The sequence below is a fragment of the Gambusia affinis genome, linkage group LG15, assembly GCF_019740435.1.
Source record: "Gambusia affinis linkage group LG15, SWU_Gaff_1.0, whole genome shotgun sequence".
Taxonomy (NCBI): domain Eukaryota; kingdom Metazoa; phylum Chordata; class Actinopteri; order Cyprinodontiformes; family Poeciliidae; genus Gambusia; species Gambusia affinis.
The window spans coordinates 23,069,454-23,339,993 of NC_057882.1; the positions used below are offsets into that span (position 1 = coordinate 23,069,454).

The 270,540-nt window shown below is 37.5% G+C and overlaps 14 protein-coding genes, 1 long non-coding RNA gene and 1 other non-coding gene across 31 annotated transcripts; 8 read left to right on the plus strand and 8 right to left on the minus strand.

Annotated features, from left to right (window-relative positions):
- The first annotated feature begins 211 nt into the window (after positions 1 to 211).
- Positions 212 to 14,766, plus strand: dpp3 (dipeptidyl-peptidase 3). Of its 3 annotated transcripts, none has more exons than XM_044140203.1 (19): positions 212 to 466; positions 3,256 to 3,438; positions 3,610 to 3,754; positions 3,846 to 3,935; positions 4,057 to 4,194; positions 8,324 to 8,398; positions 9,063 to 9,153; positions 9,317 to 9,447; positions 9,790 to 9,920; positions 10,194 to 10,252; positions 11,209 to 11,403; positions 11,493 to 11,605; positions 11,692 to 11,784; positions 11,939 to 12,001; positions 12,084 to 12,208; positions 12,974 to 13,094; positions 13,312 to 13,491; positions 13,877 to 14,084; positions 14,223 to 14,766. In XM_044140203.1, exons 2-19 carry the CDS (start codon positions 3,314 to 3,316, stop codon positions 14,363 to 14,365), a joined length of 2,226 nt encoding a protein of 741 aa, XP_043996138.1. In that variant the 5' UTR covers positions 212 to 466; positions 3,256 to 3,313; the 3' UTR covers positions 14,366 to 14,766. The 3 variants fall into 3 exon arrangements, with proteins under 3 accessions (XP_043996138.1, XP_043996137.1, XP_043996139.1); XM_044140202.1 differs by lacking the exon at positions 212 to 466 and adding an exon at positions 1,655 to 1,753; XM_044140204.1 differs by lacking the exon at positions 212 to 466 and adding an exon at positions 1,664 to 1,753 and having other exon boundaries at positions 3,268 to 3,438.
- Positions 1,358 to 1,439, minus strand: trnas-gcu. The gene has a single exon. It is a non-coding gene; the product is annotated as a tRNA-Ser (tRNA).
- Positions 14,767 to 15,456: 690 nt separating the features above from the next.
- Positions 15,457 to 19,555, minus strand: LOC122844589 (ras and Rab interactor 2-like). 2 transcript variants are annotated; one of them, XM_044140210.1, is made up of 6 exons: positions 19,248 to 19,555; positions 18,540 to 18,743; positions 17,762 to 17,876; positions 17,545 to 17,617; positions 17,315 to 17,406; positions 15,457 to 16,958 (listed from the first exon to the last, which is right to left on the minus strand). In XM_044140210.1, the coding sequence occupies exons 2-6, from the start codon at positions 18,741 to 18,743 to the stop codon at positions 15,748 to 15,750; spliced, it is 1,695 nt and encodes a 564-aa protein (XP_043996145.1). In that variant the 5' UTR covers positions 19,248 to 19,555; the 3' UTR covers positions 15,457 to 15,747. The 2 variants fall into 2 exon arrangements, with proteins under 2 accessions (XP_043996145.1, XP_043996146.1); XM_044140211.1 differs by lacking the exon at positions 19,248 to 19,555 and having other exon boundaries at positions 18,489 to 18,680.
- A 758-nt stretch (positions 19,556 to 20,313) lies between these two features.
- LOC122844590 (RNA-binding protein 4-like) lies at positions 20,314 to 28,892 on the plus strand. 3 transcript variants are annotated; one of them, XM_044140213.1, is made up of 8 exons: positions 20,314 to 20,377; positions 20,990 to 21,169; positions 22,426 to 22,616; positions 22,715 to 22,897; positions 22,998 to 23,107; positions 23,258 to 23,527; positions 23,626 to 23,861; positions 24,678 to 28,892. In XM_044140213.1, the coding sequence occupies exons 2-8, from the start codon at positions 21,009 to 21,011 to the stop codon at positions 25,174 to 25,176; spliced, it is 1,650 nt and encodes a 549-aa protein (XP_043996148.1). In that variant the 5' UTR covers positions 20,314 to 20,377; positions 20,990 to 21,008; the 3' UTR covers positions 25,177 to 28,892. The 3 variants fall into 3 exon arrangements, with proteins under 3 accessions (XP_043996148.1, XP_043996149.1, XP_043996147.1); XM_044140214.1 differs by having other exon boundaries at positions 22,426 to 22,610; XM_044140212.1 differs by lacking the exon at positions 20,314 to 20,377 and adding an exon at positions 20,406 to 20,459.
- A 1,943-nt stretch (positions 28,893 to 30,835) lies between these two features.
- On the minus strand, positions 30,836 to 63,698 carry LOC122844588 (phosphatidylinositol-binding clathrin assembly protein-like). Of its 4 annotated transcripts, none has more exons than XM_044140207.1 (19): positions 62,870 to 63,698; positions 52,296 to 52,438; positions 48,501 to 48,576; positions 48,078 to 48,180; positions 47,896 to 47,989; positions 47,648 to 47,759; positions 45,789 to 45,895; positions 44,398 to 44,439; positions 41,647 to 41,732; positions 40,117 to 40,180; positions 39,511 to 39,644; positions 39,304 to 39,401; positions 38,370 to 38,483; positions 38,257 to 38,287; positions 37,400 to 37,541; positions 35,300 to 35,323; positions 34,947 to 35,003; positions 34,726 to 34,845; positions 30,836 to 33,846 (listed from the first exon to the last, which is right to left on the minus strand). In XM_044140207.1, exons 1-19 carry the CDS (start codon positions 62,997 to 62,999, stop codon positions 33,832 to 33,834), a joined length of 1,692 nt encoding a protein of 563 aa, XP_043996142.1. In that variant the 5' UTR covers positions 63,000 to 63,698; the 3' UTR covers positions 30,836 to 33,831. The 4 variants fall into 4 exon arrangements, with proteins under 4 accessions (XP_043996142.1, XP_043996141.1, XP_043996144.1 ...); XM_044140206.1 differs by having other exon boundaries at positions 40,117 to 40,219; positions 62,870 to 63,697; XM_044140209.1 differs by lacking the exon at positions 44,398 to 44,439 and having other exon boundaries at positions 62,870 to 63,697.
- A 3,261-nt stretch (positions 63,699 to 66,959) lies between these two features.
- Positions 66,960 to 70,239, minus strand: rab38c (RAB38c, member of RAS oncogene family). 2 transcript variants are annotated; one of them, XM_044140217.1, is made up of 4 exons: positions 69,995 to 70,239; positions 69,345 to 69,470; positions 68,317 to 68,454; positions 66,960 to 67,435 (listed from the first exon to the last, which is right to left on the minus strand). In XM_044140217.1, exons 1-4 carry the CDS (start codon positions 70,160 to 70,162, stop codon positions 67,277 to 67,279), a joined length of 591 nt encoding a protein of 196 aa, XP_043996152.1. In that variant the 5' UTR covers positions 70,163 to 70,239; the 3' UTR covers positions 66,960 to 67,276. The 2 variants fall into 2 exon arrangements, with proteins under 2 accessions (XP_043996152.1, XP_043996151.1); XM_044140216.1 differs by having other exon boundaries at positions 69,345 to 69,475; positions 69,876 to 70,239.
- Positions 70,240 to 71,423: 1,184 nt separating this feature from the next.
- LOC122844593 (ras-related protein Rab-39B-like) lies at positions 71,424 to 75,326 on the plus strand. The gene is made up of 4 exons (XM_044140218.1): positions 71,424 to 71,713; positions 72,997 to 73,229; positions 73,899 to 74,169; positions 74,423 to 75,326. The coding sequence occupies exons 2-4, from the start codon at positions 73,015 to 73,017 to the stop codon at positions 74,576 to 74,578; spliced, it is 642 nt and encodes a 213-aa protein (XP_043996153.1). The 5' UTR covers positions 71,424 to 71,713; positions 72,997 to 73,014; the 3' UTR covers positions 74,579 to 75,326.
- A 3,109-nt stretch (positions 75,327 to 78,435) lies between these two features.
- Positions 78,436 to 94,650, minus strand: slc7a3a (solute carrier family 7 member 3a). 2 transcript variants are annotated; one of them, XM_044140219.1, is made up of 12 exons: positions 94,557 to 94,650; positions 86,833 to 87,477; positions 86,028 to 86,189; positions 85,568 to 85,748; positions 85,372 to 85,487; positions 84,419 to 84,641; positions 84,203 to 84,342; positions 83,850 to 83,952; positions 82,751 to 82,980; positions 82,510 to 82,676; positions 82,318 to 82,426; positions 78,436 to 82,220 (listed from the first exon to the last, which is right to left on the minus strand). In XM_044140219.1, exons 2-12 carry the CDS (start codon positions 87,197 to 87,199, stop codon positions 82,066 to 82,068), a joined length of 1,953 nt encoding a protein of 650 aa, XP_043996154.1. In that variant the 5' UTR covers positions 87,200 to 87,477; positions 94,557 to 94,650; the 3' UTR covers positions 78,436 to 82,065. The 2 variants fall into 2 exon arrangements, with proteins under 2 accessions (XP_043996154.1, XP_043996155.1); XM_044140220.1 differs by lacking the exon at positions 94,557 to 94,650 and adding an exon at positions 93,674 to 93,796.
- Positions 94,651 to 98,609: 3,959 nt separating this feature from the next.
- Positions 98,610 to 105,129, minus strand: snx12 (sorting nexin 12). 2 transcript variants are annotated; one of them, XM_044140222.1, is made up of 6 exons: positions 104,725 to 105,120; positions 103,249 to 103,344; positions 102,175 to 102,299; positions 101,872 to 101,962; positions 101,344 to 101,354; positions 98,610 to 99,413 (listed from the first exon to the last, which is right to left on the minus strand). In XM_044140222.1, exons 1-5 carry the CDS (start codon positions 104,887 to 104,889, stop codon positions 101,349 to 101,351), a joined length of 483 nt encoding a protein of 160 aa, XP_043996157.1. In that variant the 5' UTR covers positions 104,890 to 105,120; the 3' UTR covers positions 98,610 to 99,413; positions 101,344 to 101,348. The 2 variants fall into 2 exon arrangements, with proteins under 2 accessions (XP_043996157.1, XP_043996156.1); XM_044140221.1 differs by lacking the exons at positions 98,610 to 99,413; positions 101,344 to 101,354 and having other exon boundaries at positions 101,457 to 101,962; positions 104,725 to 105,129.
- Positions 105,130 to 106,343: 1,214 nt separating this feature from the next.
- Positions 106,344 to 115,779, minus strand: LOC122844596 (cytokine receptor common subunit gamma-like). Its single transcript, XM_044140223.1, has 8 exons — positions 115,676 to 115,779; positions 112,949 to 113,039; positions 112,192 to 112,379; positions 111,954 to 112,087; positions 111,704 to 111,869; positions 111,512 to 111,617; positions 110,569 to 110,629; positions 106,344 to 107,601 (listed from the first exon to the last, which is right to left on the minus strand). The coding sequence occupies exons 1-8, from the start codon at positions 115,737 to 115,739 to the stop codon at positions 107,347 to 107,349; spliced, it is 1,065 nt and encodes a 354-aa protein (XP_043996158.1). The 5' UTR covers positions 115,740 to 115,779; the 3' UTR covers positions 106,344 to 107,346.
- A 2,624-nt stretch (positions 115,780 to 118,403) lies between these two features.
- LOC122844597 (sodium/hydrogen exchanger 6-like) lies at positions 118,404 to 130,128 on the plus strand. The gene is made up of 16 exons (XM_044140225.1): positions 118,404 to 118,813; positions 119,256 to 119,455; positions 119,814 to 119,891; positions 120,270 to 120,346; positions 120,470 to 120,582; positions 120,796 to 120,901; positions 121,759 to 121,900; positions 122,577 to 122,682; positions 123,515 to 123,603; positions 124,137 to 124,250; positions 124,566 to 124,677; positions 124,994 to 125,147; positions 125,235 to 125,265; positions 126,166 to 126,254; positions 126,724 to 126,829; positions 127,214 to 130,128. Exons 1-16 carry the CDS (start codon positions 118,534 to 118,536, stop codon positions 127,520 to 127,522), a joined length of 2,106 nt encoding a protein of 701 aa, XP_043996160.1. The 5' UTR covers positions 118,404 to 118,533; the 3' UTR covers positions 127,523 to 130,128.
- A 321-nt stretch (positions 130,129 to 130,449) lies between these two features.
- Positions 130,450 to 144,342, plus strand: LOC122844598 (four and a half LIM domains protein 1-like). The gene is made up of 6 exons (XM_044140226.1): positions 130,450 to 130,577; positions 140,887 to 141,066; positions 141,151 to 141,325; positions 142,167 to 142,336; positions 142,433 to 142,619; positions 143,650 to 144,342. The coding sequence occupies exons 2-6, from the start codon at positions 140,911 to 140,913 to the stop codon at positions 143,802 to 143,804; spliced, it is 843 nt and encodes a 280-aa protein (XP_043996161.1). The 5' UTR covers positions 130,450 to 130,577; positions 140,887 to 140,910; the 3' UTR covers positions 143,805 to 144,342.
- A 6,195-nt stretch (positions 144,343 to 150,537) lies between these two features.
- On the plus strand, positions 150,538 to 150,958 carry LOC122844600. The gene is made up of 3 exons (XR_006372897.1): positions 150,538 to 150,638; positions 150,721 to 150,794; positions 150,891 to 150,958. It is a non-coding gene; the product is annotated as an uncharacterized LOC122844600 (long non-coding RNA).
- Positions 150,959 to 152,246: 1,288 nt separating this feature from the next.
- Positions 152,247 to 160,714, plus strand: LOC122844599 (adhesion G-protein coupled receptor G2-like). Its single transcript, XM_044140227.1, has 18 exons — positions 152,247 to 152,314; positions 152,529 to 152,677; positions 152,760 to 152,889; positions 153,752 to 153,852; positions 154,124 to 154,328; positions 154,416 to 154,581; positions 155,166 to 155,312; positions 155,420 to 155,551; positions 155,636 to 155,681; positions 155,759 to 155,862; positions 156,760 to 156,881; positions 156,989 to 157,257; positions 157,359 to 157,470; positions 157,682 to 157,760; positions 158,004 to 158,205; positions 158,938 to 159,039; positions 159,773 to 159,937; positions 160,312 to 160,714. Exons 4-18 carry the CDS (start codon positions 153,777 to 153,779, stop codon positions 160,392 to 160,394), a joined length of 2,010 nt encoding a protein of 669 aa, XP_043996162.1. The 5' UTR covers positions 152,247 to 152,314; positions 152,529 to 152,677; positions 152,760 to 152,889; positions 153,752 to 153,776; the 3' UTR covers positions 160,395 to 160,714.
- A 746-nt stretch (positions 160,715 to 161,460) lies between these two features.
- adad2 (adenosine deaminase domain containing 2) lies at positions 161,461 to 171,442 on the minus strand. Of its 2 annotated transcripts, none has more exons than XM_044140229.1 (12): positions 171,334 to 171,442; positions 170,762 to 170,800; positions 169,729 to 169,897; positions 168,700 to 168,841; positions 167,643 to 167,778; positions 167,163 to 167,291; positions 166,939 to 167,089; positions 166,365 to 166,535; positions 165,986 to 166,200; positions 165,381 to 165,615; positions 162,911 to 163,043; positions 161,461 to 162,465 (listed from the first exon to the last, which is right to left on the minus strand). In XM_044140229.1, the coding sequence occupies exons 3-12, from the start codon at positions 169,881 to 169,883 to the stop codon at positions 162,355 to 162,357; spliced, it is 1,578 nt and encodes a 525-aa protein (XP_043996164.1). In that variant the 5' UTR covers positions 169,884 to 169,897; positions 170,762 to 170,800; positions 171,334 to 171,442; the 3' UTR covers positions 161,461 to 162,354. The 2 variants fall into 2 exon arrangements, with proteins under 2 accessions (XP_043996164.1, XP_043996163.1); XM_044140228.1 differs by lacking the exon at positions 171,334 to 171,442 and adding an exon at positions 170,954 to 171,301.
- Positions 171,443 to 224,553: 53,111 nt separating this feature from the next.
- On the plus strand, positions 224,554 to 268,185 carry cpeb4b (cytoplasmic polyadenylation element binding protein 4b). 4 transcript variants are annotated; one of them, XM_044140231.1, is made up of 12 exons: positions 224,554 to 225,190; positions 227,206 to 227,327; positions 227,629 to 228,866; positions 244,662 to 244,752; positions 253,171 to 253,221; positions 257,236 to 257,259; positions 258,533 to 258,703; positions 258,813 to 258,902; positions 259,277 to 259,395; positions 259,491 to 259,605; positions 261,328 to 261,509; positions 263,779 to 268,185. In XM_044140231.1, exons 3-12 carry the CDS (start codon positions 227,679 to 227,681, stop codon positions 264,004 to 264,006), a joined length of 2,259 nt encoding a protein of 752 aa, XP_043996166.1. In that variant the 5' UTR covers positions 224,554 to 225,190; positions 227,206 to 227,327; positions 227,629 to 227,678; the 3' UTR covers positions 264,007 to 268,185. The 4 variants fall into 4 exon arrangements, with proteins under 4 accessions (XP_043996166.1, XP_043996165.1, XP_043996168.1 ...); XM_044140232.1 differs by lacking the exon at positions 224,554 to 225,190 and adding an exon at positions 227,109 to 227,126; XM_044140230.1 differs by lacking the exon at positions 227,206 to 227,327 and having other exon boundaries at positions 224,556 to 225,190.
- Positions 268,186 to 270,540: the final 2,355 nt, after the last annotated feature.

Below are 270,540 nucleotides of genomic sequence, written 5' to 3' on the forward strand. Positions count from 1 at the left end.
CTTGACCTTTTTCCCACAATATTCATAACAATGCCCTGCGGGAAAGTCCGATAAATGTTCAGAGAAAAGTTTGACTGACTGACATGGTGGGAGATTAGCAGCTCCCTGAACTTGAGTTCCTCTGCGCTGTCTGGAACTGTGTCTACACTTGAACTGTTCTTTGTGGCTGGATCTGCTGCAGCTTCAACTACGATTGAGCTCCTGTGCATGGCAGGATTAACTGATTTTATAGCTGGACTGCTTTGTGTGGCTGGATCTGCTGTAGCCTTGTTTGAAGGTATTAGAAGTCTGCTTTAGTCTTGCCTGACGTCAACGAGGTAGTAACCAAACAAGAACCAGAATCTCTTGATTAAGATTGTGAATTTCGTTTGGTCCTCAAATGCAGCATTATGTGTAGAGCAGCGTTTCTGGTTGAAGAGAACTTTCCTCGCACCAGTGCAACTTATGAAACGCGGCTAAGAAGTCCGTGAGTATGTTTTTACTTTATTATTTAATTAGTTGAAAGGTTTATAATTCACTTCAGAAACAATACACGCTTGTAGGTTTAACAGAATCTTTTTGTTTTGCGTCGTTGGTCATTAAGCTAGCTAGCAAACGGGCTACTTGTAGCAAGCACGTGGCATATATGACACGTCTTAGAATAAACTGAAGTTTAAATGGCTCAAAAATGTAGTTAAAAATGACTTTATTTTCCTGCAAAATTAGCAACTTATTATGTGCTAGTGGGAACGTGACACCAAATTTTGGACACAGGCTTGGACTCCTTCATTAAGTTAAAATAAAATTTATTATGGTCATGAAAGTTTTCTCATTTGGTAGTTTCAAACATTTGTGAAGTGGACCATGCAAAAATATTTCTGCCTGACCATATCAATTAAAATTAGTGGGGAAAAAAACAACTTAAAAATAATTTACGAACAAGTAAGGTATGTAGGTCTTAAGAAATTCTCTTAAACTGCCAATCAGTTTCTTAATTTCACGAGGTGATTATAGGTGAAGGCTGTTTTCTGACTTTTGCAGCAAATTACCTTCTTTTTCTACAAAACTCATTTGCTCAAGGGAGACGTATCTCAAGTAATGAATGGTGGGGAGCATTGAGTTAATGATTTTGGGGTTAGGGGGACTATCTAAATTCTATACGATACTGCGATCTCAGTTTTTCTCAAGGAGTGTTGATTGTTTAGCGACGTTCTCTATAAACATTTCTATTTTTTTGTGCATGCGTTTCTTGATTTGGTCAATGTCACGTCATAAACGTGAGATTTTCCAAAAATGCTGGTGTGATCAGTTTCCCTATATGAAATGGGGAAAAAACATGGATCTAAATTTCATAATATCACAGAAAAAATACATTTTTCGACGAGGATGGGATTCGAACCCACGCGTGCAGAGCACAATGGATTAGCAGTCCATCGCCTTAACCACTCGGCCACCTCGTCATGCAAACATGCGCGTTGTCATCCATTAATAACAGCGTATGTCAAAAATCGTACATTTTTGTTTGTTTTGTTGAGTGTACATGGGTGGCTAATGAGAAGCTACATGCTGATGATTGTCTGATCGATTTTGTAGTACTACCTTAGGAATCTTACAATTTTAAACGTGCCTACCTTCTAATTGGTTAAAATATAAGTCAACTACAAAATGCGACCTTTTTATTGGCTGAGAGGCGGGACTAGCGCTGAATGAGCACAGGAAGTGAACAGCGTGAGACTGCACTTTGACGTTCGAGGGAGACGTTAACAGTTTTGAGGTAATGGATTTTCCATTTCATCTGGATCTTTTAAATTAAGTATTCATTAGAAGACAAACGAATGCGATTATTTTCATGCAAGGTTAAAAGCAGTGATGTGGGGTGTTCTAGTTGGAGTTGTATCAGTGTGCTTGTACTCTACAGACTCTGCAGGTTTTAGCCGCTAGAAGCTAATGTTCACATTGTTAACTGTCGCCTTTACTCAGCCTGTACTTTAAAAAGAATTACAAGATTTGCTGGTGGTTAAAAGAGTGGGTAATTACCGTGATTATCGAAACTGAAAACAATTTTTCTAGACTGGTTCCTCGTAAACCTGTCTCAACAGCTGGCTCAAAAACCCTTATGTGCTTGATGCAATAAATCTGTTAGCAATTCAAGATCCTAGCTGAATCTCGACTTAACTTAAATCTCAGATCTTATTGCATAAATAACTTCCTACACATCAAGAAAATCAACCCCCAGATTTATGAGTTAATTTAAACAAAATATATTTTGCTGCTTTCTCAAGTAAAACTGTATGAAATTAAACACTGAAAATAACTATGTGGCAGTTTCACTTTTCATTTGCAGTCAGATTGGTTTCAAACCAAACATGAGTGCAGTGTGAGACATTTTATTCGGACGCATTTGTTAAAGAGGAAAAACAGAAGTAACATTAGGCTTACTTAATGCCACATACAGAACTCATCTTAATATTGATGTGATCCAATTAAATCTGACTATATATGTTAGATTTTATCTTATCAAGTTAGGTTGCAAAATAAAAAGCATCAGTTTTAGTTTGTTAGAAGAAACCTTTTTAAAGTTATGTCAACGAAATTTGCACATTCGATTGTTTTTTTTTTACCAAGACTATTAAATCTGTCTTTGTCTTATTCCAGATTCATTTCTTTCATTTGTGGAATGTTTTTTATTATATTTTACAACTACAAAACATGCTTAATGTATTGTAGTTGCTCACAGTAGGGATATTTTGCTTAGCGAATGAATAAATTTTTTATAATTATATGGATGGTTTATGATTTTTTAACATACTTAACTGCAAACGTCAATATGGATTGAACAACAACATCATCACTGGTTTTTGTTGATGCTACCAAGTTATTCACCTGGGTAACCCAATTTAGGAGGAGATGGTAAATACACAGTTGTTCTCATAAAAGCAACATTAAAGTTTTACCAGATTAGATCTGCTGAACATGGCTGCAAATAAAAGAAAAATATAAAAGAAACTGCTTTTGTAACAAAAAGGCTGTGTTGCAGTATCTTCTGCCTGATGATATCAGTTTAAAAGCTGTGGATTAAGTACACTATAAAGATCTAAAGATGCTCTTTTTATAGGCGATATCATCCTTAACGTATTCTTGAGTTGTGGGCAGATTGTAGGACTTAGATAAGCTTTAAATCTTCTACAAAGTGTGGGTTATTTAACACGGATCATATCAGTTTTTTTTATTAATATATTCTGTCATTTATTTTCTCTGTTTATTGTCTTACTTCAGTCTTTCGTCCAGTTTTTTGTAGTACCTTTTCAGCATTATTGACCTACTCAGAACAAAGATGGTGGACTCTCAGTACTACCTCCCCAATGACATTGGGATCTCAGCTCTTGACTGCCGCGAGGCCTTTCGTCTGCTGTCACCTCAGGAGAAGATGTACGCCCACTACCTGTCACGAGCCTCTTGGTAAGTTCCACACCTCCAGTCAGGAAAGATATACAAAATATCAATCAGTCAAAGGGGACTGCTTCTGAAACGCAATGTTTGGGAACTGTAACTGACTTCAGTTAGGGAAACTGAAAGTTCTAGCCTTGGTGATTCAGTTTGTTTTTATTTTTCTTTTACTTTTTGTCTTAGGTATGGTGGTCTGGTGGTGCTGCTGCAGACCTCTCCAGAGTCTGCAAATATCTTTGTCCTGCTGCAGAGGATTTTTAGGAAGCAGACTCCAGATCAGTTGGAGCAGGTTGCTAAAGCAGCTGGCCTAAGCTCTGAGGATTACCAGGTACATAATCATATATTTTATAGTTGTTTACAGTGCAGTCATTACAATACGTGTCCTTTTTATGAAGCAGTTTTCTGCTTGCTGTCTGTAGGCCTTCTTGGTGTATGCTGCTGGTGTATATGCAAACATGGGCAACTACAAGTCTTTCGGAGACACCAAATTCATTCCAAATCTACCAAAGGTAAACAACAGATAAAATAAAATGTTAGTTGTAAATGTTAATCTGCTTCATGTCACCTTAAAAGATGCTTGTAACTTTAGTGCATACCTGAGCTGTGCACATGTGTTGAATGTTTATCCAGGACAAGCTGGAGGCTCTGGTGAGGGCGAGCCAAGCCTTTCAGGAGAATCCCACTGAGATGGAGGCTCTGTGGGGCATTAGCTCATGCCTCATTTACTCCCTGGAAGACAGACAGAAACAACTTGGGCTGGGCGATAAGGTGGGATCTGATATAATACATATTCATACCATGATATTATTTTATATGATATAAACTGAGCAGATTTCAGAACTGTTAGTATGTGTTAAGCTGCACTCTATTGATTAACTCCAACTGCCTTGTTACTATGTTTAAAATGTATTTCCCTTGTGTTACATCCCCAAGGCAGTCCAGGGGTTTTGGAGGGGGGTTGTAACAATAGATAAACCAGGGAAAAAAGAAGAGACAAAACCAGGAGGGTAAAGTTAAAGGTTTATTCTTTAAATGGGATCTGGAGAAGTAGCAAAGGCAAAAATGTTAACCGAAAAGAAAGGGGAAAGTAACAACAAACCAGGTTTCTAGCAAATAAATCCTCCCATCACAGCAACACAAAGCTGCAGCACACATGCTGCCTAGTGATGGGTCCGGCAACACCGATGCGTCGGCGCTGTCTCAAGCCCATAGACCAAAACCTGCGTCGGTGCACATATTGCTTTCAGCAAGTCACGTGACCGATACAGAAACTGTTTTGAAATGACACTGCCGTGCCAAACTGCGTTTATAAGAAAGCGAATCTGTCAACGGGATGCCTTTGCCAAAATAATTCTTGATCTTTTACAGTACAGCGTCAACTATGGAGCAGCCTCAAGGAAAACGAAATGTTTCGTAATTTGGGATCCTTTTGCTCTTATGTCAGAAAATAAGGCATTGGTGTCGTTGTTGTTTCATCCGGTTCTTTTCAGTTTCTACTTGATCTATCTAAATCCAAATTCAGCTGAAATTGACTCATAGTTTACTTTCATATTATGTTTTGCAGGTTAAGTGTTGCATATGTTTCTCCTTTTAAATCATACATTTCATAATTTTATTCTTAAATTACCCTAAATAAATAAAAATCTTTAGACAAAAAATAAAGACAACCCTGCTATAAATGAATAAAAAAAGACATTTCCAGCAAAACACATCCATAAAGATCTACGTACAAAATAAATATAAAAGAAAAAAATTTATTTATATGAACAATATACAGTGTCACTAAAATTTGTTTTATTTGAATAAATTCACCTCCTCAATGCTGAGGCATTATAGTGCATCAGAATGAAGTCCCAGATACACCAGGATAAACTCAGGTATACAGCCATTCTACAAATTACTCAGTTGCATTTTATAAAATATTTCATAGAAATGTATTGTTTGCACCATTTTTTTTTCTACAGCAGGAGAAGTTGTGTCAAAAAAAAAACCGGAACAGGCTAAATTTCAAAATGTCGGAAAAACATTTTTTTTTTATGAGAATTTGTGGGGGGGAAAAAAAACAGTCCACAAGCGTCTTTATTCCAAACACGTTCACTTTCATTTTCATCACTTGGTACATGTTCACATTATTTATTGACAGTATTGAAGAATATCCAATATATTTTGAATTTAACTGAAGATATGACATAATACAATATATAATATACAATGACTGACTAGGTCATCAAATCAGTCTAACTGCGTTGCCTGTAGGGATTTTAATGTCCAGCAGGTGTCAGTATTCAGTGACTCACTATCGACATACACTGTAAAAAGTAATAAGTTCACTTTACTTAAAAAAAGTTAGGAAACCGATTGCCTCAAAATCTTCAAGTAAAGTAGCTAATTCATTTTAAGGTGTTATTGCTAAAAATAACTATGTTTAGACCACTCAGATAAAGGCAGTAAACCTGAGTGCCGTTAACTCAAAATCATTAATTGGGTTAACTGTAAAATATTCATTCAGACAACTCATGCATTGGCAGTAAACTTGAGTGCCGTTAACTCAAAATCATTAGTAAAGTTTACTATAAAATGTCAATTATGACTACTTCAAATTGTGAGTTATGTCAATTAAGCAGTACTCATAAAAATAAGTTATACTTACACGTTTAAGAGTTACTTGCAAAATATCAGGAAACCGATTGCCTTGATATGTTCAAGTAAGATGAACCAAAAGTGTTAAGTTATTGGAACGAAGAGCCAACAGACAACAGTTTGAATGGAAAAAAATGTTTAATAATTAAACAAGTTTACCTTAAATACAAGGTTCTCAAGTGTGGTTACATACACACTAACCTGGAAACAAAGTTTTCCATAGACTTTTTTAGGGAAAAAAAATGACATGACTTTATTTCTAGGGTAGCCTTCAATCTAATATTGAATCCTTCAAATGGCCCTCAGCCTTTAAAACTTTGAGAATCCCTGCTTAAATGTCTTTGTTGACTGGTGTGAAACAGAAACTAAATTCTCAATACTAGAGCCTAACATTTATCATAACATTGATAAAGTAAATAATGAAGTAGTGAAGTGAAGTAATGTTTCTCCTCATTAACATAAAACCATTTAGTAGTCTGCAAATGCAATGATGCTCTGTCCAACAAAAAAGAATCAAACAAGAAATAAAAATCACTTTTCCAATAAGGGTAAAGGTATCAACGTTGATCCATAATGTCACATCACATTCACTCATTGCATCAGAAGATTTTTGAGTGATTGTATTTTTGGTTTTAGGGATTTATATCCAAGTGACAGAAGCACCCTTTGGATGAAGTCAAAGGTGTACTTCAGTTGTTGAGGGTACTCCAAATTCAGAGAATAAATAAGTCCAAAGAGCAAGCACATGGCATGTGGAAGATTCCCAAGATCATTCATGACAAGACTTCCTTCCAAAATGATGGCAGTACTTGAAGACTGGAGGTGCAGTGAGTCAGTGGAGGCCTGCCTGTCCTCAGGAATGATGGTCAGGATCCCAATGGGGGTGTGAGACACGTCTGGGTCTTCGCAGTCCTAACAACAATAGAAGCAACACCACAATTACATATCAACATAACACTTATTTAGGGTGACCAGACGTCCTCTTTACCCGGATATGTCCTACTTTTCAGACCTAAAAAAATGTCCGGGGGGAATTTAAAAATCGTCCGGGATTTTGGTCAACTGCCTCAAAACACATTACATAGCTTACAGTGCATTGTGATTACATTGCCACTCCGTTCCACTACTCCATTCCAGGTTTCTTTGTATGGCAAAGAAATCGGTGCACATGTACACACATGTTCCCCCGCGTCTCCCCATCTCCACCCCCGTTGGCGCATGTGTCCGCCGATTCTATCCCCCGCCAACAAAAGAAGTGTCCTCCTTTTCAGAAACCCAAATCTGGTGACCCTACACTTCTTCATCATGGCTGCTTCTCCTACAGTTTACAGCTGCCACCTATGGCAGTCTACTCATCATAAGCCTTCTATAACAGTACAGCGGCTTTTTAACCCGCCAACATCTTTATCCTTATCCCTTTTCCTTTTTTTGTTTTGCGCCCGGACAGCTTTTTGCACTGCCGCTCCATCTTGTTGCCACTAAATAAACATGATATTTTCGACTAACGTTAGTCCCAGGCATCGCTAAATCATTACACATAAAGTTAACCTCAAAACCTGGACTTACGGATGAATTATACGGCCGAGATAACGAATATAAGTTTGCTAAAAAACAGTGGGACTTACCGTGACAAAACTTAGCTGCAGCAACCGCCTTATTGTTGACAGTTTGGAGCTTCTTTCAAACACGTCGTCACTCGTCAGTGTCCAATGCGCATGTGCGTTCAACGAGAGCTGCCGAATGATGCCGAGTTTTTTGCTGGTTATGCAGATGCGTTTTGCTCACTCATAACTCCAAGTTCGGGTTACTTGCTGCTGATGAGTTTGATTACTTGCCTCAGTAGAAAGTTGTCTTTGCTAAGTTTAAGTTAGTATAGTCAACAGAATAAGCTGGAATGAGTTCAGGTCACTTTTCTTTTTGAGTACACTTTACTTTTACATTTTACAGTGTAGTATCAATACAGTTTTGCTATGGGTCGAAACGATACAAGACGCCTCATTTAATCATCACTAATGCTGCCCAATTGGCCAAGAGGCCCTGAAAGTCAGTTTCCCAGCTAGCCTTATACTCTGCTAATCAAGAGGCAGAGTGAAACCAGCATGCAGCCACCACTGCAAAGATTATTGTTGCTCTGCTTTCTGTTATTTTCATAGTTATTGTTTTTGCTGTTGCAAAGCATGGCTGGGGAACTGTGATGTTCTATAAAGGGATGACCCCAAAGTACATGAATTTTTTTTCTTCATTTTTTTGTTTTCAGGGAATTACCTCTTATTTCTCAGGAAACTGCTCTCTGGAGGATGCAGAGCTGGCTCAAAGATTTCTGGACTCAAGAGTGAGTAAATCTGTTTCAAGATAATTCTGATCTTTTTCTGAAAATGTGTTCTAGGAACTGATTTTTTTTTTTTTTTGTCTTGGACTTTCCACATCTACATGAGAGGTTCACCAATCAGATTTTGTGAAAATCTGACCAAAAGATACAAATTTGTATAGATTTTGAAAAATAAACATTTTTCTACTTTGTTAAATAAAATGTGTTATAATCAACAAGTAGAGTAAAAATACCTGGAATATGGGACAGAGAAATAAAGTGATGTTAAAAACATTTTTCATACATCTCACCCAGCCCCTCTACAAGACAGATTGTTGCAGTTTTTAAATTTACTTACACACTGATAATGGGATCTGAACAAGTAGCAAAGGCAAAAATGTGAACCGAAAAGAAAAGGGAAAGTAACAACAAACCAGGGTTTCTAGCAAACAAATCCTCCATCACAGCATACTGTATTGGAACATAGGGACATTTTTTCTATGAGACAAAATATCTCTTGCTCAAAAGAAGATTCATTTACAGTCGTTTACGGTCCAATCATGTACAGTTACAACAGGCTGCAAATATGTCTAATTTATCTTTTCTTGCAAGATCAGTTATGTAGATTAATTGGTGTTGATAATTTTCACTTCTTTATGATATAGTTTTTTTTCTTGTCTGTTTCCAGAAACTCTCTGCTTACAACACACGTCTGTTCAAGAGGGAAAATGGAGGGAAACCCTGCTATGAGGTTCGCTTGGCTTCAGCTGTTCAAAAAGGTCAGAACTAGTGAAAAACAACCCTTCTAATAAATATTACATCAATAAGACTGTCGACCTGCGATCTGAAATTACACTTAGTAATACAAATTAGATGAAATATACTGAATGATATAATTGAAATGAAGAGGCTGAACATTAAATGCCCATCGTTATTTGACAGACTGTGCAGTGGATGGGGAGGCTGGGTCGTCCTGCGGTAGCTTCACCTTTGAGGACAAAGAGTTCATTGTTAAGAGGGGAGACTACAGTCCTCTGATGGAAAAAGTCTGCCATTATCTCCAAGAAGCCCAGGTGAGATGAGAAGAAACAGTTGGAGACAATTTGACTGCTTTTCTTTTCTTGTTTTGAGTCTTTGGAAGCAATGGAAACAAAATTATTTTAGATGTATAAATTAAGATTAAATAGATTTAGCTTATAAATACAGTTCAAATTTTACTTAAAATTATTGGTGGTGAAGGGTTACAAAAAGCCAAATCATAAGCAGCCTTAGCACCAATGTTGTTTTAGGATTTGAAGAACTGAGGCATTAGAGTCCAAGTCAGTGAACGTTTCCAACTTAAACATGCAGTAATACATGTTGTGTTTTTCCTTTCAGCTTTCTTCATTCTGCTTTTATGTATTAATGTTAAACAGGCGTATGCTGCTAATGAGAACCAGAAGAAGATGCTGGAAGAGTACCGACGCAGTTTTGAATTTGGTTCTATTGAAGCCCACAAAGAAGGCTCACGGTTTTGGATCAAGGACAAGGGGCCGATTGTTGAGAGGTGAAACGCAGCACTGCTTCAGTAGTCACTACCTAACCTTCCTACAAATTATACCACGTATTATTTGTAACCTCTGAGTTGTGTACAGATATTTATGACAATTTTTACTTTCATTAAGATTTACCTCCTCATAAATCTTGTTTAAACAGTTTTTTTTAAATGGGCATTCACTTCAAACGTCGACCTTTGCTCTAGTTACAGTCAGTGCTACTTTACTGATCTCTGAAACTTTTATCCCTCTCCTTTGCTGCTTTTTTTCTTTCACTTTCTCAGTTATATAGGTTTCATAGAGAGCTACAGAGACCCTTTTGGCTCCAGAGGAGAGTTTGAAGGTAAATGAAAAGATGACAGATATACTGCAGAATAAATAGACAATTAAAAAGCAAATCAGCACAGTGGTAAAAGATCTTGAAAACAATCAATAAACATCCGACCGCAGAGGAAGCTCAGTCACCCACTGAACATTGTAATCTCAGTTTGTGACGGATTGTCTTGTTTTCAGAGTTTATTAAACAATTAATTAAGGCTGGACAACATGGCTGCAAAATTAATCACAATATAAGCTTTTCAAATTAGTCGATTATTGATAATTAAGTATCTTAAATACTGCCAAACTGGTAGCGTGACCTTCCCTGTTTGATCCACAGTTTTCACACCACAATGTTGTTTTTTTATTTTTAAGCAGTTATGAAGCATGGTGACAAAACCTTAAACTGCTGCTGCATCTTACTCAGCAAGCTGTTGCTAGGTAACCACGTTAATCAATAGGTTGTTGTTAGGTAACCAAAGAGTGGGTGAGTAAATTCAAGTCTTTCCTCTGCCTAAATTTTCAAGAATGCTGTGCGGTTCTGGATCAGAGTGCAGTGAAATTATTGAATATCAGACCTATCATCTATTGTTATTGATCAGGTGTCTATTGATTTATTGTCCAGCCTATTAACCTAAAAAAAGGTTTATATTTAAAATATTTTTCCATGTCATGAGACAACTGTTTTGTCATTTTATTTTCTCTAGCAGGTTTTTGTCAAATGTGTATTGTTGTATTTGCTAATTACTGGCTGTCAATTGAGAATAAAACTTAATTAGAAAACATTGAAACAATAAGTTAGGTAGACCTTAATAGGACCAACCTTTCAACTCCCATAAATCTCCCCTGGCTTTGAATTGATTTATTTGTTGGTCTCATGCTTTGTGGGCCCAAGAGAAAGCCAAAGGGCTCTACATGTGTGTGTGAAATATTTATAGTTTTAACAAATGTGTGTTTTTGTAACTTTGACCTTGCGTGTAGGATTTGTAGCCGTTGTGAACAAGGCGATGAGCGAGCGTTTTGCCAAGCTGGTGAGCTCAGCAGAAATCCTGCTTCCTGAGCTGCCCTGGCCCCAGCAGTTTGAGAAGGACACCTTCCTTAAACCCGACTTCACTTCCCTGGATGTTCTCACATTTGCCGGCAGTGGAATTCCAGCCGGGATCAACATCCCAAACTGTACGTGCACAGACTCCGACTTAATGTGGGTTCTGTTTGTCAGATTTTTAAAAAACATTAAATCTATCTGTTTGTTTTTCTGCATAAAGATGATGACATCAGGCAATCAGAAGGCTTTAAAAACGTGTCTCTTGGGAATGTGCTGGCGGTGGCCTACGCCACACAGAAGGAAAAACTCACATTTCTTGAAGAGAAGGACAAGGTAGCAGCCTCCTCACGCTCTCACACACAGTGCCTCCTTATGGAGGACCACGTGTCTGATTGCATGCTACATGTTTTCTACCTCAGGATTTGTTCATCAAATGGAAGGGTCCATCTTTTGAGGTGCAGGTTGGTCTCCATGAGCTCCTGGGTCATGGAAGTGGCAAACTGTTTGTCCAGGTCAGTCAACTTGTTTGTTTTACCCTCAGAATATTCCTTACACATTAATGAGAGAAATTAATTCTCTCTATAATTATTAATGAGAGAAATCATCAATCATTAATGAGATTAATTAATGTGTATGGAATGAACATTTGTTGACCTGTTTTCTAAGGATGATCATGGCAAGTTCAACTTCGATCAGAGTAACGTGGTTAACCCAGAGACGGGGGAAAAGGTGAGTTTTGACTCCATCGTTAACATTCATTACTAACTCTGTTCTGGGCTTTAAAAACTAAAGATATCCCACTACCTCACAGGTGTCCAGTTGGTATCAGGGCAGTGAGACATGGGACAGTAAATTCTCCACGATTGCGTCTTCCTATGAAGAATGCAGAGCTGAATGTGTTGGCCTCTATCTGTGCCTGAACAAGCAAGTACTGAGGTATGCTTTGCACTGTTGTATAATAAATTTATATTAAATATACCTTATATGTATCTGTTGAAAATACTGAACTGTAAAAGTTTTCTGTTTCGTGCCTCTGTTACGCCACGGCTTCACCTGTAGATGGGAAAGTTTGCTGTCAGAACTTATTTCAATCTCCCCTTCACTTCATTAAGTCTCTTTTTCGGAAAAGCAATAACTACCTCAAGCGAGCATACACCGTTTTTGTGAAATTGATGAAGTTATTAAGAATTTTAAATTCCTCCACAAAGGTTTAATAAATTACTTTTTAAAACTATTTTTAATAAAGGCTATTCTAGAAGTTGTTGAATCATGGGCGGTGCTTAATTTTTCTCATACAGCCATTTGCCTGTTAAATATTTTGTACAGTTTAGGTTACATTCCAGTAGGTTTAGAACTTGAACATATTATGTTGTGATATGGTAAAAAACTTGGGGTCTGAAAAGATCTACCATTATTTTCATGTTTTAACCCGAAGATTACTGCAAAAGTTTTCATTAAGCAAAAATTTTATATGAAGAAAGAAATTGTTTTATATTTAATCTCACCAGAAGATAACAAAAAAAAACTCTTAAAGTTGCATATTTAGTTGTCATTTTTTTGTTGCAAGGGTACTTTTCTGATGACATTAAGTTTATCTTTATCTGTGCCCTTAAGATCAGCTTTATTTTGGTTCATCTCCATCTATGGCTGAAAGAACCCAGTATGTGAATAGCTACGTGTGTGTGGGTGTGTGTGTCCCAGTATTTTTGGCCATGAGGCTCAGGAGGCTGAGGATGTGGTGTACATCAACTGGCTGAGCATGGTCAGAGCTGGGCTGTTGGGTCTGGAGTTCTACACGCCTGAGAGCAAGAGCTGGAGACAGGTAATCCATCCACCTGAGGCATAGCTGGACTTTCAGTCACACAAATATCTAATGTTTACATGAAAAGTCATCTTACACACCATTTACCACAGCTTTCCCATCATTAGTTTGCAGTGGCTGTGATGCTTTACACTTTGTTTATGTGAAGTTGGACTGTGTGCTTACATCAATGTCAGCAGAAATCTCCAGTCGGTTACTTTGTGTCTGTCTGTGTCAGGCTCACATGCAGGCCCGCTTCGTGATCCTGCGTGTGCTGCTGGAGGCCGGGGAGGGTCTGGTTGGCTTAGAGGAGGTGGAGGGGCAGGACGGCAAACCCGACGCACGGATCACTCTGGACCGGAGCAAGATTAGCACCGTGGGGAAGGACGCCATCCACAGGTTCCTCTGTAAACTGCAGGTACATCCAGTTCTTGGGACATGCACAGTAGCTTGATTATACACCGTTTATCATTCATGTTTTATACGTTAACAGGAAATTGACGAGCAAACTGTGATTCATCATTTGGAGTGTGGAACTGACTAATTACACTTGAACTTCTTGACATTTTGTAACATTACAAACAAAGCAGAGAGTGTTTATTTTGGATTATATGTTATAGAAAAACACATCAAGTAAGGAGAAGATTAAATAATATAAACGTTTTTCTCACTTTTACAGTTCTTGTCTGATCTAAACCATAAGCATATGATTTCTCAAGTACTGCTGTTGATCATTTCTGCTTTTATTGCCCTGTTGAAATCTAAATCCAATGAATGGCTAACCTGACCCCACTTATTTTCAGGTGTTTAAGTCAACCGCTGATGTGGAAGGAGGCAGAGCTCTCTACGAGGGTTACTCCGCTGTCAGCGACACCGGCGCTCACAACTTCCTGCGTCTGCGTGAGACCGTGCTGCTTCGCAAAGAAGCTCGTAAAATGTTTGTTCAGGCCAACACCAGAATCGGTGGCAATAAGCTGGAGTTTGGTGACAGACACATGAATCAGACTGGAGGTAAATTAAATGACTACCAGAGGCTAAAAATAGATTATTACAACCAGTGTTGTGAATAAATGATGGTTGTAGTGTTGCCAAGTCCTGGTAATTCTTATTTTCTGCTGTTCAACTTGTGTCGCTCTGTGCCGCTTCCAGGGGAGAACGTAGAGCTGGTGGAATATGAAAGCAGTGCTGCAGGTTTGATTCGCTCCTTCACCGAGCGCTTCCAGGACGACGCGGACCAGCTGGAAGCCGACCTATTGGATCTGAACAAAGCTGACGCCTGTTACTGGTGTTGATGAATCATTGGCTCCACGGGTTTAAAAAAATAACTATGAAAGTCTGTTTTTATGTCCTGAAAAGGTTTAAATGAGGCGGTGAAAAGAAAATTCTTAAAATCAGTAAGCCATAAGATGTGCACAACAGCTGTAAGATGCTGTTTTGTTTGCATCATGTTGGATTGTTGAAATGCACTTGTTCAAATTCAGGCGAGCATCAGTGAACTAATTTGTAATGCGACAGATCTCTTTGTAAAAGCCACTCGGAACACATTTTGTAATATGAAGTATTAGAAACAATGGAGCCTGGAAATGAAATGGATTCTTACATAAAGTTTTTCTCTGTCATGATATTTGTCATTCTGTACTTAAGCTGATTTTGATGGTTAAATTGTGGCTAAAAATAAAATTAATCTGTCTGACTTTTTTGTTTATTTTTACTGGTTTTAGAAAAGTTTGAAGTTAGTCTGTAAGTTTCACAATAATTAAAAAAACGGTTAGTTCAGTCATAACATTAATTATGAGGAAGAAGCAAATGACTAAACACAAAAATTTACATTTGGGTTTTTTATGTCTTTGGTATTTTAAAAATGATTATGTACCAAACAAAAACATTAAACATATTAAGGGAAAACTATGAAACTATATTACCGGTACTTTGCTACATATTTTACAACTTGCTAATATTTTTCAGTGCATTGAGGAAAAATGTTTCTTGTTTCTGACTCCTTATGCTTCTTGTTCAATGGCCTTTCTTATAATATACTCCAGCACATGAACTACTGCACAAATGATCATTTATCATATTTTTCTACTCCATTAACAAAATATGTTCAGCTGTTACTGCAGTGGAAGCATTTCACAACAATATCGTCACATTACTTGTCAAAATTGAAGATAAATAAATACCTGGTGATCCACGATGTCTACTTTCATTCATAGTTCATTAATTCCCATTTTCTCCCATAAGAAAATAAATTCTGTATTTTAACAGTTATCTTAGTTTATATTAGCTATCTCCTATCATCTCTTGAATTTTGGAAAACCCCGGATGTTCAAGGATATATTTAAAATGCGCTACTCTATTAATAATAATAGAAAAAAGCAGCATATTTAACTGAGAATGATTTATTTCACACTTGCAAGAACAAGAATCTATATTTGCAGATTGAAGACTTGATTGGTATGGAGGGGTTTATTTTGCAAACATTTCAACTGTTGTCACTAATTTTAGCTGAGTTAAATTAAAAAATGACTTGCTCCCTAATTGAAAAGGAAGACCACATAAAACACGTTTTAAGAAACATGTCACTCAAATATTAATTATTCCTATAAGGTATCTCTGCTCATTCTTGAAAAATGTTTAAAACATTACCGTAACTATTTTTAAATGCATCCACAGTCTAAGGTGCTTGCTCATCACTTTGTTTAAGTGTGTCCTGTTTATGGGGTAACTCAGGTGGAGTCTCTGTTGCTTCTTCAAGATTCCTTTCAGAACTGAACATTTCTGCTTCAGTGCTCTTTACATCCATGTTCTCCTCTTTCTCCTTCTTTTCATCCGAATCCTTTGACTCTTCATCATCGTCTTTATCCCTACCCATGTATGCTGCTTCATCCTCAGTGTCCTGCGCTGATCTCTGCTCATCTGGTCCTGAAGGAGCAGCCTCTTCACAGCAGACTTGTTCTGACAGCAAAGAGGAGTTCATAAAGGTTACAGGGGAGAGAGACGGAGAAATGCTGGGCGAGTCGTATGGGGAGAGAGAGAGAGGCACTTTGGGGGATATAGACGGGGACTGATAAGGTGAGAAGGATGGGGAAGAACTGGGAGAGTAGCGAGGAGAGTGGGAATGACACGTTTTGGGGAAAAGAGGGGGGGCTCTTGGAGAAACTGATGGCGACTGGTAAGGAGAAAGCGAGGGAGCGTGGGCACTGACCGCAGAACAAGGCTGCATGTAATCATCTAAAAGATGCTCCATTATGGCTGGTAGCTGAGCTAAAGCCATTTCCTGTTTGATGTCGGCTTCAGTGTGGTCCATCTCACACTCTGCTTGGCCCTCTTCCTGTATCTCTGGCCAGACATAAAGATCTACTGATGGAGGCTGCTCAACCTGAAGTGTTCCTCCTTTGGGTTTGACTCCTCCTCCTTTTAAAACTTTACATCTCTTTTTGGTTTTAGGTATGAGGGGTGGAGGAGGTGGTGGAGCGAGCGGAGGGGAGAGAGAGCTTGACGTCTCTGTGGAAACTCGAATTTTTAAGCTGCGTTTGAACATGCGCCTTCTGGAGAAAGCATTCTGTGACTGCATGAACAGAGGGTTGATGAAGCAGAGGGCGCCCTGACTGGAGCCGCAGTTCAGTTCTCTGGGGCTCCGCGTTGTGATCGGACAAAACTCCTGGAACAGAGTTGGATTTGAATCAGATTTAGTGCTGTTTGAGTGGGGTTCAGCTGCACTGAGTTGATTCTCTGCATCCGGTTGGATAACACAGTCTGGCTCAGCTGCACAATTAGTCTGTAGAAGAACAGGTGGAGTCGATGTGGCAACGTCTGGCTTCTCCTCTTTTCTGGGCTTAGGAGGATCCCGTGGTCCACGGACATTCAGATGGGAACGCCAGAATTCTAGAAAAGAATTGGGATCTTATTATAGTGCACTTTTCTGTTAATATCATTTAATATATCTTTGGCAAATAATATATCTCTCAAAAGTGTGCACACCCCTATTTTATTTGATATGTATTTTTTCTTTAATATATCTTAATTTTAGCTAACTGTTAACCATGTATAAACTTTTAAACTTTTTTTATTGTCAAATTTTTTCCATTGCAACAATTTAGCACTTTAATTGTACAATACAGTACAATTTCTAAATCCACTGTCTGTGAATGAGTTATGTAATTAAATCCCTTCTTCAAAGCGTCAGACAGTTAAAGAGTAGGTTGCAAAATCTGCTGTGAGGAAACGGGTAATTCCCTCACCAATTCCCATGTGGGAGATGGACTCAAGCTCCTTGTGTGATGACGCCTTTGCGATGGCTTCAGGGAGCTCCAGAGGAAAAGGCAGCACATCTCTGAAATGCAAATGCAACATCTAATCACACAAAATGCTCCAGCACCTAAATACTGAATGATTAAAGATGGAATATAGATTGGAAGATGAAATTGATTGAAATAAAACTAGAAAGGAACATTGAGTTTCCCCTTTTTACCTGCTGACACAATAAAAGGAAATTAGTCTAGGGAGATCTGGAAAGCTGATGGCTGAACTCTCCAGAGACAGAGCTGTTGATAAGAAAAGTGCAAAAATGTGTCACAGTGGTTAAAAATTGTTTCCATATAACTAGCATATAACAATTTCTGAAATAGTTATTTTTGTGAGACAAGACTGACAAAAACATGGGGTTAGAGGTGGAATAATGGTCTTACTGGACTGCTCTTCCCTGATGCCAAACTCCTGAACAAATGACGGCACACTGTCATCTGCCAAACGAACACAGAGCACGTTCTTTTGGGATGTGCGGGACTTTCTTACCAGGAACGTCTGTAAGATAAAACTTAATACTGAATGCAAGAGACAGCTTGGTGAAAAGACATGAATTAAAAGTGTATAGTACAGTCAGTGAAAAAGTATATTTTCCCTTACAGATTTATTCCTATTTAAGACAAAGTCATTGACATCTATCAGCCAGGAAGACGTTTCAAATTTCTAATCTAATCTAATCTAGGTCATTGATCATGATTCAACAACAAGACACAGACTGAGCAAAAACCAGCATCCATGGTTCAAGATGAAAACCACCAGAAAATATCTTGATGATCTCCAGGTCTTCTGGAAAAATGGTGGCAATACAAAAGTTAAATTTATTTCAGGAAAAAGGATTCTACTGGCAGTCAAACATGGTGGTAGTGTGATGTTCTGGGTCTGCTTTCTGTTTTAGGACCTAGAAAGCTTGCCCTAATTGATGGAGCTTTGAATTCTGCTAGCAGTCAGAAAATCCTTAAGAATATTATCTGGCCATTAATTTGTTAACTTGGACTCAAACACACTTGGGTCATGAGTGGTTTAAACAAGCCATACATGCTTAAAAAAAATTTAAGCGTGACAAAAAAGCAAAATCGGGAGTAATCTTTAAGTTGCCAAATACTTATTTACAGCGCTGTGTGTGCATAACAAGAAGGTGTGCTGCATAGATTTGTGTCAGACCCCAGGAGGTTCCCTCTGCAGAATGTGCAGCGCGTTTGCCGGGTTGATGGACAGCTGCAGCCAGACAGGAACGGTAAGCAGGAGACGGTCCAACACGCTGATGCTTCTCAGGGAGCCCCTTCCTCTTTGAACCCCCAGGAGTTTACGCTCTGATGGCTGGGCGGGCTCTGGGAAATCATACAAAGGCTCCTCCTGCTGTGCCATCTGAAAACACACACTCACACATCAGGACCTACACTGTTATTAGTTGCATCAGTAATGATCAGGCGGTCCCATTATATTATCAGTGTTGATTATGCCTTAGTCAATAAGATGGGTGAGACTGCTCCACATTGAGACACACACGCAAAGAAAATCTGTCTGGATTTGAACTGCAAGTCCAGACTTGGTCAACTGGATCAGCTCTGAGATACAGAAAGCTTAATGAAATGTCAATTCAAGTTAAAGCCTAAACAGACAGAAAAGTTTGATATCACATCATATTTAAAAATAAAACTTCGTGTCAAACATCAACATCTTTATTTCTATTATGTGGAAACGCTACCGACAGCATGAAGGCCAACGTCATTCTGACTGCGCAGCATGCGTTCCTAAACCTTCCACTTTAAAGAGTGGAAACTATCTCAAACTCGATCTTTTCCTCAAGCTCTAATTTAAGTCTGAACAGTTCAAATATTAAGAATACCAGATGTTTTTATGTCTATGTACCTTTCCAGTCAGATCCTGTTTTCTATCCCCTCGGGTTCCAGTTTATCGTGGCGTGCTCCATGTTCTTCCGTCTCCAACCAAGAAAAAGTTCACTGATCCTTCCACTCCGGCCTGTCATGACGTGCGTCTACAGATCCACAAGAGTATGTGGCTCCTCCTTCCAGCCCACCTGGAAGGAGGATGTCACTTGGAAACAAATCTCCTCATACAGTCGTGTAAAAAATGAAAAAATAAAGAAATAAAATAAAAAATAAAAAAATAGCCCGCGCACTACTGATGGGAAAAGCTATGGTTCTCACAACAGTCATTGATTGTGGATTACTTCGCCTGGGTTAATTTGGTAAAATAGCGCCTCCTGCTGGTAACTCGACCTGAACAAGCAGGTGAGCCATGGGAGCGGGGGTGTGTGGTGGGGGGCTGGTTTTTATCTATATATTTTTTATGTCTTAAAACATGCGAAACAAACATGATTTGCTGTTCACATGCATTGATTAAACCTAGATTTTTTTCTACTATTTCTAAATTTAATTTCCAAATACCCTTCTGGTTTTTTGTATTATGAGTGACGTAGCTCAAATCATTCAGTTTTTAATGACTTTTCTTAAAGAAAGCTGCGAAAGAGCCATATGTGGGGAGCACAATAGGTTGGTTTGTTTCTGTAAAATGCTATGGTGTAAATATTTGATTTATATGCAAAAATGTTTGCTTTTTTGTATCTTAGTTTTGGGGTAGCCTATTGTTATTTTCCTGCAGTTCAATGGCGAGTCAGGGTGACCGGATCTATATGGCTGTTAAAGTTTGCTTGAAAATCTGAAGAACAAAATGTATACCCGAAAGAGTAAAAAAATAACTATCATTGACTATTATTGATGCTTTAAAGGATCTCTACTGTTTATACTACTAAAATATAACGTAGTATAATTTTAATATAGGTTACAGCTGAGCATGTTTTTGTGACGTTTTGTTTGTATCCCCTAACAAGTTTTTCTTCAAATAAACAAATAATTTTATTATTAGTTATTAAAACTACCCAAAATCTGCTGATCGTGGCAATGCTACTTTTTTTTTTTTTTCTAGAATGGCGTAGCCGGATGTGACGTGTGAACCACATCAGCTTACGACCGCGTTGGGTAAGCTATCTGAGCACCATTTAGGCTTAAACGTTTGTCTGGTCTTTGATTTAAATACAGAAAACAAACAAACATTTATTCGGTATGTTTGTTTGTATGTGTTTTAACCAAAATGTATTTAGTCGAAACATACCGTTGCAAATTCATTCATATAACAGCACTGTTAGCTTTAGCTTGCACGGCTAACGCTGCATCATTAACGCTAGCGTTAAACAAAATGGCCAAGAGTTTTAGTTAACTGATAGTTGTAAAAAAATTTGCCACAAAAACGTCGTTTTGTTTTAATTAATCTTCAATTTGTCTCTTTATATCTAATTTATTTGTCTCACAGTATGCTTATTAATTTCCCAAACCGATTTCACTGCTAAAGTTAACGGTGATATTAGCTTAGCTTATAACACGCCTGCCAGAAAGCTACATCTTTGCAAATATTCGGACTCTTTTTGTACCACAATTCTTGTTGAAATGTTAAAAAACCCCAGTATGTTACGATTGTGCCATTACGTTATATTTCTGGAGAGTCGTGGGAAGTTAGCAAATGGGTAGCTAACGTTCGGCGGGGAATATCTAACCTAACGTCTTGTTCCAATAAATGCTGTTGTTCTTTTCCAGATGTCTGGTTGATACAGAGATGAGCGGTGAGAACGTGAAGCTGTTTGTGGGAAACCTTCCTTTAGATGCTACTCAAGATGAACTAAATAAGCTTTTCGCTCCGTATGGAGAAATCGACACATGTTCTTTGCTCAGACAGTATGCGTTCGTGACCCTGAAAGGGGAGGGCGCAGCAGACAGGTATGTAACTGTCCAGATTTATTTGTTTTCAGAAATGGATTGGTGTTTTTGACGTGTTGAGATTTTAATAGACTTACAAGTGCGGAAAGGCCATAAAGTTTCTTCCACCTTGATTTAAATGTAAACTTTTAAAAAATATTTTAATTACAGATCAAATAATTTTAGGTAGGAAACTGTGAATGATCTCAATTTTAGTCCTTAAAAACTCCTTTCTGATATTGATCTACATTTAATTCTTAAATGTATGATTTAATTCAGTTTTGTCGTTATCCTGTGTCTATCCTACAAACCCCGGTCAGCCAACCCTCTATTTACTACTGACTCATTTAGTATGAAAATGTTTCTATAAAAAGAGGTTTGGCTTAAAAATAGGAATTTCCATAGTTTAACAAAACCAGTTAACTGTTATGAAGAAAATTCTAAAAATTGTAGAGTAATGTAGAAGTTCAGTAACCAGCAGGTGTAAAGGCACTGAAGTTATATGTCAGAGCCGAAAACAGTAATATTTTTGACAAACTTATGCTTTGTTAATAAATAGGTTAAGTATAAGGTGTTAAATATGAACATCCTTACGGTACTTTAAATAAATGAAAAGGGGTTAAATTGTTTTAATTAGAATCGGGTCAGAGTTGTACGTTTTGCCAAAGGACACATGGAAATGTGTTTTTGTATTAGGTGAAAAGCTGCGAAAGAGCCATATGTGGGGACCACATATGGCTCCAACAACTTCCCAATTAGTCATCACTGTTCCAAATCTGCCCAAAATTGCTTTAATTTTGGAATATATTTGGAAGATTTGTAGCAGGTAGAATAAGAAATGTGCATTTACAATTTTACTTGTTGTCAGACATTTTAAAAGATGGAATATTGGCAGATTCCTTTGTGCGTTAGTGGAGTATAATCTCTTGAGTGTTTTGTTAATGAAATAGGAAATGCTTTTGTATAAGCGCTTCTCCTGGTTGGCTGCTTATAACTAGCTTACTCAAGTGTTAAAATTAAATCTTGAAACAATCCAATTCTAATTAATAATGACTGCAGGCCCCATGATCACAATAAATGCCAAAAAGTGAGATGATTCTTTTCATTTTGAAAAAAAGAAGCATTTTTTAATATTGAAAACTGTTTCAGAGAACCACCTGGAAAATATTATACTAAAGCATAACTTACATTATTAATAAGAATACACAAAACATTTTAAATGTATATAATCTTTGCTGAGTTTGTCCAAAGTTCTGATGTCAGTTTTATTCCTTCAGGGCCATACGGCATCTGGATGGCAAAGAGTACAGAGGCAGGCCACTAGTTGTTGAAGAGTCGCGTGCTCGCCCGCCTAATTCCATTAAAGTGTTTGTAGGAAACATCAGCGCAACATGTTCAGCAGATGACCTCCATGGGCTTTTCTCAACCTTTGGAAGAGTTTTAGACTGTGATAAAGTCAAAGGTAAAGGTATATAAACCAGAATGGCTAGTAATACTCAAAAGAAATACAGAAATAGTCAAGCATTTGTGTCCTGTAAGCTGATGGCCGCAAAATTTGTTTTGCAGCAAGGTTATGCTCAAATGTTGGGTACGCATTCGTGCATATGGAGAGGAAGGAGGAGGCCCTGGCAGCTATAGAGGCTCTCAACGGGACCATGTTCAAGGGCCGTCAGCTGGCTGTGGAGCTTTCCAAAGCGCAACCTTTGATCAATCAGATTCCAGGGGGCGGAGATTCATCTGCAGGCGGAGGTGTTGCAACTGAAGATGAAGAATCCAGCTTTCTTTATTTATTAAAAAAAACAATAAAATACAACCTTTCACACTTGTGATTTTTGCTCCTTGCTTCCAGGTGGCAGAGAGGGTCTTCTTCCACGTCCTCCTCCGTCACTCGAACATCACCAGAGTCAAGCAGCTGTGCTAGCTGCTGCCGCTGCTGCTGCCGCTGGCCTGCCCATACAAGTAACTAAAATAATAAAATTTACATTTTTATGAATGGTTAAAATCAAATAGTTAAATAACTGTACACCTTCCATTTGATTTTGATACCATTTAGTCAAGTCAGATTGGAGTTTCATGTCTTTTTAATAATGTCCATAATTCTTCTTTCAGGTTCAACAAAGTGTCCATAACTCATTTTACAACACAACAACCTTTGACCCCACCTACGCTGCTCTCAAAGGCCTTACCAGTTCTAAGGGGGCAGATGGGGTGATATACGGTGCTCTTGCCAGCCAGGTGTATGGAGCTGTTGCTGACCAGGTCTACCAAGAAATGGCCCATCACAATCCTGCTGCTGAAGAGGCAGAGCAACCTGCTGTTCCAGATCCCACAACGCTCTTCGAAGCAGCAAGAGCCAAGTTCTTTCAGGAAGGACAGAAGGCTAGCTAACTTTTGTATTAAAACATGTTTTGTTAATACAAATTCTTAAAAAAAAAACCCAGCCTAATTAATATTTTTTCATTAAATTTGAATTATAGGTTCTGGCAGAGCAGCAGGCAGGAAGAAAAGCAGCAGCAGCAGCTGCTACATCAGAAAATGAACGAGACCGCAGTCCAATCAGAGGAAACCGGGCCCCTCTTCTTCCTGACCCGGTTCCCGGTTCCTTTGCTCAGATACGCCCCAAACGACGCACGCTTCTGCCGACACCACCTGGAGTCTCTGAAGACGCAGCACCTGCCACCACTACGTCTGAAGGGGCGGATCCTGTTGCTAGGTAACACATTCATTTGCAGTGGAGTCTAAAGAAAATCACATTTCTATCATATTTGAAGTCATTATTTACTGTTCCCACATAACGGTAACAGTGATCTGGTGAGGAAAAACATTTTATTGGAGACAACATAGAATGACGTACACTGCAAACACTAAGTCTTACCAAGTAGTTTTGATTTTGTTTCTTGTGCAAATATTTTAGCACACTTGAAATAAGACAAAGCTAACTTACTAGTAACTTGTCAGCAAAAAATAGTTTGTTTTAAGTCAATAATTTATTAATATTGATGAAAAATTACTAATTATTGGTGAAATAATCTATCATCGGTACAAGATATCCATTATTTAACAGGATTTTCCTTCCAGGGTTGCGAGAAGTGCTGGTGATTTCCTCCAGCTGTCACTGAGTGAAGGGTTTGATAGAATAAATTTTTCCATATTGTAAGGAAAAATGTAATCCTCTAGCAGATTATTTCACTTATAACTAGTACTTTTTCATCAATATTAAAGAGTTATTAACTGAAAACAAGCTCCTGTTTCTTGCTGGAAAATGACTTGTAAAAGTTTGTTTTGTCGTATTTCAAGTGTATTAAGATATTTGTACTAGGAACTAGACAAAAATACTTTGTAAGAATTTGTGTTTTTGAAGTATAAACTGGGAATAAATAATCTTAAATTATCTAGGTCAAGCCAGAGGTTTCTCCAAGGGTTCTAAAATTCATTAAATATTTTCAGTATTTTGTAAGAGTTGAGCTTTTAGTGTTCTTCCTTTTCTCTGCTGTTTTGACTTGGTACTCAACTTGAACTTGCTCTCTAGGTCATACTCAGAATACTACCAGCAAATGCATCAGTACCAACAGTATCAGCAGTACCAGCAACAGTACCAGTACCTCCAATATGCTTACACCAATCCTCCTCCACCGCCTCCTCCACCGGGGAGCGCTCAGACACAAGCCCCTCCCACTACCGCCCCTGCACCGCCAGGGACTTACACGGCACCGCCAACTTACGCTTCGACAGACGCCTATGCAGCCCCAGGAACGTACGCCGCTTCAGGAGGTTACGACACGTCGTCGGGGACCTATGACACTTCATCTGGGAATTACAATGCTTCTTCAGGAAGCTACGACGCCTCGGCAGGATATGACACGTCTGGAGGCTACGGTGCATCAGGAGCATATGATTCATCTGGAGCTTACCCAGCAACGGCAAACTACTCCACATCCACACCGTATGAGCAGACACCCGCACACGGGCAACCCACGCCCCAGCGTCACGATTACCCTTACCACACGCCAGAACCTCCTTACCGATAGTCCCACCCCTCCCCAACACACTCCATACACACTGCCAATGTGTGTGCTCACGTATATGTATTTACATGAGGGACAGTTTAAAAGGAAACTCGAACAGGAAGCCAGGTTGTATTCGAATGTGCTTTGCATCTTAAGCATCGTTTCTCTTTCTTGGCTAAATGTTTTTCCTGTTATCGACCAGTTAGCAAGAAGATCTTTAAACACGTGGAGGTAATTCGGCAATATTGGTCAGCTTTCAAAGTTTCTTTTTAGATGTTGTGGCAGAACTGGTTCCTAGTTGACTGTTGCCGGGGACAAGGTTAGGTTGGAGGACGAAGTTTAGCATTTTTACTTTGTTGCTGGATCTAGGCCCCTTTTATACTTTTCATAGTTTCTTTTCCACAGACTTGTTTTGCTTAAATGTTACTCTGTGGTTTCCTTAGGGGATCCAGAATGTTGCATTTTTCCCTAATTACTTTGCCCAACAATTTATTAAATTGCCAGGGGAAGCTAAAGATAACAAAAAATTCAGTCGGTCAACATCAATCAATAAAATGTGAAATATTCTCTGAATACCTGTACAAGAACTGTTTTCTAACAGTTTCTAAAGATTTATTGTCGGGGCTTTATTCCAGAAAACTGTTCCAGTGTTGTGTGAGTGGTGGGTGACCTGAGCCCAAAACTTTGCAGAGTGTTTAGCAAGCCTTGGATTAACTGAGTTTTAAGGCATTCTTTTTCTGTTTATTCAGATAACGATTGCTGCAGTTAATACTTCTGAGTAGAGATGACCAGTTAATCAACCCCAAATCAGAGTCAGTCAGGAGTTTTAGTCCTGTGACAGACAGGTCAGTTATCAAAAATAAATATTTTTTCACCCAAAGTTATTAAATACATTAAAACTTTAAATCCCCATTTACAGTCCATAAATCAACCAATGACATCTACTTTAATGCCCTTGGTCAGCTGAATAAAATTAAAATGGTTAGGGATTGTGCTTTAGTGTTTTTAATGAATTAATTTTTTTGTATATTAATAACTACTACCTCTGTCAGATCCCTGGAGCACAAATTTTCTCCTTTGTGTTGTACATCTTAGAATAAAAAATGTGAATCAGCAGGTCAGAACGAATATTATAAAATTGGTGTTTAAAAGCTTGATGTTTTTCTAGCTGCAAATAATAGGAATTAAATGGTTTGAGAGGTAAATCTGACTGTTTTTGTTTTTTTACAGAGAAAAATCAAGGTGATGCAGCTCACCATGTAGCTTTCTGAAAAAAAGGCTTTGTCTGATGACAATTAGCTTCTGAGTTTTGCTTAATTAGCATTAATTTAAAAAATGCTGATATATTATTTTGGCTTAGTCTGCTGTTAGTTTGATGTTGCACAGAAGGACTTGTTTGGATTGAAGTGACTGCGTATCAGTCGGATCCTGTCAGCTGTCCCAGTATCAAAAAGGGATTTGTGAAAATGAAAAATTGAGTAAAACTTTGAATATTTTGGTTAATTTGAACTTGTTTTCCTAAGGTGTTTACTTATTTTCCTTAGATATGACTGAAGTTTGGTAGTAGTAAAAATAAAAGAGATTGAATTTCATTTCAACTTGGATAACAAATTAGAAATGGGAAGCTGCTCATTTTGCTCCTTGGCTGACCTTGTAACTTCACAGTTTTGATCATTTGAGTGTTTTGGCCACTAAATGGTTTCATCTGCCACAAGATGTTTGACTCCCTCATTTTGTGCCCACCAAAAGGGGGCACCTGCACCCACTTTGACAACTGATTTTTTAAAAGTAAATTTCAAAATTCTGCTAAGAAAATGTGTTTATAATATGACTTCATTAAAAATAATTCCCAGAATCCACTTTGTTATTTTGGTTTGATCAGGGGTCATTTAAATAATAAATTGGTCAAACTGCAGACCAGAACCAAAATAAATAGATGTATGTTGTAACATACAGTTTTTAGATATTAACATGCAGTTTAAATCAATCACACAAACATATTTTGACTATCACAACATACGTGAAAAGTGGGGAATGAATTGGTCTTTTGATTTGTTGATTATTTTTCATCACCAGACTGTTTACTTGTACAATAGGGGTCTGGTATTGTAGCTACTAAAGCATCAAATCAGAATCTTTGGATTCCATTCAGAATTCACTTTCATTCTTTAGTGAAAATAGATTTCTTGCATTCACATCATTGCATAATTTTAGACTGTTGTTTGGTAAGATTTTTTGTTGTGTACATATTTGAATTTGCAAAAGCCAGGAGTAACATCATTAGTAGCTGTTTTTTATTTTTTCCCCCGCCGGTTGTCAGGTTCCCCTCCATTATAGAAAACATCAGACCTGTAAGGGAAATGTACACTTTGGTACGTATGTATTGTAGTGGTTTGAAGTTGAGATTGCAAAAATTGTTGACTACAGTCATCTCTTGAGAGATTTCTTCCGTTATATCTTGTGGTTTTATTCGGGTGTTGACCGAATGAAATGGAAATGAGGTGATGTAGAAGTTGTTTCTGGATTGCTCCAGCTGCAGTGTGAAGGGCAGATTATTTTTTTCTCTCGGCTGTTTTCACCAGAGCACACCTTTTTATTTTGAGTCAAAACAAGGATTAGTTTTTTTTCTGGAATCCCTATCTCAGTTAATAACAGCTTAACTCAGCGCTTTAATCAAAATGGATTTTTTTCTTTTCTTTAACACATCAAAAACAGACCAAACATGCTAATTTACCGTCCTCTCACAGTATCCATCTCGTTTTTCATGGGACACCTGAACTGACAGTTTTAGGTTCAAATGACACATAGCAACTCAACATTTCCACATTATTCCACCTTCTCCATGTGAACTGTTAGTTGCATGCATTGTTGTTGCTGCTGCTCCAGCCACCTTCTTCCTCTTGCTGATTATTGCAGCTAGAGTGGGAGGGAGCCAAACTGAGCCCTTGCCCTGGACGTACGCCGCACGCAGCTGTAGAGTGGGATGGGGGAAACAGCAGCGTTAGGCCTGAAACTGCTGTGGACGATGGGGGTGTCCCCCCACTAAAGGTAAACACTCAGACCACACACTCCTGCCCCGGCCCGAAACACTTGAACACACTCACAAGCACATCATTTTTGACTTAACGGCATCAGCCATGCTCACTATTCCTTTTTTCCTGTCTTTGGGATTTTAATTTGTCAGAATACCTGGAAAAATTTCCCCTGTCTTTTTTTTTCTGTTTTTTAATGGGAGAGATTTTTTTTTTTCTCCTCTGGTTTTCCGGCTTAGATTTCTTCAAGCATTTTGAGCGATACATTCCTGTTTCTGACTTGAAGTCACACAATTCTTTGAGGACATTTATACCACCTTTATATTTAATCTGACCGTTTTCAGCTGCCATTTTGTTTTTACTGCTTCCTGCCACTTAAAGAATACCAGGCAATCACAACCAGAACCAGATTTGGGACATTTCAGTGGGATGGGATGTTTTAGGTTTTATAAATGTGACCCGGCGGCCACTTTGGGGTTAAGTGCCTTGATGAAGAGCCCTCCATTTCAAAGTTGAATAACCTGGCTCAGGATCGGTTGCTGGTTCGACGCTAGACTCCCCGTCTCCTAAAAACAATTTTTTTTGATGCCACTTTCAACTTGTAAGAATGACAATGAACACGAATTCTACCATGTTGTTTTAAATTACATTTTGTCCTTTTTGTTCTTTGAAATGTTTCATTATCAATAAATGAATTTCAACCAACCTGTATTATTTTTGTGTGTATATTTGTAAAGATTGTGCTTTTGACAGGAATAACTCAGAGATGAACATCAGATGATGTTTTTATTAAATTTTCTTCCAAAAAAACATTTATCTATCTCTTTAGATAAAAAAAAAAAACAACAATCCAAACCTGATGGTAATCTGATCGCTTTAGTACTAAAATAAAATTAGCTGGAAGAAATTTAAATGTGAACCTACTCCCTGCAAGGAAGAGTTTGTCAGACACTGCTGAGTTTCATGCACTCAACAACAATGAACAGCTAATGGACACAAGGGGGGCGAATGAGTGTATTGAATGCAGTATAAACAAATGGTATGCTGAGGTAATAAGATGAGTTAGTTTATGCATGTAAGTTGACAGATAAAACCGATACAGAACTGGGCATCTACTCAGTAACATGAAAATGCAGCAGTTTTCAATAAAAGCAAGTCAGGCATTCAGCAGCCAGACAAATAGGAAAGTCCAAAGTTATTTTAAACAAATCATGTAGAGTATTTGTCAAGTAGAAATATTCCTTTGGGACTTAATTTTACATGCTAATAAAATTTCATTTTATAATTTTTTTACAAGGCAAAATAATGGAATTGCTCAAAAAAAGTGGAACAGAGTATTTTTATTGAATTGGTATTTTATTATGCTCACCTTTAGCTGAACTCCTTTGACAGGAACTATTAATTATTCTGAGAGACCCAGCCAAAGTCCTGACTTGAAGTTGAAACTATTTGTAGAGGGACTTTACGATAAGTTTATCCAACATCACAAGATTTTATACTTGCAATTGCCACTTTATTAGGTACATTTGTTCGATGAAATGTTGGCAAAACAAGCGAGTTAACTGCAGGGCAGCAACTCAGTATATTTATGCATCTAGACATCTGAAGCAATTTGTTGAAGAAGAAAAGGGGTAAAAGTTGGCTTTGAATTTGGCATAATAGTTGGTGCCAGGTTGGGTTCCTGAGTATTTCAGGAAGTGCTGATCCTGGAATTTTCATGCACAACCCTCTCTTTGGTTAAAAACAAAAATATCCATCATGAATTGTGATTGGACACAAAAAAGCCTTTGCGATGTCTGAGATGAATGGATTGACTGGTTTAAGGTGTTGGAAAGGAAAAAAATAATTCAAATAGCTGCCTGTTAGAACACTGGCTTACAGAACACCATCTCTGAACTTCAATGTTGAGTCACAGTAGCAGGAGATCACTTCTGTCAGCTGAGAACAGAGAAGCTGAAGCTACAATGAGCCCAAAAAGTGTTAAATTGATCATTCTGAATGTTTATAGGGTGTAAAATATTCTACTAGTAAGTCGTACCTAATAAAGTGGTTGGTGTGTGGTTTTCATTAGTTAGCATTTTATTTTTTTCATCGATAATTATCCCGAAAATTACCTATATTCCTTGCAGATTTTAGAGTAATCTTAATTTTGCCAACATGTCTCCTCTGATTGAAAATACTAATCATTTTTGAGTGGCCCAGTCAAAGTCCTGACTTGAATTTGAAACTACTGGAAGAGTAAAGTAGGGTAGAAATGCACTCCGAGATAAATTGCTAAGAAAAAAACCCTCTTAAATGTCCAAAAAGTTGGCCATCAGTCTTTTAAGAGATGTTATTTCCTATAGCTAAAAAAAAATGTCTTTGCTGAACGAAAGCGATGTCAAACTCAATGCAATTTTCCTGATTTGCTTTGTCTTCAGTGTTAAAAGAAAACTGAAAGCTTCCAGTGAATGATTTCTGGAAACCACTGCATTGTGGAAGATGAGTGGGATTTTGGTATTTAATGGTAGACAGGACGACACCCAAACACTTTGAAACAGCACACAACGTGAACCAGACCAAACACGTGTTACAGTACTTTGAACCACAAACCTCCCAAGATACTGCTGGCTTATTATGAAAAAGGAGCGAGCATTCAAACACACGTATTGAAAATAGCAACGCTTTAATAAAGAGCAATTTTTACAAGACTGCAATGTCTAGTTAGGTGGTAACCGACATTGACATCCATGGCGTTTTAGAGATGCGGTTGTGGTAAGTTGGTTTGAAGTTTGATGGGTTACTTGCAAGTTGCATTGATCCATGCGAGGCAACCTTCAAACAGTTACAGACCCCACATCGTAAAACAGCTGATGATGAATGTCAAGAGGTAAGTTTAAAAAAAAGAAGTCTCAATGAGGAAGTTCATTTTCCAAACACACCGGTAAGAGTGAGTTCACACTATGGTCATGCTTTTACCGGGCACACAAGCCAATAAAAAGACGACACATAATCATGCAAAAGAGACAGTTTTGTTTGTCTTTAGAAAATAAAAGAACCAAACAAAAAATAAAATCCTTGGAGTTCTAATATCATCCATCCTTAGTGACCTTGGATAAGAAGCTGCGCTTTGATGATGACTTTGGTGCAAAAAATGTTCCTGTTTCAAAGAAGACAGACCCCGTCCTGTCCTCTTTTTTTCAATGAAGACACTCTTGGTATTGACCAGTTGTGATAGTTTACCCCTGACCCCTCCCACCCACTCTCTTCCACCTTGAGATGGACACAAAGAACACAAACATCGACCCAAGCCCATCCCTGGATGATGACACCTTCAAAAATACAACCATTCAAACACGGATACAGCAATAAATTGTCCAACATACAGTAAGTCATCCAATGGGGGCTTTGATCACGTTCACAGAGAGAGCACGGCTAAAAACACATGAACAGCATTACCTATATACAGTGGGGACACGGTAACAGTCAGATCCCAGGGTGGGTTGATTTGTGGAGCTGAATAACTCATTGAATAAAGCTTTCAGCTGAAGAAGAAGGACAAACCACTGGAACAAGAATGATGGAGAAGTGTAACAACAGCTGAACTCGTCAAATAGGTGAAACCTCACAACATATGCCTGCTTGGTGATGATTTCTAACACAAGTCTCTGCTGGTAGGAGAGTCTTAGGTGCAGGGAGCCTGGTATCAGTTGATTTTTAACCTTTAATCACAGTACACTAAAGTACTTTTGGTCTTCCTTGAAGATTTGGTTAGAAATAACCCGCCGTCTGAAGAGTTCAGTTTGACTGTACTCAGCAGGCGAACAATCCACCTACAGCTGATGTGTTGTACAGACTCAGACACTGTCACAAGAACACTCAATGCTAAGTTAGTACACACTACCATCTCGCTTAGAGACCCTCCATCTCTAACCGAGGAACATGACCCTGTTAATCTCTATGCGAAGGCATGTGCACACAAACACACAAAGTACATGTACATAGAACAGACACAATCAATAGAAAACGACTTCACCCCCAATCGATTATTGCCCCTTTTCACTGTACATCCCAGCAATGATTTTAAGGTTTTTGTGCAGCAGAGCATTGTTCCTTCTTCGAAGGTTTGTGCTATAAATATATGTATATATATCGTCAGACTGTGTCTGTCTTGACCTTGGATCTGCCAGAAAATCCACATTAGCATTTAATGCCTCATTAAGGCTCCTCGTCTCGGCTGTCTGGATTCATCTGTGCGCCACCACTGCAGGCGTTAGCAGGGTTGTGATCAGAAGACATAACCCCTCTGCCACTTTCGGATGGTTGGGTGTTCACTGGACTTTTCGCAACGACCTTAAGCTGTCCTGTTTGTATACGATAAGACTTCATGAACCCAAGTCTTCTCGGTAAAGGTTGCACAAAGACTGAAGTGCTTGCCCCAAATCCAGTTTTTCTGAGGTGAACAAGACTTAAAATGTAACTAATTTAGGGGAGAGAGAAAATGAAACAATTTCTGACTGGTTAGACTGAAAATCCCCTTCTATGTTTCACTATTAGAGCAGTACAGGTATACAAGAGAAGGTTAAAAAACAAGCAGGAAAAATGAAAAATAATTCTATACAGAGAAAACATGGACAAACAAATTACATTGTTGAAGAAAGCTTCTAAACAGACTAAAGGTGTGAAAAAAGACAGTTGATGAGGTTTCACAATATCACACAGTTGCAGAAGGGGAAACAAAGAAGGAAACATTGTGTACAGTAAGTCCCCAAGTAACAAAGTTAGTATGAGAGGTCTGTTTACATCCAAATGCAATAGCTGGGTCTGGCTCAGTGCTTTCATCGGTTAGTTCCAGTGCAGTAACACATTGGCACCCGGCAACAAAGTCATGACATCAGGTACCAAAAGATAATTTACACACACACACAAAGTTCAAACTCTAAAGAGCTACGTCCATTTACAACCACACAGGCATACCCAAAAAAATCATTGTTTTACGCATTTAAGAACAAATGATCAAAGATGCTGCTCACTGAAATGTAGAAAAAAAGCTAACGCCCGCAAGCATTCAAATCACTTGTGACTTCAAATGATGGTGACAAGCAATCAGTAACCAATCTTAACAAGATGCTAGAATCATCTACGCAGAAACACACCCGTGGCAAAAGTTCACATTGAGTAAAGTGCCAGCAAATGATCGAATCAGAGAAAGAGATATTTGCCCTCCAAGTTTGACTCAGATGTTGGATAGGGAGAGATGTAGGTAAGTTTTCATACTGGTTATTAACAGGAGGGGTGGCTCAGGAGAAGGTGAAGAACCTCCACATAGCTGTCAGTCTCTGCTATGTCAGCAGAGGCTGTGATTGCCATTAGAAGAGGCCAAACAAAGATAAGCTGGGCTGAACTGATGACGAGGCTCCGATGCTCCAGGGTTGTACTGGGTTAAAGACAGACAAATCAGTGGCCACCTGGAGAATAGAGGGTGAAGTGACAATAATTTGACATCAGCATTTCATCTTCTATTAATCCTCCAATCCCCTCGCCGTTCTTTCTTCCTCCTGCACTGGATTTGGTTCTGTATTTGTGTTTGCCATCAGCTCTTTCTTTTCCATCTTTCTCTTGCCTCTTCTCTTTCAGCTTTGCTGCTATGGTTACAACATCATCTCTACATGAAATGCATCTGCAGAAGGCAAAGAGGAGAAATGAGAGTAATTCAGTCCAACAAAACACCTCATCATGCTTTCAGGCAACTATTGATATCGATAAACACATTTCTTGCTGCAGTGCCAGGAAAATGTGTAACATAACACACATTTCTAAACATTTAAAAATGTTGCTTCACACATTGTAGCAGTTTCACAGTTTCATTAGTCATTAGTCCCCATAAGCACTGCACCTGTTATTGCATCATTATTATGATGTTTCACAGTTCTTGGTTTTTTAGGAGCTTGAATACAAGCAAGGAATACAACATCAAAATATATTCATGATCTGATTGCTTTTATTTAACATGTAAATTGATTCAATAATTGTTCATATTGTTATTTAGTGAACCCCTTGTGTTTACATGCATTAGGATGCTTCCTCATAGTGAGTATTTCATGAGACTGAAATGATTTTTATACATTTATATCATAATGTAACCTCAAACTGTAAAAACAAAATATCAGAATATTTCCTGCACCTCTGAAACCATAACTTTGTAAAAATCTGACAAAGTGCCACACCTGCAAACAACATTGTTATTGCAACATTATATTGAACTCAACGCCCTTTGTAAAACTAAAATATGTTTTGAAATTTGTTCTTTTTTATGTGAGACCCAGGGTTTAAATTTGTGTCAGAGGAAATTTCTAGATATGCTTTGGATGATGTTAAATTGCCTACAAATGTATATTTCCTGGACTGTAAAGTAGCTAAACATATGCAGAGCATTATCTAGACAATTCTTCTCCCTACATTACTTTTTTCTCTGCAGTCTCAGCCTCTTTATGCCTCAGTAGTTGGTGGATTATGTTGCATTTACATCATTGCATTGGTGTTTCTGTGTCTGTATTACCTGTGTACCCGGGATGGGTCCAAAGGGATTGGTGGGTCTCAGGACAGGCTGGTTGTACATGACAGGCTGTGGGGGTATCATGGGAATGCCCCCCATTTGATGACTCATCTGAGGAGGGAACTGGTTAAAGCACAGGCGAGAACAAGTGGGTTGACACATGTTTTAATATTTGTTTAATTTAAGAACATGTTATTTCTGCAAGGTTCACAGTTATACTTTACCATTCCATACACAGGCACTTGGGGTGTCGTCATAGGAAAAGCCACTGGTGCTGGAGCCTGCAGGGGAAAAATTTAAAAATCAATGTTACTGTTTGTTCTATAACCCTACATTCATATTAAAAATAGAATATGCTTTCTAATTAAACTCTTTAGTCAGATTAAATGCAGCTTTTGAAAATAGTCTTTCACAGATATTGACTTTTTTTTGTATTAAACAATGATTCATTAGTCTGTAGCACTCTCATCTTAAATGTCATGTTTTCACTAGAAGAAAATCATCATAAATATCAGGAATAAAGGAAAACAACAGTACGATGGGGTTGATGTTGCATTGAAGTATTGATTAAACTTACATATCCTGTATAGATCATCCCATTCTGTTGAGAGTTAGAGAGAAAAAAAGAGAAAATGTTGAATTCTTGTGCTCAAAGCTTAACTTGTGTCACTTCTTAAAATGTCCAAAAGTGCAGAAACCAGAGCGTTGTCCTTTACTCATGATAAAATCCCTTCCACTTTGTATTCAAGTCTTGCCTCAGACTTTCTGAACCATTTCCTTACAAACGAGCAGTATGAGTAAAGAGCCTATCCAGTCCAAAAATTATGAAGATGAAACCAGATTGAATGGAAAAGACAGGGAGATAATAACTTGACGCACAAAGGGCAAAGACGGATAAGTGATGGTGTCCTTGATGGTTCAAAACTCTGTCAAAAAGTACTTTCTACTATTTATATCATATTAAGAAAAAGTGCTAATACTTACTCAAGTATGCAGATGGTTGGGACTGTTCAGTGTGTATCATTAAATGAAATATTAGTAATGCAGTCAAATAAAATAGATTTTTAAGACTTAATGTGTACCTGTAATATTTATTTTCCTGTGTCACAATCTTTAAAAAACAAAACTTAAGCAGAAATATTAGCCACGTGGAAATGTTTTTGCCCATTCAGATTAAAGTTTTATTATGGCAAATTCTACATGTATTTGAAAAAATAAATAGAATAGAGTGGATAATCTAAAGCATTTTTGATTGAGAAATATTTTGTAGCATCATAGTCTCAGTTTAAACTCCTCTAAAGCTGTTTTTTTTTTTTTCTGTTGGAGGATTTCAACGTCTGTAGAGGCAGGCAGAGTAAAGCCTTCTTTGCAAAGTAATATTTTGGGGATAAAAACCTTTTGTGACATATTGTTTTAAAGCATTTATGTTCTAAGGCACAAATAAAAATAAACCATAACTTGAATTATTTAAATGCAAAAGAAAAGTTGAGTTTTGTAACATATCTGATTTAATTTATTAAACATCTGCTAATGTTGCACATTTTTTCTGGGTTTGGGGTAATTATAACTCTGTTTCAAAGTGTAACTTTAACATCTCTTTTGTTTCTTTTTCTCTGGTAAATGTGAGTGAAAGTAAATCTGGGCTGGTGAAATTGATCTAAAAATCCATTTGCACCTTTTCACAGAAGTTGGTAAAGTGTGACGCTCTGCAAGTTTTATAGTGAGTGAAGATGATGTGAAAGAGACATCAATCATCACATAACCGTTGAAAGTTAGTTTTTATTTTTGAAAATTTATTACTATTCCAGTTTCTACTTCTTATTGATGTTTTAGATTGTAACTCCTGCGGTTAAGAGTTTCAGATTGATGATTTATAGGTCTGATTTTACTGGTGCTGTATTTTGGAGCTGCTGCTTCCAACGCAGCGGTACTGATGTCTCTAAAGATAAAACCACATTTAATTAAGTAGAAGCAGTAACTAATTTTGCAGCGTTAAAACTGAGTTATATTAGCCGTAGCAAATGTTTTTTTTATAAATTTTTGGTCCAAAGCAGTAACACTGATTGAGTAAGAGCACAGTTATCTTTTGCAGTGGAATTGCAAAAAACAAAAACAACCAGGGGCAATTTAAAGTTCTTGATAAAGAAGTTAAACAATTTGGGGAAGCTGAATGGAAACATGCAAAACAATCATAATGCCAAACTAGAGACTCTGGATTAGGACTCTAACCTTCACAAACCAAAGACCTATTTTTGCTCTCAGTCCAATCAAAATTAGTTGGAACTGCAAAGCTTTTAAAAAAAGCTACTTATAATTTTCAATAAAAATCTATCATAGGAATTATGTGGTCATTTAAGAGTATCACGATTTCATATATGTTTTTTACAAATAGAGAAAAACAAAGCTTATGCTGCAGCTGTTGCTATAGATTCTGTTATATTGACATTTTAAGTTTTTTCAAAGCTTGGAATGTAAAGACATACTAATCTAGATATGTTCATACCCCCGAATTCAGGGCGTATGATTTTGCAGAAATTTGGGGTTGGAACTGAATATTACCAACAAAACCAACACATAATTACTGCCTGACTCGTTCTGTGTTGCTGAGCATTTTTAGATAAAATCAGCAAAGTGAAATTTGAGAACAATGACTGAAAGTGAACGAAGCTCTGGTTACCATCTGAGGGACGGGCATGGGTGCAGGTGCCATGGGATGGGTCGCGTGAGTCCAGTTGGTGTTGGTGCACATCGTCTTTGTCTGCCAGCCGCTCCCTCCTGTGGGTTTCTTCTCCACCAGCTGGCTCCACTGGAACTCTGGCCTGATGCAGAAACACACACAGAACAGCAATTTACATACAAAAAAATTAATTTCAAAACTTCACAATGTCATTGAAAAGTTAATCTAATAAAAAAGTCAAACTCAGATATCATTTATATTTATTAAGTACAGAGTCATATGTTTCAAATATTTATTTAAGTTGATTTTGATGACCATGGGTTACAGTTAATGCAAACCCATCCAGTAATAGATTTCTAATGCAGACATGTTATATTATGGCCTCCATCATTGGTGTCCAAATGCAGCAATGAGCCAATAATGCAGAAGAGCTGAAGGGTTTTACTCAAAAACCTGGTTTTTCTCAACATTTAAGCTGAGCCACAGACTGATCCTCTCCATGTTACACCGCACTGATGCAGTAAATCATACAAAAGAAGAAAATAAGAGCTGATACTTATACTGTGCACTGCATGGACTCAAAAATCTGTAGGCCCAAATAGTTTTATTAAAAAAATATTTTTTTCTGTAAAATTCAAACTTTTCTGAATAAATATATTAGGTTAATAACTAAATATTAGGTTTTCACTATTGCTTTTAATGATTAAGCAATGATTATCAATCAATAATAATCAAAAGTAAAAGAAATAAACTTGAAATATGATACTCTGTAAATTAATCAAATTTGAATTTTACTTTGAGAAGTTAGTTACAGAAATAAACATTTATTTAAGGATTCTCTCGGTTAGCTCACTCACTTTTTAGCCGGTGTGCCCCCAAACTGTAGGTCTAAGAGAAGAAACACTAATTACATCTCTGAAGTGGAGTAACTAGAGAAGAAAACATGGCAGCAATGACTGATTTCACTTACTTCCAACCAAGTTTGCTAATGAAGCGTCCAAATCATTGGGCAACATTTTACCAGAGTGCAATGGAGCTCCAGGACTGTGAATCTGAGTTGGAGGGGACGGCTTTAGCAGGTCTCCTGACATCCCAAAAAATGAAAAAAAGGAGACAAGAAAGCAAAACAGTACAAGACATGAGGCTAGTCAGTTAGGTTCCCTGCATATCTAGTTACTGTTTGTCTTTAAGTAATGGAAAACTAAAAGGCACATTTTTACAATGTTGCCTGCTCATTTGTGTGCAGGCTTGTAGCTCATAATAGCTACATATAAACTATCAAATCAATAAATATGTTTTAAAATAATCTAAAAGTTCCAAAACAAGAGCAGAGCAGGGGAGAACACAACCAAAGGTTTGCAGAACGATAACAGATGAGAACACAGACATAACACAATGTCTGCCTAAAAGAAAAGTAAGGAAAACAAAGCATCTAGCTTGAATTTTGGTGAAATAAATAAACATTGTTATGATTCATCAAGGAGGAGAAGGATAAAAATGTTTGGGAGCAGCTTGGAGACCTAACAAACGGGCATCTAATGGAGGGCTTTAAAAGTGCTTTGATGGGACCAGTCCACTTGTGACAAAAACTGTAGTTTGGAACACAAAAATTCTGGCAATATATCAAATTCTTGCTCTGAGACATGCAAACAGATTCATTGCACATTGCAGATCCAGACGTCACGTCATCATTCATAAATGGTATTCAAATCTGATTTTGAGAGGCAAGGCAAAAAGGATTTTTAGTTGTCCAAAAGTGTGTTTTAAAATAGCTGATCTGCTAGGTAGAACAAAAGAAAATGTTCCTAATTTTCAATATTTATAGGTCTAGTGTACTTTACTCTGCCTTTAACAGCATTCTCTGCTAAATGCTTGTAAGTGTTTGGCTGTTTGTGCGGTCCTACCTCCCCAGGCATTGTTGTTGTTGGGCACAGTGTGTGTGGTCTGGATGGGGGTGAAGCTGGGCTGCAGGGTGAACAGCTCACTGGTCAGGTTTGGCACACTAAAAACAAAGAAAAGGGAAGATTTACATCTCAGGCCTTTAATGTAATTTACAATGGAGGCTGCGCAGTCTGAATTATGGTAAGAGAATAAGATGAAGTTGGACTGACTGGTTAGTGATGGGTACACTGGGAGAGTTTGAGAAGAAATCCGTGGCCCCGCCACTGCTGTTGGCACTGCCCACTGACTGGGTGCTTGGTGAAACAGTGGGCGTCTGAATGTCGATCACTTTGTGACCGTCGTCCTGCATGGAAAGCAACAGAAAATCATGCATGTTTTTTATTTGTGTCCTGCTTGTTAAAATATTAACATTTATCACTTGGGGAAAAAATATGACCTCATTGTTTCATTTGAAGAAAGAATGTGCTGCAAAACTGCCTTATTTACACTCTCCCTTTCTTTCTATTCACTGTGCACTTCTTTATGTCATGGGCTGGCGGCCAGGCAGGCAGTTTATTTCATTGCACTGCAGAATTAATGCACAAGCCTATTCAACTCTAACAACACGGTGGAGCACAAAGAGACTTGATGTATGGATTTCTTCACAGTTCACTCACATTTTAGGAGGATTTTTTCCTAAAACACCAATAAAATTGAATTCTTTGTTTTTTTGCACACAATCTCTTTGTGCTGTGATCATGCATCATTTTCACACATTTTAGCTGCAGAAAGGTGTCATCAAAATGTGTATTTAAGGCGCACTGTCAAGGTCTCACCTTGTGCTGCTGCAGCCGGTTGTCCTCTGTCTTGTCATCCATGCGGCTGAGAGAGATACCGGCGCTGGAGAGAGACGACACTGTGCTGGACAAGGTGCTGGATCTGGTAGTGAGATACATTATTTACCCTACTAATTTAAAAAGAAGCCATGCTTAATCTCTTCACGTTGCCTTGATCTTTTACCAAGACTCACATAAAACTAATTTTGTAACTTTCCTGCTGTCTGCTAAAGACCACAAAATTTTGCAGCCAAGTGCAATTATGTTAACAATAAAGGCAATTAAAGGACAGATGAATGCGTCAGCCAGTTGATGAGGCCAATAAATTTGCAATACCACTGTGAAAAGCGGCATCAGCAGTTATTTCTCTGCATCAGCTACTGATTATCTCAAATGGCTCAAAAACCATTGATGAGTGTAATAGATTGCAATCAGCCATTATCAATCACTAATACAGACAGATTTTTCCACAGGGTGTGCAATTCAGAGCTTTTCATCCAGTATGGATTGAGTTCAGTAAGATTAGGTGGAAGTGCTACTGAGGCATGTGGCTCAACACTTTGTGTTTTGCAGAGAGAATTAAGTCTGATGATACATATTTGAGATGTAAATAATCAACATATTTTCTGCTGGCTAAATGAACAACAACAACAGTGATGATGTCTCGTTGGTCCAGATCAATGCCATTTCAATGGATTGCTTTAGACTTTATTTAAAATGCATTTTTCCAAACATGACTAAATCATACATTGAAGTAGTGGAGCACAAATATAATAAAACGTAATGAGATGAAAATATTTCAAAATACATAAATATTACATCATAATAATCACCGGATCTGTACAGAAAAGAAATGAAAATAAGAGCTAATACTTTCATATCCCTAGATTAATTCATTCATACCATATAAAACAATAACTGGAAATCTGATTAATTGGAAAATTAGTAATATGTTCATACTTTGCTTGATTTTCCTGAATTGAAAACTGAATTATAGATGCTTTAAAGTTTAATTTAAGCTAACTTTTAAGAAGTATTTTAGTCAGACCAATATATTCTTATGACTGGTAGTAATATTAGCATTTTGTAGTCTATGAATAGAATCTGATTGAATATTTGTAGCAGGAGTTAAATATTATGGCAATGGTAAGGAGGTCTTCTAACTACAAAGATTTTACCAAAAACAACCTGTTGAAATGCCACAGCAAATAAAACAAATAAATGAATGCTTAATTGTTTTTTTTTTTCTTAAATTGATACTCATTTGAAGTTGTTTTGTCTTTGTCTAATTTCATCACAAAATCACAATCATTTTAAATCTAAATCTGCCAGTGATTGAAACAAGTACAGTCACTGTACTTGTTTGAAATCCTGTTGATTGCAGCATTTCTATTTGCAGATCAACAGTACAAGGAAATAGTGGTGGTAGTAGGTTTAGCAGATCAGTGGTAGCATCAAAGATAGATTTAAAGTAAGACAAAGTGGCTGGTGTAGGAGACCTGATTTGTTTCATTCCCCATTTGATCATACCTGCTGGCAGTAGACAGGTCTTTAAGCTTCCTGCCCTCCAGGGAAGCAAGATGCTGCTCCAAAGCCTCCAGGAGGGAGCTGGGAGCCTGAGAAGGGCGAGGGAGGGAGGGATATATGCAGTTAAGGAGAAAACATTAGAATCACAGCCAGGAAGACAAAGTGGGGTAAAAAGCTCTCTTTCACCACCTCGTCTCCTCAATTGTATCTCTCATACACATAAAAAGCAGCAGCGAAATTAAACACCGACCTGAGAGTCATGTACTACTCTACGACAGCATGTTTGTTCTGCTTTTGCATTTGATTTCATCAGGTTTGGTTGACCGGCATGCACACATTAGCTGTTGGATCATGCAAGCAAATCTGCAGCAGGACTGACAAAATAGGGACAGAGCAGAGCGTCGTCGCTGAACAGCTTCAGAGAAGAAACTCAACGGACTCGTCTCTGAACCAGCTAATGAGCCCATGCAGAGGCCAGCAGTCCACATACGCCCTGGAAAGCACACACACTTACACCCGCGCTGAAAATTACCACCCAAAAGAGTTAACTCATGGACTCCATTTCTAGGGTCAAAGCCCTGTCAATGCATGATTCATTTGTTTTGGAGACTTTAGTCAATTAGTCTAACAATCTGAAGAAAGCAAATTTCTGGAAACCAAGAAAGTTAACTCCATCAAATGTAAAGATCTGATGAAAAACCAGGTATGCACATTGAGCAGCTGGACAGCAGTCTTAACTGGAAAGCAAATAAAATGATGAATGAGTTTATTTGGACCACATGTGATACCATAGTTCTCACGCAGAGCTTTACATTTCAGCATCACAGAACCACAGTGCAGACACAACAGGCAAAGAAAAATCTTCTCATATACTTATTTCAAAGGGGGAAAGAGAGTAAAATGCCATTTCTGCATATCCTTTGTCAGAGAAATCTAGAATATGCTAAAAGTTCAAAAACAAAACAGACATAACTACAGCTCAGTAAAAGGCACGGTCCACTATGTTGTTGAATAAGGGCATATAAGGTCTTCATAAGCACTACAAGTTTTTTTTTTTAAATAAACCCTTTTCAGTTTTTTTTAACTCGATTTTGCCAAAATGTAAACAACCAAATATGCATCCACTGAAAAGAAAAAGCTGCGTTGAAGTCCTTCAGGATGTTATGCAGTACTTATGATGGCATTATGTACACCTATCCAAGTCATATTTGCAGAAACCTAATTAATCAAAAACCATTCGCTGCTCTCCCCACAGCTAAGGAAAAGGGACAGAAATATTTTTGTGAACAAAATGTTCTGAGCTGTGCTCTTATTGGGACAAAGCTTGTATTTACAGTTCAGTTACCCTGTTTGCATAATAAGCCTTTAATAAATAGTGAGGCCTTGAATTTTACATTGAAAAGACTAATGAAAAGAAATTGACAAACTCTACAATGCCTTGCAAAGTATTCCTGCTGCTTGAACTTTTCATGTTTTGTGGTGTTGAAGCCACAAACTCCAACCTCTTTTCTTTGGTATTTTATGTGACAGACAAACACAGGATTCATAGTTTGGAATGGGTTCTCTACAAATAAAAATCTGGAAAATGTAACTTTTCAAAGAGCATGTCTTTGAGCATCAAATTAAAAGTCTTGCTACACATTCTTGTCTGAATGTTGTTCTGTTGACTGGACCAAAAATGAACAGAATTAATTACACTGTAGCTTTGTCTCTGTGTTTTGTGATCCTGCTCTAATCTCAAGTCTTTTTGAACCTCAAACAGGATTTTCCTGTGTAGAACTCCATAAATTTTTCCAGAAACCCTGAACAACTTCCATGTCCCTGCTGAAGAAATGCATGTTTTATGTTTTATGATTAAGATTGTTTGTTCAGGTCGATGTGCACACATTCCCTCCACATGGGTTGTGGAAACCTGCACAGCTTCTTTCATTGCTGTAAGATGCTTAGAGCTCAGAATATTGACTTTAAAATAAAATATCTGCATTCAACTTCTCCACAACCTTCTATCTGCCCTGATTCTGAGTCTTACCCAAAGTTATCTAACAAACCTCTGAGGGATTTGCAAAATATCAGATTTTTTAGTTAAAACTGCAGCTGCGCTAGATGTCTTTTGTAGGATCAGTGGAAGAGGGGCTACAGAGAAAAGTATGGCACAGTTTTCAGTTTTCTGACTTTTCCTGTCACTTCACAATTATGTGCTTTGTGTTGGTCTGTCACATAGAATCAAGATAAAATGGACAAAAGTTTGTTGCTATAACGAGACAAGATGTAAAAAAGTTAAAGTATTAATGCTTCTGCAAGGCACTGTATGATCCTGTCATAACCATCTAAACTAAATCTTCACATGATGCTAAAAATGTCATCACACCGCTGCTTAAATTCTTAATTTCTTTTACAAAAATCTTACCTCTGAGCAAAATTTTTTCTGAAATGATTCAGATAAGAAAAAAAAAAACAACATGAAATCCCTCAGATAACAATTGCAGAAAAAAAATATTGCTTCAAAGCTGCTGCAGGTTTATGTTTATTGTCTCCTCTCTATTCTAGACTCAAACTGAAAGAGAGGCAAAGCAAAGGATTCAAGGAGAGTGAAGAAGAGAGGAAGAAGACGGGGCAGCTGCAGTGTGGGGAGGTCTGTAGGGTGAGTAGGGAACGGGAGCTTAAAGAATGAAGCATTATGAGACTCACTGGACGGATTTATAAACTAGTTGACTGGCTGGTTGATTGACTGATTGAGATGAGATGTAGACTGACCTGTGTGAGATCGGGGCTGTCGCCCTGATCTATCCCAACTCGCTGTGTCACAAAAAAGGGAAGGGGGAGGGGAGGGAGGAGGGAGGCAAAATGAAAATAAACCAAATGTCGTACTGAAACAAGAAATAAACCAAAAACAAAACCCAACAGACCATAGAGTTGGAAAAAGAAAAGGGAAGAGGCACGTGAAGGAGGAAGAGGAGGAGGAGGAGGGAGAAAGAAGAATCAAACCCAAGCATTCATTACTTCATGCAGTGGCTGGAAAAGAAAACAAACGAAAGACAACAGAGGAGGAGGGAAGGAGGGCACGTGCACACACATACAAACACCTATATATACATAAACTGTACATATACAGAGTACATGAGCACGCACACACACTGAAATCTGGAGACTGGTTGGAAATGAATGCGGAGCACATCGACTGACTGAACAGGCGGGGCGGAGAGAGAGGGAGGACAACAGGTCAAAACATCCAAAAAGGAAGACACTCAACTAATGTTGACTTTGAACAGAAGGAAAGGGGGAGGGACACGGATGACACACAAAACAGACAAACACATTTAGTTAGACAGATAAAATGAATGGGTCCTTAAAGTCAACGTTAGTTTGCTTTTTTTTATATATTCTTTCTTTCTTTCTCTCTTTTTTTCTTTGGATCAAGCGGCTGCACCCCAAACCTTCTTCCAAATGGGAACGAAATCAAGCAGTGAGAAAGCCTTTGAAGATGACACATGGCGAAGTGCTACGCAGTCTGCAGAGGATAAAACTATTTATATTCACTGTGAAGTCTGGCACAAGCTGCTCACTGGATAACAGCCATCAAATACAAAAGATATTTCTTTTTTTTACTAGGAGGCGGAATAAGGGACAGAGATAGTGATAGAAAAGAGCTTGCTTGGGCATGCAGTGCAGGCATGTGAGCAGGCAGCACACAAGGGGTCCCTCAGTTGGAAAGCTGTACATGAGTGGCCCTCTGAGAGACTAAGACTCAACCATTAATGTCTGTCTTGGTGACACCCAATCCCCAGTTCAGGGCAAGGGAGACTGTGAGAAACAGAAGAATATCTAGATGCAGAAAGAGATTTGAGAATTGAGTAAGAGAGAAGCCCCTAAGACGCTGATCTGCGGTCCGTTTGGGTAAATATTGACCGCAGATCAGACTCTTGGGGTAGACAGAAGTCTGGAACAAATCTCAACAGTGTTATGCTGTGTTTTGTGGACAATTCCAATATTTTTTGTTGTCATAGGAGAAGATGTGAAAAAACAAAACAAAAAAACACATTTGGTGGATTTATAGAAATCCAGATGAAAGGGGCTGCTGAGGTTTGCTCCAAACCGATGTTCCCATCGTCTCCAGGTTAGCACAGAGCAGGAGAAACAAACGATACCTCAGCCACTTTGAGAAACTCGGACAGTTTTGTCATCCTGTTCAGGAAGTTTTTGTAGATCTCCAATGCTTCTTTGCACTGATTCTTCTTCATGTCAAAGTATTTCTCTGTCAGACAGACAAAACAATAATACACAAGAAAAAAGAAGAAGGCAGCCATCACCATCCGGTTACAGACACAGTACAGAACTTTTCATGCTTTATCAAGCAACACTTCATATTTTATTGGGTTTATGCAGTGGCCTTCTCTGCTGCCCTATAAATATCTGAATCACAGACTGATGTTAATTATATTTTGTCTATGAATACGTATTAAATAATTCCAAATGGTCTGTCCGCTTCCTTTCATTGCTCTAGCCCCTTGATTGCGCTACTTCCAGACGTGTATTTTCATTTTTAAGCATTTAACCAATCACATTTCAGCCACTATTTGTTGCCAGGGTCAAAGAAATCTGCCTGGAGGCCTTCACAATCAGTTCTGTAGCATAAAATAAATGTCGATCAAACTGTTGCTTCAACCAATCAGATTTTGAGTTGACGACACCAAGGCCCTCTAGCAGGCGTTCGGAAACGTCAGCGTATTCACACACTTTGATTGGATAGTCAAAGAGTGGACTAGCCAGAGCTAGCAAACTCCGTCTGTAGCGAACTGCACAAGCAAAGATATTGTTGTGTTGATTTAATAGCTGTTTTGTCAACCCACGATGGGTGAAGGAGGGGAAGAAATGGATGTGGTTGGGCATTTACTGTTTTCAAGACGGACTTTTCAAGACAAGCTGGACATTTTTAAGCAAGGTCAGGCAACTCCGAAGCTAGCAAGCCTGTCACAACTGGGAAAAGGATTTGTCCTCACAACAGAGTAACGGAAATCTTCTTGAGGAAAGAAAGGAGGATGGATTTTGTATACAAATAATCAGGATTTTTGGTGAGTAAAATGTTGCTATATTCCTAAATAATATTGTAATTTTATCAGGTTATTTTTGATGCTTTTTTTATGTGTGTCACAGCTGTACCTGCAGTAGAGGTTTTATAGCCGTAAAATAGTTATTGAGGGTTGGATTGATTCAGACGGAGCACTACTGAAGGCCTAGGTGTGAAATGCACGGCCCGCCACTGGGTTTATGTGGCAGACATTGGAGTATATAATTGTGAAGTGAATTGAAAATGGCTCATGGTTTTCAACTTTTTGCACAGATGAAGATCTGAAAAGATGTGTTGTGGTCTGAGTCAATACTTTGTAGAACCACCTGCTGCTAAAATCAAACCTTCTTGTTTTAAACATCGAGAAATCGAAATTCTTGCTCATCTAAAAGATCAATGATAATAATTATTATCATGGTAGGGATTTGAAGGTCCTTGATTTGTGCTGTCAAAGTCAAACGGGCTGAGTGCAAATGTAGGACACACTTTTCAGATTTTTCTTTGCAACATTTAGAGAACCATGTGAAGAGGAAACAGAGCAGAGAACTTACAAGGTGTTGTTTTAGGATTCTTTTGTTGGTTAACTTTGGTTTAATATAAGAGGAGAAAGCCACAGCCTCCTTTAAAATAATTTTATTCAAAAAATAGAAAAAAAATTATCAAAGAAATAAGCTAAGATGGGAGTGTAAATTACAGGGTTGGCATCAGTTTTAAATGTAACTACTTTTAATGTCACAAATAAGTAATAGCTATTTTTGGGGGGAAAAAGTGGAAAGGAAATAGGAATTGTTTACAACATATATGCACAATGTTGTATAATAACACTCTTAATCAAAAGTTTAAATTTAATTTTAGATGAAAGTTGCAAATAAATCAATTGACTAAGAAGAATCTAGTCAAACTAAATGAACTGTTTGTTTCATTGTGTTGTTGACTTACCCAACATGTTGATGACTCCCTCATTGTAAGCAGCAAACAACCGTATGGAGTCCTTAAACAGCAGCATGAAAGCTGTGTTGATCACGCCATTGGTCAGTTCGTTGGAGTTTGGCTGTAGAACAGGAGGAAGGAACATTAAAGAGGTTGAATACAAATGCAAATTACACTTCAGGCTTATAATTTTAATGTGACAAGATGTGAAAAAGATGAAGGGCTGGGGATATTTTCACAAGCCACTGTTCACAGACCTGAAAATCTAGCAGTGCGTCCAGCTGGTTCTGTATGATGGGCAAAGTCTTGATCAGCTTCTCTGTGTTCATGGTGCGCATCACACCCTCAGCCCTGAAACACACACACAGAAATGGTGAACAAAAGAGGAATGCCTACATGCGCTGCGTGCGCCATCAGTTTGCTTGTGCAGGAGGCGTACCCTCTTTTCATCTTGGTGAAGTCCACTGCGGCTAGTCTATAAGACATGGATTTTTCATTCAGGTATCGGCTGTAGCGTCTGATGAAGGTTGACATGTTGTATCCTGGAGAGAAAAGCGTTAAGAGACCGATTACATCTTATTGAGGTCCCATAATCCCTTCTTATTTTCATTTTTACATCATCTTCTACTTCATGTGTGAAACCAGCTCTTGCTTTTTACTGCTTTAGACTTATTCACATTATTTTTTAGCACCTTCCTGTATCAAACAAAGAGCTCCTTTTTCAGCCCCAAATCTTTCGAAATCGTCTCTGAATACTGGCGTATTGACGGTGAAACAGAGCCAGGGAGAGTCCGACAGAAAGCTGTTTTGTCAGACTTACAGCACTGCTGAGTCTACAAACAGTCAAATAGCATTAAATCACCTTGTAGTGCAGCCTTATCTAGAAAGTTGTTGAGGTTGAAGAGCGTATTTCTGGAAGCAAGGTACTGCATCAATCTCTGATGGAGGAAAAACAGACAAAACAAAGAGGACAAAGTTAGTGATTTATGTCTTCCTGCTGCCTGGCAGGACAGAGGTCTGTCCACCGAGACGCATGAGCCGACATGGATGTCATGAAAGAAGCATTTCTGTTTATTTTAATCCAAACAACATGAATATGTTTATAATATATTCCTGAAGGATAAACTCATACAAAGACATATCTTTCATATCAATTTTCAAAAAGTAAAAGAAAAAAAACCTTTAGTAATATTTTAATGAATAAATAAATAAAAAACTGTGGTGTGGAATAAATCAAGGCATTCCCACAATTAAAATGTCACACATGTAGCACACATGAAGAGAATATTTCACATCTGCAAGCCCCAGAATTGGCCACGAACTGCCAATATGCCCAGTTCAGGCCAAACGAGAAAGTTTGCCATGAAAGCCGGCTGCAAGATGCTACATGAAGTTACCAAAACCCCGAAAATGTATCCAGGAAGCCCACAGCAGGCACTGTACGGTTACAGCCCATGTTTCCAGAACAAATCGACTCAGAGAGAGATAAAGACCAGGAGATCAGGAGTTAAATTCTTTGGACAGGTGAGTCTACAATTGAACTGGAGAGGTTAAACATAAAACTATAAAAAAAAAAAAAACAGGTAGAAGAGTCGTGTTTTGGGATGTCTGGCTGCAGAAAGGCCCGATCGGCTCGCTATCATGAAGGTCATCATGAATTCAGCAGAGATCTTTGTTTAAGCTAAACTGGAACTGGAACTGGAACGAAACAATGACCTAAACATTCCAGTAAAACCATCAAGAATTGGTTAAAAACTAATAAATGAAAACCCTGAACCAAGTCAAAGTCCAGATCTGGATCCCATTGAGATGATTTTGGGAGTTGGAGCAAACGCTGCAAACATCTCAAACACCTTATTAATAAAACATCTTACTAATAAGGTAAAAATTTTATGAGGTATCCAAATTTCTTTCCCAACTGCACACGATGCTCTGGTTGGATATCCTCGTGTGTCTTATTAACTATTAAATAAACTTGCCTTGTTTGAAGCCAAAAGAAGTTTTTTTAAACACAGAATCAAATTTGTTAAAAATTGTGTTCATTGTGGGAGTGGCATCTGTTTTGAATTTGTATTTTTTTATTTTGTTATATGGAAAACTTATTATTAAAAAATCTCTTGTGTCTAGAAAATGGCAGGTTGCTCTCTGACCAGCGAGCTGCACGTTGCTTGATTTAGACTCTTAAAGAAGATCAGCTGACGTCCATTGGTACATACAAAAGGTAATTGTAAGTGTCGCAGGAAAAATTACCCTCCTAAGCCTTTTTACCCTGGATTAAAGCCCACTTACCCTGTATTAACATGCGCTTACCCAGGCTGGCTGTGTCACATGACTAATATGCTAATATCTTAAATTATGGAGACAATGAAGTCTTACTGCCTCCACTGGTTATCTTTGCAACCTCTTTTTATCTCAGCAACATTTAAATAATTCATAAAAGGCATGCAAATTATCCAGTGTGGGTTTAGTTTAAAAAAACAGGAAATTAGAGGTTTAAAAATAAGGACTCAAAAAAACTCTGGTAAAGCTGGAAAGGAAAAGCTAATCTAGTATTATTATATTTGTTTTGTATGTGTATCAGTGGAGTCTGTTGTTGTTTAACTCTGCATTTGTGTTTGGTGAAATCTACAGGGTGACCCAGGAGTTTGAAAAAATTAACATCTTCTGTGTTGAAAAAATAAACACCCTATGGGATTGCAAAGTGAAACAACAAGCCTGCAGTAATCAGGCCAGCTGCTGTGTTACAACACAAGCTCTGCATAGTTAAGATAATAGCAACTAATTAGACGTCACACAAAGGTGTAGAGATTTAAAATGTTGAATCAGCTAATGCACTATTTGCTCAAAGCTGTGAGGTTTTCTTTTTTCATTTGTTTTCTATGCCTAAGATCTTCTTTGTCAGTGGGTTTGATTTTAATTTCTGATAAAAAAAAAAAAAGAGTTTTACAGCAGGTAAGTTACAGACTACCATGGCCATGTCTGGGCACGTACAAAAAAGGAGTGGTGCTTGTAATTGTTTAGAATTTTTTAAGAATGTTCTCACATTTTCACCAAAATGTTCTACCATACTTAAGATAATGCTGCTGTTTGCAATAAAAGAGGAATTTATTCTTTGAGGTTTTACACAAATTTTACCAGGAGTAACAATTTTTCTTTTTTAAAAACAGATCCAGAAACAAAACCTCATAACATGAACACTGGTTAGAACTGTCAAAAGTAATTTAAATGAATTAATTAACTTGTTAAGGTTTGTTCAAGCAACCTCGATAGTGTATTTTTAATATTAAAATTAAATTCAGTGAGCAAGAAATGTTTATTAGCTGCAAAAAATAGATTTTGGTTTATTTTATTTGAGTTTTTCAGTATGGATTAAAGACATGATTTTCCTGCTTTCTTTTCATTGGAGGTTTTGTGGCGAATCAAACTATCAAAACTGATTCATTTGACATTCTTTCAATCTGACAGAAGATCCTTTAACTTACAGTTTTAGCCACTCACACAATTCATCTTCCACTCCTCAGAGTAATAAAATTAATCTTACTTTCCTAAATCACATCTCTTTTATTCTAAGCAATTTCATTGTAAGATAGAAGGATAGCTGTGTGATTTTAGTCTGTAATCTTCAGTGATTTCTTTTTCGGCAAAACCAGTCAAAGAAGCCACACTCAGACAGTTTAAGCAGCCTTTAAAATGTCCAAACCGTCAGGTCACTAAAAGCTTTGCTGTTTGCATGCTTTTAGAGAGTCACCACCCTGCTACATGTTTTCTGTCTCATCTGATCTCAGCTGCTCATCATTCAACGTGTTTGATGTTTTCCGCTTGTTCATGGTGTAGAACGAGCAGCAAAGCGAGGCGACTTATCACGCCGGCCACCAAAATGTCAACGGGATGCTTCATCGGTCCGCGTCGGACACGAGGAAGACGTCCCTCTAAGAGACGGAGAGAGAGCTGGAGAGATGCTGCAGCTACCTGCAGAGCAGCAAGTAAGACTTTTTGAAGGAAGGTCAATAAGATACGATCTCCTCCAAGAGCTTCAGCACAATAAATTATAACACACACAATAAATCAATGCAATGTTGCTTGATGAAAAGGGTGTGTTCATTACTAACTGCCGTAATTACATCAACAAAATTCCACAACTTATGCAAACAGGTTATTGCATCTTGTTTTCTTTTTGTCTTCTGACATTTTTGTTTGCATTGTAGTTGAATTGAACAGGAGACGTTAAAAGGGGTAAAAAGTTTGGAAGCTATTTATCAAAGCCTAATGTTATGCATTATAAAAGCCTTGCACACAAAGACACTTGCTTACACTTTTGAGAGAGACTGAATTTGAAAGAAAATATGACTTCTACAGAATTTCTCCCAGGAAACATATTAAGCCCCAGAATGTTTTTATGTTAAAATAATTTTAGATGTTACAAAAATTGAGAGGTGTATCATAATTTGGAAATAATAGCTTGTGAAATAGGGTTCATTTTAAACCATATTTAAAAAGAACAAACAACAGTTAGTCTGGTGGGGGCCAAGTAAAGCCTGGTGACCCACCAGGCTTATTATGCACAGGGGGAAACCCGGTTCTATAATTTGTCCTTACAAAAGAATAGAGAAAGACAAGCTGCTGTTCTGAGCTCTCTCAATCGATATGGTTAGTTTACCTCGCTGCCGTACATCATGAGGTGGTGTGTGGCGATGAGCGCTTTGAAAACCACAATCCAGCTGTTGCTCGTTGTGCGCTCCAGCAGCGTGTCTGCCAGATGGGGGATGCTAACGTTCAGCTCATTGGTGCAGTGGATCAGGTCTGAGAGACAGAAATAAAAACAAGACAATCTACCGTAAAACAATCTGAGTATGTAGAGAAATGGAGGCCAAAATATTGCTAATTCTTCTAATGTGAAATTAAAAAATCCAATCTTTAATTGTCTATGGACTGAATGGAAAGAATCCTTTCATAAAAACATAAAATGAATATCATCCAATCCTGTTAAATAAATGTAATTATGTCCGTAATACAGTTAATCTGTAATGATCAGTGTCTAAATAAGGTTGAGTATTACTCCATACCTTGTTCCTTCAGATATGTAAAAGTGCATATATACCCATTTCTTTTGCCAACTCTTCAAAAGGAGAAAAAAAAATCAAGAGAATACACCATTAAAATAAGGCAAAACCATGTTGATGTTCGGGTCACCAAACATATTGGACATACTGCCATCACAAACATCACAAGACGTTTTGCTAACTCTACTGGGCCATGTGTGCTTTGATCAGGCAAAACTTCATATTGAGCTTGAAACATCAAGATGAAGTTTGATCTGAATCTGAAACATCTGAGGTTTCAGATGCCTCAGATGCATTTCTATATGCTCATATAGAAAAGCTCATATAGTGCTTTTCTATATGAGCATAGAAAAGCTCATATAGTGCAACATTAAGTTCTGCTTCGAAGTTCCTGGGAACATTGTTTGTGTCCATGGCCTCATAAAATCTTTGAAGCACAAGGACACTGGAGAACAGAGTGCATCAGAAAGGGGACAAGGATTCTGCAGAATCTTGAGATATTGTCCAAAATGGTCAAAGATCCTTTTTTCTGCATCCTCCAACCTTGTGGAATCATTTTTTTCAGGGTGAGATTATCCTATAGTAACAAAATATGAATTAATTTGAATGGTGTTTTACCAGAAGTGCCAATAAATGTGGAGAATGCTTTAAATTACTGAGTAAAAGCAGCAGCTATGAAAAAAACATTAATTTATATCTTTGGGGAGCCCTGAATCAATGGAATAAGAAGAGCCACTGAGATTCACATCGACTGCTGCATTCATTTTCGCCGACTCAATAACTGCACACAAATCTAATAACAAAGAAGTGTTTTAATAAGAGTAACTGTGTAGGCAGATGAATCAGAACAAAAAACACATTTTTCACAACCCTGTTATGTAGCTGCACAGCTTTCCACCTATTCAACTGAAATGTTGATAGAGCAAGCCGCAAGATCTAATTTGTTCCATTGCCAGACATGTTTTAACAGATAGTGAGTAATGAATGAGAAATTTTCTCTGCAGAGTCCTTGTTAGTTTGGCTGAGATAAAATTCATCTGTCTGGGGTATAAATTTTTCACTTTAAGGATATGTGAAGCACATATCAATGGGCTAAGAGTGGCATGTTGTGCCAGTTTCCTATACTGAAAGGTTTAATAAGCTTCAGGAAATGTAGGAAGATTACTGGCTGAGGAGTGCATTTAGAAAGTATTCACGCCACTTGGACTCTTTCAAGTTTTGTCACATTACAACAAAGAAAGTCATTGTGTTTTATTTTATAGAAGACAACAATTGTTGGAGAACATTAGTGAGAAAACACCTAGAAGACAACAACAGAAAGGCTAGGAAGAAAGAAGTGGAGAAATACAGAAAAGGGTTAGGTTATAAAACAATGTGTCAATTATTGAAAGTCTCACAGAACAGAGTTGATGTGAAAAAGAAATGGTTCATCTGGAAACAGTCAGAGAATCAGCCAAGAGGCCCCTGGTAACTCTGGAGGAGAGGCACAAATCCACATTTCAAATAGGAGAAACTTTGGGCAGGATAATGATTAGTCAAATCTGGCCTTTAAAGAATGGTAGCAAAAAGAAAGCCACAACCGAAAGAAAGCAATCAGAAGTCCCATTTGCAGGATTCCATTAGAGAGAAAGAAAGTGTTCTGGTCAGATGAGACCAAAACTGCAATTTTTGGCCTTGATGCAAAATTCTTTGTGTAGCAGAAAACTAACACTGCACATTGTTCCCCATGCAGTAAGACTGAATTCAAACTGTTTTGCAAAGAATGGGCAGAGTCCAGTCTCTAGATGTTTAAAACTGGTGGAGACATACTCAAAAAGATTTCCATCTGTAAATATGATGGTCATATAAATTATTAACTCAGGCAGGCTGAATACAAATCGTGCCTCATTCAGCTCTTTATTTGTAAATAAAATGTTGAAAACCATGTTCCCCTTTCTTCTCATCTCACACTTACAGACTGCTTTGAGTTGGTTTGTCATGAAATTTCAATGAAATCCTGCAAGGTAGCATTACAAACATATAAAAAACTTCAAGTGGTGCAAATACCTTTGCAAGGCGCTGTACAGATCATTTAAATTTTACTAGTCAACATAAAACTGGGTCAGGCTGCAGGAACTGTGGCCCAGATTCCTTATGGATTCCCGCAAACGAAGAATGCGTGGCATCTGTTAAAGCCCAGAGTTTTACCCACTCCTTATAAAATGGCACAGGAGCATTTTGTGGTCTTACATATACAGAATAAGCTGCAAGCTTATAAGTCAGCTAAGTCATGTTGTTCTGATTTTCTAATATCTAGCAATAAAAAGACTGTGGATTTTTTTGCCTTAGCAGCTTATATTTCCATGCATTTCTACAGTAAATGATTATAAATGTCAGCTGATGAGCAGATGGACAGGAATCAGCAGCAGAACCCGTTAGACACAATGGGAAAAGTACAAAAGTTACACATAGATGTAAAAAATAGCACATCCAAAACATGGAGGTAATTAGTTAGTTGCATGGAGGAAACAACAGTCCCAAGAGGACAGATTCTGCTGAGTTATTGAGAAAATGTCAAATTGTTTCACAAGCAAACTGAGGTTGTTGGGGCTGTTTGACACTGACAGCTGTTTTAGAGTCTTCTTAATCCCAGGATGCAAAACATTCCTTGAGGGAACAAATGATAACCCTCCTCAGGAGATGCTTGTTTTGCTTTTTACCCCAGTTATCGGTGTGAAACCCTCCACACGAATCACACACTCAATAATAAATAATAAAAAAACATAAATTTTGTTTTGCTGACACATTTGTGTGTGACTGCTGTAAGAAAAATGAAGTCAGTCTGTGTGTGACACTCACTGTGCTGCATACACGGCATGACATTTGTCCATTTAAAGGGTAAATATTAGTCAAAGGTCTGCACGCCTTCGGCGTCTGGAAGAATTAATAAAAAACAAATATGTCTTTAATACACCGCTCTGGAAAAAAGTAAGTAACACTTAAAGTGATTAGTTTCTCTGATTTCACTTTTCATAGGTATATGATTCAGTAAAATGAACATTGCTTTTATTCTATGAACTACTGACAACAAGTCAAGCAAAAATGTTGTATTTATTTGCAAAAAAAATGAGAAATAGTCAAAATAATTAAAAAGATGCTGTGCTTTCAGACATCAAATAATGCAGACAAGTTCATGTTAATTTTAAAACAATACTAATGTTTTAACTCAGGAAGAGTTCAGAAATCGATGTTTGGTTGAATAACCAGCAGGCTCTCAATGATGTTCAGTTTAGTGGTCTCTTTATCAATTCCAGAGCTGTATATATATCGTAAGAGTGCCAATAGATTTAGATCAAATTTCCAGTTTGATGCCTGCATATTTTTATTTACAGTGCTGTGAAAACATTTTTCCCCTTACAGATTTTTTTCCATTTTTTTGTTTAGTCATGATTCTATGTTTACAATAATAAAGCTGTGCGTATGTTGGAAAGCTTCACCCGCACACACTCCTGATTACTGCTTGACTTGTAGAATCATAAAATTCCTCAAACAACCTGTTTGACAACATTATGTAGACTAAATAATCTCAAAAAGCAATGCATCATATCCTGATCTGAAGAAATTCAAAAGAAGAAGATAAATAAGGCATCAGTCTGGAAGAGGTAATAGAATCATTTTTAAGGATTTGGGAGACAAACAGTGAGAGTCTTGACCCACCATCTGTGATGGTCTGTGGCTGCTTTGGTTCTTCATCACCTGAACAACTTTCAGAGATGAACAGATCATGAATCCTGCTCTCTACTATAAAACACTGCAGGAAAATCTCACCATCCATTAGTTATGACCTTCAGTTCAAGCATACGTTGTGATGCATCAAGACACAACAGCAAGTCCACCTCTGATTAGCTCTGAACAATCCAAAATTAGTACAACTTGCAATTAGGTGAAGGGAGCAAATATTTATTTCTGCTCTGGTTTGAAAATGTCCTACATCTTAAAAACTGTAGAAATGGTTTTGTGTCCATGGAAACATCTGGAATCTGTTTTCGCTCATAACGTACTTTTCATGCTAAAGCAGACAGCTGTTTTCTGCTCTGAAGCTCTGATGCACAACCTGACCAGTTTCATAGAGACAAAGTTGACAACTAGCCGCTGAAGCGAGTAGATAGCTGCAGACACTCCACTTATTTCCCCAGGGGCAGGGGGTGATCCAGACTGAAATCAGAGTAAGGAGCGTGAAATCTCCAGGTATCCAGAAAGGCAATTTACTTTCAGGGTTTATTTAGCAACTTTTCTGCAGAAACTTTCAAACTGAAATGTTTATTTGAAAGCTGTTATGATTCCATTCTGTCTATACTGTTCAGTGGTTCTTCTGGCAGATATTTTCATACATGATAAAAAAATCAGAAGGGATTTAACCACCAATATGTGGCAGTGCAGACAGCCAGAGGGAAGCAGTATTGATTCTATGGTGGCCAACTGTTACTACTGATAACCCACAGCGCACATTGGAAATCATATAAATCGAAAAATTGATTAAAAATGGCTCTGATGTTATCAGTGTCAGACGGTTGGGTCTTTTCAAAATTCATGTTTAATGCTCTTTAAGATAAAATAGAAGGCCTTGGTCTGTGAAAGATTTCTGCTCATAAAGAGACTTACTGTAAAAAGCCATAAACCTTCATTCAGTCTGCTTTAAGACCTTGGCTTTAGATGGAATGAAGAAATATTGAGGGTATGAAATCTACTGAAAAGATGAGGTCATTAAAATGACACACAGATGTGGGAGTAAGTGGAGCCAATTTAGGCACCCTTGGCTGCCTGTGAGGCGAAGTGGCGTCATCCACGGCGCTTTTGTTCTTCTTGGTGATTTCTTTAGCAATCGAGTTCAAAGAATGAAAAAAAAGAAAAGCCAGTCCTCACCTTTTCATACCCACGCAAGTGATGTCCGAATTGTGTTAAGAAAGTAGCATAATCTCACTCTGAAAATTGTTGAAAAATACAAATTATAGTTTGAGTATTTTTATTTATTATGAAAAAATGTCCTACATTAAATCATAATTATTGCTTTCTCTAAGGTTACCACTGCTGTTAATGCTTTATAACCTGTTATTACACATCAGACAGCCTTTCTTCTTTTCCTGTAACACTTTACAGGTTACAGCAGTCTGCGGACTGGAGGAAGGTTGAGCTGTCTGCCTGGTAAGTGCAGCTGTGTAGGTTTGGTCAGACTGCCTTGGATCATCATACTGCTCAAATACCCAATTTCAATTTTCTAGTGGATTTTTATTAAAAACATCCTGATATTTTACAAATCTCATGATGTCATGCTCTCTAAAAAGGAGCATAGGCCCTTTGGCCCACAGCATTATAGGTTCTCTACCATACTTGACAGTAAGCAAGGGCTACTTTCTGTTAGAAAAAAATCCAACGCTAGGATTATTTTTAAAATTACAAATACATTAACTATTTATACTCAACAACACATATAAAACTAATTTAATATTTTTTTATTTTGTCATAAAGCTCTAAACATATTTTCATTTATTTATACTTTGTTTTTTTAGCTAGTCTTCAAAATGGCAAACACAAGAGAACATGCCACTCAGGCATATCTGTACCAGCAGCTGTGGCTCATTCTTTAGTATGATCATGTACCAAACTGTACTGTACAGATTTAAAGGATGCATTAGGCAAATGTTCAAATGTAACCCAGAATTTTTATTTTTATTTTTATGAGTCTTCTATCCTTCCAGCTCTGAGGTCTATTCTACACATTCGTTTTGTCTCACTTTCTGTTCTCATTCCTGCCAAGAGCTTTTCCGGGCTGTTCCATTATAAAGTGTTGCTTTTTAGAATCTTGTTTACCAGGTAGTTCAGTGAAAAAAAGGGGGAAAAAACTAGAATGCAGTAATGGCTGCACAAAGAGAGCGTGGATATGGTTTAAGTGAAAATGAGGAGCTGACATTTCCCTGATATGATTCATCAGATTCTCCTCCAGAGAAGTTTTGTTTTATCTTTATTCTCTCCATCACCAAGGTCCCCTCAGCCAGCCACCGGTTCAGAACCACTGACCTCCTCATCACGAATACATTTCCCGATGCCTTGAACATTTCACGCTCTGCATGCTACACCCTGCCTTATGCAAGAGAGACCCTCCAGTTCAAATAGAAAGTATCTCTCAGAACAAAACAGCTAAACAAGTAAGCGAGGGCAGATTAATGGAACAAGGAGTAGAGTTTCCCTTCAGCACAATAAAAAGTCTCATGTATGCTTTCTTTGTGGACCGTTCGAGGTGAAACTATTTTGTCCTTGAGAGCAGTTACATTAAATCCATTGTTGAAACTGTACAAGCTTTGCTTTAATTTTCTGAATACTCCCACTCATGACAGGCACTGAAGTGGGCAGCTTTCTACAAATTAATATCGGCACAGCTACAGAGTGCTTGAAGATTTGCCAGAAATAAATCTAATTACTTGAGGCAATTTGTCTGATATTTTTCAGAGTTTATATCAATGCTTTATTTGAAGACAAATATTTGATTACATGAATTAAATTCATGTAATCAAAGCACAAAGCAGAAATGTTCAGCTTCTACCCACAAAACAACCGCCTCCCAAAAAACACAGTCCTCTTAAAACCTTCAGTGATTAAATCAAACAACCAGTAATTATTTATTGTTGCGCCAGTGCTTTTTGATGATTTTCAGTCAGTCTAATGAGTTTTTGTTTTTCTTTCTTTGTTTTTCTGTATTTAAACAGGGGAAAAGCAATACAGATGTCAGAACGCCCGGTGGCAAACCTCCCTAAAGGGACCCATAATTCCCAGTGTCTCTGCTGTGGACATGACTGAGTAATGCGCTGCCAGAGTTGCCGGCTGACTGGCTGGGCATGCAGCTGGATGACTGACTCCCAGGCTGTTTGGCTACGTGCCTCGTGGTGTCTCTACGGCTGATTTATCCACATTTTCCTCCAGATTAGCCATCTCACTCTTTTTGTTCACTTTCTCTCTTTTTTTTCAGTCTGTCCGACTCTCAACTGCGTTGATTGGATGTGCTCTCTATCGATTATGTCAAGTGATTGTAAAAAGAAAAAAAAACTTGAAAAGGCCACCTAACTTAATTACAATCACTGGTAAAACGTACATGCAGAGGAAGCCCTGTGCAGGTACAGTCAATCAGGCAATCTATGTGCAGTGGGAGACATGGCTTTCTGCCCAGGGCGCCATGGCCTGTAGGGTACCAAAAAACAAAAAAGTCCCCCCCAAAAAAACAGAACTATAATTTGTATCAGTTATTCACTCCCAACTCAATCAGGATAAGCCCTCCTGTGGTGTAAATAAGGCTGAACATAAAGAGTGGCTGATGATGCTGAAGTTTCTGTCTGATTGCATCTTTTGTTTCAGTACTAAATCAAAAGGCTATTCTGGGTTTTTTAGGAGCTTTGGTTGTTTTTGATCCTCTCTGGTTCAACAGTAAAATTCTTGGAAAATACTAAGATATCACAGTATTTACACAGAAACATTTAATAAGAAAAGAAAACAAGGCCTAACTTCTTTGATTTATTTTAAAAACAGAAATGCAAGTTAAAAAAGCTGCTAAAATACATTCAACATGTTTTATTGTTTTATTTTGCTTAGAATGCAACTCTATCTATCTATCTATCTATCTATCTATCTATCTATCTATCTATCTATCTATCTATCTATCTATCTATCTATCTATCTATCTATCTATCTATCTATCTATCTATCTATCTATCTATCTATCTATCTATCTATCTATCTATTATATGGGGCACTGGTCACTTTTAACTTCACTCTCACCCTTTAAATAATGCACAAGTCTATAATAATCAATTATGATTCATAGCTTATTTGATAACTGGTTAACCATTTATTAGTTATTAGTAATTATTTTGTAGTTCTAAATGTCTCTGATTAATAATGAGTTATTGCTCAGTATTAATGGTTTGTGATTAATAGCTTCATTAAATAGTTTATGAACAATTTCCAAGCCATTTATAAAAGCATTATAAAATCATAGGACTATCCCAATAAAGGGCTTGTGAAACCATGAACCGATTTATATTCAGCTTTTGTGAAGCATCATTGAGTAGTTTTTAAAAAGCTACAGGAGAGTTATAGGAGTGGTAAAATATTGGTCATTGGCTGTCCTCTTTTCCACAATATAAGCAGTTCATAAAGTATTCACAGATTCATTAAAAACAGATTTACTACCTACATGTTACACATTTTATAAGGGAAATCTTACTATGTTTTAGCAGTGATTCTTGAGGAGGACAAAACAGGTCCTATGGATAAAGAACAAATTTGAATAAAATATACACAATATAATTTTTTCAAATATCTGACTAAACTAACCTGGGCCATGTGAGCACAATAATGCATGTTTTTCTGATGTTTGCTGAATATTTTTTTATTTTAAACATTGTAGTAGGTGGATGGTGTGTTTAAAATCCCTTGTCCTGGAGCAGAACTCAGTACGTTATAATAGTTTAAAACAATTAAAGGAATACTGAGATAATATATTTTGACAATTAAGTATAAGTATTCAAATAAATAATTATAAAAGTATCAATAAATTGAATTAAAAATCATTTTTATATTTTTTCCAACTCAATTTAAATTTGTGCCAAGTTTTTGTCATCACTGTCAGACACAAAAAGAATGTTTAAAATAAATCCGGCATCAGAAGTTCTGAGGACCCCAGGACCTCTTCCCTTCTCTTCCTTTGCTAAGAGGGCGAAGCAGCTCTAGTTAGCTTACATTATTGTTAAATTTTATTTTTTACAGTTTTACTCCTAAATTGCTCGTCACAACCATGATGCATCTACACCATAACTGACAATTTACAAAAATTTGATGACATTTTGTGAAATAAATGCTTAACTTTGGTGTAATGTAAGGATGTCATGGACCTGATGAGCTACAACATGGCCTCTTCAGAATAACATGATATAAATTAGAATTTCGTCAACTCTGTCAGATGTCAACTCCATCAGGGTTTTTAACTGACAGTGTGACTCTTTCAGTGGTAGTGTTGACAAATCTCACTTAAATGTGCAGTTAATTCATTTTAATGTCTTACATAAATGGCATTACTTCACATGTATCGAGTATTTCATTTTATTCACTAATTTGTCATCATCTTCAGTTCCATGTCAACTCCTTAATATGGACTTTATGTTGTTTTTTGTTTGAAATAATATTTATTTTGTTTATTGAGAGGCATTTGTCTGTAAAACTGAGTAAAAATATCACGAATAGGGTCATTAAAAATTATTTTATATTGATTTTTGTCAGATGGTGTTGACAAAGTAGGTCAGGTCCATTAAAAATGTAATTTTCAAAAAAATGTTGCAACTGGGATCCAGCAACATTTACACTTCTAAAGCATTATAAGTCATGATTGTATAGCTACATCAGATTGAGGAATAATTAAAATTTTAGGGGGTGAAAATTTAAACCCATTTTGCCCCACTTCTCAAGAATCACTGTTAGCTAAGTTTCGTAATAAAAATCTCGTGTTTTTAGTTTAAGATAATAAACAATCAGCATTTCTGTTCTCTAACGCCTTTTTTTATAACCAACAGACAGAAGTGAAGCTATTGTGCGTTCAGGACTGACAGCAGGACATTCATTAACGATGAAACCCCTGAGGACGAGACAGTGAACTTGAATGCGCGGTTGTGGAAATGAAGAGGAAGATGTTTGGTGATGCTGCACGATAATGCACATTATGTACTGAAGTGTCTCCAGGGGAATGTAGCCTAGTGCTGCATGCACGCTGCTGCTGCTGCTGCTGCTGCTGATAGTGGCGTTAATAATGGATAGGCCCACAATATAAAGCGGCTGGTTGCAATGTGATTAGTCCATTCCAGAGTGGCCTATTTCCCCAGAATGACATGCCCAGATAGTGCCCCGCTCCCTCGCCCCTTTATTTAAATCTTGCGCTGATGATGCTCAGGCTCATTGTTGCGTGCGCGCTTTAGCCCCCCGCACATCCCAGACGCAAATACTTATTTCTAATAAAAACAGGTTGCAAATATAACTCGGCCGGATGCTGTTTGTACAGACTGTCCTTTGTGAGAGAGCGAGAGAGAAAAGGTGCATGCAGGCTATTCTATGAGCTACAGCAGCTAGGAGCAGTGATGGCATGCTTTCAACCTACAGTCAAGGTGTTTCTTCTTGGGTCCGCTGACTTCATGCGTCGTGGCCTTGCAGACGGCTTTGCTGATGGCAGAGCCGGTCATGCTGTGCTGCGCGGCGGCGATCCGGTCCGTCAAAGACTGTCCCGACATGTTACAGTGGAGGAGGAGGAGGAAGAGGAGGAAGAGGAGGTGGTGGTGGTGGTGGTGGTGATGGTCGTGTCCGGGTGGGGGGAGCTGGGGAGGATGATCAAAATGTCTTTAGTGGTAGGGAGGAGGGTAGTGCCCTCTGTGAGAGTCAGGAGGAAGAGGAGGAGGAGGAAGACGAGGAGGAGGAGAGAAGCAGCAGAGTACACCGACGAGGATCGGGTGGGAGAATTCATGCGGCGGCCAAAAAAATCATGTAAAAAATGACAGAGGACAGTCACATTCAGGCAAAACGACGAATGTAGGTAGAAATCTGCATAAAGAGCTTGCTGGCATGCGGTGTAGCCAGTGCACCGTGAGCGATCCCTGATATAGATGCTGCCCAAAGGCTGGGATGCCGGTGGCAGGGTGCGTCCGTGCCAACTCCAAATCCGAAATGTCCCTAATCTAAAAACGGACCGTGATTAGTAGTAAAATCTGCGTGGCATCCAGTGTGAGCGACGAAACGACACAAAACAGCATTGTCCTTTCCTTCCCAGCAGTCTCCCTCTTCTTGACCCGGTTTCTCCTCCAGAATCAAAGCGATCCGAGCGCAAACACCTCTCTGATCCCCACAGCACCCCGCGCTGGCTGCACCAACCTCAGTCTCTTTCAGTCTGCGCACTGAAAAAAGGGGAGTATTTCTCTCTTAAAGGTTACCGATAGGCCAGTTCTTATCCCCCCTCAATTATTATTATGCCAGTCAAATTTGTGTGTAAAATGGCAGCACGTGAATCAGGTGACGGAGAGGGAGACGAGGGCGATTGGGCAACTTCTCGTGTCTGGGAAGGGCGTCTTAAAGCAGAACCCGGTTGATGAGGCAATTATCTGCTGTGGTCACCTTGCTGAGCACTGATGCCTCGAGACAAATCTAAACACAAATCCATTATTTGGATGAGTTCATAGACAGAACAAGACCCACCTTTAGTGTCTGTCGCTTTAAGTTGTGATATATTTATGCCAACATATACCCTGTTATCATTTAGATTAGTCAGTTGTTTTATTCTTTTTACAATGTGTGTCCCCTCATCTAGCAGCTTGATTTGAAAGATGTATGGAAATCCAAATACATCATGCAAAGGAGAATTTCCTTTTTGTTACAGTTCATTCTGGTAAGCAGGTATTTTTCAGTTTGTATGACTGAAACTGTAAAACGCTCTGGAGGAGTGCAGAGTGTTTCCCTTAGGAGAAATCACACCTGACCATCTCAGTCTCAGAGCACTTGACTAAAGGTGTACTCTTTGTTTTTCCCTCAGACAGAAAGTACTGGCACATTGTTTCTATGATGGGCTTTGTCTGTTTTCTAGGTAAAGATGTTGGCACAAGTATTGCTTGGTGTTTATTTATTTTTTGTCTTCAACAGAAAATACCCTTTGCTTTGTGTGTCTGTATCCTCTTTTCAGGATACAGCTGTTAATTTGGGGTTCTTGTTATTTTGTTCTCATAGAAAGTTCTCCTCCCTCACCATGTCTGTTTATTAACTTGATTTCATCCTTTTTTTTATTACTCCTAGCTTGGTGGTTCTGTGTTTTGCTTTGTCTCTTTTCTGGATGGGTTCATAGACAGAGCAGTTGTTAGCATAAACTGTTATAGTCCTTGCTATTTTTTCTGTAGAAAGGACCCATGTCTCTCAGCTTCTGTATCTAGTTGAGTCCCTTTCTTGAATAACATAATTAATCTAGCTATTGCTAAGTTTAACCAGAGGTAGTTTTTATTATTATTGTTTTTCTCCCAGGGTTATGGCTAGGAAAGCTCTTTGAACACACTTATTCTGTGTTTACTGTATTGTTTTCCTGAAGGAAACATTGACAGAAATATTGCTTCAAATAAATTTGTATTTTTTTTCTTTCTCATAAAAAGTACTCCTAACTCAGTGCTTCTGTCTCCTTTCTGCCCACTCAACCTTTCTTTGTTGATTGTGGTAGATGGCTGCTTCTACTGACCCACATTCCTTTGGTGGTTTATTCCTGTGAAAATTAAGCCTTCCCATTGTTGACACTTGCATGATGATAGGAGAGGTGATTGCTGCAAAGTCAACAACATAATGCAGTCTGCTGGACTCTGTTAGATAAATAACTTGCAAAGTTAAAGTAACATCTAAATGTTATTGTATAATAAAAAATCAAGTGGATTAACTCATAACGCAATACTGGTATTTCATCAAAAGGTTCAAATCACAACATGAATTTGTAAATTGTGATATAATTTTTTGTAGGTTTTGCTCAGCTCAACTCTTTTGTATGTTATGTTACGTTAAAGGATTTATGCTAGAATATGAGAGATGTTAGATGTTCACGTTCAGTGCTTCATGAACGTCTGGTTGGATAAAACACACGTGTGTTTTTAATAAAAGAGAAGCTCTGACTCTTCTTTTTATTTGGCATGAAATTGGTTTGGGTGAATCTCAAACCCAGTCTGAGTTGGAATCCCTTCAGCATAATTATGTTTTCTCAGTTCAGCTTTTTTGTCGCTGAGGCTCATATGCCCTTAATATCTTCTGACCACAGGGATGAAGCCCCGTTAACACCACGCAATAAAACAATATTTTTTCATCTTTTTTCATTATAAAAGTTTAATTTGGCTCCCATCCCTCCAAAGTCGCTTTGGGTTTTCTTCATAGCATTTGATAAAAAGTTAATTGTTTTTTTTTTTCAGGTGTTTAACTACCTATTGATCTTGGAGGTGTTTTTTATGTCTAGGATTGCCAATAATTTAAAATATATGGTCGCGGACGATCTTTAAGCTCTCATACTATCCTGTTTTGTGAGATTTTATTGAAGCATCTTGTGATTTATGAAGAGATCCTAAAAACACAACAGACACGAAAACAAGAATTACTTTTCTTTGGCATGTCCACAAAGAATAGAGACACACATTTGTAATTTTACAAATTGATCCAGGAGCTCATTACCGGGTGTGAAGTAAAATCCAAAGCAACATGTAATAGAAAACACTGAATTTTAAATAACACTCAAAGCACGCTGGCACAAAAGCAGACGGGTTCTCTTTGCTGATTTTAAAGAAATAAAGAAAAGACTCAGATTTGGGAAGATATTGATTTTGTGGTTGTAAACAACAACTTACAACAACAATGGTGCAACAGTTTGACAGCAAGTCAGCTCTGGCATAGTTTCCTTTTATATCTGCAGCAAAAACTCATCTCTCCAGAGATGTTTGTATTTTCTTTGGACTGGAGATGTCACTGACTAGACATGGAAACCACAATTACCTCTATATTTATTTTGACCGAAGGGGATTTTTGTAAATTTTTCTCTCAAGGACCATTCAAGCTGATAACTGTTTCTAATATTGCACACAGGATTACAGCTTCATAGAGAGAAAAGGCTGACCTGCAGAAGGTCCTGCTGGGACATCTATCTATCTTTGTCAAGATAAACAGAGACTGCAGCATTGAGAAAATTGGGACACATTAAAATATCAAAAGCACAAAAAGAATGTGACTGAGAAATTCTTAATTGTTTTTCTTTTCCAAAGTGGTTGCAGTAATAAGATGTGTTAAAATGTTCCTAATGTTCCATTTTTACCTCATCAGATTAAAGTTAGTTTTTAAAATACCTTCCTCTTGAGCCTTAGCTCTGCTGCAGGGTGTGGTGAACCTGCTGCAGCCGTTACACCTGGCTGCAGCCATCTAACCACGTGTGATCTGACGTTTCTGGGTTGAATCAAGTCACAACCTCCATCCACCACGGAAGTCAGGATTTTTTCTCCAAAGAATGTGGCAGAAGTGCTTTGCTGTAAAATGTTCAGAGAAGGTAATTATTTGAAATACTTGTTCATTTTTCTAGCTAGTTAGACATATATATGTTTTAAAAATGCATATTAAAAATGCAGGCTTCTTTTTATTTTCAGGGACACAGAAATCTAAAACATAAAATAGAATGACTCCGCTTCATGACCAGGCTGACATTTATTGTGTTAATTGCAGAAACCAATAAAAATATTCAAACCATGAACTCACATTGTCTGTGACACATGGCTCACAAACTAAATATAAGATCAATCTTTCAGAGGATGTTCATATTTTATGTGTTTACATTTTTCTAGTTAGTTAAATAACACAAAATAAAACCATAAAAAACAAAACTCTCTTGCTGTTTGTGCTCCACTTTACATACTCCGCTATATTGGAGTGTGAGCACAGCTTTAAATAATGTTCTTACTTACTACATGTAACTTATAAAAGGAACTTTTCTTTCAGATCTTTCTTCACTGATGTTATGTGATCATTTTAAACATGAAGAACAGTTTAAAGGACTCCTTGTGGTGCTTGTATATCCCGACAGAAGGATAGAGGTGGGCTCTTGCTCTGACACTGAGCTCTCCTCGTTGTTCATGATGTGCTCCACCAAACAGTGCGCTGCCTCGTCGATGTTTGTGTTGTCCTGATGGTCAGAGCACACAAACATTTCTGTAGAAATGCTCTTCACAACTTATTTTGCATCATGAATGAGCAGAATGCTACAAAACATGTTTTTTTTTTACTGGATTTAGTAACACCTTAAATTGGATTATAGAGGTTCAAAGAAAAGTACCTGGTGAATTTGCAGTTAGGTTTCTGTGAATTCAGAATAAAATGTGTAGATTTTCAAAACCTGGATGTGCTACATTTTTATCTTGTGCTACTGATAAGTCAAAAATGTTTTTTCCAGCTGTTTGAGCGCCTACACAGCCCAAAATTATTTATTTGTCAGTGACATTATTCTTGCGACAGACTGGCGACCTGTCCAGGGTGACCCCGCCTCTCGCCCGGAACATTAGCTGGGGATAGGCACCAGCAACCCTCCCAACCCCATTAGGGACAAAGGGTGTATAGAAAATGGATGGATGGATGGATGGAGTGACATTATTGTGTTTTAACAGTGAACTGTCTGACCATCAGCTGTGATGTCTTTCAGTCATGTTTCCATGCTCACCTCAGGATCCTGCTGTGAACCGCAGTGGATGTTTCTGTCCTGATCTCACTGAGCTGTCTGCAGAGTTTATGGATTCGTCAACTGAAATGTTTTCTCTGACTTTTACTCTGACATGATGTAATTCTTTAGACACATTGAGCCAGAAAAGGAAAAAAAACAGAAGTCTGGACTTCATGCTACACTTTTTTTCAGTTTCTCTCTTAAAAATTGAGAAAATAATTTATGTTTCAAGCAAATCTTTTGATTTTAGAGTCAGCTGCTGTTGCCTTAAAAGCAATAGTGCAGTTCTGCCTTAAAAATCAGGAGTATGGGTCTGGATGCTGCTGTTCTGATTTTGTAAGTGATGTTACCTTTGCAGAAGTCTCAAACCAGCCCACAAACCCATTCTCCCTGCAAAAGAAGTCCAGTTTGGGCAGCTGACACATTATTTGGTCTGACTTGTTGGCAAGCAGAACAGCAGGAACTGGTCTCCCATGGTTCAGAGTCACCTGAGGAAAGATAAAAAGAACCTCACATTATAGCTGCATCATCCACTACTTTATATCCAATATTTTAACAAGATCGTGCAAAAAATACTGTGATTATTAATTTAAAAGTCAAGCCCAAAAATACTCATTCACCTGTATCAGTATCTTTTGAACTTTTGGATTTTTACAACCATCCAAAACATCTTGGTTTAACCTGGTAATTGTAAATCTAAGCAGACAAAGAGTTTCCCAAGGCTCCACCTTCAGGCCACTTTTATTCAAGGCTTGCCTGCGCCCCCTAGTGTAGATTATGAGATATTACAACATTTCTTACCACATGTATTTTGTCTTCTCTTGACCAAAGTCTATTACAAATTTACAGCCTTTTAATTAAAAAATGCTTTCCAATCAGGGGATTTGACCATATCACAGCACTGATACTGCACTGGTAAAAATTTTAAATGACAAAGCTTAAAAATAATGCATCTAAAACTTCTGTGCTGGTGTTACTGAATCGTAAGAGAGGCATAGTTGGCTATAACATACAAATTGGTTGACTGGAAAAGTGTGTGAATATCTTGTTCAGTGGAAAACTAGTTCAAATCTTAATCACTGGTTAAGCTTTACTTTGTATCAATTGGCAATGATATTTCTGATTCCTCAAGGCTCTATTTTCAATTCATTTTATTCAACATCTAGCACAGAAAGTTACTTCTATGCTGATGACACACAACTACAGATTTCTGTATCACTGCATGATCACATTCAATTACATTCACAGATTTAGTGTTTATATAGAATCTGAATTACCAGGAAAGGTCACTGTTTTTGTAAAGTTACAGATTGAGAGAGACACAGAGTGATCAGAAAAGGACACAAAATCCCTAATCCTAAAACTGAGTTTGACTCACCTTAGAGTCCAGGTCATCCTTCCACTTCAGCACAGCCTCAAACGTGGAAGCCCTCGTCACATCAAACACCACCAGTGCTCCCACCGCCTCCCTGTAGTAGACACGGGTCATGTTCCCATACCGCTCCTGTCCTGGGACACAAGAACAGCAAATCAACGCAACTCCACAAATATTTGAGTATGTGTGTGTGTGTAAGCGAGCCCATGTATCTTATGGCAGCTACCATCATGTGATTGATATTATTGATCATGGGAACACTTCAGTCACAGTCAGACACAAGATCTACATTCCACGAGGAGGCATCAAGTACAGGGAGGCTCTGTGGCATGCAGAGGGCAGACTGACTCACTGGGGAAGTAGTTTTCATTGTTCCAATTTCTGACACAGTCACAAACACAACAGCCACGTTAAAGTACTTTCAAGTTTGCAAGTAGGCCTACTTGCTCTTTAATTATTTTAAAAATATCAGCTCAAAAGATTTTTTTTTTTTTATGTTTGTTTGTTTTTTTGGTGTACAAAGCTGAGGCAGACCTGCTATGTCCCACAGCTGCAGCCGGATCACAGTGTCACTGTCCCACTGCAGAACCTTCAGCGCGAAGTCAACCCCGATGGTGGCTCTGTAGTGCTGGGAGAAGATCTGATGAACGTACCGCTTGATAATAGAAGTTTTCCCAACTCCAAGATCCCCGACAACCAGGACTTTGAAAAGAAGCTCCTGCTGCATGCCTGCAGCTCGACAAAAACGACAAAAATGGAAATAAATAAACAAATACACAATAAGATGTTGAAAAACGTGATGTTGGTGACAACAAAGTCATGGAAAGTTTTTTTTTCTGTCAAATTACGAACAAAACATCCCATCTGCAGGAAAAACAGCGTTGACGGTCTGAGCTGATCATTTTAAGGCCAACCTATTATAACAGTTTGAACGCGTGTCTAACAGCCGACTAAGACGAGTTGATGGTGCATTTAAGAGCTACTCGTAAATATAGGCACCAATCACATTCTTTTCTTCAATCTTTCACCCCCCTTCCACCTCTCAAATAGCCTATAACATTTATTAGGGGGAATGATAAAAATGTTATTTATATAGTATATATAATAGAAATGCTAACATTTACACCTTTTTACCAATGTGGGGCTCGATTTGTCAAGTTATAGGCCTATGTTATGTCAAAGGATTTATTTTAAACTTTTTTCTTTTGCGTTTTTAAGCCTAAAATATGGAAGAATGTTTTTTGTCAACCACAAATTTTGTGTCCCTGTTTGTGCATTACGACATTTTATCCCTACAGTACCTGAACGCATCGTCTGCTTTGTTGTCAAAATAGGAACTAGGAAGGTTCCATCAGTCCACGCTGCAAGGAAATGAAGCGCTGCAGTCTGCGGCAAACAGTGCCGTCAAAACATTAGATTTTATGTCCGTGTCTAACATCTGTCTTAGTGAAAGTAAATGGTTACTTCATGTACTGCTTGGAAATATCGCTTTCAGCCTCACTTCTCTTTCCTGAAAGCGTCACGATTAATTTACCTGAATAATTAAGTAAATCTAAACTGTTTTTAGTGAAGTTAGCCAGTAGTTGTGTACATATCATTTCATCATGTCATGAAAACGGAAGCTATATAACTGCAGAAATTGAGTGAATTTTTATACATTTTCTGGTGACATTCCACTTCATTCCCTGTTATAACTCAATCCATTACGAATAATACCAAAACTAACAGTAAAACCCTACAGTTGCGACACCAACACGGTGCACACTGTTAGAATAGCAATAAAAAGGAAATATACACTCTTTAAAGTAGGAATGTGTGCTATTCTATTTTTGTACACAATCCTTAAAAATTAATTATCCGGTTATGATGGTTTTTACATTGGGCAAACTAAGTTTCAAAAGTCGGTGGTTATCTAAACATCATTCTTTGCACGCAGTGATGAAGTTAAATAAAACTGTGGACCTCACGCCATTCTGTTTCTCCAGTGCACGAATGCAGCATGTTGATAGTTTGTCGCTGCGCTGCTGTCGGTGTAGTTACGGTACTGATGCTGCTGAGGGCGAGGAAGAGGTGTTTGTGCGTGATGCTGCCGCTGCTGCTGGTGGTGGTGCTGTGTCCTGCTGCCATTTCGGATGATCACACGGAAATATCAGCAGCTCCCATCACTAGCTTCACTAGCTGCACTGCGAGCTGAGCAGCTACATTCTGCACTTTTGAAACCGTGATCTGGACGGGTTCATGTGTTGCGTCTTTTGGAGGTTATTCCTGTAAGAAGCTGCATCATAGCTACCGAAAGCCTCAGGGGTTATTTTCAGAAGACACAATCATCAACATGGAGCTTGTTTTTCACTGCTGTTGAGCTCAGAACCAAGGTAGGCCACCATTTCCAGGTATTTATATATAATCTTAAATAAGTAGAATAAAAATACTCCTGGGATAATTTAGGGAAGATCTAATGGATAAAACAGCTTTGTTTACCTTTTAGGGATCTGGGTAACAACATGTTATATTCTGCATGTATTTCTTCACTGAAAGCATACATGGCTTGCTCCAATGTCTCATTGAGTGTTATTGCTCCCTACCAGCTACTCTATAATCCACATGGGGGCTGACTACACCACTGTTTATTGAGTTGGAGAGGAGTGCCCTCCCCCTCCCTTTTATCTCCTCAAATTAGATCACCCCACTGTGAATCACTTGCACAAGGCTGAAATTATTTGAACTTATTATAATATTGTTATGAACCAAGAATGATGATATAATTGACACACACAGGGGCTTAAACTGATTTATTTCATGCTTTTTAAACAGATGCACTGCTTAAAAGAAGAAATTAGATTTGTGTTACTTTTAGAACCATTTGCTTTGGTATTTTTAGAGATGTTAGTGTTCATTGAGCATTTCCACATTTTTTAGATTGTATGTCGTAAACCAATATGAAGCAGTGCAGAACTATGATGTACTGAGTTGACATGTGTTACTACTTTGTTAATATCTTTTGATTGTTTGTCTCAACCAGCTTTTAACACATTTACACATTGTTTTTGTTTAGTTTGCTTTGCAAACTAGCTCAAATTTAGCTACATTTGAAGAAGACCGTCCTGTTTTCAATAGAATTTAGACTTTGAATTTGATGGAGCCATTCTAACATAAATATGCTCTGATCTACACCATTCCTCTTTAACTCTGGCAGGAATGTCATTATCCTGTGGGAAGGTGAACATTCTCTCCAGCAGATATTTCTTTCAGGATTGTATTACATTTAGCTCCTTCCTTCTTGCTATTACCTCTACATCTTTCTCTGTTCCTGCTGAAGGAGCATATCCTCAGTATGACACTGCCTCCACCATATTTGACTGTAGGGACGGTGCTTTAACCCACAAATAAAGTTTTGCATGTATGTTTGAAAGTTCAATTTTGGTCTTCTCTCAATATATGATGTATAAAAAACTATAAACTGGACATCTTAAGACTCTCTTTTTTCCCACTTTGTGCATTTGTGCAAAGGAATGTGTATGGAAATGTACAAACTTAACCAATGAACTGATCTGAAAAAAATAAACAATTTAAAGTTAATTTCATTAGTGTGAGATTTGGCTTCTCTCTTCCATTTACCGCTCAGTGAAAAACCTTCTAACATTTTTCTCTGCGACAGATTAAACTCACATGAGTCATGGAGACAATATGGCTTTACCAGTTCCGTCTGATCGTCATCGGAGACTCCACAGTGGGCAAGTCATGTCTGATCCGGAGGTTCACAGAGGGCCGCTTCGCCCAGGTGTCAGACCCCACTGTGGGCGTGGACTTCTTCTCTCGCCTGGTGGAGATCGAGCCAGGAAAAAGGATCAAACTTCAGATCTGGGACACTGCAGGACAAGAGAGGTTCAGGTAGAGACAATAATGTACTCACCGCTTCAAGTTTCACTTTTCATCAGCCTCATGATGTATAAACAAGAATGCACAAATTTTACTCCCGGCTCATTTTTCCCATTCATCCCATTTGTTGTTTCATGTTTTTATTGTGTTCAGCTCCTGTCTTGTTTGCCACATTCGTTTTGCTCTTGTAAACCTCCTTTATTATATTCCCTTAATTCCAAAATTTATTCCCTATATAAGTTTGCAGAGCCTGATCTTTTTCTAATTCTGATTGGTTTATCTCTTTGCTTCATGTTTACTGTAATGTGAAACAAGTTAGAAAACACTGATTCAGTTTATGAAGAAGAAAGACTGTTCTTACTGTTTCAGATTTCTGACTCAGCTCATGACTTTCCACGTCTTGATTCTCATCCAGTTCTTGATGGATTTGAAGATTCCAGTTCAGATTATTTCCTTTAACACCATATGCAGTGGAATTCATTTTATCCCCATATTTTCTATTTGCCAGAATTTGTTTGTGTTGCTCTATTTCAAATAATATCAATTAAATCCAACTCGACATTTGGTTGTAGTGTGATTAAATGTGGAAGCAATTAAAAGCCTTTTGCAAGACACAGCATGGTATGAATGTAACAACAAATTAATTACAAACTGATTAATTCCATGTTTTCTCCTGTCCAGGTCCATTACCAGAGCCTACTATCGTAACTCAGTGGGCGGCCTTTTGCTCTTTGACATCACGAACCGCCGCTCCTTCCAGAACGTCCATAACTGGCTGGAGGAGGCGCGAAGTCACGTCCAGCCACACAGCATCGTCTTCCTGCTTGTCGGCCACAAGTGTGACCTGGAGGCCCAGCGTCAGGTGACCCAGCATGAGGCGGAGAAGCTGGCAGGGGCCTATGGGATGCGTTACGTGGAGACTTCGGCACGGGATGCTATTAATGTGGAGAAGGTCTGAACATACAGTGATGTTTAAAAGTTTCTGCACCGTCGGAGATGTCTCCTATTTTGGCTTTATGTTATATGGAAATGGTTCAGATAATCAAGCAAATTGCAAATGCAAAATGCAATTTTTAAACTATAAATTGTTAAGGAACTTGGTCCTATGTGAGAAGTAATTGTCCTATGCATTCCCATTAACCAAATTTGTTGGAAGTTAAGCTAAATTTAATGTAATTCTCACTGAAGATTTCTCTTTTCTTCAGGCGTTTGTAGATTTGACAAGGGAAATATTTGAGCTGGTCCGAAGTGGGGACATCCAGATCCAAGATGGCTGGGAAGGAGTAAAAAGTGGATTTGTTCCCAACATGGTCCATTCCTCTGAAGAAGTCACCAAAGGGAGTCGGCAGTGTTTCTGCTGATGGCTGCAGCACCCGAGCTGGAAGGTGGTATAAATAAAACCTCACCAGACTGAAGTTTTCTGCTGCTGCTGCTTTAAGGCCAGATTTTTGGGACTGTTACTCACGTTACTCCTACATGTACGGCACTGTTAAACCACCCGTTTAAAGCTACGCTCAGATTCCCAACAGGTGTAGAAGCACAAGAAGCATCCTGACCCCTCACCTTTCCGTCTGCATGCCTACGTGTGTCCGTAGCTTTTAGCAACACTGCAGCCACTTTTGGCCTTTTTCTCAAGTGATAACTCCTGTGGCTGGTTATGTTGAAGCCAGAGACTCATACTGCCAGTCTGGTGTCCATCTGCTCATGTATCCACAAGAAATTAGTCTGGATGGAAAACTGAGGCTCACCACACCGCTAACTATTAGAAGAAAACGTTGTTACTGTCCAAGTGGACACCTGTGCCATGAATATGACTTGCTGTGTACATGGAGAGAAGGTGCAGGACAACAGAAGCAATGAAACAAGCCAATAGTTGGGATTTTTCCATTGGTTTACCTCTAAATGCTGAAGGGAATAGTTGGTCAGAAGGAAAATCTTCTGTAGCTGCTCACTGACTGCCTTTAAGAACAGACCATAGGAAGATTATTAACAGGACAATTTTCTTACTTGTGTTTCAGATTAGTCTAATGATAAGAGTGTATGCATTTGTGTGGTAGTTTCATGTTGTGCATCTGTTCAGTTTATAAAATATACTCTGCAAACCCCGTGGATCCTTTCTATGTGCTGTGATTTTATTAAAGTTTGATTTTTTTTCTCTGTAGAAAAAAGGTATTGAAAATGTTACTTTTTAAGCCCATAGGTCATGACCAAATTTAGTCTGAACAAAGACATTGAAAGTCAGGCTTGGTTGATCTCATTTGATCAACTCTAACCACCTTCCAATCCACAGACCTCAATCTGTCTGCTTCATGAAACACATTTAATGCTTAGTCATCCATTAGGCCGTCAAGAAGCAAATTAATTCATTGAGTTTCAAACAAACAAAAATAAGGTTAATGTTGTTCAGAGGTGAGTTCAAATTGTAAAATGCTGATTATAAAATACAAGAATACATAAAGTATGTGATTATAAAATTGAAAAAAAAATTCTGCTTTTCGTAGGTTACCTAGCAGGTAAAAGTGACCTACGAAAAGTAGAAAAAAGGAAAGTTTTTTCAATTTGCCTGCTTTTAGTAGGTCAAAGTGACCTACAAAATACTTCATACTTTTTATAAAAATACTTTATATTTGAATCTAGATTTGAGCATTTGACTGAATCTCAGGTAAGTCATTGGTTTCAGATTCTCTCACTCAATTAACAAAACTTTGGTCTGCAGTCAAGAAAATCAACTTTTTCTGTATATTGTATTCTCAGGCAGCTGTATTAACTGGAGCTGCATTGGAATATATTATATACTCCATTATCAAGAAGTCTTATCAAAACAGAAGTGTTTCTTTTCACCAGGAATGTTTCTTAATAGTTATATAAAGTCACAACTGTGTGAAAACCAACAATTGGGGAATATCTGGAGAACCTTCAATGTAACTTTCCCAGAGGGTTAGGGGTGTGGCCTCTGTAACAGACTGAGCCTTTTCCTCTCCTGTCAACCAGCTGATTAAAATGTCAGAAATAATCTAAGACTGGGAAGGGAACGCTTTGCAATTCTATTCTGTAAAAAGCACATAACACAGCCTAAATATTCAGTAGCAAACAAAGGACAACTCGCCACATGGTGGAGCCATTTCCCCATTGACTGCACATGCAAAAAAAGAATTAGAAAACCTATTCAGGGAACATCTAACAAACAAGCTGTATTTCAATGTTATGTGCTCATTTCCTCCCAGGGCAACTACCCTTATCAACTGACTACTTACCACAATTAGGTAACGCTCCCTTTAGGTTCTCTTACATTACATTGTAAATGTTTCCTATAATTATCTGGGAATCTTTAGTTCATTTTTTCTGAAGGTTCTCAGAAGGTCTAAGTGTGCAGGTTTTAGAAGATGTTTTGGGGACATTTGGAGAGCATTCACTAACATTTTCCAAAAAGTTGCAATATCATTGTTAAAACTAACATTAATAACACCACTATTTCAAATTAGCATTTTAAACACTTTATTTTTTTGCTTTTCAAATTTTTTCAACAACATTTAAAATATTCTCCTTTTACCATAGTTGCACATGTTGCTCCTTCGGCCTTAATTTGTACAGTTGTTTAGGATAATTTTGAAAATAAGGTCTTAAAAAGCCAATTGAAATAGTATATCTAGAAGCTGTCAGTTAAAAAGTTATTTTCTTAACTATCATGAATAGTAAAAAGAAATGTTGCTTAAATACAAAGGATATGCATCAATTTAAACCCAAATATAAAATCAATATTACATTGTTTTTATATTATAAAACAATCTTATATTGTTTTAATATTTGAAGGATATAATAATTGTAGCAATTATTATATCCTTCAAATTTTTTGCCGTTTTCTGGACTTTTTCACACTTTATGCAGGGGTTCCACATCTTTAATAAAACAAATCTTTGTTCATAAATGTTATAAAGTAAACATCACCTGTTCAGGTTGTAATCTCTTTTTTACATTGAAGGTAACAATCTATTTATTAGCTCACTGCTACCAGAATTGACAGTGAATTCATCCCTTCATTTTGGATCAAAGTTTCCAAGAGAGAAAGTGCTTCTTTATTTTGATTCAATATGAATAGGTTATTCAGTTGGTCTGCATCTAAATCATCCTAATAAAATGCCAATAAGTATGAACTATTGGGATCAAACATGATAAATAAACAATGGATGAGTCCATTTACTCCATCTGAATGGAGGTAGAATCTCTTCTGAGTGACTTTGGATGTAATAAATGGAAACCAACAGAATATTTAGAAAGTCAATGTAAGACAAAGTTTCAGAATTCACTTTAAGCCAGACCAGTGAGTTACCATGTTTGACCGTTAGAGGGCAGCCTCATCAAATGAAGAAGTAATAAAACTGCGATCACTTCTTAATAAAATACAAAGGTAGGCAAAAAATTAAAAAAAATACCGGATAGTATTAACTTTTAAACTAATAAATTCAGTCCAAGCCTTTGCAACATGACAGATGTCAGTAATTTTCTTTATGTTCTTGAATTTCTGTGGATGTAGATCCTTTAATCTACTGTATGTTGTCAGCCTGATTCCATTTAAGTGATTTAAGGATTTCCAAGTCCAGACATCATCAGGCCAGGGAGTGTGGGGTGTGGTCGTAAAATAATTTTATATTTACCCAGGTTTTAGTTGTTTGATATTAGAATTTGTTTTATGCTGTTAAATATATCAAGTGTAAATTAAATAAAAGGAAAAACAGAATAACTTTAAAGGGGCAAATTCATTTGCATATTTAAAGATAACTAATTTGTCCCAGAGGCTGAGCAAAACAGGAAGTAATAGAAGTGTAAAGAGCAGTAAAAGCATAATTTTCTATTTGTTGAAAAAATAAAGGGTTTATTAAGCCATAGAAAGTTAAGTATCCAATATAATACTTTTTAACTTCTTAGCAATATCTTCTAAACCTCAGAATTTTCTCTAAAATTGTTGAAAAAAGGTTTTAGCAGGGGAAACTACTCTATTGTTCAAAGCTACAGAAAGACAAAAATGTGATCAGGAAGTGAATTTAATAGTTCCGCCTTTTTTCAGAACCTGAACTACCCACCAAAACAGGTAGGAAAACCTGTTTTGGCTTCTGCAGCTAACAGAATGTGTGCTAACTGTGCGCAAAGTGAGACAATAAAAAAAACCTGCAGTGTCTGGCATTCAACTCGTTTGCTGAGAAAAAGAACAGGTAGAGACAGGTTCCAAGTGGATAAATCACTTTTATTAAAAAAAAGAGAAAATTAAAACGCAGCTCATTTTACACAATGAAGCATATGTACAGAATACAAAACGGAAGTCAATTGTTGCTCTTAATGATACAGCACTACGGGGGAATAATTGGACTGATTTCTCAAAAAGGCACCAGGACGGGTTGTGACGAGCTGAGTAAGTCAAAACTCCGTCACTGAACATTTTGGTGGAGAATAAGCGTGGAGAACATAAAGTTCAGATCAAGAGGTTGAAGAGCAAATTTCACATTCGACTTCACAAATGATTCTTATGCGCCATCTGTAAAAAAAAGACAATTAATTCTAGCTTTTACCAATAACAGCTTTCAAGATATGTTTCAAAGTTTTATCCAGCTTCCATGGGAGCATTTTGTATCTCAAATAGTTTAATAATTTGGGCTTCAGCAGCAGTAATTCCTTCAAGTGTAATCTATAAAAACCGTCTCATCAAGTTTACATGTAATTTCATAAGTCAAAGAAAGTATATCTGCATAATTTACAGCAATATACAAAGATATTTAAACAAATACTGTACACTCTACAGTAAAGCACTTGTACTATGACAACAACACACAAAAAAAACTTTTAAAAATAAGTTATCAATCAGACTGAAAAAGACTTGGGGCAAAAATAGTTAGAATAATTTAAATACCAGCTCGTTGTGGTTGGTAGTTTTTGGAAAGCAGAGTAAAAAAAATATTAGGTTTGGTCGAAAAAAATTAGAAACGGAATATATGATGTGACAAAAAAAAAAAAAATCAACATTAAGCTGTACATCTAAAAAGCAAGTTAAAATGAATACATAAAGGCAGAAAAACAGTAATGCTTTCCCAAACAATCAATAAACACATAAATATTAACATTTTCTAACAAATTAGAAGTAAATAAGATTATAAAACTAAAATACAAGTGATGGTAATTTATCTGAAAAAGATTTTAAATTTCAAGTTATATAGCTGAAAGTAATCAAGAGTTTTAGTGGAGAATAGATGGTTTTTTGTTTTTTTTTTTACAAAGAAGTAAATTACATTACAAATTACATTTTAGTGGTAAAACTTGACATGAACCCTGGCTTATTTTGGACGTACATCACAGTTCATTGGATTTCTGATGAAAATGCCCAACCCCCAAAATCCCATCAACCTCGTCGGGTCTGTACAAATGTGTGAACAAAAAACAAAACAAAAGGCAGATAAATTGGTATGTTAGCAAAATCCTAACATCAATTGAATAATTTTAAAATCCATACAGCAGGATGACATGAAAGTACAACCACACAGATTTATGTGTTTTTGTACATTTTAGAGTCACTGAAGTTGAAATTAAAGGCCACAAAATTGAATGGTAACATGTTAATATTGTGATCAAATAAATTAAAAAACTATTGAATGATGTCATATGTAGACATGGGCTGGCTGTTGATAAAAAGGTTTTAAAAATTTGCAGTTTGAAAAGTGCAAACATTTTCTGTTATGCTCGTTCTACTTTAGATATGATCGTATGGGTGGTTACCCAGGGCGCCTATAGAAAAGGGGCATGGGCACACAAGCACCAGACAAAAAAAAATAAAATGAAACGAGAAATGTTTTATTTCTTCTATGTATGCGCAGAGATGTTTGGAGAGGTTTTCACATGCCCCAGGATTTAGATGGTTATGTTTTTAGAGCAGTATGTGACTGTAGACAGTGACAGACTGAAGAATTTGGAAATAGGCCTGTCACAATGAGCAATAAATCAATTAATTGTATGATAAATTAAAACAAGCTCAATGTTTAATCATTTCTCTCTATCAAAAACTGGATGACAAAATTCTTCAGTCTGGTGTTTTGGTCTCAACTACTTTTTGAAGGACAATTTTGTTAAAGAGATTTCCTAATTTTATTTGTCATTTCTGTTGTTTTGTTTCCTTAGAATTTAAGGTGTATTAATCTTTGAGAATGCGTTCTTCCATTGTCATAACAATACTTGAAAATAGTGACAAAACAACAATATTGTCATTTATCGCTATAACTTCTGGGACAACATATCGTCCAGCAAAATTTGTTATTGTGACAGACCTAGTTGGAAATGCTTTTTTATCGCAATGAATACTAAATGAAATATTGTGATAATAAATCCTAAATTGAAATATACTGTTAAATTTAGTATAGGTTTGTTCTACAGCTTTACTTCTTCTGTTATACCAACATAAGATAGTAATAATGCTATAGATACCATCAGTTCAAGTAATATTCATTAATTCGTGTTTTACATTCTTGATTTAAATTTTGGAGTTGATAGCAAGAAACCATGGTATTTTAACTCGGCTCATGCCTAGTTATACCATATAAATATTGTAGTCTGCAGCAGTTTTCAGGGAGTTTTAGGATGCAGTGGGGTTATATTGTTCCCAGTTAGGACTTCAGCTGCACAATATTGAACATAAACATCAGCACTGACCAGATGCTACTGACCTACCAGTAAAAACTGACACTGTAAACCTCACAGCCTCTCACACACAACGAGTAAACACACAGGTAACTTCCTCTACTGCACTACATTTATAAGAGAGGGATTACTGTCCTTTGCCACTTTGTTGCTGGACTCACTGAATGATCTTATGATGGTGAACTTAATGGCTCAAATGGTCATTGACTGGGATTTACCCTGGGACTCACTAGTGGCTCAATAGGTGCACCTCAGGACATTAACAACACACAAAAAATAAAAACAAAAAGTAACATTTTTCCGATTTGCAGCTTCACGTAACGGAATAAAAGACAACCTGACCCCGTGTAGGTCAGGTCCATTGAAAGCATGTGATTCAGGCAGGTAAATGCTTGCTGTGGGCTAAGGCTAAATACAACCGGGTTAAAACTCAGACGAGCTGGAAATCAACTTCGTCACAGCATCTAGTTGTCAAGTAGTTGATCAGCCTCCAAGTCAGAGGTAAGACGTGTGTTGCGTTTTTCTTGCCTCTTCCCTCCCTTTAAACCCGGAGTAACGTTCTGAGTAGGCATGGGCCGGTTGCCAGTTTCAATGTATACCGTGATATAAAAAGTCAGTTTTAAAACCACGAAAATTTTGCGTCATACTGTGCCTGCAGTATAAGCATTTATTTTTGTGTTGTCTGGTCAGCGACCGGTGGGTCAAATCACACCGGTCATCTGCTGCTGCATAGTTACTAGCTCTGCAAGTTTACGCAGCTTCCAAAGACAAATAAAGTTGACTATGACTACAGAAATTACGGTGATAGACTAATTTGAAATTGCAGTTAAATTCACATCTGCCCTAATTGGTTGTTTTTTTTGTTTTTTTTAGAAAAAGCAGAGCCTCTGGCAGCAACAGGTCATGTCAAAGAGTGAAGATCAGCCCACAATTCAGCAAACATTTAAGAAGGAAATCGCGTATGCATTCACGTCAAAGCATGATAAAGAAAATGCAAAATAACACATTTTCGAGCCTCTTTGCTCTGTAATACTGTGATTCCGCAAAACCCAAGGCCATCATACAGTCATAATTTCATACCGGCCCATGCCTAGTTCCGACCCGCCTGCACTGTAAATGATCAGGAATGGGTGCAGGTGCTCAGAAACGAGTCCCGGGTCTCCGTCAGACCGCATCAGGGGCTGCTGCCGGCCTCCATGTCGCTCTCATCAGGACCGCCCTTGTAAATCGGGCTTTTGTTCTGCAGCGCCGGCTCGTATTTGCCTGAGGGCGACTTGTTGTTAGCTTCACTGCTGTTTTTAATACCGTAAATGAAGTAGATGGCAAAGCCTGGAGGAAAAAGGGCAGATAAAAAAAATAACATGAGCAAACAGCCCCAGTTTGATGGAACAGAAGGGAAGACATATTTGTAAACGTTTAAACGCACCGATAATCATCCAGACAGAGAAGCGGCACCATGTACTAATGTCCAGCTGCATCATGAGGTAGATGTTGACAAAAACGCTGAACAGGGGCAACCATGGAAGCAGCGGGACCTTGAGAAAACAGAGATTACATTTAGGAACTGCTCAGTGCAACACTACAAGTGCCAAAACACACAAAAAAACAGATATCTGACCTTGAAGGTCAGAGCCTCTTTGCTCTGTGGCTGCCTCCATATGATGATAACGCAGACGACACAGAGCAGAGCCAATATGATACAGGGCACTATAACGGCTGCATGTCCGACGAGCAGCTGGTCCAAACCGTTTGCCAGGATGATGCACAGAATGGTGATGAGAACAGCTGTGAAAACAGGAGAAAGAAAACAAACTCAGATCCTGCTGGACATGACTCTAACAAGTAGACTGAGCACTTACAAATAACAGCTGTGGTAACGTAGACTATCATCCCAGAGGTCTTAGTTGGGATTTTTCCACTTGGACAGAAGAGCAGCTTGGCAGTGAATGTCTCCTGGAGGGGTCTGTCTTCCATCTCCATGCCATACTCGTCCCCGCTGTCCCCGCCGCTCACAGCCACCTTCTCACCTTCCACCAGCTCCACCAGCTTCTCCGTCTGACTGGACGAATTCAGATTGCCTGGCTGATACCTGTTGAGTGAGGGCAGAGAGGCTGTTTTAAACTGAAACATGAAGGAAAAATGTCTTCTGTTCTGTTGCGAATATCACACCTTTCACCAAGATACACATAACCCTGTCATGATAACAAATTTTTCTGGGCAATAAATTGTCCCAGAAGTTACTGCAATAGACAATAATATTGCTGTTTTGAGACCATTTTCAAGTAATAAATGTATAATGCAGTCATGAACCTGTCTGCAGAACAATTACAAATTTCTATCAGAAAACTCTTCCCTTTGCTTGCTTTGTGTTTTAATGGGTATTTAGTCCAAGACTCACTGCTATCTGTCGTATAAGTATCTATTATTAAAGATAAAGCTGTCAAAATAAATAAGGAAAATTATCGGCCTGTGTGCTAGCCAAGGTCCTGCACCGTTAGCCCCAGTAAGTTAGAACATTTTCTCCTTACTTCAGATAACCAGTTTGGTTTTAAATCAAACCATGGCACAGGTATGTGTATATTCAATTTGAAAGATTTTAGATTTGTATAATAGGAATAACTCTACAATTTTCATGTGTTTAATTGATGCTTTAAAGCCCTATGATGAGATGGACACTGAGATGGACTAGTGCAAGTCTATTATTTGTTGGTGCCTCTACCTTTTACGCTGCATTATGTAACCTTATGTACAGATTTGTGTGGAGATTACATGTTTCTATACATCGTCATCTTGATGCTAATGGATATCGCACAAAGTTCAGTCAGGTTTAGTCATTTTGTAAATCTGTGATTAATACCTATGATTGCCATCGTCCTAAGACTATTTATTTGACTTAAATTTTTAATATATGAACCTATTTGCATCTTTAATAAAGTTGATGATGATAAAAGTACTTACCTGAGAATTAAGACACAAATAGCCACTAATGAGTATGCCAGCAGCGTTCCTATGGACATGAGGTCAACCAGGGCCGCCAGATCAAACAGGAATGCCATCAGCGCTGCGAGGAGGAAACCAGATTTTAGAAAAACTCATTCTGTGGACGCAAACGTTTACAGCCACTTCAAAACCCATCGGAACTGCTGCGTTTTTTCCTGTCACCTTCAGGAAGCTTTATCGATTCTGAACTGACATCCTGACAGACATGCTGACACAAGACAGAGAAGAGCTGGAAGCCTAATTAAAAGCCCTGCTGACTCACTGTGATGGGAGAATGACACACAGCTGAATCCTACCAACAGATATGTTACCTGCAATGATTCCAGAAACTATGGTAGCCAAGATGGGGGTCTTTGTGCGAGCATTTATCCTGGACAGAACCCGGAACAGCAGCCCGTCCTCGGCCATGGCGTAAATAACCCGAGGCATGGGGAACATGGAGCCCAGTAAGCTGAGAAGAAATCAAAAGTGAGGCTTCAAATAGCTGCTTATAGCGAGTCACCGGTGTTAGGGTTTCCCTTCCTCACCTGGTGGACAACGCGCAGAGAGAACCCACGGCCACGATGTATCTGGCTGGCGCCCAGCCAACATAGCTGAAGGCCTCGGGCAGAGGGCTGTCAGTGTTCAGCTGGTAATACGGCATCATCATGGTCAGGGCTGCTGACACGCCAAAGTAGGCAAAAAAACAGATGAACAGCGAGGCCACGATGCCGATGGGGATGGACCGCATGGGGTTCTTGGCTTCTTCGCCTGGAGGAAGAAAACAATGGAAAAAGGATGAGCTGCAAGTTAAATTTCACTGAAAAACAAATAAATAAATTAAAACCAGCTTGCACTGAGTTGCAAAAATACACCTTAAGCACATTTCATCACAACTACAAACCAGAACATACCGACAAGGTGTTTTTATGTAACTGACAAACACAAAGTAGTGCATTATAATTAGCTAATACAAAAATAATACATCTGCAAAACTCTAAAGAGTGTGTGTACATCTGTACCCCTCTTTACACCGATACCCCAAAATCATCTCAACTGATTCAGCCAACATGCAAACCATTATGTACTGTGGAAAGCTAATTGTATGCACCATGAATCTGAAAAGTGTGGCATGCATTACAGCTGCAAATGTTTGGAGATATTTATTTACCAGCTGTGCACATCCAAAAAAAAAAAGTCTTGTTTGCACATTCTGCTTTGCAAACCAGCTGGAACTTAGTCAGATTTGACTTTTTCCTTCTACTAAACTTTCCAACAATATCCTTGGATGATGAAATGCCGTTTTTAATACTTATACAACAGCTGAGCTTCACTTTTTAAACTGAATCAAAGTATTCATGTATGCGCAGATGTCACTGTTAATATGAACACATTTCCTACTGAATATGATCGGCAGACATTTTCTATCAGTCTAGAGTCAGTGGTCATATAGGCAGTCATGTTACACTATTTGCACCTTGGAAATAGAAAACATACTCACTTGTTGTAGCAATACAGTCAAAGCCCACAAAGGCATAGAAGCAGGTGGCAGCGCCAGATAAGATTCCACCGAGGCCAAACGGGGCAAAACCACCTTCACCAAACTTTTCCATCAGTCTGGGGAAAAACAGAAAAAGCAACTTTTAGAACTCAAAAGCAAAAGAGAACTTATGTTGGCAATAGAGACCAATACTCACTCCTTTTGGGTGACATTAGTGCCGTTCCTGTAGTTAATGTAGTCGTCTTTCTCGAGGCTCCAGTTGTTAACGTCTCCCTTGACGAAGCCGGATATGATGACGAAGCCCAGGACCACCAGATTGATTCCTGTGAAGATTTTGTTCACCAGCGCCGACTCACTCACGCCGAAGGCCAAGAGACCTGAGGAGAGCAGACGCCGCAGGAAGCGAGGGAAAGAAATTCATATTCAAGATCAGTAACTGCATGTCCTGTTGCGTGGGCAGATATGTTCCGACAAACCATCACTCGGCAACAGCAATCCTCTCATTAGTCCTAACACTGCTGCTGGCGTGTGACATTAGCTGAGAGATTGGTGTGACAACTGTTCTGGCCGACTAATAAGATCTCTTTAGCTGCACAAACAGGAGTTTGTTTTTCCCTCCCCTTCTACTAAAACTTTTAAGCGCTCAGCAAACTCACCGGTTAGCAGCAGGACCAGGATTAGGGCAAATAGATCCGGATACTCCGCTAGCACTTTTCCAGGTACTTTCATTTCCATGGATGCTTTAAAGAAGCCGGATATTTTTTGTTCGACCAGGTTGTCAAAGGTCGAGCTCCAAGCCCTGGCCACACTGGCCGTACCTAAAAGAAAACAGAAGAAAAATCAAAAATCTGATTATTGCACTGCCAAAACCTTATTTTTATTGGTCTTGTGTAATACTAAAATGTTTTTTATCCAAAGTATAAGTTTACAAGCCATAGTCATTAAATTAAACATAAAAAATTGAAATTCATTACTGTTTGTAATTAGGCCTGTCATGATAAATTTTGCTGGACAATAAATTGTTCCAGAGGTTATTGCGGTAAACAATAACATTGTTGTTTTAAGACAATTTTCAAGTAATACAATGTTAATGGAATAATGATGCAAGAACACATGCTCAAAGATTAATAAACTTTATGCTCTAATGAACATTTAACACTGGAACTGGAAGACATTCTAAATATCCAAAATAAATAAACAAAACAACAAACAAAATTGTCCTAAAAAAAGGCTAGTTGAGACCAAAGCAACAGAGCATGAAAAAAGGAAATCCTTCGTTTTGTTTTAATTCATACTGCGATTAATTGATCTATTGTGACAGACCTATGTATAACCAATCTATTCTATCCTATTTCATGAGTTTCACATTTTGAATTGGGAAGAGAAAATAGATATTAGATGACATTCAAATTAACTGGAATGAGATTGTTCAACACTTTATCCACCTAAACTGGAACTCACCAATGACATAAGAGAGGATGAGGTTCCACCCTGTTATGAAGGCCCATATTTCTCCCACTGTCACGTAGCTGTAGAGGTATGCGGAGCCCGTTTTGGGGACACGGGCGCCAAACTCGGCGTAGCACAGGCCAGCCATCATGGAGGACAGGGCGGCGATGAGGAAACACAAGACAATGGCCGGTCCCGCCTTCTCTCTAGCGACCTCGCCTGCGAGGACGTAGACGCCAGCGCCCAGCGTGGAGCCCACCCCCAAGGCGATGAGGTCCAGGGTGGATAAGCAGCGGGCGAACTGTGTCTCTTCACTGGAGAAGTCTAGCGCACGGCGGCGCAGCAGGGTTTTGCCAAAGTTGGACAGCATCCTGGCCATGATGGCTGTGATTATGCGTGGGTGCAGGAAAAGGTTATGCTTTTTAAATGATGCTAGCGTAGGTGGGAGAGTGTGTGCGTATGTGAGATGGGCACCACTTATACAGAACACCCGTTCTTCGGTTAGGATGAAGACAGCAGGAAAGTTTGGGACAAACGAGGTAAACAACAAGTACTTGAATACTACTGGTCCTCTGATGTTTGTTTACTTAGGCAGGAGTTACTGGTGTACACAAAGCAGGATGTGGCAGGTGTGTTGTCGACGCAGCAGATTAGGATCTGTGAAGAAACACAACAAGGAAAAAACTTAAACAGGGCTCTCATTCAGTACCTGCCAAAGCTTACACTTCTTACAGCTCAGAGCTCGTAATTAAACAGAGATTACAGCATTGTTCCCGTTTCTACGAAAGAAAAATCAGGCCAGACTTAAAATCTAAAAAACAATAACAGAATGTGTGAATACTGGAAAGGATTTTCCTTATAGGACATAAAACATCTCCACGTGTCTTTTTTTTATAATTCAGGTATTTATTAAATAAAGCTCTTTTTTAATACTTTATTCACTATGAGATAAACTCTCAGTATTTTGCAGAAATATTCACATCTCTAAAAAGCTTGCAGAAACAAGGCAGAGGATGGTGCTAAGACAAAAAATGTTTAACAAGAAAAACCAACATTGAACACACTACTTCTACTGGGAAACACTGTGGTGGCAGCATCATGCTGTTGGGAAAACCCCCCCAAAGATGATCAGAGTAGTTTAGACCAAAAATATTAAGTGAAAGACCAACCCAGCCCAAAAAACTATTGAGGTTTTATGTCCAGACATTAACTGTCAGTCGAAGATGACTGAGCTATGATGTCCAGAAGAATGAGAAAAAATAAAAATGTATCTGGTAGAGTCTCCAAAAAACATTGTAGGTGAATATGTAACTAAATTGTTTTGAATTAATATAAATGAAACATTTTATGAAATATTCATTTTATGAATAAATATAAAAACTACATTTTTTATTTAATACCGAAGCTGAAATTCAGTATTTTTTTTAAATTAGTTATGAACATCCCTCTTATGGGCCAGCAGTTCTTCAGTAAAAAGGTAAAAAAAAAAAATCTACCTCCTGACATGAGAACCAGGTTACACAACTTCCAGGAATTCAAACCAGTTTAGCGTATGATCATGGGATCTTGGTGGGGCACACGGTGAGCTCGTGAAGACAAAAGGAGATCGAATACTATCCTGCCAGGCCTAATTCTTCATTTCTTTTTCTTTTTTTTTTGCTTTAACAAATAAACCTGCCATGTGACACACCTTAGTACAAACAAAGGAACACCTTGCACAAGCCCTCACCACTTCCTTGCAGCGAGAAAGTGCAGACTACTGCTGGTTCAGTGTTGTTCTAAAAGCTTGGGAAAGGCTGTGAGGAGACGATGGGGTCGAATCAAACTAACATCAACAAGAGAGAGGTGGGGAGGACAGCATGAGCCAGTAATGTGATAAGGTGAACCTGCTGCACTGGGAAAACACTGATGGAGTTCAACACACTCAGAAAGTGAACCTGATCTACAGAAAGGTTTAAATTAACCCAAAACCAGCTTTAGAGGACGTAAGCACCTGCTGAGTCAGATCAGCAAATAATAAATGTTAATAATTAGAGGAGTTTCTGTAAACAGATGTTCAGTGAATAACAGTCCAAGGACATTTAGAGGAGTCAACTCGAGTGAGGAGGCTCATCATTTTTTCTCAGAGCTGACCCACCTATCAGGTGGAGAAGGAAAAACACACAAAAGAATTTAGGACTGACGTAAATCCCAAAGGTAAACCACCTGGGGAAATAAAAGCGGGTTACTAAAGTACAAAGAGGCCTTTTCGTACGAAGGAATGCTCGACTGACGCTTACGGTATTACAAAGAAACTGGTTCCACCACATTTACACTCTGATGTTACATATTATATCCAAGTCAGGTTGCATAAGGTGTGTTTAACTTTCCGACCAGTCAGTCCATTAATTCGGGTTTGGGTAAAACAACATTGCCTGTGCAGAACCTGCTCAGATTAACAGATAAAAGTTAACTTAAGAACTTGTGGAAATTCAGAGCAGAGATTTGCACGTTATAAACTGAGCGTGTGAATGACAGGAAGCTCAGTGCATTGTGTTATTCTACTGTCTGAGATCACACAAAAGCATGCATGTGCCGTGATAATGATGTGATTAATGTGCAAAAATCATCTTCAAATTTACAGCAACCCTCTTGCTGACACATGTAACTCCTGCTTGTAATATCAAGGACAGTGAAGGTTTATCTGTTCTGCAAGTGTAACATTATTCAGACAGTATGAAGAAGCTAAATAATCAAGAAAAATGTAACTCCTAACAGCTTCATGTGACAGTGTCGTTATCAAAACAACAGACCTTTGTTCTGTTAATCGAGCACGTCTGAGATTAGAGTGGCAATTTGAAGAACTAAAAGCTGACATTTCAATTATTTAAAAGATAACCACACATTCTAACTGATCCAAAGCTTTATCACAAGATAAAAAATACACACTTAGTTTACTGTTCTCTAACAAACTGGCCATTGTACTTTGCACAATATTTCACATTTCACTTCTTTCACCTGTCATGAAAACTTGAATGCAAAACACTACGTCACATGATGGGGAAATGTTCAAGGGGTCTGAATTCTGTTAAAGCCCTGTTCTTCATGGACTCTGAGAAAGTATAAAAAGCAATGCTGTGGCCGTTTAAGCTGTGACACCTGATTCCTTGACATATCGGGCCAGTCGGTCACTTCACTGCTCAGCAGGTGAAGAGGAGAAGCGAAACCCTACCCTGGCAGCACGGACCGGACCGTCTCAGTGTCACAGCGTCTACAAAAGAAGAACTTTTTGCCTCAAGAAGGATCTGTTCTCTGACCAGTTTGGCTTAATGTCACATGTCATGCAAAATAAAAATTTTGGTTTAAACGTTTTAAAAGACAAGAATCTAATTCTGGCTCCTTTCAGCGAACAGGATATAAACTCACAGTGCTTCAGTACAGACAATATTCTATTAATACCACAAAAGCAACACGACCAATTAATCAAAGCATGTCCCGTTCTACCGGATCAAAAGAATGTCTTGGTTTGTACATCTTAGCAATGGAAGAAATAAAAGACAAACACAGTGAAACAATGAAATCCAAATAACAGCGCACCCGGAGCGCTGCCACAATAAACACTCGGCCCTCTGAAGACGATGGGAAACGGGTGCTGGGTGGAAATGCTCCAGCCTCCTGCTTGGTGTGACATTCCAGCAGCATTTTTCCACTCACACACCAGGAACTGAGATCTGAGGGGCGTCTCCGTTGTGCTAATAAACACCCATTAACAAAGTGCCATGGCCGGCTGGATGTGACCCTCTCAGGGGTTCACCCAGCACCTCACAGAGTTGTCTGAGTGCAACCAGGAGAGTACTTTTTCTTTTTTAGAATGCCACATATCTGGAGGGTTTATGATGGCCTCATTTAAACGAGCCATCGCTGCGGCTTCGCTCACGTCAGCGCGTCGCTAATCTTTTCCTTGTGGTTTTCACGAGGGTTACAAACTCCACAAGCCCACACATTCATACACACTCTTAAAAAGACCATCCGAGACAAAATTTCACAGAAATGTAAATATTCAATGAGATCATGGGAGTCTCTGTTCATAACAGCAGGGTTCTTGTCACACTTTGCCCCTTAAAGAAAGGCTCGTTGTGCCGGTGGGACTGCTAACCCACCGTTTCGAGCCAACTGTGTTCTGGTTATAACAGGCTTCGGGGATAATGGTTGTGTTGCTTGAGCTTCACTGCAGCTGCTGCCACGTACTGCACAGTAAGAGGATTATTTTGGAAGGTAACAAACATGCTAACCTCATTATAAGTTGTTTCTGGGCCATGTTCTAACTTGAACAACACATGGGTTTGTTTTGACTGTAGTCACTAGTGTTGCTGCTGTGGTGGTTACAGAACCGGGCCGGAAGAAAGAGGCGTCACAAATCTGTTCCATCATCCATCCATTTTCTAACACCCTTGTCCTTATTGGGGTCGGGAGGTGCTGCTGTCTATCTCCAGCTATCGTTCCGAGTGAGAGGCGGGGTCACCCTGGACAGGTCGCCAGTCTGTCGCAGGGCCAAATCTGTTCCACAATGGCAAAAAAACAAACAACTAAATTTATATTGTAACATGATGCAAACATTGCATCATACGGAGCTCACTTAAAAAAAATCAATAGAAAAAACTGCACAGGTACATTTGACTGTGCGACTCACATTTAGTGTATCTGACTGAGTAATTATTGTTCAAATTACTACAACACATCCAGAGAGTGACTCAGGCCAAAAAATATTTTGTCTAAGCAGCACAAACCAGTCTGATTAGCCACATTTCTTTGACTTAGTTTTTTAACAAGCTTGCTTTGTTCTAAGACATTAAAGAAAAAAAAACCTACTGGATGTGGCTTTATTCTACATCCCTCAAAATACTTTTCTTTTTTAACTTTTTGGAAATATTTTTGGTTGTGAGAAAACTCCTGTTTGTTTTAGCAATAGTGGGAATATAAAGTGGATCAATATTCGTTGGATCATGTTATAGATTTAGTTTGTAATTTTTTGAAGAAGAAATAAAAAAAAAAGAAAAACTCTGAAACTGTGGTAACTTCACTCAAACTAATGGGAACCTGTGTTATTCGGAGGACCAAATGGAACAAGACAAAGATTACACTGCAAGAGTAAACACTGACCACATATAACATTAAAACCTCTTTATTATTCCAAAAATGATGCTGCAGTATTCTTCAGCAATCCTGCAATATTATCTGAATTTATGTGGAGCCCCATTGAGTGAAAAATATATGTTGTATTAATGAAAATCTACACAAAAGCCCCCAACAAAGCCCGTTCTAGGACCTTTGTTCACGTATCTGTGGAAAAGGCCGACCGCTGAGACTGAACTGACCGACCTCTCAGTTCACCTGGCAGGACACAGCAACCCGTGCCAAAAGCTGCTCTCCCCAGTCAAATGGAATGTGACAAACGGACAACCTGCTTGCTTTCCCATGACCAACACCAGCTCTTACTTGCTTTAACAGGACCTGGGAGTGGCAGCATTAAGCTCACGTAGAGCTAAAGAGGATAAAGCAGTTTGGCCGTTTGGCACTTAGTGGCCACATCTTGAATGTCAAGGTGTGACCGCTAAGCTGCAGCACGGCATGAAAAGATAGGTCGAGACAATCTTAGAATAAATTGAACTTTAAAGGTCTTAAACTCGTGAGGCGCAACTCACCAGAAAAAAAAAAAATGGTACTAATTATTGTACCAGTAGGAATGCAGATCAAAACCTTTAAAAAGTTATAAAACCGAGTAAAACTTATATCACGTGGTTTCTTCAGGTGAAAGTCTTCTTAATGAGAAGTGTTAACTTATGCTATTTAAAGTAACTTCCTGCCCTCATCTCCTCCCTGTTGCTGTTAACAAATACATATATCTGTTTACAAACATTTATATTTTCTGATACGGGCAATCTGGCTCTCTGCCCAGAGCAGCATGCTCTGTGGGTGGGGAATGCCACATGGCTAAGAAAAAATAAAGTAGTTTTCTTTCAGCTGTATAACCTACTTTTCCAGGTTAAATGTGTTACTTTTGTCCATTTTACTATTCTAGTTAATAGTCTTAAGTAATAATCAAGGTTATTTATTACCATCAAAACATCATCAAATCATAAAATCATCATGGATGATTTTAGATTAAATGGATTATTTAAAAACAATTTAAGATTTTTGAAATCTCTCATTTTACTTGTGAAAACACAAAAATGAACACTTACAGTGGAGTTTGAATTGTTGCTTTTTTGTTAGAATTAGATTATGTTAAATGCATTTTTCATTTTTGTGTTCACAATGAAACTGATGTGTTACACCTAAATAATCTACTGTATCATAGTAGATCAAGGTGTGGCAAATATCTTACTGTTTAAATCTCGTCACAAATATTTAATAGAAAAATATTTAATAAAACCACAGTAATGTGACTGTGAGGGCTTTAAAAATAGCAATCATAAACATCAAATGTGTTAAATAGTAAAAGCACCATTAATTCTTGTTTTTGTATCTTTATTAGAAACTGCTAAACTTTGAATAGGTCAATAAAAATACGTGGCATTTCAACATAGGCGCAGTACTTGAGTAGTAGGCTTGCAGTTTTACGGTATGTCCACACCTTTACCACCTCGCATCACCTGACCTTCAAGCTCAGCGGGTTTAACACGGAGCAAAGCATTTTACTACAGGTTGCTTTAGTCGGCTGATGCAACACAGACATGGGTACACCCTGGAACACGGGCGGCTTGGCGGCGGCTACCGAGGAAAGACAGCTCGCTTTGATGACACTCACGAATCTTTGTGGTTTATGCACCAGAGAAACTCCCAAATAAAATAGCAATTAAATGTCTTTACTTACAAACAGCGCCAAACATATTGAGTGATGTACAGCTGTTAGCATGTGAAGCATCAGCTAGCTACGTGGCTTCCAATAGCTCATCTTCTTGTGTTGATATTGTTGCATTCAGGTATAAGCGACACTCAGCGATTGTCGGCTTTTGGGTTCATAAATACAACGCAGCAAAGGACCAAGCAGCGGTTTAACAGCTACGTTTCCTTGTATCTTATTTGCCCGTTTTGGTGAGAAAATCTGGACATTAAAAGCAACCGTTCCAACAACACTTTTTTGAGTTCATCGATGCACGTGTTGGAATCTTCCGTGCTTGTAGGGGTCTTTGAAAGCAGCATTTCAGGCATCAACACGCCTCGATAAAAAGCGAAACATCAACCTCACGATGTTTTAACCGCGTAAAGCAAAACAATGAATGAAAACAGTGTGTGATAAAACTACGGGTGTCAGGTGTATTCTTTAAAAAGAGAGGATTGTTTAAACAGTTTTTTCCACAATGGTAACACCCTATTAAGTTTCCCTTTTCTGCTCTGTTCTCATTGGTTTTCCATTACACGCTGGACTATACATCAGCTGATTCCCCGCTCAAATGACAAATTAAGCCGATTTACTTAATGTTAACTACAGCGAATTAACTCATTATGACTGTAACGTTTGGCAAATTACAAGTCTTTTTCAAACGCTCACACATAAATCGTGTAATAAAGGCGAAGGACTTTATGTTCTTTAGCGCCAATACAACACATGAGGAGGATTGCATCAGTCTTACTACGAGATAAATAAACGTTACTACTGAATGGAAAAAAGCGCGTCATTGAACACCGCTTAGATTTTTAAATATATGTATATACATGTGTGTGTGTTTTGAAAAGAAAAATCGCTATATTTGTACCTTTTGCTGTCTTCTGGAGTGCAATAGTGGAAAGATAGAGACGGAAGAGAAGCAGCGAAGTCTGTGGTTTCTGATGAAATATACCGCCTGGTTGAGCGATTTCATTAGTCGTCAAAAGAGGGCGGGACATATAAACAAACTGACGCAAGACGAAGGCGGAGCTTTTTCACCATGAATGGAGCACAACATAATCTCATTACCAAGAAATATTACAACATTCAATACAGAGAAGAGCTCAATGAACGGAGAAGAACGTAAAGTTTGTATTTCATAGGATCTCCACGCAGAATAACAATGAACCTGCTTAACTTGTGATTTGCTGAGCAGCAGAAACCACTAGTCTTTATACGGAAATATGGAAAATATTCGTCATCCTCTCGTTACAAGCTCTGATTTGTTCCACAGATTCAGAATAAAAGTGCAATGCATTACTAAACATTTATTTCATGTTTCCATGTAGAATTTCTCAGTCACTTGACTGTGGTTGTGATGTCAGATGTTATTCTTAACATTTGGTATCTCGCAACTTGATCACTGGCAATCACAAAATCCCACCCTAATATGGTCATATCATATCATATTCAATTCACTTCATTTAAAAATATCCTATTAATCGCAAAGGGAAAATGCGTTTTCTTGTAACTCATACAGTTTTTTTTAAGGAGTTGTAGATCCTGATGGTGGGCAGGAAGGATATCCTGTAGCTTCTGGTATTACAGTGAATCTGAAGAAGCCTCTGACTGAGTTTTTTTTTTATAACAGTCTCATGAAGAAGACGCTTAAGACCGCCTCTAATTTTATAGGTTTTATTAAGAATCCTTCTTTGCATAATGATCAGATGTTCCAGAGTTGTCCCCAAAACCGCCATGTTGTGAAGAAGTTCTGCAAACTTTGAAGACTTTTGGATTTATTAAGCTCTGTCTAATGAATCTTCCTGAAGAAAACAAAACTTGTCATAATTATATGGGTCAGTTGTCTTTGTAAAAGCAAACTTTTTTGTTGTTTTTAGGGTTTTACAGCAAATAAGCATGTGCAAAAGAGTTAAAACTGAGGTGGATGTTGTCAAGAAAACCCAAGATCATCCCACTTCTCCATGCTGGAGATTTTAGTTAAACAGTATCAATAAATAAAGTTACCTCTAAAATGAATCACACGAGTGACATTTAGACCCAACAGTAGACTTACATTTCAATAAAATCAATCTGGTTGTGTTTGTTTTTGTCTCCTGCAAACTTTGCTTTAATTCTACTTCTCTTTTCTATCTAACCATAAAAAATTATAGACAGGCAGAGAGAGTCATGAAACAGGAGGAGCAGGTTTCCTGGAAAAAAAATACAAAGTAAGTTTCCGGCCTGGAGGTTTAGAAAAATAGATGATACTATTCCTTATTTCAAAGCATACAAGTTTTAATGAATAAATTCTAAATATTTTGAGTAATTGAATAAGACCCAAAGTAAAATACTTATATTAATATTGGTTTACTTGTGAGAATACTTACACTTACACTTGTGTTTTACAAGTAAAACAAGTAACCGTAACTTTGGTATCAAATAATTACAATAATAGATTATTCTTGGTTTCCTTTCAGAAGGCCATTTGTAATAACTCACAGTAAGATTATAATAAGAGTAACTAATAAGTTATGGTTATCACAAAATTATAAATGAATGCTAAATCAGAGAAGCTAAAGAAGTTGTATATGTGATTTTGACACTGAACTTGAATTGTTGTAAAAGGTGTAACTGCAATTAGAGATCACTGATGTTGTGTTGGTGGTAGATGGTAGGCGGAAGGATAGGGGAGAAGGGGGAACTAACAGGTCAATGCCTTACTCGAAAACAGATTGTCGAACAATTTAAACTTTCCAAAGAAAAGGTTGTGCAGGCAACTGATGAAGGAGGACCGTTGAGCAACCCTGAGTCAACAACTCCTGGCAACCAGTGGGTGCTGGTCCATCGTTTGCTGGGGCGCCACCCTCTCTGATGTAGTAATGTGATCTGACTTGAAACTGCTCCCACATACTTAGTGTTTATTTTTTCAAGTTTTCATAGAAGACTTCAATAGTCTTACACACAATTCTCAAATAAGTGAACTTGGGGCCATTGTCTCTTAACAGGAGGCCATCTTGCCAAATCTTTCACACATTAATCCTTTTAAGTTGCAGTAGTACACCTTTTAAGCAGGTTTTACCAACTTCTGAAAATGTTGCATTTTTTTAAAAAATTTCAAATCATACTTTGGATTTATCCAGAGGTTGTGTTCAATCATTGGAAATGTAAATTGCTAAAGCTTTCATTTTCTGTCTCCAACCATCCGTCCCTATCCAGTGGTACTATAGTAACCACTCGTCTCACCCTTTGTCCATGCTCAGTCACGCTGCTTTGGGTTGCTCTTTCAATTTACTTCCACTTTATCAAGCTAACTCGACTGGGTGTCTCAGCAAACGCAGCCAGCCTCATGGTTGCACACCAGGCTCCGGAGTTAGAATGCCTAACACAACACAGCCTAATCTCTGCTCTGGCCCCCTGTACTCATCCTGTCTGCCCACCATCATTACTCAGGACAAGGCCGACACATCAAAGCTGGCTGGTTTTATAGGTCACAGTACTCACACATGGAGAAAAGTTCGGATGGCCTATGGACCCCAGGGATAACGGCTCATTCTTTCTTTTGTTTTTTTTAACCACAAAGTGTATTTCAATCATAGATCTAATTACTAAAAAAAAAAAAAAAAAAAAAAAAAAAACTTTACATACCAAGGTTTGCAATTCTCATACATTTAATTTTCAATTCTTTTTGTAAACCCCAGTTGTGTCTAATTGCAGTCAGAGTTGCTGACTTAGAGCTCCTGTGGTTCAAGATCTGCATCACAAGACCACTATTCCTGGACAGGTTTAATCCACCTGTGGCCAGAATTTTCTCCACTGATAATCCCTCCCTGCATTTCCCAAAGCCCAAGGCGACAGCAGCAGAAAGATCAGACATGTTTAAAACAAAGAATAAAAAGCAGAACTCTGAACAGACATTAAAACAGGGGTGGACACTCCTGGTCCTCGAGGGCCGGTGTCCTGCAACTTTTAGATGCGTCTCTACTTCAACACATCTGAGTCAAATAATGAGGTCATTTGCAGGACTCTGGAGAACCTGCAGTCAGGACCACACCTGGATTCAGGTGTGGTCCAACACACCTGAATCCACTTCAGTTATTGTATTCAGGTGTGTTGGACCAGGGAGACGTCTAAGAGTTGCAGGTCACCTGCCCTCAAGGACCAGGAGTGCCCACCCCTGCATTAAAAAGGCCACAAGTAAACAGAAAAGAGGAAGTGCAATCATTTCTCTGCAAGATGAAAGTGGAACAATCTAAACTTTATAACTTAAATGTTGATCTCATTTGTAGGCATCTCTGTTAAAAGCAAAATTTTATTCATATTTATGCAGTTGCAGAATCTCACAGTGAAATATGTAAACACATCCAGGCTTTATTTTAAATACATTATACACTGGTGGCAAAAAATACTTTTAAGTGATGTACTAAAAATCACCAGGTCGTCAACTAGAACGGTCCTTTAAGATTATATGTCTATGATTTAGGCCTGGAAAAGAAATATGGCTGCTTTTAAATACGATGGAGGATCTGAAGTGCTTCATAAGCCACTGACCTCGTTAGAGTGCAATCACATGAACTCTTTTAAGCACACAGTCACTGTGTAGAATGGAAACTAAAACTTTTTCCAGTCGTTAACTAGATTGACAAAAACATGCCGCCAAGTCAACACAGAAATTGTTCAGGGACAAAAGTAAAATCCCCCTAGATCCAAGCACACCCCAGTCCCCGGACTTTAAACCTAAGGGACAGAACTGGTCAATATCAGAAAAACTGTTCCTGCAGTTGCACAAGGAACAGAAATTTTCCCATGCTGACTACAGGTCCCCAAACTTGGGATTTCATTTTTGAACATTCTGAACTCTGTGGTTCATGCACTAATGACAAAATGAAAGGCTAGTTAAAATTGTCCTTCCTCCTAAACAAAAAGAAAGTGACAGGACACAGCAGGCAGCAGGAAATTTATTGGTGGACAGAATTAACAAGGTCCCTCTTCACCACCCAAAGTGGAACTGCAATGACAGCATGTAGTAATAATAATAATACACTTCACAATAATATTGATGAAGAATCAAACAGCAGGAAGTAAGACTAAATGAAGCCTTGTATTATATCCCCCCGAAAACAGATCCGCAAAAATGTATTGTTCATGTTATGAACCGCTTGTCACAGTGCTTAGATTATGGGTGTTTACCTAACTTAACTTTATTACTAGCTGATCTGACCACATACAGCCAATATGTAGGCATGCTCATTCAGTAACTAACAATCAGGGTTAACACTTGAGTCTGTTTTAATAGCATTCAAATAAAGAAAAAAAGTGTAATCCAAGGGAAAATATGCTGACTGGAATGACACGTTGCTGTCTTTTTCAGGAATGCTACATGTTGCGTAACTTTGGGTGGCTATTGTGAAAAGAACGCTGGAACACCAATGAAAGCAAATGACAATTTTGTATCAAATCAACTGGAAAGCGATCAGAAAACATAATCATTGTTAAAAAATTAAACAAAAAGATTAAAGTTTATATATAGCACTTTTTCTTCTTAACCAATTTATTCAAAGTAATGTACATATGGTATGTAGAATGACCAAATGAAGACACATGAACTTATTCATACATTGATTTTAGGGTTTTGTCCAGGAGTTGAGTTCCTCTCCCATATCCGGAGACTTCTCACATTCCCATCAGCTTTGTATTAACGTGATGTAGAAATAAATGTACATAGAGCAGGCGCAGGTGTCTCTGTTGTCTTTCCAATAAGAGAGAGAAAGAGAGAGAAACAGGATGCAGAAAATACAATTAAAAACTGACTGGTGCATTGACGTAAGGGATCGTGCACACAACAGATCACAACAGCTTGTCGACTGCTAGCTGTCATTTCTCCTCCTGCATTGTTGCTCATTTTATCAGTGCTGAACACTCCTGGTTAGCAGTGACAGGTTCTCTTAGTTTTACAGCATGCATAAAAGCAACGGTTCTCTGCAGTAGCTACACAACACGGATTATTCAAGAGTCCTGAAATAACACTGGACATACTGACTCATTGCACTTAGACACACAAGAACTACTCAAGACAAACTCAGCAATTTTTAGAAGTTTTAACAAATTTCATGTTGCTATTTTTTTTTTTGTTGAAATGTAACATTCAACAGACATTGTAACAGAAGACTTCATAGGAGCTTCACAATACAAAACAGCATGTACCATATTTTTATGATATCCATACCCAAACACCTTTGATGAAATTAGTATATGCTTTGCAATGGACTTCACCATTAGGGCTTCATGCAATGCAAATGTGCCATTTCAGCAGGAAAGACTGATTTAACCAACAAACAGGAATTAAACATGACTTTTTTTTTTTCATCAAATGAATGGAGATTGCATGAATTTCATTCATTGGACATAAAGTCCAAATGAATTTCTGTGTTTATTCTCCTTTAACATGTTCACATTTTGTCACACAGCAACCACAAACTTCAATATATGTGATTGGGATATTAATATATCAAAGTTGTGAACAAGTGTGAAGTGGAAAAAAGGTGTCATAGTTAAAAACCTTTACAAATAACCTTAAAAAACGTTTTGTGCATTTTGTATTCAGCCCGGATACACTAGAATGGTTTAGGGCACAGCATACTTGTGCGTTGGGATGGTGTAGTCAAAGTTCAGGCCTAATTCCAGTTGAGCCTCTGTGGCAAGTCTTGAAGATCAATATTCATGGGTTATCTCCATCCAACTTAACTTGGATTATTTTGCAAAGAGTAGGCAAGGATTTCAGTTTCTAGACCTGCACAGACTTGGGGCTGTCATTATACTGAACTAGGGATTTTACAAAGTGTGAGGTTAAATATAAACACACACCAAACTTTTCAGATTTTAGTTTGCAAAATCAATTTCAGAACCAAGTTTTTTCTACCTTCCACTTCACAATTCTGAGTTGCATTGTGTTAGTTTATCACAAGTTCCACTAGAAGACATTGCAACAAGCTAAAATGTGAAAAGTTCAAGAGATATAAACGGATTGGATTTGGATGCAGGTTGGAGCTTGAAGATAAAATAAATAATTTTGGCACAACTGGTAGCCAAGTCTTTCAGACGCAGATATACAAATACTTTTTATACTATATATCTAGGTCTGAAATGTTTCAAGTCTGAATTAACACACTGGGCAAGTTAATGGTGATCACATGATGCAAAGCAAACTTCTCAGCCAGATGAATTATTACAAAGAAAGCGTGCAAGTGTGCCATGCAGGCAGTGATTAGTGCAACTGGTTATAAAAATGCATCATAATTAGTTTGAGGAATGATTTAAAAGAGCTACTGTTACAGGTGTACAACCCTCCTTTCCTAACAAACAATAGTTCACATGACTTTAAAATAGTAGGTGTGCTTTTGCACTGCTTGACTCAGTAACCTCTGCAAACCAAAACATCATTGATCAAATTTGAATTTAAACAAAACCGAATTGCAGAACCTTATTTTTAGGTAACCACCAGAAAATCAGTGAGGCACAATTAAAAGACTGAGTCACAGCAGGCGGATATTTGATTTATATGTAGTATTCATATTTGTTACTTAAGCATCTGTGAACTATCGCCTTTGGTCTATAGAATCCCCATGCAAACACCTTTAACTATCAGGAAGCTCTTAGAGATGAAAATAAAGTAAACTTACTTCATTCATACCTAAAAAGAAAAAATAAATAAATAAAAACAAGAGAACAAAACAAGATCAGAAATATCAGTTACAGTCTGTATACATCTCTAAAATAAACATTAGCTCAAGCAAACAGTCACTATTCTAGTTTATTCACATAATATTACCATCTTGAATATGTGACATTTCTGGATGAACTGCAACAGTAATCTAATTTCTGTAATTAATAGCCACATATTCACAATACAATCAGAACTACTAGGAGCGCCTTGCTTATTGTACAGTTTTAAAACAAACGAACAAGGGTGAAAAGAGTCACCGAGTTGTCTGAAACATAGTCGACACGTCTTTAAGAGTAGCAGAAGAACGTACTCTCAACTCCAACATAAAGTGTTTACAATCAACTACAGAGTGAGAGAAGAAGAAGAAAGTGGGGAGAGAGAAAGAGAAGTTGCTTGTGAAGATAAAGGCAAAAGGCAGTCCGTTCTACACCCCCCACAGTTTTCACCTCCCCACCATCTTCCCACATTAAACCTAGTGTCGTACTTTTCCAGGAATGTAGTTACGGTCAATGGTTTCCTCCTGAAGAAACATGTGAAGACAGCGCTCATTCTGGGCCAAAGGGTGACCTGCAATTCTACACAAACACACAAAAGGAGAAATTAAACTGCCTGCTTTTGGTTGTTTACATGAAAAACTAGTTGAATGCAGTTTTTGATTAGTAAAAAGGACATGCCAATACATAGACTAGATCACAATGTTTAGAGGTAGTGAGATAACTATTGTCAATCTGTTAAAATAAACATTTTTGATGCATTTCTTACCAGATGTAACCCCAAACTTACTGACCTGTTGATGAACTGCTCCAGCCCAACTCGCCGCTCCTCGATGAAGGCCTCCTCAAAAAGACCCTCATCTCCACGGAATGGCAACTGTCTCTTCAGGGCTTTGCCCGGCAAAGGTGGTACTACAATCTGAATATTAAAAAAAAACAAAAACAAACATAAATTGTGTTAAAAGGAAAAATTCAGGAAAATGTTATTTTCCTTTCTCATCTTTCAGTCAAATATCTTGCTTAAGCTAGAAATTAAATTAAATAAAATTTAATTTGAATAATATAAAATTATTATATATCGTCTTATCAAAAGAACATTTTATCTCGTAATATATTAAAATGTCCAAATAGTCAGATAATTTTATACCACAGGACTCATTGCGCTCATTCTGATTTCAACAAAAATCAGAAGGCATGAGGCAGCATTTATGCCAAATGGATGTAATAATTGAATAGTACATAAAAGTAAGGGAATTAAATGAAATGTTTCTCACAGCAGAAAGGCTCCATGTCTGACACAGATTATAGGAGATTTCTGCTGAGCTCACTCAGAGTTGAAAGCACAGAAGAAGGCAGAAAAATTGGACAGATGGTAACAGATATCAAAATCAACATCCCAATATAAACCGATATTATCGCCCTGGCAAGATTTTTCAAATAACACTACGTTATTTCACTCAAAGCTAAAAGATAATTTCACTCTTGTATCTCTTTAAAAAAAAAACAATTATACCATGATTTTTTTCTTTTACATTTTGTCATTTGTTATTAATAAATTCTGCCACAACCAGCCCTTTGAAAACATTCATCATCTTGGCAAAGCCCAATAAAACTGAGTTTGATGCCCCTGCCCTACAATAAACTATGATTAGATTATAAAAAGAAGTACTGTTTAGTCTTTGGTTATCAAATTGGGTAAAATGGTCTTCAAGGAAGGCGTAAACTTTATGCCTCTTTGGAAGAAAATATCCTGAATCAGACAGCTTCTATTTGTACACCAAAAATCAAGCCAGAAAATAATCAAATCTTCAAAACTAAAACATTGTGAAATCTCCAGCGCTCCAGACAATGACTAAATAACTACTCACCTTACTGTCTCTTTCCAGCTCATTCTTTAACCACTCAAAGTCACTGTATCTTCTCCTCACACAAGAGTCCTTCAATTTGAAAATAGGAAGGTTTGTCTGGGTAGAGAACAGAAGAAAAGCTTTTAATTTGCTCCTACTGGTTGTTGTTCTGATATTTCAAATGATAATTTAAACACATCCAAAATATAACTACAATCAATTTCTTTCATCTGTTCTTTTAGTGACACACCTAGTGAAGTTTGATCTATTAGTTGAACTTTTTTCATATTTTTTGATAATGAATGTTAGCTCAATATCTGCATGTTTCAAAACACAATATTCTCTGTTGCTGTTTTAATGGTAATATGTTACCCATAGAGATGTGGCTAGATATGTTTGCTACTGTAGAATCTACAATAAAAAACTTTTTGGCTGATTAAAGAAACACTTTAATTTCATTAACCTGGAATTAGTTCTTACCACTAAACCAGCATATTTAGTGGTAAACCAGTAGATTTAGTGGTAAATCTGCTGGTTTAGTGAGACCATTTTTGTTTTTTAAACTGTATCATTTATGATTTTGAGCAATGCATTTATAAACATTTCAGAGTAAATATGATTGCATAAATAAACCAGAAATTTCAGTTTTTAAAATATATTTTTTTAAAGTTACACACATAATAGTTTTCATGATTTCTCATTAGTTCTTCAAAAACTCTTAAACATGATGCTAACACATAACTACACAGGCAACAAACTTAGTGTTGCATCCCAAGTTGCAGGACACCAACTTACACAAATCCTGTGTCGGTACAATGGTCAACCTCAGCTTCCTCAAAATTATGCTGAGTTTGTGGTTTTCTTTTCTTCACCCTTTTACAACCCTAACTGCCAAAGGAAGTATGGCAAAGTTGCAGTTTTTTAAACAGCAACAGGCTAACATATCTCGATACTTTATAAAATTACAGGATTATCCTAAATACATATTCGGTTGTTTGCAAACATTATAGGGTTAATGTATTTCTGCTTGCAAAAGGCAGAAAATGCTTAATTAGCACATTTGTTGACACTGCCTCTATCCATTCTGGTTAGCCATTAGCTTTCCGGTGTTTACTTTATACTTCATGAATTCCGGGTTAAGTAGCTAAATTTTTACTGAATTTAATTAAATAACTGAAAGTCGTTGCTGTAATATAAGATACGGTAACATCAGCCGTACTCAAGTAGGGCGACGTTGAGGTTGAGGCAAATCACTCCTGCTCAAAACATCTATAGCTCTCGTACGAAAACTATCAGCAAGACCAGGCCGCGGATAATCCCCGGCGTCTGAGTTTTAACGGCGAGCCGCCTCGACAAAAGCCAGGCGGCCATCCTTAGCTTGACACCTCCGTCTTCTTCTATGCTAACAGGCTAAGCAACAATTCTGTGATTACCTGTTAGCTTAGCACAGGAAGCTATTTAACTCTTAAGTGTTTAGACAAGTGCTTCGACACTTACCCTCATCCGAACTTCGTAAGTTGTGTAACGGTTCCGCCCGACTCCCACGATCTGTGGATCATAAACGTCTATTTCCAGAAAATTGCTCGGGGGGCCGTAAGCATCCGTCAAGTCCTGGGGTTTGGAATTCAACCGGCGAGTGTCTGCTACAACAGGATCTGTCATTTTCCCTCCTCTGCTTTTAGGATGCAAACTACTTTGTCTGTGTGTAGGGTAAAAAAACCAACTAATCACACAGTTCAATCTTAAATCTCATCTGATAGCACAACAAGCAGTCTGAGAAGCAGCTCTCCTCTTGCGGGGGCCAGCCGCCCTGCCCTTCTTGAATCTGGAAAATGCGTTGATTCGGTTCCGTACTGAGCTGAAACCCTGCTCCCCCTAACGGACACCGAGGTGACTGGACAGGACACATTGAAGAAATGCAGAGTCTCAAAAATATTTATACCACAATCCGATAGTGAGTAGTTAGATCTCGTTTTTCATTCAATCTGATGATGATTTGTGTGTATGTAAATTGATTACTTTTTAAGTAATTGAGGAATTTATTATATTATGGTTTTATATCATAACTGTTTTTATTATGATTTATGTATTGTTTTTAATTATAACTATGGACGTAAAGTCTGCCAGTAAAGATTAAATTGGATTGAGTATTCAGCTCTTATGAGTGAACATTTTGTAGAACCACCCTTAGCTGCACTTCTGGAGACTTTAATGTTCACTTTTATTACCTTGGGCTAAAGAAACCAGCCATTTGCAGCTCTCTGAATAGTTTTATTTGGCTCCAATCACAATTTTAAGATGCCCACAAAAACATAGCTGTTTGATGCAGATTAACATTTTTTAGGGTGAAGGTCTTAGGATGAGGCTTCTGATGCTAGCGACATTTAAAATATACTATAAATAAATTCAGTGTTAGATTAATTTGTTTTATTTTATTTTCTTCAGCTGAACAGTATTTAAGGCTCCAGGTTCAGTGTAAAATGTTTTGAATCTCTGCTGACTTACATCCCTGACTGATACTCTCTGCATCAGTCAGGGATGTAAGCTTCCCTGACTGATGTATGAGTATGTATGATGTACTGATGAAATAAGAAATTAACATATTTTTTAGTAAAACTTTTCCAAAATGACTACCTAATATACATGTGAAAAAATAAAAAAAAAGTAACAGGGAATAAGTATTAATCATGTGAAGAAAAAGAGGTGCAAAAAAAGCACATAAAGCCAAGAAAACATTTAAAATCTGTATAGTTAGAAAGCTATTCTGATAGAATTTAGTGCCAATTAGTCCAGACTGATGACTGTAAAAAACTTTGGCATTACCAAGGGTTTAGACAAGAAGCAGGTAAAGCAAATAATTATGTCAAAATCTTTCCAAAAGACTATTGTTGCAAAACCTTTGTTTTTGTTTTAGCATCACTAAAGATTCTCAAATAGATTTAGATCTGTACTTGGACCTAAATATGTCTTGATTGACACAGCTCAGTTGTAGCGTTTGCTTTATTTTATAGGATTGCCTTTCTGCTGCAATCATTAATATGGACTATACATTGTGTTATTATTGTTGTTATTGTTTTCTTGCAATAAGTAGAAGGGGAATGAAGAATAATGAAGAATCATAATCAAATACCAAACTTTAATCTTGATATTAAACATACAAACCAAGACAGAAGTCAAAAGATTACATTAATGTGACATTCAAACAGAAACCACTGGAATAAAATTTGGTGAAGTGATAGCAATACAGTGCCAATTGTATAACAATGACGGTGTTTGTTATGCAAGTCTGAGGCCTGCAAGCCTGTCAGCTATAAAACATTTTTATGCAAAATAATACTGCCGAATAGTCAGTTACAGACAAGTTTAATCTGTTCTTGTAAAATCTTTAAAATCTACAGGTCAGCTATGCACTCCTAAAAAATTACATGGTTTGAAAATCCACTGGTATAGAAAATATTTCACAATATTCCATAGATCAATATAGGTAACTTGGTAAAAATATCCATCCCTCCATCCATTTTCTATTCACCCTTGTCCTAATGGGGTCGGGAGGGTTGCTGGTGCCTCTCCAGCTGCGTTCAGGGCGAGAGGCGGGGTCACCCTGGGTCGCCAGTCTGTCGCAGTGGTAAAAATATATAGTACTTATACGTAACATGTTTATACAAAGCTACTGAAGTCCTACATACAGATCAATGTTAATAACTGTTATTAAAAATTTCAAAACAAAATGTTGAAAATTCAGATCCTTAATATACCTTGCATGGAAAAAAAATTATATAAGACAGAAATTAAGCAATAAGTAAAAGAACACTCTTAACAGTGTGGTCTAGCTAATTTTATCTATGTAATATAAAAAGTATTGAAAAACTCAATAACCAAACCAAACTTAATATAATATAATTGAAGGCGAATAACAAATCCCTGAAATATTGAGTATGGAGTTTAGAATCTTGATCCCTATTTTATTTATTGATTTCTAATTGTTTTCAATGTTCTTATTTCCATCCATTTCCCTAATAGACATCCTACACATATTCTTCCAGTAATCCTGGAGATAAAAAGAAAGATTTTTTTTATTTTTTTTTTTACTTTGAGATATAAATTTGCCTGAGGTGACATTTACACAGAAACCTGCTGCTCTTCTTCCGAAGCAATTACGGTGGTGTAAAAAGGAGCAGACGTGTCCTCTGGTTCGTTCATTGCGATGGGGATAGAGCAGTCGGTTTGATCCGTGCTGGTGGTGAGGCGAGAGCTGTCAGAGCCATTGCTGTCGGACCGAGAGACCGGCTGGTACTCACGCACGGTGCAGGCTCGCTCATTGAAGTTGGTGTTAAACCTTTCTTTAATAAGGCCTTTAGAGAAATGAAACCAATCCTAAAAGAAGAGAAAAATTGTTCAATTTTCTTAAATCTCCATTTATTTTTCACAAAGCAAATGCATCAAACATCATATCCAATTTAACTGTACTGGTTCAACAGTACAATTTTCTAGATATATATTCAGTTTGTATTTTAGTAAAAACAATATCCCGGTTTCTAAACCATAAGCTTTAAACCAGGGGTCTCAGACTCGCGGCCCGCGGGCCAACTGCGGCCCTCGGGACGATAGTTTGTGGCCCCCACCTTAATATGAAAGTTTAATGTTAGTGTGGCCCATTGAGCAGTGATGTCAGTAACGCGTTAATTTGTAACGTGTTACTGACGTCGGACCACTTTTTTCAGTAACGAGTAATATGCTATTTCAAATCCAGTAGTCAGACTACAGTTACTTATCAAAATCATTTTTGCGTTACTATCTTCTTTTGTAATTTAATCGTATTTCCTCTACTCGTCTTGTCGAGTGACCGACGTCTCTATGCGACAGAAATGTAAACAATGGAGGGAGATGCGCATTTTGTTGGTGGAAAAACTGGAACTATTTTGAGATTCTGCTGACAAGTCCGATTATTATAAGCGGCTTTGGGCTTCATTTTTAAAGTTGCTTGCCGATTTAATGAGCGGAGTTGCGCTTTTGGGCTCGTTTTGAGCGTGAAGTTGCTCATTTGGGCTTGAAATAAGCAGAGACTCATAATAAATCCCAGAATTTGTTCGTCATTAAGGTAGTCTTACTCCATCTCTCCTGTTCATCATTTCTCAGATGATCCGTCCGCTGTGTCTTTGTTAATGTCAAGTTAATATATTACCTCTGAATGACGTCGAGCTTGGCGTTGCGCTCAGAAAACTACAAACATCGAGACTAATTTAAACAGCGCAATAAACGTGAAAACAGCCACGAATGAACGTGTCCGTAGTTTCCAATAATTATAATGGCAACTTAATTCTAATTATTAATACTAAGATAAGTGTCACAAATCTGTACAGCCATCTGAGCTGTGAGCTGCAGGAGGAGATCTGTGCGCAGTGACACCAAACGCAGGGCCGTAACGCAGAACCTGGAGGCCGGGGGGGGAGGAAAGGGGGGGGCTGTAAAATCCTTCTTAGAGTTTTCCAGACAACAGTGGACCACACAAACTACTCATGTTTTTTATTTTTCTACAATCTCCTCTTCAGTTCAACCTTATCAGTGGAGACACATTGTTGATGTTACCATTATAAAATAGCTTACAAAAAAGTATTGGCAAAGCTCAATGTGATTTTCACAGGAGGCGGAGTGTTGTTAGCACCTGCTGAAAGTAACTAAAAAGTTACTTTTAGTGTAACTTAGTTACTTTCCAAATCAAGTAGTCAGTAATCTAACTAAGTTACTTTTTCAAGGAGTAATCAGTAGTCCGATTAAAGTTACTTTTCAAAGTAACTATACCAACACTGCCGAGTTTGATATGATTGGCACTTTTCAGTGTTGTGTGGAGCTGAACTAACTTACCAATCACAGTGCTTCAAATGGAGCTCATTGACCCAAGAGTGCCACTCTGAACTCAAAGCCAAGTTCAGGAGGTGAGTGGAAAAAGCAGACAAGCTTGGGCAATTTTGAGAGAATTGCCACCCAGCTTCCCTGAGCTTTCCCAAATGTTCAAGCGGACCATGTGTCTTTTGGGAGCACATACTTGTGCAGCTCTTCTCTACCTTGAACTTCAATAAGTCCAAGTACAGGTCCAGACTTACTGACGAGCATCTTCAAGCTCTACTTAGGGTCTCAACTGCCTCCTCCCTTAAGCCAAATGTGGCTCGGCTATGTGAGAGGAAGCGCTGTTTATAAACAGTATATAAACTGTTATATTCATAACAGTTTATGTTCAATGTTCCATTCATGTTCAGAAAGTTAAAGGTTAAAGGTTAATACAGCCATTTGAATCTGAAATATTATAATTACATTTATCTAGTCTTCTATAGCTGCTGTGTTATTATTATATTTTATTTATTTATTACTGATTTTTTTTTTTTCTTATGAATTGTTAATTTATTTATTTTTTCATCTTATTTTGTGTTTAAAAAATAAAAATAAAGTAATTTGCTAACATTGGAATGTTTTTGTAAGAGCTTTTCTTGTGGAAAACCCGATGCGGCCCAGCCTCACCCAGACTCTACCTCCATCGGCCCCCGGGGAAATTGAGTTTGAGACCCCTGCTTTAAACCTTTAAACCTGGGAAGGGACACTTTTCAAACTGACTTTGAAGTAGTACAAAGCAATGAAGTTAATGTAAAGCAAAAAGAGAATCACTCAAAATCACAACCACATTAGTTGTCCTTAAGAGAAAATAGGAGTAGTGTGGTTATGCATGTCTATCATAATGAATATTAAAATAATTCTCCCCCTACTTAAGCTTAAAGATGCAGAACTTATAACTTGTAAAACTAAACCTCGTTGGTCTCGTCTATCAATTTGGCATCCCAACTCTGACCGCTAGAGGACACTCTGCTTTCAACAAGAAGAGGACATTTCACTGCAAATGTTTGGAAACAGCATACCTGCTGCAGATGTAAACCGTGCATAACCAACACAGCCTCATGTATTTGGATTGCCTGATATAAACAACAACAAATCTACCTCTAACTTTCTAACTTTCTATTTTCTAATTTAACTGATAATTTTTTAACCACTAGGAGGCAGTGAAAGAGATTTAAGTTTTCCTCTCCAGGTGATCAGATGGTCCTCAAATATGAAAAAAGGAAGAAGAAAACCCCCAAAAAACAAACAAAACAGAATAGTGACATCATAGTTCAAGTACAGTTGAACACTAGGCATTTTACCTCCTTAATCCCAATACTCATAAATTATTCAAAACAGTGATGTTGCAAAAATGCATTTTTCCCCCTCAGGTTTAGACCGATGCAACACATGATTCAGATATAGAAAGATAGAAAACAGTAGGATGGCAGGAATAAGGCTCCAGATGCTACTAACCTCGACATCAGGAGAGTTCAGAGCTGGTTTGGGAAGTGGAGGAATCAGGATGATTTTGATCCTGTGTAAAAGTTGCAGACAGTCAAAATGTTTTTTTTTTTTAAATAACCAAATCAACATACAACACATTCTTATTGACAGAAGTTGTTTTCTTTAAAAAATGACCTGAGTTTTGTTGTCTCAACATGCAGAATATGTCACATATAACTTGAAATAAATAAGAACCTGAATGTTTTTCTCCATTTGACAAGCATTTATATAGTGAAGAAGTAGCATTCACTTAACCTCATTCTAGGATACTAAAATGCTGCACTTTAACAAAAATCACCTGCTATAATTTATTTCTAGATTTCCAATAAGGTCTGTGGTCACAGGTGTCAACTTGATAAAGAAAAAGGGGAAGGTAAAATAAAAAAAGCATAAAGCAAGTGAAACTTTGTTTCTTCAAAAAGATCATATTTCATAAATTCAAAGCAAGAGAAAAGAAAAAAACAGCTTCTTTGGAAATACAATTTAAGATCAATGGTGTCTATGTCACAAGCTAATTTTGTAAAGTCATACAAAATTAGAAAATTTTGAAATAATTATTTTAACATTTAAGGATAATTCTGCTCAACCTCATTGACCCAAAACAGGAAAAGCTTTAAATAGTTTACACTTATTTAAAGTTAGAAAGTCAGAAAAAATGTTTAGCAGTAGTGTCTGTAAATATCGGGTTTCAGTTGGATGTAGATGGATGCATCAGATTCATAGTGAATCCACCTTTATACCAAACCTGGAAAAGAGTTTTGTAATGTAGATAATAGGAAATGGGAGTTTTGATATGGTTGTGATATTAAATAAAGAGTCATGTCCATGAAAAAAAAACAATTAGAAATATACAACAAAGGACATCTAATATAAAGAGAAAAAAAGTGAGGAGGAAAAAATAATCATGACTCACCGTTCATTATGCAGTAGGATCACAACCAGAAGAATGAGGGTGATGGCACTCACCACATACAGCACTGCTGTCCACACTGGCATTGTCTCATTTTTAATATTTGAGACTGGAAAAAGGGAAAAAATTCACATCCTGTTAACACAATTTCTTTCTGCATGAACTCAGCATACACCATCTGTCCTGCAGCCTTACCTGTGGTGTTATTGAATCCCCAGACCACAGGCTCACTCCAGTCACTCCAGAAGTCAGACTGCCCACAGTAGTTTTTGAATCTGACTCTGACCTGCAGCTCATATCTGGCAGTGCTGGAGGGTAAGTTTTGGCAGTAACTCATTGGCCCAGGATAAACTGGTTGAATCTATGACACAAACAGTTAATGAGGCAAGATTTTGGAACATTAAAATATGGGTAACAAAAAGAAAGAAAAAAAAAACCCATGTACCTCCCAGTTGTTGTTGTTTTTCCTAATTCGTACTTCATTCTCCAGACAAGATTTTATAGTGTGGTTCCAGTAAAACCACAGGTTCATGTCGGATCCATTCATTACTGTCAGGTTGGTTGGTGGGTTTAATTTCACTGGGGATAACATGGATATGAAATGAGGGAAATTTCATATATCTGTATTCCGGTATTTAATAAAAACTGGAGTCTTTTTTTAAACATGCTTTAGATGAAATTACCTTTTCTTCTAAGATCATGGTTTATCTCTGGAACACGATCTAGAGGTGTGACGGTCCTGTTGCCGTCCCACAGTTTAGTGTAAAATGAGTTGAATCTCTGCTGATTGTTGTAGGGAAGTGTACATCCTATATTTGTTCCTTTCTCCAACAGGTATTCAGCACAGACATTTGCTTTCTGACTTCCAGACCTGTGGAGAAATGTTCTCTAACTCAACTAAATTACAACCAAAATAAAATTTACTTTGTTCGTAAATAGTTAAATCACAGACTTTAAAATGACACTGAGTGGCTGGAAGATACATAATACCATAAGTAGTTGCTAGTTTTATACTGCTTTGCCTATGCTTTGTTTTTGTTTCTTTCCATAAATCATCATAATATGGCAGTGTGTGATTATAAAGACCTAATTCTGTAGTATTCAAACACAAATCCTAAAATAAATATGCTGGTTTCTTTCCAGGAATTAGCTCTATTCATTTGCCACAATTTCTGAGTTATAAAGAAGTATGATACTGCCATTGATCACTGGGGTGGTATGCTCAAAATAAAGCAGGGCAGACTCTGTTTACTCTACAAACTCTGTTTGTAAGGTGACTTACAAAGGTAATTAGTTGTAGAGAATTTTATTTTGGGTTGTCAGAGTAAAAAAAAACAACTAGTACAAACTAGTACAAATTAAAAAGAACTCCTGCATTCAGCTAATTCTTGTTTTATTCATTAACACATGTAAAATAAATGATTACCATTGGATACAAACCTGCTATAAAAGGTGTAGTTGACTTCTGGAGTCCCCTGCAGGTTCCACATACAGCGAATAGATTCCAGGTTAATCACTAGACAACTCACATCTATTGTAAATAAAAAAAGATTGAAAAGTTTTACGATCAAATCGGGCAAAAACATGTACAGTTACAATTACATACCAGAAGTAAATATACATCACTATGTGTATTCCTGTAATATTATTTGAATCCCATGAAAATGCCATTATTTTACTATGAACAGCTGAAAATAATATTTCATTGGCTTTACAGAGAAAATACATTTACTGTGGTGGAAACTAAATGAGACAAAACTGAATATACCAGGGATTTTTGGCCATGTTCTAATTATGTGTATGCATTCATATAATTATTAATCTACAAGAGGAAGATTATAAAGCAAAGAATCTCATAAAGAGACTTGCAGACATTTTAATACTTTCAGGTTTTAATATGTTTGCTTTATGATTTGAAACGTATTCATCTTATAAACTTTAGAAAATACAGGAAGATTACTGACCAAACTGCACTTGAGCCAGTTGAAGTAGCTTTCTTCTTAAATGTGTGCATAGTTTGGTGCCCAAGCTTTTCTGTATTGTTTTTATCTTTTCTAATCTTTGCAGCCTTAGTAAAAGTATTTTTGTTTACTTTTTGAAGAGGATCTCAAGATGTCCCACTTGCTGGTTTTGCCACCATGTTTAATAAAGACACTTATATACACTCTACTACCTTTTATGCTAAATGTGTAATATTTTTATCTTCTCAAAGACAGATAACAACTTAAAAGGAATATATAAAAACTAGCAAAAATTGCCCTTGAAATTGTAATATGAAAGAGGTCAGGTGAATGTTTTTTGCTGAAATTTGCTGAAGCGTTTGAAGTCAAAAGTTGCAAAAACATTAAAGAAGTTCAACTGTGAGTGGAGAAGATTAAATAGGAAGATTGATAGATAGAGAGAGCTGAAAAGATAAAGAGAGAGGTAAAAAGAGCTGAGGAGACAGATATAAGGACAGATAAAGAGAAAACCTAAGTTTTGGTGTGTAATATTACATTATATATAAGAATTAAATATGATCAGAATTTGACCAAAATCTTCAAGAGGGATTTTATGAAAAGAGAGAAAGACAGATGGAAGAAGTTGAAACATGTAATAATAGCCAGAGAGGGTATGCTAAATTTTGAACTTTGAATTGTGTTTCTAAGTCAAAGTATGTGGAACTAATTCAGTTTAAAAAATATGCAAATTTCATCGCACTTTTTGAGATTTTCCATTCATTTTAATGGAGGCAAAAAATATTGAAAAGTGAAATATTTTTAAAAGTATAATAATTAGAAATAGAACAATATGTACAACAGAAATATTTTAATCTTGTAAAAGTTGAATGGTTGAAATAACACAAAATACGCAGAAGAAATAAAGGGTCTACAAGTGCATAGAAGCAAACCACGAGAATTGGAACATCTCAAAAGTATGAATGCTGCATGTATTCACATAATTATTAATCTACAAGAGGAAGATTATTAAGCAACTTCTAACAGAACACGTCAGCAGAGCATTAATTAAAAATGGTTTTAAAACACGCTAGGCTGACAATTCATTGGAAATTCAGGTTTCTGTTCATGTCAAATAAATGATGATGATGCACTACATGGATGGAAAAAATGTGCTGCTGGCTCTGTAGAAGAAAATATAGGAGGTCTAATTTTGGAAAAAAGAATGACAAGGTTATTTATCAGAAAGGAAAAATTAGGGTTTGACATCTTGTCTTCAAGGTGATCAAAGGTTACAACAATCACACCAAATAATAAAAATAATTCTAATATTAATAATTCTCTGTTTGGTAGGGACTATTTCTTGTTTGCCAATTTTTAAATCCTTTCTGTCTTCTGTGCTTCTTTTTAGTACACCATATACTTTATAGCCTAGTTGAGTTTTTTTAAAATGATAATTTATTGAATATGTTAGTCCCATAACCATAACTTAAATGACAAGGTGTGGATAGATAAATAACTGCAATTACATAAATACATTTGTATTTAATAGTTAATGTTTTAGCTAACTAAAACTTGAGTTTTCTCTTATATTTGTGATCAGTCATTTCTCTCTTGGTGGTGCCACAGCGTGACTCTTGTGTTCTTTTCAATTTTTAAGAATTTAAATAAATGTCAATCTCGGCTTATTTAAAAATTTAAGTAAGCGAGAGATCCAGCGTTGAAACATTTGACATTTAGGTGGCATTTTGACTGCGGTACGGACATGAGCAAACACAAAAACACAGGGGCATCACCAAGAACTGACGTCAAAGGGGATTTTTTCTTCTGAAGCGACAATCTGAAGAACACAAAGTTAAATCAAAATTCCAAAACTTTTTCTCTTTATAGATAAAAGTATATAAAACCTCTTTTTATTTTTAATCAGTACTGTTTTCACTTTTAAAAACATTCACTTTACTTTTTTATTAAAATTATAAAACCTAGAAATAATTAATACCAATCTATTTGTAGTGTTTCATATATGATAGATCAGCAAGAATATTTACAAAAAGAAATGGAAAGGAGGACAATTCTGTTTAACAAATTTTGATTCAACCTGCCAAAAATCTTTCAGGAAATCAGGTAGCGTTAAAGTTCAAACACATTCAAACTTCATTATAAAAGTCATTATTAATACAACCATATTTCAATAGTTTAATAGGTAAAGTAATAATTTAAAAGTTCTTACCAGGAGGTTTTTTAGCCAGTATTTGACCAAACAGACAGAGAAACAAAAACACACAAGTCGGCATCGTGACATGTAAGAAGCTTTGTGACTTGAGGTCTTTACTTCCCTTCTGCTTTGCACTTCCGTGTTGGGTTTTGTTTCCTGTACCAAAAACTGTCTGACAAGCCTACGCATTCATGAAAACAACAATTCAACGTGCAGAATCAATGTTATGTGACTAAAACAATTTTAAAAAGAAACAGTCAAACATGAAGGTGATAATGATATGGGAATGTTTTGGTACTTCATGGCCTGACTGACTTGCTTTAATTGACTGAACCACAAATTCCCCTTTTTAGCAGAAAACCCTGGTGGAGAATGTTTGTGACCTGAAACGCTTGTGTCCTTGAGTTATGCAGTAAAATATGATCTGAACCACACAAGCAAGTCCACCTGATTGGCCCAAAAAGTAGGTTTTGAAGTGGTCTACTTAAAGTCCAACATTCAGTCTGATTGAGATGCTGTAGCATGACCTCAGTCAGACTGCTTATGCTCTATACACAGACTTGGCTGAATTAAAATTGCACTGGAGCATGAGGCCCCCAACTTTAAGAGTTTGTGTAAGACTGAGTCAAAATTGAAGCCCAGCAATACATGTGATTCATATCTTCTTAGAGAGGATGAGAAGAGCTGAACCTCATTTAAAGTCCTAAAGAGGCGAGTTTCCACCACTTATCAAGAACATTTTAATACATTTTTGATCAATAACTTTGCACTGTTCCATTCCACTTTATTGCACAAGATATAGTTAATGCATTAATTTTGATTTATTTACTTGTATTTACTACTTAGGTTGTTACCAACATGCAAATAAGTTTTTAAAATATAAAAGCCTTTTTCAGAAACAAGTCAGGATAAGTCTAAAAAGAGTTTCAACACATACAGCATCATCTGAGTGGCTGTAGTCTTTATAACATCTTGTTCATGACAGAACTATCATACTTCATCTGATGTCTATATGTCCTCTGCTCCTACACTGTGGTTTTGGCTTCCTGTTGCAGGAAATAGCTTTTCAAAAAATAAGGTATTAGGTGCTCCACTCGTACATGTGAATTTGGGCTTTATATGTGATATGGTATCTTTTGTGTGTATTTGTGCACAGTTAGGTTGATGAGTATTTGTCACTGAGAAAGTATACCGGTCAGGTATGCATTAGATCTTATTAAAAATAAACATGTTTTTACTAGTTTGATTGAGTTTTAGGCTAGAAAAGTTAGGAGAAATACAACTACTTTAACAATGTGGATGTCCTATAAATTCATACCACCCAAAATTGATTATATGCAGTTTTATAAAATGACGGCTATGCTAACGTATATTATATTCAAAAGTAGACAACATTTTTTGGTGCTGTCAAACAGAACTGTCTCATGCCTGTGCTTGGAATTCACTTATCTTCTACAGAATTACAAGGGCAAGCGAACTTCTGAAGCACATTTCTGAATAAGCTAATCTTACCGCACCCTTTCCTGTTTCACAGTGATCACACAGAGCCTTTTTTTGCCTTTATCACAGGTTTATGTCTTTCCTAAAAACCTTCTAAATTATGTCAAAATATATAAAAAATTTTTTAGAAAAATTGTAGTTGAGACTGCAGAGTTGACATAAATTTCTGTCTTGTTCTAAACAGCCAACTCAGGCAGAGTGATGTCACTTGATTGGCCTGTAGGAGAGCTGAACACAGGTGGAAGGACAAGCATTGGGTGTTCTTTGCAAAAATTGAAAAGTAAAAATAAAAATATTTGTCAGAAATTATTTTGTCTCATTTTGTCACCAGTCAACACTATAATCTCCATCCTAAAAGATGTTAATATATAGGACACAATCACTCTGGTGAGAACACATCACTCTTATTCTGGCTGCTCTTCGCTGGTGCCATTTTTGCAACAGAATTGATTTTAGCTTTCTTTTGTTTGTTTTTACATGTGTTAATTGACTTGCTCCACCCTATCCATCATACCTGCTGTTCAGCTGCTCCTTTTTATGTATATTATGAGTTACTTGTACATACCACCCAAAATTTGTATTTTTGGGTGGTATATCTGTGTGAGTTGATGTGTTGTGAAATATATTTTTTATGTGTTTACTTTATTTACTAATTTATACTTATTCTCTTGATGTACAGCACTTTGGTAAACCATTTGTTGTTTTTAAGTATGCGTTATAAGTAAATTGGATGGAATTGTTATTTTAATATATTTTTTTACTGTAAACAGCTGCTAGTTTATATATTTTTGAATGATTATGGGTTTTTAACACTGTTGCCTTACAGCAAGAAGGTCCTGGGTTTTTATGTTCTCCACATGCACGCAAGAGTTAAGGTTTATTGGTGGTTTTAATTTGCCTTTGTGTCCGTGTGCTTGTATAGTTTATTTTGTTTGTCTCTTTGTTGAATGTCATCTGACTGCAGGAGATTGCCACCTGCGCAAGGAAAAAATACAAATACCATCCATCAATCCATCTTACACCCTTTTCCCTAGTGAGGTTTGGAGGGGTGCTGTGCTGGTGCCTACCACCATTGATCACAAAAATAACAGAAATAACAAAACGTTTTAATATCTCCAGCATAAATAACTAACTAAAAATGTTAAGAGAAAATATGTATTGTTTTGTTCAGGAGAACCATGATGGGTCGCTGTTTGTTCCACAAGCTAAACCAGTTATGATGGGACTTTTATTTTGAAAAACCGGAAGTCTCAGTGTTTTGGTAAAGGCTGCGGAAGGAGCTGTCAGTTGCGTTCCACCAAGAGAGGCTATTTCTTCTGCTAAAGCGGCGCTAATTTAAACGACAAATGTAATTTCCCTAACACAAGGCTAAAATGGGATTCACACCGAGGCGCTTCATGGGTTCCAAACCGCCCAAAGCGTCCCTTTTGCTGCCTTTCCTGCTCCCGGTCCTTCTTGTCGGTGGCCAAGGCGACGAAAACGCCGCTCTGGATAATGACGTTACCGAGAGGATGGCCGAGGAGAGCCACCGACAAGATAGTGCCTATTTGCTCATATTCATAATGCTACTAACGCTCACCATCCTCACCATATGGCTCTTCAAGCACCGCCGCTTCAGGTTCCTGCACGAAACTGGGCTTGCTATGATCTACGGTAAGAACATTAACGTTAGGTAACAATCGTGTCAGTCAGCTAATGAATCGAGTCAAAATAAAAGACACCTCATGACTGGCTGCCTGTGACGGAAACTGTCAGCTGCTTAAACTTGACCTCTAAGCCAATTAAATTGTTTCTCTTCACGTGTCAGGGACATGGACAGCTCGAGCCTGCTTATAACTAGTGAATAATGTTATTTGCCTTTTGTTTACGTACATGAAAACGTTTAACTGGACTGTCTTTCTGTTGAATTCTGGGAATCTAAATGATCCACTTTCCAGGTTATAAACATTAATGCAGGTCACTCACTTTATGGTTAAAATGGTTATGGTTATGGTTTAAATCATTTTGAGATAAAAAAAAGAGGGAAAAAAGCTTCATGCTTCCTCTGGGTAAAACTATATGTATATCTTCATCCCCCCTTCATATTTACTCAAAGGTCTCTTGGTGGGTGTGATCCTGCGCTTTGGCATTCATGTGCCCCAAAGCATGAACGATGTGGTCCTCAAATGTGCCGTCAACGCCAGCCCTGCCACTCTGCTGGTCAACGTCAGCGGAAGGTTCTATGAATATACGCTTAAGGGGGAAGTAAGCCGGGGAAAAGACAACCAAGTGCAGGATGATGAGATGCTGCGAAAGGCAAGAAGCAGTGTTTCCTCCACATTTTAGCTTATCATCCATAAAACAACTGTGGCAGTGATGTGACACTTTACACTATAGCTGGTGAAAGTACATAATAAAGAATAACAATTAACCAGGTTTTATTCATTTAGGACCCCCTGTTAACTATTGTGAACGAACAATTATATCATAAATATGTTATTAACACATACTTTTAGATTTCATTTTAATATATACATATGCAACAGTGATTTTGATAGATTAACTTGACAGTCCTCGTAAAATGCTACACTTTGCAAAAACAAGCAGAGAAGTAGTAAGTTGAATTGACTAATTGGTGTAAAACGTTATAACTTTTTGCTCCTTTTCTTTTTAGGTGACCTTTGACCCTGAGGTGTTTTTCAACATTTTACTGCCTCCCATAATCTTCCATGCAGGTTACAGTCTGAAAAGGGTAATTTGGGAATTTGTCTGTATCAACAGACAGTTTCTTTTGTTTCTCTTACTGCCTTACATTAAACACAATTAAAGTTTTTCTGTTATAGATCAGTTATGGTTAAATGTGGGAATAATAAGAGTTTTTTTCTTTGTTCAAATGAAGATGTTTAAATACTGGTATTTGATACGATTGCTTTTTAAATTTTAAGACTTTGGTAAAGTAGTTTGGGTATCAAAAAGCTTCTTGGATAGTTTGCTGGAAATCTGACTAATTTCTATGGAGGACCAAAACTGGCATAACTATATGTTAGTTTTGTTGACTGTTGTTTGACTCTTATTGTATTTTTGTACAGCCTCTGTCTGATAAATTAATATTTATCTTCTTTCTTCTCAGAGACATTTTTTCAGAAACATTGGCTCCATCCTGACCTATGCTTTCATGGGAACTGTCATATCCTGCTTTGTTATTGGGTAAGTCATCTGACCTTCTTTGATATGACAGTAAACTAAATAACTTGTTTCACTGAGTTAAATAAGTTAAAGTTAATTTGTTGATATTTTCAGTGTTTAAAATGTTTTTTACTTCTTCTGTAGGCTCATCATGTATGGCTTTGTGTCCTTCATGAAAGTTGTGGGTCAGCTGGGGGGGGATTTTTTCTTTACTGACTGCCTCTTTTTTGGGGCCATCGTCTCGGCAACAGACCCAGGTAGGAAGTACCATCAAATCCTCAGTTACTCATATGCAGTGTTAAATTAAAGCAGGAATTTGATTCCCGTGAGGAAAAATGCATGCAACATGGTTCCAGTTCTTGCATGCATAGCTAACATGTCAGCATTAGCTTCACTGGAGACTGTATCTGAAGACCTTCAGTGTATTTCTTCTGTTGTAAAATCTCACTGTTTGTTTCTGTTTGCCTCAGTGACCGTTCTGGCAATCTTCAACGAGCTGAAGGTAGACGTGGATCTGTACGCTCTGCTGTTTGGGGAGAGTGTTCTCAACGATGCCGTGGCCATCGTCCTCTCATCGTGAGTACTACACGTTGAGCAGGACGCTGCACCCCTGATAATCTGTGTGAAAATTGCATTAGATAAGGATTGTTCTCCCTGCCCATACAGTACTGTTACAAACTAACTGTGACTCTCCATGTGGAAATGAACCACACTAACATCAACATCCCTGTCATTCCACTGCTTGCCTTTCTCCACTCATCTGTGTCACTGACCGCCTGTCTGTACGTATGAACGTAGCGTTCTCCTGCGCTTTGAAAAGCAGAGCAGGCAGGGAGCTGTTCACTCCGCTGGAGAGGACAGCTCAGTTATGCCTGAGGAGATTGAAGAATGGCTGGGAGAAAACCAGACATTTACTCCTCGGTGGGTGGGTTTAGTTTGGGAGGACAGTGTGCATTTTGCTTGTGGTATAACATTAGAATTTTTTTTTGGTTGATGTGTTGCAGTTATTAAAATTAAAATGTAGATTTAAATCACCTTTAGGATAATTGCTCCCCTTCCTCAGTATAATTTTGCAACTGCAGCCCCTTCTTCTCCTTTTTGTTGTGTTTTTCTGAGTTTGCTTCATATTATCATGCTTGTAATCAGAAAATCAGACTTTGTTATAATTTTACTAACTTGTAAATGTGAGCAACCTATTATTGAATGGTAATAAAGTGGAACTCATGCTTCTAATTCCTCTGCAGCATGCTAACCTCATATACGTTTTTTTCTTTATAAAACCCAGTTCTATTTTAGTTGCTGTAGGAATATCCTATTTCTGATTTGAAGGAAATACAAGCATGTGTTTGACCACGTTCTCTTCCTGTTTTCTCAGAAGGACTCAACCTCTAGTTTCCTTGTAAATGCTTCTGTGTACTCCTACTGTCCTTTAGCTCCGTCGTGGCGTACCAGCCTGCTGGGGACAACAGCCACAGCTTCGAAGCCATGGCTGTGCTGAAATCCTTCGGCGTCTTCCTGGGTGTCTTCAGTGGATCTTTTTCTCTTGGTGTGGCTACTGGAGTCATGACTGCTCTGATATCCTTTTCTGTAATTATATAGATTAATATAATTGTATATACAAAGATCTTTCTTATTGTGATACCTACACTGCCCTCCATGCTAATTACCCGCCTTGGAAAAAATGTAAAAAGTCTCAAATAAAATGATCTTCCATCCTCACCTCAGTCTAAAAGACAAATATTAAACTTTTAAACTGGGTTTCACAGTTATTAGCAACCCTTAGAGTTACTATAAAATAAATGTAACTGTAGACTTTATTTTTTAGCTTCACCCAAACCTTTTCATATCTCCAGTCAAAACGGAAATAAATGGCATCACAATGTCTCCATAACAACCATTATTATGCTTTCATCCCAAAAAAATCTACTCTGTCCTACCACCTCAAACATAACATACATAGTTTGTATCATATTGTTCACCACACACAAAAATAAACTTTTTACCTCAGAATCATCTACAGTGATTGTGCAAATAGGATGTTTCAGTTAACATCTTTGGGTGCCCCAACCATCTTGGAGGAAACTTCTATTTTACAATATTTCTATCTTTTTTTCCTCTATAATGAGCTACAATTATTTTATTTTATTGCTGTTATCACAGATTGAACTGTATGTAATAAGTATACTGTATTTGTTTGTTTTTCAATGTCCAAAACTTGCTGCTTTGTTCCTTAACTTGAAATTGTTCTTACGTGACAAAGTTTACTAAGCTGAGGGACTTCCCTTTACTGGAAACTGGTTTATTTTTCCTGATGTCCTGGAGCACCTTTCTGTTGGCAGAGGCCTGCGGGATGACAGGTACATCTACAACCATACAGCAGGCATGACATTTTAGTATCAGAGGAATTAAATGAATGACGTTAAATTCTTGTAAAAAGTTCTAAATGGAATACCCCAATTAAATAATTTTTGCAGACCTTTCTGACTTTTATATGAGGCATTTGCCTTAATGTGTTGTGTTTTCCTGATACCTGCTGAAGTCTCACTACATCTTTCATTGTAGCAACTTAAATGTTAGGTTCATCTACCTAAGCAGTCTCAAACTGAAAAAGAAGAGAGAGACAAGTGAGTTTAGATTTACTTGCAAGGAGAATGGACGGGAGCGTGCTTTAGTTACAGTCTCCTACCCACTCTAAAACAGCTCCTGTCAGACCCTTTCTTTTTATTTTCTTAGGGCGGTCTTAGTTACATGCATAGCATGCATAGTCCTAGTTACATAGCCTATTTAGTTATCTTGAGTTAATCACATAGCGCAGCTGCTTCTTCTGTTCTAGGTATAACGGTTCGATCGGGTTCGTTCCTGCCGTGTGGTGTCCAACAATGGGCACAAAATAATGGCGATAGGTCCAGTTAACTAATTTTAAAACCAGGCATTAATCAATTCTTTGCTACAATCTACCTGCAACGCATGTGACTCTAGTGTCAGCGTAACGTCCTGACTGAATGAAAATCATTACAACCTATTTATGTCACGTTAACGAGGAACAGTTGAAAAGTTACCGGGTTCATCAACTGCGTAACAATTTCACTCCAACTCCTCCCCTTGTCATTTCTATATTCTTTGCACAAAATGTTTCATTAAATGCATTTTTCTCCCCTTAGAAGATGAAATTATATTAATCTTTTTAAGGTGTTGTGGCAGTGCTGTTCTGTGGGATCACGCAGGCTCATTACACCTACAACAACCTTTCTCGTGATTCTCAAGACAGGACTAAACAGGTAAAAAGTTGTATCCATAAAACTGTTTCTGTCTCTTCTGAAGCAGTTTTGTTTCTCAACCAATTGTGTAACCACTATTTCTTGTCAAGCTGCATCATACATTGTGAAATAGAGGAATTCTTTATAAAATGCTGCAGCCACAGAAAGTGAACGGATAAAGAAGGGAGGAGAAAAAATTGCACCGATGTTCTTCATGAACACATACTCAGAAAAAAGGATGTAGATTTTATGTACTGCAGATAATTCTCAGAAGTTCACATGGCATGTCATTCGTCAGAACTGATGACTTTTTTTAGATAGATCTTCAACAAATTCACCTTACCTCGTTGTTACACGCTAAAGTATTTTTGAATTGAATTCGGATTGAATGGGATGAACGTCTTAAAATAATAAAAATTACTCTGAACTAAAAGATTGAAAGAAAAAATGAAAAAAGTGAGCAATCCGTGCTTCTGAAGCAAAATTTGTTTAACTTTGCTTATTGACACTGATATAACACTTAGTTTTTAATCAATTTTCCATCTTTTTTTCAGTTGTTTGAGCTGTTGAACTTCCTGGCAGAAAACTTCATCTTTTCCTACATGGGCCTGACGCTCTTCTCCTTTCAGTCACACGTTTTCAACCCGATGTTCATCATCGGAGCCTTCGTATCCTTCACTCTGCTCTGCAATGGATCAGCACACCTGCACCTTTGCAAGAAGCATTGAATTGACAGACCTAACTGCGTTAATCATCACCAAATATTTGCATGCCCAGAAGCTATCAGTTTATCATTTTATTTCCTGCTAACGGAAACCAAAATGGAAATTGAAAATACACATAAAAGGACAGATTAGTCAGACATTTAGCGTGGGGTTTTTAAAATGTGCTTCAACCCACAAACACTTTCCGTTTGGCTGTTTTCCACCTGCTGTGTTGTTTTTTTTTCCACCATGTTGTGTCCTTGACCGCGTTGCATGCAGTTGGCCGTATTTCTGGGCAGGGCTGCTAACATCTATCCCTTGTCCTTCCTGGTCAACCTGGGCCGGAGAAACAAGATCGGAATGAACTTTCAACATGTTATGATGTTTGCAGGTGAGTGGTAAATGTGAACTCTCAAATGGAGCAAAACTAAAATACTAAAAAAAAAAAAAAACCCACCAACGTATAAGGTGCAGAGATGATCTTTTTATAGAAGAACAGTATTTTTTAGACAACTTTTTAGAGCTCTTTACATCAGACTTATGCTATCAGTGCCAAGATGACAATAGATTTAGTGTTTATAGGGGCTTCTTTTGTCCTTGTCTTCAATGCAGGCTTCCTAAAGTGTGACTCTGTTCCCATAACATGAGTAACCCAGTTTCATAAACACAGACTCTCAGTCTCGCTGTTTCATCTCCTGACCTCCTAGGTCTGCGTGGGGCGATGACTTTCGCTCTGTCTATCCGGGACACAGCTACTTATGCCCGTCAGATGATGTTTTCGACCACCTTGCTGATTGTGTTCTTCACTGTGTGGATCTGTGGAGGGGGGACTACGCCCATGCTGTCTTTCATGAGCATACCGTAAGACTGGCTATCTACTTGCATCTGTTCTTGCTGCTGTTTCTACACCGTTTATTACATCTGTGTTCCTATTCCGATTCATTTCAGAGTGGGAGTGGATTCTGATCAGGAGCACTCCGTAAGTAATAACTGCAATGTCTAATAAAGTGGTTTGCACCACCTACGGAGGCACCAGTATCATTGCAGGCACAAATAATGATTATTGATATTTATTTAGTTTTTAACGTTTTTGCCAGTAGAACTAATGTCGCATAATCAATAAATAAATAAATTATTCCACTGTGACTGGACATTGCGATTCAAAGCAAGCTTGTTTAGCACAGCACATACTGGTGCACCGCATCTGATTATCAGTACAGGAGAGGTTTATCACCTCAACAGAGAGAAGTGTTTCCTGATGTGAGATGTGTTGCCTTAAATAGGGGAAGAACTGTCACTGGGGCAATTATCAGCATAGAAATGTTATGCATCTATTGATAGAGGAGGGCAGAAAGTGTCAGAAAAGCAGGGTGGGTCTGTTGAAGAAAAGCTTCAGTGGTGAGTTAAGCAACATCAGAAGCTCAATAATAAAGGAAGTGGATATTTTTACCCAAGAACTTCACTGAACTTTGTTCTTTTGCAGAATATAGTTTAGTTTTTCATTAAGTGCTTTGCAAAAGTCTAAATACTCCTTGAAGTCACTCACATTTGCTCATGATGCACATAAAAGCATCAATGTATTCTCTAAGAATTTTATGTTCTTAGAGAAATTCTGAAGGGATTTAGATTTTTCTTCAGAATAACAATTCAAGAAATGTCAGATGGATTTGTATTCAATCCCTCTGAAGTCAGTACTTTACAGAACCACCTTCTGCTGTTCATGTATTTTAAGTGACTTAAACTTCACCTACTTTTTTTTTAATATTGTGACAGGAAGCCAGAGAATATGCTTCATCTAAAGCGGGGAACTTTTTGAGAACATCCTGTTGTAGGATGTATGAAATAGGTTTTAACTAAAGTGCAGTTTTGTGCTCTCCAGAGTTCAGCTGTGCTGGATGGGTCGCAGAGGAGAAGCACCAAGCATGAGAGCGCCTGGCCCTTCAGGATCTGGTATAACTTCGACCACAAGTATCCTTTAACCTGCCGATTTCTTTCTGAAGTCATGCTGACTTCTTCTCCAACACTAGGAGGGGCTCTTCACAAACTTTCAATATTGTAGATTTACAAGGGGGATTTCTTCTCCCAAGGATATATTAATGTTTTTTTTATGTATGAAAGTCTTTCATTTTACAAATTTAGTTTCCTAGTGACAAGTGTTTTGTTTATATAATCAAAAGGGTAATATAAGTTTCTTCTTACACTGAAACCATTGAAAGCAAATTTAATTCACTTGAAGAGGAAATTATTGTACTTTTCAAAAATCAACATTTGTCCTGTTAAGCATAATAATGACAATAATTCTGTATAATAACTTTGCTAAAATGATTGTATTGGGAAATATTAATGAAACTATAAATGCTAAAGACACTGAACGCCGTTTCCACTGGAGATTCAAGTGCTTGATGAATTAAGTCCTTGACTGAAGCTCTTCCTTCAGCTACCTGAAGCCCCTCCTGACTCACAGCGGGCCCCCTCTCACTGCTACTCTGCCGGCTTGCTGTGGCCCCCTGGCACGATGCCTCACCAGTCCACAGGCCTATGAGGTTTGCACATGAAGTTTGATTAGTCGCAGTTTAACAGCACCCAAGTAGCAACACATCTCAGATTTACGATGATGCTAAAAGATTAGAGATCAGACAAACAAGGGAACTTAGCACGGTGTCATGATATTTACACAAACATTTGTAAGAAAAATCTATAAAGGATTTATTTGCAACAGAGAAGCAACAAGCATATCTCCTGCTAACATAACATTGGTTTTAATGATTTAATTCATGTATTTTCACTTACTGTCATTATTTATTTCTTAGGATTCTGCAGGTTTACAGAGTCTCGAATTTAGTAACCTCAAAAAAATATCCAGCCAGAAAAACACTAATATCCTTAGGTTTACGGTACTCAGCACATTTCACTTTTCCTGCCTTCAGAACGAAGGGCCGCTTCACGACGATGACTCCGACTTCATCCTGAACGATGCCAACGTCAGCTCCATGTACGCCGACGTCACTGTCAGCACCGACGCATCCGGGTCCCGCACCATCAACCCCAAGCACTCCGGCGCCGGGCCGTTCAACGATAGCCGGGATGGTGAGCTGGACCCGGCGGAGCGAGACGTGCCGATCCGCGGCACGCGGCTTGTCCTGCCGATGGATGACCCTTTGGAGCCCCCAACAACCGTCACCCTCCCACCTCCGCCCTCACCCCCACTCTCCGAACCTCACAGGCACAGACTGTAAGATGGGGTTTGTTGTTTCTGTTGCAAAAGAAAAAACTAAATCAAAATGTAGTTCACATGTAAGATGAATCAGTCTTTGATCTAATATTTCAGTGTTGACTGGACCAGCCTTGTGTCTAGGAAGTAGTTGAAAATCAATTTTACCATTTCCGATATGAGCCATGCTTGATTCAGCTCAACATGTTGGTAGAATCTTATGATCTTCATTATTAATGCACTACATGTAGACTAAAATCCTCAGTCTGCTCTCTACAGGAGGCTTCAGTGTGTGGCTGTCATCTGAGGTGATTCATTTTTACTACTGTGGTCTCTTAAAGCTCCAACTTTCTCTGCGTGTGTTGTTCAACCACTAAAACTGGTGTAAATGTTGGGTTTTCTGGGGTTATGTTCCCTCTAATTTTGCCTGTATTTAACCAATTATTTCTTTTAAAGTTCACAACCACTCAGAAGATTATTCACACTACATTTGGGAAACTAATCATTTTTCCACTTGATGTTAACTTGATGTTAAGTTTGTTGTAACTTCCTCAAACAAAGGTTGGGATTCTCAGGAGATACAAATAGGAACATCATTTAATGAGAGGGGTACAAATATTTGGTCCGTACAGTTCAACCAAGAAGTTTACATTCACTCATCATCTGCATTATTGTCATTTTATTTGGATCTTAAGATGTATTTGAATGTTTTTTTTTTCCAGGGTAGAATGATTATGCAACAATTAACTTACGCTTCCCTTCTTTATTATCTTGCATGATCACGAGGCTTGAATATAGACATGCACTCTCACTAATATTTTGCGTAATAATGCTTTTTAGTAAGCTGCAGAAAAACTACTTGCTATTTAATTTAATAGATATTTAATAGATATCAGTTTCTGACATATCTGACTGGATATTTGATCCCTCTTTTTATTAGAAGTGGTAGAAATAATTTAAATTGGTTTGTTTTTGAGAATGTATTCAACATTGAAGCACAGTCTTTGAAATGCAGAGGAATACCTCTTCAGAAGCTTAATGATGGTCAACTTTATCTATTTCCAACCAGTTTTGATGTGTGCTTTGGATCATTTACCTGAGAAAAGTTTTATATTCAGACAAGACAAATATTGATCTGCTTAAGCTTATAATCACTGTATCATCTAACAAGCAAGGAGTTGGCAGTATGGTGCTGAGTGTTAGACTGTTGTTTTTCAAGCTTGTTGAATTCACCTGCATCACTGAAAGCCCAAAATGAAAGATGCTCCTGATGAGTTTATGTGAACATCTGAGTGAAGGTCAAAGAAGCAACACCAAGTAACGTATTGACACTGAGACAAGTTTTAGCACTACCCACCTGTTTGAATCTTGAGTCTTTTTAACTACTGATTTATTTATTTAACAGAAACATTCTTGATATCTGTAATTATAAATTTCTATTTATTATTCATTGTGTAGATTTTCAATCATTACTGCCAAGTAGTGAACTCCTCACTTTATTAGAAATAAATAAAAACGCATTAAATTTTTCCCACATGGTACCTTTTGCATTGAAGTCTTCTTGAAGGAGGATGGAGATATTTATTTATTCCAGGCGTTTGTATCCTTCCCATACTGTAGCATATGCTTTTACTTTTTACTTCCCAACCAGATCTTCCCTGTGTGTTTGTTTGTTTGTTTTAATATGTGTGATCAGTTTTTTTTATAGTTATTATTAGGGCTAATGCTTGTTTCTGGGTTTACTGCTTCCATCTGGTTGAAGTTTCTTTAAAAAATGCACAAAAAGAACAAAAAAAAAAAGTACTGACCAGGTTTTTGTGATTTGTTGTCACCATTGATGAAAAGAGGCTGACTGAACTGTTTTGAACTTAAGTGCCTATTCAGGAACTGTTTTTGTACATGTTTTGTTTTGCTCATGTGCAGTAAGATAACCCTATATAAATATCACATCTTCCGATTGATGCCAGATACCACAGTATTCCCTGTATAATTTAACTAGAGTTGTCCCATCTGTCTGTGCTTTTACTGTTGAATCATCTGTCTGTGAATCTGAAAGATGGAATACTTACATTTACAGACAATAACATGACTCTTATATTGTATGTGTATTTTTTGAGAAAGCTTCCAAATGAAGTGACATGGATGAAAAAGGAACAAAAGGGAAGTTGTTGTTTTTTATGATGCTCTGCACTTTCTTTAAAATAGTCTATTCTTCTCTGAAATCAGTCCAAAGTTTTGTTGAACTATGTAACTCCATAAGAACATTTTCTTCTTATTTCTACTGAAGTGAAAGTTGACTGTGATGTCATAAAAAAAGTGTGTCATCTATAAGGTTGCGCATGTGTTTCTGGTTTCATTGGGCGGTATTTTTAATGTGCTTTGAGTTTCTGCATTTCTTCATCTATGTTCTCTCACATTTATCTACTTGGAAATATGAAAAAAATAAATAAACTGGAAGAGATAAAACTGAATTTGTGAAAATATCTTTTGTTTCTGCTGATTGTGGAAACTATTTTTGAGAACACAAGTTTCATTTACTTTTTAAGAGTCAAGCTGTAATCCTGAAGTAATTGTATCATCAGTTTAACATCCTACAGATGTGGAGGCAAATAAAATCACATTTGAAGCTGACACAGACTGTTCTATACTCTTCATATTTTGGACTTATATTTTTGTCATGTTAAAATTGCAAACTTCAGTGTGTCTGATTGTGATTTGAAGTGATGGACCAATATAATCTGGTGTGTGAGGAAACACACACTTCTTATAAATTGCTGACAGGGGGTCAGATTTTATAGTGCCTAACCTTTAGATAATACAATAAGCCTGCTTTGGAATATAGATATGCTTATAGATGAGATGGCAATTCCAGTTTTTTTTTTACGTGCTTTTATTTTTGAAAATCATCTGTGCAATTTTATTTTGAAGGTGGCACTGTCCGCCTCGGTCAGAGACTGGTTCTGCTGTCTGGGTCCGACTCTCCCTTCAAAACAAGGGACTGTGTTGGGGAAGCGGAGCTCCGCAGCCTCCGGAACCGGACAGCAGCTCGTTCAACGCCGCAGACGTCACTCTGAGCCCGGGTAAGATCTCTGCTAAGTGCCGCTTACTTTTAACTACTGGAACTGTGCATCATTTCCAACCAAAACAGGTTTAGCAGAACAGACCAGTTACTGCAGACTGTGCTTTTACACGATCCTAAAGATGTTTGAGGAAATATAATATTTAGTTTAATAGGTTAATAAGTGGTATCTTGTTAGTTTACAAGCATCCAACAGAGTAACAGATAAAGTGAGACAAACTCTGTCTTCCTATTTAGTTAGTTATGACCTCATGCACGCTGGATTGCTAAAGCAGCATTTTGATATCCGGAGAGGAAACTAAAGACTTTAACAAGTTTGGGGCGTTGGCTGTCTCTCTGTCTCTGTAAGCGTGTGTGTGCGTGCGTGTGGGATGTGTGCGTGTGTGTGTGTGTGTGCGTGTGTGTGTGTGTGTGAGTGTGTGTGTGGGCGTGTTCGTGCGTGCGTGCTGACTTGTTAAAGCTGCTCCTGAAATCTGTTTCCAGTTAGGAAGTCTCCTTTTCCCCCCATCCTATGATGGAACCACTAAAACTAAAAATGCTTCACAGAGGTCAATTAAAATTCCTGCACTGCTATTTTTCATTGCAATCCCCTGACTGTGAGTGTGTTTAAATCCATAAGCATTTAAGTGATGGACATGGCCTCACTGTGGCCTCTTCCTGCTTAACTCAACATGTGTTTTCCCTCTGTACTTTACAGTAGGAATGCAATATTATCCTTTTAGAAACATAAACCTACAGTTACTTTTAATGAGGTGGATAAAGGGACAGATTTTTAAGTAATGTTGTCAAGGCAAACACCCATATGAATCTTTGAGATGTTGCAAAGTAACGACCAAGTCCAATCCCACACCAAAGGGCCACAGAGTGTTATAAATTAAAGCTGGAGTCTGTTGTATTAAACTAAGCCAGTTCTGTAAAAGACATGCGTAGCCCCATAAAACTTTATGTATAGATGGACTTGTCTTATGTCATGTTTAAAAGGTCAGAATTGTGTGTGTGTTTTATATTATTTCCAAATTACATTCTAGTGGAGCCTTTGATGGGTTTCTGAAGCTTTAAAGTTTCTTCTGTTTGTTGTTCTTGACTTGCAGCCATTAAAATCTGTCGTCACGTCTTGGGTGATATTTCTTTGTCGTGCATTATGCAACAGGGGAAAGGAGCAGGGGGACGAGTAATCAATCACAAGTCTCCATCCATCCATTGTCTTTACTCACTGGTCCTTGCAGGGTTACTGAGGGGTGGGTGTGTAGCAGTCATTGGGTGAGAGGCGGGTTACACCCTCTGAAGGTTGCCAGTCAATCACAGGGCAACGTGGAGATACAGAACCATTTATGGACCTACTCAATTTTATAGAGATCAATTAACCTAACAATCTTAAAAGATTTTGGATTGTGGGAGGCAGACAGGGTACTTGGAGAGAAACCATGAATACACATGGAGAACATGCAAAAAAGCAAAGAATGATGTAGGAGAAGCCCCTGCAAGTCAGCAGAGTCACCAATGACTCCACCACGATGCAGACTGCTAGTTAATCTAGAATAAACCAAAAATATTTCAAAAGAGATGTTGGAAAAAACAGCTATCTTTGATGGCACATGACTAATCAACAAAAACAACAAGAAATAGCAAAGAGGATTGTTTTGAGTGAAAACACTAGATTCAGACACAAAGAGACAAAATACTTTTCAGAATGATCATGAAACAGTATTAGATTCTGAGACTAATTTCATTTAAAGTAAGTTAAATATAGTGCAAATACTATAAAATATATTTTCAAAATACACCGCATCTAATATGCAAAAGAGGAACTGAGCCATTCTTCTTGTTGCTTAACCTTTATAATGAGGAACAGTCGTTAATTTTTTAGCTGAGAAAGTCATCTGCTTACGGACGATATGGCTTAGAACATCTCACAAAGACATGTTGGGATACGTATTTATTGGCTTTCAAATATCAATTAAATTACTTCACAAAGTCACAGTTGTTCAATCACGTTTCTAAAAAGTATTTAATACTTACATTTTACCATAGCTTGGAACATAAATGCAGCATTTAATGATAGTTTCATGGAGCCAACACTGGAAAATAATACAAAAAGCAACTGGAGCTATCCCAGTGGTAACTGCCATCAGTTTTATAGATTTGAGTAACTTCATGTTCAGGAAAACCAGATTGTAATTCATGCCCTGTTGTTTTAAAATGTTCACTTACAAGGCGTGTCCGATGATTCTAGGTGGAACCTTATGTGTCTTAGCGGAACCTATTGCTAAAGAAAGCATTGAAACAGCATTTTGTTCACCTACCTGGCAGAGTGTTACTAAAAAAATCTGTTTTGCATGATTTCCAGAATTGGGATATAAGAAAAGGAAGCGAGACAAGGCTGGTGGTGTTCTCTTTTGTGGCTACAGGAGCTTTTAAATTTAGTTAGTCTCAACCAAGCAAGGTCTACTGATCATTTACTAGCTGTAAATTAATACTCAACAAATCAGAACATGAAGATTATCCACTCCCCTGACTTCTACCACTTCACAGAAAAAGATTTCACATTCCCTTCCAGCTCATAGAATAATTAAAATGTGTATTAATAGCACAGAAGTACATGATGTTCTCTAAAAATCTGCCTATGCATGGCTATGTTTTTTAAAGGAAAAATTGTTACTGAATATACAACTGGAGGAAGGGTTTAATACTATGATTTGTAAGGATACTGGAACAATGTGGAGCGAAGAAAACTGCTGAAATAAAAACATTAACATTTTTTTTTTTTTTTTAATGACAGTAGGACTCTAAAGTCTCAAGTGTTTAGGGGTAGGAGTTTATAAGTTCTCACTTCTTCCTACCCCATTTTGAGCATGATATGTTAACTGAAACAAAAAATCTGTATTTTCTCTTCTTTCTTATGCACTTCTTGTTACTGTGCACTATTTTATTTTTATATTTGTATCATGTTCGAATAAATTTCATTTCATTTCATTTCATTTCATTTCAACATTAAAGTCAACATAAGCTTTAAACTTTTGAAGTGTCGTCAGTCAAGGCTGCTATAGGGTTATTGTGCCCAGATTCTCTTTCTGAAAATATCACAAAAACCAAAGAAACTTAAGTAAAAACATAGATTTATCAGTTTTCTCAAGACCTCTTGGTCACAAACTGGGGAATCTGGAACTGAGACAAGAGAATGTAACTCAAGAGAAAGTGGGATGAGTTAACTTTCTGCTAAAGCCATCATTTCCATCTCGGAGAATGGCTCAGATCTCTTGTTCTACTGGAATGTGGACTCACCAGAGCCAGATAAAACAATTATTCCGATCTTTCATTGTGGGGTTATGTGTTGCACAAATGTTTGGTTGAACTTGCTGCTCAGTCTCAAACACTTGTGTATTTATTTTTAAGATAGCATGATTGGAATCAGGGGTGGGAACGCTCTCAGTGTGATGGTGGGCAGTTAAAGCAAGCCTGCAAACCTCGAAGGCTCTCTGAATATTTCAAGTATTGGATCAAATGGCACACAGAAACCACAATGTTGCTGGTTATTATTGTGTCATTGTGCTGCTTAACCACATGATGTACTCTCTCAGCAAGAACACATCCCTAATCGTTTTACCACACAAAAATGCCATAATATCCAGTTAAAACTATTTTTCTTATCAAATTTGTGCCTATGAAGAATATATTCTGTTAGCCCGAAAATGCTAGGTTTCTGATTTAACTCTCTCCTTTGGCGAACTGGTTGCAGACACAAAGATTCTCAAAGGAATTTGTGAGGTAAATATTTCGCTAGCTTGCAAATGCTGAAGTTGAATGTTTTACAAATAACTATCAAAGTCCACAATGAACAGACATTAGGTTTTTAAGTGTTTGGTTAACACTGCTGACAGTCACTGGAATTTATGAGGTTATTTTTCTCACTAGCTAGCACATGCTAATATTTCTGTCTTTATGTGTCTTATGTGCCTAGCAACAGTTTGCTACTGTTGCTAGGCTATTTCAGGCAACATGAAGCTGACAGCTGTAATTTGCATGGCACTCAAGTAATTGTACAGTTGTCAGTAATTTTTGCCAAGCTGCTGAAAAGAGCAGGCCAAAGCAAAAACAAAGATACTGTCAAACGTCTGAGTAGTTGCTATCGTATTTAAAGCCAGTTTTGATAATAATACATTTGACGGTTTCCAGAAAAAATAAAGATGTATTTAGCCAACTTTGAAGCCAATCAGCTTTCCACAAAGTAGAAATTCCTCATGCAGCACTCCTGACTTGTTTACACGTGATTGAGCCCTCATAAAAAAATAAAAAATAAAAAAGACTGGCAAGTGCAAACGACAAATCGGCACTCTTTGATATCAATGAAAAAAGACATTTACTCCAAGGAAAATGATAGGATTCTTTGCAGTAAATTGCTGATAATTTTCCACTGAGGCTGCAGGATCTTTAAGCAATACTTGAGTCAAAAATTACCTAAATACATAAACTTAGCAGCAAGCAAGCATGGACACATTGTCTATAAATTGCCACACATAGCAACTGTTCAAACCGTGAACTTGTTTTACAGCAGATTACAGCAGACACTACTTTTATAACAAATTTATGTCAGATCATGATTTTTTCGTTAATTTCAAGTTGTCATAACAGACATTTTGAATGATGTCAACTTTGTATTAAAATTGTCATGATTTACCGAATGACACTTTATGACAAGAGTCATAAATATTCATGAAGACTTACTAATGTTCATGACAGGTTATGTCATGTTTATGACGGTGTCATGACTGTCTTATTCACAACACGTCAAATAAAGTGTTACAGAAAATCCTTGCATATGACAATTGCTCTCTCCCTTTTCCACCCCAAGTGTTTGTTTAACCTTTGCGGCCACCTGCAGCTCAGACTAAATGAGCCATGAAGACTCAGGATTAATGACATGGGGACGCAAACAGTGAGCTAAAAAAAGTCTGGTTAAACACTTCAGTGTGTTGGTGTGTAGCTGGATTGTGCCAGCCTCAAGGTTCTGATGGAGACTTCCTGTCTTAGTTTTTCCACCACATTCTTCAGCAATAAGATCATGCCAGAATACACACACACACGCACACGCACACACATGCACACACACGCACTCACACAATTTGTAAAGTGATGTTAAACTAGCGTCATTCTTTCTTGGCCTGTCTCTTGCACAATATACTTTGTCACACATATTGTTCTGTTAATGGCATGATGTCTGTTTTTTTGGATGTCACAGCAAAATTATGACTTTTATGCAAGACTTTAGGTTAGTCTAGTTACAGTCACATTTTAAGCGAAATGGAAATCAGAAGATTCCAGGAATTCAGATAGATTTCACACTTAAATACCACAAATCTGCCATCTTTATCTCTTAAGGACTTAATCTAACATTGACAGACAAAGAGGATTACTTATTATCCAAAAAACGGTAAAAATTAGCAATAAAACACTTTTTTAGCCACACATGTATCCCTGAATCTCAAATTTCACATTAAATCTTGCAGCAATTTTCAGTGAATGTCAGTTTATTTTAAAGTCAGATCTCAACCCAGGATTACTCACTGCAATCCTGCCATGAGCTGAGTCAATTAGAAAAGCAGAGATTGACATAAACTGTTTACTGAGCGCATACCCGAAGAAAAAAAAAAGTAAAGTTAACCATTATGTGGGCAACAAAAAAGTGTTTTTTAAACCACCTTTATTTTAACACAGGCAAGCTGCGACGATGTACCCATTTGTTTTGCTCCCACCTGTGTGGATACTGGCTTCTTGTCAGCCATCGTTTGAGTCCCATCAGATAAGATTTTCACATTGCTTACTGTCATTCATTATGTTGAGGTCTGCAGAATTTCAAACTATGCAGTATTTCATTTTAGGCTGACAATTTCTCATTTGTTAAAGGGTAAAAACAGCAAGTAATGCAAAAATACTTTTTGGAAAGTTAGCAGAGGTGAAGACTGAATGAAAAGAGGGTAAAAAGAGAGCAGGAAGCCAGCCTTATCTTCAGCCTGCACTAAACGGATGAGGTGCCTCATCCACTCTGCAAACAAAATGTCTTCTCTTTCCTTAATAAGTAATGAATTAGCAGATAACTAAACAGAAGACTTGAGTCCACTCACAGTGATGTCAGCTCCAGTTTATTGCTCTATTGTCTGCTTGAGACAACACAAAGTAAGGCATTTGTCATTTCTGCTCACAGTAACACATTCAACCTCAGACACATAACTGAGGCTAAAACAGCTGAGAAATTAAACTGTACTTCGTTTTTAGACTTCTTAACTTTGTTTGAGAGTTTATCATTTTTATTGGGCAACTACTAATAAAGGAATGTCAAGATGTGCAAAAACAATCTTCTTTAAATCTGCTACTATGCAGCTGAGGTTGACCTGTCAAAGAGACGGCAGTCTGGTCTTAATCTGGTTAATTAAAGAACAAATCTTTAGAAATCTCAGTGGAGTTTACTGCACTTCACCTGGAATCACTTTACTCGTTTAATTTTGTACTTGCATCATTTAACTTTCTAAAATTAAGATTGTTTCTGCATAAATATGCATTGTATTAGAAAAAAATGACAGTTTTTTAAATAAAAAAAATCTAATTTACACAGATACATGTGTTCTTTTGTCCACACTTATTTTGAAATAATTTCAAATTAATTCAAATTCCAGAACCTTGTCTATGTAGAATGTTTAGTGTGCATTGTATCTATAAACTATTATTGCCCAAAACTAGTTTTTTTCCACCTACCAACAGAAGTGTTTCTCATACTATTGTTTGCAAAAACACAAGTTAGAAAACAAGTTAGGAGAGACAAACGACAAATGGAAGAAATGTGAAACTCATGACACTAATTCCAATGTGATTCAATGTTCCAAGCCCAGAACATTGAAAATGAAATAATCTGGGACAAAAATTCCTTTGAAATGACTTCATCCAAGTAAAACAGCAGATGTGCAGGTGTAATTCACATCAGACCTTCAAGTGCACAACTTTTAAAAAACACCTAAAACTTCACTGAGCAACAGCAAAACAAACAACTAGCATTTACCTAATAAAGTATTCACTCTTAAAAGCTTTTTTTGTTGTTGCAGGACTCAAATATTGATTCAGATGACATTATTGCATGTCTTTGTTAAAAAACAAAACTGATGTGGAAGATTGGTATTGATTTTAGTCTTTTATACTATGAAAATCAATAATCAAAGAACCAGTAGCACTTTTTTTATTTCAAGTTAGAGATGACAATGACATCAGTTTTTTTTATTTTATTTTATTTTCACCTACATACAACATGCTTACACATGAACTACTCACTGGTAAATTATGTGGCTCTATTCCTAGTTTTATTCAGCCACCTAAATCGTGTAACAGAAGTCTAATAGGTTACCGTGGTAATCGGTCCCCAACTTTAATCTTTTAGTGCCTAAAGCCAAAAACCGCACCTAACCTTTTGGTTTTTTATTTTACTGAGAATTTGTCCCCAGCTTTAAATGTTTGGGTACCGTCTTCTTCCTTGACCAGAAGCTCCTCCTCAATCTGCTCCAGCCGAGTTGCTACGACCAGAAGAAGTTGATAGATTGTGGGTGTTTTGTGGGAGCAGTTTGTGTAATACGTGGAGCGTTGGTGTGTAGGGTCCATCAAAGCTGTCAGCAGATTTCACCACATGTCATACCAGGCATTCCTTCATGCGTTCACCTCACTGTGTCGACAAACACAGCTCTCGCTCTCTTGCAGCAGCAGCTTGGAAGAATTCCTTGCAGCCAGCCAGCGTGAATTTGATGCGGGAAATAACCGAGGAAACAGACTGCAAGCATCGCTAACCTCATCCTTGTTCTTTTTTTATGCCTTTTCTGTAGCTGTGATTTTCACTTCAAAGTGTTTTATTTACCATCTGAAGTCCTAGCCCTGTAATCACAGCTCTGTGACCAGTTATGGTGTTCAACATGGTGATTTTAGTTCTCTGTGAAGGAAATTTATTACTTATATGGAATATTTTAAACACAGCGGATTTTATACGATGGGAAACTAAGTCAGTTTATTTACAGAGAGAAAGCATTTAAATGAAAAGGTTCATAATATTACCAGAGTTGGACATTGACTAGTTACATTTACTAGAGTAACTTTTTTGAAAAACTTAACTTTATGAAGTATTTATACTACACTGTACTTTTTACTTTTACTTACGTAATTTCATTATGAAGTACTGCTACTCTTAATTGAGTAAAATATCTGGATTCTCACTGAATAAAGAACAAACATGTTTCCAATAAAAATTCACCAGACAGACACACAGCTGCAGTTTTAGTTACAGCTTCATGAACTTTTTATTGAAAGAAACTGATTTAGATTTTTTTTGGATTTTTTTTTGCCTGATTTTGCCATTTTTTGTCACTTACATAAATTATTGTCATTTTTGGTCCTTAACATACCAAGTTTCCACTTTATTTTACATTTTGATCAGTTGATTATGACATTTTTAAATATTAAATGATTGATAATTTAATCTGTTACTCAGTACCTGAGTAGACTTCTTACTAAATACATTTTTAAATTTTTTTACTTGAATAAAAATATGTTGAAGTAGTACTACATTTACCTGAGTACAGTTTGTGGGTACTCTGCCCACCTCTGAATATTACGTATTGTGAGGGAAATGGTGGAGAGGATCAGAGAGCTGACTGTAAACAGAATGGAAAGACATAACGATCGAACACACCGGGGAGTTCTGTTTTCAAAATGTTGGTAACAAATGATTAAAGAAAAATGCTGGGAATGCGGAGCAGCGACTGCTCAGCTGATCGGAGGATCTGCAACATTAAAGAGGCGCAGAGATTTCTTCGTCTCAGCGCTTTGTGGGAAATGATCCAGTTCAGTGGTGTGGAAAAAGTAACTGTGATCTGAGATGCTTATTTTTTGACAAACCTTCATGTTGAAACTGACTTCAACTGAGGCAAATGAGGCATGCAGACCTTCAGAAGTTTTCCTGATTTTTCTTCTAAAGTAATTTAAGTAGTTCTGCCGCTCCGTTGGAGGTCACCTGACCACCATGGTTTCTTTAAATATAAATAAAATCTGTCACTCTGCTGTGTCGTTTCTCAGTGGAGGCCCGACACCTTACAAATGATCTTGTAGCCTTTTTCAGAACGTTCCTGAACTTACTTAATTTTTAAATTCAGTGATGCTGGTTTGTCAGTATTTCTACTGGCCTGATGCAATAATCTAAACTTTAATCATTATTTTCATTGGCTCTGGAAAAATCATTATAACTCACATAAATAAGCTGTTCTCTATTGTTCAATGCAATTACATTACATTACTGAAATAAATTCTTTTTTCATAAAATTTTAGTTTATTGAATGAGTCTTTATGTTTTTAATTTTGTTGTTTTTCTTCATTTTTTTAGGGAGTGACAGGACAAAAAAAATGGATTTAAAAATCAGAAATGGGCCAATTTTTTGTAATTTGAAAACAAGTCAAATATAAAAGTGCAGATAATCTAACCTTGCGGTGTTACAAATTTTAGAGATGATCAAAATAAAGTTTTGAAAAAACTGTCAGAACAATCTAAAAAGTTTCTGATAAACATAGTGAATTAAAGAAAAGCCGAGACAAGAATGATTAAAAGCACTGAAGGATTCATAAGCTGTGATGTTCAGATGATGAAAAACCACAAGAGTCTCAACAAAAAGCTGATTTTGGATTAAAACTGGACAAAAAACTTATAAAGGTTGGAGCCACAGCAGATAAGCACTAACTATCAGGGCTTAACTCACTTTTGGCTGCTGCAAGATATTTTTCATCTGTATGATGAATGATTTATCAGATCAACCTTTTCTGCTCTGTGAGTCTTTATCTGATCAAAGGGTGTGAACCTTTTGCTTCTCTGACATTTTATGCCCACTTTTTATGAGCGTCTTCAGAGATAAGTTACCTGAAATAAGAACCAGCTGTCTAAGCTGCCAGACGCTAAAGAGTTGCGCATACAAATCTTTCTCTGAGGCATTGCTTTAGTGTTGGGGTACGTAAGAAAATTTATCCTATAAAGTGTACCAACAGCGCCTCTGTGTGGACATTTTGGGCAAGGTTGGCTGGGAACAGATGGAACTGTGATGATAAAAAAACCAACAACACGTATTTACAAAAGCAATTCAAGCATTACACATGAAGACACTCAGACATGAACTGTTCTTTTAAAATGAGTAATGTGTCTATTTGGTACAAGACTATAATTAGGTGTCTGTAATAATTTTAAAAAACTGATTTAATGTCATTAGAAATTACATTGTGTTTTGTTGCTCTTCCTGCTTTAGGCCCAAAGCTGTATTGTTGTGACGATGGCTGACAGCTCTCACTGTTTCTACTGCCGGGAGGACCTCGGTGGGAAGCGGTTTGTCCGAAGCGAGGGGAAGCCGGTGTGTGTTCGCTGTCACACAAAGTTCTGCGCCAACTCATGTGCAGAATGCCACAGACCCATCTCAGTGGAGACAAAGGTGTGTTCTCCAGATGGATTTGAACGGGTTTGGGTTTGTACTTCTCCATGTACCTTCTGAGAAACTCTTGCTTTCCTCCATCAGGAGCTGAGCCACAAAGGGCGTCACTGGCATGAGGAGTGTTTCCGCTGCACAAAGTGCTACAAGCCTCTGGCCAAGGAGCCATTCAACACCAAGGATGAGCGCATCATGTGTGTGAAGTGCTGCTCCAGAGATGCTGCTCCGCGCTGCCACAGCTGCTATAAACCCATACCGGCTGGTATGACCAATCACAATCCAAAACATTACTCTGTAAAACGGAAGAACTTTGGAAAAAGTGGCCCAATAGCCTGGTTGCACGGATCAAATTACTGTGTGTGTGCAACGTCTGCTGCTGTTCAGTGATTCCTACACACCGTGGACATTTAAAAAGAAAATTTGTATTGTCTAAATGTTTTTTCTTCTTTTCTGATATCCTCTTTCCCCATTCTCTTCTGTCACATTACTTCCTTGAGTCTTTTCTTCTTTGTTCTCTTTAACCTTGTAAAGAGAACAAATTAATTACCTTTCTTTTTCTTCCTTGTGTCATTCTTTATTTCATCTGCTTCTTCCTTGTATCTTTCTCTTATTTCCTCATTCTACTACTCTTTCTGCCCTTTCTTCTTCACTTACTTTTATTGGCCGTTCTTTCCTCCATCTGTACGTACATTTTGTCATTCCATCCCTCCTTCTCTCCTCCCTTTTTGCCATGTCTCCTTCCTTTCTCACTGTCTTTCTGTATCTCTTCTTCTGTCCCTTCTTGTGGTATTTCTTCTGTTTTTTCATGGTAGACTCTACTTTTTCCTATTTTCATATATGAAGTTGTGAAAAAACCTGTCACCAATTAGTGATATGTTGTACTATTACATTTTAAAATGGACAACTTTGGAATCTTGAGTCTGGAAATACGATACATTATTATATGAAAATTGTACTGAAACCCACAGGATCTGACATCAGTCACCCTGGTCATTAGATAAATGACCAACTAATTTAGTCATTTAAATTAGTTTAATTGGAGCAGAAACACACCTAAAGGTTAAATTGGACCAGATTGTGACATTTTTCCTAATCTCCTATAGGCATTGAGAGTGTGGCATACAAAGGAAACTCGTGGCACGACGAATGTTTCACCTGCTGCAGCTGTAAACGACCCATAGCGTCGCAGAGTTTCCTCTCTAAAGGAGATGATGTTTACTGCAACCCCTGCTACGATGAGAAGTTTGCCAAGATATGTGTCAGCTGCAAAAAGGTCATTTATTTAAAATAGAGGAAACTTTTTGAATCTGATCTGACTGAATTATCACCTTAATATGACCGTAACACCACTGTTGCTTTTCGTTTGCAGCCAATAACATCTGGAGGAGTGAACTACCAAGAGCAGCCGTGGCACAGCCACTGCTTTGTGTGCAGCTCCTGCTCAAAGCCTTTGGCTGGGACTAGTTTCACCACCCACCAGGACCAGGTCTTCTGCGTCGACTGCTACAAGAGCTCAGTGGCAAAGAAGTGCAGCAGCTGCCACAACCCAATCACAGGTTGGGTGAAGTCGAAACTCTTTCTGCTGGACATGATGAAACAGAATCACATTTTAACCATTTTAAATGTGCTTTTCCAGATTATATCTGAAGGCTGATACCTTGCATACTGTGGTAAATTCATAGATAATTACAAACATTCCTTTCTCTCTCCTGGATTAGTATAAGTTGCTCCAAAACTAAATATCTGATCTGTTCTGCCTAATATTGAAATCAATAATCTTTCAACAATCCGTCGGATACCAGGAAACTGGAAAATAAGAGGAAAACAAATAGTCTTCTGGTAATCTTAAATTAAAGGTGAGATTAAACCTATAGCTGCTCAAATCAGCAAAACCTGGTCACAGAGGCAAAATAATGCCTGAGAAGAAGTGAAGTGTTTCTCATGAGGTCACACAAAGTGGTTTTCCACATTAATAGTAATAACAAAACATTTTATTTATAAAGCACTAAGACGCTGATGTGACGCTGCGGCTACTAGTGACATCTAGTGGTGAACGTCTAAACTGCAACCAGCTGTTAAGGCATAATGATTCATATATAAATAATTTATATTGGATCGAAAAACAAAACATGGTTTTCTGAATTTTTTTACAGACAAAAACTTGAAAAGTAGGCACATCCATAGACTGAAATGTTTGCCTATTTTCCTTTGTGCTTAAGATCAGTCATGTTGGATGGAAAGAATCTACTAACTTGGAGGTTACAAGGTGACAAAATGTGCAAGAGTTTAAGGAGTATGGATGTTTTTAAAAAGCACTGTTAAATTATTATGAAACCCCATACAGTGAGGTTTTAACATTGATGAAATACATCCCAAACTCCATTAGGTGTTTAACACACATGATAAGAAGAGATGTGTTAACAGAAATGTGAAATCCTAGAGTTTTAGCATATTGCACTGCTGTGACAACACACACACACACACACACACACACACACGCACACGCACGCACGCACACACACACAAACACACACACACACAGGTTGAAAAAGCTCAGTCTTTGTCTCTGCTCTGCTCTCCTTACAGGTTTTGGTAAAGGTGTGAATGTTGTGAACTTTGAGGGAAGCTCCTGGCATGAATATTGCTTCAACTGCAAGAAATGTTCCCTCAGTCTGTCCAACAAACGCTTTGTGGCTGAAGGAAAAGACATCCTCTGCACCACCTGCGGCAACAAGGAGTGATGGACAGAAATCAGTGTTCTGTTTCCTAGCCACTCAGGCTGTTTTTACACGAGGACTAAAGTCCACATTTCAACATGTTGTTATCTAATTCTCTAGCTTTCGAGGATGGAAAGACATTGAGACCTTCTGGTGCTGAGTGATTGTTTGACGATGTCTGTTTTCTAGAACTGATGAGTTTCTATTTTGATAAAGAATACCTATCATTCAGCACACAACCAGCATAATACCAAAGTTTACCGTGGGTCCATTTTTTGGGTTTAGTATCATCCAGAAATCAATAGAGATCAATATCAGTATAGTTTAAATAGTTTTTCCTTTGTTCAATATGTTAGTGTCTTTAATGCCTATTACTTGTTTTTTAAATTTTATTAATACCATCCTGGTGTCAAATAATCAATGTCAACATGTTTTGTTATTTGTCAAAGAAAATAGAGCTTTTTAAACTTTTATTCACTTTATGTAAACAATAAATTCATCTTAAATTGAAATGTCTTGATGTGTTGCTCAAGTGAAATGCAATAAAGTTTCTACAAAACAAGTTTGGGATTTGCTTTCAGTGTTTCAGCTGGTTTTATGTTAAAGTCAAAGGAAACTTTTTTATGGTTTACCAAGTGACTAAAGTAGCAGTGAAATCCACTGTCATCTCCATTATTCCAATGTCTCCATCAGCACAGCTAAAATAAATGCACAAGTAATATTTTTGTGATTGGGTTAATTTATTTATCAACTTTGCATTTTATCTGCTCACTTACAATCCCCACCATAACAACTATATCAGAGAAATGGATGGACAAACGCATTTTCTGTCTGACCTAAAACTTAAAACTTGTGTACTAATGTAGGTATACGGGATGCATGTTGATCAGAACCAATCACATTTCAATTTATGGTTTTTATCTAGCAAAAGTTCACATTTCTCTGAACGACACAAAGACACAGAACATACGCCTGCTGTTCCTCTCTCTTTATTCTGTGGTCATGATTACACAAGTTGAACCAATCACAGACAGACACCACTTTACCCCTCCATCAGCTGCTGCAGCTGCTGAGAACCTGAAGGAAAACGCATGTGAAAGGTTTTCTTTTGCTGTCCTGGTGGTTCGTTTTAACGGTAAGAACTTCCTTTGTTCTAAGCTGTGATATCCAGACTTTATTTTGAGGTGATTGATAAGAGTCAATTAAAATTATTTTACAATACTGGGGGTGAACATCTACACCTATATTTTACCAGATGTATTAAAAGTGTGTTTATTATTAAATTACAATTAATTTCTTCATTCTTTTTTAGATTTGAGATGATTTTTTTACATAAACAACTGGCTTTGTTCCTGACTGTATTTCTGCTGCAAAGCCAAGTTGTGGCTGAAGAGCGAGGTAGGAAATCTGATCAAAAACCACAAGTTATTCTACAATAATGAATGTTTTCAGCTAACACAATTATAGCAAAGTGTTTTTGGCATCTCTAAAAACAGAAGTCTGCTTCAGTATTTCAGTTCATTAACAATAAGGTCACCATCTGCGAGGCTGAGCTCAAACACATGAGAAAGCTACAGTTTCAGCTGTAAAAATGTCACAATAATCCAAAGCAAACACACACGTGAAATGTGAATGGTGATTGTGGAAGACAACATGGGAACACTTTGTATGTGTTCAAGTAAATTATTTACTGGCTTTTAGTTTGTTCAAGTTTATGGATGTACATTTTTGATTATTTGTTGCACAGAAATTTATGAAGATACACGACTATATGACATTTGTTTGCTTTTCTCGAAAACCAATGCAAACAATTCAGAATATGAGCAAATCAGATTAAGGCATGGACAAGCAAGACAATCTAAGAAGTAAACTCAGGGTAGAATAATTACTTATTATTGGAATTTCTCAAACACAAAAGAAAATTTCAATATTTGTTGAATTTGACGTTAGGATTTTTTTCAGTAGTAATTTCTGCAACACTCGTTAAATTGTTCCTGTTTATGACAGAGTTCCTCAATATATTTCATTATAAGACATGCATTTTCAGACTCAAAAGTCTTGAAACTTTCTTGATATTTCTTAGAATAAAGTCGTGGAAATTTCGCTGTAAAAAAATCTCCACAGTTTGTAGGTTCCACAAATAATAAAACAACACTTTGTTGAAATTGGCTTTCTGATTTTCAGAAGAGAAGAAGAAATGTTGATATATTTATTTTAGTTTGTAAAAAAATCCTAAAACAGCATATTTAGTTTTTTTTTTCCTTCCAACATTTTGGAGTGTTTTTATTTGTCTTTGTGGTGCTAATTCAGACTGATTTCAGAATCACTCTGGATTAAATTGGTGAAAATCACATGTTCTTGTATTAACATGAACATGTGATGTGTAAATTTAATATGCAGCTAAACCTAAAATGATTCCTACACTTCACAGATTTAGACCTGAAAAATTTTGGCCAAATTGTTAATCAATGTGAACCAACAGCATGAACTAAGAATGGATAGATATTTGTCCTTCAAAAATGGAAAAGGGAAAACATTAGGAAAATATTCTAAGCTGTTATATATTCTAAACTTTTTAGCTCAAGATCTAAAAAGTAAAACCAAACCAAACAAAAGTCCTTTGAATCACGCAGTAAAGAGTTACCACCTTGAGACACCAAGATCCCAATAGTCAGTCTGTCATGATAACACGACTGTCTCTTCAATGATAGAAACACCTGATGTACACAAACAAACAGACAAAACAGACTGGTTTTCTATGCTTTGTTCCAAAAACATAGAAATTTTTGTGGTAACATTTATGTTATGACAAGGTTCCTGCAGTAAGGATGCTAAAAGTTTCATTTTTAACATATTTTCATCTGACTGTCAGAAACGTCGCTCAGCCTGTGGGGGAAGGTGGCTGACCTGACTGGATCGAGCCACTGGATATTGAAGCGCCAGGTGTTCATCCCCGCTCTGCAGGAACTCACCGTCTGCCTTAATGTGAAGCTGAAGGTACTGCAGGGGAAGAAACTGTTCTTTTAAGCAGTATGCTATTCTGACTCATGACTTCATGATAACTAACTGATCATCTCCAGGTCAAAGGTTACACACCTTGGACAATCTTCATGTATCGTCATCCTGAGGTTCAGTACGCAGAGCTGGGGATGGGGGGAAAGAACGGGCGCTTGGTGGTTTGGCTGTTTGGAGAGGAATGGACCACTCAGGACATCAACCTCCAGTTGTTGCAGTGGTACTCCCTGTGCCTCACCTGGTCCCATACGAAGAACAGGCCTGCCCTCTATGTGAACGGGAACCTAATTAACATGACAGCAGGTGAGCTTTGCTTTGCTTTGAGTCATAAAACTGATTCACTGTTGCAGTTTTTGCCTGAGAGCAACTTTTCTGATTGCTCTCCTCTGTTTGTGCTTTCAGCTCATACAAACATCCCTCCGGTTACTGCATCACTGTGCTGCCAGCTGGCCCCAAATGGATCTCTCACACTCGGGGTCGGACACACCATCAACAACGGGAACATCGAGATCATTAAGTACGGCAGTATGTTGGGAAAAATTTCCCTTTTTCGAATGTGGGGGAGAGAACGAAGCAAGGAGGAAGTGACATCACTGAGCTGCACAGAGGGGGACCTGGTGAAGTGGGTGAGGAATAACTGGGACACAGTGAACTGTGACCCGATCCGTGACACCAGCCTGCAATGTGGTGAGTTTGTTTCTCAAAACTGAATCAGAATATGTTGTCATGTCAGAATCATTTACAGCTTTTTCAATTTTATCTCCATTAGATTCATATCCACCAGCTTTATTCTCAGAATAAACCCTGTCCAGCTCTGCTTCATGTAACAAATATAAAAGCCTTTCTACAAAATGCCCTCAATACAAATTTGCAACCATGATAAAGATTTGCAGAAGGTCTTAAAAAAAAAAAATCTTTCAGTTTGCATGTTCTCCCTGTGAATGGTGGGTTCTCTCCCGGTTCTCCGGCTTCCTCCCACAGTCCAAAAACATGACTGTCAGGTTAATTGGTTTCTCTAAATTCTCCCTAGGTGTGTGTGTGTGTGCATGGTTGTGTGTCCTGTCTGTTTCTGTGTTTTCAGACTGGTGACCTGTCCAGGGTGCAGTATGCATCTCGCCCAGAACATTAGCTGGAGATAGTGACGCGTACGGCTCGTTGAAATACTTCAACATATTTTTACTTAAATAAAAGCAAAAAGTAATCAACTAAGAAATTATTCAAGTAAGGGTAAAAATGTAGTTGGTAAAAAGTAACTGATCAAATTATTAATAATTTAATCTTGAAAAATTACATAATCAAAGGGACCAAAATATAAAGTTAAGTGGAAATTCCGTAATTTAAGCACGGAAATGACAATAATTTATTTAAGTAATAAAAAATAACAAAATCCGGCAAAATATGTTTTTTCTAAATCAGTTTCTTTTAATAAAAATTTGTGAAACTTTAACAAAAACGACAGGTGTCCAGACATTTTACTCAAGTAAGAGTATTAATACTTCATCATGAAATTACTGAAGTAAAAGTAAAATGTACAGCATAATAAAAATACTCAAAGTAAATTTTTTCCAAACATTTTACTCAAGTAAATTGAGTAAAAGTAACTGGTTACTACTCTGGTTTTATATGCAACATATGAATTTAACAATACTCCATTTTTAAAGTTTATTTAGGGGTATCGGAGTTAAAACGACAGTGAAAGTTACTGTCTGATTGTAAAAGAAAAGTATGTTAATCTTTTATTTTTATATTTATGTTAGTCAAATTAAAAATTCAAGTAATTTATATTGAAATTTCTTCTTGCAATGCGACAAAATGTAAAAAAGTTGAAGGTGTATGAAAACTTGTGCAGGGCACGGTGCCTCTTTACCAGGGGTGTAAATAAAAATGGACAGTGTTGTTAATGTCAGTTTTTATTGCCTCTCTGGTTTTAGTTTCTCACTGACTCTGAGGTTCAACATAAAGACGAGGAACAGCTAGTTTAACAGTTTGTAACCTGATTTCCTGTCTTTTATACAGAACAAACACAAGTTTGTCGTAAAAAGGTAATGAATCTGGGATATGTGAAATAAAAAGCTAGTAAACTTTCAGGATTTACACTCGTAAAATTTTATCTATGAAACTATATCAAATGTAAGCTTGTTTTCATCCATATATATACATATATATATATATATATATATATATGTTTACCTAACTGTAGGTTTATTTTTGGCAGAATGGTCCTTTTATGAGGTGAATCTCCAGTTTGTGATCAAGCGCAATGACAAAAACACGACTGAGCACTACATAGCCAGAGACATCGCACATCGCTGGGTAAGGAGAGCAAATATCATCTCTGTCTTTACAAGTTTTACTGCATATTTTGCAAGCAAATCTGAACGGACCTTTTCAAGATGTTACCAATAGTTTTGTTAAAGCTAGAATGTGTTAAAGAATAGAAGCACTTACAGAAATGAAAATAAACTTAGCAATATTAACAAATTTAAATGCTGATGTTATGACTGATGTTTGCATAGATTAATTTAAGGGGTTTGTAATTTGTTTTAGAATATTTTACCACAAGGTAAAATAATATTTTTGGTTGTTTGTTGATCCTGCAGCTCAGACAGGTTTTGCCAACTGAAATCTATTTACACAGAGTGTCTGTGTTTGAAGTAACCAGGTAAGGGAAAAAAAAGATCTCAGTTTACAACGTCAATATATTGCATACTTGCAATAAAACTCCTTTGGTGTATGCTACTGAAACTCTGCTTTTTAGTGGAACTATTGAACCGTAAGCAAAGTTTCTGTGATCTCTCATGCAGATCCGGCACAGAGGAACACATAAAAACTCCTTATGAAGATGGGCTGGTAAACACACAGCAAATTTTATATATACAAAACAAACCACATTAACTTCAAATGACTTTTTGTGATATCTCAGTTAATATGGCCCATCCACTCTTAATACTGGTTAATGTAAATTCAATTTTACAGTAACACAATAAATGCAAGAAATATAACCAAAACTTTTAAAATAAAATCTAAAATGTGTTTTTTCTGCTCCAGATGCAATGGGCTCCTGAAAATATTTCCAGGTAAAATCCATGTTTATTTAATACATACAAACAAACTTTGCTATGCAACAGTAAAGATTGTACTGATCACAATATTTTGACCACAGCCATTACATATAAGCAAAAACTTTACAATTCACCCTCACACTAAACTAAAACAATTATATTAAGAGTGTGACATGTCCTCATCACTTGTGATCATATTTGAGATTACTTGGGTCAGTTTTGGGCTGTGAATGGCATATTTAATGAAATATAAGATATAGATGTGAAGTGCAGGCTATGTTGAGATTTTTTTTCAAGCTTTCCTGCATTTCTCTGTAGAAACCCCGTTAACTTTCTCCTCACCCTGCAGGTTCCGCTGCCTTGTTTACACCAGCGTCATCCCAAAGTGGGACGTTGCGGCTGTTCAAGAAGAAATGTACATTGACCTTTCAAAAACCTACACTGACCCCAGCGGTCTGCTGCTGCTCCTAGCCATCACCAGCTCCATCTACACCACCCCTGTTGGTAGGAAAGAGCTCATAGTAGAAGCAGGATAATGTAGGAAACCTTCAAAATATCTGATGAATGGTTTCCCTTCCAGAAAGTTTTTCTATGACGACCATCAGCCCTCAGGTTGTCACGACAGTGTCCTCTCCTGTCACAACATCCACCTTTAAAACCACCATGACATCCTCTGCTTTCACCCAATTAACAACTCTGGAGACATCGACCATCAGCACAATTTCTGGTACCGAAGAAACCGCGACCAACGCCATCACCAGAACCCCTGGAAACGTCTCTGGTCGGTCTGGTAGCACGTTCCACAGTTTTGTTTTCTCTACATCCTGAGGAAAGCTTCTGATTCGTCTCAATCCTCTTAACAGAACTTTACTTTGAAGTCCAAATGAACGTCTCTATAACGGGAGACTGTGACCCACAACAGATCCTTCCCTATTGGGTACGTCTAAAAAAAAAAAAACAACAAAAAAAAAACAGCCAAAATCTTATTTAAAAAAATTAATCTCTTAGATGAATAATAAATTTGTCATTTCAGCTTAACATGAGTCTGCCTGATGACTTGATGATGGTGTTGGATCTGCAGCTGCTCCCCAAAACAGAAAGGTGTGTTATATGAGAAAACTATTACAACATCGTTTAACAACATTTATAGAAACTTTCAGAAATAAGTTAAAATCTGTCATTTTTTCAGACGCCATCCTGAAAGGAAACATCGCTCAAACCAAGTAAGTAAATGAAACTGTTTAAATCCAGTGTTTGCAGAATCCTGGATAAAAATTCTAATAAACATTCTTTATCGGTTTGCAAACGTACACAACAAAGCATATAAAAAATAACTTTAAGGAAATCTTTTTAATTGGACCAACATGTTTCTGGTCAGAAATCATAAGAAGGGTTTGGTTGTTATCATGCCAATAAATTCACTGATTATTGAGAAATTTACCAACACATTTTGACATTATTGTAAAAAAGTTGAAAAGTTAATAAAAATAGATTAGTAATACTAGTGATACTTCTCTAATATTTATTTATTATGTTTTGAGAAATGCCTGTCCAATTTATTGTCAGATTGTGAATCTGTTTGGACTGAAGACTCAAAAGAAAATCTTTTGTTTTTATAATCTTATTCAATTTGTGCAATGCAATAGTACCTCTGATAAGAAAATAGCCCCACATCATGATGCTGCTGCTGCCATACTTGGCAGTTAGTGCAAATGCTTCATCAGGTCTGAAAGCATCATCTTCCCTCCACCAAACATTCAATTTGTCATTGTGGCTAAAAGACTGAATGTGTTTGAGAAGCGACTTGTTAAAGGACATTAGAGCAAATAATAGTTGAATGTACATATTTATAATTTTTAAGACATTTCCATGTCTACAGTAAGTCCAAAAATGTAATGTAGCCCTTGCTCCACATTGAGGTTTATAGGGAGTAAACCCTTAGTTTACTCCCAAGAGCCTTATGCACAAACACACACACACAAAAAAAAATACAGTATAAATGACAAAACGCTCTCACAACCATAAAGTATCAACCAAAACATGATGTTCACTACTAAAAATATCAACTCCAATTCAAAACTATGCCCTAGTGTCTGCACACTAGGGCATAGCTTTTTATTTTATCAAAATAAAAGCATCAACTTAAAAACCGGAAGTCCCTATATTATACAAAATAAAACAAAGTAACTACAATAAGTGCTAAAAAAGGAATACAACAAATATGGAGCTTAATTTGGGGTTATTTACATGTAATCTTTAAAAATGTTGTGTTATGATTCCATTATAAAAAGAGAACTGTTCAAATGAATCATTAGAAGCTAAGAATGAAAATAGTAGTTCATCTCCATGGTGACTGCATATTATAAATGTCTAAGTAATTACAATTGCTGTATATTTATTTTCTTTAAACATTTTTTCTTATTTTTTTTACCAGGTGTTCCTAAATGAAGTCTCAAGGTACTGATTGTTCAAAATCGATGTGCAATAAAACGTTTCAAATGTAATTAAGTTAAGTGCAGCATAAAAATGCACATCTTCATTTGTGAATATTAGAGAACTTCCGTTCAATTTTACGTGAATTGCATTTCAATATTGGGATAAATCTCAAAATGTGTAAACAGCATTTCATAAGGACTTACATTCTGATCTTCTTTTCATGTTAATTCTTTAGATCTTCGCAGCTCATCGTTTTCCAGGTCCAAGTGTTGACGCATTTAGACCAAAATGAAATTGAAAACCAAATACAGAACTGTCTCCAGAGTCCCTATGACAATGGGTTGTTCTCTATAACAGCAGACGACATAAGGATATGTCCCATATGTAAGTACAGCTGAGGTTCTCACACCCTGATAACCAGCTGAAAAGCTGAAACTCTCTTACTAAATGTGTGTTTCCCTCTCAGCGGTCATTCAGTGTGCGGCCGAAGCCCAGCAGACCCTAAAAGGCCTGTTCCTGTGGCCTGACACTCTAGGAAGACAAAATGCTACGTATCCATGCCCCAAAGACCCTCGGTACTCTGCAACCCGACTTTGGTGAGACCTCTCAATATAAAGAGCTTCTGTGGTTTTTAAAAACTGATCACATGCTGCCTGGGCATTACGTGTCATCAGCAACATTTAGATAAAGGAGAAAACTGAAAATATACACGAGTTCAAAAGAATCAGGAGCTAAAAACCTTAATTTGAAAAGTCCTGCTGATTGTTATTAAAGTTGGATGTTACTGTGAAGCACAAATCCTTTCAGCAACATCAATATAATTCTTAATGGACCACAAAACTGGTGCGTCAGTAAAATCAGTGAGCGTGGCCTGACAGAGCCAACGAGCTTCAAACACACAGAAAACATCTGTTTTTCTTTCTGATATTTACAGATGATATCTAATAATTGACTCATTCATTTAGCTGAACAACTATCACTATTAATTTAATGCATCAACAAGTATAGGCCTATCTGAGTATTGATTATCTCTATTTGTACATATTTGCTCTGTTTGGTCCATGTTTTATGTTGACTCAGTGTCACAGATTTTACTAATGGCTCTGTTGTAAAAGACAATAAAGGGGAAAGTTAAATGATTTTCAGATTAAGCATTCCATTTTTATATTCCCATTCATATGGAAATATGAATGGGAATATAGATAGATATTATCTATTCCAGGATCTATTCTGTCCTGGAATAGATCTATTTGGAAGATCTATTCCAAATAGATCTTCAATCTATTTGGAAACAAATAGATTGAAGATGAAATATGAGTATAACGTCACAACCATCTCTTTTTTTGACAAGCAACATATTCTAAACATCCTTAGAAAATAAAGAAAAGCATTGAAATGCTTTCTACTTGTGTTTTTAAATGGTAATGGGTCTTAACAATTAAAAAATATTTTTTACAGTAAATTGTCCCAGAAGACTCACTGGATGGAGCCAAACCTTGAAGACTGCCCCCCAGTGGTGGAAACTATTCCTGATCTGGATCATGTTGAAGTCACTCCTGGTCTGTTAACATTTAAATCCATTCCTTTGTGTGTTCTTCATTTCTAGGATATCATTTTTAAAGTCTATTTAGTACTGAGTTTAAAAATGTTCAGTTCAAATCATACAGTTAATGTTAAAACTAATTACAATAATATGCTTAAAAACTGCACTTTATCTATACATCTGTCTGTTTATTTAATTTATTAGATCTGCCTAGAAATTTGTTGCGTTTTTAAAGTGTTTCAAAGTCTTGACAGTCACATTTGTTCTGTGGCGTCATTTATTTCCAGAAAATGCATTTGATGTGTTGAAGATGATTAAGGATTTAATGAGAAACCACTCCAGTCTCATCTACAAAGAGCTGGTCACAGTCCTCAACAAGCTGAAGGACATCATCAGCGTCAGCGTTGTCACACCAGATCTTGGCCAAGCTCTGATCAACGCCATTTCCAACATACTGGAGTCAGACAGCAACCTGGGGCCGTTTACAAACACGTACGGACGTGATGCAGGTTGAAGCATTCTAGTAAAACCTCAACTACGCTCAAATGTGTCTAAACGTGTAATGTGTGATCATTGCAGTATTCTGAACCTCACAGAGGAGGTGGGAGACAAAATGGTGGGTTACGAGGGCTCCTACACGCTTGGTGCTCGAGCTGTCGCTATCTCAGTGGTGGATGTGACTCCTGGACAGTTCAGCAGCCTGAGCTTTGGAGTTCTTTCTGATTGGTCCAGCAACAAACCTGAGGTAGTGAAACACCATTCATATCAGAAAATTCAGGTTTTAACTTGTGTCTCAGTTATTGAGAACGGAAAAAATAATACAATGATATAAAACAATGATGGGATTTTTTCTCTATAACACTCCTGGTGGTAATGTGGTAAAAAATATTGTACTATTTATTAAATGAAGAAAAACTATCCAAACAACCTGTGACATAAAAAGCCCCACCTTTCAACTGTCGTAATATATTTTTTCCAAAGGTTTTTGCATGGTTTTGTTTCTATTCATCACATCTTTACATCCAAACAGAAATATGCAGAACCTAATTCATTTGAATGAACTTAAACTATATTTACAGAGTACTCTACATTCATCTGATGTCCAGTCTACTATAATAGTTTGATGCATCAGAATATCACAACCAATACAGAAAATATATTGTAAAACAAAGTCCATCTTTAATAACACAAAGGTTATTGCTTTTAAAATCTTTAAAGCACTATCACAATTTTGATACTTGATTCTCCAGTTGTTCAAAAATAAATAATAAATATGAATATATTTATAAATGCAGTGTGGTTAAGGATATTTTTTTCTGTGTGGTGTAGATTTTTATTAACAGGTATCCATCAGACGGCACGGTGGCTTTCATTTCCCTGCCATCTGTCCTGCAGAACAACTTCCCACAAAACGGCCTGAACCAGAACCAACCTAGAATCCAGTTTCAGTTCTTTGCCAACCCACTACTCTTTAAGGTACACGATGCAGAAAACTGAATACTTGCAAGATTAAAAATAATTTTGTTCAAAGTGTCCTTTTATGGCTCTTTGTAAGAAAAGTGGTTGATGTTTATTGTCTCCAGTATCAGGTGAATGAAAAGGAGCCTTTCCTCAGCACCTTTGTGGTGTCAGCCAGTGTGTCCAACGCCAGCTCACCAATTAAAGACCTTCATGAAGAAGTTAAAGTCATGCTTCACCACCTGCACTCTGGCGCGGTAGAAGAAGCATATTAAAAACAATGTTACACCCTCCAGGAATGAATAAATGAGATTATCATGAGTTTATTTTATACTTTTCAGCATGGTAGACAAGTGCAGTGTGTGTACTGGAACTTCAATAAAAACAGTAGGTCTTTTTTCAAATGGAAAATTTCTTTAATACTGAAGAGAAATTGATTTTCAGAAATTATTGTTGACATCTAGACGGACACGGGGGCTGGGATGATCACGGCTGCCGAAAATATAACAGCACCCCCGAATACACAACGTGTCTCTGCGATCATCTCACACACTTTGGAGTTCTTCTGGTACGAATCCTTTGGTACAGATATTTTTATTTATAGAAAGCTCCACCACTTAGGTGCCAGAGTCAGAGCTAAAATGTGAAGCTTTTAGCACTTTAATGTTAAAAGCATTAAATCGTAGTAATATTTGCAGTTGTAAAAACCCAGTAAGGCAGCTAAGCTAAGATTTGGGCAGCAGAGGGCACTCAGAGTTTAGTTTTTGGAAAATGAAAAGCTATCTTTGACTGAATAGTTTTTGATTTTCAAATGATTTGAAAAAATAAGACAAAAAACTAAAACACCATTATTTTTAAATCAAGCAAAACATATCGAGTTTCTTTCTTTTAAATAATATCGATGTGTCTACAACTTGGACACATTTTTGATTTCTGCCAAACTATTTGAACTACAATTTAGTTCAGATACTGTGGGATATGTGCAGCGTCTGCCAAAAGTTTTCCCACCCTTTAAACTTTTTCTAATGCTTTCCCCATCAAAACCATAAGCTTAAATATATTTTGTTATGTTTTTACAACTGAAATGTACAATTTGAACTGCGTGCAGAACACTAAGGCGAAAACCAACACTAAGTGTAAACCTGAACACAGTGTTCCAGCTGTGGTGGTGGCAGCATCATGCTGGGGGAAAGAAATTTTTCAATGGTGAAAAGGAAGCAGGATCTAAACACAGATCAAGAATAAAAAGAAAACCTAGTAGGAAAAATTAGGACAGAAATTCAAGTTTCAGCAGAGCAATAAGCCGAGATAAACAGGAAGAGCTGCAGCAGGAAAACTCAAGACCTAAATCCAATTGAAAACCTATGAAAACGCTTCAAAAGGACTGGAGACGCTGTCTGAAGCCAGCAGAGGCATTTAGTGAAGAAAATGTTGAAATATTTTCCGTCTCTGTTCTGTTCTGTAGGACGTGTCCAGGACTCAGCTGGACCCGCTCCATGAACAGATCCTGACTATTATCACATATGTTGGCTGCGGAGTCTCCTCCCTGTTCTTAGGAATCACCATTCTCACATACATAGCCTTTGAGTAAGTTGTGTCAAGATTAATAAAATATACTTTCAAATTATTCTACATTTTTTTTAATCTTTAATATGTCTTCTCTTCTTCGTTGACGCTCATTCCCATTGATTTAGAAAGCTTCGTAGAGACTACCCTGCTCAGATCCTCATAAATCTCTCTCTAGCCCTGCTGGGATTGAACCTGATGTTTCTGGTCAACTCCTGGTTGTCCTCCTGGAGTGTTTACGGTCTCTGTGTGGCAGCAGCCTCCCTGCTGCACTACTTCCTCCTAGCATCCTTCACCTGGATGGGATTAGAGGCTGTCAACATGTACTTTGCCCTGGTTAAAGTCTTCAATGTCTATGTTCCTTTGTATATCCTCAAGTTTTGTGCTCTGGGATGGGGTAAGCCAATTAAAGCTTAATTCCAATTAGTAGCTCAATAATTACAATTTAATTGCAAGGTGTTTTAACAGTCACTTGTTGGGGTTTTAACTCTTCGTCAGGTATTCCTCTGGTGATCTGCATCGTGGTTCTCATTGTGGATCGGGATGCATACGGTAGTTTCTCTGGGAATGCTGAGCACACTTTCCAACCTTTGGACAACTCTGATAACTTGTAAGATATTGGTCTGGTGTGAGTTTATCTTTCATAGTTTAATTTATTTTAAAGAACCTGTCTGAGTTACATACTGTAGCTGCAGAAAAAGTTTAGTTTCCTTGCATACTCATATATTTTATATGTAAATTGTGGGACTGAACAAGCACGTTGTCTGCAGTATTTCCTTCTTTGTCCTTTGCACCGTAACATTTAGTCAATTTGTCAACAGCTGCTGGCTTCAAGATAATGTGACATATTATGTGTCGGTGGTTGCCTACGCTGGGTTGATCTTTCTCTTCAACATCGGGGTAAATATCATTTAATTTTATGCACACATTTTCAGTTTTGTTCAGAATAGATCATTATTGCAGAGCTGTTTTGTTTTGAAAAGTCCTTAAGCATATAAAACTATCAGAAAGTTCATAATTTAAATAGACAATAAACAACCTGTTCTACAACAAGTCAGCGATTTGGACAAAATTACCTTTTATTGTCTGAAATTATACATATTTTTCTGTAAGTTTAAAATGTTTTTATGGATCTCTCATCAGGTCTTTATGGTGGTTCTGATTCAGATCCGCCGCATGCGGTTCAACAGCCCGGCCGGGACCCGGAGGGGGGTGCTGCAGGACCTGAAGGGAGCTGCCAGTCTCACCTTTCTACTCGGGCTAACATGGACTGTAGGTTTCTTTACCTGGGTACCAGCGAGGGTAGTTCTGCTGTACCTGTTTGCGGGACTCAACACCCTGCAAGGTGAGTTCTGTCTTGTGCAGAGAAAGTGAGACATTGGATAAAGCAGCTTTTGAACATGACAATGTTTCTTTGCTTACATTTCTAATGAGGTTTTTGACATAAAACTCCCATCATATGCTGGCAACAACACAAGTAATCAACACATTCAAAGAAATCTAAGCAAAATAAATAAAGTTATAGGCAAACAAAAAATGCAATTACACATGGGATAAATATTGAACATACTACCCATCAACCAGATTCTCTGTACAGGAACCCTAAGATTTTTCCCACAAAGTATTCAATCACCAATATCAGGAAGTTGTTTATTATTTATCTCTTTCCTTTTAATTTTTTACACCTATCTTAATTTGCTTTGATTTCATTGTGGATTACTTGGGTTGTTGTCAATATGGGCGTCAATTTTAGGTCAATGGCCTCATTAGAAATAATTAAGCAGAGAAAAACGTAGATGTGTTCAATACTTTTACTAATGAGTTGGAAAAAGCGATCAGCATGAATATCATAAGTTTGATCATGTATTTAACCAGGTCCTTTTTATGGGTGATCTATATAGACATAAAGACTCAAACACAAAGTTTATGCTCTAAGTGAACATTTGGACCAGGCAGGCTTTGAGGGATGGAGTACAGCGGCTGTAGTTTTTTCAGTGAACTCTTGAATCCTTGTCTTTTGTTCCCTCAATGAGCGAACGATTCTCTACAGGTTTTTTAAAAACTCTGTTTCTTCCAGGACTTTTTGTCTTCCTGTTCCACTGTCTGATGAAGGAGAATGTGAGAAAACAGTGGAGGGTTCATCTTTGCTTTGGCCGATATCGACTGGAGGAGCACTCTGGTACTAACACTCAACATAACACACTGGGGATGGTTTTATTTGCCTGAATCAGTTTGTAGCTATTTGCATTGAACGGAGTTCCTATTAATGTAATATATTAAGCATTTTGTATGCTGCATGAGTCAAATGTTCACATTTTTCCAGAGGGTTTTGATCACATTCTGGCCATCTACAATGTTGGAGCTCAATGTTGCCATTTTCTGCAAGACATAAAACATTCTGTGGGTCATTTCACAACATTTTTTGGTCATTTGTGCTAATTTAGACAAACTACTTCAAACTGTACATTGTACATGTAATATCTGGAGAGGATTATCCAACATTAAATCTAAATTCTTTAAACCACTTCTTGTAATTAATTTCATCTTTTTTTATTGGAGAAAACAGTTTTGTTTTGCATGTATATACATCCAAGGTGAAAAATTTTATCTACTAATACATTTAAATAATGTGTAAGATTCACTTTAGACATTTAAATGCAGCTCCAATACTTGTTTGACCCACAAATGCACGCCTTACAAATGTGGCACCATTATTTTTTTCGTTTGCTTTTTGATAATGAAACAAACATTTTTTCATAATCTGAGTTTTTTTTTTTTCCATTTTGCGAGAATTGGAAATCCATGCATTTAAATATTTAAAAAAAAATCTGGATAGGAATACTGAAAGAAACACAAGGATTGATTTCATTTTGACTGTGTCTGGGATCTTCTTTTTGTTTCTTTGTTTTTAGAGTGGAGCAATTCAGCATCAGTTCGAGTACTTGCAAAGCCCAAAGAAAAGTTTTTAAGAGCAGCGATTCCGTCCGTCCGTTCTGTCAAGTCCAACTCCACAGACAGTACTTCGGCCTCTTCCGACTCCAGCCAGAGAGACTCATCCTGCAGGAGGCCAAACCTCGGTGAGCAAACCAAGCAGAATCTCTCGCAGCATGCAGCTAGTTTGGATAAACTTACAAGATCAATTTGACTTTAAAAACATAGAATAAGTAATGATAAGCCACAAGGTTTTCCTGGTGCTTCTGCAGCTGGAATCACATTTAAGGTCACTGCTTGAATTAATGACACTGCGCTGACATTAAATAATTACAATCTTTTGTAATGAGGCAGACTTAAACCAAGCTAAATGGACATGACTGTTGCATCTCATGAAACACTTCCTTCTCAATTTGACAGTTCAATTTAAGCCAAATCCCCTGGTGCACACACCTAACAGACATAAAAACTATCCATTCCTCTCACCTCTAAATGGTTCATATGTTTAATTATCTTGTAGATCTCTTTGTGAACAGCCTGGTTCTTCCTCGAGCCCAGACCAGAGCCCCAGATACAGAATCTCTGAACCCGACATCTGGATAAACGACCAGCCACAGCAATAAAACAACCACCCAAAGTGCTAACCTGCACACATCCCATCGTTTACTCGCATCTCTTTCAGAGGCAACAGATGTCTACATTTAAGCAGTGCACACAGCATCGGCTTCATTAGCTAATTTTTCCACAGTGCTGTTGTTGGTTTTGTTTCTGCTAAATATTGTAAAAGAGCCTGTAATTTCGAAGAGAGGAGCGGTTGCATCAGTACCAAGGAGGAGTTGGTTGCCAAGCAACTGGTGAGAGGAGCGATGGTGACAATGAACTGTGAAACATTTGGTGTAAAAGAAAAATAATAAAATCCAAAATTTAAGGTGGCAGGTTTGGCCCCTATTTATTCTTTGCTCAATTTTTAAACGTTTTGATAATTTCTCAGTTGCTTTATGTACAAATTATGTCTGTGGAGATTTTTAGGGCAGCTTTGTTCTTGTGTAAATTCTGACACCTTTTGTTTGTTTAGCATATGGTGGTTTTCAGCTACTCATTTTAGTGATTTCCTCCCTATGAAAGGCATATTAATCACTGTCTCTGCCAATATATGTCTGTGTCTGTGTGTACACCAGTAAACTTAGTAATGTTTATGTACAAAAAAAAAAAAAAAAATCAGTGACAAATGAAATTAAAATTCCATGAAACATGACTAATATTCCTATTTCTTTTCTCTATTGTCTCAAGTTTTGCCATATTTAAACAATGTTTTTATTACACACTGTGACAATGTAATCAATACATTTTGTAAAGATGTAATTTTCTAGATTACAAGATTTGTGGTTACAGGTACATCTAATTCAATTAGAAAACAATACAATTAACATTAACTTCTTTTAATTTTGCATTTTAGTTGCAATAGCAGCAATAAAAGGGTTTTTAAAAAAAACTTTTGCATTTTATGACTCATGTTCATAGGAAACACTGCTGACTAGAGGGATGACTGGAAGCTAGTCACCAAAGCCCTCCAAAAAACTGGCGACTCACTGAACGCTGCATTAAAGCAGTTTGCTGGAAAGTTGAGTGGAAGGAAAAGAGTGCGATGGAAAAAGTCAGAGCACAGCAATGAATTTACCAGAAAACATTTAGAACAATTCCAGATTTCCACTGCTGACTAATTTTATGTAGACATTTCATTTCCCAGGAGAACCTGGATGCTGCTTACAGTCAGAAGTATCAATATCTGCTTTACTGACTGCAATATCACTGAGCTTGACTGACAGCAAATTCACCCGGACCTAAACCACAGAGCCTGACGAGTGGAGAGGAGTTTCAGACACCAGAGCAGCAACCAATCTGGGCTTCTGTAACACCTCAGCAGTCACACTGCATCAGTACAGCATCGCATGCAAGAAGACAATATAAATGTATAAATGGTACTTTATACCAACAGTTTTCAAAGAGCAAAAATTCCTGTTGAGCATTTAACTAGTCTCATGCAAACACACTGAAATATTTTAATTTACTTATTTTTATTTTAGAATAAATACTTCAATCATTCTCTAATCAACTGAGCTGCAGCTGCATTTTGTTATAATTGAACTGTTTTCACAACTACAACCATCAAAATATTTTCACTTATTTTAATATATTTGATTATTCAAAACTGAAAGTAAATGATTGAACATCTTTGTCATCCCGTCAGCTTTCCATGCAGATCTATAGAGGAATAATGTTTCATTCCCCCGACATGGCAGAGAAAATCTTCCCCATTTTAAATCTGAGCCCTTAAGCAAAGCATTTCCACCCACAAATCAAGCAAACTGATTTCTTCTGCAAACTGTTGGCTCTTGTTTATCTTCCATAAACACCTACACAAACTGAAAGCTCCTGTGCCAAACAACCAAACAAACAATTACTTTTCAAATTAGCATGCGAATAAAAGCACTAAAAGAACAATAACTCCAATCTCAGGATGAGCTTCAATAAACTTCTATGTAATCCGTTTGTAGAAAAGTGTTTAAGCGCTGAAGCAATCCACGAGCTTTTTTGAATTCCAGGGCCCGGCCTGGTTGCTCAGGAAGCGCTGCTTGATCAGATCTTTCACCGTCTGGTAGATGGTAGCTTCCACCTGTGGAAAAAAGCCAACACAAAAACATTTAGTGGTGTTGTAAATACCAGCTGGGAATCATATGAATCCTAAATACATTTCTGAAATAACAGTACATGTTTGCAGTGTTGTGCTTTTCTGCCATCATTTTTAAACTTTCCTTTTAAACTTTACATTAAGTGAATTTTCAAACCATTAAAGCCATTCACTCCATTCATAACTGAAGATTTTCAGCTGTTGTGCATGAACAGAATCAAGTATACATTAAAGAGGAACTTTCAATTTCCTGTTGACTAAAACTGTACAAGATAAACCACAATTAATTTATTTATTTTAAGGACGTAAAATGATCAAAAAACAGAATCTCTGTTAAGGACGTCAAGTTCCAGTTTAAATAAATAATCATTACTTATTTTACTTTTAATGCCATCAGAAGCGGCACAAAATATGAATGCAGTCCACTCACCTTGACACTGTGGTAGGTGGGCAGCTCCACCAGGTAGCTGTGCCCACCCAGCACTGCAACTCGCTGGAAATACCTGTAGAGGGCTCTCTTGCAAAGTCTGCTGGTGAAGCTGGGCCCATTCACCGAAGGAGAACTAGGAAACAAATAAGACCACAAGAAATATTAATATTCCCAGTCAGGTATTAACAGAGCAGTAATAAGCTTGCTCTAATGCTGATGGAGGAGAGGACAGAGAGATAAAATGGTAGCTTGATTTTGCCTAAAGACGACGATCATAACTGCATTAAATTCAGTGTCACATTTAGGGCACCATTCTTAATGTCTTCAACCTCCATTTGAAAGAAAAATGCCTCTGCTCCAGCACATCAGGGTGTTGAAATACTTTTACAGTATTAAAGCGCCGTGTGGCGTTTCTCCAGCCGAATAAGAAAAGAGAAGGTTTCCTGCAGGCGGCACTTACTGTGGTTGGAAGAAATGAAGTGGAACCCCAGGAGGAGACTATTATGACTTATTTTAAACGTAGATAAAAATAAGAAACCTCAGCCATATATAAGAACAAACTGATTTTAGCAGACTACAGCGGACCTACAATCTATTTTCTATAATACATTATTGGTTAATATAGAACCAATAACGTAGAAATGTGAAATTAGCAGGTATTGAATACTTTTATTACATTGCATTTTTTACTTACTTTTTTCTAATATGCGTTATTATGGTTATTTTTTTTTAATAAATGTATAATTTTTATTAGCTATTTTATTACATTTAGAATGTTCACATTGATATTTCTATTCACATTGTCAAATATTTAAATCTAAAGTTTTATGCAACAATAGAAAAATATATATATTCCAAAGTGTCCATACAAGAATTCATAATTAGATTCAAGCCAAAGTTAAAAAAACAAAACAAAAACAAAACAATTAACTGCTTTACAGATGTGCCATCAGGATTTTACTGGATTAAATCCAGTTTTCTACTGAGGCCTGATGAGCTACTTTTGGTCCAAAAGGCCCCAAATACATTAACTCATCAGTCAAAACTCTGTCAGTCAATAATTAAAAGTAAACATACAAAAAAAACAAAAACAAATAGTGAGGCAGATCCCTACATACATATAGTGTCTAAATTCTAAAAACAAAATATTTAATTTATTTATTATTAAATAGAGTTTCACCAACTCTATTTAAGAGTTTTTAAAACCATTCTGAATAAAATTTAAAACTTGTATCACAACAGACATGTACAAAACAATTTATTTAGGACACAGACTGTAAAACGTCTGGGGGTTTTCTGCAGCTCTTGGCGGCAGTTTTGTGCTTTCCACATGGCATATGGCGCTCTAAAGCCTTAACTCAATCAGTGCCAAACCTTTCTGCACAGGAAGCAACGAGCTTTGCATGGGTTGGCAATAGAAGTGAGCCAGCAGCAAAGATGAACATCAGGCAGCAGATAAATTTACACTTATCTATGAAAGACGCAAAACAAACCAGAGAGCTAGCAAGCAATAGCAGCTAGATAAAAGTAGCTTTAACCGCCTCGAGTCACAGAACATAATGAGTGAAGTAGTCAATTTAAGGCTTTAATTTCAGATACTTTATACATTTTTTAAACATTTATGCACAACAGAACATACACAAATATGAAGGTCATTAAACAGCACCTAGGATTAATCAGTTGTGGTGCATTCAGGTGGTTTGGACTATGGTGGAGCATTAAAATAGCTAAACAAACAGCAAATTGATAGATTTCCATTGCTGGTAAATTGATTGATGCATTACTTCTAAAAAAATAAAAATTACAATCTACTGCAAAGAACACAAGATTTTACTAAGTATTTTAATCTAGTTTGTAGTTCAAATATCTTAGTACACTTTAAATAAAAATAACTAATTTACAAATAACTTTTAAGCAAGATTTAGGAGCTTTTTTGTTTAAAGTGAATAATTCCTTAATATTTCCATTGGCAGATTATTGCACTTATAACATGGAAAAAATGTCTTGTTATATGTGAAATTATCAGCCAACGTGACTAGAACTTGTTCACCAATATTAATGAATTATTAAGTTATCTTAGTCGTATTTCAACTGTACAGATATTTTTACACTAGAAACTACACCAAAATTACGTGGTAAGATTTTGTATGTTTGCAGTATATGAGATTCCCAGGGTTTGCTAACGCTTCCTATTGGTGTCATCTATAGATTAACCGTACAGCCAACTGGAGAAAATCTGGACAGGCAGCGGAATAATGTGCGAGAAAAGAGCGATCCGGTTCTGTCAGTGGAAAGAGGGCAGGAGCTGCGGGTCATACAGGACCAGTTAAACAAGTACAACCTTCTGCCACCATCCATTAACCGGAAGTAACTTCAGGAAGGTAAGGAAGAAAAGCTAGAGGACAGGAGGGCATTAATAATAACTTTACATTTCTTTTATCTAATGGTGAGCACAAAAAGATGACATCACCCTTCAATGACAGTGCCTTTGCTGCTGTCCAGAACTTCAATGTCTTCATCTCCAAGACACCAGTTGATGCTGAGGTTGTCATGCATCTGGGACGTCTCCGCCGGGCCCACATAGTCGCCGGACAGGAAGAGGATGTCCTGTTTCTTGTAGGACAGAGGCAGAATCCCTTCCCATCCATCACCCAGTCGCTTGTTGGTGATGTCAGATACTTCTTCATTAAAAATCGTCTGACCTCCTAAACAAAAGCAGTTCAGGTTTAAAGGGAAAGACGACTGTTCTAATAGATGCATAAGTCATCTTAACTTATATCAAGCGGCTTTGTTAAGAATTTGATGTCTATATTTTACCTTGCAAATAACTTTGCTTGATTAAAATAAAAATTTTACAAAGTCCTATCAAATTAACTGAAGTTTGAGGTTGTAATGTAACAAAATGTGGCAAAATTCAAGATTGTGAATACTTTATGTATCAGTTCATAAAAGCCTTTAAACTAATCAAACAGCAACACGTTTCATAAAACTTCACATGCAAAACATACAAATAAAATGCATAAAACCACATGTTTTAAAACTATAAAATATAAAGTGACTATTAAATTTCTTTACCTAGCACTATGGTGGTGATGTAAAGCGGCTGAATGAAGTGGCTCAATAATGCGCCCTGAACTCCAATGACGGTCCAGCAACATAATTTATCACTTCCAGAGACGCAGCACACTTTGGCCCCCCACAGGCCCGGGTCCAGGTAAGCCACTGGTACCAGCAGGCCCTTGGTGTGGTACTGTAGCTTTAAATTGGTCCAACAGTTGTTCCCCGAGCTCCTAAACATCAAGTTACATAATATTTGTCATTTAAAGGCTCTTCTCAACAAGAGCAAATGATTATCTGAATCACAAGTGCTTCCTGTCAGGTATTCATCTCCAATATGTCAAATTTCTAAGAGAATAATAAAAAAAAAAGACAAATGCTGAGTAGTCAGCTTTACTTGAAGTAGAAGTTCTTGGCGGCTCCCTCAGGACACTGGTTGGTGTAGAGATGGAGGCTGATTTTGGGTTTGAGCTGCAGCTGATGACTGTTGGTGCTGCTCTCAAAAATACAACTCTGCTTGGCTGTTGGATCGGCTTCAAAGAACAGCAAAAGTTGTTTGTATAGAAACCTGAACAGAAGCCAGAAAAAAATATTTCTCCACAACAGTGTCTTGAATGAATCACATCAGCACCAAAGCGAGCACTTTGATCTAGTCTGCCAGTCTGAGCTTCTCTCTGAATATTAAAGAAATGCACTTAAACATTTCAGGAGGATAGAAAGCTGGCAGGCTGGATGAAAAAGCTAAGAAGAGTAGATGGATCATAGAAAGCAAAATGAATAAAAAGGTAATAGAAGGATATATATGTGATAGAAGGGTGGATAAATCTTTTACTTAACAGGATAGGTCTAGATTTGGTACATTAGGTGAAGGCTGTCTCCATCTTGAGCACTCTACCAGTTCCACACTTAACAATGAGCTCTCCACAGACTTGCATGAGATATTATTAAATGACCAAAGGGGCATTTAGCACCTCAGGAGAGCCCTTCTAGCGATGATTATGGCGTGGCAGTCGTGGATCATCATGCCGCTGTAGCACAGCCAGCCGCTGCAGCACGAGCGCCCAGTTCCCATCGCCACAACCTTATACTGCTGACATGGACGACCCGTTATATCCATGACCTCTGTGGAGAAATTAAACGATTACATAAACGAGACATTTTTAATTACTGAATCCATAGTGTGCCGGAAGCTCACCACTTATCAGGACGAATGCTGCCATGTGACTTTTACAGCCGTAAAAATCTGGATACATTCTTAGGAGGACGTCAAACTTCTCGCTGCTTAAAGCTGCCATGTGACTCTTGTGCCACTCCATTTGCCAAACTATGAGAAAAACCAAAGATCTAAACTGTCAGACATCATTATCACTGAATAGGACTTTGACTGTACAGGTAAGACTAATGAACACATTTGTTGTTTGCAGCAGTTAGTGCATTTAAAATACGTTAATCAAAAAAAATGCATCAGTGGAAATGTTTTGGACAAGAACAGAGATGTGAGACAAAAAGACTCAAAATGTGGTCAAGTTTACGTTTTGAAAGTAGTGTCCAGTTCTTCACTGCCTTTAGGACAAAGAGACAAAGGCCAGCAGTTCTATAGACAAGCTGCAGATGACTGAACAGGTCACACTGACACTTCATTCATTACTTCACTTCTACACAGACAGAACTCCACCTTCAGTCCCAGTACTCTCATATGTGATCTGGAGGTCGTTGAGCCGGTCCATTAGAAACTCTTCATCTGAGACTGTGCTTGCAACGGGAGACAAACCGCGGAGAGAGAAAACCCCTGCTTCTTCAAAATCTTCATCCTGAAACGAGGAAACCAAGCAAAAAGCTTCGGCCTTTATCCTTCTTTCTCTACAGTTGGTCAATAACGGCCATCAAAATACTGAAGATTAACTTCTCCTGTGTGTGACTTAAGGTACTTCAAGCTAAACTTAAAACGACTGCAATATCCTCAGAAAACATAAATATATACAAATAAATTATTTGCAATCTTTTCTATGTTCTGGCCAATTTTCTTCCTCTTTAAATTAAAATGTTATAGCTTTTAGAAGTTACATTTGCAAAATCTTTATGTTGATAAGAGATTTTTAAAAGCAGAAAGACAAACATTCACCATACAATCATTGCACATAATACTACAGTCATCAGATTTTATATGTTTTGAGTTTCCATACTTTATTTTTTAACCACACTTATTTTTAAATGAGAGTCATTATATCCCAGAACTCCACTTCAAAAATCAACTGCCTATGAAACTGGCAGCAGCTTTTAGTGGTAATTGCTTTCTATTTCTGGTAGCATTCTGACTATAAATGATCCCCAAAATACAATTCAAATTTTGGCACAAACATCCTAAAAAAATGTCGAGCACAAAGTGTGTGGGTTAATTATGGTATTCAGTGTGACATTTTCTTTAGCCCAAAGAAGGAGAGTTGGTGTGATTGCTAAAATTAATGAGGATCAGAAGTTTCTATCTTTTCTTCTGACACACCAAACATTGGATGTGGTGAACTAGTGTGTTTGTAGTTTGTGACAAATTTTCTCTACATGCAGATTGAGGTTTACATGTCAATGTTTTCTTCTGTCTTTAATTAATATGGACCAACTTTGTCTCAAATAAAGGTGAATTCAACTACATGAAATCTATAAATATATTTAGACATTTGCTGTTCTGGAAGCCTTTCTCACTGTTTTTTTTACGATTTATTTAGTTTTTGTTTTACCTCATTTTCCAGGAACAAGTCATCAGAATCAAGCAGATTTTTTCTGATGAGGATGGGAGAAGTCTCATTTGATCTGTCGTCACCTTCATAAACTACAGATTCCTGTTTGTGGTTTGAGTCTCCAGTAGCAAGTGCATCATTTCTATGGAGCAAAAAGAATCAAAATGTTTAACCTTATGTTTTGTTTTTTTTTTTGGTGAAAAACTTTCAGGAAGATTTCAATTCCTTTTATAGTTTTGATTTAAAAAGGTAGACTTTAAGCCCTGCGACAGACTGGCGACCTGTCCAGGGTGACCCCGCCTCTCGCCCGGAACGTAGCTGGAGAGGAACCAGCAACCCTCCCGACCCCATTAGGGACAAGAGTGAACAGAAAATGGATGGACGTTGGTAAACTTTAAACAAAAACAATATTAGAAGACTTGTATTTTTCTTATTGGTTTTAGAAGCTAAGGCGCAAAATGTGAATCCGTCAAATCTGTATAAAAGTAAAAGTCGAAAAATAAAAATCAATGGCTACATTTCATGCAAATTTGTTTCAGTAAATAAAACAAATGCTTCAGATGTTTTGGTTTCAGTTTAAATTATTTGTTAGAATATCAGCAAGATTAGAAAAACCGGTCAAGACAAGCATATTTTAGCTGTATAAAAAAACAGTAACAACTTTGCTCCTTTTTAGTACAAGTACTTTTATCTTCTTATACCCAGTAACCTTACAAGGATAAGTAAGTATAGACAACGGCTGAATGGATGGTGCATAGAACATAATAAAGTCAAAGTGGTAATTTAACATCCCAAGTATATGAATAGCAAAGCAATAGCAAGCAAAATAATACTCAACTATAGTAAAAAAACAAAAAAAAAAAAACAAAGATAAAAAATTTACTGTGGTTAGATGATAAAGAAACAAAAATATGTTTACATACTACATCGCAAAACAAATAATAACTGTACCAGAATTAAAATGACATCAACAAATATTTCCACTTCAACAAAGCAACAAAAGAGAGATGGTACTCCTCATCTCATTACCTCAGTCCTACTGCGCTGCCATGAACTGCTGCATCCTCTGCCAAGTGGACTTCATGAGGATGATGGTGCAAACCTGGCTCAAAGTCTGGTTTTAGGGACCTAAACATTGCACTACCGCCTCTTGGACTGTATTTAAATAATTCTTGATCTGACATGTTGGTCAAGGAGCCTGAAGGAAATTGAACAACACTGGTGTTAGTGTTATGCATTTGAAGAGCAAGAATAACAGTCTAAATCAGGGGTGTCAAACTCCAGTCCTCAAGGGCCACTGCAACTTTTAGATGTGCCTCTGCTGCACCACACCTGAATAGAATAATTAGGTCATTTGGAAGGCACTGGAGAACTGATCTACACAAGGAGGAGGTAATTAAGCCATTTCATTCCAGTGTTTTGTACCTGTGGCACATCTAAAAACTGCAGGATACCGGCCCTGGAGGACTGGAGTTTGACACTTGTGGTCTAAATGATAAAACACTAGTTTCAAGAGTGGATTTTTTTTAATTTCATTGTTGGACAGGACTATCATTCCAAATAACATTTTTTAGCAAATTGGATTTTCAAGAATCCCTGTTGACAGCATGGAGGGAAAACTCCCTAATTTCCATTCAGCAGCTAATCTTTCACCTCCAATTTGCAAGGTAGCAGCAGAAAATGTCATTTTGGTCCAACAAGCACATGCTTGATTTTCCTGGAGCTGAATGGGACTTTTAAAAACTGTCCAATGCTCGCTTAGCTCTCTTTTTGAGGGGTTGTTCATTCATCAGCACACTTTTATGGTCATCCATTTAAAAATAACAAATATGAACCGAGTATTTATAAGTTTATACGTATATTACAGAAAGAAAAGGAAGATAAGAACGCATGGAAGTAAAAAAAAAAACGAGAAAGAAGCAATAGAGGAAGAATAGACAGAAAAGGAAATCTTCCTTTTCTTTCAAGTTTATCAGGAAGGACATCTTTAAGACAATTAATTTGAGAAAACACATTTTCAATACCATAATTTATTTTGCCCTCTGACTTGAAAACAACTTACCTTAAATATTTTCCAGACCGGTGAAAAGTGTGTACGATCCTGTATTAAAATGTTTTATTAGCGTTAGCAAAATACAGGTTAGATCCAAAAACTACCAAACCTATGATACATTAATCAAGCAAGATTATATACTTTTCAATAAAGAGAAAAATATAAATTCCAAAGCACAAAGAATATGAAAATATTACTTACTTGCAGCAGTATTCCCTTAAACTCGGCACTTTACTTTGATAGTTGCTATTTTTTGATCTGAACTTGATTAGCTAACTTCGGGTAGCTAGCTAAAGCAAGTTGCAAGGACAAAAACTAAAAGCTCAAATAAAAACTCACATATTTCGCCACTTCACATGTTAAACAAAACTACTAACTTCGTTTATCATTAAATGCTCGGAGTATTTTCTCCCCACCAGTAAATGATTGAAGTTGCTCTCCGATGCTGCTAAGCTAACAAGCTAAACTTTTCCACACTCACAGACGCACTGTTCATCTCTGACATTTAAAATTTGAAAGTCTGAATGACTCTGCAGTTTTTCCAAACTCTGAAACTTCTAGACATGCAGTTCAAATGTTACCTGGACAAATAAATGAGTCCCCGACACTGAAGACAGGAGATGTGGCGCTTGTTTCTGAGAAGTTGCTGGTAGAAGGTCAAAATGGCAGCTTTACACGGTAAAGGAAGGAAACTTTAAACGTCATTCTTCGTTTAAAAACATTTCAATTCTAAATCATTTTTATTAAAATGCCCGCCAGTCTCCAAATTAGAGATATTATACGTAGATTAATTGGGTACATTTGCATTTGCAACAATTTACATCAATATAAAAAGACAAACCAGGGCCAAACACATGAAATCAGATTGAATACTACAATTTATTCAACACTGAGTTTGACATACAAAAATCATAGAATCAGACCTTGAAGGAGGAAATGCCGCTTATCTGTCAAATTTACCCTATCAACACAAACGCCTGCAGAGAGAGTTGCAGCATATTGGAAACCAGCAAAGATAAAAATCCCATTCAAGTAATATGGGTCTTCTGCTTGGGTGTGCTCCTGCATGGCTGCAGACTGGGATGTTATGTGATAGATCAGCACAAAGCAGAGCATAGTTGTGAAGATATGGAAAAATGAGAGAAGAATATCTTTGTGTTCAGCCTTCCTGAGTCAATTCATTATAGAGCAACTTTAAGATGCGGTTACACCTGCAAGTCTTCTGTGGCTTGCCGATCCTTATAAAACACCTCCTCCTAAATCAGATTGGATAGGAAGTGTCGATTGACAACGATATTAAAATTTTGCCACAGATTCTCGACTGAATTTAAGTCTCTAACACATTTTAAATGCTTTGTTATAATTTCATTTAGACTCTGTTTGTTTGGGGTCACTGTCCTGGTGTAAAGGTAACTTATGCCAGAGTTGGTTGTTGTCATGCTAGAATATGAATTTTTGATCCAATCCCTTGAACTTTTCAGCTCTTTAACTTTCAAAGATTGCCTTCTGTTTATCACCTCATATTTTATCAGCTTCACTGTGATGAAAACCTTCATTTTACATGCAAACCAAAAAGTGAAAATGTTGTTTCATCAGCCCAGAACACCGTCTTCAACATGTTTTATCTAGCTTGTGGAAAGAAATGCAAATTGAACTAATTTTGGGTTTCACCTTGCCGCTGTTCCATAAAGATGATTTTTGTGAGGTGTACAGTTAATATTTATATTAACACATTTTTCTTCACAAGCTGATGAACTCTTGGCTTCTTCTCTGATTTAACATGTACTCTGTTAGATGTTCAAAGCTCAGGATTTTGTTTATAACTCTGCTTAAAACCTCTGCACTCTGTCGCTGACCTGTCTGCTTTGCTCCTTGGTCTTTATGTGGCTGTTTTTTCTCTAATGTTCACCTGAAAACATTAGAGATAAATAAAGCTGACCTATGAAGGAGTCAAAACTCCTTCATAGGTCAGCTTTATTTATCATGAGGATGGGTTGTGCTTGAAACAAGCACTTACCACACTATTCAGATTTTGATTTATAAAAGATATTTGTTTTTGTCCTTTTACTTTTCAACTTTGTGACTGTTCTATCATACTCATTTTACATGATGACACTAATGTCAGTAATTTTAATTAGATAAAATGGTCAATTTTAGGGGAACAAAATATTTACAAGGAACTTTAAGTTGCTGTCCTAACCCGTGTTATTTGGACTTTTGCTTCTGTTATTTTCCTGTATTGATTTCTTATTTTCCTTCCTCCATGTTTGTTTTCTCTTAGTTCAGTTTTTTCATCTGATCAGTCTTGTCATGTTTTATTCTTAGTCTACTCTATTTTTATTATTTGTGGTACTTATAGTTAGATTATTTCCTGGTTCTCCTGTTTGTCCTCCCTTAATGTCTTGTGTCATCATCATCATCATCATCATCATCATCATCATCATCATCATCATCATCATCATCATCATCATCATCATCATCATCATCATCATCATCATCATCATCATCATCATCATCATTTTCTTCTTCTTCTGTCCTTCTTTAGATTTTAACAGCAGCTTGTATTAATTAATTTTGCACTACTGCCATCGCTTGGATTTTATTACTTATCGTTCCTCAAATTCTCCTAATGAGACCAGTTTTTTTAATATATCTTTCCTTTTCCTTCATTACTGTCTAACTGAGCTACCACATTCTCAGATTTAAATTTCCTATTAGGTTTAATAATCTTCTTTGACTCACATATTTCCTAGAACTAATAAAAACACAGTTTCTGTGGTATTACACCAATTACGTAAACCAGTAAAACGTTTCCCTGTCTTAAAAAGAGTGCCATTCAAAAAACTATGACCAGTTCTTATTCTATTTATAATTATCTCCTCCCTCCTGTCTATTTCTCTAATTAGTACTTTGTACTTTGTGTCAAAGTACTTCTAATAAATTTATTTCTTATAAATAAATGTATTATTTATTAATAAATAATACATTTATTTATTATCCCACCTCATTTTCCATAACTCCTAACTTTATTTCCAATCTATACTGTTGCCTTCAGATCTAGATAACTTATTGGCATATCAATAACTACTTTGCCTTGTGTCAGTCAACCAGTTACTCCAGCTGATAGTCATTTACCTCATTAAGCCCTTTCCTAGCTGTAGTCAGTTTCTTTCTTGGTTCCTCTCTCTCCCTCCTCAGTCCACCTCTTCGGTCTCTTCTCACACATAAAACTTGTCAGCTAATCAGCCCTAGTTTTGTGTTCCAGCGTCAGTATTTAAACCTGTGCTCTCCATGTTTTTTATTTTTATTTTATGTAAGTTTCAGTTTTTTCATTTTTTAATTAAATTTCCAAATGCAGCTCAACCTGCTGCATTTGGGTAAAGCACCAACAGACATCATGACAGTTGCAGTACAGTTATGTTTATTCTCTATATATTTTAATATTTGCAAATAACTAATATTCCAAAATGGTATTAAAATAAATGAACATTCAACTGAAAAAATAAATATAATCCCTCTTAGTGAGTAAATGCCAATGCTTTTTTTTTCACACGGTGATATCTGTCAGGATGTCCTCTGTTGATGGAATTCAGATTGAATTTTTAAAAAGAAAGCAGAGATCTGTCATGTTTTATGTATATACAAAAAATAAGCAAATAAGTACAGGATGCTTTGGTAATTTCTATAAATTTTAAATCTGTAGCTGTTCACACGCGTACTTGCATGTCTGCTCATTCATACTTTAGAAACATCTCCCTTGTTGCAATGATTATACAGGAGTTAAATTTAGACCTCTCTCTCTCTCTTGTTAACACACTCACTCAAGTGTGCCTTTGCGGTAGAGAAATATCTTCCAGATCGCCGTGAAACGCGAGACTGAGCACTGTTTGCCTTCCTCTCACCTCGGGAGAAAGCCTTCACGTGTGTTTCCAGCCAAATGAGGGTTTGATCTGAGGAGTGTGTGCTAAGGCTTTCAGTGTGACTGTGTTTCACACAAGACTGTTGTAACACAAAAGTCAAAGCCCATCTCAGGAGATCCTGCTGATTCACAGCGGTAACAGCCCCATGTGTCATCTTCATTTTAAATACCAAATATTCCCTCCCTGATTCTGCTCTTTTGTGTCTTTGTATTCTTTGCGTTCCCTTCTTCTCTGCCTCTGTTTTACTTTTTTTCTTTCACACCCACACTCTCACTCGTAGGCTGAAATTTTCCTGTTTATTTTTTTTAATATGAAAAAGAAGTGCACATGGAAAAGCATTATGCTTGATTTATTATTATTTTTTGCTCCTCAGGGACACTGTTTCCCAAATACATTGTCACAGTTTTAGTGTTGGACTATAGACAAGCAAAACTGTGAAACACTGAGGCTGCATGATAATTTTTTTAGCATATGTCATTGTGTGGCTGTGATTGTGCTGAAGCGCCTGTATGTATCTGTGTGTGTGAGAATGTTGTCGATGAACATTGCTATTGATGGCTGGGTGTCAGGGATAACACTATCCTGCTAATTAATGCTTTAATAGGAAGCTTGAATTTTAAACAATATGATCTCTGGATGGTGGAATCACTGGAATTTATTAAATTGCTTTTTAATGTTGCATTTTTGTCTCTTAAATGTTTCTTTATCAAATGGTAAATGGTCTGTACTCGCTTTATTAAATCCAGAGCAGACCAAATCAGCAAAAAACCTAAACTTGTATGCCCAGTTCTTGTTTTGTACATTCATTAAAGCTTTTTGTTGTACAATCAATCTGCCTCAATAAATTCCTGCTCACAACTAAACTCTGTTTTATTTTTGTTTTATTTTAATTAATGACAAGTAAACTTACATTTATAAGGAGTTTACAAATTTTCAGTCATTTTCATTAAATGTTACATTCTGTTTACATTACATTTTATTCTGTCTACAAAATTTCTTGGTTTCTTTAACTGTATCAGACTTACTGGTGACTAAAATATTAAATCTGGAAAAACTACATTTTGAAGATTCCCAACTGGGTCACTGTTCCCATGCACAACCAAGCAGGGATAATTGAACATTTTGTAATTTATTCTTATTTTTCCCTTACCTAAAGCAAATTTTCCTCAAGCTCGCCACTAGAGGGTAAAAGCCCTTTTCCATTCCTGTCTTTCACTTTATTCCTGATGCTCACTCATGACCTACAAAGGGACATGAGCCCATATAATCCAGCTCTGCTCCCTTTAAATGATCGCAGCCTGAGAATGAAAGGCTGTAATGCCACAGTCCTGCAGACAAAATGTGAGGTGCATCATGAAGAAGAAGGGACACACCAGAAATAAAAATATATATATAAACCTGTAGAGAAACTTAAAGCGAGTTATGTTTCTACTAGGGGTTTTCTAGCATGGTGATTAAGCACAATTAATCACTCTACTTACATTTGTAAGCTTTGAAATGTAGACATACGTTTCCAAAAAATGTTTAAGAATATGTTTTTATTGTGTCAAACCAAATGGAAATTGGGATTTTAAATTCAAGAAGGTTTAAAGAGGTCCTTTTGTTTTAAACATTAATTTAGAAATGTTAACAACTGCTCTGGTGGAATGAAAATTCATCGTTGAAATATAGGCAATAGGCTACTACTTTGGTTTTATCAAAACATTTTTTAAAGGAAAATTTGAAGCTGAGCACAGCAGTTTGACTCGGTGCCTGTCTTCTCACTCTCGTTTTCGACAGCATTGTTGACCGCAGTACAAGAACATGCAGCGCCCTTCTGTATCCCTCTGCAGGAGAAAGGCTTTTAGGTCAAAATAGGTGGTACAAGTAATCTATATTATGTAATATTAACATGTTAAACTTTTTTTTTATAAATCACATGTGTTAACGTTGACAGCCCTAAAAATAACTCATAATGCTTTTCTGGGTTTGTGACTTGATTCTATTAAAAACATGCATAAAGTGTAAAATTTGCTAACCACTGGTCTGCAGCATGACAGTTTATTACAGCTCCACTACCACATGAATGACTCTAAGGGCGGAAAGCTCAAAGGAGATAACTCACTTCTGTTTAACTCTTTAAGTGGTGGTGCTGTGCTCTAACTTAATTTGGTTTTTACTCAGGTTGTAAAAAGATTAAAACATAACAGACATGTTCGTCTGTCAGTAAGGCAGTGTAATACTGTACGTCTGACATATCTGTAACAGCACTCTCAGATAAGGACCATCATATGCGTGTGCTTCCCATCTTTGTAAATGTGTAAAGAGGGAGGGAGATAGTATTGTGGTGCATGCTATGAAACAGCTGTGCTAGCTTTTATGCTCAGGACACAAAGAAACACAAATCCTACTGTTTGAGCAAAGCCTGAGATTGCCATCTTTGTGCCATCCAACAGTGCCAGTGGGTGGCTACTAAACAGAGCAAGCATTTAGTAATCTTGATATTGGATGGTTTATTTTAATTTAATTGTCTTACTGCTAGAAATAAAGATTTAGAGTTTTTATGTGGAACATTTGTTTATTTAGACGACCACTAGACCCTGTGCTCCTTCTTTCTTTATCCCTCAGTCTCCTGCCCACTCGCTGTAGAACCTGCCTTATGCATCTTTTAAAAGATGAGAGGGAGGCTCCACTTTCTCACAAACATGCATGGCGAGATGGGCGAGAACACGAGACGGATGAGGCAGAAACAGTAGGTAGCAGCACAGCCTGCAAGAACACATCCAGTCATCGCACCAGAACGTATCTATGTAAATAAAAAAGAATCGTCCTTTGTTTCCCTCGAGCTCTGCTGTTTCTGCGTCGTGAGGTCTTCCCCAGATCCTGCTCCTCCTCTTCCTCCGCATTTTGTGCTGCTCTCTGTGAATCTCGTCAGGATAATTATTCGTGCACAGGCATCCCAAGCACGAGCATCTGCCTCTCCTTCTGTTGACCTCCCTCTTCCTCCCCCTCATCCTCTTTTCTCCCTCGCCTACCCACAGCATTTGCTTCCTTTCCCAGCTTCACCTGTCTTGTTTTCCATGCTCAAGTGTTTTACTTGTTAAGTAGAACATCTCTCCTATTTACTGGTCTTTGCAAATTCCTAAAATAATGAGAAAAACTGAATAAATGGAGCAAAGGAAACTTGAAAAGGTTACTACAGAACATGTTATATATTAGAAATTTTACCTTTTGTTAGGTCAGATGAAAAATGTTGGATTCCTCAACGGCTCTATAATGAGGACAATGTGTCTACAATACCTTTTAAAAGTATTTATTAACCTAACCTTTTTCATGTTTTATCACAACTATAAACTTCTTAATATTTTATTTTATTTATCAACACAAATTATGAAAAATAAAACTGATACAAAGCTTTCAAAGAGGGACATAAAAAGTGTTATATTTTTCCCTACATAATCTATTTTAGTCTCATCTTCCACACCTTTGCTGTTTTCCTTACGAGTCGTAGACTTGTTTGCAAACTGCAAATGGATTTTATAGCTTTCTTTTTGCCTCTTTTCAATAAAGGCCAGATTTATAGAGCGAACTGTCTGGTTAATAGATCTCTGCAGTTACTCTGGAGTTACCACACTGTAAAATGTAAAAGTAAAGTGTACTCAAAAAGAAAAGTGACCTGAACTCATTCCAGCTTATTCTGTTGACTATACTAACTTAAACTTAGCAAAGACAACTTTCTACTGAGGCAAGTAATCAAACTCATCAGCAGCAAGTAACCCGAACTTGGAGTTATGAGTGAGCAAAACGCATCTGCATAACCAGCAAAAAACTCGGCATCATTCGGCAGCTCTCGTTGAACGCACATGCGCATTGGACACTGACGAGTGACGACTTGTTTGAAAGAAGCGCCAAACTGTCAACAATACGGCGGTTGCTGCAGCTAAGTTTTGTCACGGTAAGTCCCACTGTTCTTTAGCAAACTTATATTCGTTATCTCGGCCGTATAATTCATCCGTAAGTCCAGGTTTTGAGGTTAACTTTATGTGTAATGATTTAGCGATGCCTGGGACTAACGTTAGTCGAAAATATCATGTTTATTTAGTGGCAACAAGATGGAGCAGTGCAAAAAAGCTGTCCGGGCGCAAAACAAAAAAAGGAAAAGGGATAAGGATAAAGATGTTGGCGGGTTAAAAAAGCCGCTGTACTGTTATAGAAGGCTTATGATGAGTAGACTGCCATAGGTAGGGCAGCTGTAAACTGTAGGAGAAGCAGCCATGATGAAGAAGTGTAGGGTCACCAGATTTGGGTTTCTGAAAAGGAGGACACTTCTTTTTTTGTTGGCGGGGGGGTAGAATCGGCGGACACACATGCGCCAACGGGGGGTGGAGATGGGGTGGGGGGAGGTGGGAAGTAGAACCAGCGGTAGCACAAGAAATCGGTAGCACATGTGTGTACATGTGTTACCGATTTCTTGTCATACAAAGAAACCTGGAATGGAGTAGTGGAACGGAGTGGCAATGTAATCACAATGCACTGTAAGCTATGTAATGTGTTTTGAGGCAGTTGACCAAAATCCCTAACGATTTTTAAATTCCCCCCAGACATTTTTTTAGGTCTGAAAAGTAGGACATGTCCGGGAAAAAGAGGACGTCTGGTCACCCTAAAGAAGTGTTATGTTGATATGTAATTGTGGTGTTGCTTCTATTGTTGTTAGGACTGCGAAGACCCAGACGTGTCTCACACCCCCATTGGGATCCTGACCATCATTCCTGAGGACAGGCTGGCCTTCACTGACTCACTGCACCTCCAGTCTTCAAGTACTGCCATCATTTTGGAAGGAAGTCTTGTCATGAATGATCTTGGGAATCTTCCACATGCCATGTGCTTGCTCTTTGGACTTATTTATTCTCTGAATTTGGAGTACCCTCAACAACTGAAGTACACCTTTGACTTCATCCAAAGGGTGCTTCTGTCACTTGGATATAAATCCCTAAAACCAAAAATACAATCACTCAAAAATCTTCTGATGCAATGAGTGAATGTGATGTGACATTATGGATCAACGTTGATGCCTTTACCCTTATTGGAAAAGTGATTTTTATTTCTTGTTTGATTCTTTTTTTGTTGGACAGAGCATCATTGCACTTGCAGACTACTAAATGGTTTTATGTTAATGAGGAGAAACATTACTTCACTTCACTACTTCATTATTTACTTTATCAATGTTATGATAAATGTTAGGCTCTAGTATTGAGAATTTAGTTTCTGTTTCACACCAGTCAACAAAGACATTTAAGCAGGGATTCTCAAAGTTTTAAAGACTGAGGGCCATTTGAAGGATTCAATATTAGATTGAAGGCTACCCTAGAAAAAAAGTCATGTCATTTTTTTCCCTAAAAAGTCTGTGGAAAACTTTGTTTCCAGGTTAGTGTGTATGTAACCACACTTGAGAACCTTGTATTTAAGGTAAACTTGTTTAATTATTAAACATTTTTTTCCATTCAAACTGTGGTCTGTTGGCTCTTCGTTCCAATAACTTAACACTTTTGGTTCATCTTACTTGAACATATCAAGGCAATCGGTTTCCTGATATTTTGCAAGTAATGTGAACTCTTAAACGTGTAAGTATAACTTATTTTTATGAGTACTGCTTAATTGACATAACTCACAATTTGAAGTAGTCATAATTGACATTTTATAGTAAACTTTACTAATGATTTTGAGTTAACGGCACTCAAGTTTACTGCCATTGCATGAGTTGTCTGAATGAATATTTTACAGTTAACCCAATTAATGATTTTGAGTTAACGGCACTCAGGTTTACTGCCTTTATCTGAGTGGTCTAAACATAGTTATTTTTAGCAATAACACCTTAAAATGAATTAGCTACTTTACTTGAAGATTTTGAGGCAATCGGTTTCCTAACTTTTTTTAAGTAAAGTGAACTTATTACTTTTTACAGTGCATGGGCATCTTGTTTGCCTCTGAGAAAATGATTGCAAGGTTCTGTACATGATCTGAGGCAACCCTAATTCAACTACAGCATATATCTATTATCATTCTATATGTAGTCATAGATTGTAAATCTTATTTCTTAATAAAAATCCTGAGGTTCTCAAAAAACACTTAGCGCCTAAAAGAAGACCAGACTGCATCCTGCTGAAATAACCACAGGAAGAAGGGTGTTATGAGGTTTGAATATTACCACCACTGTTAAACCACCTACATATGCCCTTAAATGTCCTAATGCAATCGATACTTAAGCTGAGGTGTGTTACAGGCACCTATCATGAGATCCCACTGCATTCTACAAAGCATATGGTCTACAGATGCTGACCTTATATTATCACATTGAAGATGATAAATATGTGTGCAGAGACAGGGCCAACACATTACTTACACAAGGTGCTGCTGGGAACCGCATCAGTATGACTCACTCATTTGAAATGTGCTTTTACTGGATTTAGATAAGTACCAGCCCTGCATTGGCATCGTGAAAAGGTAGATTGATGTATCGGTGTCTGCATGTAACTCTCTGCTGTCAGATGAGGGACAAGACGAAATATAAGAACCAGCTGCAAAGGTTGGTTGGATCTTTGTCTTTTTGCTGATTTGAGTCCTTTTCTTTGCTCTGAACACACCCAATGCTATAACAATTCCAATCTGTGCTAATAAATGTTGCACTTAGGTCTGCTTAGAGTTAACATTTTTGAGTTCAAACCTTTTGCCATACTAACATTTCACCTAAATGCGACATCCCTGGGGGAGGGACAGCTCAACGTTTTGGTGATGAAATGTTTCATAGGCTTTTGCCACTGGTATTTAAACTGCCTTAATTCAATTTTACCCAGATTTTTATATACAGTTCCCCACCTCAAAAAAAGAGATTTGTGAGCAGAATCTCACATGTATGTATGGTGAAATTAAGAAGCTACACTTAACACAGCATGTTAGCATGTCAGATTGTTAGCATTTATCTCTTAGGCCCTAGAATAAAATAAAGTTTTCCTTGTTCAGTTTGGATCATGTATATTGCTTGTTTATTTTTTCATCCTGTGTTTCAAAGACATATTCATCAGCAACAAAATAGTAAGGCCTTTATAAAAGGTTCCACATGTGACCAGAAGCATTACCGGTAATAGCATCTTTACCTTCACAGCTTTCTCTGGTGCTAATTTTGCACCCATCTGTTAGCACATTTCACTGGCACAGACGAAATCTTTAAATAGCAGAAACTGCTCTGTAATAACTTTATCCTTCTTTAATGCTGAATTTAAATGACTGCAAAGCTACAGAGTGATCTTTAAAACAGCCTTAGTTAAAGAATACAGGCCTAAGATGGTTTTAAAATCAAAACATGTTGAACTGGATTTAGCAATAAACCAATAAAAAATGTTTTCAAATTCAGTTTATACAAGCAAACAAAGGTTTAAAAAACAAGACATTCTTCAAATTTAAATACGTAATCCCTTAAAAACAATTCTTAAAAGGAAGAGCCCTTAAAGAAACTCGTATTTTTCTGTTCTGGTATTTACAAAAATCTTTATAACATTTTATCACAGGACACTTTACCTGTTGCAGCAACACAAATTAGAGCATAATGGTTAAGTAGAAGTGAAATGACAATTCCTTTTTTCACAAAATACATTTGCGGTGCACTGAATGTCAAATTGTGCAGATCCACCTTTTGCTGCCTTTACACCTTGAAGTTTTTGCACATATTTGGAGACTGAAATATTTCTCCCTTTTTCTCTGTACAACATACCACATCTCAGTCAGATTGGATGAAGTCTGGTTATCAGCATGAATTTTTAAATCTTGTCCCAGATCCTCATTTGGATTTACAGCTGGACTTCAACTGACTGAACATGCTTTGATTAAAACAATATTATTATAACCATTGTTGGATGTTTAGGGTTGCTGTCCTGCTGTAAACCTAACATTCACCCCAGTCTGAAATCTTTCGCATCCTCTTCCAGCATTTCCCAATATTTAGCTGGGACCCATCTTCATATAAACTGTAACAAACTTCTCATGTTCCTGTGGAAAAAGGGATCCTCAAATTTTGAAGCATAATGATATCTGAGTGATGAAATGTGCTACGTTTTCTTGATGCAGTGTTTTAAATGTATGCCCAAAAGTATTTTTTAAGAACCACCTTCCACATGTTTGAATTGCTGTAAATGTGACTCCTTCTGGTTTTATTCTTGCATTTATTCTTCAATAAAGACCGGATTTGAAAGTTGAAGTTACTCTGTCAACTGAGAAGGGCAATGATTATAAATGCACACCACATTTTTCAGATCTTAACAATCTGTAAGCTCTAAAGGACTTTTAAAATCTTTGTAATTGACTACTGATACAATCCTATATGTAATCCTATATATCAAAAAGCCATACATGCTCTCTTACATATTGCAGACATTTTCAGAAAACTGACATTAAAGCATTGAAAAAATCAGAAAAAGACAAAGAACAAATTCACAAATGAAAGATTTAGTGAGGCACAGCTAATCAGACATACAATTACATCAGTGTAAAATTAATTAAATGGATGATAAAGTTACACAATGAGGGAATCTTTCATGCAAAATTAGAGCACATTTACATTAGACTTTGGATGTAATATTGGGGGATGGGGTCTCCTAACCACCACAGCAGGGGAACTCTGTGCATATTTATATTGAAAAGACAACATAAGGTTCAGAATATTGCACCAAGATGCTTCAAGGGCAGGTGCAGTACTGTAAAGAGTGTAAAATCCAAATGTCCACACTGCAATCATGCAAATTAAATGTGGACATGATCCATATAAAACATGGCCTGTACAGCACACAAAAGACCAGTTCGTCACAGGGAGACATAAAAGTGGGGGCATCAGCATGACATTGTATGGCTTAAACCTATTAATTAAACATCAATGGCCAGTGAGGGATCACTCAGGCTAAGCTGAGCCTATTTTTATATCCCACAAAAAATCCTTGTGCTAAGCCGAGCCTCAAGTCCAAAAATAGAGCTGCGTTGATTAAACACGAATGAGGACGCAATTGTTCGGTGAGTTTCATGTGCGAGTGGCTCTCTGGGTCTTTCCCCATAGCGGTTCTGTTCTGTTCTTCTCCAAGGTGATGCCAGTTACCATGGCAGCAATGCCAGCTCTGAATCTCTCCCTCTTCCTTTTCCTCTTCCACCCATTTATCCCCCCTGTCTTTTGCTCGCTCTGTGCTCTTCGTTCCCCCTCATCCTCCCTCTTTCCATCTTTTTTGGCTTGCCATCTTCACAGCCTCCATCACACAGCACAGTAAGCAGGCCACCAGCCATCATTTGCATCATGGCACAGTTGGTCCCTATCCAGGCTCCCCTCATTCCTGGCAGAGAGATTTACTGTATGTTTTGGAAATTAAAGAAAGGTCACAAAAATCACCAAACAGCAGCAAGTTATTTGTAAATACGAGGTCATTTCTACATTTTCATTCAACATTTTACTCTCCGTTTTCACCTGGATTGTTGCGCTACAATTAAATAGATAATTCTTTTTATATCCTGAGTATTTTTTCACTTTTATTCATATGTTGTGAGGATACATGTACATGGTGCTCAACCTGCTGTGCTTTAGTTTAAATGTAACTTTCTTGCTGCAGTTTTCCTTTGATTCAGTGAAGCAAAGCATTGCTTTGCATATTTTTCCCTTATCTGTGCATCCTGCCTTCTCCATCTAGTTTGCACACTGAATCAACATTTATCAGCACCAAGATAAAGACAGTAGGACGAGTGTGATGACGAGCAGGGACTGCCATTCCCTGTGGAAATCAGCATCCTGGTAAAGTGTGTGCACACTCACATTATTTTCATTCTGTTGTCTATTTAAATTATTTTTTATTATGTGTTGCTAGATTTATGTATATTGTTATTTATGCCACATTTGAGTGCAGCTGTAACAAAAGGATTGGCAAATGTTCAGATGTTCAGTGCCTTAGAAATGTCTTGAACTTTTTCAGAATTATTACTTTACTTCCACAAACTTCCATCTGTTTTGTTGATATTTGTGGATATATTTTTCATCATCAGGGGTAGAAAAGCTGGTGAGAATAGAAGGTAACTTGGAATCTTATGTACAGAATGAACCCGAAAGCATATATTGGTGCCATGTTTGTTAATGTTGTTGCAGAACCCAATAGCAGGCAGTGCAACTGGTATGGTTGCAGTGCAGATGAAGATTATATAAATTAGAAAACAGTAAAACAAACTGTAAAGTTCAGTGTATTTGCAAGATGCCTGCAGCAGAATACTGACATGGATGGAATCTGTGACTGTGTGTAGCTCTGGTATTTGATCCACTATGTGTGTGTGAGAGGGTGTGTGTCCTTCAGTGCAGTGGAAACAGAGAGGGTGTGGCTGGTGGGCAGACAGGGTCCCAGTCTCAGTCCTTGGTGTATGATAACAGTAATTCAATTGCGCAAGGGAGGCCTGGCCTGTGGGACTCACTGCCTGTGGTTGTGTGTGTGTCTTTCAGTCATTAGGCAACCTGATCCTACTGCCTCTCTTCTCAGGTTTGAATGAATAAGTGATCAAGGTCTGTATCATCCTGTGTGGGAGTGTGAGTGAGTGTTTGCTTGTGTGTTTGCTTTCTTCCTGATCTTGGTTATTCTCTTTCCATTCCTCTTCATGATTCAAACTGTTTTCATTCTCACTGTTGGCCAAATGTCTTCCATTCTGTTCATCTGTATGACTAATCAAATCTGGATCATAAATACATATATATGCATAAAACATAACTTTGGGGCTCTTGTGGAGTTCATGCTTTGCCTGGTTAGCACTTTTGGTAGAAAAGTGTGGGACAAAAACATCTGATTGGTGCAAAATGGAATGAAGGGATTTCACACAGTAATATACTGTTAAGCTGAGGATGACAATACTTTCTTATGGCAGTATTCAAGTAAAATTAATTTCACTTTTACTTGAAGGCTTGAGGCTTTTGTACATTGTTGCTTTCTCAATTAATCTGGGCATTTTTAAAAGCTGAAAGATGTATAATTTGCTCTCATGTAACAAAACAGCAGGAATAAATGGTTGCATAAACACAATAGTTTTCGTAATCTAAATAAGAAATAAGAAATTCAGCTGGTTATTCTAACCAAAATAAGGCAAAATAAAAATGTTTTTATCTTTTGTCGTTTTGACTTCATTCCTCACATCATCCACACCCTTTTCCTGCTTGAGCCAGTATCTGGCATTGCCCACTGCTCTCTGGGCCAAACGAAAACAAATGGCTGCCTCCATCTGCAAGAGCTTGATGCTCCACACACGTGCATAAACACGGCTGGACATGGTTTCATCAAGCACCCACGGGTGAGCAATGGGATGCACACACAGAACCAAAGATGAAACATGCTTGCTATGCAACAGCATGAACAAAAGGTCCCTTGAGCAGTCACAGTGCATGCATGTGGCAGATTCATGGCCACACGCAGAGCGACAGAAGAATTGGATACTGAAATGGTCACATGATTCCATCCTGCAGTGATGTTCTGGTGTAATCCTTGGTTTAATATTTGCCCCAGAGCGACATTATAGCTTGCTTTATTATGACAAAATCATCTACAACACACATACACACACATACAACCCATATTCGGGTTGGACCAGATTCTTCATGCCAACTAGTCCCAGATTGGGTCCTCCTGGTGACAGGGTAATGAGAGCAGACCAATATGTTTCCTGCCTTCTTGCCTTCCTGTTTTTTCTGCCTCCTTGAGAGTTGGAATCCATTTTTTTCCTTCTCTTCAGTTCCAAGCCTTGGAGAGCCTGACCACCTCCCACTGCGCCCACTTACAAGCCTCCCTCCTCTGTCACATACTGTTTATCTGACGTGTCACAAAACTGCGGGAAGAGAAAAGGGGAAAAAACCACAAAATCTACTGCAGAGTCAAAAGTCTCAATCTGAATATGAGATATGTGGAAATCTTTGCTTTAACGCTAATTAAGTTGATAGAATATAAGATTATTGGCCATAACTAAGAGCAATAGTGCTCAGAAGGCATTAATTACCCATTTAACAAAGCCATCAACACAAGGTAAAATGTTTGTATTATGAACGTAAAATGTAAATATGTTCTGTTGACAATAATCACAGTGCAGATATGAAATGCAAAATTCAAGAACCGTGTCAGAGTGGTAATGCCATTTGTTGCTGCTGTAACAAGATTCCATGTTCTTCCTAATGTGTAAAATAATCTCTGGGGTTTATGACTCTCAGGAGTTGACTGCCACTCTGATGTAAATCCTCCATCTGTATACATTATACATCTTTTTCTGCAGGGTTTTCATAGAAGAAACCATGTAAAGAAATATATGTTTGGGACTTTCCACAAATTTGGCTAAACCCACAAAACTTCAGAGTAAAGAACTGAACTGTGAGGTAGAAGTAAACCATATTCAGCCCCAGTGTTAATTCTTTTGTAGGAGCACCTTTCACATCACTCTTTGGGTGTCTCTAACAACTGTGCACATCTGGAGACTGGGATTTTTTTCTGTTCTTCTTTGCAAAACAACTGAAAAACAGACCAACTGCATAGAGCATGTCTGTCAATAATTTTCAAATGCTACCACATATTAGGATTTGCATTTAGTGTTTGCTAACATAAATATTCTTTGATCTAAACCATTCCAGTCATAGACCTGGTTTTATACTGGAGTGTGAAACTCTCAAAGCAGTCTCAAAACTTTTGCAACCTTTAGAGGATTGCCCCATATTTAACTCCCTACATCTTCCTATCAACACTGGTTGAAAGAAAGAAAGGACAAAAAAAAGAAAGAGACCCCCACAGCATGATGCTACCATCACCATGCGTCACTGAGAGGAGTGTCCTTTCAGGGTTAAGTGTCGTATTTTGCTTGTAAACTAAAAGGTTCAAGTAATGTTCTCCAGCAAACCTCTGAAAACTGAACAGATTGTCTCTATTTATAGTGACATTATATTACATATAGACTGGATGTAATATAATGACTTCTAAAAGCAATTGATTATATTAGATTTTTATTTAGGTGTTTCTGAGGGGTTTTGGAGTATTGGGGGACTGAATACAAATGCTCACCGCACCTTTAAGTTTTTATCTTGCACTTTGCAACTATACACTATTTTATCTTATTCTATTCCCCCCAAAATCCTAATAAAGCAAAACATTTTCCCAGGCACAATAGCTAACATGGGTTGTTTTTCCCTAATGAAACACATCAAAGGCTTGCTACACAGACTCAGTTACGTCACTCTTAAAAAAGCAAAAGCAAAAAAATTGACTTAGAATTGGAAATCTAAACATTATATAATATATTGTTCTCAAAGATGTAGCCAATGTCCTTAAACTGGATTATTTAAAGAAACAGATCCTCTCCATGTTTTGGGTTCCTTCAGGAGCTGCAAACTCTGCAACCTGAAAAGTGGATGACAGACAGATGGAAGCTCAATCCAATGTTATTTTCACTTGTTTCCTTACATTTTTCTCAAGTTATGTAGGTGAAAATAAATCTTCCTTTTTTCTTTCTCACCCCCTATTTAATTGGGCCATTTCTCATTCTAATTACACTCACGGTGGCCTTGTGGTGACCTCTTCCAGTATTTCATTACTTGAGATCAATGAGGCCTGAGTGACAGATTTTGCCCTCAGGACTTTGTTCTTATTTTTATTTATAATATTACATTACATTACAGAAGAATTTAATATAAAATGATGTCTGAGGTATCAAAACAACCTGTTGCTTTGTGTACTCAAAGGATAGTCTCGCTTTTGGCTTATTACATAGATTATTTTCATTGTTACACAATGACACGGTTTAACCACATTTAATCTCTACATAGACAATGAGCCACTGAGGTTACATTAGAGGAAATGGAGTACAGGTCAAACTATGCTGAGCCTCAAAAAAAAAAAAAACCCAAAACCCCCCATTTATAACGTTTTTCATGCTACGGCTATGAACCTCAGTATAGCATGTCAGAGCATAACTATGAGAATGGAAAGAATTACTAAACACAGTTGTGTGGTCTGTATTAATCAGTAATTGATGGAACAATTTAGCAAAAAGAGAAAATCTCACCAAGTATTTTTGTTTAGTTTTGTCTTAATCTTGGCACACTTGAAATAAGACCAAATTAAGTTACAAGTAACTTTTTAGCCAGATACAGGAGCTTGTTTTAAGTCAATAATTCTTGAATATAGATATAAAAAAAATACTCGTTCCATTGGTACATTTCTGCACCAATAGCAAGATGTTTTTCCTATTTTATAAGTTCAAACATCTTCCTCTAAAACTACTACCGGTACTTTTAACCCGTGTTAAAGAGTCATTAACTGAAACCAATCTCTTATAATTTACTGAATAGTTACTTGTAAATTAGCAATGTCCTTATTATTACTATTTTTTTGCAGTGTTAAGTTTTACGAGATTTATGTCTACAGTTGAATATTATGAAGATCTGCCGGTTGCTATCCGCCTATTCTGACATGAATATACTTTGAAGTAAACGGGTGGCCACCTTCAGTCCTCAAGAGTGCGTGTCCTGAATGTTTTAAATGTGTCCCTGCTCCAACAAAGATAACTTAAATAGCAAGGTTACCTCTGCAGCATGTCATCAGGCTCTGCAGTAGCCTGCACATGAATCATTCATTTAATCCAGATCTGCTAGAGGAGAAAACGTTTGATATCTCTAACATAAACCCTTCCATTGTGTGTGTCTTAAGTGTCTGTAATGTCATATTTTAAATATATATGTGCTATGGCACACCTATGTCAAATGTTAGCATTACCCATTCAGCACGTCTTTAAGAGCTGCAAAAGCCTATTAATCACTCAGGTGTTTGGCGGCAGGAAAACACCTAAAGCATGCAGAACTGAGAACCACTGCACAAACTCCCAGTATCCCCCACCTAGTTTGCTCCATCCATCTTTCAATCAACTCTGACCAGCTTTCTCTGTTGTTTGTATCTTCAAGGTCATGTGCAGAGTTGGTTCTCTGCTACACATTGTGTCTTCTATTTAATAGTTTCAGTCTGATGTGCTTACAGCATCTCCTTCCACAAGTTCACTGTTTTCCCTTCATGATCTGTGGCTTCTTCTTTTTCTAGCAATGGATTTCGTATTTCCAGTAAGGACTAATGAACATCACACTTTTCAGAGTGTTATTAGTAAAAGAATCAGAAATTGTTAGTCCTTCTCTTTCAACTTCACAGGTATGTTGTTTGATTGCAAATAGAACTAAAAAATAAAAATACTACCTTTAATGTTTTTGAATCAAAATGAGTTGCTTTAATGATTAATTTTCTCTGTCTTATTTACCCCAGGGCCACCTGCAGCAAAGAGGGCAAAGCATGCACACACACACGCCCGCACGTTTTGCTCATTCATCCTGAATCACACTCTCTTCTTTCTTTCTCTCTCCCCCTCACTTTGTTTCACGACTTTATCTCATGCAGCTTTCACACACAGACAGATCATTGCTTTCGCAGTAAATACCAGAGACATTTCATGCCCACAGATGAGGGGGATTTTTAGGACAGAGATCTAATCTACAGTCATGCAAAATGATGAAATCTCTGTGTAACATCTGACGTGACACTGGGGAAACCTCGATTTTTAAAAAATCAGAGTTGCGTATGATGGAGTATTTATAATCCTATCTCGTTCCTTCTTTTCTCTTCTATGTCGCCTACATGATTCATAGCCACCCAAAGACTGAGGCGGTGCTGGAGTCAGCAGTAGCAGGTGCAATCTTTGGGTCATGAATTTGCATATGTCCCTCTGCGGCCTCTTTGCAGCTTCCCTCATCTGCTGCAGATACTGCTGCTTATGTCTCATATACACATACAGAAAGCAAGGAGGGTGGAATATGATTTCCCTGCTGAAACAGCTACAGTATATGATCTGGTTGCACAAAGCTGCTGATACTTGAACTGCTCAGAGTGAATTGATAAGAGCCAACGGTCAGGTGTGTTCTGATGGATCTGATTTGATCGGGATGAGGCCAGTTCTGGAAGCTAAACAATGTCAGACAACATTCCTCTGCACCACCAGTTGGACTGTCTCCTGCCTAGCACGCCACATTATCTTCACAGCTCCAACCAGCCATGCATGTGCCTTTACCAGAGCTGGAATGGGAACAGCCCTATCAGCACTTTGCCTTTCCACTCCGCTGTAGTGTGTGTGTCTGTGTGAGGGAAGTCAGCGATTGTGGGTCGGCGTGTTAACAAAACAGCGTGCTTCCCCCTCTCTGTGCTCCTCTGTCTTTGTCTCTGCTCCTCTGCTGCCCCGTGAGTGAGTGAGTTTGTTTGTGTCCAGCCAGCAGGGCTGAGAGGGAAAAGCTTCATCAGCTGAATTACTGGAAGTTAGCTGTCTCAGTCAATTAGATCTTGCTGGCTGGGACATAAACACACACACACACATACAGCCAGAGTTGCAGTCGCCTTTCATGTCCTCTTCTGTCCTGCCATCATGTCGTTCCTCATTTAGTCTCCTATCTTCGTTTACTTAGCTTGTCCTACAGCGCGTCCCTTCTGTTGCTCTGCTAATCCACATACATATGCAGCAAACTGTGTTCCTCATACTGCGTCCACGCAGGGTGAGACGGCCATCCACAAAGACAAGCTCCAGGTAAAATTTGCTTTTGCTCGACTCAGTGAGCTGCGGCTCGTGACAGAAAAGGCCGAGAAGAGGGAGGAAGATCCTGAGGTCCAGAGATAAGCTGCAGCCGCTTTTCACTTTTTCTTCCACTGTAGAAATGCTTGGAGCGTCTTCACAAGCGCAGTGTCATCCATACTATCTCACACATGCACACAATCACCGCTGCAGGTTTCCTCATTAGCTGCTGCTCTTCACTTCTTAAATATGGCTTCAAAAGGCATCATTTAGACTGACGCAATGACAGAGGTTACATATATCACCCCAAAGGCTGTCAGGATACAAGGATACTCTTCCAAGCCAGCACAGCCATATCTTTGTTTGGAGCAATATTTGTCATCCTACAAGTGGAAGAAAATAGTGAATGTCAAATTTACAAGGTTTAACAAATAAATAAACCTTGACCTTAGGAGATCAGGGACTACAAGCTGGTGCCGTTCTGGTCCAGTTCTTTTGGATGTCTTAGTTGTTCAACACTTTGGGTTTAGAATAGAGTGCAAAACAATATTCAAAGAAAGTTACCCTACAGACATGAAGCACATGACCAAGAAAAAAAAGAAAAAGAAGAAATAAAAAACAATCACCACAACTTGGGCTTCCGATTTGGTCCTCAGATTTCTCTATCTTTCTCTCTGTCTTTTTGTTCCCTATCCTGGTTACATGTGGCTAATAACTACAACGTCAACAAAAACAAATAAAAAACGGACATTATGCATTTCTATTTAGAACTGAGTTCACTTGGAACAATGTGGTCCCAGGGAAACTTTAATGTATATTGACAGTCAGAAATAATTTTTTTTTAAATAAACTTTTTAGATTATAACCTCTGGGTCATAAAGCAGATAAGTATTTTGGAGATTTTGCAGTAGTTTCAGCATTGAAACCATTATCTCATCTTCCTTTATCTTCCACATTTTTTTCAGCTGACAAGGAAATCAGCTGGCAGCTGACTGACTAAAACATGCTTTATTTTAACAAAAAAGGCTCAGAACAATTTTTCTTGATTCAGACAGCACTTTAGAAACTCGTTCAGTTTCAAACATTTTTGTTTCAATAAGTTGTATTGGAATTCAGTTTAAATCAATCTGATTCATTCCAGTACAATACAATACAATCCCAGAACAAATTCGTATTTCTTTACAACCACCTCAGTTCAATCCAAATGATCTTTCCATACAATCAGTGTTTTCTTTTTTTTTTTCTCAGTTGGTAAAACATTCTGGAAAAAGGAAGCACATCAGGCTGCATTAACTTATTTACTTTGCTGCAATTCTTCCTCCTAAGCAAGCATCTGGTGTCAGAGGAAAAATTTTGACAAAATCCTAAAACTCTGTCACTGTCTAACTCTTTAATTCAGAAAAGAGCCACAGTTAAAACTTGAAGCATGGACAGGTTTGCTATCCATAGAAAAGACAAACAGAACAAGCACATAGTTTATTGCCACAAACACATTTCTCAGGAAAGAGACACTGCTAAGCACAAGCACAGAGTATGAACCATTTTCTATGGGAAGAAGAAGCAAAGAGCATAAACATAAGAGCAGCTATAGGCCAATTGTCCGTGAAGAAGACAGAGACAAACAAACAAAAAAACCACTGAGCCAGAATTCCTCTTCTTATTCGAAAAAATAAATTGCAAACATAAAAGCACAACACATAACAGCAGCTCTGATTAGAAAATCAGACACATTTTTGTGACACATTTAAATGAGGTGTGTCTTTATCCCTAAATGAAGACAGGTCTAATTTTGGATTGTGCTATTAGTTTTTAGGTAATAAAAATGGGAGGTGGTTAAAGATCCACTTAACCTGGTGATAACCTGGTGTTTATTTTACAAATTGCTGATTTGTCTCCTTTGTTACACAGTTTTTATTCATGCCAGCACAATGTCCAAATGTTTCTGTTGGGATGCCCACACATACAGCTGTGAATTTTCTAATCACACCTGGCAGGTGGAGTGTAGCTAAAGCATAACAGCATTAGGCTTGTTCAGGTGGATAATAATTGGCTTGTCACATAGTGTTTGCAGGTGACCATCTGGCTAGTTTCCGATACGACGCCAAGCTTATTATCAGCTGTCAGTGCTGCATTTTTAACGCAGCGGGAGATCACAGGGTGTGCTTTATTGTGACTAAAAAAGAGGTAAAGCTACGCTGTGAAGAACAAGATAATCATGTGATTTGTGTCTCGAGATTTCCGTCCAACAAAAAGTGCTTTTGTGTTTACACTGCAGGTCAAAGTTTAATCTGGGCGGTTCCTTTGGGGGTTTGTGCTTTAACTGTTAGCTTATGCGTTAGGTCTTAAGGATTTTGTGATATCATTCTGTAAGTGTGTATGTGTATGTCAGATTTGCTGCATCCTCCTCCTTGTAGTAGTGCAGATGTGCCCAAGAGACAAAAACAGACACAGAGGCTCACATGGAAGAGGTCACATGGGCTCAGCATGTGCTGCTGCTGGAGGCCCCATGAACTGGCTTCAAGCATCAGTCCTCTGACTCTGTCTGTGTTCATGCAAACAGCACTGCATGAAGCCCGTATACGTCTTGTTTGGGCTTATTGCAAAGAAAAAACAGTCCACTTCATTCCATAGATTGAAAAGTTGCATGTTTTTATTAAAAGGCTCATATATTCTACTAGGCTTGATTTCAATAAAGGAAATGCAAATTTTATTAGAAATAATGCAACTAAACCAAATATTTGCAGAAAAATTTTGGAAAAATAAATTTTTTACTGGATATAAATTAAAATTGCTTTAAAGAGGAAATGAAAATAATTCTATTCAAAATAGCTTTAGAATAAACTGATTTGTTAATGCAGCATCCTAATCTCATCCTCTCCCACTAAAAATATTTTAAAAATCAATACAGCATATAACTTATGCTGGTTATAGGTTCAGATTGATGCACAAGAAATAGATTAAAAAATAAATAAATTCTCAAACTGTCAGATGACAGTGGAGTAATTATCAGATTCTGAATAACAGATGTTTCAGTAATCACCAGAAAGCATTTCAGAGGGGAATAGACCCGCTGAAGATAAAATGGATTCAACAGAGAAGGTTCCTGTGATGTAGTTTTATTCAATCAAAATTGTAGTTCTTTTCTTTTTGTCTTTTTTGCTTTTCCTTACTGAATGCTAGAGTTTAATAGAAATTCTTTTCCTTCTACTGTATAAATATGTATTATTAATAATGTTTGTGGTTGTAACGTCTCAAAACATGTAAGCTAATAAATTAGTTATCAAGCATGGCATCAGTTTGACTTTTATGATTTATTTTCTGAATGGTACTAAGACAAAAAAATACAAATAAAAAATTTATTTAAAAAGCATTCAAACTTGTTTTTAATTTCAGCTTCTCATTGTTTAAACTCTGCAGGAGTTTGCTGTTGTTCACCTGTTTCTGTGGCCTCTGACTCTCTTTGCTCTTTTCAGACTCTATGTACAATGTTCATAGATGACAGAGGCAGGAAGTTTCAGTGCATCGAGATGAGTGAGGAGAGGAGTTAGAGGCCAAGAGAGAAAGGGAAAAAGAGGAGGCAAATGAAAGGACAGAAGGGAAGGTCACATGCTGCAAAAAGGATTCAGTGCACAACACATCTGAGTCAGAGTATACGACCAGAGTAGAGCTGAGAGAGACAGAAAGAGGTCAGTCAATAAAAGAACACAGTGACTCCTACTTGTGAAGGAGTGTTGTAAGCTGTTATTGTGTAGCACATTTAGGAAAAACCTCCATGGAAAAGGAGAATATTTGTACGTTTCAAGTTTATTTTTACACCAAAACCTTCATATTTTTAATGATTGATATGTTTTACCAAACTGCAGCACAACTCTGAAGAATCAACTGTACCTGCATGTGTTGTGTTGGATTTTGTCTAATTTCCTTTAGCAGGACCACTAATGCACCACAACAGGAGTCTTAGTCCCAGTCTGAGGACTCACCACACCACACATCAGCTCCTCAGTCTCATGAAACTTGATCCAAAGTGATTGATTGGAGCGGAGAACATGGAGACAGAAAGTGATCAAATGCATTGTCAGTAAACATTTTTTTTAGATTAAGATAATAGAAATACACAATGCAGTTTTTACATAATTTAATTTATGAAGAGAAATGTTTGTTTGGAAATAGAATCATGAATTCTTCAAAAACAAAAAACAAAAAACAAAAAGACAAAAAGACAAGGAAATATTAAATAAATAAAACCTAAAGCTGGTTGTAAAAGAGTGGAATAAAGATCAAGAAAATAATCTCAACGTTAATGCATTCTGTTTCAGATAACAGAAGAAACAAGGATAGCAATGAAGTTACTTTTTTTCTTATTCTTTCAAATAAGACCAACAACATCTGATTATAATATTTATTTTCAATATTTTTTTCTTTAATAATTTATTTTACTTGTTAAACTGTTTGTTTCTATTTTTATGCAGGACATTCAATATATTTTTAAAGTGTTAGGTAATATTTAGAGAAGCCTCACAGTAAAAGATGAAAGCACAAGCAACATAACAGATGTGCAAAAAACACATTTTAATAATAAGGATGGAAAAACAGTGCAAAACCGATGACCAATGCCAACGTAGATCTAGACCTGCAGCATTTGTGATGGTTTCTATGTAACCAGAGGTAGCTGGCGTTTCAGTCACACAGTGAGGTCACTTTATGCTCTCGGGAGTCAGATCACTTATCACATCCGGCCCACAGTGGCACCTTTTTTCTGTCAAGCTGTGAATTCAAAACCACTTTACTATTTCTTAGTTCTTTTATGATGCAGAAGTGCAAGGAAACATATATGCTTGGCTGATTTCTTTTTCCTCATCAATGGATTTGGCAATGTGTTGGTTCACTCTTTGCTGAGTTTTTCATCATTATTTCGATTTCCATGTATGAGATCAAACACTGATGTTGGGTGATAAGGTTTGTCTCTAAATCTCCACTCAGATTTCTTAAAAAGGGGTTTTACCAGGTAGAAGTTATGACTTTGAGATGATTTAAATGTCCAACTGAGAATTTATTTTGTTTAAATATTAAAATCACTGTGACAGAGTGGCTAACCTGTCCACGGTGAACCCCGCCTCTCGCAGCTGGAGAGGAACCAGCAACCCTCCCGACCCCTTTATGGGACAAGGGTGAACAGAAAATGGATGGATGGATGGATATTAAAATCACAGGAATTCAATAGAAGTGGGGATTTAGATTGGATCAGTTAAATGGAGACAAATAGTGAAGTTAGTGTGTATGACATGAACTAACATAGAAATGGGGTCTCTTGGAAGACATAATAGCTCCTGGAGCTTAATAAGGCAAGTCAAACATGTCTGAAAAATGTGTAGTTTCAGCTCACAGAGAAAAGGAAAGTTGCTGTTACAATATCCTATTGGGTCACCAGGAAATGGATCCAATCGCTGGCGGCTAATGGTGACAAAGAAGCGTGCCATGCTGCACAGCGGTGCCCCAGATATGAGAGCAGGTTAACCACAGGTGTTGCTCCTCAAAGCAACATGTGGGTTGTATAAGCAGGTTAATAACATGTGTATTCAACACAGGGTTAAAACAAGCCAACTGGAAAAATATTACCATGACAGTTTATGAAGGAAGTCTGACATTTCACTCGCATTTAGGTCCATTTAAGTACATAAAGATAATAATTTTAATGTACTTTTAGTTGCAAGGGATTTACTTTTTGTTCATCCAAGCAAGAATTTACAAATGAGATGGTAATTCATCCAACTCTGCTTCCCAGATATGCCCCAGAAATTCTTATGATTATGATCCTCATCAAACATTGTTGTTAGGGCCTATAAATGGAGCACCAAACAAAGTATGTCACACAGATGCAACCGCTGAAAATAAGTAAAGAGCAGAGCTATGAGTTTGCTCTATTCTACCCTGAGTAGATAAATAAGTGTTGCTGAACTGAGCTTGTATTTTACTTCCCAATGGAGCTTTTTGCAGCAGTACAGTCCCTGTACTAGTCAGATATATGCAATATGTAAATAAAGTATTGTGTTGACAAGAATCTCACACTATTGTAAAACGAACTTGTACTGAAAAAGAAACTAAGCACAAGAAGAAACTAAAAAGAAACTAAATACAAGAAGAACTGATTTGTCAAATAATCAAATACTAAAACATTTGAGTATATTTAAATTCCACAATTTTGTCTTGATGACTGAGAAATATAGCCACTTCAAATCACAGTATTCTTTTGTAAAGCCTGTGGGACTCGCTGTTTCAGAAATAATAATAATTAGAATGAAAACTGGTATTTAAACAGATATCACTGCATGTCAGCATGCATTCCTTATTTTGCATCTTCAGAAAACATTTTTACATTTTCATCTTACAAGAAAAGGCAACCAGGAACAAAAGTCAATTGGAGGGATGAGACAGAAATTTTGCTTTATGGACTCAACTACTGCATTTATAGAGTAGAAAATAAGCTCTGTGATAAAAGTGCACCATCTTTTTGCAACAGAAACAAAAATGTCCTGTTCATAAATAACATAAAATACTTCATGATGTTAAAGGTGCTAAGGTTGACCATACATTATATCAAGAACTGTGATCTAAAATCTTTTGAACAGGACATTTGGATTGATTTCAGTTATCATTGCAGTTAAAAGCAGCAACTGTTTGATAAGAAATGTCTTCAACCCAACTACAAATCAAGAGTCAAATAAGAGTTTTTGCATTATCTTTGTATTCCCTGAAAAAGATCTGAAATTCTTTCAGGTTATGTAAACCTATGACCTAACACATGCTCCATCTGACTAATGGATTCCATATGTTCAACACTTCTACAATCTTAAAGTAATAGCTTTTTCTCCCACGTCTTCACCAACTACATACAGTATCAACATTCGGTGCTGTTATCGCCCACTTACTGTCTTTTAGATCTGAGCTCTTTTCATTTGTCAGCTTTTCTAAGCTGTGTATAATAACATATATTATAACACAAACACAAGCTAATAATAATCATTGCATTATTTTAAAAACAGCAACAGAGGTCATTGCAGAGTGCAGTGCATATATAAAAGGCTTTATTCTTCTATGTGGTTTTGACAGTGAAGCAGACTTGATTATTTATTTACACACTAAACTCAACACCAGATTAGGACTGACCTACTTATCTATTTCCCCACCCAGGCTCTGAGTTTCCCTTTACTATCTTCCATCACGATTCTTTCCTTCGTCCCTCTGGGTTTTTCTTTCCTTTATTTCCCTCTCCTCTCCTCGATAAGCAGCCATTCGCACTTTTGCTGGAGTGACGGGTCGTTGTTCACAGCAACACCAAACGTGACATACAACGAAAATGGAGAAGAGCAGGAAAGGGATAACTGAGGAGAAGGGTGGACCTCAGAGAGCACAGGTTGGGAAAGAAGAAGAAAGGTGCAGGCTCGTGACAGAAAAGCAAATGTTGCAGGAATAAAGATTAAAATTTGATAATAAACATGTGAGAGCAAATTGGTTATCTTAAAGACGTGATACTGAAGCGACAAACACATTTGTTCTTTCTTTTAAATGATTCATCCATGTCATTAAGGTTCATTTCAAGAATAACGCTGCATCACTTCCTCATGTTGTCATGGTAATGTCATCACCCTATTTTTACCACACAAGGAAATTTTGGCAGCACCAAGACACACAGGCTCACGCACGAGGAAGAGGATTTAGGAGAAAATAGGAGTGATCGTGACAAATGATGTCGCTGTCAAAGAGATGGCGTGGAAATTTAGTCACTAAATCGTAGCAGAGCAGCAAGACTAATGTATGACAAAAAAACCAAAAAGAAAAACACTTTTCTGGTCGCAAGACAAAAGACAATTGATGTCCATCTCAGTTTTGATGTTAAGAATGACTCTGCAGTTTTTCTTGCCTGTGGAAACAATCTTTGTCTGTATGCTCCACTTTCCCTTTATTTTCTAAGTCTTTATGTATCTAAACTTGCAGACTGGGTCAAAAAAATCTGACAGGGGGCCTTGGAAAGACAAAAACCTCCATTCTCACAGTCACATTTATGTGTGCACACAAGATAACACACAAATGGAGTGGAAGAGCAAGGTCGGTTTCTATTTTTCCTTCTGGGTGCCACGACACCCGCTTCAGAAGATGACAAAATGGAAAATGGAAGGATCTATTTCAATAAATGATGAGTTCTTCTTGACCCCAATTATAACAGTATATCAGGTGATGAGAGGTTTTTCTTTCTTAGAAAGAAAAAAATGGATTTAGACATCTATTCCAGCAGAGGAGAGGACAATTAGCAAAATGAATTGTAATGATTGCACATTTTTCCACCGGGGTGCCAGAACAGTAGGTCTTTGTGTCCTTGTGGAAGACACATGTGCATAGAAATGCCATCTTTTACTTGCAGCTTCTCTCAAGTGAATGTACAATGGGATTTGTAAATGCAAAGTTTAAATTGGGATACAGTAACAACTGAAGTAGTCATGGCTTCTTGAGAAGAGCATGCATAAAATGTAATATTGGAAAGTGAATGATAAGGAAGTATAACATGTCACGGATTCCAGGTTGCGCCTTGAAGCTTAACTATTAATGCTCTGCTTGAGCCTCTGGTAATCACTATGTACAGACATCTTGTGAATGCATACACGGCGGCGGTTCTTGCATAAGTTGTTCTCTAAGCAGGCCCCTCCTTCTGCCTCCACTCAATTAATAAAAATGCTGAAAATTATAGATTCTAAATTAAAAATTAGATAACAAGGAGATCTTCTAACCTCAAAAAGGGGCTCATCACAAAGGATAAATGGTCAGAAATTCAATGGAAACATGCAAAAAGCTGGTCAGCATTTATAAAAGAGAAAAGGCCATCAGGGCCACTGGCTTCAAAGCAGCTTTACCATTGCGATCATGGATAATCTGCTGTATGTCTAATTGAATTCAGGCCCATCATATTTAGGTGCCTCATGCATCATCTAAGTGTTGCTCAGGGGGAAGGTACGATTGCTCTCACACTACATAAAAAAAGTCTGAAATCCCAGAAATCGTTGAAATGAATCCTCCACGGACCAAGAATGTCATCAAATTTAATGATAGGCAGTTCTTACACAGCGAGTTTAACAACACTGAGGTTTGGAGCAGGTGGTTAATCAACTCACTGAATGATAATCTGGCAAATGAACCCCAGAACTGAAATGAAGTAAAATTTTGCAGCAATTACAGGGCAGCAGCTGAAAATGAGCAACAAATGTCACTTAACAACAGGCCCAAAAGTTTACCTTGAATTTATTAGTGTCAAATAACGAGATGTTACTGAATGTCAAATCTTCACTGTCTTTGTATTCTGGATTAGTTAAATTGTGACTTTTTGCTGAGTTTTTTTCTCTCAAGAATGGTGGACTGTTATCCACAGCAGTTGTCATACAAAGGAGCTGTCTGTTACTGTTAATACCAATGTAAGACAATACATAGTTTATTTATCTGCAGGCCACTTTACTAGGTATAAATAAAGTGGCATGTTCACTTTATTTAAATGTTGCTAACATTTGGACATGTTAACAGCCATGTTCAAATGGTTGTTATTAACATATCAAATCAACCACTTTTGCGAAGGTGACTTGCTGAAATTCAACTTGAGCACAGAATGGAATGAAAGGGAAATTAAACTAATTTGAATGACAAACTACGGTAGTCCCATGCAGCTTGGTTTGAATATTTCATAAACCGCTGGTCTTCCCAAAACTTTTATTTGGGGTTTAAAAAGAATGGTGTTTAAAATAGGAACCATGCAGATGTCAGAGGAGAATGGGTGGACTTTTTCAGATGATAGAAAGGCAACATTACCTCACACAGGCATTCATTACAGTTAAACTGTGCAGAATATTATCTCCAAGCACATAACACATCCTCAACAGTAAACAGATCTCACTTTGAACAGAACTTTGCATCATCTCATGTTCTACCACATATTCAGTCATGTCAGTATGAACCAATATTTCAGAAGAATGTATCAACAGATTATTGGATATGAATCAAGAAATAAGGCAGATCTGAAGGCAAAATGGGTCCAATGTGGTGCCAGCTGTAACTACAAAAAGGTTAGAGCATTTTGTTTGTTGCTAAAAAATAATCATTAAATTATCAAAGTGTGAAAATACTTGTTTTTGCAATGTGGATTCATTTCTGAACTGGACTGAGAGCCAACATTTCATCCAATCTAAGTCTAATGAATATTTCTCATGCAGAATTCCCCTATTGGGTAGTTTTTAACAAACTATCTAATACTTCAAATCAGACATATAAAGATAACTGTTACAGGCCATGTTGGTCTGCAGCACGTTACAAATAATATTCCATCGGAAACCGTTTTGCCAAATTGTGTAACATTTGATGGTCTAATCTGAGATGTGACAATAACTGCTAACATCTACTACTCATATCCCCAGAACATAAAACACAAATTATTCCTTTATACAATGGGTCGACATGCAACCTCAATCTATTTGTGCATATATTCAGTTTTTCACCTTAAAAAACAGTTCAACCACCACAATCACAGATTTTAGTTACATCTTTTTAAAATTAATGGTGATAAAATAATTGCTGACAATTATTGTGGAAGCTTTTGTATCTGTCCTGTGGCAGTGAGGTGGCAGAAGAAAAAGCTCAGGCCAACTAGAAATGTTTGCTTGTGACCTATTTCTTGTTCCAAAAGCAGATTATGCTTCTTAAGAAATTGTGTCCAGAAGTAGGACAAAGAACAAACAGTTGTTTGCTCTTTGGAAGAAAATGGACAGATTTTCCTCATCAGTGGTGGTCTGCACATCATTTCAGCAGTCTGGGGAGAAAAGAAATCTAAATACGTCTTGATGGTCTGTCATTCAATTATATGCTGGTTTGCAGTCACTTATTCGCCAAAGGATGTGCAGTGTATGGATTGCATCCGCCGTGAAGGCGGAAGGAGGATTATTTATATTTCTGGTAGTAATTAGATAAGAAGAACTTTATGAGTAGCTCCTGGAAACACATTTCTGTTGACATCTTCTGTTTAATGAGTGACGTCAGGTTGTATAAATTTTTTGTTGATTTGGAGCAACTGAATAATTTTTTTTCTCAGAGACAAAAAGGAAAAAGAAGAGATCAAACATCAATGTGACAACATTTCAGTGTTGAAATGTCATTGTCTTCAATGATCTATGGCACATATGTCAGAGTCAAGGACCGGATTTTCTACGGTCCCTGGGATGATCTTGATTTATTATTAGAACCGGCCCGCAGCAAGCCGGCACCCCGTCTGAACAAATGCGAGATGCACCCCCCCCCGTTCGATCGTCACAACGCGCGCACCCCCCCCCCCCCCCCGGTCCGCAGGAAATTTACGAAGGCTTGGGCCGGTCCGCTGCACTAGACCAAATGCGTCATTTAAAAAAATCTCAATGAACATTCGATCAGTCCGGCCCTCGGCTTGTAGCTAAATTTTTTATTTGGCCCTCCGTCCATTTGACTTTGACACCCCTGATCTATGGCATCATAAAGGTAAAATATTTACTGTATTAATTAAGAAAATGAACAGTGATCACTGCAAGCCACTGCCAACCCCTACTAATTTTACAAGAGTAACTGCAATCAAGTGATAAGAAACTAAAGACAGCCATTGTTAGGATTACATTTTAAGCCCTGAGCATCGTAGAGTACTGAGGGTTTTTTGTTGATATCAATTTCCAAATTAAATTGCTTAATAATAATATTTTTAAAGTTCACAGGTCCAACACTGTTTTTTAAACTATTCCCCCTCTCTGTGTATAAGTTGCAGTCCATCTATATCTCACTCATGTGTGCGTGTTGGGGGATTCAAGTCGCTTGCTCACAACTTGGCAGAGCTCAGCTTAGACCTTGCTATGCATCTCAATTACTGCAGACCCACTGCAGAATGAGTCAAGAACAGCCGACACTGTGAGGGCATTCAGAGTGATCACTGGCACCAGGTTTACGTTTCTAAAGTCTAAAGTGTTTGTGGATTAGTGAGTGGAGCAGAGAGAGAATGATGGGGAGAAATGTCACTGAGCATCTGTTCGTTAATTAGATGAACTTCCTGCAGTATGAGTTCTCAGGTTAGAGGACGTACAATTGTGATGAGTTATAAAAACAACATATGCACAGACTGACCTGCAGTCTTCTCACTGTGACCCTTATGCTGGCTTTGTTGTGGTGCCTTGCATGCATAATGACATTATGAGTAAATTACCTGTCCTAACAAAAAAATTAATGGTACAATGAGTCAGACGGCTTATTAAAGGCCAAGGTGTGATAATAAGCAGCATGAGCAGCAGATTGTCTATGGGTGGTGTGTGAGTCAGTGGCGAGCAGGCAGCTTCCTGTGCTGTTTTGAAGCATCACTTGCTGTCAGAACTCACTGCTTTGCTCCAACTCCATGGCCTCTTTGGACATTGTGAGCTGTGTGCTTCAGATTCGTCACTCCACTTGTAAAATCCTACATAGGTTTAATGGGGAACCTTTAATGGTTCCAGTGCCATCGTTTTTGTAAATCTAATCTTTCAGTTAAAAAAGGCAATGTTTTACAGTAAACATAATATTTGAGACTTCTGAATATAGTTATATGATGATAAAATAAACTAAAACAGTTACAATCTCAGAAATACAGAAATACCGGTATTTAGATGAACATTCAGTGTTTGTTTATGACCTCTCATATAGAATTTTAAAAACATCTAGCTGGTCTTTTCAAAAATTTTGAAGGTTCAATGTTTCTTTATTTGCCTCCCATGGGAGAAATTTGTGTTGGACCAAAAGTACAACAACATAATACAAAGATACCAAAACAATAACATCAATTTAAGCAAGAAATAACTTGCTAAACTTAATCCTTACAGGCATTTACATGAAGTAAATAAAGCCTTCTTTAGGTCAGCATATGAACTGGTGTCTTGTGATTTCCTCCTTGAACACATTGCTAATAACTGGAACATTACACGACTCTTGCATAACGTGGTAACATGTTCAGGAGTTAATTCAATAATTTGAATCAGCTGTTAGAGCAGGCACACATCTAAAACTTCTACAACACCAACCCTAGCAGTCCTGAACTGTCCCCCTCTGCTTTCGTAAATGCATCTTTAACTGAAAATCACCCATAAAGATCTGTCCTGATGACTGAATCACAACATAGTGGTTCCACTGGCTGCAGTGAGACATTAGATAGAATCAGTTACCCTTGGAAAAGTGAAGAATTTGATATCTTTTCCAGATTAACCAAAATATGCAGTATTCCCTCTAAAGGATGAAGTGGCCTAATAAAAGTTTTAACCTTATGTTTAAAGGAAAACTTAGCCTGCTGATCACCCGGCATCCTCACGGTGAAGCAGGATTGTGGCAGCGTCATGCTATGAGAATATTTTTCTTAATAATGACGGGGAAGTTGGTCAAAGTTGATGTGAAGAAGGATGGAGATAAATACTGGTCAGTTATGGAAGAAAATGTGTTGGAAGTTAAACAACAGTACATGGAGGTTCACTTTCCAGCAGGACAATGACCCTTAAGTTCCACCCAGAGCAACAAAGGTAAATGACTTGCAGCTGTAACTGCTGCAAAAGGTGGTTTCAATACAAGTTCACCTAATTTCTGGAAAGGATTTCAATACACACCTTAACTGCTGTGACTACTTTTCCAAGACACTGTAAAGGCAAAACTTAATCACAAAACAGTTATGCATATGTCACAAAGTAAGAACAAGACATCCTGATGAGACCAGCATGATTCAGTTAAATAAAACATGGACATGAAAAAAAGCTGACTAGAGGTGGCCGTGGTTGACTTGGCAACCAAATCTATGTGGTGCCGTTGGGATAGAAACAGACTGATGATTATTGAGATGTTTATCTCTTCCAACTATATGTTTGCATAAATGTTCAAAATCTTTCCATTTCCATGTTCACTGCAGAGACTGTAGTCTCAGAAATGTCTGTAAATACATACCAGATAGTACAATTTCTTGTCAAACTTTAACAAAAGAAAACTACACATTTAAATATAATTCGATCAATCTTTCAGATTTGTGAGTTTTTTTCACTTATTATTTAGTAGATGCAAAATAGATGGTTTTACTAAAAATCTGAGGGACATTGTACAATGAAAGCCATCCATCTGTCCATGCTGGTTTCTGTGCTTCTTCCTCCGCTTCCTCTGTCTCCTCCTCCTCTTCTCCTCTGCCTGCTAATCATCTGTTTTTTTCTCTCTCTTCCCATCCTCCTCAACACTGTCATCCTCCTCCGCCTCACCCTCTCTTTCTCCATGCACCTTGACTCATCACATCATTCTTGTCCTTCTCCATTTGAAGGAGAAGCAGGACCCTGGGCTCTCAGGACTGCAGCAAAACGGGGACTGATGGATTTGGTGTGTTCTGATAAACAGCCTAGACCAAGATTGCTCACTATAAATCAGGAACAGCTCGATACCTCAAGTTCTTATGGACTTTAGATGTTTAGAGCTGAGGAAGACACCAGAAAATTCTCATACACAGAGAAAAATAAACGTAAAGAGTGCTTGTGTATTTCACAGTGCATAGGTATACATGAGGTAGTATGGGTGAACCTTTACAATGCTGGTGCACTCTGAGTGATGAAGCTGTGTCAGTGGGGTCGTAAATCTTTGATGGGGTTTGATTTTACCATCTGTCCACAAGCACTGGCTCAGGAAGGAAAGACCCTCTGGTAGACTGGGTTAATACAAAGAATGACACAGAATATATTCAGCTCTGACTGCAACATTATGAAATATTCTAATCATACTTTATGTATTTAGAATATTATAATACAGGAAAAGTAAGTGCTCTTTCTTTGACTTTGCTCCCAAAAGCTTTATCAACCATAATGTTTGATAAAAGACCTGGACGGATTTTTGTGTGTTAAGTAAAAAGGCTTCAAGAATAAATATATTGACAAGGCTATGTAGAATATATTCACAAAATACATCCACAGTCTCATGCAAAGCCTTTTGCATCAAACATTCCTATTAAATATGAGCAACTAACAAATGAAGAAAATCTGTTTTTTAGGTTTTAAAATAACAATGAAATTAAAATATCTTTGTGCACATCATTGCAGTAAATCCTGCTTCTTGCTTTGGGGAGTTTTGCTCAGACGTCATTTAGCCTTCCCAGCTATATGAGTTTCTTGGGTCCTGTTAAGATGATGTGGCATTAACATAAATCTGTTTCAGTTACAAAGGAAAAGCTTTAAGCATGACTATTAACACCTAGCATCAAAATCTGTCCTAAACGATCAGATGCATCATGAGTTTCATAGGAATGAACATGCAGCTGCACAATGGGCTGTCAACTGAGGCACAGACTGTAGTAAGTAAATATACAGTATGAACAGGCAGCAGACTTACAAGTTGACATAATGGTCAGCGCAGAGCAGATCTATTCTGGGTTTACTTTAGCAGATGGTTACTAAGAGATCATCCTCAACGTTGAGTCGTGATCTGCACTGATTCTTAAAGCTGCAAATGTCTGCAGTATTGGAGGAACACAGGAACTCCACAACTAAAAACCAAAACTTAGGCAATACCATGGAATCAAATGTAAGGTTTCTTTACTTGACAGTTAAATGTTTAGGTCAGCCACAGGGTGAATTTGTCTGGTTGCATTGAAAGTGAAGGTATAAAGTCATTCAGTCTGGAAATAGTTAAAAGTCTGTCAGTGAGCTTTAACGTGGGTATCAATGAAAATCTTCACTGTGTGATTTAATTTGCCTCCAAGAAGTCCTCCAGCTGGCACCACCATCCTTAGTCTAACACATTGTTATAGCAGCAAATTTGTAACACTGTTCTTCTAGTGTTTGTGGCTTTATTTATTGTGCAGAAAACCTTAAATATTTGTTTTAGTCAGGACTGTCATTTGGCCTTCTAACCAAGTTTGGTTTCCAAGTGTTTTAGCACTTTTACAGACTTCAAGCATTCATTTGCAATCCCCTTGGTGAACGCAGCACATTCAGGCTGCAGTGCTTCATTTCCAGTGACATGTGTGGATCCATACTCAATGAATGGTAACCTCTACAACTTAGGCATCTGAGAAAAGGATGTTAATGCACTTTTTCCAGCTCCTGGTGGTATTTTCCTCCTGCGCTGGAGCCCAATGACCTTTCTGATGGTAGACGTTCTTTCTGCTGGTCTCTCTCCTCAGCAGCCCAATTGGCTTTTAGTCAGTATTAACCAACATTTCTGCCAGCAAACCTATCATTGGCCAAAATGTTAGGACAACAAAGGTTTTCTTTGTCTTGTCATTAGTTTATTGACTTCTACTTCGTGATTCATATCTCATCACCATTTCTTAAGGTTTGGCTCAACTCGTCTTCACCACAAACTGTGTGGAACAGTTCTCCTGACAAGACAAGATACTTGAACTACCCCACTTGAGGCAAATACCAAACCCCTACCGACTGAGCATACTGATTACTATATTTAGACTGAGATTTTAAATATATAGAGAGATTTTTTCCTAGAAATGATCTGAAAACCCTGCTCCATCCATATCAAAAATCTTAACACAGTTGGTTTTATTAATTTCATGAACATTAACAAATAAAAGTAAGATTAGGTCAGAAATTGGTCCTTTTGTGTGTCTCAGGAAAGACTCTGTTCAAATAAACATCAAAAGATGTTTTGACTGATGTTTTGACATAGTGCATTCTGAGCATGCTCACAGCTTTTTTGAGGGCTGTCTAGGAGTGATTACATTACCCTGGAAGGGTCTGGGTCTGCATTGACCTTTTCTGACTGTTCTTGTTTTTAATTTAGGGATCTACAAGCAGAATTCATCCGATTGCGTCATACACCAACCAGAAGCTGTTTTCATGAAACTCTGCACCATTATATCCTCCAAACACAGCGTTTTTGTGTGTCAGCAGCATCAGTTCACACAAGGCTTGCTCCCAACAGGCATCAAGTTTGCTTAGATAATCATCAGCAAACTGCTGGTGGTGCATGTTTAATGGTAATGTCAGGTGATTTAGTTCTGTAAATCATGTCACTTTAGAGGGCAAAATATAGTTTTTGTTGTAACAATGAAAAAATAAAGTTTTTCTTTAAGGTTTTTTTTAATGAAATATAGAACATGAACTAAATTAATATATATTATAGAGGGGAAACATTGTAAACATCACGGTGACCTGCAACATATACATTTATAGTAGTTTAAGAGTTTGTTAAGTCTATCTTCAACTTTCAACTGTTTGAAATTTTTCTAAACTCAAAATGTATTTATCTTTGGTGATGTTTAGCACATCTAAAGAATTTTGCACAGTTTTTAAATGTGTAAGGAAATAAGGTGTACTTTTTCCTTTTCTTTTAGTAACTTAATTTACATCTTCAGAGAGAAGAATCACACATGATGGAGGAATATGCTGAAGTGCTACAGATGTTATGTAGTATTGACTTCTGGGTTCAGTGATGTTAATGTGGAAACCATAGTATGATTAATGCATGTTTACAAAGAGCACATGCAGCATGCTAATGAGCATTTTTAATGATTTTCACTATAGAGCTATGCAAGAATGCACATAAAATTTTCCTTTCCATGGATGCATGTAGGGACGGCCTGTCACACCCAACCCCAACTGTCAGATTACTGTGAACCTCACATGACCGCTGTGGCTGGTGACTGGTTGAGCTCCCAGTGAGTGTGATTATAGCACATTGATCTTGAATGTGTTATACTCCAATCAATGGCTCTAACTACCAGTGGGGCAGATTGTGAATTCTAGAAAGTTAGGTCAATAAATGAAACAGATCCTGAGGGTTGTTGAGAGGGTTTGGTGGGTGTGTTCATGAGGGGGTGGTGATGGGTAATTCTCCTGAAGGCCTACACTTTGTATACTATCACTTCACTGGAAAGGTCACATGGTCTTTCTGCTTGATAGTGATGTTAAACGCAGCTCATCCAGCAATCACCCCCCCCACATCAAACAGGATTAGTGAAATCTTGTTAACTCTGGTGACACACAGGACCTTCATATGTAACCTTATATTGAACCAACTGGGAAAAGATAAATTCCTGAGATTTTGCCTGAGTTTATCAGAATAGGAAGCAAAGCAATGAATCATGATCTGTGACTTTTGCGAATGCATTTAGGAACTCTGCTATCAGAAAACAAGGTACTATATAAGCTTTGTTTTAAATTGGCTTTAAAATTCCAGTTTAAAACACAGGTAACCTCTTGAACATGCTAAATGCATAAAAAACTGCATATTATACAAGAATTTTATGTGAAGACTAACAAAAAGGATACATAGCTTTATTTACATTTTTTACAAATAAAAAATGTCATGCATTTACATGAAGAGGGTATGTTCCTTCCAGTTTTGCACAGGTTTGGGGAAATTGATCAGTTCTAAGCTATAGAAGTACTTTATAGCCACCTTCATCAGATAGAGCAACTTTTCCTCCATCCTCATGGAAACTTTCAGTACTTACCCTTCCTAGTTCCATTGGCAGATAAATTTACTTAAAACATGACAACTTCCCCATGTTTTTAGTGAAATAATCTACCAATTGAAATAATACTTTTTAATCTATACCCAGGAACTATTTTCTTAAAACAAGCTCATATATCTTGCTGATAAGTTATTTTTAAGTTAGTTTTGTCTAAATTTAAGCTCAGTAAGATATATGCAGTAGAAACTAGACAAAAACAATACTTGGTAAGATTTTGCATTTTTACTAACACTTGGCAAATCATGACTTTGACATGTGAGACTAAGGCAGAATGGAATGATGTGGGTTCTGCCAAAAATTGCTTAACTCTTAAGATTCAGCCAAAGGGATGGACTCATCAGATTTGGTGGTCGGGGGTGCATTTCAACTTGCTGGAGGGGGCACACTTTGACTTTAAGCTGTAGTCAAAGTGTGCATCCTATTCAGATAGTGTCTGCTTCATTTGCCAGCCAACACACACATCCCAGAGCATCACAGTGTCCTTGGAGATACAGCTGTGTCCACCGATAAGACACTCTGGAGCAATACCTCCAAGTTAAAGAGATCTGGATGAGCCAAAAGCACACAAACATACACGCGCACACGCCTGCACACACGCACACCAACACTTCCTTACACCACTTTGACTTGTATTTCAAGGTGATAGTGTAATATAAGTAAAACTAATTGTTCTGAATAGTAATGATTTCTGTAAAAAAGGACTTTAACCTTTATCATACACAATTCTAACACACAGAGAAGCGTGAAGACGTGGTCAATGCCTTGATAAACACATCACCTTAACTTACACACACATCAAGAACTTTCAGAGCTTAAGAAGGACAGTAAATAATTGATGAGGCCATATGCTGTTTACCTTTATTGGGGTGGGGGGAAGAGCAAGTTCTGCATGACTCAGCAGTTGTCTGTTCTATGCTTTTTCTTTTAGCTTTGGTCAGCATGCTGAAAGTAAGTGTATGTGAAATTTTACAGACAAGCACAAAAGGATGAGGAGAACCCTGTGGGATAATGTGCAGAGAGACCTTACAGTTTCAATCAGGAGAGAAACAACCAGACTAGTTTATGAAATCTAAATTTGTGGATTAACTGTATGAAGCAAAGACATCAGTTAACCTGAAAACAGCTCCAGTAGAAGATGTTTATGAGACAATAATCAAGGAATATGTGTCCATTTATACTTTTGAGATGCTTTTGCTCCTTGATCACAAATTAAGCTAAAAGAATAGCCATTAAAAACATTTAAAATACCCGAATTGTAATCCCTTCTGGGCTTCTGACTTGAACACAATCCAGTACAAAGACAAATTTTGGTTCCTTTCAAAGTGACATCCAGCCAGGCTCATTAGACGAGCTTGGAGAAGTGCCCAGAAGGTGAATGAAACCATTCTGCCTTTAGAGATACCGCCACCCAATTGATTTCACACACTCACACGTGTATATACTTTATTATTATGTCCATCCATAATAAGGTTTCACAAAACAACAATCCTTTTTCTCATACTATGCTTGAAAAATGTGGATGAAAAAAATGATGCAAATAAGCCTTTTTATATGTCACAAGTACAGTGAATGAGTGTACAAGTACTCTGAATTTGACATCACCATGGCAACTGCAAATTCCCACACCACTGACTGCCACATACGGTAAAATTTGAGAATCATTAAGCATACGGAAATTAGTGTAAAGAGAGTTCATCTTGTGCACATTCTTAAACCAGATTCATAAAATCAGATTAATAAAACTGTATTGGTCATGACAGGATTAATTAACAAAATTCTGTAGAGGAAAAATAACCTACTTTGCTTCAACAGGACTTAACATTTGAGGAAAAGGTGAGACCATCTGGACAAAAGATTTACACCGCAGCAGAGCAGGATTCTGCATCCTGACTCAAAGACGTAAATCCATGAAGTGAATGAATTAAGAATTAGAGTTCTGGACTGAGTCAAAGCTCAGTTCTTGTTCTCACCGAGATGCTTTGGAATGACAGGATGAACATGCAAGAAACTCCTCAAATAATAATTGAAATAAAATTTCAGCTGAAAGTAAGGAGTTGAGAAACCTTCCTGAGATTGTGTTGGTGGATAGAAAAAACATTTTATTCCAACCAAATGGAGTAAGATCAACTGTTAGGAGATATGGTTTCTTAACCTGTTCAATAAATAAACATAAATTATGTTTGGAAGTACCTGTAAGAAGATTATTTTCTTTTTCAGAAATAAACAGTAATAAAAAAGTGGGTTTTTTTTCCTGAAAACTGAATTTTTAAGAAGTTGTCCTGGTTTCTTTACATTATTTCAGTATTTTCTGTTTTTTTAGAGGGAAGATCCGGCATGAGATTATAAAATAATGATTTTTTTATTTTAACAGGACTTGGTAAAGATTTATAGCTCCAACTATAAAGCTATGTATTTTCTTTCAGTAAAAGCAGCTTTTTTTTTGTACTTCACCAGGACAAAGACATAAATTTTGTTAATTTAATTTGTGTCAAACAAATCTAACTTCAATGCATTTTTACAATACATATAGGTCATGTTCACAGCCAGTTAGATAAATGACACTCCTACATTTAAAGAAAGTCTATCCAGTTTATTTAAGTGCCATCCAACTACTGAGTCACACTTAGATTAAACTACAGAGTCAAATTCTACTCAATTTTCACATCCTGTAAAAGGTTTTCTATCTTAGGAAGTCCAGTCACTTACAGCAAGTATTTTGCAGCACTGACTCTACCTCTTTCATAAAACATTTTTCTAATAAACCTGCAAAGAAGGGCTGCTTCTAAGATTTTATAGTCATTCATAAATTGCAAGGATATACGATTATACTTCATAACTGCACTGTTAGACTTTTTATTGTAATTCTACAGTACCTTACTGGCAACAGTGTTGCCAGTAAGGTACTGTAGTTGCCATTCTACAGTAACTTACTGGCAACAGTGTTGCCAGTAAGTTACTATGAATTCATTCTACAGTAACTTACTGGCAACTTACTGGCAACAGTGTTGCCAGTAAGTTATATGTATTCTACAGTAACTTTACTGGCAACAGTGTTGCCAGTAAGTTACTATGATATTCCACAGTACCTTACTGGCAACACTGTTGCCAGTAAGTTACTGTAATTACCATTCTACAGTACCTTTACTGTCATGATATTTCACAGTTAATTTTTACTGTGAGTGTGCTTTGCAGTTATAACTGCTTTACTGTAAATGTAGTTTATAGCATAAAACTGTAAATGTATTTTATAGTAAAGCTGGTCTACTGTAAACTTGTTTCACAACATAATGTCAGTTTTACTGTAAATTAAAGTTTACATTTTTTAATACAAGAATATTTTACCATAAACCGAAAAATTTCATAAAATAAATTTTAGTCCAAGTACTGTGAATAAAAACAGGTATTTATTTTCAGCAGATTTGTTGAAATAAAATCCATTTATATATTCACAATGTCATAAAGAACAATGTCACAATACAATATAATGTGCTATAAAACAACAAAACCATAGAACACACTACAGGTCATGTCAATATTTTTATGGCACATGTATGTAGCAACATGAACGTGTGCATCAAGTACCAGCCATAAACTATTAAAAGACTGACTTTTAAAAAATATATAGAATATACTTAACTTCATTTGAATATGAACTGTATTTCATTCAATATGGACACTTGAACGCATCTGGATCCAATAACAGTAACAATCTTTACATAACCTTTTCTATTTGTTGCACACTGTACAACAAAAGAACAACTAAAAAAATTGGGCACTACAAATTTTATGTACCACATCAGGTATGCACCAACATGAACACGTATATCATTCAAATGGTGAACAGTCAAAAACCAGCAGAGGCTGCATTGTCAGAAAGCAGTTAACAGTAGCTTAAATGTGCACTGTTACACAATACATCACAAAAACAGTGCAAGTGTGATAATGTACTGTATGGTAGACATTCATATCAATAAATATTGTTATATCAGATGCATTTCCTACATCAGAAGAACTTTTATTCCATTCGTCAAACAAAATCAGTGAGATCCATCTTGTGGAAGCTGAACTGTAAAGAATAAGACAGACGATGTGGGAAGTCATGAGATGGTCAGGAAGTTATCTACATTTTCAAATCAACAGGAAGGCTGACAAATTAAGCTGAAGTGACAATGTCCAAATGCATAAAACCATTGGCATAAAGCAGCATTAAGTTGATAATTTGTTTAAAAAAAAATCAATTACACTGAAGTGATAATAGAAGCTGCATAAAGAATGAGCAGGACTGGCTTCACTTCAGGTTTTTGGATTGTTTATGGAAAAAGCAGTCAGTCAGTCTTCACTAATTCAAGCGATTGCGTACTGTATTGAGACCCTGCAAATGTCCCCAAGGGAGGCGATGAAATACAACATGTCATAACAATCTTTTTAGTCATTTTGTTGGTGGACAATAAAGACAATAAAATAATAAACATTTGGTAAAATGCTTACCTAGTTGGAAGTCCTCTATTCAAATTCAGCGAGTCGTTGGAGGAAGGTGTTGATCCGGGAGTTGACACTGACTACTTTCCTCTTGACTTCCCGTCTTGCGGCTTGTACTGACTTTGGCTGTGCATTTGGTACCAACATCTGGATTGATCCTCACAAAGAATCTTTTAACAGAAATAAAATATATTAATTGTATTTTTTAAAATGAAGACATACAATACAGCAATCAGCTATGGTTCTTCATCATCAGTCAAACTGTCATTAAATTTTATTCATAAATGGCTTGGTGTAGAGTACTTACCGTTGTATCATCTCCAGCGTGGTGGATGCTGACTCCTGATACTCCAGATTGAAGTCATAATATGACCCAAAAAAGACAGCAAGGACACTGGCAAAGTCATGTAGTTGCTCAGGTTCGAAAAATACCTTCTCCTCCATACTGACCATCCACCGGGTTGCAGACATCAAGCTATTTCCTAAAATAGACAAACCCTTGTCAGGCTAACGCTAGTGAGTAAAAGTACAGACTACCATAACTATTACATACATTGCTACAAAAAATTATAGTGATAGAAAATATTCCTCTTACCAAGCATGATTACCCTTGGTGTTGTAGGTAAGGTCATTTCCATCTCAACAGACATCTTGGTGGAAGATACCTTTGAAACATAAAGGAAAACTCTTAAATATGAATTACTGGTAGTAATTTATATTTAAAGAATTCACCCAGATTACAACAGGTTTTGAGAACCTCACCCAGAGACTAGACTAGACTTTACCCCTACATCCTGCTGCCTCTCTGATACATCGGATGTGACTGACAGTTTGTGAGGCTAAATTCATTTTTTAAAGAATTACATTCCCCAATTACAGTATCTGTATGGCTAAGTAAAATATGTGTTATCAAAATGTTTGTAATTTGGGTGAATTGATACCTTTAACAAATTAATTGAACAATTCTGATTTAAGATGTGTGTTTTAAGTTAAGAGTCGATATAAAATTACATCAACCAAGATGAAGATTGAGTCTTTTTCTTCTAAATGTTTTATTTTTCTCTGAAGTAGGACATTGCTCTATTCCACAACAAAACTGATAATTAGCTGTGTGTTGATGTTTCTTCACATGAGTACAAAATTCTCTAAATTATGAAGTACAAATACTGCAGAATTTACACCTGTACATAATTGCACCTGTTAGTACTGACTTAACTTTAAATTTGCAAGAGCATGGTTTAAACAGGTGAACAGTCCTTATATGTAACCAGGGTTGGAAATTAACTTTTTTGTCCACCTGCCACTGTGGCTGAACCAACTCAAAAAATAACAGAAACCACTTGAATGTTTTCCACCTTTGTCCTCATTTACAGACTCTTATACACTATGTTGGAGATGTAATGGTACTTTAGCAGGCTAACTAGCTGTAGCAAGTTCAAAGTTATAGATTAGGTTAACTGCTCCTCTACATTTCCAGACTATTTTGTGGCTTCAAATATGTTTGAAGAGCTGTCTTTTTACCTGTTGTCTTGTCTTTTCAAGAGTTGAAACTATGTTAGCACTCAGCAGGACAGAACTGCACAGCCACTTGGAGGGAAAAAGCTTGTGCGTTAAAAAAAAAAGTCATCTGACAAAAAAAAAAAGAAAAAAGAACAACGTTAGAATTCATCCTTGTTGACCTAGCTAATCTGCACTCTTAACATTTGCAAGGTCATGGTTTAAACAAATGAACAGTTATTAGATTATTTTATTATCTAATAAAATAATTAGATAATTAGTTATTTTTTTAAAAAAGGGGGATCAATTATCAGTTAACGTTATATTGTTCGACAAAGGATGTAACAACAATGCTAACAGACACTCAGCACTGAGCTTATCTCAACCCAAAGCTAGTCGCTCCAGGAAGATTTAGCGGCAAAAGTCAAGCTAAAACCTTCGGTAAAATTAGCACCTTAGCTAACGTTAATTCGAACCAGCTCAAAAAATAACACCATCATATTTTTCTATCTTTCACCTCATGCTAAGTTATAGCATTACAGCATGATGCTATAAGTTACGTTAGCTCCATCTAAAATGTACATATCCAGATTAGGTTTTGGCTTCAAACAGTTTTCTAAGAAGTGTTTTTTACCTGTATTGCGAAGAGCTGAAGCAGTGTGAGCCCACAACGCGCGCAGCACTTGCACTTGGACGGAAAAAGCTTCGGAGTTTAAAACAAACGTCATCAGAAAAATGTTGGAAGCGAAGCCACCCTTGATGACGTAGCCAGATAAACTGCATATTAATGTTAGCTAGGATGTGAAAAAAACAAAAGTACATGCTCTCTTTCTGCCTTAAAAATATGTTAACCACTAAAGGAGTAAAAATACAGAAACAGGGAACCACGATGAAACATCTATGATGACCGTTGGAAATCAAATAGAATTCTTACATGGCCAGCGCAAAGACATTATAAGTGCAGTACCACTACTGCAATATGTAAACAGTAAATTACGGCAACTTCAAAACATACAGTAAGTTACTGTAATACTATGTCCTTTACCCATAATGCAATGCAAATTACAGTAACTAATTGTAAAGATGTTTTATGTTAGTTTTACTGGGCATTTTGTGGTATTTAGCTGTAAAAAATACAGTAAAGGCTAACAGTGCAAGACATTATAAATACAGTACCACTACTGCAATGTGTAAACAGTAAAATACTGCAACTTCAAAACATACAGTAAGTTACTGTAATACTATGTCCTTTACCCATAATGCAATGCAAATTACAGTAACTAATTGTAAAGATGTTTTATGTTAGTTTTACTGGGCATTTTGCGGTATTTAGCTGTAGAAAATACAGCAAAGGCTAACAGTGTGTGTATGCAAATATATACCTCCTGTTACTCAGTATGGGACAACATGAGTCTCTTCTGATCTGAGAAATGTGCTGCTCAGCAGATCGTGATGCAGATGGTACACGTTGAGGATGGTACACTATATCTGGCTTGTAATTTAAAGTATTAAATGGATTTAAAAAGCCTGTATGAGGATTGCTGACTTTTTTGGGAATACCCTTTTGGAAATTCCCTGCAGATTTAATGCAGGTAAATGCTGTATGTTGTAAACCACCCCCCTGTTGTTGCACATCCAAGCACCAATGATGTGAAAGGACTAAGTGATCTGTGATAAGGAGTTGCTGGTTGCACGTTTCACCAGAACGATGATGTGAAAGGTGTTTATGCATGATGGGTTAGATTCCAGCAGGCATAGACTCCTTAATACAGACATTTAGACTTTTGTTGATGTCTTAGGAGAGTAACTAAATTTTGTAAAAAAAAAAAAAAAAAAATGGAGGAAAAATGTTTTGTTTTTTTGCATTGCACAATATGCATCGACCCAACACAACACTTACTGGCAAAACCACAAAATGAACACAGTCTCACACTTAAGCAATTTTCCCTGATTTGAGCTGACATTACACTAACTTGCAATGATTTCCTGGGGGTTTTCTCTGACATGAAGTATAAAAACTATAACCTTCACTCTAATCCTCCCTAGCCTTAAGACTTGTCTCTACCTTAAATGATTTAATGATTTATATCACGATGACTTGCTGTTCACCCCAAAAAGGAGGATGAGTCCTCTTAATTAGACTATGTAAACAGGTTTATGTCCCCACAACCTAACCACACACACACGTACACACACATCACAGACCCCCAGCTGCTGCTCTCTTGTAATTTATTATCCCTTCGGTACCCAGTGGAGTCATGAAATCAGCCTGGCCGTTGGTGCACACTCACACACGCACACATATGGATGGTTGCACACATGCATCCATGTGCTTTTTTTCAAGCAGTCATCCCAGCCTGCAACCCAGAAAGACCTCTTAGGCTTAATTAGTACAGGGTCCCCAGGGAGAGCACAGCAGTACAAAATACACTAGATGGATGAAGGATGTGAGATGGTTGAGCTGCTGGAAAAAGCTGAACAAAACACTGACGAGACACTATGTTCTGTTGTATAGACAAGGGGTGAAGTTGCAGGTTTTTCCTTTCAGTTTGAAATAATTGAAATGTTGATTTATGACTGTCACTTTACTGCAGATCAATATGATCCCTCCCCCATCTTTTAACCTCATTGCCAGAGGTCATTTGCATCCCAGAGAAACACCCGGAGAATGTGTCCATATTGTGTTGTTAGCTACATTTAATATCTTTGAATATTTTATGGAACACAAACGCAGTCTTCAGCAGTTCTTCAGAACATAGAATATTACACAGTTGAAACTGCACATTAAATCTGTATATGTTTTTATATTATTTGTGGTGTAAGACACAAAGTCACACCAGGGAACAGGATTATTTTTGTACACTGCATAGAAAATAACACTGTTGGTATTACAACTTTATAAGCCTCCAGTAGATTAATTAACAACGTTTGTGTTAAATTGAGACACGCCCTTAGATTTATTTTAAAGGATATCTTGAACCTGCTTCCTTCTGTGATTACAAAAGAAATGAGACACAATGTCAGGGAGAGAACTGAGAATCTAATTGTGCAAAATGAGCATATCAACTGCCAAACCAGCCACTTTGTGAAGATCCTGGCTAAAGATGCTGAGAGAGTATCCTCTTCAGTGAGGAAGAAGTCATTACTATGAAACAAAAGTAATGACAAATTGCTAATCTACTCCGGTACAAAGACCCCTACTTTTGGAGATATGTCTGCTGTCTTATGAAACTGACATTTCATAAGTATTTGGACATGATGGATATTGTTGCATTTAAAAGAAGTTTGAAGAAGCTCAAAGGCCTGAGATCATCTTTCTCACCGTGAAGCCTGGGGGATGTTAGGACGTGTTTTGGTGCAAGATGGACTGGTACACCTCAAAAAGTAGATAACATCAAGAGAAAAAGACAGTATGCTGAAAAACTGAAGCAGCATCACAAAACAACAGTCAGTCAGGACAAATGGGTCTATCAAATGGACAATTGACCAAGGCACACAGATAAAAACCTGAAAATCTACCAACCTGTGTCAGTTCTAACAGTTGTGTCAACAGGAATGGGCCAAAATCTCAGAAAACTATTGTGGGAAACTTCTGGAAGAATGCCCAAAACATGTGAGTTTAAACTGTAATTCTGTTCCATTCCAATACAATATATGGTTCAATGCAATCTAATTAGCAAGATAAAGTAGTTCTCTGTGTGCAATTTTTCAGTCTTTGCTTAATATTTTTATTAAGCAAAATTACACTTACAAAGATTGGTTGAATCATGATTGAAAATTTTACTGGGACATAGAAGGGACACATCACCCTGTTAAACAGGACTGCTGATGCCTGTCATCACAATGCATTTCTACTTCTGCTCACCTTGTGAACATGATCTGTTGCAGTCAAACAATTACATTTTTGACCAGAACTTCAAAGCTAGAAATCAGTTTGAGCAATCCATGTGCACAGTTGCAGTGATAAACACATTTGTGCACACAGGGAGGAATTGCACCATAATTATGCCTAAGGTAGGGGAGATTAATTTTTTAATAGATCTAATGTTTTATTCATACTACTGTTCCACTATTGGCTAACGCAATGTGCCTAAAAAAATACAAAACAACCACACTGTGAACACATGGCAGAACTGGCTGTTAGCAATTTCACACAGTCAACCAATCCCATATCTCAGAGGCTTTGAACAAGTAGAATTTTGGGGCAAAGCTGTTGATGTAGAGATAAACATCCTTATATATATATATATATATATATATTAAGATATACATATTAAGATATGTAATTTCTCTCTGCTTTTTGGGACTTTTCTATGTTCTGGCTTCAGAGAATTTGATTTAAAATCTGTCTGTGACAAACAGTGAAACATCAAGAAAGTGACCGTGACAAGAATAGGGTGTTGTCCTCTAGGTGAGGCCAGAAGAACCGGTTATTCTGGCCTAGAAATCCATTTACAGAGCCTAGCAGTGTGCCTAATCATCCACCCCGCTGTGAGAGGAGTACATTAACCTGTGCAAACAGTGCTGCAAAGCTGGAGCACATTTAGGACTTTCAAACATTACTCCTTCCTCCCGCTGATTCTCATCCTCCAGTGTATGAATAAAATCTTGCTTGAGCAAGTCTGTTTTTGGAGCAGAGGGAAGTTTACAAGATGAAGGGAAGGAAATGAAGGTGATAAAGTGACTTTGTTCTGTATAAATAAAAGAACCAAAAGCAACGAAAGAAGCCAAATGTTACCATAATATTCTTTAGGCAATTAAAAGAGCAAGTATTTTATATTTTTGCACATTTATGCATGAAGGTTGTGGGTTCAGAATTTAGGGATTTTTTAGTGGAACGTGACTCCAAATTATTCTAGGAAAACATGCATATTTGCAGATTTTTGTCATACTTGACAGATTTGTATTTAAAATGGGCTTTTATTTATCATTACCATGGATGTCATATTATTTGTCGGATTTTCAGTCTTGCCCTTGGACTGCTATTTTAAAAGAATGGCCATGACTTGTACAACTTCAATGAAAGCAAAAATGTTTGACCCACGCTGCACCCCCTAATAAATAGATAAAAGTTCATTAGCAAGCTGCAATCTGATCACTTGCTTTTTGTAGTCATCAACAAAATCGAAAAATAATTCTGGCTGGACATTTGCCCCCTCTGCCTGGCACAAGTGGAAGAAAATGTCTCAGCTGGTTGATTTTCTGCCACCAACACTGCTTTTAAGCATAGTCCATAAATTTCAAATTAGTCTGAGGTTACTGCCATTCCAGACTCTTAATGTTAGCCTGCTTCATTAGCTTCAAATGCAGCTTTGTTTCTGCTCCAAAAGCACAAATCTTTATGCTTGATTAATATTTACAGCTTGACTAATATTTGAGCTTTATGATCAGGTGAGACAAAGATTAAGTTGTTGGGCACAATGGCAAAAATAATGTTTCAAGGAATCAAAGTTAGTCCTTCAAAACCTAAAAAAATAACACCTGTCAGGAGTTTGGTGGGAGCATCATGTTGATGATCTAAACTGAAAGTTGCAGACAACATATCAGTCATCCAAGATCAGAGAGATTCTAATAGCTGAAGGGTTTTACACCAAGAAGTTTGTAGAAGTGACAGTGAACTTTAGAAAACTCAACTCTAGTTCCACTATTATTTATTATTTCTTCAGAGACCATCTAGTACATTTTTGAAAAAGTTCGTTCACATTTCATTCAGATATTACTGTGAATAAAAGCTCTTAGACCTCCTGCAATAAAATATCTTCCTCTTCATTTCTTTTGTTGTTTTAATTGCTGAGGTTTGTTACAGGTATTTGTCTTGAGGACTTTATGCAAGTAGCTTCTGGATGTTCAGTGAAATTCCTAGCCTGTGCAAGCTTGCTTGCCAATAAAATGCATTCTGACTATGATTCACTGTTACTGGTTATGCTGCTTGACGCATAGTGCGTGGGACTACAAATTCATCAACTTCTCTTTGGTTGATAGGCAAGATGGTTTAAACTTCGACACACTTATGTCTTCCTTCAGGGGAATCCTAAATCATCGAAATTAGATTTTAAATTAAGAAAGCAGCCTGATGCCAAGATTTCAGAATGGCCACTTATGTCTTCCTTCAGGGGAATCCTAAATCATCGAAATTAGATTTTAAATTAAGAAAGCAGCCTGATGCCAAGATTTCAGAATGGCCCCAACCTCCGTCCTGTTCAATATCGATAGACTATCCTTGAAAATCAAAACCATTGCAGAAAACCAATCAAATTAAATTGGAATGGTAAATATTCAGCCAGAATATACCCTAACCTATTAAAAGTATCCAAAAAATTCTTGCTAAAAGACTTTTAATTAACTGTTAGTAGGGGAATATGTAGTTATGTATGTGTATAGGCTTCGTCTTATGTGACTTAGACAATCTTGTCTAGTTCACACAATGTTTCATTCATACTATTGAATAAAACATTCAGTAGTATGAATTCAAAATTATCCAATACGTAGAGACTTCCTTCCTCAGTTGATGTTTTTCAAAATTCCCTGAAGTTGTTTGCTGATCAATCATACAACGTTTAAAGCTAAATGTTCCAGAGAAATCATTAGGGAAACTTTATTGGCCCATGATAAGTGTTAGTCAAACCAGTCCCACCTATTTTATCTGAGTTAATTCTATAGGAACTGCTGTTATGAATTCAGAATATTTGTTTCTTTGTGTATTTGAACGTACAGGAATGCATGAGCCTACATAATTTTTGGAAGCTGAGAATTGTCATCATCAGACATGTAATCTATTTTTTTAATCGGATTGCTTTAATCGTCTCCCGTCGCCTGCTTATCCTTTCTGTGTGTGCTTAATAATGCAGGACACCGCAGATTTTTCTAATTTATCACTCCCTCCCAGCTGGACCTGAAGTGACAGATTTATTAGATAGCCATTTCAACTGCATGTAATACTGCCATTTGAGAGTTGGTCAGACTGACAGAGTCAAAGCAGCTTGATGACCTCTGTGATAATGACCAAACATGAGGGAAGGACATTGAGGGAAGAGGACAGGGAACCTGATAAAGATATGTGGGGAGTAGTGTGGGTGGATGAAGAAATGTGGCCAGGATTTTCAAACATGAAGAGAGTGGAGTAAGAGAATTGTGGAAATTCTCAAAACATACAAGGTAAGTTGTGTTTGTTGATAATTTATTTCACACTGTAATACAATAGAAATAATAGAATAATGCACATGTTGCAGATTGTGGCGCTCTTTTACATACATAATGAGGCCATTCTTTAATGTCTTACAACATCAGAAGATTGATGATATTCTCATGTCTGCTCTTTACAGGGGACATATTACATAAGATTGACTTTTTGAGTTTAATATCATGTTAAAATGTTATTCTCTTATCAATATGAAACATAACATTTTGCTTTGATACATACGTATTTGAGAAATCCTTGAACTTCCCCTGACAGTATTTCCTGAATGCTCTCACGAAGCACTGCCTTTTTCCAAAAAGCTCCTCCTTGGAGCTCCAGCTAAAGCTCCACTAGCTTAGTACAGCCAAACAGAACGGAGTTAAGCTGAGTAGTAGGACAGGACCACTCCCTAAGTGTAATTGAAATGACATTGAAATGTGTTTGTAACCTTTAAACAGACAGATTTATCTCTTGCCATGTGTTTTAGATATGTTTTTGATTAGCCATGATGTGTTGCTTTAAGGCTACTTTCTGTTGTTAGACAGGCTCCACTTGAGAGATTTCATAATTCAACAGGTCTGACAGTAATCACGCCTGGTAGTGGTTGATAAAATTAAACTTCTTTGGAGCAATCATATGTTCAAATAGGTTGGTTTGGATATTTGTCTTCACCAATTGTGATCATAAGAGCAGTTGCATTGAATTATATTATATTTTGCCTGACATTAGGATAAATGTGATAATTTGAAACATTTAAGTGTTAAAAACAGCCAAAAAAGAAATTGTTAATATGGATAATTATGTTTTCATAGCACTGTTTCTATTTGGTTGGTAGTAATCCAAAAATAACTGAAAACAGGACCTGCAAACACAAAATGTAATTCTAGTGGAGCAAAGTGCCCATGTGAAATTACTGGCCCTCATCTAAAGTGGTGCAAAAAGAAAGATGCTAATGCTTATTGTATTTTATAAACTACTTTTGAATGGAAGCTGTTAGAAAATCAGGAAACAAAACAATACACCTTGATCCAGAGGAGTTAGAAGAAAAGGGGCTGAATTTGTTTGGCAATACATTAAAAATTCTGCATCATATTCCTTTCTCTTCAAAATGTCACACTCTTCTGTGTTGGTATTTATAAAGTTCTTCATCTTATCTTATCTTATCTTATCTTATCTTATCTTATCTTATCTTATCTTATCTTATCTTATCTTATCTTATCTTATCTTATCTTATCTTATCTTATCTTTATTCAACATCGGAAAATTAGAAGCAAATTAGAATACAGCCTGGCAAAAATGGCAGAGAAGAGCAATTTGTATGGCACTGAGAACCATAATGTAAAAATGGTTAAGTTTATAGCGTTGGGCTACAAAAAGAAGATATTTTGAAAGATAAATAACAAATTCATGCATGCATTGCATTTAAACCCGCGTCATTTAACTTCCGTCGTTTACAACAAAGGAGCATTAGATGAAAGATAAAGCCTGGTTAAAGAGATTCTCATTTTCTTTCCATCCTTCTAAAAGGGAAGTGGGCCGGGGGTACTCATTTTTCTCACGACCTGCTACCGGCTGCATCGTGAAAGGACAGGACAGTGGTGGGAGGAGTCCTTTTCTGTCTTCTTGACCTCCGTGGGATGTACATATTGATATTATGGGTGTGTTACTGGTGCATGACTGCTAAAGGAGGAAAAAACTGGGCGAGATCACTGACTAGCCGGTCCAATCGCGTATCGAGGTGTGCCTCCTTGGAGGCGGAGTCACAGTGGTTTGGGCGGTCCTTGAAGCGGAAGCGTGCCTCGGCTGATCTCTCGCTGTCATTCGGCCACGGTCGGTTCCAGGAGAGAGGGGCAGCCAAGAAACACACACAAGGATCGGCTGGCTCTGTAGGAAAGACAGCAAGCAAAAAATAACCCCAAATCAAACGGACAATGAAACCGATCGAATAAGGCTCAAAAGGGAACCCCGCTCAGCTGCCACATTAACAAAGCTATTCGATGATCGAGTCCAGATCAGAGACAGCAGATAGAGAGCTGTGTCATTGAGAGGCAGGACACGTCAGGAGAAGGGAGAGAGAGAGAGAGAAAAAAAGCTGACCGACTGCACTGTACGAGTCAGCTATTAAATCGCCTCTGAAAAGCTTTGCCTGCCGCACTCATCGCTTCAAGGACATCTTCTCGCTGTCAGCCCGAAGCAAAGGAGCTCGACAAAAAGGCATCTCCGAGGTCGAAGGGGGTGATCAGAAGGTGAAAATGATTTTTACTCGCCCGCATACACAGCCTGTCCAGCGAGCTAGCATCTGTGCTAACAGCCGTTAATAGCTAGCTTGCTAATGTTAGCAACGGATAAAAAACTTCCCTGGTCACCTTTATAAATTATAACTGGCTGTATGTCAACAACTGTCGCAGGAGTATAAAGATAAAAAATGAAAAATGCATATTGTCTGGTTAAATGTGAAACGTTGTTCCCAAACTGAAACTTATCTTCGATTTAATTTGATCATAGTGTCTCCTGCTGACAGCTGTCAAAGCAAGGTCGACTGTTTTATTCCCAAACGTTAAGGCGGTTAAGTTGTCATATTTTAAACATTGTCCGATTGATTACGTTTGTGTGTTTGTGTCGTTGTCGTGCTGTTTGTAGTTCAATGCCTGTCAGCTAATTTGCCTTTCTGAAAACCTCCTCCTCCTGCTGAAAGAAGCCTGTTCTCGGCACAGCAGTGTTTCTGGTTTTACGGGAGGCTGACTGGAGCTCAGCTGGGCTCTTACAAACTGGCAACGTCACGGGGTTATAATTAGCTAAAGATGGAACATTGACTTGTTTTTTTCCTCGGTTGTATTAAGGGCCAGCTCATATGATCATGATTTATTATTATGTGTCCATAATTAAATTTAAAAAAACACTACTATTGATGAGTAATTTATACTAACAGAATACATATAAAATGTATTTAACACGTGTATAATAAAATGCCTCTTCTAAATCTGTTTGCGACTGCTACAGGAATCCTTTAAATAGAAGGTTTTTGGCATACTCCCAATTTTTGTAAAGCCTTTGACCTGCTGACGCTAATTCTGGTTTTTCTTTAAAAGTCTAAATATCGATATACTAATTCAGGATCTTGCATTTGGGAGTAGTGTTTCTAGTTTATTAGCCGTGATGTCATTTTAAAATATCTTGCTTAATACTAAATTATGTTGAACTTCTATTTTTAACAACCATACAATCTGATGTTATTGAAGTAGTCTTGCATGAGGAAATAAAATATCACCTTTATAATTTGGACATGCTGCAAATTTGCAGTACATAACTATCCTTTGCAACATATGCCCTGTTTATTACAACCCCCACCCCCCAAAAAAAACAAAAAACAAACAAAAAACAATTAGTTTCTACAGCTTGGCTTTAGATGAGTGCTGCATCATCTTGACATTGTTTGAAACTTTGGCAATATATGAGATGATATGAGAATAGCATTCAAATCATTTTATAACCTTTCTGACATTACTGATCACTAATTATTTATTTTGGAAGAGAGTTGGCGTGACTTTGGGTGCATGAAAAGGCATTCTCAGGAAAACCAGTTTTCAATAATATTTTATTACAAAGACAAAATGATGACATAGTTGGCAACTGACTTTTGCAGTTTAGACAATTATGTCTTCCTACCTGCCTTTAAATTAACAATAAGTACAACCAATATTTCTAAAATTAGTATTTTTGTGTGTATATTATCTGGATAAAGTAGATTCTTACCTTTACTATTAGCTTTTCAAAAAGGTACCAATATTTCTAAATCCAGTTCCAAAAGCTTAAATGAACAAAACAGAACCTTCTTGTTATCTGCTGAAATATTTGATGTCATCCACAGTCTAATATTGGCATGATATGTCTTGAAAATTAGAGTTTTTCAATTTTACAAGCCTGGTTGTCATAATTGGTACAGTTCTAGCAGTACGACTTTTTCATGTGTTGAGGTACACAAATAACACGTTCACGTTACTGAACTTTTTCTCAAAATTCCTAATTTTGACATTTTTAGCACTGTAAAATTTGTGCCTCCTGGTAGTACCTACTTCTGATGTATTCAATTATCAGAAAAAAAGACATTGGATATTTGAGTTTCAGACTGATTGGCCAATGAACCTGAAAACTGATTCATTCCACTGAACAACTGACATTAATGTAAGTCTATTTTGGTAGAAAGCATGTTTTTATGAAACTGAAAAGATATTATTCTATTTTTTTTTTTTCATTTTTACAGCACCAAGTGACTTGGGACACTTCTTTTGTGCCGGAAAAGAGCTCATATGTCATCATATTTTTGGACACAAGACAGTCGATTCAGAATTTCTGTTTGAGTAATGAACCAGGAAGCTGAAAGATGTAGGTGTTTATAAAGATACCCCTTTTGAAACAGGGGCACACCAACTCAGATTTTAATCCATAGTGCAGAATGTTTTAGGCAGGATATTCTTCTCACCATGTTATCTGAAGTAGAAGCAATATCCAATGTTATATTACTTAAGTTAGGTTGCCACTTCTGTAATTATGAACAAAAAGCAAAGAAAGAAAACCTTTTATGTGATGATGTGGAACTACCTGATGGATCGTAGATCCCTTGATCTATTGGGCAATGAAGGACTGAGTGCTAACCTGCAAGCCTTTCTGTTTGCTTTTTTCACAGTCTGACCAAAGAGATCGCAGAATAGCATTTGTTCTGGGGGGAGAGAACAAATGGGGGATTACGGGTTCGGAGTCCTAGTTCAAAACAACACTGGCAACAAGTCTGCTTTCCCGGTCCGAATCCACCCGCATTTGCAGCCCCAGCACCACCACCAGAATGTGTCTCAGAGCCCCGCTGCTTTCATAAACAGCACTACAGCCACAGGGAATGGCACTACGGGAGGTTCTCCCTGGCTCTTCCCTACCTCTGCCACCCACAACAGTGTGCAAGACGAAATCCTCGGGGGCGCAGAGAAGCCCAAAGCACAGCAGCAACAGGAAATGCAAGAAACTCAAGAAAAACAGCAGCAGTTATCTCCTGGGGGTCACCAAGAGACTGGGAGCGGTGGCGGGATAATTGCAGAACTGGAAAAATCCCGATCAGAGGAAGCCAAGACAGAGAACGGCACATCAGAGGGCAGCAACGGAAAAGAGAAGCAGCTTCGTCTTGAGTCACCTGTCCTGACTGGATTTGATTATCAGGAGACATCTGGTCTAGGCGGAACAGGCCCGGTACAGTCGAGCACAACCTCGTCATCCCTTACTGGCTTTAACAACTGGTCAGCTGCCATCCCACCTGCACCGTCAACAATCATCAACGAGGACGTCAGCTTTTTTAACCCAGCCTCTGCTAACAACGGGCCTCTGCTATTCCAGAACTTCTCACATCACGTCAGTCCAGGGTTTGGGGGAAACTTCTCACCCCAGATTGGACCTGCTCCGACCTTGTCCCAGCACCACCCTGCCCCGCCGCCTCACCCCCATTTTCAGCACCCCCATAACCAACACCAGCAGCACAGACGCTCCCCAGCCTCCCCCCACCCACCACCACCCTTCTCACACAGGAATCCGGCTTTCAACCAGTTGCCGCATTTGTCTAACAGCTTGAACAAGCCCCCATCCCCCTGGGGTCCGGCCAGCTACCAGAGCCCCTCTCCATCCCCTGGCTCCTCCACCTCTTGGAGTCCTGGAGGAGGCTATGGAAGTGGAGGCGGCGGCTGGGGAGGATCTCAGGGCCGAGATTATCGTCGTGGGCTTAATGGAGGGATGACTCCCATCAATTCCATCTCCCCACTGAAGAAGACCTTCCCTAACAATCACGTGGCATCCCAGAAGTACCCCAGAAACAGTCCCGCTGGCTTCAACCCAAAGTCGTGGATGGATGATGGAGTAGGTCGTGATAACATTTTCCCTTTTCAGGTCAGTTTTCTTGTGATAATTTCACCAAACAATGTTCTTCTAAGCCACCATTATGTGGCATTGCTGCTATTTTTAGAAATGGGGGGTGGCATGGATTTGCACAATTTGCTTGTTACTGTGTAAAAGCTGTCACTGGACTCTGCACTTTCACAGTTGAATGTCCCTTGTGGTGACTCACATGGATATATCACTGCAGTGGCGTGTGCCACGTTGGTGGAAGGAGGAAGGGGAGGCAATACTGGGAGGAGGATGGGTGAGGGGTGCATTTGATTTAGTCAAAAGATGGGGAAATGGAAAAGGCAGCTAGGAATGAAGAGATGGAGAACAGCTTCAGTGAAAACAGTTGGAAATTACTAAAATAATCTGAATGAAACCAAATTATCTTCCTGAGCCTGAGTGGTTAGTTGCTTCTTTGATGTAAAGAGTTTCAATCTGTTGTAGTTGTAAACATGATGCTTATTCTCAGACAATAGAAAGCCACGAGGAATAATATTATTCATCAATAACACTATTAACAGTTGTACCAGATTTGTCATCTGCACATCCTTCATGAAAAACCCATTGAGTCTTGCAGACATTTGTATTGAGGTCTTGTGACTGGAGGCCATGAATGTACTGTAAATTCATTGTATGGCCTAAACCAAAAACAGTTCAACAGGATAAGGTGAGCTTTGTGATGTGCTGCTGCATTATTTTGCTGAACGTGTCCATTAAAAAATGGATGTGGTCAGCAACAATAATAGTTAAAACAATGTTGCACTGGTAGTAAGTGGCCCAAAATATGATTAGAAATATCCCATTCACCACATACACCGACCTGAACTGTTGTTTCAAGGAACGGTTCACCCATACTTTCATATTGTTTGTATGAAATTCTGAAATTACTACATGAACATAATATATTGTGCACTCAGATTTTATTTAATGTGTTAGGGTTGAAGCAAATATTTATTTGAGCTTACTATCATTTTCAAAACCTTTTCTAGGACATCAGTAGTCTGTTCCTTCATATTTACCTGCTCATAGAATACCTGCTGGTCAAATGTTGCTCAGTTCGTCATTGGTGAAATATTTTGAGGTTCTTGGATCAACTGCTTTGCAAGGCTGTATCTGTATTCTGTCAGCATGCTGGTTCCAAATTAAGTCAACTTAGTTTTTAACAACTAAGACATTCCTAACTATTTTGTTCATTTTTCTCTATTTGCATTCAGTCAGTCAGAGGGTTCCACAGGTTAAAATGGAAGGACTTTGTTCTGACATGCCTTAACTTGCCTTGACTGTTTGTGCAGTAACATTGTAAACCTAAATCAACAATCTAACAGTCAGACAGCTACAGTAAGTAATCTTTGTTGGTGGGCTTCAGGTTTATGCAAGAGTACATTTTTGGAAACCAAATTTGACTTTGATAGCTAAAATTTTTCTTGTGGTCGTTAAAGCATTTTAGACAATTTGTTTTTGTAAAAAAAAAAAAAAATAAATAAATAAAGTATTGGTCTTGTTTTGTTTCATGCAAGCAGAAGGAAGAAGTTGCTGTATTGCATTACATAATGATTGTTGTCACACTAAGTGTGTGTGCTTTACTGCAGTCGGGGACATAAATATCAGAGAAAAGGAGAACATCACGACTGTCTTGAACTAATTCTTTCAACCTCATCACAAGTTTTCAAGTCTAAATCAATATCCAAATACAGAACTAGCATCCTGCTCTATTTCATCCAAAATATAATTTTACTCAGTCATGATTCAGTTTCTTGAATCTTTTTGTTGCTGACATAATTTTCAAAGTACATGCAACACTTTGCTAAAGTATCTATACTTGTTAATATTTTTTTAATGTAGTCATTTATTTATTTTCACATTTTGTCAAGGTACAACCAGAAATTACAATTTATTTTGGGCGGATGTATGTGTTGTATGCACAAATTAACATACTGGAAGGTGAAGGCAAACGACACTCAACACAATGTGGGAGTATCCTTTAAAACCAGTAATTACTCGATAAGTAATTATTCATGGCAAAATTCACTTATGCCATGAAGTCCTCAGTCAGAGAACATTAGTGAACAAACATCACAATAAAGAATAAGGAATGCAATAATTTCTGGAAAGATTTACTGAAGGAATAGGTGATAAAACAATATTCCCAATCTTTAAACAAGAGATGGAGCAATGTTTCACCCATTTCCTGAAACCAGAGAGTGCAAACCAAGAAGATATTGCCACCTGCATTGGCAAGTTACAGAAATCCACTGATCAGGTGAAAGCAGTGGATTTCTGCTCAGGTGAGATTTTTGGAGTTAAAATACATTCCCAGTATTTTAACTCCAGATATCTGATAGGCAATAGAAAAAAATTAGATTAGATTAGACTTGTTTCTGGTAGACTTTCAGATGTCTACACAACAGAAAAATGTCTGGTCTGGTCAGGTGAGAAGAAACTGAACTCTATGGCCAGCATGCAGAAATCTTTCGTGACTAAACACACTGCACATCCCTCCAAACACACCTAACCCATCTGACCTGCAGGTGGACGCTTTTCTTTTCAGGGCCAGGGAAAGCTGGTCAGACTTGATTGGAAGATGGGTGGAGCAAAAGGCAGGGCAATCCTGGTAGAAAATTTGTTGTGAAAAAAAAAAGCTTTATCTTCTAGCTTGATGACAACCTGCAACATACAGTCAAAGCCATAGCAGAATGGTTTACTCCGAGTGTTAATCTGCCTCCATCCACACTCATATCTAATTGAGAATCTAATTTAAGATAAATGCTATCCAACAAATTTGAACAGTCCTGACCAGTTTGATGGTTTTACAAAGTATTCACTCAGGGGTGCTGAATACACAGGAATGCTGCAAAACATGTTTTTATAGCTTTCTTTTCAATTCACAATTAGACACCGCTTTGTGATGGTTTAACACAAAATTCCAGGAAGGGACTGTGTGACTGTAGCTGCAGCTTGTTGTTATGTGTGGCTGAATCAGAACAACTAAAGTAGCATTGTCCTTCTGGCCTCTTGACTCTGTAAGGGCAGACTGGGCATGGGGCTGTGAATGGCTTTTCTGTGGGAAGGAGAGAGTTATGTAAATGCAGCCTATTTAACAAAAACAACTAGACAGTTTTACAATTAAAATTATCAACAAGTACCAAGAATGTTTTAAGACCTAAAAAAAAGTTGAAGCTAAGAAGGTGGCTTGCTGTCGCTGTCTGTTTTGGTCAGATGGTGCAGCAGGTGGTCTGTTCTCCGAATATGTATTCAGGATTTTTTCAGTAATAGACTTGGAACAAAATGTCCAACAAACTGGTGTTCTCGGACCCCTTGTGGTTCTATACTTAGTTTCAGAATTTTCTTTATCGTCCTCCCCAGTATGATCCGGAGCAGAGATCCTTGCTGTCTTTTTGGGTGGTAAATTCCCTGAAGTTGATCTCGTCCATCTCTCCCTTCCCTCTTTGTCTGTATTTTCAAATGACTACCCAATCCCTATTTCTTTTAATGTGTTTTGTTGTATACTGAATCCTTTTCATTTTTTCCCAGGCACTGGCACGCTCATGCTTAACTGACCTTCATCTGATAACTTGTACTTTAGGGAAGCAGTAATTAAAAGGGAATCTGATGGCAGTGCTGCTCAGATAACTTCGGCAGTTTCCCAGGCAACAACACATAGGTCACATTTTACTCTTTGGAGGCACCAAAAGACAAATCATTATTGATTTTTCCCAAAAAATTTATATTTGCTGAAATTCTTGCCATTGGAACTTTTTTTTGTGGCCCGCTGGGAGTTATCCTTAGCTTATTTGTTTACCAGCCTTAATCAGATCTAAAGGAAATACTAAGATGGCTGCTACTACACTTGTTATAAATATTTCAAACTTATTTTGCTGGTGTAACTTATCAGGCATTCAGATTTTATTATTTATATTTCCTTTGTTTTTTCTGCACATCCAAACCTCTGATCTCATTATGCAGATTGGCAACAGCTACCAGTAGCTGTTGCCAATCTGCAACAGTTACAGATGTGCAGCTTACAACTTTCTCTGGAGTTTTCATTGTTTGCCAGTAGAAATGATGAAGAATGTTGTTCCAGCTAAATATTAGTACTGCTGGGATTTTGAATCCTTTAGAAAGAAAAACTTAATCCTACTAAGCTTTAATCTTGATAGCGATTACCTTTGTGGAAGAATATTTGATGTTAGAATGTTGTTACATAACTTAGTTTCAGAGTGTTTTATTTGTGGGGGCAAATTTATTCTGTTGCAGTGTTAAAGCTGTTACTATAGAAACTATTGCTAAATGACGAACTCCTCAAGGTTGTAGTAAGTCATAGCTACTAAGTCATATGTTACATTTATATTCATGTCTTAAATTGATTAAATTACTGTTCAGTTTTTGCTTCTCCCTTTCTTCCTTCTTGATTTATGCATTTTATTTGTGATAAACACACTGATAACATTTGCTGATGAATTCAGGCAGAGCTACACACCGTGTTGACAGAGAGGCTCCAGTGAGTCTGACAGAGACTGGAATAGGACTGTTATCCTTGATTGATTTTAATTCTGGGAATCTTGAATATTTTATTAAAACTAAGATCTCCCAAAATTTAGTGTTCTATATAAACACATACACCTTCCTTACAGTCTGTTTGTTTCTTTTTTTAAGTTTAATAAAAAAAATAAAAATAAACAACCAAAGGTTAGAATGAGTTAAAATGGTGTATTAAAAAAAATCATGTATTATTTTTCTTCTTTGTGTTATGGATCAAAACTGAAATTGGCAATCAGACTACAAGGAAAACTGCTAAACTGTACTGGTTGGAAAACACTTGATTGAGGCATAACTACCATATGATACAGGGAAGCACTGAGTTCTGTGGAGAGACAAATATCCCCAAACTGTCGCTCTTTACTAGAAACCTGAAAAACTTGCTTCTAAAACCAGCTTACTGACTTTGAGTTGAATCTTTTTTGCTTGATTAAAATCCGAGCATTCTTCCATTATCCACAGCTGACTCGTTCATCGTTGACGAGTTAATGTTTTAAAGAAGTCTACCTGAAAAACAGGCATTTTAATAGTTCCTACAAACCCACTATTACCGTACTCTTATGGCGCAACATGCAAGTCACATGCCAAAGCTTAAAAATACTAATTTGTTTGCAATCGTACTTAACTTGCTTTTGTTAAATATAAGTTGTTAGATTATTTTTTATAATTTAAATTGGTTTTACATTTAAATCCAAGTTTAGTTTACTAAAACTCAGATAAACCCTGTAATAGCTAATATTTAAAGCAATATCGTAAAAATGAGCATTATGTTATTTTAAAGATGACAAGCGCCTCCTAAATTCCATCAGAATCAGCTTTGGATAACTTATTTTATTCCCTTCAATTTAGTTTCATTTTCAATAAGATCTGAAAAATAAAATTTTCTTGTATTATTTTTAAACACATTCTTTCTTTACATGTTTTTAGTCCAGATTACAAAATGCAACACGAGCACCCAGGTTTTAGTAAATTAAACAGGATAACATGAGGAACTGATGTCACACTTTCCTACTGTAAGCTCTCCAACTGCTTCACATACTTCCCATTTTAACACAGACGCGGCAGATGAGGGATCAACGGCTTTTGCTTTACACTTGTCATTGTTTGGCCTTTTGTAGGCTTTCTGAAACTACAGTCTCACTGTGCTGCTTGATTGCATGTCTTTTGAGCGATAGGTTTTTACAGTGTTGTTTTGGATTGTTCATTTGGAATGTGTTTTCTTTAGAAAATGGAGCTTTATATTGGGTAACTCCCATTTCAAGGATCAAACCTCTTTGTTTGCCTCATGCCTTGGATTTTTGTACAATAGTAAATGAAAAAACCCCCACTATCTTAAAGTTGTTTGAAGCACTGTAGCATCCAGAAGGCTTCCCTGCACCACTGAAGCTTTCAAATATTAGCACAGTGTAATACTTAGAATGGGCCTGTATCCAGTTGAGCTGCTGCTAATGCCCTGTTCAACCAGTACGTGCTTTTTAACCAAACATTTTTACTTCCATAAAGTTTGGTTTAGCTTCTCTTTCATGTTGCTTCTCCCCTGAATCCTCACCTGTTCGACCCGCTGTTGTGTCAGGTGCACACACTGGGCTGATTTGGACTGAAATTTGGCTTGTGACCAGGTCAAGACCCGCAGGGCTTGAAGGAAAGTGAGCCAGGCCAGGATATTGTCTCAGTAAGCCACCTGGGTTACTGTTGGTTACTGTTCCCCTCTCGCTGTTTGTGCAGCTTAGAAACCTTCCAACATGTAAAAAAACATTATTAAACTCTCTCCTTAGTTCAGTGCATACGCTTTATATGAATAAAACATATATTTTTGAAAATGACACTGCTTGCCCATGTGGTATGTAAAAATTTCCCAGGAAACACATCAATCTTTGTATAAATTTAATTGCTTTTACACAGTGAGTAGGAAAGTGGGGAAATATAGTTGACTACAGTTCAAAGTTTATTATTTCTTTTAGCTGGATTAAATTCAGAATAATAATAATAAAAAAAAACATTAATATTGTGTAGCAGTGTGATGAGATCCATCTGACCATCAAAGCACAATGGGAACAACCATTCAGATGAAAGATGAGTCAGTCAAATAACCAATAAGGCCTGAGTGTGCATGTTTCTAAAAAAATTGCCAAATCAGAAAGTTACTATGTAAAGTACTCTATTCCTAAGAAATGTAAGGATGGGTGGTGATGATGAGGAACAGGACATTGAAGACTTCCCTGCTTGTTTTAAATGAACAGTACACATTTGAGGGAAAGCTGGCAAAGATACTGTAAGCGCAAAGGTCATATAACAGCACGCTTATAGCAGGCTGAGTTGTTGGAAAAATGCAAGCAGTTAAATTCAAGACAATTCTGCCATAAAGATGTTTTGTCCAAATTGATAAAGAAAAAAAGCCTAAAAACCCCACAAATTTCTAATGTTTTTTTCTGTTTTGAATTTAAAGAAAGTCTTTATCTAACATGTATCTTGTTGGAGATTATTTAGCTAGATTGAAATTAATAGAAACTTGCTTGAATATTTTATATTAAACTGAATTGAAATTTGTAACAGAAATGTGCTATGAGTTACTAGGTTTGTAAGGTAATGTGTAGGAGGCCTACATACATTAAGAATTTCTTTTTTTTTTTTTTTTACACATCCTGCATTGATGTACACATCCTGTTGCTTTAAAGCCTCCTGACATATCAGTAACTGAGCTAATTTCACCTGCACCTGTTTCTAGGGTTACTTTCTGTTTGAAAGAGTAAAAAAGAACCTACTATATGGCTTCATTTACATTGGGTTTTTTTGTTGTTCGACTGTACCCAATTTTGGATCTAGTTTGGATATATGTAACTGTGATTTAAGTCTATAGTTACACCCCTAGTATTACTACAAAGTGTACTTTCCATCTTTTCACTTCTCTATGGTTGTTTTTCCAGAGGGAATTGACTCTAAACAGAACAGAAACCGCAAACAGCTTTGCATGCAAAACCTTTGCTATTTTCTTTTCTTTTTCTGTCTTCATTCCAAGGTGACTTAGCTCTTCACTTGCAAATGTTCTTATGGATATGGTTATTATATGATAGTAACAAATTAAAATGGAAACCAATGGAAGTTTGTGAAAAACAAAGTAATTGTGTGATATGTGCTTGCCAAACTACAGGATATTTTGAGCAGCACATTAGCAAGCTTGCAAATGTTATCTGTACTTTGTGTTTCCAACTAATGAGTGGACTCTAAGCTGCACAACTCTGCTCTTCAAGGACTCCTACCAGGAGTCAGTTAAGGTTGAACTAATCCTAGAGCTGAACATATACTGCTGTAACGTAGCCACTCCTGTTAAAACCACCCTAAATTCACTCATGCACACACTATTGAGCTGTTCAGCCAACACTGAGCAATTGGTTGGTTTTGACAGTTGGGGGTATTTTGTGTCATTATGGGTCTTTGAAATATTCGACAAGGAGAAATGGCATCAGAAGTGCAATCTGCTTCCCTTTCCTGCCCTCCTTTCTGTTCTTTTTACAATGCTTTGCTTGCCTTCCCTTTTCATTTTGGTTTCCTTTCCCCTGTTGTTGCCTTTTTGTAAGTGACCAGAAGTTAAAATTTCCAACTTACTCCCTGAAGTGACTCAAACTACCTCTTGACTGTAAAATCCTTAAATTTCATTTAGATCCAGAATTTTCATTCTTCCTTACCTGTCAGGTAACAAGCATAAAAAAATCTTCCTCTTGCATTATATCTATCTGAGCTATGCCACACAATGTAAATCTGATGAAATATTTATATCTGATGTTGCAGAAATTCTTATCGGGGTTTAAATTCCAACCTCTTATTCTCTTTTTAATTAAACAGAAGCAGCTTTAATGCATTTTAATTCGGAGAACATTTTGATAGATTTTAACAGGTGGCTGACTTGTCAGCTGCTGATGATGAATAACATATAAAATTAGCAAGCCTGGACTCTGTGGTGCAGAGGTTTAACTGCTTAACTTTTCAGTAGCTTGAACTGTATCTAAATTCTGAAGGTGCTATGGTCACAAGGTATGTTGGTCTCTTCATGAATATGTTATACTTTACAATATATATGGGGCGTCTTACAAAAGACTTGTACTCTTTATACTTCTTCACAATCCATGATGTCATGACAACTGACTGTATTTTAGTGGGATTTGATATGACGGAGTACAAATGTTGTGGCATGCTTTTGTATTCAGCTCTCTTACTTGTTTACTTTAATGAGATCCAATGCATCCAGTAGACTTCTGAAGTGTTTTAACTAGTAAATTTAATCTTTGGCTTCATTCACACCAGCTCTGTTTGATCTGTTTTAATAAAACTCAGCTGTTTGCTCAGAAAGTCCATTTCTTTTTTGAGGGAGGTGTGAATATACAATCAAACTCTAATTGCAGACCAAAAAAGTGAGGTTTCATCCGCCTAAAAACATTGATCTAGGTTTGGTTGTGGTGAATGCCAAGCAGACTGGAGGCCTGCTCAAAGTTCGGAAGCGGATTAAAGAGCAGGGCATTCTGGTTAAATACAACCAAAACCAACATAGAAGTCTATGATAGGTGCAGAAATGGCTTTTAGTTTTTTCCAAGAAAAGCTAAATCCTACCACTCCTAAAATCTGAAGCCTCTCCACATTTACATTTTGTGAAGAAGGAAGTCACACTTATTGTGTTGTTTAGAGGTTTTTGTTTTACGATCTTCAATGGTTCTTGGTACAATGTCACCACAGGCGAAGCACTTAATGTTTTTTTTAATGGTTGATTCAATTGACTCACAAAGTAGCAGGTGAAACTGCAACAAATGTTACAATCTTGGTCCCCAGTCAAACTGTGTCATGTTGCATAAATGCAAGTATAATAATTTCATAGCAGGTATGGCTTCAAAGAAAAAAAAGTAAAATTAGCTTTCCTAAAATATTTGCATGTGTAGGAATGACCTGGTCAAAATCTGGGAAATAATCTATTTGAGAATCTATTGCAAATCTTGAAAATTGATGTTTAGACATTCTGTATTTAATCTGAGTTTAAGACGTTTCCACCAGTTTCCTCTGTAATAAAGAAAATCCAAAAATGAGGTGTACCTTCACTAATATTCCTTTCACATTATATTTATGAGATGCTTTGTGTTGATCTGTCACAGAAACCAAAATACACTTAAACTGTGGTTGTGATGCAAAAGTAAAAATATCTTAAAGGTTTTGGATGATTTTAGGAGATGCAGTCTTCATAAAAACACTATTAATTTACTATCAGTCTCCATCATCTCAGACAAAACATTTTGTCCCATCAAAATATTTTTTCTTATAATGTTCTTTTTTCCAGATCTGTTATTTTCTTTCAGATCTGTTGGTTATTAATTTAATAATCAGCTATTGTTCTTAACTGATGAGTTATTTTCCAGTCCTCTTACAAGTATCATGACATTTTTAAAAACCAATTTGAGCATTTTCACAGATGATAAGATTTAACTATACACATTTCTATTAAAAAAATCCGTATAAATCTACTTCCAGCAAAGAAGCAGGTTAAAGATTTGACAAACAGCTTATCAATGTATAAACGTTTTTACAGTGCTGGTAATTTTAAATGTTTTGGCAGCATTGTCCAGGTTTGTAAATTTGCAACAGAGTGTTGCAAATTTAATACCTTTTACACATGGTGGTAAAAGGTATTAAATTTACTTAAGAATTTCTGTATTGTGCTGTCAGTGCCTTTTTATTTCAGTTGAAGAAATGACCAAAAAGAACTAGGAAATCCTTTTTTCCCTCCATGTCTCTAAATGTATAAGTGTATAGGAGAAAGTATAGTGCTTTCACCTAAAAAGAAAAATGTTCCTACATCACAATAAAGATGATTACAATTAATATTCGCCAATGTGTTGATAAACACCTGTATCTGTATCTAGGGGTCATTGTTACTTGGCCTGATGAGATGCTTCCCACCAACCAGTCATCGTAAAAGAAAATCCCCTTTTAGTGTGCACTACCTCACCATCATTTTAGGTATTTATTTTTTCAGGTAGGATGATTTATTCTCTACTTCCATCTCCGAGGTACAGTTAGCTCAGCGTAGAATGTATGTTTTAGGTCATGGTGATAGATTCATAAATTGTAACATGAGCCTGTTGTCTTGCAATGTATAGAAATGAACCCTATTGCACTGTGTTTTTTGCTGATTCATCTTATTAAAAGGTGTGTCATGGCTTTTAGCTTCTGTTTAAATCCCATACCCGACCACAGATGGATAAAGTGAGATAGTTTATCGATCCTGCAACACATTTTTTTTTTTTTTCTGCAAGAAGCGAACAGTGCAGCAACAAATGACAAGCTATGAGCTAAACCTATGACCCTTACTAACTGTGGGCCATTTCTAATGGACTCAAGACACGGACAGCCTTGTAAATTGAGTCTTTCTCATTTCAGATGTGCTCAAATGTGTATCTGTGTGTCCCCTTCAAGATGTCATATATAAGCACTTTGCTGGTCAGCTGCCCAGTTGTTGAGATAGAAGACTGCACAGATCTGATGATAAATCACCCTCACCTCACCTCTCTGGGCTGAATTTACCAGCTGCAGAGCATAATCCATACTGATTGTACTGAAGCTATATGAACTCCTAAACACCCAGGACAAATATAACAGCAGCATTATTTCAAAGGATGGTGGCCTAGAAATGCTCAAGGATTGCTTCAGCTTCCTTTTATCTGTTTATTGTGGTTTGGGAATTTGGTTTGATTCCAGTTGTAAGGTGCTGTTCTTTTGCAGATCTGTATTTAATGTTCGTTTCGTTTGACCTAAAGCAATGGCCCAAGCCTTACATATGATCCTATGGAGGATATGAGAAAACAGAAGACCCAGTTTGGCTTGTATTCCCGTGCTGATGTTTGTTTTGAGGGAGCGAGTTGTGCACTGGGTGTGTTCTACCATGTCAGTTCTGTTTTTGCAGGTTCTTTCAGTTACTGTGGGAAATCTGCTGTTGTACAAATCTAAAATTTTGATTACAACTTGGCAAGTTGGGCTGTTTGTTTTTTAGACATTTGTAATGTGTTGCTAAATTTTCTTATCCTTCAAACTTTTTCTCATTTTGTCACATTACATGAGCAAATGTCAATGAGTTAGAATTTTATGGGAACAACTCAACTGCATAATCTTGAAATGGATGTTAAAAGTACAATGTGCTTTTGTATTCAGTCCTATGAATAAATCTCTTTGAACGACCATGTGCTGTAATTACAGCTGCAAGAATTTCCAGTGAATGTCTTTGGAGTCTTTCTTTCCCTCCAGAATTTGAATTTTCCTTTATGTTAGCTCAATCATATTGAAAAAAAGAGTATTTTCACATTAGCTTTTAATTCTTGCCACAGAATTATTAGATTTGTTGTAGATCTGGACTTTGACTGGGCCATTTTAAAATATAAATATACTTTATTCTTAACTGTTATGTTGTAGCTCTGGCTGTACATTTAGGATTTTTGTTCTGCAGGAGAATAAACTTTGTCCCACGTCTAAAGGCTTTTGTTGGCTTTAACTTCTTGTAGGATTTCCCTGCATTTAACTGCATCTGTCTTTGTATCAATTCTGACCAGGTTTCCTGTTTATCCTAAAGCAAAGCCTTCTTACGTTATAATGCTGCCACTTCCATGTTTCTCTGTGGGGATGGCATATGCAGTGTGATGTGATGTATAAGAAAGACTGTCCCCTTAATGAGGGAATTCTGACCAGGACAGTTAGTGACTTGTAAAATTCACTCAACTTGTGGGTGACATCATTACCAGATCCTACCTCTGATCAATGAGACAAACTGAACGCAACATTAGCTCCACACATTGTCCTTTCAACTCTTATCAGGTTTTCTGTCCCTGCTAGAAAATATCAAATCCTGACAGCATGATTCTTCCACCTTGGTTCACAGTAGGGATTATATTTCCAGGGATTATTTCCAGGGATACAGGTTTTTTTTGCAAGTTCTCTAATCATTAGAAAAGTAACTACCAAGACTACCAATTCAGTCCTCTCCAAGTTTTAGGAGAACTAGAGTAGATGTGGCAGAATGCATATTCACGACACACTTTTCAAAGTTTTATTCATAAAAAAATTTGAAAGCCATGTATCATTTCCCTTCCATGTTACAGTCACGAGTTTCTTTGTGTTTGGGTATCACACCAAATCCTAAAAAAAACTGACTGAAGGATTTTGACTGTAACACTACAAAACTTTGGATGGTGTTAATACTTTTGCAAGGCAGTGTACCTACGCTCTTTAACCCGTCAGACACATAAAGTAGCTTCTGAGTTTAGAAGCAGCTCCAAACACCAGGGAGGGTATGAAAAAGTGAGGTGCCTGCCTGGCAGAGTGTGGGTCATGTGGTTCACAGAAGTAGGTTTGTTTTTCTGAACCCTGTAGCATTTAACCCCTGTGGAGTTCATGGTAACAGAGTACGCTATGAGCTTTGCTTTCTACAGTGCCTTCACCCTCAGGCTTTCTTTACTCACATAAGCTGCAGTTCTCCAGGATTTTAACCTGGTTTTTAATAAATACTAGAAAATCCCAAGACAGTTGCACAAACTCAACTATAGCATTGCAAGTGAAAAGTAGAGCTGTGCATCTATATTACTTATGTTGACTGGTATGTTGGGGTTATTCCTCTTGTGCAAGTTCAGAGCTTTACCAGTCACTGTACAGTGTTTTTTATTGTCAAGATTTGCTTCATACTTTCCACTTGTTTTTCTTTTCTTTTTATTAAATCACAAGGCACATAGGCATGACGAAACTGAAGCTGTACAGGATAATACAATGTAGCTCAGAATAAAACCCTAAGAAGGAAGCAGTAATATATTTGCTTGTATTCTTAGTGGATGAGTAGTTATGCAGTTTGTCACTCCTGCACTTTCAAAAGCAGTGGGGAATATGCATAATACACAGTTAGATATCATCTATCGGCCGATTTCAATATTAGCCCAAAATGTCCTGAGCAGGATTTAAAATTTTCACTGGACAAATTACTGATGTAAGTCATTTAACATAACAAAGTTTCTGAAACCAACTTCTAGTCTGACACTTTGTTTTTTGTTAAACCAATCTTCTGCATTTGCCTGAAAACATATTTGCTTAAGGAACCACGTTTAATTTTGTCCTGAATATTGCTCTCTCATTAGTTGCTCCACCTCAAGCTATTTAAGCTAAAGAAGTGACCATAATGTTCTAAAAATATGTCACTTAAAGGTGAAGGCTTTACCATGTGTTTGTAAAGATACACCTGACTGGATACATACAGGTAATATTTTATGTCCTATAAACTTGGGTCTTGTTTCTGCCATTTCATGTGCTGCAGTTTCTTTCTTGTTTTGACGAGAGTCTGATAATTTCCGATATTTTAATCTGTAGGAAAAAACATACAGGAAAATTGAGCATTTTGCTTTAAATTGTGTAAACCTTTTGACTGTTTTAAACTGATTTCAGTGACCACATCATAGAGGATGCAGCAAACTACACAGTCTCTGCTGACTTGTTGGGGAAACTACAGATAAATTTTTGAGCAAAATCTTTCCTTTTGTAGTTACTGTTTTTGCAAGATGTGGACATAAAAACAATAGTATTTATTTTTAAGAATTGTCACTGGGTTATTCTAACTAGAATAAGTTAGTTTCAAGTTGTTTCTGTTCTAACAGTTTTTGTGGCATTCAATAGTGCAAATATATATATAATATTGCTACATCTCATTTAACCTTTTCTTTCTGAACTTTGATTGCTCTGGTTCAGATCAAGAGAAAACACTTATTCCAATCCCGAGTGCTAATCTATGCTTTGAGTCTGGTCTTTCAAGTAGCCTGTCAGACTTCATTAAGTTCTGAGTGTCTTAAAACATGTGTTATGTTGCAGTCTGAAGATCCTCCACTGAATTAAAAGTTAGTTTGATGAAAATGTCAGACTTAGAAAATAGTCATATAAAGTCATATTTGGATGTGTTTCTAATATAATGGTACACAGAGAGTACCTGCAGACTTTTCGGAACAGCACTTTGAAGTACTGAAACCTATGAGTGCAGAAAGTAGGTTTTAACTTGACAGTTTTGGGAGAATAAACATCTTTAAGCTTCTTTGAGACTGAAGGCAACTGAAGTTGCTTGTCTTTGAGCCAAGCAACAACTTGTAGCCAAAAGAGTCACTGGCTTTTTTAAGTCTGGGATCTCTGATGCACAGATGAGAACTACGACAGTATTTAAGGAATTTCTATTTTTGAGGTGACACTCACTGTAGAATGACTGGAAAAAATAGTAAAAAATAGAAGAAAGGAAGGGATGAAATGTTCAGATATGTAGTTGGGATGTTTGACACTTTAGATAAAAACAATAACGTTATGAATTTCTGATAGTGGTCTTTGTTTGTTTTTGAAAAGCAGGAAACAAGACGAGTTTGTTAGCGTTGCTGCTTGTCGTCGGCTGCATACTTGGCCAAGGCGGAGTCGAGGCAGAAAGCTTATCAGTGTGCCACTCGCAGTATTTGTTTGTGGACGGGGTCGTGTTTTTCAGTGTGAGAGCATATTTTATGTATACTCATTGTAAGGGTGTGAGAGTGTTTACACATGTTGATGTGTGCATACACAGATATGTGGCGTCGCCGGTATACCAAGGATGGCCCAGCTGAAGGTGGAGCTGTGGATGTGCTGTGCTCTGGCTTGTTTTTAATGCCATCTCATCAAGCCAATTCATCTTTCAAAGCATTTTAGAGTCTGAACAGGAGTATTTTGAGTAAAATTTAGCAAGTGTTTCAATAAGCAGAATGAAAATGAACATAAAATAGATTACTGACAAAGGAGTTAAACACTGTTTTTCAAATATTTAGGTCTATGTCAGAATGATACAATACTTTAGCAAACAGTACATTACATTGTACATTAATTCATTCAGCTGTTTGTTTTTGAACACTTTGTAGAAAGATAAAAAAGAATATATGGATTCAATGCATGTGATCTGTCATATCTTATGTATTATTCCGTGATATTTTTTGATCTTCCGCAGAGGTGTTCAGCCAGTATTTGAAGCAACGGTTCACGGATCATATTTTCATGTGCAAATTAGAAATGCTGTCTCCTCCTCTTGCTTCGGTCTCTATGTGTTAATTAGGTCAGTGCTGCATTAAAAGATAAGTCTAATGACTGCTGCTCCACTTTAAACACTGGTTGCCACAATAACAAAAAAGGAATCTAAACTACATGCCTTCTGAGGGAAGGAAAGAAGTCAAAATTGTCCTTTTTCTCTGTCCCCTGTAGGAACGAACCAGATCATTTGACAGCTTCAACATGAACACTCTGGAGAACTCCCTGATCGACATCATGAGAGCTGAGCAAGACACCCTAAAAGGTAAATATGACAACTGAAAATCAAGAAACATGTAGACGAGCATCAGTACAGTGCTTTTTAACAAGCCTGATGCACATGTAGCAACAGAACAAAAAATACACATACTTTTACTTATAGCTTAAATGTTTAAAATTTGACATAAATCCTTTTGCTTGCTGTGATGTTTGGACAAGCCGCAGTTAATGTTGCATTTTATGCATACTTATTAGTTGGATTTTACAATTTCCTTTTAAAAACTACAAGAAGACAACGCCTGCAGAATGGTGTGCTCTGAGCGTCCTGAAGCTCAATAACCAGCATGACTCAATGCTTATTGGGTTAAAGTTACAGGTACAACCTGTTAGCAATGCTAAAGGCTTATACCCTATTAACCAGCAGTCTTTTTTCTACCTGCAGTGAGATTGTGATGCAATTCCCAGACACAAGTTCTTTCTTCCAAAGAAAACTGAACTTTATTCTTTGATTTTCATTATTTCTAAACTTCCCAACACTTTCCCAACAAATAACTAGAAAGTTCCTGTTAATCTACAAAATTGAACATTAAAATTAAATAAGTTATTTTTAAATTAATGTCATATCTTAAAATCATCAGCCTGTGTTCAATCAATAGAAAAAATATGTTGACATCAACTAACACTGATCATATGATCAGTGTTAGTTGATCAATGTCAATTGATTGCAAAAATCCAAAACCTGATTACCTAATCGCTTCTTTGCAAATGAGCATTTTATTCCATGGTAAAAACATTTTTTTTGTCTTTTGGAGAGAATGTGTGGAACAGAAATCCATCTTGTTCTTATAATTCTCTTTGCGGGTGCTGTGGTGGCGCAGGGGCAAAGCACGACCCACGTATTGAGGCCGTAGTCCTCTTGGCGATGGTCACAGGTTTAATTCCTGGCCTGGCAACAATACTTGGCTAATAGAAAATCACCGTCACGATTCTTATCTGTTGGTTGAGAGGGAGGACCTGTTGGAATTAGTTACACCTTTACAGGCTTTACTTTAGTGTAATCCTTTGAGTGCTGCATGCTAACTAAACTTGTCAACCCTAATATGTTAGCTGTTAAATAGATTGCAAGACTTCAATGCCTGTAGCAGCTATGTTTTAATTAATCGATACAGATTGAGTAGAAAAATAGAAATGATGATGACAAAATAAGTGATTTTTAAAAGTTATGCCATATGGATATAATAGATTCACTCATTAACTGTTTAATATTGGTTGTGTTGCTTTTTCTGTTTTAATTTATGGCATAATTTTAAGCTTGCAACATTTGAACTGTTTAACACTAGAACTACCAGAGAAGGGTCATTTGACATTTCTACCTTTGGAACCCAGAGAGGGGTCAAATGACCTGATGGATTCTAATTAGCATCCTAAAAGGAGGTGTGAACAGGCGCTTTTGTTCTGTAAATAAGGCCATTACTGGCGCACCAAAGGAAGAGGGAAAGCTTAACTCCCAACTAACTGTCTAGTTAGTTCTATTCAGTATATTGTATTTTATAATATAAAGATTATATATATTATATTTAGCTTAGTTTTATTTTAGCAAAAAACCACAATGAATTAATTTTAATATTTTAAATGGAGAATTAGAAATTTTACAGCCAGGTACAGCTGTGAGCAATGACCAGAAGTATTTGTGTCTAAGTCAAGAGGACTGAAATTCCAGCATGAGAAATATACAAAAGAACAACTGTTATTTGTTTAAATGCTTTTTATTTTTGCCATTAAAAACGATACAAAAAATACAAGAAATAAAACAATTCCACACATATTTACATTAGGCACAGTGGGGGGCTGTGTGTGTGAGTGGCATGTCCTTGTGTGACTGGCATTTCAGCACGCAGTCTGCACTGTCGGAACATACCTGGCACTGCCAGGGTATGACCCTGGTGCATTTGCCACATGTGTATTTGTAGCATTCAACGCATCTCACAGTTGTACAATTGTTCCTGCATCGATGGTTGACCTGACACTTCACCCTTTTGCCTGAGCTGGGTGTGGAAGGTTGTTGCCGAAGCAGTTTCTCCTTGTGTGCCTTCTTCCCACTCACATGAGAGTTACCCAACTCTTTTGCAAGCTCAACCAGGAAGTCCACCCATCTCTTCTGCACCCCAATGCATGCCTAATAAAGCACATGTGCATTCAGTGCTGCCATGTCAATCATGTTATAGAACACTGCAACTGGGCATCTCCGTGTTCCTGCACGCACGCTGTACTCCCGCACCATTTGGTCCATCACATCCACACCGCACTTTGTTTTGTTGTATTGTGTGACCGTGTTTGGCTTCCTTTTGGTGGTATCCTCAGTCTCAACCACGCTGTGCATGCTGCTGAGAACGTAAACAGCCTTCTTCCGTTTGGGCACATACACTGCCAGCGTGGCACCAGTGGTTGAAAACACCTGAGTGGTGAATTCAGTGCGATCCATCTGTCTAGCGGATTGAGGAATTTCCCGACATCTCTTGTTGACTTTGCCGAGGATAGTGGTTTTCCGCTAAGCAGTCGTGCAAGTGACAGTGATGTAAAGAAATTGTCCGTGGTTACAGTTCTGCCCTTGTCCATGAACGGTTCCATCAGCCTCATCACTACAGTCTCGGACAGTCTCTCCCTGCTGGGACGACTGGGGTCCTTTCCAAGATATGGGAAGACATTACAGATGTACTTTTATTTCAAGTCGCAAGCCACCCAAAACTTGATGCCAAACTTGTCCGGTTTTGTTGCAATGTATTGCAGAAAACATCAGCGAGTCTTTGATGAAAAGCTGTTCATCAATAGTGATGTGTCGACCAGGGTTGTAGGATGCGATGCAGTTAGTGACAAACGATCCCCAAACATCGGAGATTGCAACAAACTTATCGGTCTCCGCCGCTCACTGCGTGTAAACATGTCATGAAAGCGAGGTGTCGCATGATGTCTTGGAAGCGTTTTGGGCCATAGTTGCAATGATCCTTGGGTTTGCCAGGTTTGCTGACCAGCTGTCACATAGTGATGGAACCTTGGTCACCCCCACAAGATAATGACTGAAATAAATGCCATTAGTTCCGGAGATCCATGAACCAATCCAGCTGCTCCGTGTGGCGTGCATGTTGAGTAGTCCATTCTTGAATGCTACGAAGCATGTCAAGAGTGATAAAACAGAGGAAGCTCTGAAGGCGACTCCAGATACTTTCTGGCCTTAGCGCTTGGCTCTCCATCTGTGGCACGGTTCTATTGGAGTGAAATGGAGATGTGTCCCCACTTGTTCTTCACGCCACACTGTGCCATTTTTCATGGTCTCTGACAGCTCACTCCCCAAACAAGCTCTCTTTTTTTGGTAGAGGGAGAGTCTCCTCATCTGCAAGATAAACAATTTCAAATTAACCTTTTGATTGGTTCTAAATAAAAATAGTCAGGAAAATAAAATAGGTAGGTTGAGAAATCTAACCTGAAGACAGCTCAGAGTCCGAATCCAGTTGAAAGTCTATGTCTTCTCCATCTGAATCACAATCTGCTCAGAATCAGTTCCAATGCCTTCTGAGTGGTGAACCTCTTCTGCATTTTGTTTCTTGTGAACTAAATAGGTGAAGCAGTCACCATTTATCCTCCACGCACAAAGGCTGCATGCAAATTTGCATGTGCAAAGTCTCCCAGATCTCTTTTGCTTACACTTTTTGCATGATTTTTTTTAGGTGGATCAACAAAATTAATTTGGTTAGTTTATTTCTAAACTGTCATTTTAAACCCATCCATCCATCCATCCATTTTCTTACACCCTTCGTCCCTAATGGGGTCGGGAGGGTTGCTGGTTTCTCTCCAGCTGCGTTCCGGGCGAGAGGCGGGTTCACCCTGTACAGGTCGCCAGTCTGTCACAGGGCAACACAGAGACATACAGGACATACAACCATTCACACACACACTCACACCTAGGGAGAATTTAGAGACCAATTAACCTGACAGTCATGTTTTTGGACTGTGGGAGGAAGCCGGAGAACCCGGAGAGAACCCACCATGCACAGGGAGAACATGCAAACTGCATGCAGAAAGACCCCGGGCCGGGAATCGAACCCAGGACCTTCTTGCTGCAAGGCAACAGCTCTACCAACTGCACCACTGTGCAGCCCCATTTTAAATCCACTTAGCTTTATTTAAAAGAAAAACATTACTAATTTCTTTTAGAAAAACCTTTGCATATTTCTTGAAACAGATTGTATGTTTTGCAAACTATATGTACATTTGGCAAAATGACCTGGACCTAATGCAAAATGACCTAATGCAGCACAACATCATGAATCAGCTGCAAAAGGTCACATCTCTCCAAAAACACTTCATGTATGCTTCAAAACTACCCAACCCTCTCTGAAGAGCATTACCAACAGGAAAGTCTACTGTAGAGCTGCCTCCATCATAGATCGCACCCACCCCCAACATGGACTATTCACACTCCTACCTTCTGGCCTGACGGCTCTCCTCCCCCCCTCCTGATTCCTCAGGCAATGGCCATATTTACATTTGAACAAGGGATGCTAATTTGAGCCATCAGAGTCGTCAGTTTGGACTCAGGGTCTTTTGACCCTCTTTCGGGACTTCTAGGAGGAGGTTGAAATCCCTGGTAGTTCTAGTGTTAAAGAAGTCCACAAGCCTGCTTCCAGAACCCAAAATTAGTGGTTCTTATCTCTGGCATCGCAACGGGTTGGGGTTGAGACTGCTCCTTTTTTATGCTTTAGTGGAAGAAATGGATTGGACAAAAATAGCGACTAAGCTAACTCTGGTTTTTGTTTTAAACTGGGGGAAGTTTGGTCATAAATGACTCAAAGTATCCAAGTTTTGTGTTCTCTTTGTAATCCATCTGACAAAAAAGTAGGCCCAGATAAGAAAATTATTTTTTTTTTATCCCACAGAACACAATAAAGTATCTATAAAGGGCATCACCTTGTGAAACGCATAAAATCAGTGCCACTGGTACAATAACAATATAATAAGACCATTGAAATACAGGCTTTCTTCTCATAAATACCTTTTCATTATTTTAGCCCTAAACACACAAAGCTCATGTGCATCCAGTCGTGATTTTGTGTTCTGTCGTCAGAGCTTCCATCGATCCATCCATCCATTTTCTGTTCACCCTTGTCCCTAATGGGGTCGAGAGCGTTCCTGGTGTCTATCTCCAGCTACGTTCCAGGCGAGAGGCGGGGTCACCCTGGACAGGTCGCCAGTCTCTCGCAGGGCAACATAGAGACATACAGGACACACAACCATTCACACACACACTCACACCTAGGGAGAATTTAGAGAGACCAATTAACCTGACAGTCATGTTTTTGGACTGTGGGAGGAAGCCGGAGAACCCGGAGAGAACCCACCATGCACAGGGAGAACATGCAAACTCCATGCAGAAAGACCCTGGGCTGGGAATCGAACCCAGGACCTTCTTGCTGCAAGGCCACAGCTCTACCAACTGTGCCACTGTGCACCTCATCAGAGCTTATAGTAGAAAATATTTTTAATATTAGAATTGAAAGGTAAAAATCTTTATTACCATCAATGTTATGGTATCAGGTTTTTGACACGGTTTTCTTTGACACTAGCGTTTCATTATGTTTGTAGTAAAATTAATCACAGCACATTTTTCAACTTAGTTGCCCTAATTTTTTTCTTCATCATACTCTGAATTGTTAGTTAAATATACAGTGCATAGTTGTGAAACCATGAAGCACACCATAGCGTCTCCCGAAGTCATCATCCTTTCATTTGACATGTAGATCTTTTACAAGAAGTTTTCTTTGAGTTAGCACTTTTTCAATTTGTCACACAAATGCATCCATGTAGATAGAACAGCAAATGTTTGTAAAATAAATACAGCAAATCTTGAAATTTCTCATTTGAACTGAACGTGCTCAGCAAAATTGAGCACAACAAAGCAAGGGAAGAGGCGAGACAAAATGTCCACAGAAGTGGCTTTGAATCCCTTCCAGCATTGTTCCGACTGACAGAAAGGGTTCCTCTGTTTGTCCACTGCACATAAACACACCACTGCATTGTGCGAGGTTGTTCATACATGTGTTTTAAAGTGGACTGTTTGTGTGCAGCCAGCAGCATGCAAATAAGCTTCACAAAACAGACACACTGAGTTAATGTGTACCTGTTTACTCCTCAGAGATTTAAAATCTGTAATGTCAGCCTGGAGCTTTGCCTGTAAGGGAAGGAAAGCTGGACTTTGAGTTTCAGGTGGTGCAACTAAGTGCACCTTGTGTTTATTACCTGGCTAATTCACATAGGGAGATAAATAGGTAAATTCTGCAGTGAAGAGTCACACTGCAGTCTTTATCTGGTTTGGGTCAGTCCCTATGGTTCTGTTTCCTCTGTTCTGTGAGTTCAGTTCGCAGAGTGTGGAGGAGGGGCCCACAGATTTCCTTGTGACAGGGGCATCGGAATGCACCAATCACCAGGCGGTCCGTACCCACACAACAATGACTGCACTATTTCAGTTCTTTCATCTCATTATCCTTTCTGGTGCAAGCAGGCCTTGCATAACTTTGAAGATTGTTTGGCATCATAACATGTATTTGTGTGTTTGGGAGGTGGCTCTTGCAAATTGCTCAATGTAAAAAGTATGGTATGAGGATACAGAATGGAAAATGGAGTTGAATGTGAAGGAGAGAGATGGTTCATATTTTGTAGCCACAGTATCTAACAAAGAGCCAGTTAGTTACATATAAAAAATATACATATTTTTCATTCGTATATATGAAAAATACATAGTGAAACTAAATTCTAAGGTATAAAAAGACCTCCGGCACCAAACACATGGGGTGGACGACATTCAGTCTGGTTGTGACGGCTCTGGACATTTTTGGGTTTTCTGGTTGACATACCTCTAAAGTGTTGTTTGAAGAACTGGAACAGTAATTGTAAAGTGGCAGACTGGGGAGTGTTCCCAATTATGAAGAAAATGACAGGAGAATGTCTTCCAGCAATTAAGTGATTGCACATCCCAGTCTCCCTGGGGAAGCTTAATCTCGGAGGTTGGAAAGAGGCTCCAGCTGACCGTCCAAGCTCTGATTTCAAAAGAGCAATGTAGCTTTCGTCCCGGCATGGAAGAGTGGACGAGAATGTATCATATCTGGGTTGGTTTTAACTGGTACCCTGTCCTTGTATACCAAAAACAAAGCTGAGATGAGTTCTGTTTGTGGTGTTCATGGAAAGGATTTCAAGTATTAGCATCAATATCTCTCACAGCAAGCCCATCATGGAGTGGTGAAGAGTTAATAACATTTTTGACTTCAAATAGTAAACTTTTATCAGTTCATGTCAGTGATGGTTCATAAAACACTCGCGTTTGTATTTATTTAATTGTTTGATTTTTTTTTTTCTTTTTAAATTAAGTGTTGCATGTGGTCAGGACATCAGTCAGATACCAGGTCACAGGACTTGAAATGGCCCTCATAAGAAGGCCCAGTAGAAACTGCACTTCCTGTGGTACCTCATACAGTACAGCCTTCCACAGGAGCTGCTGGTCATTTTGTATACAATCATGATTCAGTCTGCCATGTGCTCATCCATCACTGTGTGGCTTGGCCTACCCATAAAAGAAAAGAAAACCCAAAACATCAGTCAAGTTGTACATTTATTCCCATTTGTCATTTTCATATGCTAAAAAAGGTACAGAAACTTTCCATTGGAATTTAACCCGTCAGATGTCCTGAAGAGATGGAATCTTTTTATCTGTGAGCATGAGTTCTTGGCTTTTTCTTGCCAAGATGGAAATGTTTGACTGTGGCTGATAATTCATGATAACACTTTTGGAATGTAGACACAACCTTGAAGTGTCTGGATTAAAAAAGAACATGATGTGTATCATTGTATTTCTCACTGACTCAAAAAACTTAAGACTTCTAAATTAGAAGATCCCAATTTGAAACTGCTCCTCCACTGAACTCTTGATCTGTTATATGTTGTGTAGAGGGTCTCTGAAGTTGTGAACGTTGGATTATTTTTTACGTTTTCCTACAGCCGGACATTAGCTAATTTTAGCTACAGAGTGAGTCTTATTCAGATAGTGTGATGTATCTTGACTCTTACCTTTTATCTTGTCATATACTGCAGCAGTGAACCTTATCAACTTTTAGTCTGCTTATTAACCAGACTAAAAACTGCTAAATCATACAGTTTGGATTGCTGCATGATTACACTTTCGTTTCCTGTTGTGGTTGCCATAAAAAAAACAGCCTTTCATTTCTGGAGCCTGCACCATTATCATAAAAGCCAACTTTGTAGTTTGTTCTTTACTTTTGGTCCAATCCAAAAGCTTTTTTACTTTCGGTTCCAAACTTGGATCATAGGAAATATTAGACTGTTTTCTGGAAAGACTTGCACAGTTAAAATAGAGTAAAGATATTACATGAAACACATTTTGTTTTGTTTTTCTGTGTAGGTCGTCTGGGGTTCCCTCACCCTGGGGCGGACAACCCTCTGCCCCTTAATGGTATGTATGGCAACCTAAACACATTCCCCAAAAGTCTACTAACACAGAAAATGAAAGATGAGTCATCAAAAGGATTTTATATACAAATCCCATCAAATGGGAAACTTTAAATAAAGTAGAGGCGTAATGGTTATAATTTTGAGGCAAATGTGTAGTTTTTGTATAACGTTTAACCTGCTGATAAGGATTTTAGGCAGCTTTGGTATTTCAGCAGGACTAAAAAGATGTCATTTTTTTCTGAACTTTTGTTTAACACAATTGGAGGTATAAACATAGTATTACACCCTGTGTTTGAGAGAGCAGTTGATGTAAAATATGGTTTTGCCTGTCGAAAATAAAAACAAAGAATGACCAAGTTGACATTTTAAATGTGTCCTAGCATGTTATATTAGCAGTTAGCATGGTTACCATAGCTGAAATTGCCACCTTTGTGTCTTATTCCCTCCCAACATTTTTAAGTGCAGCATGTTCCAAAAGAGAGGTTGAAGGGTCAAGAGGAAGAAATAGAGCAGTATTTCTGTACTTTAATTAACCTCCTTATCTAAAGTGACTGAAAATCTTGTTCTTTCTCGTAGCATGAATGAAGCAGGAAAATGCTTCAAACTACCATATACTGTTTTCTTCTAAGTAGCTGTTAGGTTTTTTTGTATTTTGTAATACATTTGAAACACACTGTTAATAGTCAAAATATTTAACTTTGAGTCCAGGAACGTTCACACCAAAGAGTGTTGTCAGCATGAAATGATTGCACCTAGTTTGGTGCATTCACTGATCAGAAAAGTGGTGAACTTTTGAAATTCTGACCGACCAATCATACTGAACATTAGCCGATAACAGTCAAAAGTAGACTTCTTGGTGTGCTTCTAAAGCTGGAGAAAAAATTTTTGGGATCATATTTTAATATTGCTTTGTTTTCTTGCTGGACTTAAATTACATTCAAGAATTTAAGCCCTTATGAGGTTGGAAATCTTTAGGATGCTTCTTGCCTCCAAAACCTGGTTACCCATGTCCCATTGAAACATTGACATATTTAGTCCATTAGTCCCAGCCTAACCAGCAATATTTTAGACTTGATTAGCCCGTTAGTTCAACTCCCATGGCTTTCCTACTGAAAGACCATTTAAACATTTTTTCACCTCTTTTTTTCCAACCATATCACCATCCGGTTACCCTGTTAAAATAGAGGCTGATATCGTCTTTCTAATGACATTTTGCTGAGGGAAATATACTGTTGTTTTGCAGCTCAAAGCAAAATAATCATTTCCATTCTCACTTGCAGAGGAGCTTAGGCTTGAATACTTGTATATAAAATTCTTTACCTTCTTGTTAATTTTGTGGCTGCGTCTATTGCTTTATTCTTGAAATAGAGAAGCATGTAAGAAATCTAATGAAATGAAATTATTTTTTTTAAAAAGCAGTGGTTTGATAGATACAGAAGATTTTTTGTGGAAGATGTCCTAGATTTTGTCTAGAATTAGTGAGCTCCTGTGGTGCTTCAGCGTGTGAGCATGATTGCAAAATAGGATTTTTCTTAGCAATGAGATTGAAACTTTCCGTCATGCAATCTCTTCCTTCATCACTCTGTGGTTGCAGTGTTTTAACATTATCTGTACGGGCTTCGACCGGTGGGTAAAACAGGAACTGCCAGTAGTTTCTTGAAAAGCCTGCTGGGTCACATGATTGGATCACATGGTTAGGAGCTGTCATGGTGCCCTGAGACAGATGGTGCCAGTGGATAGAGGCTGCACACCAGTCCTGGTTTTCTCTCTCTGCCTCATAAGGATACACAGACTGCATTCCTCATTCTCTTCCTCCCCCCATCCTCTCTCCCTCCAGTCACTCTCATTTTTGCTCACCCCCACACGGCTTTTTATCAGCTCATTTCTCCATCGCTTCTAATCTATTTTTCTCTTTCACACTCGCATATATACGCACACAAACACACATGCACACACACATCTTTTTATAGCACTCTCTGCTCTCTTTCAATCTGCTTTACTGCCTCTCAGTATTTTTCTCCGTTTCTGGCTGCCTTTGACCTTCCCCGGCAGAGTTAATGTCCATCTGGTTTGGAATGTCCACTAAGGGAGGATTACTGCCGCCGCGTTCCGGCCTCTTCTTCACCCATTCCGGGTTCTTGCAATTGGAGATTGTGTTTGGTTTTTTTAAACTCTTCTGTTTAAAAAACTCAAATTTTCACCCTCATATTTCCCCAACTGCTTCTACTGCATCCGCTTGGAAAATTATACATTATAACTGAAAGGACATTACTTTTTTTCAAATACAAACTGCTTTGTTCTCAGGCTGGAGCTGCTTGACCAGCCTCGCAGAGTAATGCTTTTGTTTGACTGAAGCTCTGACGTGAGAGCGCCATCCTTGAATCGTATCAGGTCCCCTGATTGGCTGTGATTAGGCAAAGTGATATGCTTTAGTCTCATTTCTGCTTCTTCGTTATTCGCTGCATGATTAATTCACAACTCCCCTCACTGTTGCCTGTAATTGTGCACGCTTACTTTCTTTTATTACTTTGCAGTCAAACTCAGTAAAATGGATCAGTTGCACACTGTTTTCCTAAAACTGCTTAACTAATCAAATCTGCAGATTAAAGTCCAAACACAGTTCTTTTCTTGGATACTTCTGTAGCTGCTCTTTTTGCAGTTATTCTGCATTTCCAGGTTTAGCTTCGGGTGTCTCCAGGGTTACAATGGCCTATTTGGGCCTGATTCAGTCTTTTAACTATACATCCTGTGGGCTTTATTATATTGTGTTTTAATTACCTCGCTTTTTATGCTAATACCTGTTCTGCATTGAGTACTGATCCTCTCTGGTGAACTGAGATGACCCTTCTACTCTGTCTTTCTGCATAAATAAGCACAATGCACACGTCACATCCCTCACAATAATTTAGAATATCATCTAAATTTATTCCTGTAATTTGGTTCTAAAAGGTGAAATTCAGGTCAGTACATTCAAAGTGATACATTTCTGACATTTTTGATGTCTGTGGTTTGCAGCTAATGGAATTCTGAAATTTAGTTTCTCTGAAAATAAATTTTACATAAAAAAATATACGTTATATGGTTTTAAATCCAAAAATTTCACATTATGACCTCGCCAGTCAGGCAGAAGAATGCTGGCTTGACAGTTTTTCAGACGACAGTGACTGAAACATGCCACAAGGAGGGGGTAAGTCACAAAAGGTCACTGCTAAAGTAGCTGGCTGTTTATAGAACTTAACCCTAACTTTATAATAGAAAGTTTAGTGGAAGCAAAAAATATTGGTATGAAGTACTCGAGCAACAAAGATGGCTGCAGCAGAGTATAAACAAAAGCTTTTTCAAGAAGACATTGATGCTTCAAGTGCTAAAACCCACAGGTTTATTTTGGGCTTGGACTACTATTTGTTTTTGTCAACTTTGTTTTATTAAGTCCCAATCACTGCAGCCATTTACTTGTAAATTTGATCTCCTCATGCTTCTGTCTGATGACAAGATTTATGGAGATGCTGATTTCATTTTACTGGAGAAGGGAACAATTCTTCCAGTGCTTTTCAGTGCTACTAGCTCTTTCTGCTGGATTACTGGGATAAATAAATGTTTCAGTAATTCTCTAATTTTGGAAACATGCAAGATTTGATAAAAACATCTTCTTGAAAAAGCATTTGTTTATAATCTGCTGCAGCCATCTTTGTTGCTCGAGCACTTCATACCAATAATTTTTCCAAAAATTGAACATACTGATTCAAAAAACAAATCTATAAAAAAAATGAAATGCATCCAGTCTGTACCTGCTTACATAAATTGGTATTTGTGTGAGAAAAGTACTGCAGGCTGATTATGATTCAGCGCTGATTAACAGAATCAAGTGCTAGCAGGCGAGTTAACTATGGAGCACATTGTCATGAACCACCTGGCACTTTTATTGCTCTGGTTTATTGCGCCATATTTACAAACAGCCTCTCCTTTGATTGATTTATTTATTTATTATTATTTTTTTCCCTCGTTCGACATGCAGCCAGGAATTATAGCAGGAGACGAGGTAAAACATATTCATAAATCTATAATGTCCATCTGTGGAATACGTTGTTTTAACCATTTTTTCTTTTTTCTCTTTAACAAACGGTTTTCGGATTTATTTAATATAGCATGCATGTTTTCTACTTTTCTTTTTAATTTGATTCCCGTGTTTTGAAATACATTTTTTTGTGTGTGCAAAATTGTCTAAATGTTGAGTCTTGTTATAAACTTGTGAAACTGTGTCTTTTCCTCTCATTAGGCTTCACTCTCTGCATATTTCCCTTCCTCACTTGCGTTTTGCAACATTAAACCAGTGTTGCATTTAGCTGAGAGTTAATGAGGCAGCGAGGTACACAACTCATCATATGTCATTTACCCAATTCTGCAGCGGAAACACACACACGTCACACTGTGGAAGTCAAGGCTAACACCCTCGCATAAAGCTTTATAAAGCAGCTCAGGGCAGTTCGGATGGGACGGCTTAGCCTCCACCACACATATGTTCCACAGTGAAAGTATTCAGACTTAAGAGGACTGCTGTGTTTGCGTGATTAAGCTTGCATGCATGCTTTGTGGGAAATCATTACAGTTCAGTAACGTCCACAAGAAGAGCACACAACATTTTGGAGATTTCTTACTTTTTGTTTTCACACTTCATATTTCTTTTAATTTTAGTTTTATTAAATTCTTCCTAAACAGCAGCCTCACAAAGTGTGCACACCAGTTGAACATTTTCCCCATGTTTCAATCGCAAACTATTTGAATTTGATGTTATCTACCAACTAAGTGATTAATTGGCTGGGAAATAAATTTTGACTTTAAATGTTCTTCTGAAAAGTGTAGGTTGGATTTTTTTCCCCCCTTGACTTTGACAACTATAAAAAGGTGCAAACCAGGGATCTTTGACTCTGGTAGGAGATCATTAACCAGAAAATCAGCCTAAAGCTCCATGCTAACTCCAGAGGAGCTGCAAGGATCCACAGCTATTTTGACAAAACCACCCTTTGTTGGTTTGTCAGATTTAGGGTTTAACCCTGTCTAAACTAAACAAATTTGTTTTGTTTAGTTTTCATTAAATCAACCAGACTATGAAGACATTTTCAGTTGTAAAAGATTTAAATATGCCGCATCAAAGGAAAACAGAACTATCAGTTTTTGCTTTTTTTCTCCACATTTGCTATGGCAAAAATCTATAACAGAAATCATCATCACCATTGTCACATAACTTATCTTTACCCTTTTCTTATCATCTTGTGAGTTAAATCTATTCTCTTGACCACCTTCTATTTTCTTAGGCCACTCCTCGCTCTTTCCAATGGAGGACAGTTTCCCTGACGACGAGCGAGCTGACCAGGGTCTCGCGGGCCTCGGCTCCCCGCACTGCTTTCCACATCAGAACGGAGAGCGCGTGGAACGCTACTCACGCAAGGTCTTTGTTGGTGGACTGCCCCCAGACATAGATGAAGGTACAGTCATTAAAATGAAAAACAAAGGCTTATTCCTCTCATATTTCATTCAAACATTTCTTTGTGTTTGAATGAAATTGATTTTTAATCATTTTCCTATCTGTTTCAGATGAGATAACTGCCAGCTTCAGGCGGTTTGGACACCTGTTTGTGGACTGGCCTCACAAAGCAGAGAGCAAATCCTATTTTCCTCCTAAAGGTATTGAAAATAAGTTAGACTTGTTTGTGTGCTGGTGACATAGTACACAAAAGTTCCAGCCACATGTATTGTAAAAATACTAAAAGTTCATTCTTTTTTACAGCAATATTCTGGCGACCTGGTATCTATAAATCTGCTTCTTGGTTTTCCTCAGTACATGTATTAGGTCAGCTTCATCCATATGCGTCAGACTTTAGGTAGAAATTTGAATCACTTTTAGTAACATCTATAAAGTTTATACCTGTTTAGTAGAGGCTGACCACTTCAGGACGTAAAGCACATGCCTGAATTCAGAGATCAGATACAGAGTCACAATAATCGGTCTGTTAAATTGGAGTCTCTGTACTTGAATGACCTGCCTGTGTTTGGTGCAGGCTACGCCTTCCTGCTGTTCCAGGACGAAAGCTCGGTGCAGGCCTTGATTGACGCCTGTATCGAGGAGGACGGCAAACTGTACCTCTGTGTTTCCAGCCCTACCATTAAAGACAAGCCAGTTAGTTTAAAGTCACACAGTTTTTCCATTTCTCTTTGTTGTTCTGGCTTTTTTTTTTTTTGGAGTCTAAAGCTTTTTGTGTGCTTGTGCATCAGGTCCAGATTCGCCCGTGGAACCTGAACGACAGCGACTTTGTGATGGATGGATCTCAGCCTCTGGACCCAAGAAAAACCATCTTTGTGGGAGGAGTTCCCCGTCCGCTCCGTGCAGGTATCTTTCACTCTTTGTTCTTCTGGAGGTTAAACTGAAAACAAATGAGTATTTGTAATAAAAACAGTTGAATTTTTGGTATGCACAGTGAATACAGGCTGGATTTATACCGCAGTTATGACCCATATTTTGAGGCCTCTATGAAAGGTCTTTAAAATTTTCCTGCTGTTTGTTTCTGATCTCTCCATAAAAATAATACATTACCATTCTGTACTTTTCCTGCCTTGTTCCCATTTGCTTAATACTCCTCTCTGCTGTGTAATCAGACCTGCTGGGTAATAAAGGCACAGAGGCATTGACCTACACTGGTGGTATTAAAATCAGCTCTTTGCAACCTGCTGAGCAGTTTAGAATATTGAAATGTATTGTTTCCTAATAGCAGTGTTATGTGTATTATTAGTTCATGTCTGCGCTGCTGGTTGCCGTGCTTTAAGCATCTGTTCAGGAGCTGCAGCAGTGAACAAATATTCTGTAAACCCCTAAGATGGTTTAAAGTAAAAAACAGTCATTTCCATAATTTCTATTTTACTAAACAAAGGTTTTTAGTTGAAAATCAGAACAAAATAAAGTGCCCTGCAAAAGTATTCATTTCTTACATTTTGACAATTTTTTATTGGGATTTTATGTATTCATGCAACAGAAAATAGTACCTGTACCTGATTCTGAATTAGAAGAAATATTTTTGGTAAATAAAATCTTTAAGTATAATCTTATACTCATCCCTCTTTACTGTAAAACCCCTAAATAAAATAAATAAATTTACTTCAGAAATTTCAGTAGTAAATTCATGGAGCAAGATGTGCAAGAAAAAAGTTATGATTGACAGAAAGTCATAAAAATCCCAGTTGCAGTTTGCCACAAGTCTTGCAGGAGATTCAGTAAGTATGTTTTGTTTGGTCTGACTGTCATCAAGGTGCTTTTTATGTTCATCCCGATGTAAATATGCACATTAACTCAATATGTTATTTTTATATTTCTTTGTGGTTTCAGTTTAAAATTTGTGACATTCTTCAGCAAAATTTACAATGACTTATACATTTACATTTCCATGTTCATGGGATTTGGTTGAATGTTCTGCATTAAACTGTACATAGTTCATCTGATGAAGAACCCATCTTTGAGACGACCCGGTTCCACATCATGGTGCAACGAAGCAGCTAAGATGGAACTCCTCCAAAGTAAAACCCGGTCCTGTTTATCAGGAAACCACCACTGCTCATCCCCAGGAACGGGGCAGGAGCAGTTTCATGCTGTACGGATGTTTTTCTTCAGCTGGAGCTGGGAAACTGTTCATAGTTAATGGAGAAATGGATGGAACAAAATATATGGCAGTCCCAGAAACAAAAAGACAAAAACTGTTAAAGACTTGAGCCGGAAACCCCATAAACATCCAGTCGGTGTTATAACTAAATTGTTAGACTGGCATGGTCACTAAATCTAGCTGGTAACCTGCAGCAAGACCTGAAAACCTTCCAATCTTATGACTTTCTGTTGGAAAATTACATAAAATCCTAACATCGGAGTTTATGATTGTAATGTAACAAAGAGAAAAGTAAAAAAAAAGTTCAAAGGGTGTGTATTCTTTCTCACTTGAATGTAAACTTAGAATCTTTTCACATCGACAACGTGTGCCATTTGTGCTGGATTTTTGGTGTCAGGTATTTTTCACGCCTAGCATTTCTCCTTTTGTTAAAACGACGCTGGTTTGTTTTTCCTCCTCAGTGGAACTGGCCATGATCATGGATCGCCTGTACGGTGGAGTTTGCTACGCAGGCATCGACACGGACCCAGAGCTGAAGTACCCCAAGGGAGCGGGGCGGGTCGCCTTCTCTAATCAGCAGAGCTACATTGCTGCTATCAGTGCTCGCTTTGTACAGCTGCAGCATGGAGAAATCGATAAACGGGTGAGTGGAAAGAAAAGGGAGCCTCTATGTTTTTCCACCTCCCTCCTCGAAGACCCTCTCTTTCTGAAGTCGTCTCCACACTACAGTCTTACTTCCTGTTCCTTTACCTCAAACTGCACTGCCTTTCTCCTTACAATGAGCAAAAAAATTAGATTTTTGCTGAAAGTAAAATGCTTTTGTTGGAAGTAAGGCAGTAAGCTGGGATTGCAAAGTGTCAAACATTGCTCCTCCTACATGAAGAATTATTTGACCTTCTCTTATAAAAGAAGTTTCAATCCATGTTTTTTTTTTTTTTCACTTAGGGATAGGCAGCAGTTTAACAAGACTTTCTTTAAGATTTGGAATCAATGATTCAGTTAAATTTCCTTAAACTCTAATCAGGCCTAACTTTTTGAGGCTTTAATCAGAGCCATGCATTTCGTAATGCTCTTGTTAAACAGAAGGATCTGCGCTGATCCAAACTGTAGATGTGCTCCAACTGTGAGTCACAAAAGTGTGTGTGGGAGCAGTAAATGGGATTCTTGCATCTGGAACAAAGGTGCCGAAATCTCCCCTCCCACTCTGCAGCATCTCTGTAAACACTTTATTTTTACTACTGCAGGTGACATTTCTGCGTGTTAGCCTCGAAACAATAGTACCAATAATGCTTCTTCTGCAGGGAGATGAAACTGAACTCTGCTGCTTCTCAGCGTCACCACTTTGCAGTTCCAGTCACGTGGTTCCCTCATGGTGCAAGCTTATTTATTTTAGGATTTACACTAATATTTGCAGCGCTGGTGCACAATTTGCCATAACCCGTGAATTATGCAAATTTAATCCAGCACTTGCACAAAGAGTAAATGAAGATACCTGAAAATCAACCTGGTGGAACTTCTAGTAGGCTGTTTTTTCACATTTCATTTTCAATATCTATCTGATAATAATGGCACGATGCCAAGTTAATAAGCTGGTGAAAAGTGAAATTGACTGATCCTGGAGTACAGTCTGACCTTAAAAAAGGAAAAGAACAGATTTCAGCATTTGGAGAACTATCATGAAAATTGACATTTAAATTTGACCTTAAAAAGCTCCTCAAATTTTTAAAAAATGCTGTGTGACGTTTAGGAGCAAAATGGAGCCAAACTACTAAACTAGTTTAGTAGTTTAGTATTATATTTCTTTGTGGTTTCAGTTTAACCACAAAGATTTGGAATCAATGATTCCAAATCATTGATTCGGTGAATTTTAACTGTGAATAACTGTGAATTTTTTCTTGACAATTAGTTAACTAAATGTTTCATTAAAAATCTAGATTTTCATGATTCAGAAAACATATCAAATCAACAGATATCATTTGGTAATAACATGTTTAAAACCTTTGCCAGCCGTATATGATTGGTACGTTTCTAATGAACACTGACAAATATTTAAGGCTGAAACCTGGGCTAAATGTTTCCCTTCATATGACTTCTGTCAGCAGATTTTTTTTATGATCTAATAACAGTAGGAAGCAGTGGTAGTATTCATTCTGTAAGCAAGAAATATGATGGTTTTGCATAGTTCAGTGATTTGCTGGTTTTTAGTATCAGAATGTTTGTATGTGAAATCCCTGTGAAGAGCTGAAAGAAGCAGGTAAATCTGCTTGCAGAAGTCACACTGACCTGATTTTGTCAAATGCTTGTTTGAATTCTCCACAAGGAAAGATTTACAACTTTAAGCAACTCAGAAGGGATTGTTGGCCAGGTTGGAGGGAACATCTAAAGTTAAGACAACTTTCCATGGGTCTAATGCAGACTGGAAAAGTCTGGAATAATTTTTTGTAGTTTTCAGATCTGGTTTCAAGTTTCCCTCTTTTCTATTGTTTTTCCTCCCCCCTTTCTTACTTACAATGTCCTTTTTTCCCTTCTTTCCTTCATCACTCCTTCCTTCCTTACTTTTTTCTTCCTTCCTTCCTTAGTTACTTAGTTACTTTCTTACTTAAAACTTACTTTTGTTCTTTCTTCTTTAGCTACTTTGCTACTTACTGACTTACTTAGTTAAAACTTACTCAGAAGGAAAGAAAGTTTCTGTGTCGTCCTCTCTTCCCTCCCTCCCACTCCTTCACTCTCAATTCTTCAGGTTAAATATTTAAAGCCTTTCTGCTATATAGATATATCCCATGAATTCATAAAACCCATTGAGTTGTAAAAAGTATAAAATATTGAAATGAGTAATGTGTAGAACACTATTATCTACATCACCTAGAAGCTTTGGGGAAAAGAAAAAGTCTAATCTTCATCTCTGTGTCTAGGTGGAAGTGAAGCCATACGTGCTCGACGACCAGCTGTGCGATGAGTGCCAGGGGACCCGCTGTGGCGGCAAGTTCGCGCCGTTCTTCTGCGCCAACGTCACCTGCCTGCAGTACTACTGCGAATACTGCTGGGCGGCCATCCACTCCCGCGCCGGCCGCGAGTTCCACAAGCCCCTGGTGAAGGAGGGAGGTGACCGGCCACGCCACATCTCCTTCCGCTGGAACTGAGCGACGGAGAGGGAGAGGCGACAGAGAAGCATGGGAAGGAGAGGTAGTGCAGGAGTCGCAAATCATTGTACAAATAAATGCACTTTTCTGTTGCTGGTTCCTTTTTTGCTCTAATTTCACCTAACAACATTTTGTTTCTGGTTTTATTTAAAGTTAATATATATCAATATTTTGGAGATAGAAAAGAAAAACTGGAATTGTATCCAAATATGTCCATTTAGGGGGAGAAAAATGTAACATAATTTTATTTTTTTTCTGATTTTTTGAAATATTTTTATTAGTTCTCAAAAAAAAGATATATATATATATATATATATAAATATAGGAAAGTTTTGATGTGTGATATGGTACTCTGCTATTCAATTGGCATATTTTTCTAAAAAGAATATTTCCTTTTGATATATTTCCTAATATTTTCTTTTGTTTTAAGAGGCCCTTAAAAACACATTTGATTTGACATTCAGCTGTCTTATATTGTAGCAGAGCTGTTGCCTTTTTCCTTTTGTACAAAGTCTTCACAGCAAATGCTGCTGAAAAAGTGCGTCATTGGCTATTTATTTCTGAGATGTGGGATTAAGTTTGCTATTGCTGCAAGAAGCTCCAGAGCAAATGTGATTAACAAAGGTGTTGCTGAAGAAGAGTGCACTTATTTCTTGTTTAAAGAGTGAAGACACCGTATATGAGACCCTTTTGTAGTTAACCAAAGCTGAATTCTAATTAACTTTGAAGAACAGAAAGGGCCCGCTGCAGGAAGAAATGGAGTCTTTTCTCTTCCTGTTCGAAAGAAGAAAAAAAAGAAGAAAAACTCTTTTTATGAGTTCCAAGACCATACAGACATTTTGACGTTACTTGAAAAAAAACACACACAACAAATTTTAGCAACACAGATTTGGGTTTTGATCTCCATTTTTCACATGCAAAAACCAATACCTCAAACTCAGCTGCTAATGTGCCGAATACATTAAGGAGAAGAAGGAAAAAAACAGCAAGTAAGCAAGAAAAGAAAAAAAACACAGTACCACTCTCTGGTGTTAATCTTCCCTTTGAGCGAGAGTCAGAGGGAAGTGATGCAACAGACAGAGAGTGACATAACAGGCACAGTTTTCTACTCGCTTGCTTCATCACCTCCTTATTTTTGTAATCAAACCCAGGGTTGTGCTAGGGACGGAGTAAAGTATCGTACAGTATACAGTGTAACATGGGAATGTATGGCTAAGGGAGGATACGGAAGAGAGGCGAAGAGATGAATGCAGCCCCACTTCCCCTTCCTTCTGGCCTCTAGAGCAAGACTAGCAGCTAACCGAGAGCGCGGCCCTGTTGTTGGATCAAAACCAGATTATTCGGGACATGAGGTGAAGGTACAGCGCCTTTCAGAAGTATTTCATACCTCTTAATCTTTTTCTACATTTTAGTAACATTACAACCACAAATTTCTGTTTATTTTATTTGTTTTTCACGATATACCAACACAAAATAATGAAGTGGGAGGAAAATAATAGTTTGTGTACAAATGTAAACTGGAAACTGTGTCAGGCTCCTCCATCTCTAAACAGATGGACAATATCTTTCGACATCCAATTTTAAATCTTGCCACAGATTTGTAGGCATGGACTTTGACTGGGCCATTCTAACATATTATTTATAGCACTGGCTGTTTGGTTAGTAATGATCCCATATGAGAAGGTTTTCCTCTTAATTTTTTTCTATTATTTACCTGCAGCCATCATCCAGTCTGCTGTGACCACCCTGCTACTCACAACAAGATGCTGCCTCTGCCATGTTTTACCTTGTGAATGAGATATTCAGGGTGATATGTAGTGTCGGTTTTCCTCCATACAAAACTCAGATGGTAGATGAAACCAGAGTTTAGTAGCATTGAATTTCATTTAGCGGTAGCAGATTGAAAATGGGTGGATACGTTATTTATATACTACTTTGTGCTGGTTTATTAGACAGCATTTCCTAGAAAAAATAAACTGAAATGTAAAAAAGTTTAAGGGGGATGAGTATCTTTGTGCGGCGCCACCTTTTCAGCACCAAACAGGAAGCGCCTGTCTCTGCTGGTTCCCTTAAAACCCATTTGTGCAATTCTCCCAAGTCTTTAATAACAAAAGTGCTCCTTTTGCATCCAAGATTGAAAGCGACGCTCAATGAAGCGTGCAGTTTGCATTAATCTGCTTTGCACATCATCAGCACGCGTTTGATTCACAGAGGGGGCGGGGGACGTCCCTCCATCCTTTTTGCCTCCAAGTGAATCCAACTCAGCATCCAGTGTTTTAGAAGCATAAATGAAGATATTCTCTTGCAGTGTGCTCTACTACTACTACTACTACACAATCGTGACCCACATGCAGTTTTCAGGCCCGTTCGGTTGCACCCAGTGGCTCATGGGAACCAAAGATGGCTGTGCAGTAGTGGGTCATGCTGTAGCTCATTTCCTGTCAGGATTTTTATGTTTTTTCTCATTTCTTTAGAGTTACTTTTTAATTTCTCTTTCTCTCTCTCTCTATATATATATATGCTTATAAATGTATCACTCCGACCCAGTTTTTGTTTCACCGTTAAGCCCTGGTGGACTACAACAAACCAAAGATTGGCCTTGAACACAATGCAGGCGCTGCAAATATATTTAACAGTGAACACCATCTGTGGAAAACCCAACAGAGCTTGCAGACGCACAGAAAAAGACCCCAGCTCAAAGCGGAGGTGGTTCTGTCAGGCACGTGTTTTTTTTTCTTCTTCTTTTTTAAAAAATCTCAAATACTTCTGCAAGTTTGAAGTGTACATTCCCACAGCAAAAGTGAAATTAACCCTCTCATTTTCTTTGGTGTTTTCCGTCACTCAGTGGCGATCTTCTAGCCGAGCATTGAAACGTCAGGGAGTTAGTACCGAAACTTGATTTAATAACACACACTAGTGAGAATCCTCATATTGGCGGGGGGTGTCGCTTTGCGCCCCGTGCATCAGTTTTGCGGGTGAGCATTTTAGAAGTTTTAAAAAAAAAAAACACTTTGTGAAGAATTTGCTGTTTAAATGAGATAAAAAAAAAGATTATTTTATACATGGCCTGCTGATTTTTTGGTACAGTGTTTTCTAGCTAAATTATTTTGTCATGCACATACAAACATTTATTATGCACTACTTTTCTAAATATTTTTTTCCCTTTTTTTTGTCTTTTTTTCCAAACAGTCATTTTAGGCACATTTTTCACTAAATGGGGAAACTCCTTTTTGCAATACCTCAATTTTTCACATTGTGAAAGGTAGCTTTTGTACTTTTGTTACTGAGAGATCTGCATATACGGAGATGTTTCATTTTTTCAAAAAAAGGACAAAAAAAAGTTGAGTGCTTTCAATATATATTATTTTCAATTATGCTTTTTATACATTTCCGTGCTGAGGAATCTTTACAACTTTACGAGTGCGCAGTTTTGTTGATGCGACTTCAGATCTGCAGAGGAGAGACCAAAGCGGAAAGCTCTCTTGGTCTTTGTATTTAATTAAATTTTTTTCTTTTTTATTGGTCATATACCAGATGTTCTCCAGTCGATCTGCTCAATAAAAGCATGGCGGGAACAGAAAATGAAAAAAAATCTTTTAATTTGAAATTGATGTAAATGTCTCCAAACTTGGCTGTACTAGTTGGAGGAAATGGTAACTTCTGTCTTGGTTTCCTCTCCATAGATGGAGCATAACTTATAAAGAGGAGAATGCAAAATCTGGTTCACGCTTATCGCTGAATCTTGTACCACAAGAATGGATGTTTGGTGTTTTAGATATTTTAATATTTGAAAAAAAAAATCTATATACATATACATATATATATATTCTTGAACTTGCCAACTAGCACCTATTGTAACCCTTAGCATGCATGACGAAAAAAGAGAAAATGACAAGTACATGAATTAGATATTAAAATTAACTGTTGTGGTGTGCACCAAATGTTTAACTATTACGTTAAGGACACCTCAGCTCTCCCCCTCACTCCCCTCGTGTCGATTTCCCCCCCGCTTCCCCTTATCCGCAGACCTCTGCAGGGATGCACATGATGGAGCGATAAACATAAAAAAATAAACTTAATCCGATGAGGCAGTGCAGGGCTTTGAGCATTCGTGTTTAAAAAAAAAATATTAAAATGACAAAAAGATAAAAAACAAAAAAAAGCAAACAAACAAAAAGAAACACTGTTTTGAAAAGACTTGAGGACTTATCCCCGCCGTGCGTCGCGGTGAGCTTACGTAGACCTATCTGGAGGAAAGGGGAGCTTAAAGACTTGAATGTGGTAAATTGTTGCAAGTTAACTTCAAGTTGTTATGTGCAATACTTCTTTTGAACCTTTTTCCAGAGAAAGACTCTTTGCAATGTAATTCTTTAATGCCATTTTTAATTGCAGACATTTAATTAAAGAAGATGTTAATATGTTTTTCACAGTCATTTTCTACTGTTATTGTAATCCTTTTCATGCTGGTGTTTGTAAAAAAGAAAAGAAATCAAACTATTTGTACTAATATAAATAATTGAAGTTATTTTTAAAACATTAAAGGTTTTTGTGCTCATTTTGCTTATTTTTTTGGTTTATTTTAAGCTACTGTGATTGATTGCATTGTAATTATTAGGTCAACGATGTATTTAGCTGTTTATTGGTATATTTTTAATTGGAATGTATAATTGATTTTTATAATTTTGATCAGATTTTTGTTATATTTTTGAGGTGAAGCTTTTAATATGTTAAAGTGTCTAGTTTTTACTAATTGCTATATTGTGCTCCACAATATATGGTTCACATTTTCTGAAGGAAAATAAATATTTAAATATTTGTCTGTTAATGATGTTACTTAATGGCAAGATTTCAATAGTTTTTAACTGTGTATGGGAAGGTTGTTGTATTTATTAATAGCATTTTTTACTTAAGATATCACCTTAATTTTTATTGTCATTTCACTTTATAAGTTCCTATTTTTGTATTTTCCTTTCTAATTAAGTTATGTAATACGGATATGTCCATATTTCTAGGAGTTGGTCTGTAGAAGTGCTAGTGAAACGAAAAAGAAAAATCTAATGTTATTTAATTGTTTGCAGCCAACTATTTATAACAGTATGCATAATTTTTAAATATTTGTAATGTGAAATGTTGAATGAAATAAATCTTAACTGTGATGAAAGTGTGTGTTATGGTCTGATTATTTATGCATTGTGTTAGGACTTTCAAATTGTATTTTGCCTAATACTATATGTTTCCTTGTTGAGTTTCCCGTATTTAGCCGAGTATCAATCAGCCTGTGGCTCTGAGATTGTACTGGCAGTTCAGGTTGCTTTACCAGCAGCAGCTCTTCTGTTTTACTAACTTTTCTCATTTTCCACTTGACAGTAGTCCATAAATTCTGTTATTTGGATTAGAGAAATTTTCTGGCCAATGAAATGCATCGATGCAATAGTTAATGAAGCACTTATTGATGTTTTTGTGCAATGTGGATAGGTGCCAAGTCCCTCTGGAACGGAAAAGCAGCGTCTCCCAGAAGCTTGTCAGTCAGGAGAAACATGAAGTGCTCTAAAATTTCCTGGTGGATTTACTTTAAACTAAAAGGCTGGATAAACACCAGCAGATGAAACGGCTCCTTAAATCATTAGTGATTGTGGAAAGTTCACAATAATCCACAAGCAGGAGGTTTCTGATCCTAAGATCCCAATTTTTCAAAATTAAAAGCAACATTTGTTTTCATCTGAAGTGCACTTTGGACCTCTCAGCTACAGCACAGAACTTCTGACATTGAGTCTGGTTCAGATCTTAACATGAAGAAAGTGACAGTTTGTGTGTGCAGACTCCTCCTTGTCAGTCTCCAAACTCTTCAATGGACTTTGTGTCACAACCCTCCTAAAGTTGTCTTCTCTGTTACTGGAGCACTTTATTCTACCACACATTTTCCTTTCACCCACATTTCTGTTGGCATGTTTAACGTAAGGCAGCTTAAGCAATGATATTTTGTGATTTACTTTATTAAGGAAGGTGTTTATGATTCTCTGGACAATTGTCAAGTCTGTATCAAAGGTGTCTCCTTATTGGTCAAATTTAAATATATATTTGAGAAACAGACATTTGGGTTTCTATTGTAACCGCCCAGATATTTATCAAACTTAAAAAGTAAACTTGTGTGTGTTTCACTGTGTGTAGAGACATCTATTTTTGAATGGAGTTATTAAAATAAACTTCCTTATAGTAGTTTAATTTACTGAGAAAAAACTTCCCATTTTGTAAATACCAGGTTTTGTCAACATGCATGTAAATGTCAGTTTTGTTTTGTAGGCCCCCATACTGATGCTTTCATGCTGGGTGAAGGCTTAAATCGGACTGACTGTAGGACCCTGTAATTTTATGACTGGTAATAAATGAGTGGAATTGCACTCAAATCATAGATGAATAATACCTTCTCATTTATTGGCATCCCTGGTAAAGATGTGTAAAAAATCTGCACTTTCCACATATGAATCGATTTGTACCAAAAGTAATACATGTTAATGAAAAAAAAAATCTACTACA

Bases quoted from the DNA above. Each gene is read 5' to 3' on its own strand.
- dpp3 (XM_044140203.1), top strand. From the start codon at position 3,314: ATGGTGGACTCTCAGTACTACCTCCCCAATGACATTGGGATCTCAGCT. The intron at 10,253-11,208 runs GTAAATGAAAAG...CCTTGCGTGTAG, and splicing joins CTCCAGAGGAGAGTTTGAAG to GATTTGTAGCCGTTGTGAAC. The intron at 11,785-11,938 runs GTCAGTCAACTT...CTGTTTTCTAAG, and splicing joins GTGGCAAACTGTTTGTCCAG to GATGATCATGGCAAGTTCAA.
- LOC122844589 (XM_044140210.1), bottom strand. From the start codon at position 18,743: ATGGCACAGCAGGAGGAGCCTTTGTATGATTTCCCAGAGCCCGCCCAG. The intron at 17,618-17,761 runs GTAAGACCATTA...TCTTATCAACAG, and splicing joins CATCAGGGAAGAGCAGTCCA to CTCTGTCTCTGGAGAGTTCA. The intron at 17,407-17,544 runs GTAAAAAGGGGA...TTTGCATTTCAG, and splicing joins TCCTTTTATTGTGTCAGCAG to AGATGTGCTGCCTTTTCCTC.
- LOC122844590 (XM_044140213.1), top strand. From the start codon at position 21,009: ATGAGCGGTGAGAACGTGAAGCTGTTTGTGGGAAACCTTCCTTTAGAT. The intron at 22,617-22,714 runs GTATATAAACCA...TTTGTTTTGCAG, and splicing joins TGATAAAGTCAAAGGTAAAG to CAAGGTTATGCTCAAATGTT. The intron at 23,862-24,677 runs GTAACACATTCA...CTTGCTCTCTAG, and splicing joins GGGGCGGATCCTGTTGCTAG to GTCATACTCAGAATACTACC.
- LOC122844588 (XM_044140206.1), bottom strand. From the start codon at position 62,999: ATGTCGGGACAGTCTTTGACGGACCGGATCGCCGCCGCGCAGCACAGC. The intron at 52,439-62,869 runs GTAGGTTGAAAG...TCTGTCTCTCAG, and splicing joins CAAGAAGAAACACCTTGACT to ACCTGATCCACTGCACCAAT. The intron at 39,402-39,510 runs GTCAGTCCAACT...CTTTGTTTTTAG, and splicing joins AGTGTACCCATCACTAACCA to TGTGCCAAACCTGACCAGTG.
- rab38c (XM_044140216.1), bottom strand. From the start codon at position 70,068: ATGCAGCAGGAGCTTCTTTTCAAAGTCCTGGTTGTCGGGGATCTTGGA. The intron at 69,476-69,875 runs GTCTGCCTCAGC...CTTGTGTCCCAG, and splicing joins GCAGCTGTGGGACATAGCAG to GACAGGAGCGGTATGGGAAC. The intron at 68,455-69,344 runs GTGAGTCAAACT...ATCTTTCCTCAG, and splicing joins AGGATGACCTGGACTCTAAG to GTGACTCTGAACCATGGGAG.
- LOC122844593 (XM_044140218.1), top strand. From the start codon at position 73,015: ATGGAGACAATATGGCTTTACCAGTTCCGTCTGATCGTCATCGGAGAC. The intron at 73,230-73,898 runs GTAGAGACAATA...TCTCCTGTCCAG, and splicing joins GCAGGACAAGAGAGGTTCAG to GTCCATTACCAGAGCCTACT. The intron at 74,170-74,422 runs GTCTGAACATAC...TCTTTTCTTCAG, and splicing joins ATGCTATTAATGTGGAGAAG to GCGTTTGTAGATTTGACAAG.
- slc7a3a (XM_044140219.1), bottom strand. From the start codon at position 87,199: ATGGCCAGGATGCTGTCCAACTTTGGCAAAACCCTGCTGCGCCGCCGT. The intron at 85,488-85,567 runs GTGAGTATTGGT...GTTTTTCCCCAG, and splicing joins ACTAATGTCACCCAAAAGGA to ACTGATGGAAAAGTTTGGTG. The intron at 82,221-82,317 runs GTGCGTTTAAAC...TTTTTCCTCCAG, and splicing joins CTCTGTCTGGATGATTATCG to GCTTTGCCATCTACTTCATT.
- snx12 (XM_044140221.1), bottom strand. From the start codon at position 104,889: ATGACAGATCCTGTTGTAGCAGACACTCGCCGGTTGAATTCCAAACCC. The intron at 103,345-104,724 runs GTAAGTGTCGAA...TTCTCTACCCAG, and splicing joins CTTACGAAGTTCGGATGAGG to ACAAACCTTCCTATTTTCAA. The intron at 101,963-102,174 runs GTCAGTAAGTTT...GTGTTTGTGTAG, and splicing joins CTGGAGCAGTTCATCAACAG to AATTGCAGGTCACCCTTTGG.
- LOC122844596 (XM_044140223.1), bottom strand. From the start codon at position 115,739: ATGCCGACTTGTGTGTTTTTGTTTCTCTGTCTGTTTGGTCAAATACTG. The intron at 113,040-115,675 runs GTAAGAACTTTT...TATTTACAATAG, and splicing joins ACTGGCTAAAAAACCTCCTG to ATGTGAGTTGTCTAGTGATT. The intron at 107,602-110,568 runs GTTAGTAGCATC...CTCTTCTTTTAG, and splicing joins TGAACTCTCCTGATGTCGAG to GATTGGTTTCATTTCTCTAA.
- LOC122844597 (XM_044140225.1), top strand. From the start codon at position 118,534: ATGGGATTCACACCGAGGCGCTTCATGGGTTCCAAACCGCCCAAAGCG. The intron at 118,814-119,255 runs GTAAGAACATTA...ATTTACTCAAAG, and splicing joins TGGGCTTGCTATGATCTACG to GTCTCTTGGTGGGTGTGATC. The intron at 125,266-126,165 runs GTAAGTAATAAC...TGTGCTCTCCAG, and splicing joins ATTCTGATCAGGAGCACTCC to AGTTCAGCTGTGCTGGATGG.
- LOC122844598 (XM_044140226.1), top strand. From the start codon at position 140,911: ATGGCTGACAGCTCTCACTGTTTCTACTGCCGGGAGGACCTCGGTGGG. The intron at 141,067-141,150 runs GTGTGTTCTCCA...TTCCTCCATCAG, and splicing joins CCATCTCAGTGGAGACAAAG to GAGCTGAGCCACAAAGGGCG. The intron at 142,620-143,649 runs GTTGGGTGAAGT...CTCTCCTTACAG, and splicing joins CTGCCACAACCCAATCACAG to GTTTTGGTAAAGGTGTGAAT.
- LOC122844599 (XM_044140227.1), top strand. From the start codon at position 153,777: ATGGAGCCAAACCTTGAAGACTGCCCCCCAGTGGTGGAAACTATTCCT. The intron at 155,313-155,419 runs GTACACGATGCA...TATTGTCTCCAG, and splicing joins CCAACCCACTACTCTTTAAG to TATCAGGTGAATGAAAAGGA. The intron at 157,471-157,681 runs GTAAGATATTGG...ATTTGTCAACAG, and splicing joins TTGGACAACTCTGATAACTT to CTGCTGGCTTCAAGATAATG.
- adad2 (XM_044140229.1), bottom strand. From the start codon at position 169,883: ATGTCAGATCAAGAATTATTTAAATACAGTCCAAGAGGCGGTAGTGCA. The intron at 167,779-168,699 runs GTAAAACAAAAA...TCCTCGTTTCAG, and splicing joins ACTTGTTCCTGGAAAATGAG to GATGAAGATTTTGAAGAAGC. The intron at 167,292-167,642 runs GTGGAGTTCTGT...TTTTTCTCATAG, and splicing joins TGAGAGTACTGGGACTGAAG to TTTGGCAAATGGAGTGGCAC.
- cpeb4b (XM_044140231.1), top strand. From the start codon at position 227,679: ATGGGGGATTACGGGTTCGGAGTCCTAGTTCAAAACAACACTGGCAAC. The intron at 228,867-244,661 runs GTCAGTTTTCTT...TGTCCCCTGTAG, and splicing joins ATAACATTTTCCCTTTTCAG to GAACGAACCAGATCATTTGA. The intron at 244,753-253,170 runs GTAAATATGACA...TTTTCTGTGTAG, and splicing joins TGAGCAAGACACCCTAAAAG to GTCGTCTGGGGTTCCCTCAC.